Source organism: Chiroxiphia lanceolata, chromosome 20 (assembly GCF_009829145.1).
Source record: "Chiroxiphia lanceolata isolate bChiLan1 chromosome 20, bChiLan1.pri, whole genome shotgun sequence".
NCBI lineage: Eukaryota > Metazoa > Chordata > Aves > Passeriformes > Pipridae > Chiroxiphia > Chiroxiphia lanceolata.
In genome coordinates, this window is record NC_045656.1 from 3,915,390 (window position 1) to 4,192,823 (window position 277,434).

The 277,434-nt window shown below is 46.9% G+C and overlaps 7 protein-coding genes across 27 annotated transcripts; 5 read left to right on the forward strand and 2 right to left on the reverse strand.

Annotated features, from left to right (window-relative positions):
* Window positions 1–317: 317 nt before the first annotated feature.
* SPNS3 (sphingolipid transporter 3 (putative)) lies at window positions 318–47,562 on the reverse strand. 12 transcript variants are annotated; one of them, XR_004360513.1, is made up of 14 exons: window positions 33,914–34,025; window positions 32,759–33,082; window positions 29,682–29,747; window positions 29,096–29,232; window positions 28,420–28,571; window positions 27,516–27,582; window positions 26,545–26,735; window positions 24,069–24,221; window positions 20,750–20,939; window positions 16,301–16,366; window positions 10,578–10,676; window positions 1,736–1,946; window positions 1,453–1,608; window positions 318–464 (listed from the first exon to the last, which is right to left on the reverse strand). XR_004360513.1 is itself a non-coding variant. In XM_032707789.1 (14 exons), exons 4-14 carry the CDS (start codon window positions 36,163–36,165, stop codon window positions 7,805–7,807), a joined length of 1,383 nt encoding a protein of 460 aa, XP_032563680.1. In that variant the 5' UTR covers window positions 36,166–36,305; window positions 38,363–38,519; window positions 39,588–39,916; window positions 47,382–47,562; the 3' UTR covers window positions 7,134–7,804. The 12 variants fall into 12 exon arrangements, 9 of the variants coding, with proteins under 9 accessions (XP_032563680.1, XP_032563679.1, XP_032563676.1 ...); XM_032707789.1 differs by lacking the exons at window positions 318–464; window positions 1,453–1,608; window positions 1,736–1,946; window positions 32,759–33,082; window positions 33,914–34,025 and adding exons at window positions 7,134–7,972; window positions 36,072–36,305; window positions 38,363–38,519; window positions 39,588–39,916; window positions 47,382–47,562; XR_004360515.1 differs by lacking the exon at window positions 10,578–10,676.
* Window positions 47,563–48,151: 589 nt separating this feature from the next.
* Window positions 48,152–73,515, forward strand: UBE2G1 (ubiquitin conjugating enzyme E2 G1). 2 transcript variants are annotated; one of them, XR_004360506.1, is made up of 7 exons: window positions 48,300–48,443; window positions 62,684–62,786; window positions 65,497–65,594; window positions 66,664–66,842; window positions 70,071–70,194; window positions 72,097–72,132; window positions 72,253–73,515. XR_004360506.1 is itself a non-coding variant. In XM_032707708.1 (6 exons), the coding sequence occupies exons 1-5, from the start codon at window positions 48,398–48,400 to the stop codon at window positions 70,155–70,157; spliced, it is 513 nt and encodes a 170-aa protein (XP_032563599.1). In that variant the 5' UTR covers window positions 48,152–48,397; the 3' UTR covers window positions 70,158–70,194; window positions 72,253–73,515. The 2 variants fall into 2 exon arrangements, 1 of the variants encoding a protein (XP_032563599.1); XM_032707708.1 differs by lacking the exon at window positions 72,097–72,132 and having other exon boundaries at window positions 48,152–48,443.
* A 3,385-nt stretch (window positions 73,516–76,900) lies between these two features.
* ANKFY1 (ankyrin repeat and FYVE domain containing 1) lies at window positions 76,901–109,352 on the forward strand. 3 transcript variants are annotated; one of them, XM_032707704.1, is made up of 25 exons: window positions 76,901–76,957; window positions 81,237–81,429; window positions 82,892–83,010; window positions 85,342–85,480; window positions 86,987–87,110; window positions 88,572–88,721; window positions 89,750–89,915; window positions 91,929–92,133; window positions 92,948–93,016; window positions 93,727–93,926; window positions 94,355–94,452; window positions 94,835–95,060; window positions 95,985–96,083; window positions 96,457–96,610; window positions 97,516–97,684; window positions 98,818–98,936; window positions 99,262–99,418; window positions 100,353–100,553; window positions 101,786–101,962; window positions 102,346–102,493; window positions 102,724–102,814; window positions 103,276–103,400; window positions 103,612–103,758; window positions 104,257–104,347; window positions 105,634–109,352. In XM_032707704.1, exons 1-25 carry the CDS (start codon window positions 76,948–76,950, stop codon window positions 105,764–105,766), a joined length of 3,510 nt encoding a protein of 1,169 aa, XP_032563595.1. In that variant the 5' UTR covers window positions 76,901–76,947; the 3' UTR covers window positions 105,767–109,352. The 3 variants fall into 3 exon arrangements, with proteins under 3 accessions (XP_032563595.1, XP_032563596.1, XP_032563597.1); XM_032707705.1 differs by having other exon boundaries at window positions 85,345–85,480; XM_032707706.1 differs by lacking the exons at window positions 76,901–76,957; window positions 81,237–81,429; window positions 82,892–83,010 and adding an exon at window positions 83,334–83,354 and having other exon boundaries at window positions 85,345–85,480.
* A 106-nt stretch (window positions 109,353–109,458) lies between these two features.
* On the reverse strand, window positions 109,459–115,747 carry LOC116796797 (neuferricin). The gene is made up of 4 exons (XM_032707707.1): window positions 115,525–115,747; window positions 114,705–114,845; window positions 113,909–114,095; window positions 109,459–112,274 (listed from the first exon to the last, which is right to left on the reverse strand). The coding sequence occupies exons 1-4, from the start codon at window positions 115,745–115,747 to the stop codon at window positions 112,061–112,063; spliced, it is 765 nt and encodes a 254-aa protein (XP_032563598.1). The 3' UTR covers window positions 109,459–112,060.
* Window positions 115,748–116,945: 1,198 nt separating this feature from the next.
* ZZEF1 (zinc finger ZZ-type and EF-hand domain containing 1) lies at window positions 116,946–174,125 on the forward strand. Of its 4 annotated transcripts, none has more exons than XM_032707374.1 (55): window positions 116,946–117,312; window positions 121,245–121,389; window positions 122,937–123,131; window positions 123,900–124,071; window positions 125,218–125,417; window positions 126,486–126,696; window positions 128,195–128,311; window positions 128,521–128,699; window positions 129,732–129,830; window positions 130,951–131,042; window positions 132,029–132,177; window positions 132,729–132,840; window positions 133,945–134,160; window positions 135,018–135,118; window positions 135,451–135,620; window positions 136,331–136,464; window positions 136,773–136,843; window positions 137,272–137,386; window positions 137,977–138,136; window positions 139,088–139,209; window positions 139,297–139,407; window positions 140,059–140,225; window positions 140,785–140,866; window positions 141,479–141,680; window positions 142,747–142,895; window positions 143,430–143,670; window positions 145,223–145,302; window positions 146,151–146,244; window positions 146,807–147,317; window positions 147,947–148,111; window positions 149,329–149,448; window positions 150,270–150,431; window positions 151,074–151,203; window positions 151,449–151,587; window positions 151,779–151,944; window positions 152,429–152,691; window positions 153,694–153,866; window positions 154,445–154,592; window positions 155,160–155,299; window positions 155,710–155,987; window positions 157,052–157,226; window positions 157,771–157,903; window positions 158,913–159,109; window positions 159,674–159,793; window positions 160,730–160,918; window positions 161,263–161,363; window positions 161,878–162,013; window positions 163,132–163,491; window positions 165,350–165,493; window positions 166,344–166,512; window positions 168,357–168,455; window positions 169,281–169,446; window positions 170,089–170,239; window positions 170,735–170,806; window positions 171,284–174,125. In XM_032707374.1, exons 1-55 carry the CDS (start codon window positions 116,974–116,976, stop codon window positions 171,356–171,358), a joined length of 8,907 nt encoding a protein of 2,968 aa, XP_032563265.1. In that variant the 5' UTR covers window positions 116,946–116,973; the 3' UTR covers window positions 171,359–174,125. The 4 variants fall into 4 exon arrangements, 3 of the variants coding, with proteins under 3 accessions (XP_032563265.1, XP_032563267.1, XP_032563266.1); XM_032707376.1 differs by having other exon boundaries at window positions 141,512–141,680; XM_032707375.1 differs by having other exon boundaries at window positions 116,974–117,312; window positions 155,163–155,299.
* Window positions 174,126–200,675: 26,550 nt separating this feature from the next.
* ATP2A3 (ATPase sarcoplasmic/endoplasmic reticulum Ca2+ transporting 3) lies at window positions 200,676–253,142 on the forward strand. 4 transcript variants are annotated; one of them, XM_032707362.1, is made up of 22 exons: window positions 200,676–200,808; window positions 220,060–220,077; window positions 220,507–220,589; window positions 221,767–221,871; window positions 222,584–222,722; window positions 225,471–225,551; window positions 225,944–226,029; window positions 226,549–227,013; window positions 232,735–232,823; window positions 235,237–235,348; window positions 235,566–235,688; window positions 236,509–236,634; window positions 237,685–237,903; window positions 238,325–238,660; window positions 238,743–238,963; window positions 239,709–239,911; window positions 240,012–240,097; window positions 240,715–240,848; window positions 241,269–241,386; window positions 242,022–242,139; window positions 244,082–244,154; window positions 248,310–253,142. In XM_032707362.1, exons 1-22 carry the CDS (start codon window positions 200,691–200,693, stop codon window positions 248,350–248,352), a joined length of 3,096 nt encoding a protein of 1,031 aa, XP_032563253.1. In that variant the 5' UTR covers window positions 200,676–200,690; the 3' UTR covers window positions 248,353–253,142. The 4 variants fall into 4 exon arrangements, with proteins under 4 accessions (XP_032563253.1, XP_032563254.1, XP_032563255.1 ...); XM_032707363.1 differs by having other exon boundaries at window positions 235,237–235,339; window positions 235,557–235,688; XM_032707364.1 differs by lacking the exon at window positions 244,082–244,154.
* A 3,940-nt stretch (window positions 253,143–257,082) lies between these two features.
* On the forward strand, window positions 257,083–270,412 carry P2RX1 (purinergic receptor P2X 1). Its single transcript, XM_032707366.1, has 14 exons — window positions 257,083–257,127; window positions 258,457–258,678; window positions 261,977–262,124; window positions 262,620–262,691; window positions 263,127–263,196; window positions 263,745–263,841; window positions 264,091–264,171; window positions 265,420–265,561; window positions 266,684–266,814; window positions 267,448–267,538; window positions 268,218–268,283; window positions 268,891–268,983; window positions 269,498–269,545; window positions 269,870–270,412. Exons 2-13 carry the CDS (start codon window positions 258,542–258,544, stop codon window positions 269,540–269,542), a joined length of 1,173 nt encoding a protein of 390 aa, XP_032563257.1. The 5' UTR covers window positions 257,083–257,127; window positions 258,457–258,541; the 3' UTR covers window positions 269,543–269,545; window positions 269,870–270,412.
* The last annotated feature ends 7,022 nt before the right edge of the window (window positions 270,413–277,434 follow it).

Sequence of the window (277,434 nt, forward strand, 5' to 3'; positions counted from 1 at the left end):
ACTTGCACCTTGTCTGACCGGACCGTGACAATATAAAACAAGTCAGTGTTAATCTCAAGCTGTACATCATTGCTGTGTATCAGCAGATTCTGCAGATATTAACAAAAAATGCCAACAAAATGTTGGCAGCATCTTCAGTCAGGGCAGATGCAGGAGTGATTTTATCAGATAGAGAAAAACAGGTATCTTGCCTCCATCAGAGACCAACCAGGGTTAGTTCAAGAAAAAATGCAAGAAACTGCACAGGGTTTAAAGCTACTGCCTGATTTTAGAATAAAACCCTTCCCCTAAGGATCGTTGAAGTACCTGTCGTTCATCTCAGGGATTTTTTCTTGTTGCCCACCTCTGGAAATGTTTGTTTGCAGTTCCCTCGGTGCTGCTGGTACGCAGGGAGGTGTCCTGTGGGTGCAGCAGGTACAGATGTGTCTCACAGCTGTGCCTCTGGCTCAGGTCCTTCCCTAGCCCTGTATTTTGGGTGTGTATACGTGAAACATCAGACTGCAATGTTTTACATACCCATAAAACTATAATGCAGTCAGTAACAGGCACTTATTAAACAATGCCCTGATTTTTTAAACACACTTAAATTGTTTCCAAACTTACTACCCCCACGTCAGGCTTGTTAGAGCCAAACACAGCCCGTGGCTATCACAAGGTGTGAAGTAAAGCAATGTTTGGGCAGCAATTTTAACACTCCTCACTGTTACCTGTAGGCATCAGAGGAATGCAAAGTGCTTTGATCTAAGGAAGAGGCAGTGCAGGATTCCAGGTAGAGTTTAGCAGAGATTTATTTCATGAAAAGCTTCATTAGCCTGAATCTTTTTACATCCCATTAGTTTCAGACACTCTAGTTTAGCATATGTTCACTTTCTTCCACTTTTCCTCTGTCAGATGCTTCCTGAGCTCTTTGCTGTACCCCAGCACAAGCTCCCATCCCCACCATTGGACACAGCTCCAGTAAAATGTGCTGGTTGAGGGAATACTTCACTGGCACTAAAGCCTTCCAAGGGGAGGCTGAAAGCAGATTCCTTTTGCCTACCAAAAATTCATTTTTCTAAAAGTTAAATGTACATGCCATGCTGGAGAGAGAGCCCTTCCACATCCCTCATGACACAGGACTGAGTCAGCAGGATTTGGTGAAACCTCCTCATCTCCAGTCACAGAGATCCCACACTCCAGAGACAGAGGCCATCAAGCCTTGTCCTGGCATTGCTGTGTGGAAGCCAAGAGCTGCCCACCTCACTGGAGCACATCTTCTACTCAGAGATTTGCCAACCCCTTTTCTCCTTTCTGTGGATCCCTGAACTGCCTCTAATCCAAACACCTCTCCTTTGTTTTTCCCATCTTCAGCTTTCTTCTTATGAGAGTCCCAACTCCCTGTGCCATTTCCCACTCCCAGGTTATGGCAGGGAGCATGTGAAATTCCTGCCAGTCTCTCCTGAGAACACTGACCTGTTTTCTGCAGGTTTAGCCTGCAAGAACTGAATATCTGAAAGCTTTCCTTTGGTGTCTGTGAAGGTCTCATCTCGCAGGTGGCCCTGTCTGGGGGCCCCTCGCTGACCACATCCCTGCTCTGGTGGCTGTGACCTCAAAGCCTTTCAGAATAACCTTGACAAGATGAAAAAAGACAAACTGAAGAAATCTGGAGGAAAGTCAGCACTGACATGCCATGAAAACCAGGACACTGATCCATCTTGGTAAATACTACTCATTTGGGGGGTTTTTGGCTACTTACAAGTGAACTGAGTGTTACACTCTTCCCTCCTTCCCATTTCATTCTCTTTTAAACAGACAGGATCTCATAAGATGGGAGAAAACTGCAATACTGGTGCCAAAGTGCCCTTGTTGGTCTCTTCAGAAGCTGAGAACTGCTGGCACCAGCCCAGGACAAGCGACAAAGAACAGGAGGAGTTTGGAGAGCAGCTAGACTTGCAAAGCCTAGAGCACTGTAAAAGAAACCAAACACAAACCAGGATGATGATTGGCAGGGATGGGGTGACTCTGCTGCTGGAAATGAAAGTGCTATGAATAATCAGGCACCTCTGACCCAGGAAAACATTGCCTTCATTTGCAGCACAAAAGTGATTGCAGATGGTATTGGGGAGGGGAATCAAGCTATTCACTGTGCTTTCCCCTCACCAGAAAAATTCATTTCCTCTGTGCTGTTGAGCAATGAAAAAACACCTGATTGGATCTGCTGAGACACAGAAGATGTGGAATGAGGAGTGGAAGAGCCCACGGGGTGATGCTAAAGGTAATCCTATTAAAGCAGTGGGCTAGAGGGGCAAATGCACATATAAACTCCTATTTTAACACAGATTAAAACAAATCCCTTCAAGGAACCAATATATTTGGACATTTCTTTAAAATCCTGATGTCACCGTTGCTGAATGGGATGTTGGATGTCATTCCTCATTCCCCACTGTTCCTCCTGTTCATTCCCATGTCCCTGCCCACCCTGCCCCTGTTGGAGTCAGTCCCTGGAGTGCCCAGCCCTGTCCAGCCTCCTGTGCTGGGAGGCCTCTCCCTGGCAGGGACAGCGACAGCTTCCCTTGGACTCTCAGCATTCCCGACGGCTGGAACACATTCCCTGTAGCCACGAGGGCCGAAAAGAGGAGGAGCAAAGCCACATTCCAGAGCCCGCTGAGGGACCTGTGCTGGCTGTGCTGTCACACACCGTGTCCTGTCCTCAGCTGACACCGGGAGAGGCAGCTCCCAGTGGAGACACAGAATAACATTATCCCTTGTTATCCCTTGTCACAGCCCTCGGCTGGTGGAGAGCAGGACGGAGCAAAGGCTGCCTGGGCAGCGAATACAAACAGCTCAGAGTGTCCCTGACAAGCTGCACTGCCCCCAGCGTGTCTGACACACACAGCACCTGCTGGAGGTGGGTGCCACTGCCCCTCTGACAGATCCTACCTCAGGACAAGTGAGTCTCAACTCTGGCTTTCCAGGGCCTTTGGAAATAAAGTCCAAAGGCAAGGAGAAGGAAGAGAAGGAGGAGGAGGAATTTGGGTCCTTTTCTTGCACCTCTGCAGCCTCATTGGAGGGCAGATGTTTCTCACGTCCTATAAGTAGGCTGTGATCCACATTTTATTCCACTACTCAATGAATCCACATTTATCTCTAAATGAGTTAAAGAAACTTCTTTTCACTGGTTTTACTGTGGAAATATTCTCAGCAAGAACTCAGGTGTCCTTTTTCACTCCATGTCCTCCCTCACAGCCCTGCCTGCTCCCATCTTTGCCACCCCCCTCCCTGTGACATCTCCTATGTGCAGAGTGTCCATATACACAAAAACCAAGGTCAGGCACTGAAAATGCAACCTGCAAAGACAAAAAGCTGTGCAGAACAGTTGCACTGCCTCCCACACTGAAGCTTAAGCTCTGCTCACAGGCCTGCATTTCTTAAAGTGATGTTTTCGTGGAGCAGGATAGAAATATTCCTGAAAAAAAATCCCTACAACCAAGATTTCCAAATTAGGTGCCCAAGATTAGGCTTCTAAACCCATAATCAAATCTTTAAGCAAATGGCCTAATTTCCTTGAGTGTTGAACACACAGCTGCTCAGCCTGCCTTTGTCAGGAACAGAGGGATGCAAGGCTCTTGGGAAAAAAGGAATGAAGGAAGGGAGAAGTCAGGCCACTTCCTAGGGTACTTGAGGTGGAATTAAATAGGTGGCTTGGAGTCAGTACTTTCAAAAATGATTCCCATCCTTTTACATCAGTTTCAAGCCTCCTGCCCAACAAATTCAGTACTGAAAAGCAAATTATACCTGTGTACATGAATGCATGAATTTACCTTTCGATTCCATTTAAAAGCATTTCACAGTAATACAGAAAAATATTAACTGTAGGGATATTAACACCAGCAGATAAAGTCAGACCCTAGTGCCACAGTGTGAGCTGAGTCCTGGACAGATCAGGCTTTTCATGGCACAGAATCCTGGTTTTAGGGACACAGAGTGTGTTTCCCAAGCCCTGCTCCAGCCCCCTTGGCTGGGATGGAATCATAGTCCAAACCTGGGCACTTTGAACAGGGCATTTCCAAAGGACTTTCCTGCAGTGGGATTTGACAGCCCTTACAATAATGTCCTGAATTCCAGCCATCTGATTATCCCAGGGTATGTGGGTAATTACATACTAATAACAAAACTGTTCTGAAACATTGAATTACACAAAGTGAGATCCCCACAACTTAGATCACCTTCACCAGCATCAGGCTCAAGAGTCTCCTCATATCAACCTTTGCTTCCCTTATAAACAAAAAGCCTTCTAAGAACCTTTCCAAGGCTTTATTGGATTACAATGTGGATAATTATAGAACTGAGATGAACCCAGTGGCTCTCCTGTAATGGAACACAGCCAGTTCCAACTACTCAAATGCCAGGAGGACTTGGCAGGGCCCCACAGATGTTCTTCCATGGGGTTTGTGCCTATTCCAAGGGATGAGGGAAGTGCTCCCTGGTCCCAGGCACCCTCACGGGCAGGGTGGGAGAACCCAGTGCTCAAAGGAGGCCTGAGGAGTGAACAGTGTTTGCAAACCAGCAGAAGGATCTCTGAAGAAAACTTTTGCCCTGAATGTTTTGGAATAGTGGAGGACTTTTGGGTTTCTGAGTTTGCAAAAGACCATTTGGCTGCACGAGTAATGAGGGCAAAGAGGGGCAAAACACGAGGTGTTCTTAGGAGAGGGCACCCACACAGGAGCTGTAAATCTGTCACCTGGGAGCTCTGCCACCTTCAGCCCTGGCACAGGGAGATCCTGAGGAGCTGGGAAATCCCATCCCAGAGCAGTGGTTTGGGAAGGAGAGAAAAAGTGACATGGAATGTCTTTGACAATTAAAACTGTGCTGAGAGCAATGTCACAGCACATCAGTGGTGGGAGGAACCCCTGGGCAAGTGGGGACACAGCACAGCACTGTTGTGTCTTAGGTGTGTCTTGCACCCTTTTGGTAGAAGCTCCAAATAATCACAACTCTGAAGGCCATTTTAATGCAAAGCAGAGCTCTAAAACTTGTTTAAAAAATATCCACATAAACAGCACTGAAGGTCACCTGTCCCTGCTTTGGGAATGAGGGAAGAAGGGGAGGAAAAGATCAAAATGGTTACCTGAATGGAATTATAAAATCCCACCATTTGGAGCTGTTCCAAAGTGCCTCTTTCCCACTGTTTTGGTGGGAAAGAGCAAAGAAGAAATGTTAAAGGCGAGAGGAGAATATAGAAACAGTTACAGAAAATACAGGTTATCATTCAGTTGCTGCAAGGGACACAGACTCCAGGCAGCAGGAATGCTGCAGAACAAACCATCTCCATAACCAGCAGCTTCCAGCAGCAGCTCTTTCCAATGTAGACAAAGCAGCAAATTTAATAACTTTTTTAATGCCTCTATTTTTCCCTCACTTGTACTTAGTTGGAAACGTAGAAAACAACAGGTATTTCAGCTGATGCCTTAAGAGAACTTCAGTTCCTTCACTGTCCATGTGCCAGCACTCTGTGGCTTTCCCTAATCCAAGTTTTTTGGTGGCATGAAAGGAGTGTAATGTCTGAAATAGCTGCAGTTCACCACAGCCTCCTCCAGCACTAAGTTCACCCCTCAGTGCAGAATTTGGTGCCACCTGCTAAGAAGCAAATTCAAGACATGCAGAAAACGTCATGAAATTCTCCTCCTTTTACAAATCCTAGTGAGGTTCCATCTTTAAGACAGAGGGCCAGAACCCCAGTGGGTGTTAGTCCTGCTAAAATTCAGCAAAAAATAACAAAAAATTGCCAAATGCCCTTAAATTACAAAGAAAAGAGAGAGGCATTTGAAAAGATGGAATTGAAGTAGTCAGAGTGATCCTGCTCATTTCTAGGCTTTCAGGGAGGAGAGGAGAGTAGGAGTAGGAAGGAGTTTGTCCCGGACTCCGTGTACCATTTCCAGAACAGCATTTGGCATCTCTTGCTCATATGTCAAATCTGTGCCTGCACAGTGGGCAGATACAGCTCCTGGTTAATTTTTTATTAGACAAATTTAATGCTGACTTAACAAAAGTGATAAATAGCTCATCTGTTTCCAGGGCAAATCCTGAGCATAGCAATAGGGAAGCACTGTGGAGCTGCTGCAATCCTGCCATGCCTGAAGCTCTTAGACCTCTACAAGCTGTTGCATTCACATCCAAGAGCTAAAATCCCTTGTGGGACATATTTCCAAAAGGTCAGTGGTATAATGGCCATGGCTGGCTTTCACAACCAGAAAAAGCTGCTCAGTCTGTCAGAACACCAACTTTTATTTTAAAGACAATTATCACACTCTTACGGGGTTTCACAAAAAGCTTCTCTGTTATTTCCCACAATGTTATTTCCCTTCACTACCTGGGTCTAAGTCAGATTTCAGAACAGATTTTTTAAAAATGAGGTAGACAGAAGGAGAAACAAAAACCTGCAGTTGCTGAATTATGGTATTTATAGTGACATTAGACATTCACAACCATTACAGGAATGTTGTGCTTTATGATCCTTATGATTTACTGGGAGAATCAGGCAAGATTCATAACACTTCACAATTCACTTGCCAATATCTTCCTCAGGCTTTGGCTTTAAGGTGCTGCTGGAAACTACATTGTGACAAACAATGCAAGTTGGCCCCACTGATCATGTATCTGGCATGATATTGAGACAGCAGATACCACATCCCAGATCCTCTGCACTTGATAGACAGGAGCTCAAATAGACAGTTCTGTTTAAGTGGTTTTTCAGCTTCTGTTCCCTTCTGAGAGGAGATACTTACCCAAGGCCTGAGGATATGCTGAAGAGCCTCAAAGGATTAGGAAGAGACCATTAACACATTACATATAAAATGATCACAACCCTCCCCTCTTGAATCTGACACTGACTTTGTACTGTCTATACTTTGCAAATTCTACAGACAAATCTCATCCTGCTGAGAACTCATAGGCCTCCCTCCCTAATCTCCAGGAGACATTGTGCCTCCAAAGCTCCTGCCTTGTTGGGGTCAGCAGTGGTGCCAGTGGCAGCTCCATAAAACACCTCCTGGAGCTCCCCAGCCCCACAGAGTCCTCGGGCCTGGCTGCAGATGGGGGAGGGTTGCCATATGCCAGTGCAGGAGCGATTTTTGACTCACAGTCAAGAGCATCCAAAAAAAGTCAGTGCGCAGGATTTTCTGCCATATGGAGGAATTGTGATTTGGCCTTTTCTCCAGCTGTATCTCATTAAGCAAAAAGGAAAGAAAAAGGGGAGGATGGTCTTTTGTTCTGTGCAAATCTCGCCCCAGAGTTCATCTTCCTCTGAGAGACAGTTCTTTGCTGGTACCTGGAAAACCAAGTCAGAGCAGAAGGAGGCTGTAAGAACCCAGGGGACTGAGGATGTGTTCTGTCCAATTCAACAGGTTTACTTCAGGTCTTTTACACTTTGAACATGAACTTCCCTGGGAAGAGGGAAAAGTGCTACAGAGAGCCAGGACTGGTTCTACAGGGCTGAGAAAGACCAGAGCAGAAGAACCTCCTGCTCCCTGCAGTCTGCACTGGTCCATTACAGTAAAGGATGTTATTTCCTCCAGGCACTGCAGCATTTTGCAGATGTCACTACCAGCACTTCCCTGGTCCTTGTGAGCTCCGGAGTCTGTTTTGCTCGACATGGGAGGTTTATTTAATCTGAGACTTTGCTGGGATTTTGCCTTTATCTTTTTTATCGAAAGTAATGTGGCATTACCACAACACAGATACTGGTTCAGATCCCATACCATGGCTGGTGTCCCCACGGGAAAGCCACCAGCTACGAGTCTAGAAGTTATACAGACATACAGACACCTCAGGGCCTTTCTGCTTCTCTCCGGTCTCCCTCGATGTAGAGAGATGTCAGGAGGAAAAAGGCTCCTCCAAAGGCCCCCACGAAGGCACAGATGGCAAAGCTGCTCTGGATGCTCCGGAAGCTGCTCTGGAAGGACGGAGCGCCCCGGGCCTGCAGGGCGTTGGAGATCTGGGGAGGGAACAAGGCTGCATTAATTGGGATAACAACCCTTCCTCCCGTGGTTTCACAGCCTGGTCACAGTGTGGCCCTGGGAAGGATCAGACAGGCACACCAGGATGAGAATCTGCTGCCCGGGTTTGCCAAGCACACCTGTCCTGCCCTGCTCTCCAGCTTCCACTGCTCAAGGAATCTCATGTTCTTCATCCCTTCAGTGCCCCCACTCACAGGAGTGGGAAATACATTTTACCATTTCCTAGCCCGTCTCCAGACAGCCAGCACAGCACAGGCATTTGGGAATGACCTTTAGCATTTCTTGGTGCTGTTCAATAACTTTATACCTCCCTGACTGGCATCCAGTGGATAGAAACAGGGGGTTAACAGCACTACAGGCACAAGCAGCAACACTCATTAGAAAGGAAAGAGCTGGAGATTAATTACAGACAAGAGTGGGGGCTGCTTTTGAGCCAAAAGGCATTTGAGGAGTCATGGAGTGACACAGTGAGGAACTGGGAGAAGAAGATACCAGGCAGCTGCTTTTTTGCACTGGTGGGAGGATGAAGTTCTAAAGGTTATGAATGATACATATGAATTTTATTTTTGCAGATAGAAAGAAAAGCTGATTTCAAGAAACTCAATAAGATTCAACACTCAAGGAACTTGAAATCTCTTCTTAGCATAAACAAAAAGATAAATGTTAAAAGCAGTCATTTTTATTCCCACATTTGTTCTTAATAGTTAGAATGCACCGTGTGATTTGAAATGCACAAATATGAGACTCTTCAACCTTTGCTGGGTTTTATATGATTATTTATGACACTTTAGGCAGATAAGAGCAAGATAAACTCTAAATGGGCACCTAGAGACTACAGCAAGCATCATGGCCACAATACAATCCTAATGCATTTAATGTTAAGATTCTTAGTGAAAAATTTCTGGAGCGCAGAAGGAAGAAAAACAGACTCTGAAAAAGACTATTCCCTGACTATTCAGCCAGATTTTAAGCTAAAGGGTTGGCTGAAGCAGGTTATAAAACAACAGCAGAATGTGAAAGCAGATTCAGTGTTTAACCAGCAGCAGTCCTGGGCAGTGTTGGTGTTTGGGCTCACAGAAGCATTCCAGAAGAAATGAGGTGCTCGTTGCACACCATCCCACCTGGACACAGAGCAGTTTTATTCCTGGCTTTGTTGTCTCTGTTCTCTATGAAGTTGTAAGGTTACCTGAGGTTAATCTCATCTGGGTAAGCTTTATTTGTCTTCACACTCCTGGGTGAGCTGTTGTTTAAGGTGCCTGTCTGCAGGTCCTGCACACGGTGACACAGCACCGCCCGCACGAGGCCTCAGAGGACACGTGGGGGGTAGAGGCACAAACAGCTTCACCTTTCAGGCAGGAAGCTTAAACAATTGGTCAAAGGAGAAGGCACAAGAGGTATTTCAGCTTTTGGGGTTCCTCCCGTTGCTGCATCCCATGTCAGTCCTTTTCCCTGCCACAGGGGTGTTGGGTGTTCTGTTCCCACGCACAGACAGCTGGATTAGTGGGAGGGCAGGACTTTCCTAATACACAGGAATGAGCAAAGTGCCTCTTCATTTGCCAAAAAAAGAGGCTGAGCAGGAGGAATCCCTCAGTGAGAGAGGATGTCTTCTCTGCCAGACAGATTACACAGCTGAAACTCTGGTTTTCACCCAGTTGAGGACAAGGGGAAGCTCGTGTGTGGCTGGAGCAGCTGTGCCTGTAGGAACAGCTCACTGGGGCATTCCTGGCCCTGTCTAACCCTGCCACTGTTAACAGGGGACAAAGCACCAACAGAGAGCCCTGAGGTGAACTTTAAATAAACTCCCATACAAAGAAAACTTTAAAGCAACAACAAGGACTCACTCTCTCTCCCATGTCCAGTAAAGCAGAAAAATCAAAGTGGGTGATTGGTGTGTGCAGAGTTACTGTGTCCTAAATCACAAAGAATGAGGGAAGGAAATGGCACTGACAGGTACAATCCACTGGAACTGAAACTAATGAACTGCACAGAGAAAATAGGACTTGGCTGCTTTGTCCAGAAGCACCTCAGATCAGGTAAATGTAGGCAGGGCAGAGAAATCAGGTCTCAAGGAGTATGAAAATCAAGGTTAAGGTGCTGTGAGACCAGAGCTTTAAAGGCCACGTAGTATCTAAAGGCAAAATTCCATCACTTTTGTTCTCATTTCCAAGAGACCATCAACTTTGAGATTTTGAGTCTTGGCTTTTAAATGCATTTGATTAATTTCCATGAAACTCCTCACAAGAGCAGAAAGTGCTTAAATCCAAGTACAGTACCATGACATCGTGTTTGCAAAAACAGGTACCTTCAAAAACACGTGAGTTTTCACATTTCAGATCAAAATAAGTTTCTACACACTGCATGGATAGGATTATATTCTATATAAGATTATATTCTACCCACCTGCAGGGTCACAGGACCAGGGGTTTCATGCAGGTAAAAAATAATGTCTGTGTTCTAGAACCAGTATAAGCAATATAAGTAATTTGTAGTTTTGGACCAGGTAGTGTCTACGGTCTGTGAGTGTGCTTCAGTTTGTGGCAGTTTTCCCCCAAGGAAGGCTCCAGAAGCAGGGAGTTCACTTACAGCCCCGATGAGGTATGGGCTGCCTGCATCCCCCAGCAGGTGGCTCAGCAGGATCTGCAGGGCGATGGCCGTGGACTGGCGCCTCGGGGTCACCACGTACTGCAACAAAACAGCACCAGAGAGAGCCTCAGCAATGGCAGCTGCTTCTGGGACATCCCAGAGACATCGAGGCATTAACTTTTCTATTTTGTATTACAAGTTTGGAGACACAGAAGTTCTTCTGGGCAAAAGAGTACATTGCACGTTTTGTTGAGGGAAAAACCATTCAGGGAAGGAAGACACAGGAGGGAATGACAGTGAAGTAACTAAACCAGGACTCCCCTCACTACACAGATTCTTTTGGCCATGCAACTATCAGAAGCCTCCAGCCAAGTATTCCTTGCAGTCATAATGATTTGCTAATAAGGATATTGAGCACTGACAGCCCCTGGGAAAAGTCTCCTGTGACCTGTGTCAGCAGGCCTGGTCTGGATTGCTGGGGGGACTCTGGGGGACCTGGAGCCCGAAGGAGCTGCTGTGGCTGTACAGGGTGTCAGCTGGGACCTCACAGATCACAGGGAGGAGACCCAATCTGTGAGACCAGGAGGTGGCTGGTGGTGCTGTGGTGGCACTGCCTGTAACTGGGTATCACCTGAGATCACTGGATATCAACACCTCCAAATGATTTTGCTTGTGAGTACACACAGTTTAAATAACAAGTTGGAGATGTGCACACCCAGGACACAGCAAAGCATCACAGAGATTAGAACCATTTTGTCAAATAAAATATAGTAATTTGGGGGTAATAAGGGCTTTGTGCCTGTGCTACTGAAGATCAACTATGCCTGAAGAAGTACAGCATGATTCCATATAATTTGTGTCTCTTTCAATAATGCATTTACACAAAATGCATTCACAGTCAGAATGAGACAGAAGCAATTTCAAACCTTCATACCTTTGTTTTCCAACCACTTGCTCATAGCAGAGAAAAAATGCTTAATATTCTCCCAGTCCTCTATCCCACAACTTGTTTTTGTTTTGAAGGTGATCTAAACATCACTAAGTGTGTCTCAAACACTAATTAACAGGGTGATTGGTGTTCTACCAGGAGACAAACTCAAGGTATATAACCTATATACTGGCCCTATAGCTGCCTTCAAGGAAACATTAGCATGATGAGTAAATTGGGTTTAAAATTAAGAAAAGATCCTGCTCTCACATTTAAGTTAGAGTTTTGTCCTGCTTATTCCATATTGCAGCCAGTTTTAGTAAAGAACCAGGAACACTGGCAGTGCCCCTCTTAGGCAGAAATGGCCTCAACCTTGGATACACAAATCACTCCTAACCAGCCCCTCTGCACCCAGTAGGAGAGCTCTGTACAGTGCAGCTGGATTGGAAGGCACAACCTCCTTCCTTCCTTTGGGCACATGCAGCTCCCTTGAATCCCTCCCAGTCCCTCCAAAGTAGACATTTCTAACCATGGATGGAACATTTATTTTTCATTGGGAATATTTAGGTAGAGTGCTTCAATGATAATAAGTATTAAACCAGGGATGTGTTGGACATCTCTTCAGAGTTACAGGAAACCTCTCTGATGCCATGTTGCCACGACACTGCACCCAGTCCTGGGCCAGCAAGAGCAGAGTTGTGTGAGATTGGCTGCTCTGAAACCCCTGTCACCCACGGGATGAAGGAACAGTCCCCCAGCTCCTCCTCACTGAGGCCATGGCACACTCTGGCCTAACTGAGGGTCTGCAGTCTCCTCATGCTTTGTTTTCTCTTGGAACACGCCCGGAGTACCAGATGAGCATCTGCATTTTGGGAACAGGCTCTTGTGCAGAGAGAGATAAAGGAACTACAGTAGAAAACGCTGAGCTTGGGAAGCTCCGACAGACCTGGCTCTGACAGACTGTACAACACTGGAGACTTTCAGGTCTTGGCTCTCCAAGGATATCATGTCATCTGTCCTACACTCAGATGTCTTTTACAGGCTGTGTTTGAAAAATGGAAATCAGACATTGTTATGCACTTACTGTATCGTGGGCATTGCAAACACCAGAGAAGCTAAATGGGCTCTGTCTCTCCCAGTGCCCTGCACCACCTCCTTACCACATTTCTTTAATATCCCATATCTCTAACTGCAACAGACAGGTGGAATAAAGCTGTAACAAGAAAAATAGAAGGATGGGATGTTTCCTATAGTTTAGAGGGTCTTACAAACTCTGCCTGTGCTGTCACTCAGGTTCTTCTGTACAATGGAAACCAAGAGCTCCAGGCACTGTGGGATTCACTGGGAAAAGAAGAAACAAAAGATGCCCCCACAGAGGGACTTTGAAGTAGCCACAGCCTCCTGCCCAGCCACAGGGACTGCCCAGGGCCCCACCCCATGGCAGTGATGCTGGTGACATCCTGCACTCCCCCATCTCCCAGGAGATCCCAGCCCAGAGGCCTGGACAGGGAAGCCCCAAACAGGTACAGTTTGCAAAGCCTGTGGTGCTGTGTCTGGGGGTTCCAGAGACCCTCCTGCACACGCTGTCACAGAGCTGTCAGCTGAAAGAGCAGATGGAACACAGGCTGGGGAACACTCTTGCACCTCCCAGGGCACTTCCAAAGGCAGGAATGTGTTGGTTGCCTTCCAAAGGCCCACACAGGCTTCCAGTTCCAGCAGCTATTAGCTGCCACAACCCTAAAAGACAGAATCTTGTCACCTCACAGAGGACAAACATGTTTCATAAGGGACACTCCAGGTACAGCCTCCCAGTAAAGCAGCAGGGCAGCTCCAGCCCCTCTCCACGTGCACATTAGCACTGGAGTTGTACAGCTGAGATTTCTGTGTTTACACTGAGCAGGAGGACAGAGGTGGCTCCATGCACTGCATCCTGATGCACAGCCACAAAGCAAGAAAGTCCTTATCATTCAGCCAGCATCTCCCTTTGTCTTCACCTCCACAGGTTGCAGGATAAATGAATTTCTAGCTACATTGTCTGGCTAGTAGTGCCATGTGGGAAGAAAGAAAAGTCATTTTCATGGCAAAATAAGAACATGCATTAGCAAATCCAGCTACATTGTCAGAAATCCTACCAGTTCACGTGGGAAACAAGACAAAAAGAGGAATTACTGCTATTATCTGTGGCACCCTTCAGTCACTGCAACAGCAGAAAGTCGCCAAACCTGTGGGGTTCCAGCAGGACAAAACCCAACTCCTGGATAAAATTGCCACTAAATGAGCAGATACCCACAAATGCAGCTCAATTCCATCATTTCTCTGATAAAATGATTAATATTTAGAATTCAAGAGATCCAACCCAAAGCACACTGATGGTAATCCACTGAATGTCTGCTCCCAGGGGGACACACCACCACAGAACTCAGCCAAACTCATCACCTCCCCACTTGTTGCCAATCGATGCAACATTGCTGGTACCTAAACCCAAACTATTCTAAAGTAAATGCAGTGAGTGGTGTTGGTCACCTGGGAGACAAGAATCTCCTTCTCTTCTGGATTTAGATGGATCCAGGATATGCAGTGGCACTCCCCACAGACTTCCTGCAGGCTGGGATGTGATGCAGTGTTCCCTGAGCAAACTGAGACTGGAACGATGGAACTGAACCAAAGCCCAGCTCCTTCCAGGATTTGCAGTTTGGGTTCAGGAAGGAATTGAAGGAATGAGCTGACAGTAACCATCTGCCTCACTTTCCTCATCATACATCACCAGGACCTCACTCAGTGTCACCTGCCTCTTTAACAGTGACAGAGGACAGAATTAAAATGCAGATGGAGGAGTTCAGAAAAAAGTAAATTGAGAAACTTAAAAAAAATCCCTCAGTGGTGCCTCAACTGATGTAAAAAGAATGGTAATTGTAATAATACTTGGTTCTGGTACAAAACCCCAGTGATTTCAAAATAAACTGAAACAGAAGCTAATAAAAGTTGTCAGTTTGGAGCAGTGATAGTTTTTCTGCACCTGTTCACTGCTGCAAGGCTCCAGCTCTTTTCTCATAGGATAATTGTTTCTGACCATTCTGTGAGAGTCAAAGAAGAAGCAAAACCCTTTTGCTGCTGGCTGAGATTTTAAGCAGGAAGCCATTTCCCTAATGCTGTCTGCATTATTTATTCTTTAATGAAAATTCCAGAGTGCAGAAAACTGACCCGGAGGGAGCAGCACCAGGAAAGAGAACATAACGCACAGTCAGTGTCGGCAGGGCTTTGCTGAAGACCCATGAAGGAGTTCCTTTCCTTCATCTCAATCAGAATGTAAAGAAAGGCTCTTCAGCTATAAAATATGTGGATAAACAGGCTCATGTCAAGGCAAGGTCACAGCAGTGGAAGGAGAGTTCTGTGGTGCTTCACAGCTGGGCCCTTTGGTCACTACACAGGGGTCAGCGTTGGGCAGTTCTGTCACATCCTTTCACACAGAACACTGTAATAGAGATACTTTCATCTCTGCTCAGCTTGTCTTCTCCTTGGGTTTAATTAGGGGGAAGAGATACTAAGCAAGTTGTATCTGAGCAACTCAGACCATGGTGCCATCACTCCCTGGTGGAAACTTTGGGTTCCTCACAGGCTCATAGGCAGCTGTGCTCCAGGGGAGGCACAGCCTGCAAGGTTCCTTTGCTGTCCTAAACTCTTGGGAACTGCTGCTGTGTTGTGCCACACATGAATGCATTCACTGTGGTTCTTAAATGAAGGATTTATTATGACAGCAGGGTTTGCAGCAGCAACCTGCAAATAGGTTTGAGCTCCCTCAGAATGAAACACTTTCACATCAAACGGGAAACATGGGACTCTTGCTTGGGAAGAAAGAGTCAGAGGTGTCTGTTCTGCTGTGCCCTTGGCTTGGTGCCTTCTCTCACTTGTCCTGGTGCCTTCACACCATTTCCCCACTTTCAGTACCAGCTGCAGCAGCCTTTTGCCTGTACCACTCTTCAATCACACATCAATCCCTGTCTCTCAGGGAGCTTCCTGCTTGGAATGTTTGGGTTACAGTCACACCCACCAGCACAGGGATCCCAAAGTGGCGAGGTTGGGTCTCTTGTGTGACCCAGTACTCCACCCTTTGTAGAAAAGGATAGTGTCAACTGAAATGTTCTGTCTTGTGCCCATGGGGAGCAACAGAAGAACTGTCAATCATTTAAGTCTGGCTCTGGTACTTAAATCAGTTTTCTGCAGTCTCATTACTAGAAGTGAACAAGGTAGATAATTTCCTTGCCTATTTGACTAATTGACAGTATTCAACTTGTTCATACTATGCATTTAATTAAAAAGTCATATAAACTACTTGATAAGACTGTGATAATCTCTCTAATTCAGTGTTAATAACAACATCTGTCCCAGGTTTTACACAGACATTGATCAGTTACTGTGGAGCTACAGCATAAATGTAAGATTGCCAAATTTTTCCTTTGAGTAAAAACTCAAGTGTGTTAAAAAATTACTAACTAAAAACCTTTGAAATGATAAAAAACCCAAGCTGCTCATCGAAACCTAGACTAACAGTGCCACAAGATGTGTGCTTTTCACATCACTGCTTTCTAAAGAAATTCTGATGGCAGAATCCAAATGAAATCATGCACTGCCCTTCCTTGGGCTTGTGATTCCATCCCCAGTGTGAGCAGGGTACCAATAAGGGGATTGTTGATAGGAGTTCATTTGTCTCTTCCCAGAAAGCCACCAATGATGCAGCCTTAGGAACATTATGTTGAGAAAAACCTTGAAATAAGGAAGTAGATGCCTGAGCACTTACCAGCAGTATGTCTGTCACAACAGCCCAGTTCACAGATAAAAACAGTTCTCCAAATGCAATAAAAATCTGCAGAAGAGAAGAAAGCAGTGACTGTCCACAGTGCATGGTCCTTCTTTGGTGTGAGGATGAAGGCAGGCTCACTGACTATGCCTGTGGGAGAGCTGTCCTACACACACATTTATTTATAAATTGAACATCTCTGTCTGTGCTTACAAACCCTAATTTCATCTTAAAAGTGGGGAAAGGAACCAGAGAAGGTATGTGGGGTTTGTGTCACAAATCCTCAGCAGAAGAGTCAAAATAGGAAACACACACCACCCTCCTGATGAACTGCTGAACCCAGGAAGAGGAAAGCAAGACCCTGGGAAGAGAAACTTTCAGCACAGGTTTGAAAAATTATCAAAGATGTCCCTTTGCAAATGAAGCATCTCTGTGCTAGTACAAGTAGTCTTAAAGGCTCTTTCAGAGAGAGAACTTCCAAAATGGAATGGACTCCAAGGAACAGGCAGCCTCAAAGCCTTGGTGCCCTGTGGGAATTCCCTAATCCATCACAGATGGAGACCCAGCCATCAGGAAAAGGGGTAGGGCCCCCAACAGTTCTTACAGCTGTGGGCTCAGAGAATATTAACCCTCTCAGCCAGCCCTGGACACAGATTGGAGCAGCCTGCCCAGGCTAGGTGGGGCTTTAGGAGAGCAGTAAAGCTACACTGTCAAGGTGGAGCAGTGCTAGAAGGCAGAGTCTATTTAGGACACAGGCCACAAAGTCAGATGACACCTGGGAAATAAAATCCATGGTTACAACAGGCATCCTGTTCAGTAAGGCCTTGGTCAAGATGTTGTAGCTGGTCTAGGAAAGACACAGTGGCAAATGCCCAGATGTTTTTGGAGGGGTGGCTGATGTTCTCCTAAGGAGAACCAGACCTGTTGCACAGCTTCCTGCCTCCTCTGTGGTTCTGGTCTGTTCTGCTCATGTGTTTTCTTCTCCAAACCAGTTTGGAGAACAAGTTCCTTGAAGAACTGAGATACTTAATATAGACCATTATCCAGATAGCTTTCTCTTCACAAAGCTTTATACAGGTTTCCTAATTTGCAGCTGAATCCATTCCCTCACACATAGTTGCTTTTCCTTAAGTTATATAACAAATATCAGTCATTTCACATACTCCTTGAATATGTGTTAGTCTTGGATCTATGCATCCTACTGTCCAAGTCTGCCCACTGACACAGCCTTGGCAGGCTTTGCCCTCACAAGAGACAGAGTGCAACTGTTGTTCTCCAGTTCAGGACTGTTGCAATATCACTGCTCCAGCCTTAGCTGGAAAGCAAGTGAAACATCTACATTAGAGAACTCTGGGCAAACACAAAATGTGGTTGTTAACATGGGGAGCAAAATCACACAGCTCAGCTTTTTACCAAGACACTTGGCAATAAGGACTGGCTGTGAAATCTTGCACTCCCCAGAAAATATTAGCTCGTCATCCCTTTATTTCAAGGTAAAATTCTCTGAAGTAGATCTGTTGGAAGATCCAAATTCATCAAGCAATAGTGGTATGAACTTACCTAACTTCTGTCAGTGGTGCCATGGGTAGCAAGAGATAGTGCAGGTTAAAGGGAAATAGGAAGGAGATAAAGAGCAAAGAGATTTATTTAGATCCTGGCTGATACTTTAAATATAACAAGATGCAAATCCAACAGTTAGAGCAGAAGGTTCTGAAGGCTTCCAAACTGTTCCTAGATATCACCAATGGAATAGATGACTCCCTGCCTTCATACATCAAATGAGAGATTGATCTATCTCCCTTATAGGAATCTTGTGATGTTTAGCACTTCTAAAGTGTAATTTCCAGTTTTTCTTTCTCTTCATGCTTTTTCCAAGTTATTTAGTCTGTACAAGCCCTCAGAACAAGAGCATCTCATGGCCAGTGCAAGAAAAGTAGAATTCATCTTTAGGAAATAAGTTATGCTGTCAACCTGGAGATCAAAGGAATGGAAATAAATGAAAAATTATCCTTGATAAAAAAATGTGATATTCAGTGGCTAAGGCCTCATACTCCACAGAGTAATAAATTCAAACAGAATTGTCTTAATGTTAGAGACAGAGCTCTGTTAGATTTTCTTTTCTTTCCTAAGGTCTTGTGTGGATTGCAGATGTAGGGTCAGCTCCTCACCTCCTGGGGTTCAGCCATGACTTTCCCAAGCACCTGCACTGCAGTGAGCACAGGGCTTTCAGCTGCTTTTGGAGACAGAGCAGATGGAGACAGAGCCTCTCTGAAGTCAAGAGCAATCTCACAGCATTTCAGCCCATCTACCCTAACAGAAACCCTGGAAGTCAGCCTTGCCATAGTCCCACATTAACTTGAGAATTCTTGTGCTTTGAAACATTTCTTCCAGCTTTGGCCACAGCCTTGTTCCCCTTCATGATCCCCCCCAGTGCCCTACAGACACCTCTGTCATTGCTTCTACCCTTTCTTGCTGCAGGGGCTCCCACATGGTGAAGCAGAGACAGGTTGTGCCTGTGCCTGAGAGACAGGGACTGGAAAACCATTTCCTGCTCCTGTCCTGCACAAATGGAAGATCTGGTTCAGTGGGGCCTTCAGATTAGAAGCAGCAGCTGCCAGGGCACTGCAGTTCTGCCAGCAGTGTGCCTGGTGCCACCTTGTTAGGAAGGCACAGAGAGGCAGGGCTGGGCCAGAGGAGGGGATGCTCAGGCAGTGCAACAAGTACCAGGGGAATCAGGTGCTGACACAACCTACAATTTATTCCCCCTGCCCAGTGCTGGAAGACCTGCATAGAGCACATCAAACAAAAGACAAAATGGCAAAGCCTGTTATTAAAAAACTACCTGGTCTGCCCTTTGGAAGAAACTTAAAGAACACAGTTATCCATAGCCCAGTTTGGAATTTCCTTCTGGATAACACCCTGCTGGAAGACACAGTGCTGTTTGTGAGGAGAGAAACATTTAAACTTTCATCAGTCCTTATAGAGCTCCTTCATCAGGAACTGTAGTGACAGGACAAGGGGCTTCACACTGACACAGAGTAGGTTTAGATGAGATATTGGGAAGAAATTCTTCCCTGTGAGGGTGGTGAGGCCCTGGCACAGGTTGCCCAGAGAAGCTGGGGCTGCCCCATCCCTGGAAGTGTCCAAGGCCAGGTTGGACAGGGCTTGGAGCAACCTGGGATAGTGGAAGGTGTCCCTGCCCATGGCAGGGGGGTAGAGTGAGATGATCTTTAAGGTCCCTCCCAACCCAAAGCATTCTGAGATTCTACAAGTCTAATAAAAGGTATATTTTGGTAATTCAAACCCAATACATTGGTTCACTCATCGAACACACACTGGCAAATGAAACTGTTGTCCTCCAGATTTAATGACAAAAAAGAGAACTGAAGAACAAACTCAGAGTGGGGCTATGTGGGAACCTGAGAGACAGAAAAAGAAAAGGGCTAATTCTTTGGCACTCAGATCTCCACTCCTGAATCCAAAAACAATCTTCAGTTTCACATTTTGCTTTGTGTACACACACTCAGACATGCAAATCCACTTGTTTTTCTGTTGGTGTAAAGGTGTTTTTCCACAGGAATACACATTCCTGAGGAGTCAAAAGGAAAACCTCTTTGAACAAGTGTTATTCTTAGAAGCAAAAAACCTGCAAAAGCACCCTTTTGCAGAGAACTGTTGATTACTGTAATTAACTTTACTTGGATCCTCTTATTTATGTTAATCATGGTGATTTTGGCTGTGGAGTCACAGGAAAAAACCTTGGAGTCTTTCCCTAGCTGTTACCAGATTATAGTTGAAATAAGGTTTACATTCAGTTCCCTCTCACAGGGAGTTTTTGGAACTATTCAACATTCCTGGTAGGTTTCTGTTTTTCCCTTTGCTAAGAACAGAATTTAAGTGATTTATACTTCAGTTTGCTTTGCCAAAAGCTTGACTTTGAAGATCAGCTGGTGATCTGGGACTTTGAAAATGATGGCTCAATTATTCTTAGCAAGAACTCTGTGTATTGTACAGCCCCAACTACACCAGTCTTTAAGAATTCAGAAAGCAAAAATAAATAAGAATACTAAATTAGCTGCATAGCATTAATAATTAACATAAGATTGAGACTTGCTTTGACTACATTTTTGGAGAAGGGACAAGCTTCATGCACAGGCTTACTGTTCTCTTCTTCAGTGCACTCAGCAGGTCCTGAGGCCCAGTTTGCAGTGCTCTGCCTGCCCTTTGTCCTGGAACAAGGAATGCCCAGCGTGGATCCCACTGGACAGGCCACAGGCAGCATTGGAGCACCATTCCCAGTTCTTACCTGGTCACTGTATAAGTCATTGAAACCTCCTAATGGTCTAAAAGACTGCAGAGAATTCTGCAAAAGCCACCCCTTGCCTCCTCCTCCTCCCCCTTCCCATTCTCCCCAGGACACCAAGGGACACGTTGCTGATTGTCACTTACAAAGGTGGAAAGGATGCTGGTCTGGGCCACCATGAGAGCTGTGTAGAGGCACAGGGCAGAGCTGAACATGCTGGTGGCACAGATCAGAGGATCAGCTTTATTGTACATCTTCCTTAATCTTCTCGCGGCTTCTGCCCCAGCGACGACCCCCACGATTCCTGTCCCGACGGTGATGCCTCCGAAGATTAGGCTGGTGACAAAGCAAAGGATTCAGCTGAGCAGGGTACTGCAGGAAAAGGAATGCTGTTAGCTTATACCTGTAGTTTCAGAGGAATCTTTAATGGGGAACTTGAATTTCATTCCATTTGATGTAACCCTCCCACTCCCTGTAAACGGATGTACTGCCAAGCCTCCGTGGAAGATGAGTGTCCTGGGAAGCAGATATTTTCCCATTTCCAGAGCAGGTGTTATGCACCCAGGCTCAAGGAGGACCCTGCCCAGTAGGACCTGGCTTGGACATGCAGTGATGTGGAGGAGACCCAGTCATCTTGGTTACCCTGTGAACCAATCTACTCAGTCATCCCTGAAACACAGATGGAGTAACTCTCTATCCCAATCTGCTGTCTTGGAAGGGATCCTAGCACGTGGAATGATCTACATCTAAATTATAACCCTCTGGTTAGCACAGCTGAGATGAGTCACTTCTCTGACTCTGGGAAACACCTACCACTTCCCAGAGGAGTTCAAAGAATACTGAATAGTTAACTGTGCCAGGTCCATGGAGCATTTTCTGAATGCAGAATGTCCAGCACCACTCAGCTTTGTGTGTCTGCAAATGCAAATGTGTTCTTCAGGAATCCCAACTTCATGCTTTAAAGGAACATGTCTGAACAGCTTAGAAGATTCAGCTTCCAGAGAGACTTCTGTGTGTGCTTTTCTGTCTGTCCCAAATGAGACCCCAATGACAAAGCAACCAAAGGCCAGTGGTGCTGATTGTTTAATGCATCACAGTTCTCCAAAGGCAAACAGGGACAGGACCGATGTATTCTGAGCACAAGTGCTCCTGAATATTTCAGTGTTACATGGTAAGTTCTGTACATTTTCCTGAGCTTTCTCTAACTGCAAAGCAAAGTAACCAGCTGGGATAGGATCTGTTCCTTTAAACTGCAGTGCATCCACTTTTTATTTTCTTTCTGGCTGATTAGGAAGGACTGAATTATTCTACAAGAAAAAAAGAAAGTATTTCTGTGCAAGATAACAAACTTTTAGCATATTTGTAGTCTCCCTGCAAGTTCTTCAGAATTCTGATTCATCACTCACTACAGCTTGATAGTGACAGTAGAGATTGTCACTAGGCAGAGTAACTATCTTAGAGATTTGTTCAGGAGAGAAAAGTTCCAAGGTGACATTAGCTGATTGAAGCATTCATGGAATTGTGTTTAGAATATTCATGTGTTGTAAACTGCAGTTGAAATAAACCTGGAGCTGGAATAAAAGAGAGCAGCCAAAACTAAATCCAAGCACAGTTCAGTTGACTGGGAGTAGGAAAGTACAGAAGCTGAGTCTCCTGGGGAAAGGCTCCTATGGGATCTTTTAGGGTCTGAAAATGCTCCCTTATCTGTCTGATCTGTTCCAAAGTGTCTGCACAAAGACCTGAAAAAAAACCCTATTTATCTACCTTGAAAGGACTGAGACCTGAGTCAGCTGTGGTGCCGTTTGAGTTTGTGTTTCCAGGGAGTCTGTGACACAGCCCTGATCCTTAAACAAAGCCTGCAACCGCTGAGCAGCCAGAGGGGATCCTCAAAGTATCCCTGGGCAGGTCCTGGAATGTGCAGCTCAGTTCCTCCAGCACCATCAGCTACAGGTCTGACGCTGTTGTTTATATTCTGTTTCTTCACATCCCCCTGGAATAACAGTCTAAAACCAGCCTTATGCTGCTTCTGGCACGAGTTTATGCCAAGGTTATTTTTAAAGTATCCTGTAAGAAGCAGGACATGAGGTTAAACTATCAGGAGCTCCATTTCCCTTCCCTGAAGACCATGTCTGCTGTAGCAACACTACCGTGGAATAATAATTCAGAAGTGGATTAGAAAGCAAACCAAAGGGCAACACCTTCAGCTTAACAAAGGAAGTATTTAAACTGTAGCTGTGAACAGAAACAGCCAAACAGCTGAAACTGTTCAGTCTCCTCTGCCTACCCCGAGCCAGTCTCCTGGGTTCACTCCCTTCTCAGTATTGTTCACTAGTAAGTTATGAGCCACTGGTGGCATCTGTGGAAGGACAATTCATTTCCCATCGAAGGATTTGGGGGTGACTGTTCAATCCATCTGGTTACACTACCACTCAGAAATCACTTTTGAGCTGGCTCAGTTGTTCCACTGCAGGCAAGCAGAAGAACCCTGTTAGCAGAGCACACTCAAGCTGTGATTATTGCTTTTCCCTTTAATTGTCTTTACCTGGAAAGCCAGTGTAGGAACCACTTAGTTCTTTGAAATCCATCATGAAGGCAGAGACTGAAACCGGATTTGGGATACCTCCAGAAGAAAGGGACACTTGTATGGAGGCCACTGGTAGGGAGTCAGTCCCAGTGCTCACTGTGACTGAGGGCAGCCATGAAGACTCAAGAGGAGCACTGAATGCATTTCTGTGTTCTGGATAACACACTGTATGCTGGATAACACATAACACATTTATATTCTGGTAACACATAAGGGAAAATTTCTCTTCCTAGCTGGGGAAAATTCATCCACAAAAAGTTCTGATTGCTTCAAAGTCTTCTACTCTTGTAAATTCCTCTTCCCACCCACCATTTGGTATTTACTGATGGATCTTCACTGATCTGGATGTGCTCTGTAAGCAGAGCTCTGCTGGCAGGTGCTCACAAGACCAAATCATCCTGGTTTGATGCAATGATATGGTACTAGATCAAAATCATCAAGTTTTCTTCATGTTGGGAGCCACAATCACCTGGCCAACACAGCAGGGATTTTAAAACCATACTAACAAGCAGATAATGGGGAAGTCACCAAAAAGGATTTAAACTATTTAAATGTGTATTTAAGTAGCTTGGGGTGCACAGGCGTTTGTCAACTGAAATCTCCTTGCTAAAGCTGCTCCTTTTTTTTCCCCCCCAGTGTTCCTGTTACTGCTTCTTCCCAATTTACTTACACAGGGCTGGCAGCATCTTCCCAGTTAACTGAGTGATTATAAACAAACAAATAGGAGTGTCTCAGCATACCTGGAAGCAGTTTAGTCTAACATTCACACCCCATTGCCTTCACCAGAAGTGTTCAGTCACATCCTGCCCTCCCCCTTTGGAAACAAGCTGTGATTTAGGGCTGTGCAGTGTTTCCAAGGTGGTTCCACAGTCCCAGCTCACCTGTTGGATGAATTGCACGATTCCTGGAGGCAGGGGGGGACAATGCCCTGGACAAGCTGAGCCCTGTACAGGAACAGTGGTACCCACATTCCCAGGGCTCCAGTGACAAAGGCCATGGCTGTCAGACCCAGTGAGGACCAGACAAAACTACAGCTGAAAGTCAAAAGAAAACAAGGGAGAGATATTAGAAAGAATGGGGTGGAGGGAAAAGGGAAAGCCTACCTGCAATACCCAGGATTTCAGGCAATAACAAAACAATTTGTTCGGACGTCTTATAATCAAAATCCACTCCCTTGAATATCTGAACTCTGATCAGGCTTTATTATGAAAGTCAACAATAAAGTCCTAATTAGAGCAAAGGCCATGACCTACTGATTTCTTGTTAAATCCTGGGCTCTTGCACATTCCATTGCCAGCTTCTGCTAAAACAATTGTTGTGGATTTTTTGATAGCAGAAATACAACAATAGAGAGTGGGCGAGAATTTAATGGCTTAGTAGCTGAAGGAAAGTGTTCTGCGTGCAAGTCTAAATGCCTCAGGATGGTTTTAAGACATTTCTGTAACCAGCACAAGTGAGAGTAACTTCTGGGTCCTCCAAACTGTGAAGATGCAGTGGCTGAACCCCTCCTTAACTCTGAGTGGGTAAAAATAGACTGTCAGTCTGCACAGCGAGTTTTCAGACAAAGGGAGAAGCATTTTTAAAAACTGTCCAAACCTTGTCTCCTTCCTGCCCTATTCTAGGAGAAAATTTAATTTTTGCTGGTCTCTTTCTAGTTAATAGTTTAGGAAAAAGTCCCCTTTAAGGTCACTAGGGAGGTATGAAATCTTAAGGTTAAACAAAAGTGCTGCAAATGACCAGGTGACTACAGATTAGAGGATTTGCTAAGAACTGAGCCTAATTCTCCATCTTCTAAAGATAAAGGACTCTTGGATCTGTTTTTTTGGCAGTATGACTTTATGCTTTGGAAATCAATTGCTAAAGGAAAAGAAAATTAAAATCTATTTTTACAACATCGCTGCAACATCTTTTTGGAAAGAAACTTTGCTGATAGCCTAGTTGTTGAAATGTCGGGTTCATTTTTGATTCAGGAAAATTCACTTTTTATTCACTTCAGGCTATATTGACTACAAATTGTGATCCAACAAACTGGATCTCTGGGGCACTTGCTGTTCTGGATGCAAACAGGATGGAAATCTAACTGTCAGTTAGAGAATGCTGGAGCCTCTGGAAGAAGAATCATGGAATGATATAATCAGCTGGGTTGGAAAAGACCTCTGAGATCATCAAGTCCAACCCTTGATCCAACCCTGCCGTGGTTCCCAGCCCATGGCGCTGATGCCACATCCAGTCTCACCTTGAACACTGCAGGGACGGTGACTCCACCCCCTCCCTGGGCAGCCCGTTCCAATGCCTGATCACCCTCTCTGTAAAGAATTTCTTCCTAATATTCAACCTAAACCTCCCCTGGCAGAGTTTAATACCGAGCCCTCTTGTCTTACTGATCATTGCCTGGGAGAAGAGACCAACTCCCACCTGGCTACAACCTCCTGTCAGGTAGTTATAGAGAGTGAGGAGGTCTCCCTTGAGCCTCCTCTTCTTCAGGCTCAACAACCCCAGCTCCCTCAGCCTCTCCTCATAGCACTTGTGCTCGAGTCCCTTCACCAGTCTTGCTGCCCTTCTCCGGACGAACGCTCCCAAGACAGAGAAGGTCCCAGGAAAGCAGGTGTGCCGGGATCGGGAGCATCCCGCGGGCTCGCAGCGCGTAGCCGGGGCTGGCGCAGCTGCACAGCGGCCCCTGCTGTTCCCAGCCCGGCTTCGGCTGCTCCTCCTGCCCCGCTCCCACCGGCTGGCCGCAGGGTAAAAAACCTGCTGCACTCCGCATTTACTCCGTGCTGCAGCTCAGCTGGTGTTTTCTTTAATTTCTGTGCGGTTAAAGGAAGAGGTCGTCTGCCAGCCACGCTCAGCTGCTCAAAACACGTGGGGAACCACTTTATAAAGCGTGTCGGGGCACAGCACTTTCACCTCGTGTGTCAGAGGCACAGCAGCCTCTCAAAGACCACACAGAGACTGCCTGAGACGTGCTGATCCCACCTTCCTCGGGCACTGAGAGTTACAGATAAATTTACACCTGCAAATAACGCACTTTAAGCGAACCAGCTCACCCCGAGGGCTAAAGCAAGAGGGAAGGGGAAACTTAGTAGAAAGTAGAGCTGGATTTCAATAGGAGCACAGTGCCACAACTTTGCCTCCTTCCCCCTCCTCCAAATGGGAGGATAGAAGATGCAAAGAAATCTCTGATTTCTTTTGTAGCATTCCTGTAAAAGAGTGGAAGAAAGATTTTTATTAAGGGTGTTTCCATCACCTTGCAAACAGCACGAGACACTAAGGAGCGGGGCAGGATTTCATGGACATATTTCTTGAAATGGAATGGTCACTCAGTGTAGGGAACCTTTGTTGCTCAAACCACTCACTTACTTCTTGGCAAGGGATCCAACATCTTGACACCAAGTAGTCTTGGCAGTTCTGGGTACACCTGCTGTCTCATCTGCTCCTCGTCTTGTGCCGGAGATGCTCAGTGCTCTGTGTCTCGCTGTCCTTCTCTGGATCCTGGGAGGGACCAGGAGAATCAGGAGGACCAGTGCTAGACCTCCCATGCAAGGAGTTACCTGTAGACACAAGGTTGGTTGGGTCAAGGATGCCTGTTTTCATATAGATATGGTTTAGGTCGCATTTGTAAAGAAGAGGAGCGACGTTGGTGATTTGTGGTGACTTTGGAGGAATGATGATAAATCCTCCCTCCCCATCCTACAGGTGCATGGTTGCTTCATCTGATTTTGAAGAAAACATGTGAAGAAAGAAAACTGTACTGTGGTGCTCTGGCCACAAACACAGTGATGCAGTCACCAGTGTTACCTGAACAACATCCAGTAAACATTCTGCCCCATTCACCTGCATGTGCCAGTTAACTTTGTACACAAGGCAGGAGGATCTGACAAAGTGCTTCCAAAGCACTGGGTGCTCAGTATGGAGAGACATCATGATGACATGATCAGAACAGAAGAGTTATTTTCTTGAAACCTTCAAATATTAGAAGTTGTTCCCAACAGCACTGAAGGAAACTGGTGCTACCAGTATAATGATATTTTTACCTTCAGATTCCTCTGTTTGAGGAGGTCTCAGTGCAGTGACAACCATTCCAAATGTCCTCAGGTAAGGGGAACATCAGCACCTGCCCTGGCTGCTGTACAGTTTCACCTCCACCTACCAGAACCAGGCAGGAATCTGCCACTTGTCCTTCAGGAAGAGTTCTCTTAAACACCACATTCATGACCAGTCAGGCAGTAGGAAGCCCTTGCACTGCTCCCCTCTTTTAACACAATGGATGTAAGGAATCCAAACCCCAGTGAGGATTCTGCTGTGTCAGTGAATGAAAGGGAGTGACTCACCCTGAATGCCCAGTGCCAGTCCCCTGTGCTCTGTGCCATGCCAGCTGCCAGCATGTAACCACAGCCACTGTGAGCAACAGAAAGGAAGAAGCAGAAAGCACCAATGAACTCTGGAGGGCTGAAATGACGTGTCTTAATGAGAGCACAGAGAAGTGTTCTGCCATAGTTTTCAAAAGGGATACACAGAAACAACCCTCATGGTCTGTGCTAGTCTGCTTGCCAGACTTGAGACAGTGGCAATAATGTCCCAGATTCCCCCTCGGAGTCCATATTCTGTAGAATGACACTGCAAACCCAGATCAAACAGCCCATAAAGCAGTTTATTATTCAGTCCTTTCTGTGCTTGCCACAGGAATTATGTCCTGCAGGAATTTCTTTAGTTTTAATCTGCCTTCTGGGCCCAGCCTTGGCTGCCTGCTCTAGTACAGAGTATGTCTCTAAACTACTTAAAAGGCCCTTCTCCTCTTCTTGACACAGTGGGAATTTAACTAAAAGAGGAGAGGGAAGTACCAGTTCTTCACTGGGAGACATTTAATGGAGGGTTCTTGAAAAATTTGTCAAATAAACAAACATCTAAAAGCTTTTGTGTTCCAAAACCCAGAAATACATTACATACCCCCATGCACACATTTCTTTTAGAATTGATTCAATATTTTATTCAAAGCCACAGTTTAGATTCTCCCTAAAAATGTTGGGGGGAAAAAGTGAATTTTTCTTCAAGGTAAGTACAGAAATAAACCTAATCAGCTCCATGCAAACTTGCTAAGGAAGTGACAAATCCCTTTGCAAGAGCCAAGGCAGATATACATCAAAATATATCCAATTGAGGCTTGGGTGTATTGAATTGCAGGCATGGTCAGACAGAATTTCAAAAGGCCAGTCAATTACTAGCAAGAAAACCAACCTTCCCACTGGAATGAAGATATAGAAGATAGATAACACTGTGGTCCTTTTTCCTTCCTCAAACAGGTCTGCAATGATGGTGGGTGCTATGGTGGAGTAACTGGCTGTGCCAATGCCAACCAGGCCTCGTGAGAGAACAAATATCCTGTAATGCTGCAGGGGAAAGACAAGTTATAGTGCAAAAGAGTCCATGCCAGAAAGAAAGCTTACTGTTAAAGAGGTGCCTTTTGGTGGATCAAATTTAGCAGAGGAAATCAGTTGGACTGCCTTTTGCCTGTGTCTGTATTCCCTCCACTCACACCTGCTCCCCTCCCATCTCACTGCTGGGCTTTCTGCACAGCACTGACTTCCCACAGTGACACCCAGAGGGAATTTCGGGATAGGGTGGATAGAGCACATGCTTGCCCAACAAGCTGCCACACTGTAAGGTCACAAACAACAAATGTTCAAAACAAAAATGAGATCCCATCAATTGCAACAGTAATGTGTGGCTTCTCCACTGCCTAGGCTGGTCTCCAGCTTCCCATAAAGCATTCCTGCATGGAGCACATTTAGTCCAGGCTTGGGGAATGAGTGCTCACTGATACTTTTCCAAACGTGGTTAGAGAGGAACTCTATCAGCTCCTGCAAGGTGTAAGCAGATTATTTTCACAGTACCCTCTAAAAAAGCAACATACAGACTCAGTGATGAAGGAACTGCCCAAGGTGACACCAGACCAGAAGAGAATCCCAGCTCCAAGGATGATTTTCCTGTTGTAGCGGTCTCCGAGGTATCCAAAGATGGGGGCAGCCAGCATGTAACACAAGGTGAACACTGGAAATCCAAGAACCAGCAAACAAAATATTGCTCAGATTATTTTTATCATACGTGCTGCTCATCCCTCAGATAAACTCAGGTTATTTTTAGGGCAGAGGTTAAAGGCAGGCTGAGTTTGTAGAACTAGGAGGGAGATTGATATTTGAGAAAAAGCTAAATGCAGGTTCAAAATACCCATACAAAAATAAAATGTGTGTGAATTATTCAGGTTCTGTATTTCTTGAGAAATCCTTCATCTTTGTGGTTCACATGCTGTGGGATTTTTGAAGGACTCTATTCTGGCCTGACTTTGAGTTTTGCATCATAGCCAGCCTGCCCACAAGTGGAAGTGAGCAACACCACACACGAGGAGGAACTAGAGAACTAAGTAACTTGGCTGTGTTTTAGGAGCAGACAATGGAGAGGCAAAGCAGACAGAACTCCCTGAACTGAAGAGGTTTCATTACCTGTCTGCAGCAGACCTGTCTTCCCATCGCTGAGCCCAAAGTATTTCTGTATATCCAACAGGATCCCTGCAACAGAGGCAGACACTGAATGGCAGCAGAGTATTCTGCTCATTCCTTGTAATTGCCAACCCAAAAACAGGGCTTGCAAGAACTGCAGCACCTTTAGCTTCTAGTTTAGATTGTAAACCATTATTGTCCCACAAGCACAGATGCACAGAGAATTAAAAATTCTTATCACTATAGATATAATTAATGATCTTCCACTGTATAGATCTGATGAGAGTCACTGTTTCAACCACAACTGTTCTGTTTCTTTTGCACCATTAGTACCTAAAAAGTTTAGTGTTCAAAGTTGGACACAATGTAGGACAAAGCAGTGGTGAAGTTTGACACCTCGTGGGTGTTGAGACAAAAAAGGTCATTTTTAGCTCTACGTCCTGCCAAGGCTGCAGATCTGCATTTCACCTACCTTGCATTTCTGCTGAAAAACAATTAAAAATAACAGAAGATACTGCTTGGAATAAGCACACCTGTACTCCAGTATTGAAAGATATCATTTTAAAAAGGCATCTCTTCTCACGCTGCTTTAGTTTTGTCAAAATAGATAAAATCATAACACTGTTAAGAGGAAGAAGCCGTGACCACGTAAGAGAACAAGTTCTGGGTAACTCGCCTGCTGTGCTCACAGCAGCTCATCTGCAGCACAACGGAGCTGGGTGAGGTCAGCAAGAGGCCCCTCTGCTCCCACAGTGTGTTTTCCATGTTGTGCCATAAAACTACACCGCTGCAGTTCTTGAAAGCATTTTGAGGCCAGTTATTGTAAAGCTAAATCCATGCTCCCCCCTGTCCCCGTGGCTGCAGCATCAGTCCACTCACTGTTTACTGATGTGACTTGAAGTCGCACAGAACAAGGTCCAGCCTAATGGCAGCTCCAGAGGTTTTACAGCTGTTTCTCAATGACTCTTGAACATATTTAGGGTTTTTCTAAAGGTCTCAAAAGTAAGTCAGTGATTTCATTCAGTCGTTTTGCATCATTAAAACAGGACAATCAATTGTATCTTTCCTTTCTGGCAGCCAGTGATCAGCACATAGAAATACTGGATTACAGGAATTCAGGTTTGGACTCACAGAGTATTTAAATCAGAGATAACACAAGACTTGACCTGAACAGGATTACAGGAATTACAGGAATTCAGGTTTGGACTCACAGAGTATTTAAATCAGAGCTAACACAAGACTTGACCTGAACCACAGCTTCATCTCAAACTGACTTTCACACTGAGCACCATTAAATTGCTATTCCTTCCACAGAACTGGAATAACTGACCTGAGCAGTTATTGGCAAAGCATTGATTTGAACAGCTTGGAACAGGGTCACAGATCAGAGGGGAAAGGTCTGCATGATCACTGGTTTTAAAAACTGGAGACTCAATTCCAGCACAGTTCAGTGGAAGAGCTTGTTTTCTGTGTGATTGTTGATGTAAATTCTGTCAAAGCCTGTGAGCAAAACTGCCTGGAAACCACAACTTCACAACTGCCACCAGCTTCTTTCTAATCAGATCCCCACACCTGCCCTGCTCCTCTTTGCTGTCAAACAACATGCTCCTGCCTGGACAGCCAAACTCAAAAGTACTGCTGGAAGAATTCTGCAGTGACATTGAATTCTAGCAGGTGAACAGTCTGGTGCTGGGATATAAACTGCAGTTTACAGATGGCCCCCATGGCCCAGGAGGTCACAGAACTAACTTTTAGTGGTTTAGTCATCTCGTGTAGTTAAAGGACATGTTTCAAAGGCCTGGCCTCTGCTCTTGAAGGTACCTCTCTCACAAGAGCAATGCTGAGGAAATTTTAAACTCCTGGCACATACAAAGACTCGTTCAAAGCCTGGAATGAGCCAAATGGCTGCTTGCACTTAACCCTCCCAAGTGCATCCCCTCCACACATCCCAGCTCTTGCCTGAAGATGTTTTCATCCACTCCTACTCACTTCCTTCCCTCTTACTGGTGTGGTTAAGAAGTACTCAAAATAAAAAAGCTCAAACTCCTAAACCCCCTCCCTCTCCATTTTGAAAGATACTGACTGAGTGTCTTGAATTTCTGAATGGTCTAAGTAGTAGAATAATTATTTTGTGCATTGTCACTAGGGATTCATTCCAAATTTAACAATTGACCTTTTGTGTTTTTTCAAGGTTTTAAAATATTTCTCATTTCCAGACCACTCAGAAGCAACATATAGCAAGCTCACAACAAGTGTTTCCTACTGATTTCTAAGCCAGATCCCTGGCAGCATGGTAGATCCTTAGGAGTGATGCTAAACAGAAGAATTTACACAGACCACAGATTACATTGTGAGAAAAAACCCATAGATTCCACACCAGTTTACTAGAAGCAACTCTTTGTTGTTCACCACTAGGAAAAAAAAAAAAGTTAAAAAATCACATTTTGGAGGAAGGAGATTATTTTTTAGACAAGCTGTACATTTGGTAGGGGGTGCTTAGGGAAGTGGGTCTCTGTTCTCTTTACACAATCATGTTACTCCTCATTGCAGGAAGCACACGATTGCCAGCAGCTCACGAGGAAGTTAAGAAAGCCAAAAGTTAACATAACAGAGTTATCTTTTATTGGCACAAAGATAATATAGTTTTTGAACTTTTAATGGAGGGAATGGCATCAGTATTCTCCAGATAAAGGAGTGCCATATGGAATCTACCAGATCCAAAGAAGGCCTGGTAAACTGCTCTACACAGTAAAGGGAAGTTCCTTAGTCAATCTTCTGTAGAGTCCAGACACAAAAACAGACTTTGCTAAAGTCTGTTCATAAGAGACTTAGATTGTAAAATATTATATGATCTCTATAAATATTCTACAAATCATTACTAACTAATACATTATTCCTAGGTGCTTCCAGATTCATAAAGGGAAGTTTTATTAAGAGTATGATCGACAGGCTAAGGCAGATAAGTGAGGAAAAATTAAAAGACATAAAGCATATTATTACTTTAGAAACATTTGTAGGGTAAGTAGAGCTGTTCAGAACTTCCATTTCTTTTTCCTTAGAGGAAGAAAATAGGCTCTCACCTGGCACAATGAACCAATCCATGAAATTTATTAAATTCCCAAAGCACAGCACGGCGACTACCAGGCGATCCCTCGCTGCCGGGCTGTTCCTGGGCGCGGGCACAGCTGGACATCGTGTCCCATCTCCTGCAGCAGCTCCGTAGTTCTGTCCCTCCAGCAGTACCTGGAGCTGCAAGCCTGTGTCCTCGTGTGCACAGGGGGGCTGCATGTTGCCCTCACCCAGCAGGGATGATGAAGTGTTTCCCCAGTGCACCAACCCACACGCCGGTTTTGTGCGGGGCTTTGAGGAACTTCAATCACTACGGTCATTTCCGGCCCTCAGAGCTGAAATGAAATGTTCCTGCAGTCAGAAGAACTTATGAAGAAAGGAGCTGCAGTCCTGTGCTTTGGCAGAAGTGCTGAAGAGCAATGCCTTGAAGACAAGGGAAAGTAAATGCAAACAAAAGCCAAGTAACCTGTTGTGCACCTGAGAAATGAAAGTACACAACTCTGCAGTGATCTCACAGGAACTGCACGTGCAAAAATAACTATAACCTTTTTTAAGTTCTCAGTGAGTTGACAGAGCTAAAAACAGTCTTTCTAGAGAAGAGAGAGAAAGAAATAAAGAGATGCTTGTTTGCTAGACCAGGTACCTGGGTTTTGACTTGAGCTCTCCTTTACCACACACTTGTGCAACTCTGGACAAGTCATTTGCTTTCTCTGCACCTGATTCTCACCATCCACAGCCCCTGGCCTTTAAAATAGAGCCCTGTAGCCTTGGCCCTGCCACCTGACCAGTCCCTGCTCACTGTTATCGCCCATGGGCTTTGCACTGGCCACATCTATCCCCACAACAAAATCCTTCCCAGTAAGTTCCTGAATTTTTAGGTCAAATCAGCAGCAGACTCATACTCCGGACTATGTGCTGGGTTCTGTTTGGCATTTTTAGGGGGAAATACAAAACAAAACCAACATCAACCCAGAATGCTCCAGTAAGCAGAGAAAAGGAGATGGAAACCAACACTTTTCCTCACCCCTTCTGGAACTGTGCACATTCCACAGTTCTGAATCGTGCAAAGGGATTTTTTTCCCCTTACTCCCCTCAAAAACAAGTCCAAAAGGTGAAGAACAGAGGGCACAGGAGGGTGTTCTTGCCCTTTTGGTGCATGTAGGTACCTTTATTTGCTGCCTTTCTTCTGGCCACTCACATTTATTAAAGTGTTCAGTCACATGTCTTTTGAGCCATTTTGTGGATTACCAACTTGAGAAAGTAATTTATTTTTTGCACCCTGTTAAAAAAGTTTAAAGTGAAAATTAACAGTAAACTCAAAGAGTTAAAGAGTGAGGCAGCTAACTGGAATGAGTACTGCTTATGGTTCATGACTCAGGCATGAAGACAAGACTCTGTGGTTGGGGCTTTTTTAAGAACCATGTATTTCACACTTTGGACTAAACTGAAAAGCAAACTAGCACTTAGTATTCTTGGCCATTTTGTAAATCCAGACCCCTTTGCTTCTGTGAGTTTAACAGTGCAGTATTTCATTCTGTCTTCATTTTGTGAAGATCTAGTTCTTCATGAACCAGAAGGCAACTTTATTTTAATCATGGGTAAGTCAATATTACTTTTATTTCAAGAGGAATTTTTTTTATTTTAACATCTTAGCTCTCAACTTTTTAAGGGAGGATTAGATACAGATCATGGGCATCTCTCCCCACTCCTGCTCAAGGGAGCTCCACGTAAGTCAGCTTGTGTCTGAAAACATTTCAAAGTGTTCAGCTTGCTACCAGGAACCAATCTGTGCTCTATTCAATACTATCACTAGTATTGAATTGCCTTTTTCTCTGCTATAGACCCCTCACTGAGTACATGGCATGTTATCCATGCATCCCACTGCAGCATTAAACCAATGAAGTCAAGAGTTGACTGTGCTTGGGAGCAATAAAGAATCATAGAATATGCTGAGTTGAAGGGACCCCTCAGGATCATCGAGTCCAACCCTGCACAGACACCCCAACAATGCCCCCTGTCCCTGAGAGCGTTGTCCAAACACTTACTGAACTCTGTCAGGCTTGGTGCTGTGCCCACTGTCCTGGGGAGCCTGTTCCAGTGCCCGACCACCCCCCGGGTAAAACACTTTTCCCTGATATCCAACCTAAACCCCCCCGACTCAGCTCCCGCCGTTCCCTCGAGTCCTGTCACCGCTCGGTCCCTGCCCCTCCGCTTCCCCTCGCGAGGGTGCTGAAGGATCACGATCCCTCACGAGGACGCTGAATCAGCACAGCTTTGTAGAGATTAAAAACTTTATCTCCGCCCACAGCCGTGGAGAAAAGGCAATCAGAAGCACATATTAAAACCTCCTAGTAAAATGGCTTTGCCGTGTCCCCGCGGGCTGTGGCGGTGCCGAGGCGCTGCCCGGCTTTGCCGCTCGATGGCGCTCCAAGCCCGGCCTCTCCCTCCTCTCCATCCTTCAGCAGGAATGTTTTCCATGTTCGATGCCCAGCCGCATCTCAGAGCCGGTAAGGAAGGCCTCGCAGGGTTTAACTCGCACTTTACATATGTTAAATGCCTTTTGATCCCAACGGCCTCGGACTTTCCCAGGCACATCCCATCTCGCTCTCAGCTGCTGACATTTACTGCCAGACGAGATGTTTACAGACAGCCAAAAGCAGGTTTCTAACTGTAACTGCTGAGGCAAGAACTCAGCTCTGCTCTTTTGAAACACAATTTCCAAATTCTAAATTTTCCAAAGACACAGTCGGATTAAACAGAAAATGTTCCTCACAAACACCAAACCACCAGTTCTAAACTCCTCTTTAACTTTTTCTTCCCTTTCTGCCCTTCATTAAAGTTTCAATCACTTCCACGTCATGATTTTTATTGCTCTGCTACCTGGCCACTGGTACCAGCCCTCACATCCCTTTCTTCCTTATCTCAGTGTCGCCTCCTTCCATCCCCTCTGGGTTTCACTGTTGGACACAAGTCTGCAGTGGTTTCTAAAAGGCCCCTGAGACTTTGCCTCCCTCTGTCAGCTCCTAAAGCCATCATTCCTTGATAACCACCTGCCTTTAACTGCCTGCTTGTCCTGGTCTCCAACCACAATTTTCCTGTTCATCCAGACAACACTGTGCCAAAAATTCCTGCAAAACTTTGTGGCAATCCTCTCCTGCTGTGTGGAATACAGAATACCACTGCACAATACAAGTCAGCTTTTGTTAGGCAAGATTACAGCTCGTTTCTTTATAGGCAATTATTTATTTTCCTTATTTGTTCCTTTCTATCGGTCAGGCAGTTCCTTTCTCAGAACAAAGTGCAGTGTTTGCCTGCACATCTTACCCGGGGGTACAATATAAAAATTAGCTTTTCTTCCCTGTTCCACTCCTTCAGAAGCTCTGTTCTCTTGGTGGTTCATTTGGGCACGAGATCTCATGGCTGTGCCATCCAGTCAAACCCTTCTGTGCGAGCAGCAAGTCAGAACCTCTTTATTTTCATGTTTGGCACTAGTCCAACACATTTGGTGATGCCCAAACTGGCTGGCTGACACTCAGCAGGCCAACAAACGTGCCATACCTGAAACCCAACAGGAGTGTGTGAGAGCTTCCACTTTTCCCAGAAAGGATTTCCAAGTATTTACTACAAAATGCCCTTGAATGTATTTACATATCTAAATATCCTTTAATAGTGGGGGCTGCCACATCCATGAACTGCTTTGGAGCTTTGCCAGAGCCTTCCCAGAAAAGTCCACCAGAAGGGGCATTAATAGTGAACCAAGATGTCAGAAACATATAAATTGAAAATATCTTATTATCCTGATTAACACCAAACCATTTCTGTATGTGCAATGAAAAGAAGCTTATTAAGCCACAGAATAGCAAACAGCAACAGTCTGTCAAAGAATTGAATATGGAAATAATATTCCTTGTTGACTAGATCTTACAATACTGATTTTAGGAAGAAAGAAATAAGTTGCTTTTGGTATCTCTCTGTGCATGACTCACACAGAGAACATAAAGTAAGCAAAAGAAAATATATGCTTGTGTGTATTTGCAGGCTTGTATTTAATGGCTGCAATAGGGTTGCAACCAGCAGTATTTAATGGTGACCATATAAGACTGGTCAGTATTTAATGGTGACCATATAAGACTAGCCTGCATTTTGAGGTGTAGGTATTTTTAACCCCTTGTGATGGAAGCAGATTCATAAATCATGAGATTTTGCCATCAACTGAGATATGGATTGCTGCAAAACTTAGAAATTTTAGGGTCTGAAAAGATCAGAAGAGTAAAATTTAACATCATCCTGGTAGACAGACAGCTCAATAAATGCATGTCTGGACCTACCTGAAGTATTCCACTCCAAGGGGATCTAAAGACAATGTAATGACTGCAAAGGAGCTGCAGAGGGACAGAGATTTATGTAAGAGGCTGGGGAGGGGTTAAGGTTTGTCGGTGTTGGAACCAAGGCCGGGTTTGAACCCCGTCTGCAGTGCTAAAACACCGAGTTGGCCTGAGCCGTGAACACCCGGGCTGCGGGGCTGCAGGGCAGCAGTTTGACCTGCGGCTCAAACCAAGCGGTGACCAAACTGACCCGAGGGCAGCGGCTCGAGCGATGTCACCACGTGTGAAATTCAGCGTGAATTTCGGTTACGGCCGATTACAGAGTCAACGCTTCACCCCGCGCTCATAAAAGATGCTCTTACAAAAGTCCAGGGATGACTCATCTCCCACCGTGTGTGTTTTCCTCGCCTTTCAGCTCCAGCCTGATGCACACTTGCCAGGCTGTTCTTGCCTTGGAATGCACAGCCCATCCTGGCTGGGAGGGGGGGAACTCGGAGGGAAGTTTGAGAAATTCTGCACCTGTACTTTGTTGAATCTGCTCTATCTCTCTGTGGTGTTTGTGGCCACATTAGTCACGATTAACATTCAGGTAGCAGCTGCTAATGACTTCAAATGCTGTTAGGAAATATTTAGGATTTTAGAATGACATTTAGTAACTGAATAATCAAGACCAGATTGCCACAGTTTTTCTTCACCTTTGCAGGCAGAACTAAATGTATGAGCCATTATTCAATTTGTGTCTCTTGCCTTTGCCTACATCTTGTGGAACAAATATGTAACAAGGGACTCAATCATCCAGACTAACAATCTTTATGAGTTCACTGCACTTCATGAGCAATCTTCTGTTACCAAAAAACTTCAAGAAAACCAACTGGAGCACCTGATTCACTATACACTTAATTGGAAAATATCTGCCTGGAAGATTCTCATTCTGTGAGCTTCAATAAATGCTACATTTTTAGCCACCACATCCTTTTTGCCTCCTTAGCCTGAATTTCCATCTAAAATGCTTCCTTTCACGTTGCCTGGATAATAGCCACAAAACACAGTGTGGATCCAGTGGAAATGTACTTTAGCCTTGTGATAGCACCAAATAAAATTTACACACTCTAAACTATAAAATCTACTTTTTCGTTATTACTGACAAATAAGCCATATATAACTTCCTACTTCCTGGAATGCAGATCATGCTTTTGCTTGAGCTGAGAAGCAGGTTCAGACTCTTCTCCTACAGCTTTTAAATTAAGAAACAAACTGCAACTTTATAAAAAAATTTCTTGAGGTTCTTACCTAAATAACTCCTCTCACAGGTAACATTCTCCTCAGTTGTATCCATATAATTCTGCCCCAAAAGGTATAGCAGAAGAAATTACAGTTCCAGCACATAATCACAGAGCAGAAGAAGATGAACATGCTCCAGTTCTATTAACTGCTCCCTCCTTCTTCTCTGGGAAAGCAAAAAGAAAAGAAAAAAAAACACCTCCTTTGCAAATGAGAACATCTTGCACTAACATCAGACAAAGGAGGAAGCTGCACAGCACTGAACAGAGTTGCTTCTTGTAGCTGAGATTTGCTCCAGCACAGAGCAGCTCATGGAGGTCAGGAGAACAGAGGCATTAGAGTTACCAGGCCCCAAAGATATGATTTCTCTAACCAGCTTATCTGCTTTGGCCTTTACCAGTGTTTTTAGCCCAAGCTTATTTTTATTGGTGTAGCTGATAAGTGAATGTCTCACATTTTAGGATCCTGCTTACTTCTGACACAATTGCAGCAGAAAAGGGCTGTGACATCTGCTTGGATTTGGGAAGAAAACTGTGGGATTAAATGTCTGTTTAACCTATGTTTTGACCTTTCTACCACAGTGAAACATTCATCCCCAGAAGAACCATTAGTTGACCACTGCAATCTTCCCTTTGATACACCAGAGTCCTCTTAATTAAGATAAGAGCATGACAGATAAGGAGTCATTCCTTATGAGTAATGACAGACAAGTATTGACAGAACAAAAACAGAGGCCTTTCCCTATGAGGCCTCTTTCTTCCCAGCCCTGCTACCTCCAGACTGAAAGGGAAAACTGTTCTGCAAGTGAACACAGTATTTTAATCACTTCAGAGAATGTTAAGGTTGGGGTTAACTAAAAATTTGAATAAACACTGATTTAAATTAAAAATAGTCTAATTAAGTATTGAGAATGACTTTACTTCCCAGAAGAGAGTCCTGCACAAGGAGATTTACTGTCACCCTCAGTGCTTCCAGTAAGGGAAAGTGAGACAATATTCAGCCTTTTGGGAAGGGTAAGTACATGAACTCACTAGAGCCAGGCTTAATTGATAGCACTGGGAGACAAATTCTGCCAGCAACAAAAGAAAAACTTTCATTTTGAAGCACTAACCCCAGGATGCTGATGTTTATGGCAGTTATTACGTAAATATTTGGAAGTTCTTAAAGTTATGGTGCAATTTAGACAGGGAACTGGGATTAAAATACACCTACACTATCACTGATGGGTACCCACCTTAGGCAGAGGGAAGCTCCCACCCCAAAAACAGAATAAATGCATGAAGTGGCCAGAGTCACTCTTTTCCTGGACATCTTCTGTTTGATTTTAACCCACTAGAGATAAAGAAGTCTGTACAAATCTTGGCCAGTCAAACATCTGCCTTTGATGAAAAAACCCTCCAACAATCCATGAACACGGAGCAAAAAAAAAGGGAAGTGTGGGAAGGATCATCAGTAGTTAAATTGGAAATCTGGGAGACAAGGAGTTGGGAAGGATTCCTTGCTCTGCACTTCCTGTGCTAAAACAAAGGGACTTCAAGGCTGTAATTCTAAATCAAATTATACCTGTAAAGGGAGAAAGAAAACAATAAATATTAACACTTCTACAGTTCTGATTCTTGTTAATTAATGCACAAGATGTTTTCAGGCTTCAGTACTTGGTTCTTAAAGCTCTGCTTTGCATGCAATATTCTTTACAAAATTTGCAATGATAGTACTAAAATTACTATATGAATCCTCTATTAATTACTTAGCAATACTACAGTAAAAGGATAGAAATTTCACTTCTCTCCATTCGCTCCGTTCCCAATCTCCTTCCATTCACTCCTTACATTACCAGAAATTTTACCTGGTCTCAAAAACATGTTCCATATAAAACTGAAAGGTGTATGAACAGCCTCTGGCCTTTCTTCCTTTCCTGCCTGGAGTCATGTTGGCATTTGCACACTTTAAACACTTTTGATACAGCATAATAATACAGAATCTCAGGCTGACAATAAAAGAATTTTGTTCTCATGATTTCAAGAAGCTACTTTCGCTTAAGACAAGTTCAGCACCAGTGGAAGAACTATTATCTCTTTGTTCTTATGAGCCAGCCACCAGCAAAGTCTCTTTTCCATACTTCAAAGTAGCTTTTTGGATGCTTTTCATATTAGTGGATACTTAGTTTTTAATCATGTTCCCCTGTTATGTAACACTGTTGTCTTAAGCTAAAAATAAGACATAGTAGAAAGTAATACTGACATAATGCTACGACTCTTATCAATAGGAGCATTAATATCAACTTCAGCTGCTGCATTTGCTTGGAAAAAAGTGTTATGAGAATTTATTATTGTAAATCCCAAAGTTAAATGAAGCTAAGAAGAGCCTTTGTTTCAAAGTCCAGAACAGTCACAGGGGTTTAACTGGCTTCTCAAAGTCATGGAAGAACTGCAGTCACTCCATTTGCCAAACTGCCAAAAAAAAATATTTTCTTTACCTCACAACGAGGCTTATGTCAACAGAGCATCTTCTGACTTGGTTCATTAAAGTGCTTCCTTAAGAAATAATTTTAAACTACAGAATCAGGCCGGTGTAAATCAGCAAAGTGATTAATCTGTTCAAAAAGCCAAATATAACTGAAGCCACCTGTGTTTTCACTGCCTCCATTCTCCCTCCCCCCTTTCCTCCTCCTCCTCTGAGGAGTTCACAGTCCTGTCAGAAAAGCAAACCAGTCCTACCCAGCCCCACACTGAGCTCAGGCAAACCCAGCACTGCAGTGAGGAGCTCCCAGACCCCACAGGTCTGAGCCATCAGCCCTTTTGTCCACCCCTTTTGTCCAGCCACAGCCCTGCCTGCTGCTCCAAAGCCAGGCTTTTCCTTGGGCTCCTGCTAAAATTAAATTTAATGCCAGAGTACCTGTGTATAATATAAGAATTGTGCTTGTATAGTTTTCCAGTAGAGGCAAATATTGTGTTAAAACTCTCCAGCCCAGTGATGGCTGGATTTACAATACCTTAACCTATTTTGCTTCCCTTATGGGACTAATCCTCATCTAACACCTATAACTGCACCCACATTGAGGGATTTGGCCCTTGAACTGTTGCTTGTGCTCCCATACAGCCCTTGTGCAGGGTGTATTATACCCCCTGCTCTGTTCATCTCGGAATTTCTATCCAAACCCTCCCTGTCTGCAGACAGATTTCCTTCCCTTTTGTGCACTGCACTAATTTTGGGCCCGCAAAGGCACCAGAATGTGTCAGGTACAAATATGAGCATATCTCAAAGAACTGCAAGTTTACTGTTCCAGGAAAAAAATTCACTTTGTTGCCAAGCACTTTCTATACCTCATAATCAACAATTTCCGGCCACAACTTGAGGCAGGAGGCTTCAACCGGGATACATTTTGCAAAATGAGGTTTTAGGATACGTTTTGCAAAATGTGGGCAAAAGGAAAGGATTTATCAGTTTAAACGACAAAACAATTTTTTAAAGTGCAATTCTTTATTCTAAACCGAGTATATCTGTCCTTTTAAAAACAGCCCCATCTAAAATAAAATGTGAAATAAGGGCAGCCCACACGCCACGAAATCCAGCAGCACCGGGTACAGAATATCCCAGGAGCTCGGGCTTGCTGCAGGAATTTCAGAGAAAGTCAAAACACTGAACTGGTGGGTGTTACTGAGTAAGTGGCTGGAAATAGCACAGGAGTGCTGAACCAGCTCCTTCCAGCACAGCTTCACCTGCAGGTGCAGAAGGAAAGCGATTTCTTCATTTCAGTTTATTCAACAAGTTCATTTTGATGACTGGTTCATTAAGAGATGAGAACTAAACAGGGGTTTGGAAAAGGAACCAGCTTGGTTTTCCCTTTTCCCAGCTATGCACCAAATCAGGCTGCAGGATGATGAGCTCTAACCTGTGGGAGGATGAGCTCTGGTAGTATGAATATCTTGGAAGCTGGGGGAGCTAAAACCAAATTTTCATCTCTCATTAATGATCCCTTTGTGCATTTTAACTGAATCTCATCACACGTAACTTAACAAAAAGAATCAGTTAAAAGCTCACAGCATCTCTTAAAGAAAAGGTTTCAAATAATACTTGAACAAAATCAGAACTTTGAATAGATATATGTCCAGATTACTTAAATCAATGACTACTCCAGTCCTGCTGACTGTCAAAAAGTAGCATGCTGCCAAGCACAAGGAATCTGATGACATTTAAGAAAATAATTAAGAATTATAAATGTAAAATAAATCATGTAAATTATGATCTCTTGCTTGCCATTTTAAACCATCAGTGAATTATTTAAATCTCTTGTTTAAGCCAACAACAGAAAAAGGAAGAAGTGAAAACAGTATTTTAACTTCTGGCAGCAAATTTACATAGAAATAACCATTCTCAAGTATATGTCCTTGTTTTCTTCAAGAAAGAATTCTGATGTTTATTGTCTTCCAGTAACATGCCAGCATTTCAGAAAAGGCAAATCAATTCTGACCTGCCTCCTATTTCACATCCCTGTGTTTGTTCCAAGGATTGAACACTGACATAGCAGTGGATCTCATGACTGCTTTCCATCAGGTATATTAAACTGATTGTAATTAGGTCAGGCTTTGCAGTTTGCAAAGTAAAAATCTCTCACGCTCATTTCTTTAGAAATACAAGTTATAAAATTGCAATTTTCATTTTGGTTTAACCCTCCCCATCACTATTTTGGCATTCAAGACAGGCTCTCATCATTCATTTCTGCTGCTTCTGTTTGCAGTTTTATTTTGATGTCGTTTCTCACTAATAACGAGGGAAGAAGTCCAATTCTGAAGAAATTATGTCCATGTTGTGTGAAGTGGCCACCTCTCAGGGGTCATTTGACCCTCTGCTGCCATTAATGACCAGGCATGTCTCCATTTCCCAGCTGGGAACACTATCAGTTTAAGTAATAGTTTAAGCTTATACAAATAAAGTTTGGAACAAGGTCATTCTGGTTTACCCAGGTCTTAAACAGCACCTTCCTGCCAAAAGCCTGAGTCAACACCACCATAAGAATCCATAAGGATTTCCTGCAGTTCCTGAGACTGTTTTAACACAGCCATTCCTGTCAAGGTTGATTCATACCACAAATCTTACCCAAAAGTCCAGCCAAAACACTTTGTTCAGGTGTCAGCCTGCAGTGAACAACTTAGTCCACAGATACATCCCCTCTCCCTGGTTCAAGCAATCACTGTCCGTGTTTCATGCCACAACCAAAACCTTTATGTGTGGTCAGTGACCCAGTGGGAATACTGCTGGATTTATTAAGGAATGACAGACAGACACATGGAGAGGTTTGAACATCACAGTCATTGTGGTTTCATGTATCAGGGAATGGGAGTCAGGACCAGCTCCTATTTCTGGCTCTAGGGCTTGCTCTGCTATCCTGGGCAAGACAGTTTAGCACCGTGGACTGCCATCCTATTTGGACTTGAGGGAAGATGGGGAGCCTTCCCTGTGCAGGAGATCCTGGAGGGTTAGTGTAAACCCAGCAGGGCTCTGATCTCAGCTGGAGAAGCTGAGCCTTGCTACAATACCAGTCGATACCAATGTTTTCATCATGCCCTGCACGGAGGCAGGTTCTGAAGAGATGTGTTGCAGCAGCTGCAGCAATTCCTGCCCCAGGCTTCTCTCTGTTTGCCATGCTACTGATTCACTGGTCCAGATTTTTCCAGGAAATCCCGCTTCTTTGCACACACACCCACTTCCCAGTGAAACATGAGCCCAACGTTTGAGTAACAGTTAAACTTTTGAACCTGTTGTGTAGAGGAGTAGCCTTGAACTTAACACAAATACTTGAGGCCAGACTGATGTGTTCAGTCCGGGGTTTAGTCCCTGCTTTATTTATAGGTCACAGTGGATTGGGAACAAAACAGCTTTTAGTCCTTGTTATGCTCTTATTCAGGCCGGCAAGGAGCTATGAATTGAACCCAAAATACAGTGAATTGCTGTCTCCTTTTCCTCCCAAATTCTCTCTTCACAAGGAACTTTCAGAGCATTTCTCTTTATGAGACACATTCATGGTACTGGCCATGTTACCTCTGCATACAATACATGAAGCGGTAATTTAGATTTTACTACTCACGAGCAAACTCAGTCCAGGCTTATTCAAAAGAGAGACTCCTTAGAGCAAACTACTTATATATCAGTGAATGCACAGCAAAACCAAGTGCAAGGGGTAGGCTGGAACACAGAACTGCTCAGCAAACTGATCCTATCTCCTGGTGACAATTTGGATCCAGAATATAAGCCCTTAAAAACACTCAGCCTTTACTGTTAAGAAAACAACTTGTTTGCTAAATATAAACTGTGAGAAACCCAAGCCTGCAAATGCAATAATGGACACAGAAATGGTCCCTGTTTGCCTGACAGGGACTGGTTTTAAGCCTAAAAACTGATACCTCACAGTGCTGCCATTTAAAATGTCTCTTCAGTGACTCCAGCATGTAAAATGAGAGGAACATTGCAGAACATGAGCAGGGAGCTGTGTCTATCTTACCATCAGCTTTTTGAGTTTGCCAAGAAGCTGAAGCAGGGGAGCAGATGATGTTAACAGTGTGAATCCAGCTGGAAGACTCCACTTAACAGAAACTATGTACCAGTGTAATCTGTGAGTTGTGTCGTGAGGGAGGAACTGGGAGAGAAAGTCAAACGAAAGACATCACAGTCAAGCAAAGCAAGATGCTGAATTTGAAACCTTGATCCTTTTTAAGGTGACAGAAAAAGTTCCAGGATTTCCTATTCTAACCATGACATGAATGATTATGATAATATAGCCTTGCCAAAGGAAAAGATTAATGCAAATGGCTGTGAGAGCTGAACAGTCATTAGACAAGAAATGGTCTCAGAAAAAAGAAAGAAATCTAAATTCTTATTGCCCTTCCATTCAATGCAGAGACGGGAGAGATGGTTGCACAGGGGCTGCATGCCAGAGGTAGGAATAAAACAAATTCAAGAAAACAGTCTCTCTTGAGATCTTTTCCTCCAATGTGCTGCATGTTGCCTCAGCAAACGGGAGGACAAGGTGTTTGTGCATAGGCAGTACAGAAAGCAGATATTAACAGAGCAGAGGATCACTGCATCCAGCAGGGAAAGGCTTCTCCCTCTTGTCAGACAGCTTGGTGTGTTTAAGGACAGGCAACATGACCTGCGAGCCAACAGAGTTCCCTCTCTGCTGAGGCAGGACAGCTCCATTTTCATGATGGGATTCCACGGAGTCTTTACTGGGGCAAGGAAACACTAAACTCGTTTATGCCCCGGTCACACACCTGCCCTCCCCACTGGGGCCGTGCTGGGCGTTTTGCAGCTGCACACAAGGTGATTTCACAGAGCAAGGTTACAGCACTTCAAGCTGCCAATGCTTCCTATAATGAAACAAACTACTTTTATAAACTAGGGTTGAATCTGCTGCCAGAATAAAGGAATCCAGGTCATTTGTGCCAGCTTAAACCGAATCCTTTCTTTCCCCAACCCACAGCCTTCTGTGTTCCTTACAAGGAAATTCATACACGAGGTGCAGGAGACCACAGAAAACTTCCTTTCAGATGACTGCCACCGAGTGACCTGATGGTGAAGAATTCAGGATGATTTTGATTAACAGAATGTAATAGAAATAGAGTTGTTTCATATAACCTTTCAGTCTTCAGTGCTGTAGTTAGGTCCTCTATTAATAGAACTGTCAGAAAGTGTACTCATGCCTGAACTGACATCAGGTACAGAAAGTTGAGCGAGTGAATTTAGTGCTGGCTTAACTGACATTGTGAAGAAAGCCTACCTTTTATTCCTGAAAGAGAAATACCATCCACAATAGTGTCACTTCCCATCAACACGCCTGAATTCCAATCTGGGTGACTGTCTCTTAGCATAATAAGTTTACAAAATGCACTTGCACACGATAGCCTTCTATGTTTAAATGGATAGACGGTTTTTAAGACTGAATGAACCTGACTGGAGCAAGACAAAATACAAATACAAAATGCATTCAGGAATTTGAGTCAACCTACAAAGGAGAAAGGCTTTCACAAAGACTTTCTTTGGCAAAGAACACCCTTGTGAGATGAATTGTGGCAATGGTATCATACACTGTGGAATGTCTTCTGTCATCCTAGTTTAATCATTGAAAAGGACACAGATTTAATCAGAACTGCAAGAACATCTGGGAATAGTATTCTGATTAATTGTACTAGCACAGTAATGAAACTCTCAGACTTGGGCCTTCCAAACTGCAGCATGGGAAATGACTTCAGCAGCGCCAACCAAAAACATCTCTCTCATAGGCTTGTTCTCTTTCCTTCATTGCAAGTCAGGTTTGGTGTTCACAAACAAAATAAACCCCGTGTAGTAGAAAAAATAAGAGGGCTGCTTTTGTAAAGGGTTTGAACATTTTGTCAAACTGATACAGGATAAATCCCTTTGTAGTAATTTCTTTCTGCAGTAGAGCAGGGAGTTCCCTGCTCTCTGTCACTGGTGATAATGGTTCATCCAATTAGCCAGAAACTGCATTTACTTGAGAACTGAAATGTAAAATTAAGAGAATCCAATAGGATGCTGAAAGACTATGAGAGAGATGCAAAGCAGCCCATGCCTTCTATTTTAGAATCTCACACACCTATTTATCACAGTATATTTTTCACAGTCAACACATGAGCATACAGACAATTTGTATTTTTGTCAGACCTCTCCTGGCTGTGTACTTAGTTCTTTGGGATAAATTATCTTAATTTTTAGCTCTTTCCCTGAGCAGTGCCTGTCCTCAGAATTGCAGTCATGTCCCAAAAAGCCCTTTTTCTGAAGGCATTTGCTGGAGATCCAAACCCAAGCCTAGGTTGTCCTCCAGGGGTACACTAATGCAGGAGAGGCCCTTCACCCTTCACAGGTATAAGGGTTGATTTAGGCCTTTTATCCTGCTTTTTACCTTTCCTGGGCATATCCTCCTGCTCAAAACGGCTTGTATTTTAGTGGGTTGGGAGATGGCAGCAGTCTGAGGGCTCTGAGGAAAGACCGTGGCCAGGGAGCTGTTCTTACTTACTGTCCTGAGGGCAGACGTGTCCAGCCAGCTTTCCCTCTGGAGAATCCCTCAGCCCTCAGAGGTGCCGGCAGAGACAGCCAGGACAGCAGCCACCAGCACTGTGCCCCTCATAGAATCAGAGAAAAATATGTTATGGGTTGGAAAGGACCTTAAAGATCATCTCATTCCAAAACCCTGCCATGGGCAGGGACACCTTCCACTAGCCCAGGTTTCTCCAAGCCCTGTCCAACCCGGCCTTGGACACTTCCAGGGATAGAGCAGCTTCTCTGGGCAACCTGTGCCAGGGCCTCACAGGGGAGAATTTCGTCCTAAAAATGTCTTTCATGAGGACGTGCCCAGAATCACAGAATTGCTAGGGTTGGAAGGGACCCCTGGAGATCACCCAGCCCAACCCCAGGCCAAGGCAGGGTTACTCAGAGCAGGTCACGCAGGGACTCGTCCAGGTGGGTTGGAATGTCTCCAGAGGGGGAGCCTCCACGATCGCCCTGGGCAGCTGTTCCAGCGTTCTGCCACCCTCAACAGAGAGAAGTTCTTCCTCCTGTCGAGGTAAAACTTTTTGTGATTTAGTTTACTGCCACAGACGTCCTCCGCGAGGACATTCCCCTCACGAACCGCTCACCCGCAGACTGGGTTTTAACAGCGGGGGGGGGGTGAGGGGAGGACAGGGACCTTCCCAACATGGCGGCCGGACGCGGCTGCCGCCTGCCCGCCCCTCTCAAGATGGCGGCGCGGAAGGGCCGGGCGCGCCTGCGCGGCGCCGAGTGCGGTGAAATTCCTGGCGGGGGGAGCGGGAGGTGGCGGCGCTGAGGGCTCGGAGGAGGAGGGCGGCTCGGAGCCACGGCCGCGCTGCCCTGCCCGGGACCCTGCGTGCTGTGGCGGCCGGCGCCGAGCCAGACCCCCGGCGGGCGCGGAGCGGGCGGGCTGAGCGACGCTCGCCGTCGCCGCCTCTCCCAGCGCCAGGAGCCGCGCCGTCCCCGCCGCCGCTGGGACTCCCTCCCCGGGCAGAGCGGGGGAGAATGACGGAGCTCCAGTCCGCCTTGCTATTGCGGAGACAACTAGCAGGTAGCCGGACCGGCGGCGGACGGAGGGCGGCGGGTCATCCGCCGCCGGGGAACGGCGGCCGGGCGGCCTCGGAGGGGCCGCGGCCCGCGGCGGGGGAAGGAAGGGGCGCCGGCTCGGGGAGGGGGCGGGCGGCGGTGTGTGTGTGTGTGTGAGGGGGAAGGGGAGATTACGGCCCCCCCTCGCCGCGCCGTGCCCAGCCGGGAGCCGAGGGAACTAGGCCGAGCGGGGGAGGGGGAGCCGGGCCGGCGATCGCTGCCAGGGGAGCCGGGGGAGGGGAGCGGGGCCGGCACGGCGGGGGAGCGTCCCCTCGGCCGCCCGCGTCCCGCCGGGGCAGCGCGGGGTGGCACCGGGCCCCCCAGTCCCGAGCCTGGCGACGGCTCCTCGAGCGCTCCCCGTGCCCTCCCCTTGCGGGCCCGTCCGCCCGGGGCGGGGGGAGAAGGGACGCGGAGCTCGTCCCGCAGCGCGGGGGATGCGCGGGGGGACGTTTGGGGGTGTTTGTGAGGCCCCGCGGAGAGGCGGAGGAAGGAGGGTTCCCCCCCAACCCCGGTACTCCGGGCTCGGGTGACCCCCCCGCTCTCGCACCCCTTCCTGCGGGGACCTGCGGTGCCCCCGTCCCGCCTCCCCGCCGCGGCTCCCCCTCGCCTCCCGTGCCGGGAGGGGGAGGCCGCTCTCCCCCTTTGTTGTCGGGAGGAGCGGCGGGGGCAGAGCACCGGGGCACCAGCGGGATGGTTGGGGGGGGGGGGCGGCGGGACCGCCGCGGGGGGACCCGCGGGGAGGGGCGGGGGGTCCGCCGGGGGCGAGAGGGCGGGCCGGGCGCGGGGGAGGAGGAGTTGGGGAGCGGGCCGGGGGCCGGGCAGGGCCGGGGCGGCGGCGGCCGCGGAGGGCAGCGGGGTGTCCGCGGGGTGTCCGCCGGGCTCGGTGTCGCCGCGCCCCCTCCCTTTGTCCCCGGGCGGGCGGGCGGCCGAGCTGGCCCGGCCCGGCCCCGCCGAGGGGACCCGCATGCGCGGGGCCGCACAATGCGGCTCCATGTGTGCGCTGCCACACTTAAAGGGGAACGCGCCGCCAGCGCTCCCTCCCTCCAGCCCTCCCCCACTCGCACATGTCCCCGCATCCCCCGCCTGCTGCGCCCCCGCGGGACCGCCGTCCCCTCCGGGAAGCCCACAGGTCCGCCCGGCACCTTGGGAAGAATAGGATCGCCTTTTTCGTCCCTTACGTAAAAATTGCTTCATAGCCAGATAAGGAAATGTGTGCTAGGTGTCCCTAAACTCGGGCAGTTCCAGCGCTGGCTGGAGTTGGCGGAGTAGCCATACAAAGGGACGGGGTCACTGGGTGGTACAGGAATTCCCGGAGGAGGATTTTGGCCTGAGACTTCAGTAATGTCGCTGAAAGCCTAAGGGTGGAAAGCAGCATTGTTAGCAGTAAGGAGGTGAGGTTGCATAACCGGGCACAGCGAGCTGGATGATGTGCTTGTGCGTCTCCAGCACTGTCTTCTGGTTTTAGTTGACGATCAGTTTGAGAAACTTCAATAGAGTTAACGACCAGCACAGGATGTTTTACCCCTTTAAGGTGGCACTCTCGGGGGAAAAAAAAAAAAAAAAGACCAAACAGCAAAACCCTTTCATACTGTGGCTAAAAATCTCATCCTGTGGCTGCACTCCTGAATATCTGCATGCACCTGTTAATGCCTTAGCAACTGCTGGAGTTGTTAGTGACACTCAGCGAGGTGTCTGCATGCTCAGATAAGCTAAGAGTTCTAGGTATACCCTTACTACAGGAGCTCATGGCTGCATGTGACGTGCAGATTCTCTTTGCCATAAATGATCTGTTTAAGGAAGCAGTAGTGTAGAATAGTTGCTTTCTAACTTGATAAAAACGAGCATTTGGTAACCTAGAATAGTTGTTCAGCTGTCTGGAATTTCTCTTTTAACCGACTAGTTGTGCTTCATGAAAAGAAGTTTGACATTTAGCTGGAGTCTCTCAATAGTAAGTATTCAGCTTCTGTTGTACTTTTTTTGACCTTGTGTAAGCACAGGGGGGTTGGATATGTAAGTAGACTCGTAGACTGTTATATCTGGGGGTTAACTTCTGTTTAACTTTCTGCTCACTCTTTTCTGAAGGCTTTGTGTGTTCTGGTAAAAACTGGTGAGCTTTTTCCAGCTGCCCCTGTTACTGATTCAACTGTACTGACTCAAGTACTGCAACCATTTGCTTGCTCCATGCAGCTCTTGTGGGGTTTTTGTGATTTAAGTAATATTAGTGCCCTTGGTATGCTTTTACACGTATTTAAAGAAATTGAAACCACATTAAAAGTGATTGTGAGTGTGCATACTTCAGTGGGGTGAGTATTGAAGAAGAGTCTTGAACTCTTCCAGAGTCCTACGTGGAGTAAGTGACCTGAGAAATAAAATAGTTTCTTCCATGTGTGATAACTAAGTGACATCTGACCTGAGCTGTCCTGGGCTGACACTGGTTTTTCAGATGGCAGGCTGCTTGAAGTCACAGTGCAGAGGCTGAGCTTCATGATGTCTGATCTTCCTTCCCTGCTGCTGACTGTCTTCTTCCAAGTCTGAGCTGCTCCACCGTGTCCCTTTGTTTACACTCACCCTGCTTATTTTACCTCAGCACTGTGGTATTTTTTTGTCCTGGTGGGGTTTGTACCTCAGTGTCTCTGCTCCATGCAGCTTTTGCCTATATCCAGTGTGGTGAGTCAAGGGGTTGTACCTACTAGTGGGGTTTGGAGGACAGCAGACAGGATAGGAGTTCTGTGATCTAAATTAGTTTAAACTGCTTCAGATCACTCACTTGTGCTTCAATAATGCTAATTTGACAAGGGATGTGAGGTTGGAGCTGTTAGACTAGAGCAAGACACCCAGAAGTGGAGGGAGGTTGAAGGGGCAACCTGAAACCCATATAATGGTGGGGCAGTTGAGGAATATAAAAATTCCTTAATTGTGAGACCCTGGATAGCTTTTTTTCAATGCCAAGAGGAAAAAACAATGGCAGGAGGAGGAGAAGGTAATGTAAACCAGTAGTTCTCAGAATGGTTCCCTATTGGTCTCCCGTATGCTTTGGTTCTTAATATGGTTCTTAATAAAGGCACTATGGGGAAAGGAGATGTCTGTGGCACCGAGCACTTTAATGAGCTGTTTTAATTCCTGAGCACTTTGTTAAAGTGCAGGTCAGCTGCTGAGGCTGCTTGGTTGTCAGTGAGACAAAACAATAGGTCTCATCAAAACAGCAAAACCTGACAACACAACCCCAGGTTGCTCCTATAAGTGTATGAAGACAGACTTCTATTTATTTTTTTTTTTTTTTCCTGGAGCAAACTGGTTTGTGTTGTAACTTGAGCAGGGAACTGGGACCACAGCACCATATACACAACATGCCTCTCAGCTCCAGTGGCGTGTTCTGGATGCTGATAATGCTCTCAGAGAAGGGACATTCAGTGACAGTCACAAAATGCAACCTCAGGTTAGATGTGGGTTGTTATGTAGATGTGGGTTGTTATGTGTTCGTTTGTTTTTTTGGTTTTTTTTTTTTCTCCTAAATTCTATGTGGCTTCACAGTGCCTTTGCTAATGAAATATTGAGCTGGGTCACCAGGGAATTAGTGTAGTAGCTGTTTTCATATTGACATTTGCTCGCCCCCATTTGGGCACAAGAACAATTCAAGGGAGTCAGAACTTTGGGGAGTTTTTATTTGTTTTCTTTTTTTTTTTTTTTTAAAGTGCTAAGGAAGTGGTGAGTGGAGATCTCTGAGTACCAAAGCCACTTACAGGGGTAGTCTAACTAGAGCTGAAGGATCAGATATCTAGGGATACCTGTGAAACTAAATGCTGTTCCTTCTCAAATCAGCTTAATTGTAAGCTCTAGCAGCTTCTGGAAATATCTTGGAATTTAAACATATTTGTCCTTACCTTTGTTGTTTGTTTGTTTGTTTGTTTTTAAGGAGAAGGGCACTTTCTGGGTTGGTAATAATGTGAAATAGAAACCATGACCTGTCCCTTTTTTTACAAGCAGGGTGCAGGAAAAACTAAAAGGAAAAAAATGCCTTTGAACTTCAAAAAAAAAAAAAGTCCCCAGCAATTATGTAGATTGGTGTAGCACTGGGTTAGCAGAGTTCACCCCCCAGGGGAGGTGGGGGAGGAGAAACTCCATTCTTTTTACAGCCCCCAAAACTTTATGCTCTTTAAAAAGAGGCAGGAGACAACAGGAGCGTGAAACTTCTCTCCCAGTCTCCAGAGCTGTCAAGCCCAGGGGTTTTGCAGACTGAGGTATTTCTCTGAATGCTTTTATTTCATCTTTCTGCCAAATTCTTGCTGACACAGAGACTTTGGAGTAGGCAGGCCTGTCTAGTTCCCCCAGCAGGCTCATGGAGGGAGGACGCAGCTCAGTCGGGAGCACACAGTGGAACTCGAAGTGCAAGTTCTCTTTAACATAAACATGGAGCACTGGAAACAGGAATAACCGTGCCCTTGCTGGCTGCACTTGTGCTGGGTTGTAAATAATCTCCAACTTAGGATACAGAAAAAGCCACAGTAATATTTTTCTCAAAGATGAGAAACGTGGCATTATTTTGGTTTAGAGCGTGTACAGCTCCTGTTTCAAAGCAGAAATGTCTAATGAAAAATTAACAAGTTGGAAAACTGTATTAAATACTTAACAAATTAAATACTTCAACAAATTTTACTTTTTTGTGTGGAAGAACCTTGCTGTGTAACACTGAGCTAGTTGAATTTTTGGCAATTACGTAGGATTTACTGTTTTAAAAATATATTTGGGGGGTGAATTCTGAGGAAATTGTGGAGTTAAGATCACTTTATACATCAAAGCTGAGATGAGTCTCTTTTGGGTGGCTGGTGTACGAAAAACCCACTTTGTTTACAGTTGAGTACTGGCTTACAGGAGGTTTGTCTACAAGATAGTAATTTGAGTGGCACTGATTGGAAGTATAAATTTGGTGCTAGATTGCCTGTTAGCTCCTCTGGGGAGGTCTGTTCATATGGTCAGTAATATTCTGATTATCCTGAATAATTAAGACTCCAAGATCCTGTACATCAGACTTAGTATTTTAAGTGATACTGAAGTTATAAGAAAACCCTGCATATTTTTTTAAAATGAACTAGTTTATATTTTTGATAACCATCTTATCTTGGTTGGTCTGATGCTTTTTGGGATTCTTGGGTACAGCATGTGTGTACCTCTCACCTTTACCCCCTGGCAGTGGGGCCCCATTATAGCAGATAACACAGTCTTATTTCTTGTGAGGTTGTGTTGACAGAATCATCAAAGCTCCCTTGCTCAAGCTGACTTGATAGAAAATAAAACTTCTAAAACACAGGCCCTGCTCAGACTCCAGTCACTGTAACAGCACAAACAGCCTGAATTTCTGTTGTGCTGCAAATAATGATGTGACTAGTGGCAAACTCTGCTAACTACATGTTAGCTTTTCAGATGTTCCTCTTGCAGAAAGAATCTTTCAGGGATGCTGGCAGTTTTGGAAAGTGAGGTTTAGCGAAACCTCAGAATGGAAGAGCTTGATGACTCAACCAGTTTGCTTGAACAGGATGGAGCAATAACCTGCTTCATAAACTTACTGTAGCTGCCTCTTCAAGGAGTCACAGCCAGTTGGCTCTGCCTGGGTCAGCTTACTAATCATGCAGGGAAAGAACTAAGCTTACCATAAATTATGAGTGTTCCTTCTCTGCTCCCCCCAAACTGTGAGTTATACCAAAGTGTGGGCATACCTGGATCTGGCAGTGAAGTGGTTTCTTCTTGTTTTGTTAGAGAGTAGTGCAATGGGAGAATACTGCTGGAGATCCTGTGAAACAAGAAGCAAAATTAAACCAATTCTTCCTTAGAAGAATTCCTGCTTTGTTGATGTTTATTTGGAGATGTCAAATCACCCAAATCACAATTAATTGTCTTGCCTTGTGTGATTGATAGTGATTCCATCTTATGTGTTTAAAGAGTTATTTGCTGCAGAACTGCAAACTGAGGATTTGTTGATTTGCTATAAATTTCTTGTTTAAGAGGAACAGATCTGGGATGAATCAAGTAGAGTGAATGGTCTTCAGATAAAACCACAGGTTGTAATTATAACTGATTCTACCTTGACTCTTCTGCGTCTCTTTGAGATTTTTATTTTTTTTGATGCAAGACAGACTTGGAACATGTGTATGTTCAACTAAGACAGGATTGCTTGGTCCCTTCTGTGGTTGGTACAAGCTGTTTTTTAGTTCCCCCAAAGCCCTATGGTAACCAGTCTGAAAATAAGTGAACTTGGTAGATAAAACTTGTTTGCCTCAGATAGGCATTCTGCTGAAGTTTCTTCTTGCAATGTGTTCAATGCAACCTCAGGTTTGATCTAAAACACACCAGTTTGTTCCCAGCACAGAGGCTGAGCTCTAACGAAGTGGAACTGAACTGAGAGGTGGCTGCTGCCCTGAGAGTGTGAAGTAACCAAGGACTAAAATGAGTGTGCAGAGTGGGGTGCCTGGAGAAAGAAGAGCAGGTGGCTTGGGTGAGGAAGAGGGCATATGACTCCTGAAACTTGTACTGTCTGCTTTTTGTTCCAGCGTGTGGGAACAGAATCGGGGTGACACTTCACATGCAGGGCCGTGCTATCACCCTGCTGCACCTGCTCCCTGCTTCAGTCTGCAGGGGTGTGTGGATATCTGTCAGGAGCTGGCCTTGGGGAGATCTTGCACTTACAGTCTCTACTAGGCTCGAGCCTTAGGCCTCCTTCCAAGTGTAAAACGTTCATATTTCCTTCTCTTTCCTGCTCACAGGTCCAAGGCATATCAGCTGGAGCAGGGATCAGATATCCAGACCTTGTAGGAACACTTAAGTATAGCAATCTAATTGAAATAGGGTTCCATAAAAATAACTGCTCTCCTGGGCAGGAGTGTTAGCAGTGCTTATACAGGGTTAGAATAATAGCAAAGGCTTTTTGGTAGGAGCCCTTTGTAAAGGTTTTCACATGCAGTCTTGTGTGTGGTTTGTTAAGGGAAACCTATTTCCTTGCCATCATCACAACACCTAGTAGACCAAGCTGGCTGATTTTTTTTTTTTTTTTTTTTGGCTGGCTGGCACTTGGTGCTGATCTAGATGATGATGCTGTCAGGAGTCATTTAGAGAAACGTCTTAAAACAATTCTGAATAACAATGTAGCTCAAGTTAGGTTATGCAAACCTGTTATTCATATTAAAAGCAAGAGAGAAAACAAGCTGGAAAATTGTCCTTGACTTGCAACACAATTTAGGCATATGACAAGGAAAGCTCCTGATGAACTCCTCGCATCTCCCTGTGGCAACTTGTTGCCAGAGAGGCTTTCTGGTGGATTTCTAGTGGTGTTCTATTCTTGTCTGTAAACCACACACGTCCTAGAGCTCTTGGCTCTGTGCAGCAGTGCTGTTTCATGAGCAGTGTGCGTGTGACTACTCAAAAGATACTTGGATGGAGATTTTTTGTAGCTTCAGTCTGTTGGTAATTTGCAAACAGCTGTTAGGAAGTTAATTAACTTCTCCTGTCCGTGCTAAACTCAACCACATTAATGACACCGAGGATGGCCCCTGTCTTGCCAAATTCAGCAGCTGTGCACAGTGGACATCTGAAGCTTGTAGTTGTCCTTTATAGGTGAGAGAAATAAGTGCATGTAGAGTGTGATTCATCTGACCTGTTTTTGACATCTGCCTCGGGATGAGATAATTACGGAGTCTCAGGAACTACTTATCCCGATAAGATCTCTCTTGGATGCTGCTGAGAGTGACCCCTCTCCAGTACAGACAGATGAGGTACCCACTGAATACTTGTCTTGACTCTTCAGAGTGGAAAGAGGCATCAGACCCTGAGGACAAAGGGAAGGTGGCATTTCTGTTCCAGTGACTGTGAGAGATGGATGTGGCCCTGTGCTGCAGTTGACTCTTTATGGGCAAAGCACTGTGTGTTCCCTGCTGAGATATTTGTTTCCTTTCAGATGTGGACTTCAGAATCAGGGTTCTTCCAGTCACTTTTCTTTCCCCTCCCTTCCTCATACCACTTCCCCTCAAAATTCAGACCTTACTGGGAATGGTTTTGTTGTGGTTTTTTAACAGGCTTATTTAAACTGCTTTTTAGCTTGGGTGGCACAACTGGGCTGGATTCTGGTCCCATGGGATACAGAGCATGATTGTAGCAGTCCAGTCAAGAAGGGCTCTTCAAGAAACAATTTATCTCGACTTCTACCAAAATTACATGACTGATAATAATTTGAACATATGTTTTGAACATATGTTTTGAATTTACTGCTGAGAACCTTAATTCTGGAAGCATAACTTTCAAAACTTTAAACACCACTGCGTAATTCAAAGGTTTTCATCAGTATGTTTTCTGTTTCCAGTGATTTGGGCAAGAAAGTAACTTGAACACCTTTGTTTTGAGAGGAAAGGCTTGTGGGCTTAGTAGGCACAATGTGCTCCACAGTTACTTAAGCTGTTGAGTTCAGACATTTGTTGAATGGCAAATACATCAGTGTCTACTGGTGTCCACCTCTGTGGGCTTAAGGGGTTATGGGGAACTCCTTTAGAACCAAGGCAGTACCAAAGACATGCAAGCTCCTGGTTGGTGTGTTAAGACTCAGTTTTTAACTAAATGGCTGACCTGAACTTCCAATTGTCTGTCTTCAGGTATGCCAGGACTCCTGTAAACATGGAGGTACAGAACACACAGAATCAAGAAACTCAGTTCTTAGCTTAATTCTAGAATAATGTGACACTTTACTCATAGAAGAATTCCAATCTCTATTAAAATGTCTCTGGTACCTTAATCCTCAGAGCTGTAGTGCCAGTTCCAGGAGCTTCTGCTGCTTCACTTCAGCCAGTGCTGCTGTCCACTTGTTTGCAGAGCTGAGCTGTGGCCATGGCTGGGAGTTTGATTGGGAATAAAACCAAAAATCAAACGAGAAACCCTCAGCCTTGTCCTCTGTCCTTCCAAAACCTGCTTCACTGTGCAAATCCGTGGAAGACTTTGTAGGTTTAACTTGAGGACACGGCAAGCAAAGCAGCACACAAAGCTGTGTGGAACTGTACTGAGATGCAACTTGCCTGTTAATGCTGATTGTCCAACCCTCCCTACAAATTCTCTGAGCTGAGAGGAGAATTTGATTTGTGGAAGTCTGAAATGCTGCCCTTATTAAGCAGGGGTGACACTGGAAATTAGTTGCCAGGCTAAAGTTAAGAGTCAAATGGAAAGCTGCTACTGAACTGGTTGGTAGAATCTCCTCTTTGTCTTTACTGTTTGTCTCCCTCCAAAATAATTTCTATGTCCTTCTGAGACTGAACCTGTTCTATCTTAATTGCTGTTGTATTTGTCACTCCCACGGTGGCTATCAGGAGTGTGTGCATATTTTATGCTATGTTTTGTCTGAACTTCTTGGATGAGCTTGTGGAGCAAGACAGAACATGATGAAAGCAGGTAATAGGGAGAGCTTGGGGAATACATCTGTACAGGGAGATCATGTTACTGTATCATCTCAGCCCTGGTGCTCCAGAATCAGGAAATTGCAGCTGGGTCTGCAGGCAGCAAAGTCTTGGAAGTCAGAAGTGACCTCAGTTAAGTAGAACTATATGAAAGTCACAGTTTGGGATTCAGACAGGGAGACTCTGGGAAGAGGTTTTTCAATCTGAACAGCTGTTAGAAGCTCCTGGACTAGTGTTGAGCCTCACAAAAAGCAACTAAGACAAAAACAAGCTTAGGTACAGCAGATATAAAGTGCTGCTGTGGCCTGCTTGTTCTGAGAGCTGGGTGAGCCAGCCAGGTGATTTCTCCAGAAGCCTTAGCCAGGCCTTGGGCTGTCTGGTCTCTGGTTTTGTGTTGCACTCAATCCACGGGCTGCACACAACTCAACCACTGTGTAACTTACTAAAGAGGCTGCTGTTAAAAATAACGTAGAAACTTGGATTTTTGAAAGCTTTGTGCTGTAATGTAGCTTAAAATACCCTGAAGTGTTCCTGGGCAGTGGCTGGCTGGGGGAGACGTCAGGCTGACGAGTTTGGATGCCGGACATAGCTGCTCCATGGAGCCATGGGGCTCCTTCTGCTTAGTCACTTCTGTTGGTGCTGCTTTGCCCTGGGATTGGTGAAGGAGTCCTGGCTTTTAGAAAGGCAGTTTTAGTGAGTGTGGGAACATCAGCTTGATGGAAACTAAACCCTGAAACTGGAAGCACAGCTCATGGTTCTGTGTTGGCTCAGGTTTAGGGCAATGGTAACTCAGTTCTGCTTTAGTCAGAGTTAAAGGGACAGTGTGTTGTGTGGCAGATCGTGTGTGAGGGGAGCCATGGGACCTGAAAGTCTCTTCTGGACTTAACTCTGTTGGATTATGGCCCTTGAGTCTTCCTCACCTCCCAAATGAGGTCTTGGATTTAATCCCAGGTTCAGGACTGGGATTAAAGGAACTGCATGTCTTAATTTTTAAGCAGACACAGGGTTCTGTTCCAAGTATGTTGGTGCTTGGCAGCTGTCCAGGTGTGTGCTGCTTTGACTGTCAGCTGCTGCTTGGTCTGCAAAGGGCTCTACCTGAAACTGCTTCTGGACTGAGAGCAAGAACTTAACTTTTTCCTCTGGGTAGAAAAATGTCTGTTATATTAAACAATCAGAAACACAGAAAATACTGGCAGAGATACTAAACCACAGAGTGTCATATATACTAGTAGCAAGTAAGTGGCACTTACTTAGGCATGGGCTTGATGGAAATGTGTTGATGGACTCATTTATGTTTAAAAAGTACAGGATATATTTCGCTAAGCAGGAAATCTCAAAGAAAAAAATGTTGGAAAAATAATGTGGAGTGTTCCAGTTCCTTATAGGTGTCTGGCTTCTCTGCTTTTCTGGGACCTGTAGGGCAGCTCTTCAGCTGGGCTTTGGAGAGGACCTGCACCAAGAGCTTGTTCCCCCTCTCCCTGCCTGCAGGCAGGAATTGAGTCCTTTGCTTTATGAAGGGTATCCATCATCTGTGTGCTTGTCTGGCAGAGCTCCTGTTCAGGCTGCAGGGAGCTAAGGGGAGGGAGGGGCTGATGGACACAGGGAGCAGGTGTCCCGTGTTTGGGAGTGCAGGAGGCTCTGCTCTGGCACCAGCCCCGTGGCACTGAGCAGAGTGTGCGTGTTCCCTTCTTGCCATGTTTGCATCACTGCTTATATGGGATTTTAGTGCATGGATTTCACCACTGTCTGAGGCTCAGCTAGTGAGGAGATAGGCAAGAGACAGGTGGTACTTCAGTGACCTTTTCTGATGTGCAGCACTGACCATATCCAGGGAAAAAAGCAAAACCAAACAAACTCTTGCCTTGTTGGCATGTTTTAATGAGTAGCAGCTCTTGGCTGTCCATGGTAAAGCAGCCAAGGATGATATTTTTCATGTCCCAGTGCAAAACTTTCCTGAGACGTCCTTTTTTGTCTGATGACCAGCCCCAATGTTTAGTTTAGCACAAATAATCTGGGTGGAAAAGCTCATTTTTAACTTGCCTCTGGTAACTCCAAATACCTCTCATGGAGAAGGTGGCTGAGCTTATGGCCATTGTGTTACCTCAGAGTATTTCTGCAGGCAGCAGCTGTTTGAACTGTGGTTCAGAATTGCTGCCATGGAAGGAAAATAACCTTTTCCCAAGCAGAGACTGAGGCCACCTTCTTTAAAAGCAGTAACGTGGTCATTTGCTTTATAGGCAACATCCACTAAGCAAGTTTCTTTAACTGCTTTAACTGAAGATGTCTAATGACTGTCCCTTTCATGCAGTTTAGATGTTTTCTTAAGTTAATTAACAGTTGGCACCAGCAATCTTATTCCTTCTCCCAACGTCCCTTGCACAGTCCTAGTCAGTGTAAGAGCTGTCTTTCTTTGGGAATAAATGCATGAAAAACATTTCAAGCTACTTAAGGATAAAGTTGTTTGAGGCTGAGACAGATATAAAAAGAAATTAAAATAGCACAAATTAAGAATTATAAAAAAAATGTGTGTGTTGGAATGCTTGAAAAGAGTGTGGCATATTTAAATAGAAGAATGCTGAATTTTTTCTGTCAGGCTTCTTCAATGTTTTTATCACCGAGAAGCGATAACTTGCAAACAATAAAGAAGCTAAACATGAGCAGCTTGAGTTAGAGCAGTTCACACAGAACTTGGCATAAATCCTTTTCTCCCTGTGGGAATGCAGAAATGAGGGGACTTGCGTTTCACAAGACTCAAACCTGGTATTTGTACTTTCTCTTGACTTCTGTAGCTGTTACGGTGGATATTCTGTATTACAGCACTAATATAACACCTGAAAAGATTACAGAAGTGTCCTGAGCAGAGATGGCTTTTTGGCACAAGCAATATTTTTTTTTTTTCCAAATGAAATCCTGCTTTAAAAAGCAGGTTATGTTCAGCTACTGGTATGGTGCTTTTAATATCCCAGGCTGAAGGAATGTCTGTGGTAAGGGGCTGGTGAAGTTCTGGCTCAATGTGGAACGCTTGCCTGGTCTATCTGCCCCTTCTACCTCCAACTGAAGTCACTCAATCTTGTGCAGCTGTTTCCCCAGAGTTTCATAGATGCCAGAGTGTGAAAACAGATTTGCTTAGTGGAGATGTGGCTGTGCTGTAGTTTTGGGGTTGGAAGCTTTGTCTTGGTTACAGACCCTGTGATGTTACCTTTTCTTTCAGGCATTGTCTGGAAAAGCGTGGTTTGGTTCAGTAGCCAAGTCTTTGTCCTGCACCTTGGGGAGTGGGTGGTTGACCTCACCTGGTGACTCAAAGCCTCTGAGTAACTCCCAGGAAAACTCCTTCCAGTGCATTCCTTGGGACTTTAGCACTGAGTCACGTTTGGAGAAATTTGGCTCTGGATTGTCAGTGACCGAGCAAAGTTGATATCCTGGTATCTGCCTCTCCAGGACTTTGGTCCTCCATGTGAACCTCCTCCCTGTGTGGATCAGACTCTGTGTAGGGCTTGAATTGATTCTTCTTGCCATTTTTAACCATGATTTAAATAGTTCAGAACTTCGCTGGCAAACAGTGTCTGAAAACTTATGGGCAAATCAGTGTGGAATTAACAGTAGGCTTTTCTATATAAAATTGAGGTTTTCACTTGAAGTGAAGGTACTGCCTGTACCTGAGGATGTTCTAAGGCCCTCTGAATTTCAACCTGTAATGCTGAGGGATCTACACAAAATACAACTACTGGGTTTACAAAGTGCACAAACTGGGCTGTGGAACAGAATAACGAGGGCTTTATAATGTAATTGTAAAAGAAAACATCACTAATTTCATCTGGAAATTACTGGCCAGTTGAAGGAATAACTTTTTTTTTTTCACCTTCCCCTTTCCTAAATACCCGAGATCTATCAGGACTGTTGCAAATGCTGTGTGAAGAATTTCAATGTGGCATCAATATGGCATTTGAAGTAATTTTTTTACCTGAAGCTGTCAGTTAATAGATGTTCTCCCTACCCCAGTTGGATTTTAGGCAGAACTCCTTTGAGGTGTTTAATTCCAAATCTCATGTTTTTTCCTGGAGCAGGCTGAAAGCAGAAACTCAGTGGAGCCTCCATCTAGGTCTGACCTCTGCATGGCTGTTGCCAGAGAAGCCTCTATCTGGCAGTGGTCTATACACTCACAATCCTGTATTGCTTCTCACTAGTGGATAAAACTGTGAAACAAAAGGAAAAATAAAAAAACCACAAACACTGAACAGCAAAACAACTTATCTTCTGTGTTCTCTTCTAGTAGTTCAGAATATAGTAAATCATTATCTCCAGAATTCACTGGCACAGGTCTCAAATGCTTTTAGATTCTGGGGAAAAAATCATTTAAGGAAAGTAGGATGTTACTTTTAAATAAAAACACAGCGTGACTTTGATCTTCTGTTAACGTTTTGTGGAGTTAAAGATAGACTTTGGTTTAAGCTGGCTCCTCGGGGTTCTTACAGTGTGGCTTTTTTATTAGTAGAAAACCTGTTTCTTGCCTTAAACACTTGTTGGTCTCTAGTTTAGGAGAGCTTGTGAGTTACTGTGGCCCCTCTGCTCCTGCTTGGATAGTTTTGGAGTCAGAGCTGGGCTCTGCTTAGGCACAGACTGGTGTGTGTGTGATTGGAGCTGAGGGAGCTCACCCAGGCCAGAAGTCCATGAGTAAGTGCCAAATACCCTGGGGTTTTTTGGTCACGTACAGAGGCATGAGCAGAACAGCAAATGCATGTCCTAGACACCTAAAATTACTCTGAAATTTCTTTTTCCTACACAGAGCTCAACAAAAATCCAGTGGAAGGATTTTCAGCGGGCTTGATAGATGATAATGATCTGTATCGATGGGAAGTCCTTATTATTGGTCCTCCAGATACACTATAGTAAGTACTGATACTTTATAGAAACTTAAGTAAACTCAGCTTTACTAGTTCTAGTTTGGTCTAAGTGAGTAGAAGTTAACCAAAATCTTTGTGCTAAATTAGGTAATGCTGTTCTGTTACTAGCAAAATAGCTGTAAATAGCTGGATTTGCTCTGGAGAAGTTCTGAAGTGCTTTGCTCCCCTGGGAAAAGGCAACACTGATCCCTTTGTTCTTGTATAGAAAAGAGAAAGAATGATTGTCCTTAGAGGCAGCTGCTGTTTCCTTTCACACATAAGCAAGGCAGGTAAAATCCACTCCTTTGCTGCTCCTGCAGGGAGGCTGGAGTTCAGCTGATAGCACAGGGTGAGATCATTAAGATCATTACAACTTCGTGCTGGTGATGCAGGCAAATATTCCAGCTGATTTAGTTGGGGGAACTGCAGGAGTCCAGAGAGCCTCAAGTCCTGTCAGTTTGAGATGGGAGAACCTCCAGCTGTGACCTGGAGTACTTCAGGGGGAACATCTACCCCAGCTCCTGGGAAACTTTTGTGCCCAGGAGGGGTCAGCTCCAAGTGAACTCCTGAAGGTGAACTCTTGTTTTCCTTCCTTAGGCTCTTGCAGTGGTAAATTACTGATACAAAAAGCCCAGTGACATTTACTTGAGGTCACTTTTGGTCCCAGCATGAAGTTGTATATCTCGTGTCTGCAGCCTTCTGAATAAATACTTAAGCCCAGTAATCAAGTTGCTTTGCTTTTCCTCAAGCTCATTACACTGTGATTCTCACATCTTGCACGAGATGATTTCTCCAGCTTCTCTTGACCTTTTCTGAACAGTCTTGTAGTGGTTCTGTTACATTCTCATGGCCATTTTATAAATACTGTCAGTAAAGAAATGCTGCTTCTAACTGAACATCATCTTATGGGCTAAAAATTGCAATACTATTTTTTCCCCACTTCATTAGAGTCCTGAGCTTTTTTTGAGGCTTTTTAGATAAGAAGCTCTCTTCTGTTCCAGTCCCCAGTTGCTGTTTTTCAGGGTAGTATGAGGCTGAATCCCTCCTCCCTGGGCTGTTTGACAGTGGAATATAATAGTTAAACTTCACCAGTTTTCAGACTTAAATCTCATTCCTGTTCCCACTTTATTCTGAGTTTACTTTCAAAGACTTCAGACTCAGTGCATTACTCTACTGACAGAAACTCCTTTATTAGGAATATTGCTAGAAATGGCACTGATCTCCCTTAATTGACAGCTGTACTTCATTAACTGATTTCTAATGGATATTCAGTTTAAAAGCTGTGTTTGTATGCAGCTGATATGGGGCAACCAGGGACGTCCTACAGTTTTAGGATCTGCTTCTTTAAAAAGGGAAAGAAGGACCTTTTTACTTTGAAAAAAAAAAAAAAGGATTTAACTGGTTTGGGGCTATCAACAAATGTAATCTAACATTCCTTTGTCTTGACTGTTATAGATGTTAAAATAGCCCAGTTTCTGGAATTCTTACCCTTCCCAGGATGAGGGATTCTTTGGAAACTGCCTGCCTTTTCTAAAACTTGTGAAAAATGACTGCTGTGGGCTCAGATCCCCTCAGCTGCTACAAGGGCCAAGTCACTCAGATCTAGTGATTTTTGGGGTTGGGTTTGTGTTTTTTGTTGGGTTGTTTGGTTTTGTTTTGTTTTTTTTTTTTGAGACACTTGCTAGAATTGCACATCTTTGGTTAGTGGTGGTAAAACATGTTGTTTTCCCAGTAGCCTGTGGGCTTTGGGGACTGGCTCTTAATACTTTATAAATACAGGAAAAAAAAAAAATTGGCACTGAACCATTTTCTACACCAATTGTTTTGTCTGTGTGGCTGCCGAGGAGCAGCTCGTCACACACACTGCACATCCTCTGCCACCTTTGGAGGTTTATGGCCCACTTTTTGTCACCTCTGCCTTTGCAATTGCAAATTCTGTTACAAACTTCAATTACAAGAAATGACAGTAAGAGGGCAAGTGCTGTTGTAGTAGTTACATTAGCAAAGTGTTCCATCTGTAAAGCTTTCCATGTAAAACAGGCCCTCGCATTTTTTCAAAAGGGACTGTTCCTGGCCTGTAAATCCACATAAAAAACTGGATGTCTCTTGTTTACAGTTACCCACTCAACTGGAAAACAGCAATAATGCAGAACACCTCCCTGTCATGTCTGAGTCCCTTTAGCTTAGTGTGGAAAAGGTGGCATTGGAAATTTGTATTTTTACGTTTTTCATGCTGTAGACGCAGCTCTAAAGCTTTCAGTGATTTTTTTCACTGGGGCTCACTGCTGCAGGCTGATACCACAAAATTTGGTCTCTGAAGGAAGAAAATGAGTGTCAGCTGGGATGTACTTGAGAAGGGCAGTTATTGGCAATATTTTTTTTTTCCTGTTAATAAATGTACTGGGTGGAAAAATGTAAGTTGTGATTCCAGATGGTGAATTCCTTGGCAGTTTTTTGATGTTTTTTGGGTGGTTTTTCCCCTCTGGAACATCATCCTAGTTCTAAAAAAGATAGTGTTGGGGAACTGGCAGTATCCTGTGAAAGGATCTTCTCAATCTAGAAACTCTTTGCATTGCATATGGAAGTGTTGGTACTGTTAATTACCAACATGTTCAGTTGTGTGAGGGGTAAACTTAGAGCTTTTGATACAGCAGTAAGTTCCAATCTTCAGCTTAAGCTTACAAGAAACTCTACTAAGATATTTTTGATTCCCCAGTGAAGGTGGTGTTTTCAAGGCTCATCTTACTTTTCCAAAAGACTACCCACTGAGGCCGCCAAAAATGAAATTCATCACAGAAATCTGGCATCCAAATGGTAAGAAATGTCAAAGTTTCAATTTCTTTTTGCAGTTAAGGACTAAAATGCAGTGAAGATAAATGGGTACATTTCTGTTCTTGTTAGAAATATGAAACTCTGCTTTTACTTTGCCATCTTCACTTAATAAAGAAGTAATAACCATGGCAGATTTTTTTAATAGGGCTGCTCTGAGAGCATAAAATACTCCTAAAGTATTTTCAGAAGCTGTCGAGAGCAGCTTCTTGCATTCTTGGTAACTGTTCAGGGATTTTTTTTTTCCTTAATTTTTTTCCTGAGTGCAAAATTCTGGTCTGAGGAAAAGCTTGACTTGTGGAGCTGCTTTTTGTTGCATCTTCAAGTATTTCAGCTTGGTATTACTGACTTGGCAGTTCACTGTAGAGGGCCCAAGGTTGTCCTCTGGGGAAGCATGAAAGGAAATCACAGCTTCTTTTAGTCCCTCCAAAGGAGACTCCTCCTAATGTTTCCTTTACCTATGGACTGCTGGACATAGATGGGGAGGTAAAATAAAATGGGAGGTGGTTTTACTGGGAAGGAGAAATGCTCTTCAGCCTCAGAAACTGTAGATGTTGAAAACTGGGAGGAGAGTAGCACAATGTTCCCATCGTAAGGGACAGGGGATATTTTGATGCTGTGGCAATTTCAGCTCTGGAAATACCAGAGTACTTGTCAGGCACTTTCTAATTCCAGCAGTTTAAATCATATTCCAATATGTTCCAGTGATATGCTGTGGAGAAAAGGTCACTCTCTAGTTTGCTGAACTTAACAGAAAAAGCTGGAGTGGAAGCCTGTCGAAATAATAAATAGACTTGGAAGTTGCAGCATGGTTAGAATTGAGTTCTCCCTCCCCGTGTGCCCTCTCTGCCCCAAGTCCACGGATCCTCAGACTTCCCCCAAGCCCTCTTTGTAACACTTGGAGCTCTGCAATGGTTAATGCCTTTCCTCTTGTATAAAGTGTCCTCCCAGCCGTGTTTGAGGCTGGCTGGGGTGAGGATGAGCAGTTCCCTGGCTCCTGAAGGGATGCCAGGCTGTTGTTCACCACTGAAATATTCCTCCTTGTGTTTTGCAGTTGACAAGAACGGCGATGTCTGCATTTCAATCCTTCACGAGCCCGGGGAAGACAAATATGGCTATGAAAAACCTGAGGAACGCTGGCTTCCCATTCACACAGTGGAAACCATCATGATTAGTGTTATTTCTATGCTGGCAGATCCCAATGGTGATTCTCCTGCTAATGTCGACGCAGCGGTAAGACTTTGCTTGGGCTGCACGTTGTCTTTCTTGTTGTAGAGACCTTGCAATGGAGCTTTGTTTCTAGTTTGATGAACAGTACAGTGACTTGGGAAGAACCTTCTATATTGCAGGCTAAGGTTATCTTTTTGTTGGGAAATGCAGTGATGTCAAACAGAATCGACAGCCCTGGGAAAGTTAGCCCTACACCTCTCTGCATCAGTTTTCCTGTCTCGTGGATTCTTAGAGCAGTAGGTTTGACTGTGTAGTTCTGAGAATGCAGTTGAAAGCTTCACTGGGCATCTGGCCTTCAGCTCTGGAGGAAGGGTTGTCCCCTGTAGATTGGCTAAAAGCAAGGAAAACGGTCTGATTTATAGTCAAGAGCTGGGGTGAAGCTGCAGTTGTTGGATGCAGGTGTTTGATGCAGCACAGTGTTTGTGCAGCCATGGCCTGTGCTCTGGGGGGTATGAACACAGCTATCAGCTCTCTAGAAGAGCTGCCTTCATAGCAGAATGACAGTTAGGCTGATAAAGGTGGTGGGGAGGGGAAAAAGAAGTCTCAGTTCTGGAAAGGCGTAGGGAAAACAGACTTCAGGCCCCAATCATCTGAGATACACCACCATGCTTTCCTTGGAATTAATCTTAAATTGCAGTTCAGCAGTGACTTATGAGTGCTGTCCTCTTTCAAAAGAGAAGTTCTGGGTCCTGTAACTGTAGGAGTGAGGAAAAGGGAGATGGGGATTGGAAGATGCAGAATTTCCTAGAGGAATGTTAACCTGCTCTGTCAGCCCAGCTGTACCTTCCCAAAGTGGGTGGGAGTTTGGTAGTTTCCTGGAGCCTTTGATCTACTATGTTGTATTTCCAAAGGTGGTTGAGCTCTGCTGAAAAATCATCCTGGGAACAGACTCATGTGGAACAAATTGAATGGGGAGAAAACAGAAAATGAACACAAAGCTGTAGTGACCAGTATCCTCATTTAGCCTTTTTTGAGTGTTGGACCTCCCCTTCTTGTGTCATGTTACTGGTGGAAACAGATACCCAGGAGACACAGACATTTTCTGCTGGCAAACCTGAGAGCACTGGGAGGAGCAAGTTATTAATGAAATGCTGAAAGTGCAATTAGAATCCCTCAGTTCCCAAATTCATGCATGTTCAATGTAGCTGCCCTAACCCTGGAGAAATCAGGTGTTTTTAGCTGTCCTTGTTACCTTCCTGACATCACAAGCTTTTTTATTGTGCCCCACTCTGACAACTATTTCAGGAGTGACTTCTTTTTTATTTTTTTTTTCTTTTTTCCTCAGAGAAGTTAGGTACAAACTGAATTGGTTTTACCTGAACCTTAGGGCAAAGGTTGAAAATGAAAACAGCATTTTCTAGCCCAGCTTGAAAGAACATAAATCCAGCTCTGACTGTGAAGACAGTACTGAGGCATCACTTTGGATGCTAGAAACTATTTTTCTGCCTATGGTATGAGATGTTTCAAGGAACTTTCAATGTGCTGCTTGAGCAGCTTGGCCTCTCCTGCTGGATTGTAGATCTCTTCATATGAACCAGAACATACTCATCAGGGTAATGAAGAATCAGCAGCTCCTGTGTTTACTGCAGCAATAAAATTTGGCAGTTACTAAAAGATACTTTGTCTGCTGTGATTAATTTCTAGTTTTAAATAAATCTGGAGAATAAGGTGTTAGAGAGCCAGTTCAGGGCATTACAGGAGCAGAGGATATACCTGCCTGCTGGAAAAATGAACTGTGCATGTTGGAGTCTCTTGGAGTGGGGAAGAAAATGAGGAACAGGAACCTGAATAGATATTTTGAAAAGCAAACAGAACAGTTCATGACCTAATATAACATTTTTAAAATGAGACGTAGCTGTCAAATTGGAAACTTCACTCGCTATTCAAGTTGGAGCACTTACTTATAGAACTACAAATATAAAAAGTAGAAACAAAAACTAAGGCTCTGAAGCTCAGAGGGCACAAATTCAAGGCTTTTCTTGGCCTTAAGCCACCTTGTGTGAGCTGTCCTGTGTCCCAGTCCAAGGAACCAAATGCTTGCTGCATGAATTGCTGAAAAAGAACAAATTAATTAGTACCCTTATTTGTGCTTTCACTGGGAAGTTGAGATGTGCTGGGCTTTTCCAGTGTGATTTATTGACTAAGTGAGCTTGGAGGTGATAAATGTGTTAAGATATGCCTGTTATCCTAATTTTTTTTCTCACTACAACCTTCACTCTGAGCAGGGGTGAAAAGAAAGGTGGTGTGTGTACTAGATTGCATAGGGAAAACAATGTGGGGCTTTGACCCCTTCCCTCACCCCTGCATTAAGAATATATTGCTTATATCAGAGACTTAAGAACTGTGGCACTTCATGGAATAAGGGGTTCTTTGTATTTTCCCAGCCCTTCTGACTGTGGGGCAGTACCCAGCACATCAATCTTAACCACACCTGAGGCTCCTGTGCTTTCATCTGAGCTCCTCACGAGCCTGGCACAAAAAAAAAAAAAAAAGGCAATCTGGCTGCACTTGCTCCTGTGGGTTTTTGTGACACCTTGATGTGTGCATCTCTGGATCAGACCTACCTCTTACCTCTCTTCCTGTTCATCTTTATCTTTGCTCTTCATCTGAGCAGCTCTGAAATCAGATCCCCGTCCCAGAGAGCAGCAGTGGCTGAGCTGAGTGTTCTCTTCAGGTCTTTCTCACAGAGCCAGGATCTTGCAGCCATATCTAACCAGGAGGTGTTTGCTTTCTAAGGACACTGCTGTGCCTCTTCTGAACACTGTGACTTCTGTGTTTCTGTCCTGCAGTGTCCTGGCTAGACTGAGAGGGAGTTGAAACTGTCCTAAAAGAAAAAAAAAAATCTCAGAGTTAACTACCGGCTCCACAGTACCTTTTTCACCACTGCAGTTAAAGACATTATCTCTAACCCATAACAACAGCTTGTGGCCCACAGTTTGAGTTTGCTGCTGCTTTGCAGGCTGAAGTAAATAGATTTTAGTGTAGCCACCAGTTTAGTCTTGGAGAATGTGTAAAATTCAAAGCTCCATCCTCACTGTCTTGTGTGCAGCTGGCACAGAAGCCCAGAGGAAGCTTCCAAAAGTCCTGAATATCCCAGGTTTTCAGTGATTGTAAGCAAATTTAGGTGTTGGCTAGATGGCTAATGTCTGAAAGCATAAAACACCAAGAAGCTTCCTAGAGCTTGTGCATTGTTGTAGGACTGACATCTGAAAGCTGTCTATTCAATTACAGAAAGAATGGAGAGAAGACAGAAATGGAGAATTTAAAAGAAAAGTTGCCCGCTGTGTAAGAAAAAGCCAAGAAACTGCTTTTGAGTGACACTTATTCAGCAGCTAGTAGCTTCACTTTTTTCAGGGTAAGTATCCTCCTCAAGCCAAGATAAGCCAGTTACCTGAGTTGAGGTTTTTCTGCCTGAGTGTTGCTGAACTATTTCTCCCCCTCCTAAAAGCAAAAAGAAAACCCCAACCCTTTCTTCTCAGCTGCGTGGCCTCAGTGGAGCTCTTTGGCTGTGTGCAGTGCTAAAGACTAAAAGAACTGAGTGCAGTTGACTTCTGCCAAAATTGGGGAACTTCTCTTGTGCTCTTGCACTTATGCTGTTCAGCAGTTGAACTTCTCTTTATCAGAATTCATCCTGCTTTATTAAGAGTGCTCAGAGGTTGCTGGAGCTGTAATAGAAGGGGGGAATAATTCTTTCATGTTCATTATTGTGAAGAACACTTGCAAGAGTCTTTTAAAAGCATCTTAAAAGTCTTGCTGTCTCAGGAGTTGCAGTTTATCTTGCATGTTGCATGTAGATTTTAAATAAGACTTCAGTGTGGTTGTTGGGAACCATTCAGAAGGGTTTGCTTCAGGAATTTGCTACAGGAATTTTAGTGCAAAGTCTGCTGGCACATCAGAAAGGATCAAGCTGAGATGTTGACCATCAGTAATATCAAGGAAGGTGATGTTCTTTTCAGCAGCCAAAGAAACCCCAACATTTTTGCTGAGGAAGGCTTGGGAATAGCTTCAGACAAACAGCTGTGTTCTGCTTGCAAGCTGAACTGGGATGTTTCTGAGGGCCTGGACAAGTTTTGACCTGAGAGCAGCTGACGTGATATTTGCATTTTATGCCACCCTGTTAAAGAGATTCTGACTCAAGATACTTACTCTAATTTGCACAATCACATCTCATTTTTAATGGGACTTTTAATAACCTCTTGTAGAAAGCTCTGTATTAAAACATGGCCTTAAATCCCTGGCCTTTGGTCACTTTATCTTTGGTATGCCAAGGGAAAACTTCCTCCATGAGCTAATAATTTCCCACTCTTGCTTTTCAAAGCAAAACAGAGCTTCATGTTGAAGCTGCCTTTTCTTAATGGTTAGTTTGGCAAGTGAAATTTGGCTGGAGAAGCCCAAATCCATATTCACTGGTTGTCTGCAGCATATATAACTCACAGGGGCAGAAATATGGCACTGTGTGTAGTTCAGAGGGGTTGTACTGACTGAAAAAACCAGAAAAGCTTACTAAATTCTTCTACTAGTTAGTTTTTTTTCACCATGGTTGTACAGGAGAGAGTTCCTTTCTTACCCTTTTGTAAGCACTGAGGGGCTGGGGGAAGGCTCCAGCTGTGACAAACTGGTACTGCAGGATCTCTTCTCTGCAGAAATGCTTTGATGGAACTTCCTCTGGTGTAGATAAAGCATGAAAAATGCTCAATATTGATCAAAAGACTAAGCAAAGGAACGGAATGTCTTGTACAACTGCCTGTAACTGGAGTGTAAGAACTGTTAATGCAGCTGACTTTTTTTCCTGTGTTGGAGAAAGGGAGTAACTGTGAGTAACACTCCAGAGTATCCTTAACTAACCTCAGCTCTGTTGCCATGTTGAACTTGGCCATCGTGAAACAATGCTCGTGACAAATATTTTAAGTAATGCTGTGTTGCTTTTTTGGAAGGCAAAAGCTTTTTCTAAGTCCTGGTGACTCCTCCCGAGTGAGGGGTGGGCAGGGAGTTGGAGGAGAAGGGGCCATTCCAGCTGGTTTCAGCCCAGTGCAGTCTGACTGGGGGCTGTGGTGCCAGTGCTCCCTGGGCACTGCTGTCCCATTTTGGACCCAGCAGCCCCAGTCAGGGATGCACAGACCTGTCAGTGATAAATCTGCACTGCTCAGCCCTGGGTGTGAATAACCCAGCCTGGAGAAGCAACATGGACAACAGGAGCCTGAAGGTGATAGTTGAGCTTGGATACACAGTGTGCTGAACTAACTCCAGTCTTTCTCAGGTGATGAGTTTGGATTTATCCATCTCCTGCACAGAGGTATGTAAAGTTCTTAAACGAGTAACAGTTACCTTCTTGAGCCTGAAACACTGATTAACATATTGACAGTAACTGAGGGGGATGAGAGGTTTCATTTTAACACCTGTGATTTCTTTGCAGGTCTCCAATTGAGAAACATGGCACTGTTTTTTTTCCTGCACTCTACCCACCTATTGCTGGACTTCTGTTGTTACAAGTTGGCAAACACTGGCTGGAACTGGGCTGCAATAAAACATGCCAGTTATCAATGCTGACAAGAGCCTAACAAGTGCCAACACAAGATGATTACGCATTTTGAAATCTAATGAACTGCTTTAACCTTCAGGAAGAATTGTAAAGATGTGTACATAGCACAACATGATCCGGATAATATATATACTGTTCATGTACATCCACAAATACACATTGTACCAAATAATGCTGTCAGTAGTTAGGAATAGAATTGTGTAAATTCTAAAGATTTTAGCAGGTTTTTTTTCTCTCCCTATTCATTGTTTCCTATGAGTTTAAAAAAAAAAAAACAAAACCAACCAAACAACAACTTGTGAAGCATGTCAAACTAAAAACAATTAGGATAAAGTTGTTTTTTTGGTTTTATTTTGTTGGGTTTTTTTTTCCCCTCCCACTTTAATTTTCCTTTGACCCACTGAGGCTTAATTAAAATTTCTCACTTATTAAAGTTTAGGTTTTTTGGGTTTTCTTTGTTTTTTTTTTTTTTTTTGGTTTTTGGAAATGTGCTCCCTTTTATTTCCCCCCATCAGAACTTTAAAATTTTCCTAATTAAACCCTGAAAGGATTTGCTATCAATTACTTGTGTCTTCTTTCATGATGACCTTTGTAGTCTCAAAGGTGCTTTATTTTTTTTTTTTTTTTTCCTTCCCACCCCTTTTTTAAACCCAATTACTCCTCCTCCTTGAATTGGGTATAGCAATAAAACTGGCCCTGGAGCACCCTTGAGCAGCCTGAGGGATTTTTAACTTCCAAGGACTTGAGTGCTTTCCCTTGGAAGTTCAGTTGACTAAGTTAGTCCAAGATAGGAATGAGCTGCTTTTTAGGGGTGAAATTTTTGGTTTGCCTTTTTCATTGCCTGTTTGTGGGGCGGGGGGTGTGTGTGTGGGGGAGGCTTGTTTTTTCTCAAGGTTGAGTTCAAGCATGCACATCTGTAGGCTTTCAAATGACTAACTTCTGGGTTTGCTCTCAAAAATAGTTTCCCTCCTTCCTTTACTCCCTTCTGTGGCCCTTCATCTGCTTTGCCTTCTACTCCAGAGTTTTCCTCACCTAATGTACAAAGAAAATTACGATGTATATTTTCATGTAATTTGATTTTTGGAATTCTGTCACCTGTAGTGAGTTCTTCCAAAATATAATTTTTTCCAATAACAATGTGTCAAACTGGCTTGTCTTGAGTATGGAAATAGGAGAGGTACTTGCAGTTGGAGCCCAACTTCCCTGAACATCTTCAACAACCACACCAGCAAGCACTTGAGGAATTTGACATGCTGTGCTTCATCTTCAACAATGAAAGAGCAAACAAAACACACCTTTCTCCCTCTTGTAACCATCTTTGGCCCTCTAGTGAGCAAATAGTAATCTCAGAGTGACAAGAGTTTTCCAAGCCTTTTGACCAAGGAAACTTTTATATAGAGAAACTTGAAACTACTTGACTGTTTTGTTTTCACAGACCAGCATAACCCACCAATAAATCAAGAGTTCCAGTGTCAGAGTCAGCTTGTAAGAAGCCTTCAGTCCTGATTTGCTGGCTGGACTTCATTTCACGTTGCTGTCCCAGATGCATATGCTAAAAGACTCATATTCCAGGTTTTGTGAGGGGTGGGCTGGGGTGGAAGGAGGTGACAGTTGTTAGTGGGGGGGGGGGGAGGGATGAAAAAAGCCATTTAGTGTAAGAGGATGTACAAGGAAAGGTATTACTTCCTCCTCCAAGTGGTTTAGATAAGCACAGATATGTTTAATAGCCACATTTACATATTTGGGAACTAATTACTTTGTGAAATCATTAGTTAAACTTGCTGTTAATTGCCTAGCCTGCTTCTGTGTGTGCAGCACTTCAGAGCTGCTGGTGCCCAGACACCTCAGCTGATTTGAATTCCCGTCTGAGCACTTGCCCAAAATGGCTTGAGAACAGGTTTCTTTTCCACTTATTTAAGAGTTGGGACTGTGCAGAATTTCAGTGGCATGGTGCCACTCTTTCCATAAACAAAACACTGGGAAGAAGCTGCTCTTCCTACACCTAGCAATGGATTTCTTACCCCACAGGCTGCCTTTTCCTTTCCACAGTGTATCAGGAGCTGAGAGCAATTCAAGGTAATTCCTGCTTTTTCAGCAAGTTCAGCAGAGTTCTCTGTTTTGTCTTCCTAAGTAACAGAGTTCACCACAGACTCACCTGTAACTTCACAGAATAGTTTAAAGCTTTATTTCTGTTTGCTCTCCAGAATTGCTGCCCGTTTGTTCTTTAAGGGGTAGGGCTGGAAATGTTGGTGTTGCATCAGTGCTGTGGAAGAACTGGGAATTCCACAGCACTGGAATTCATTCCCCTCTTCGTAAATTATTCAGATACATGTTTGTGATTCCCCTGACCCAGATATTCCAAAGGAACATTCCTGTGGGACACTGTTAAGATGGCCAAGCTGCAGGGATGGCTGATGCCCACTGACTAAAGGAAGGAGGCAGCTCAGGGGCTGCTGCCAAGTGTCCAGGTTGTAGGAATCCTGGCAGGGATGGAAATGGCCTAGTTCACTTTGCTGCGATCACAGTTGGCTGTTTGTTTGTTCCTGCCCCACACTAAAGAGGCACAAGCTGTGACTTACTGACAAACCAGATGGGAACACCACTGAGGAGCTGCAGTTTGGACAAGGAATGTGAGGATACTTGGGGAACAAGCAGGTAAACGAGGTTGCACTTGCCCCAAGACCTTGTGTCTGGTTTGGACTGTCCAGGCTGTCATGTTTGTGCATCCTGGGTGCTCAGATTACACTGCTGAGGTTCTCTGGGGGCTCCTCATCATGGCTGAGGTTTTGAGCTGATTTTACCCCCAACAGTGTTCCAGGTAACACTGTATCACTGGAGGGAAAGGAAAAGCATCAATCATTAATAAATACCAGAGTAATATGGCCATCCTAATTCCTTTTTTGTGTTTCTCTGTGCTGCCCCTTATGCCTCAGAGAAGATCTCTAAAAATCAGAAGGGCTGTTGAGCTATCAGGGTGAAATTCCTTCCTGCTGTGATGCCTAGAAAACACTGGATGATCAATAAAGGGACGACATGAATTCTGAAGTGATTAGAAGTGTATTTTGGGTTTTGGGAGGTCGATGGGGGGTGGACTCTGCTGTGTCTGTACCATCTGGTGCCCTGCTCTTGGGCCGGTGCCATCCCTGCACACAGAGCAGGACCTGAAGTCTCCTTTCTGCATCTCTTCAGAAGCAGCACCAGTGATTTCAGACCAAACCAGAGGCTGTTCAGGGTTTAAACAGAGACTGTCATACGACACCTTCCTGCCCAGGCAGATCCGCAGAGGAGATTGTTGATTCCCCTGATGCAAAACACCACAGTAGTTTGAAATCTGATCTCTGTTGTTACTGAGAAATTAAACTAAAATCTGATCAGGCAGCAATAACTGTTCTCTCCAGTTCCTCAGGATGATCAATGGCACCATAAGCAGTGGTGTAAGTCACCTACACAGCACAGTCATACACAGTTGTCATCAGGCTGTGCAAAATGAGATGAGTTGTTCTGTGGTATGTCCTGAAAACCACAGTCTGTGGCTCTCCTGGGCCCAGTTCTGGTTTTGCTGTCTTACCCAACAGGCACAGAAAACGAACATGATGCAGAGCAACTCCTCAAAAGTCACTTCATGGTGGAGTCCAGAGAAAAAGATGTTTGTAAAACAATACTGTGAATAACATCTTCAAACATTTAATTGTAATTTGCTCTTCAAGGCAGGCAAAAAAAAAAAACCTCCTGTTGGCCCAGTGTGGAGTATCTTGTCATTTTCTGATCCAGCTAAGCAGGAGAGATGTTGAGCCACGAGAACAGCCGAGGGGCAGCTGTGCTGGGAAAACGATCCTGGTACTGGTACTTGGTCATTGCTATCCACTCTCAAAAACACGTTTCACCCAGCGGGCACAGCTCCAGTGTCCAGGGGCACAGATCAGTGTCCAGTGAGCACAAATCCACTGTTCAGGGGCACAGTTTCAGCATCCAGAGGACACAGATCAGTGTCCAGGGGCACAGCTCCAGTGTCCAGCGTTGTTGGCTCTGAAACAAAAGCAGGAGCTCTGTGGAAGTGCCGATGACAGGAGCGATGGCTGCGAGCTGCGCTGGCCCCGGGTGAGCAGCAGCAGGTGTCTTTCGGGATAAAAGCGGCGCAGGCGGCGGTGCCGGTGCCGGTGGAGCTGAGGTGATGCAGAGATGATGCCCAGCTGCGTTCCGCCGGGGCTGGGCGGTTTCCCGGCTCTCCCAGCCCTGCCCGTCGGCGCGGTCCCTTCACCGCCCACACGGGATCCCCGGCACCGCGGGGCGTCTCATCCACGAGGGAAGCGCACGGTGCTTCCCGCCGCTGCGGGGCGGGAGCGGGGCGGGGCTGCCTCCCGGGGGCCGGTCCCGGCGGCGGAGCGGGAGGAGCCGCGGGATAAGGCGGGACAAGGCGGGACAAGGCGGGATAACGCAAAGGGCGCGGGTCGGTCCCGGCCCCGCTGTGTGGGGGGCGCGGCTGCGGCTCTCGCTGCTCTCGCGAGAGCGCCGCGCTGTGGCGGCGGGGCGGGCGGCGGCTCTCGCGAGAGCTGCGGCGCCGGACCCAACATGGCGGAAGGTGAGGGGGGGAGCCCGGGCGAGGGGCCGGGCGGGGCCGGGGCCGCGGGGGCTCTCTCGCTCGCGGGGCTGCCCCATGTGCGGCCCCCGCCGCGCCCCGGGCCGGGGCGGGCTCGCCCTGCCCGCGGCGGGGGGGACGCGCCGCCCCCGAGGCGAGCGGGAGGTGGCGGGGGGCCGCGGGCGGGCACCCCCGGGGCGGGCCGGGCGCGGGCGGCTTCGCTCCTCAGGAGGCGGCGTGTGGGGACGCTGTGGCTCCGGGGTGCTGCAGGCGGGGAGAGCTCGCTGGGACGTCCTACTGAGCCCTCCCCGCAGGCGGTGGGTCCGGCGGGGCCGCGGGCGGTGCCGCCCGGGCCGGGGGGCTCATCCCGGGGCTGTCCCGGGGGGCTCATCCTGGCCGGCTTTCCCTGGAGCCTCCCGGGGCTGTGCTGCAGCCTCCCGGTCACCTGTGCTCGAGCCCTTTTGTCAGGCTCTGGTGAGATCTGCAGAGCTCACGGAGTGCTGCTGCTTTGCCTGAAGGGTGCCAGTGACACCGTGCAGATCAATTCAGTCTAACGGGTTTTGGAAAAAAAACGCTTGGATTTTTACAGTTCTACTCGTTTCTGCAAGACGAGGTTCCTCTTTTTCTCCTCGGAGGGAACTGAGTCGGCAAACTGAGCTAAAATGCCACGAGTTACAAAGGAAATGAGTTTCCAGTCTCCAAAGCACAGCCTTCAACTCCTGAAGGGCGACTCTGAGACAGTGGTGGAATTTTAGGACCACTTGTGGAAGATGGACTAGGATGTAGCAGATGCTGATCTCTGTCACGCATCAGCCGAGAGGATGCTGCAGTCAGGCTCGTTTAATAAATCCTTAGAGCAACTCCTAACTTCTTGTGTGCTGGAATCCCACAGCTCCATGCTTAGCTGACCAGCCTCTTAGGCTTGCCTTTGAGCCTTAGTGAGCAGGTCTGGAGAGCTTTAGATGTCCAAGTTGGCTTCAGGTAGTGAAACTTTCCCCACTCAGACCCTCAAGGAGTGAGGCTCTGGCTCAGGGTCCTGCTCTGCAGAATCAGCCTGCAGTTGGTGCAAGGCCTGGTGCAGACATCTGTACTTCTCAGAGATTCTTCCCTGACTCAAGGAATTCTCTGATCTTTTGGCTGAAGGAAGCACGTGACCAATGAATGGTCCTGTGTGAACAGGAATAATAAGCTGGAGTTGCAGCTCTCCTCACTCAGTTCCGTAGGGTATCTTGATAGAGAGGCTTGTTTTGTCCCTTCAGACAAGGTAATTAGATGCAGAAACATTTTTCTAGTTAAGAACTGATGATATTGGAGAGTCAGCAGGAAAGTGAAGGCTTATTGAGGAAGGGAGCTTGTTAAACTCTGCTTATTTGCTCAAAGCCCAGTGCTTTTTCTTAAGGAAGTGTTGCCTCTGTGTACAAAAGTCCTGAATTAGATTTACTGCAATTACTACCTACAAATGGAACAGTTTATAAAGGCAAGGGCTGAGCATTTGTAGTGCCTGTGAGTTCTGTACCACTAATACCAGAGGTTTGCATGCAGGTTACATGCAGGTGTGGGTAAAAAGTGTTGGATTAAGCCTTGAATGTAAAGCAGCAGGAATTTTGCTGTACAACTTCGGGGTGAGGATCAAAAGTGGGCAAAAATGAGGCAGAACAAGAAAGCAGCAGCTTGTACAGCCTTGTGGGGCTGAGGGTCAGAGTGTGGAGCAGTGGAGGAAGGACCTGACTCGAGGGGGTAAGGAAATAATTTATTTTTCTGAAGTCTTTCACTCGGTTCTGCTTCATAAGTAAACAAACGTTTTCCTTTATTGCTTCTGGGAGTGCTTTATGATGGGTGGGATGGGCAGTGTAATGGGTCCTTTTGTCAGGCTCTGGTGAGCTCTGCAGAGCTGCTGTTGTGCTGCAAGGGTGTCAGTGACACCATTCAAATTAATTTAGTCTAATGGGACTTGCAAAAAGCACTTGGATTTTAACAGTTCTCTTCTGCAATACAAGCTTCCACTAGACCCTCTTTATTTTTGGAAGGTGCTATCTATCTCCCCATTCCCTGTTGCCTCCCTACTTATCTCTTTGCATTCAACTATCCAGTTGCTCTCAAGTGCTTCTGTGCCTTCTCCTGTAAGAAAAATTCATTGGCCTTTCCTGAAGTCCTCTTTGAAGTCTTTGATATGGAGTATAAAATACCAGTTCATGAGATGCTGGTCTATCTGCCAGAAAGCTGTTAGCAAACACTGCTTTTATTTTCTTGCCTGGCCCTCTGGGAACTCAGTACCTCAGAGAAGGAGTCACTTTGTCTATCCCTCTCTGCTGAACCCAGGCATCTCTTTTCTGAGTAATTTGGATTGATGTTTAGCCAGAGACTTACTGATGTCTCACTGAGTCTGTCCTTCCAGTGTGTTGAGGCAAAGATCTTCATTAGGGGGGTGTGTGCCTTCAGTAACTGTGTATTTGGCTTGTTCACTCCGTAAGTGAACAATATCCAGGGAAAACTTGAGGCTTTTCTCTTTTCAGTGAGTGTTGATTAACTGGGTGTTGAGAACTGTCTTGAATGTGCACTTGAAATGTGCTCTGAGATCAAATATTGTCCTCAAGTGTGGCCACTACACAAGAGGTGTGCAGGTTGTCATGTAGAATAACAGAAACTCTTATTTTACAACTCTTGTGGTTATTACAGTAAGCAAATACCTCTCAGTCCTTCTCACTGAGATTGCAGGAAGGATGTGCTGTCAGTCTGAAAACAAGATTTCTCACAGCTTTGGTTCCTTGAGGTGCTTTCACTGCCAGCAGGGATTGTCTGGGATTGCCCTGGGAGCAGCAGGAACAAGCCTGATGGTCAGTGATGCACAAAGCTTCAGTTACTGCTTTTTAGGGTTTTAAGGTAGTTCTGCCTTGTGCCCTATTGAACTCAGGCTAATTTGGAGCCAGGGAGCTGACCTTGGTAGAATGACAATATTTGAGATGTTACCTCTGGTGCTGGTTCTTTATTCCCACCATCCCACTCCCGGGGAGGACTGGGAGGTGCAGTGTTTCTCTGAGCTGCTGTGTGCTGTGAGGTTCAGTGGGCAGCTTATTCCTGGCATTTGAATTTGTTTGGCACCTAAAACTCTTGCTGTGTGGACAGTGGTGGTGTTCATACTCTAATTTTTGGTGCAGTTCTCAGTGTATTTCCCTCTGGGTTCCTGTCAGACTCCAGCTTTCCCTGCTCTAACAGTAACACTTGCTCTGTGCCCTCTGACACCTTCCTTAGGAATCAGTCAGGAAACCATTGCTCAATAGATGTACCCTTCTAATTCTGAGAACACCAACATTTATCTTCAGATAAAAAGACTGAGCACAGCAGGATTTCAAACCCTCTTTGAGGGTTGGTGTGGCACAATTCTGAAATCACAGCATATTTCAGTAGAAAAGGGAAGCTATCCCAAAGGAGATCATATCTATGAAATTTTAAAGGATGAAGCTGAGTAAAAAGCTGTTGAAGGAAGTACCTTCATAGAATACAAGTACAAACATAGGATAAAATATGTTGCCTTCTGTTTATCCATTGCAGTAGTTAAGTTTAAAGACTTTACTGCAGAGTTGGTAGAGGAAAGGCTGAATGAGGTGTTCTGTCTGCAAGGCCAAGGTCAGCTGTGCTGTTGAACTTTTCTACAGAAGCAAGAAGAAAGCACTGATCAACAGAGCTCAGTTTCTCGTTGTTTGTATAAGTGACATTTAGTAAATATTTGAGGGAAAGTCACTGAATGATGAATTCCTGGCTGGTAGGGAGTAATCTTGTAGGAACTTTCCCACTTAAAATCATTGGTTAGATTTGTAAGGTGTTTCTTAGCTGACAGTAGCTAAGACAGATATGGTACTTCAGCAACTGTTCTGATGCTCACCTGTGTTTTAAGTCTCAGCTCTAAAGTCAAATGACATCTTAACTGGCCTGAAAAAATGGGTAAGAACCAAAGAGTTAGTCCTCTACCCCACAATAATTCCCACAGTCATGGACTCCCATGGCTTTAGAAAACTCACAGCATTCCTGACAAAACAGAGTTCAGAACTTTCTTTGTAAGTGGCTTCTATCACTGTATTATGCTTTTTGATGTGTTTATGGAAATGATAGGAAATAGAAAGTTTAATATTGGGGGTGAGATGCTCAAACACGGTGGAAGAGGAGAGACCCTTCCTGAAGTGCTGTGTGATTAACTGGGTGTGTAACCTGAGGGTGAGCTACCCTCAGACACCAACCAAAGGTGTTCATGTCTCAGCCTTACCTGGGGTAACACTGTGCCTTGCAGAGGAGGTGGCCAAGCTGGAAAAGCACCTGATGCTCCTCCGCCAGGAGTATGTGAAGCTGCAGAAGAAGCTGGTGGACACAGAGAGGAGGTGCAGCCTCCTGGCTGTGGAGGCCAACCAGGACAATGCCAGCGACACCTTCATCAGCCGCCTTCTCACCATCGTGGCCGAGCTCTACCAGCAGGAGCAGTACAGGTGAGGGATCCCCCTCTGGAACCTTTGATTTTCATGGCTGCACTGGGCCCTGGTCTTAGGGGAAGTGCTTTGCTGCCTGGTGTGAAAGAGTTGCAGTTGGAAGATCAGGTGGCACACTGAATCCAGGTCTTGAATCAAGAGCTCTAAGCAGAAGTTTGTCTCTAAGACTGACACTTAAGACAAATTCAGAGAAAACTGACCAGGGTCACTATCAACAGCCAAGCTCTCTCTGAACAGAAGTAATTTTGAACTGGTCTAGTGGATGGAATAATTACACAACATATCTGGAAAACCTTACTTTCTTGAAAGGCTCTGTCCTTGAAGCCAGTTCTGTGCTCCTCTTGTGTGTAAAGAAGCCTGATTAAATTGGCTTGTTGGGCTGTATTAGTGATGTATATGAGGCAGTGATACAAGTCATACTGTAGTTTTAAATCTCAACACATAATTAGGTTTAATGGTTTCTTTTCCACAGGCACATTAAGGATCACCTTCAATGCTCCAGATCCCTGAACTGATTTAGTTCTGAAACTACAGTGATATTTATCAATTTCTCTACTGTTACTGAAAGCAATGCCTAGATAGTAAAGGAGTTTAGTCATGTAAGGGGAAGATCTGTTTTGGTTCAACTTCCTTGCCCTGCTGTCTCTTCATGAGCCTCCCTGAGAGAAGGGTCTGTGCCTGCAAGAACTCACTGTAGCCTGCTGGGTGAAAGATTTGTTAGGTAGGATATGTCACAAGAGTTGGATCACTTTATTTCTGTTCAGCTTTAAAAGCACAGAAATGTTGTCTGAAAGGACCTACAGGTATAAAATGAGAAAGGTGGCGAGTCCCAGTGCAGGTTTTGTTAAGTAACATCTCTATTTTGTCCTGTAGTTTATAGCTTTGAGTTACAAAATGGTCTGGAAAGCACCTACACAGCCAGAACATTTGCAAGCCGTGGGACTTTAAAATAAGCAGGGCAGGTATTTTCTAACTACAGAGAACAGCCTGGTGTAAAGGGGTCAGGATGAAATTGGTGTTCTTGACAGCTGGTCTCCTGGGAGCTGGGGATTCTGCCTTGCACTCAGACTGCTGTCAAACAGCATTGTGCTCTTGCTGGTCTTGCCTGAAACCATTGGTGCTTAGCTGACAGTATTAGTATGGACACTGTGACATAAATATTTAACCTCAAGATTGTTGGCTTTTCCTAACTTCTGCAATAATCCTCTTGCTGTTCATCCTGAAATGGTTAAAAAAACCCACAACCCTAACCAAGCACTTGAAATACTAATGACTGCTTGCATTTCTCCCTAGAAAAATAAGAATTGTCATCTGACATGTTCTGCTTAAAAAAATAAATGTGTTTTAAGTCTCCAACAACTTGAATCTAAATGAGGATACCAGGACACGTGGAGATGCTGAATCCATATGTATCCAAGCACAGGGGGAGCCTGCATTATACATGTTGATGCTCTTTTCTCAGTGATCTGAAGATAAAGGTTGGGGACAAGCACATCAGAGCTCACAAATTTGTCTTGGCGGCGCGCAGTGACACGTGGAGCCTCGCCAACCTCGCCTCCACCGAGGAGCTGGATCTGTCAGGTCAGTCCCTGCTGAGTAATGTGATGCTTTGGTTGCCTTTAGGGTGACTGCTGAAAGGGCCTGTTGGGAAAAGGTTACCTGTGTGCCTTCCAGACCAGTGCTGTCCACTGAAAGTGGTGCTTCATCTGTTGATTAGGGATTTCAGTGTCTCTGAAACGTGGTGGTGAGCTTGTGACCTGGGTGTTAGTGCTGGTTAAATCAATAACCTGCCTTCTTTCTCTTTAACAAACAGGGGCTGAGATTGGTGGCCTGTTTGTCTTTTCTAGAGTCAACTAAACATAATGAAAAACAAATCTATTTGGAGGAACTTGACTTCTTCCTTTCTAAGGACAGGGCTTTTTGAGGTAGTGTGCATCATTTCTCTGAAGTGTGTCATGGAAATACCTTGCTGCTTGTTAACACGGTGTGTGTGGGAAGTGAATCCAAGTACTGGTGTTATTAAAGGTGTTTGCTTTGGCACTTTGATACCTTTGCAAAATAGGTGAGGAAGAGAAGGTTTCTAAAAGACCATCTTCTACATGGGTGTTTGGTTCTGCTGTAGCTGTTTCTTGCATGTACTTACACTGGGCAGTGTTTCTACAGATTGAACCTCTTGACAGGCTTTTCTGCCCTTAACAGTGTGGAAGAGCCTTGTACAATTAATTTATGAGCATTAAAACCAGGTATGAAGTTAAGCAGGCTGCTGACTGGCATGTTGAATATTAAGCACTGGCTTCACTTTCTGCACTTAATCTCACCGTGAATCCCAAGTGCAGACAAACTGGAAAAGGAGCAAGTCACAGCAAGCTGGTTTTATGAGACAGCATGGGCTTCCTTGCAATGTGATTTGTGGGTCTTTCTGCAGCCACAAGAAAACAGATGCCAAGGAGTTCTTAATCTGAGTGCTATGCTAACAAAAATTATTACTAAAAAGCTCTTATGTTAATTGTAGTGTTGTTACACTACAATTGTGGCAGTGCACAGCATTTCTAGCTCCACAGCTAAGCTGAAAATGTCAACTGGAACTGCAGTCTTAAATGTTTAACAGTGCAAACACTTCCTGTTACAAAATGATGCTTGAAAGAAGTGCTAGTAAAGGATACTTTCCACTGTAAAATTGAATTTTTTTATAAAATTTGAGAAATGGCACAAGGATTAGGTTATGAAATAGCTGGAACAGGCAACAAGCTGCTCCCTGGATATTGTTGTGTTTTCTTAAGAGGTTCTCTTAAGAACTTGCAAGCTGAGATTGCCTGAATCTTATCTCCAAGATACAGACAGCAGTTGAGTGTCTTAGGAGTTCATGTGATCTGTTTTCTAATCTTTAAAGGGTAGAAAGAGATGAACACATGTTCTCTTGTTGAGAGGGAGAAGATGCACTTCTTACCTCTGCCAAGGCACAGCTGATTGTACATCTCAAGTAGGTTTTCTGATTGCTTCCAGTTTGGCAAAAAATACTTGCCTTACTCAAACCTCCTGGTTCCTGGGAGGCTTTTCATGCCAAGGACTGCTGATGCTCTGCAGGTCTAAAGATGTTTTAGGATGGGTATTTCAATCTCTTAAAGGTTTTCAACTTTAAATTTTTTTTCATTTTAAAAACAGAACAGTTTAAAGGAGTAAGGCTAGTTTTCTAAATGACTGGTATTTTTGTTGTAATTGGTCTTACTGGAGTTATTCTCATCTGCATCCTTGTAAGAAGGGTTGTCACTACACTTGTGAGTAGGTGACAAAGGTCCTTGGGCTTGTGTAGTGTCCTGTGGTACAAGTTTGAGTTTTCTCACTGTGTAAAACATCAGTTTGTGGTCAGTCTTGTAAACACCTGAAATCTGAGCAGCTCCTTGAACTGGCACTTTTGCACCTTTCCTACAACTGGTTCCCAGCAGTTTGAAGTGCTTTGGTGTAACAAGGTGCAAGTACCTTTGGAATGCAGCAGTTCAGAACATGTGGGTGTAATATAGAGAGAGGATTCTTAAATCAGAAAGGGGCTTTGTGCTTGTCAAATGTAGGTTTGTATTTGGCCATATGTGAGGGACCAAGGACTTTTTAGGGGCATCACTGGCCCCTAAATATGCAACATTTGTGTAGCAGGTAGGAGATGCTATAGGGCTCCCTGCATTCTGCACCGTGTTCAGTGGAAAAAGGTTTTCCAGCTTGGTGCCAATGTTGTCATTAGTTTCAGCTTTTGCCCAGTTTTGCCTCTGTTTTGCCATCTTGGTTGAACTAAAGAGGTACAGTTTCAACAAGGCTTTTTTTTTTTTATGGTAGCTGTGACTTTCAGCAGTCAAAAGAACAGCAACTACTTGAGCTGGAGATTGTTTTTAGAGATTTCATTAATGCTCTTGCTCCCTGCAGCAGATGCTGACCCAGAGGTAACCATGGCAATGCTGAGGTGGATCTACACAGATGAACTGGAGCTCAGAGAAGATGATATCTTCTTGACAGAGCTCATGAAGCTGGCTAATAAATTCCAGCTCCAGCTGCTTAGGGAAAGGTGAGTCTTAGTAAATACAGTGAATCTGCTTGAACTCTTCAACTTTGTTTGAATAGAAATAACTGCTGGCAATTAGCTAAAATTATGCTTTTTCAAACTCTAGAGGTTTTAATAATACAGCCTGACATTCAGTTGATGGGAAATGGGAAATGAAGCCTTGCTCTACAGTTAAACTGTAGCAGTTCTTCTCATAGCTGATATATTTACTTTCCAGTTCGTCTCCCAGTCAAACTAATAACCCTAATTTGATGTTAAGAAGAGACAGAGATCAGTAGAATAACACCAGGCTCTGGAGAGTTGCAAGAAAGGAATTGTTAGAGAACACTGGGAAGAGTCATTGTCAGGTGGCTTGCAGTATTAAAATAGCATAGGTGACATTTCAATTGAAATAGCTGCTCTTCTGTGCATCTTGGTGGTAAGTTTTCTTCAGAAATAAGGTTAATGTAGCAGTGCAATGCTTTCCCATTCTGAGATTACAATTACCATTCTAGTAGAGGCTGGATTGTCATCTTGATGGAGTGCTCTAAAAAACCATTTAGTGAGAAGCCTGAATGTACAAGTTGAAACCTCTTCAAGTTTTGTACAACTTCAAAGCCTTGAGTTTAGTCAGAGTATCCTTTGATAGAATAATCTTTTGCCCAGGGGGTGTCTGTAGCAGTACATGACATCCATAATCTGTGGTTTGTGTGCCTCCAACATGAAGCAGACTGAACTGCTGTCAAGTGTGCTGACCAAAGATGTTTGATATCTGTAAGCCCAGTGCTAAAACTGCCTTCAAGCTTTGTACCAGCCTAAAAGCTGTCCTCATGTCCTCATGTTGTACTGTGAACTTAGCAGGTGTCTGCTCATGGTAGTCTAGTGACAGGTCTGTGTCTAGGATGCCACTGGGAATTATTAGATGTCTTGGTAGGTATGGAATCTTAGAATAATGGAATTGTTTCATCTGGAGCAGAGCTCTGAGATCAAGTCTGACCATTAATCCAGCACTGCCAAGGCCACCACTAACCCATGTCCCCAAGTGCCACATCCACACATCTGTTAAACCCCTCCAGGGATGTGACTCCACCAGTGTCCTGGGCAGCTGTGCCAGTGCCTGACCACCCTTTCCATGAAGACATTGTCCCCCATATCCAATCTGAACAACCCCTGCCTGTGATCACTGTAGGACTTGTGAAGACACACATCTCCCCTCCTTCACAGCAGTGAATGAACTGCAGTTTGTGCCCTTGGGAGAACTGGGATGTGTCCCCACTTGCAGATTCCTGCAGTGTGGTGTTACCCTGGCCCTTGGCTAGATGGATTCTGATGGAAGTCTGCTCTTAGGGGGGCTGCTCTCAGGGCTGCTGATTGAAGTATGGTTATGCTGCTCAGCCTTATGGTAAAGCAAGTCCAAGCCATTTTCTGCTGGCATCTAGGAAAAGGAGCATTGGGACCCTGTTAGAACATGGGACAGTGATTGCAGCTAAGCTGTTGGATTACTGACCACTGGCTTTCCTGTTTTGACAGATGTGAAAAAGGAGTCATGTCACTAGTTAATGTCAGGAACTGCATCCGTTTCTACCAGACTGCTGAGGAGCTGAGTGCCAGCACCCTCCTGAACTACTGTGCAGAGATCATTGCCAGTCACTGGGTGAGTCCTGGCAGGAGGAAACGAGCAAAAATGCTTGCACAGTATAGGAACTTAATCAGGAGAATTTTACTTGACTTCCTGCAGTGTCTAACCTCAGGAGTCTCTCTTGGTCACAAGCATTCCAGTTGGGATGGGGATTTCATGGATTCCTGATAACTTGCAGTGACTAAGGTGACCTGTTATACTGACAGCAGTGTTGATGAAAAGCTGAGCCCTGGTGTGAGTTCTGGGGCTGCTTCTGAGGCAGGGTGACTTTTCCCTTCCCATCTCTCCTGGTTATCTTTATAACATGTACTTTTGCCCCTGTGTTGCTTGGGGTCCTTTACAATTATATGTTTGAAGCAAAGAACATTAAGTGGCTCCTTTGAGAGATTTTAATTGTCTTTAGAGGTTGTATCCATTGTCTGTCTGGTGTGAATGTCTTGGAGGGGAGTAGCTCATAACCTGAAGAGTTATTCTGTTCCTTGGAACTATTTCACTGTACAAAGTGTCTCAGTTTCCTGAGCCAAAGAAAAGGGACTGTTCTAATAAGCAGGAGGGTTGTTTATCAAATCTGGACTCCAAACTGTTTAGAAGTTCATCCATAGTTGGTCTCTGTCTATACAGGTCACAAATCCCAGGCCTGCTTTTACTTCTATAAATAATTCATGGAAGCCAGGGAAGTTTATCTTCAGTAATGGAGGGAGAGACAAATGGTCTTGGAAGTTTCACTTGCTCTGATCTCTTTATTTTGAAGAAAGTTTGATTAGCTAAGTAGTGGATTGGCCTTTACAATAAGGCTTGTCAATAGTAGACTTGTGTGTGGGGATTTAGATTATTCTAAACCTAAAAGGCATCATCTGGATGTGGATGTTTCTTTCTTTGACTGATACTAAGGCACAGGGGAGTGCTTTGATATGTTAATGCATAAAAAAGGATTATTGTATATGAACCTGTGGGTCAGCACTTTTAACTGTTGACTGCTTCTGGTTCCTAACTTTTCATGCTTAATTCTACCTGAAAATGAGGGTGTTTCTGTTTAGTCAAATGAGCACTAACTCATTTAGGTCTTTATACCCCTAAATTTCTGTTTACTTTTGCTGATATTTTTACAAAGTTCTGAGGATTTGTCAGTTTTCAATAGTTGTAGGCTTTTTTTTTTGTCAGAATTAAGAATAAGCCCAGATAGAGGATTGTTTTTAAGCTTAGATGTTAATCTACCATAATGTCTGCTGCAATGCTAGTTTTCCATGTCTGTAGACAGGAAGAAAAATTGCACCAACTGATCTTGAAACTAAAATGTAAGATTTAAAACTTCCTGACGAAATCTTAAAAGGTTATCTTGGATTGTTCCTGCCAAAATGTTACCAAAAGGGGACTTTTCACTGAGCTTGTTTTGTGAACTTCAGAATTCCATTGTGCAATGCCTTGTCTATAAATAAAACAGGAGTGTTGCTTACCCTTCTCTTTAATTGCTCCCAGGATGACCTGCGGAAGGAAGATTTCAGCAGCATGAGTGCCCAGTTACTGTACAAAATGTTCAAGTCCAAGACAGAATATCCTCTGCATAAGGCTATTAAAGTGGAGAGAGAAGATGTGGTCTTTTTGTACCTTATAGAAATGGATTCACAGGTGAGACTGAGTTGATCTGTCTCCTAGAATTTGGTGTTTCAGGTAACTGGGTTTGAACTCCCAGTCTGAACCTTGTTACTGATTTTTGTCACTAATTCTTAACTTGCATGTTTAATATTCTTAACTTGCATGTTTAATATTCTTAACTTGCATGTTTAATATTCTTAACTTGCATGTTTAATATTCTTAACTTGCATGTTTAATATTCTTAACTTGCATGTTTAATATTCTTAACTTGCATGTTTAATATTGCCACAGCTACTTCTGTGTACCTAATGGAGGTCTAGCAACAGAGGCTCCATGAAGACATAATTCAGAAGTGATTCATAACATTTCTAAAACACCCTGCATACAACAGACTGTGTGTAATAAAATCCCTTATCTGATATTACCATGTACATTTAAAACTGAATGGTATAATAGTCAACTTTGCTGCTTTATGGCAGTTCAGTAAGAATCATTTCTTTGAAAAAATGCTTTCCCTCTCCTGTTGAAGGCTTGAAGTAACAGGTGTTTGTTCTGTTTGGGTGAAAACTCTAAGTATCTTGCAAATAAGATGTCCCCCAACAAGGGAGAATGTAGAATTCATGTATTAATTATCACGAATTGTTCAATTAGTACTTTAAGTTGCCTCAGATCTTAATTGGAAGCTGGGACTTTGCTGGTATGTAGCACCCCCAGGTGCTAATCCAGTTGAGATTTGAGGTATCTTAAAGGAATAACTGAATGATTCTTCCTACATTGAATATACCTGTCTGGTGACATGTTTGAGTGAACTAGTCTTGTTTTCTGTGAGTTGGACAAGGCTTGCAAACACAGCTCCTGATTTGTCATGGAACAGCCCTCTGGGCAGCTTTGCCTGTGGTGCAGTGACTGTCCCTGTGCAGGGTGCCCTCACCACAACACACCAGCAGGATTCTGCACTGGAGCTGGAGGGCTGACTGTGCTGATCATGGAATGGGCTGTTAAACACTCAGTTGGGCTGGTGAGCCTGTCTCTAGTGTCAGTGCACTGTGTTTGTGTTGCAGCTTCCTGGGAAGCTCAATGAGTTGGATCACAATGGAGACCTTGCTCTGGATCTGGCTCTGGCCCAAAGGCTGGAGGGCATTGCCACTACCCTGGTCAACCACAAGGCTGACGTGGACAGGGCAGACACGAGAGGCTGGAGTCTGCTGCACAAAGCCATCCAGAGGGGTAAGGACATGGGATATGAAGCTTTATTAACTTTCAGTTGTTCCCAGCGTGATTCCTAAGTCTATTCCTGTGTCACATTGTAGTTGTCACTTCAGTTAGAAGATTGTAGTGAAGGATGGACTTTGTCCTGTTTCTTTTTTTTTTTTTTTTTTTAAACTTAGATCTTTTTAAACTCAGATCTTTGGATCTGAGACCAGGCTGCTGGCTGGGGCAACTTGTGCTACTTGCCATCCAGGTGCAATCCAGTAGAACATTGCCTGCTAAAGGAAGAAATGTAGGGAGACACTGGGAATATTCTAATTTGACAATACCGTGTCTGTGTGACAAATAGCTGAATTGAGTGTGACAACATGAGAGTCACAAAGATGAAATCTTTTTCTAGACTTGGACTGAATGCACCATATGCTTCTTTGTGCTGGTTAACAGCAAGGGTCTGTGCTACTGCACAGCAGTCCTAGAGGAGGAAAATGTGACTGAAAGAAGATGAAGAGCAAGTGGAGGTGCCTCTGTCCAGTCTGAATATTTTCAAAGCTCTGGTGAATAGCAGTGTAGTTACCACTGGAGTCTGAGTACAACTGCAGGGTTATGTTGAGCTGATCTCCACCTTAGAGTGGGAAATGCATCTGATGAGAACTGGAGCACAGCAGGACCTGGTTGCCATGGCCACAGCACTCTGAAGGCTTTGGATCAGCAGCATCTTGGCCTGTGGTCAAAGTGTGGGAAAAATCTGCAGTGAACACCTCGTGCTGCTGGTTTCCTGCAATGTCTTTGACAGCTCTGCTCCAGAAAGCCAAGCACGAGTTTATTTTTAACAGCAAACTCTCTGGGACTCCTAGAAGTTATTTTGGGCTCAAAAAACTTAAACTCAGCTCCCAACTTCTTCTTTTAATCTCCTACATATCTAAACAGGGTAAAGCTGGTGGCTGATCTTGTGAATGAAATTTGAGCAGGAGTAGGAGACCTTCTAGGCATAGGTCAGTGTGGTGGTGGCTGCAGGCCTGTAGAGCACTGCAAAGGTTGCAGCAAATGCTGGCATTTGTCCTCTGGTTGTGCTGTCTGCTCTCAGTCTGAACTAGGGCTCTGAGAATGAATGCTTGCTTCTCAGTAACCACAGCTTCAGTGAATCAATCACTGTTAACTGTCACATGTTCTGGAAATGGAGCTGATTGTCTGAACTTGCCACGTGATTCTTATCACTTCTGATCGCTGGAGATTGGGGAAATGTCAGACATGGGAATCAGAAAATGGGATTTGGGTTTTCATTGGCAGAGATAATACAGCAGTATAGATTGGAACACTGTTCTTTGTTCTCCAGTCGTGCATTCAGGCCAAACAAGGTGTGACTGTGTCTGTTCAAGGTAGTCTTTGGAGTGAGGGTGGTTAATATGAAATATGACCCTGAGGCCATTCTTTGCACCCTGGTGGTTCAAGTCCAAGCTTCCATGTGTTGTAGTGGGCCTGAGCTCTGACTCCTGAGAAGCTCTCAAGAGGGAGTTCTTGGGAATGCTGTGCATGGTGGGTTTGAACTGCTGAAGGTCTTATCCTATATATAATGGAGCTAAGCTTTCCAGAGCAAAGGCTGTGTTACTGCTTGTTTGTGTAGCAGGACTGAACAGGTGACTAACTTCAACTACACACTTTTGACTGATGCCCTGGAATGGTACCTTTTGTACAAAACAATACTTGTATGTTTAGTATCAGAGTTTGTCCAGTGGTCAGTTAAAGCAGCAATGGATTGTTTTGATGGAGGAACTAGCAAATTCAGTATCACAATAATAATAAACTCGTGTGTGAACTTGAGTCACCTGTGGGCAAAACACTTTTTCCAAGGGCTTGTGAAATATTTTAGTCCTGACTTTGCAGTGAAGGGTTGAAGTTGCCTATTGCTAAGGCATTGTGGGAGCAGACCCTTGTATATATGGTCTGGGGGGAAATCCTGTGTATCCATTTTCTGGAGTATAAAGTACATAGGGGGTATCTATCCACAAATAACCTCGTTTTGTTTCCCAAAAGGAGATAAATTTGCTGCAAACTTTCTCATTAAAAACGGTGCCCGTGTGAATGCTGCTACACTGGGGGACCAGGAGACCCCTCTGCACCTCGTGGCATCCTACAGCCCCAAGAAGCACTCACCTGATGTCATGGCAGAGATGGCACAGATTGCAGAGTCCCTCCTGCAGGCAGGAGCCAACCCCAACATGCAGGACAACAAAGGCAGGTAAATACTGGGGGAAGCCAAGTCAGCAGTTTAACAGACAGTGCTGTGCTGATCAGGTGCTGAGAACCTGCTCAGCTCTGTCAGCAAAGCACAGGTGAGACTGGGAAGCAGGGAGGGTGAATTCATGGAGCCAGTTGGAGACCTGTGGGCAGCACTCAGAGCAGAAAGCTGTGCAGGCTGAATGGATCCCTGTCATGGCCAATTAAACACAGCCCAGCTACAGAAACCTGGGGTGAGATGATGGTGTTAGGACACATGGCACACAGTTAATTTGCCTTTATTGAATCACTGAACAGTAAAGAAGGCCAGCTAAGATGCCAAATAGTGTTCCTGAAAGATACTTCCCTTTGAAGCTGTCAGGGAAACTGAAATTACCTCAAAGCAAGCCAGTATGTGCAGTGTGTTCATCTGAAGTGCAGGGCCTGTTTCAGGAAGCTGTTTCACAGGTTAGGTTGGGCTGGCAAACAAGTGTATAAAATAATATAGAAGACTTGGAGTATATCAGCTACACACAAGCTGATACACTCCAGGGCACAAGAAGCACAAGAACTGTGTGTACACAGTTCTAATAGATCAAGCTCTTGTGCTTCTTCCTTGAAAGTTCACTCTTACATTGAGTTGCTTACAGCAAATTATTTGAAAGTGTGTCCACTGGAGGAGTAGACTGCTCTTTGTTCTGAGATGTGTTTGTGCCCTTCTGAAAGAAAAGACAGAAGTTAAGCCCATAAATCTTAGGGGCATGTTGATGACCAGGGACAAAATCAAGTGTCTCTCTTGTTCCTGATGTTACTGTACTTTTTTGCTGCAATTACAGGACCCCACTACACGTGTCCATCGTGGTCAGGAACGAGCCTGTGTTCAGTCAGCTGCTCCAGTGCAAGCAGTAAGTTCCTTTAACATGTAAAACACATGTTACCTTGTACAGTGAAGATATGAAACCTGGTTTAACAACTCCTCTGTGCCTCTTTGCCTTATAGTAAGACCAGTAATAGGCTTGGGATGCAAAAGTGTAAAAGGCTTTGCACAACTAAAGGTACCAGGAGCCATGTGAGTTTTTGCCCTACTGTAGAGAAGCAGCAAACTGAATCTCTTGTGTTTTTCAAAGAGGATGAAATAATTTCAAAGGTGAAGTAATGTAGCTCCATTTGTAGTGGAGCTAAAAGGAATGATAATACTCTTGAAATGTCTCTTGGGTTCTGCTTAAAGCAGGTGACTTCTTAGGGTGGTGAAGCAGAGCACTTTGTTTGACTCAGTTTCTTTGCAGTTGAATTTGCAGTTCTTGCACACAGTTTACTCAAATACAAGAGGAGTTGCCTCTTTGCTATACTTAGTGTGAGCCCAGATCTACCAGGGCCACACTTCTCCTGGGAACAATAAGCTTGACTCTGGTAGTCCTAGAAGGTGCTGTGCTTGTTTCAGAGTACTCCCAAATTCTCTGAGGTAACTGGAGCTACAGTAGTTTTTTTGGCAAGCAGGAGTTGTCAGTGAGGTATGAGATGAGCTAGTACAGCTGTTCAGCCTCTTGAAACTTAAGCTGAGATGGGGAACCACTTTTTAAGGTATAAACTGGGGGACACTAACTCTTATTTTTAGACTAGACTTGGAGCTGAAGGATCATGAAGGAAGCACAGCTCTGTGGCTTGCAGTTCAGTACATCACTGTGTCGTCTGATCAGTCTGTGAACCCCTTTGAGGATGCCCCTGTTGTGAATGGAACCTCCTTTGATGAGAACAGTTTTGCAGCAAGGTTGATCCAACGAGGCAGCAACACAGATGCTCCAGACACAGTGACAGGTAAACCAGAGGTTTGTATTTCTGTGTAGGTGAAAGGCTTGTAAGTTAATTGCTTGATGCTGACTGCACTCAGAGGAGCTGGATGAGGTTTCAGCAGCATTTGCTGCACAGTAAATGGGAGGTGGTAGCAGCTTTACCCAGAGCTGGAGCACTGACAGCCCCAGGCTGAGCTGGACTTGCAGGAAGTGACAGAAAATCTGGACTCATTGCCAGGTTCTAATATCCTCTTTAGAGTTTCAAAATGTGTAATTGCTAAATGGTAGTGCATGTGCCAGTCCAGAGTTGCAAGGGGGCTACTAATAGGCAAGATTTTCTTTGTTGACTTCAAACTTCAATGTTGTAAGGTAGTGGGGAAGGTGTTAGCACACTTGTTATTACCAAAATGTGGTTGGAATAGCACTCTGACAGTGTTCTTGGTTTTTCTTTAGGAAACTGCTTGCTTCAGAGGGCAGCTGGTGCAGGAAATGAGGCAGCTTCTCTCTTCCTAGCAACTCACGGAGCAAAAGTCAACCACCAAAACAAACGGGTAAAAGCAGGAACTTAAACTGAAAGTTTCCTGATTGCTCTTCAGAAATAAGCCAGCAGAGATCTCTCATTGCTAGACTGTAGCTTAAAGCACGTTGGAGCACTTTGTGAACCTTTGCATGTTTTCAGGTATTTACTGGTGATCAGACCTTTCTTGTGGCACTGTTCTTGCAGCATCAGCTGTTGTTAACATGCTTCTAACACTTCCCTCAGTGCCTGGTGTGATAATTCTTAATAAAAGCTGACTTAAGTAGTTTGTAAGTCGTAAGGAGCTTCAGCTACTAGGAGTGAAGCTCTTCACACCAGTTCTTGTGGGAATAGTATTTTAAAAGCTGCTTCTCTGCATGTCTCAAGCTGTTAACCCAGCACCCTGTTTATTAAAGGGAGAAACCCCCCTGCACACAGCCTGCAGGCACGGCCTGGCAAACCTGACAGCAGAACTCCTGCAGCAAGGAGCCAATCCCAACATCCAGACAGCAGAAGCAGTGCTTGGGCAGAAGGATGCATCTGCTCCTCCAACAGCAGAGAATGTTTATCTGCAAACTCCCCTCCACATGGCCATTGCTTACAATCACCCAGATGTGGTGTCAGTCATCCTGGAACAAAAAGGTAGGTGTTTCCTGGTTCAGACTGTTGGTGCTGTAGGAAGTTGGTGTGTCAAGATGGCATCTGAGCTGTGTTTGACAAACTAAGCATTTTTAAAGTAGAGCAGTTAATAAGACAGGCTAAATACAGTCTTAAACTCAAATCATCTGCTTGTTAAGACTAGAAAATTATTTTGCCTGTGAGTGCTTGTAAATTCTCTGCTGTAGATAATGGACTTGAACAGTTAATCTTGGGTTCTATTCTACTTGTACAACTGAGATCCCTTCAAAGCATTTGCTTCAGGTAAATGCTGGAATAAAATTTGGGTAAAGGCACCTTTGTGGTGAGATTTCTGCCTCCCTTAACTCTTACTAAGAGGATTTTGTACAAGGTAATGCTGGAGTTACAACAGGATTGAAACTTGAGTACTCCAATACTGGCAGATGAGTTTATCAAATGCTGTTAGTTCAGCTTCTTTCTAGCAGCAGGAGGGGAGATTGACAGCTGAAGGAAGGCCAGCTTTGTCTCCTACCATAAGTGAGATTTAGAAGGGAGTAGGTGAATTGGGGTAAATATCATCCATCCCAGGGAGCTGAGGAGGAGGGATGCTGCCACCACACTGTGGTACAGCCTCCACTCTTCATTCTCAAAGCTTTGTATGTGCCACTGTGTTTGGAACTGCAGGTAGAAAGGGACAGGTTAAGCCTCTTAGCTAGAGAATTGAATGTTCTTTGGTGTCAGTATTAAGATTAGGCAGTAGTGGAAATGCTGTCTGAATCCTAAGCAGTATCAGATCAGGGAAGCTGAAGGTATCTTGCTCAGATCTTTCAAACTGACTGCTAAAGGAACAGCTCACTTCAAAATGTGACACTGCTGCTGCAGCAGCTTTCAGTGTGTGACTGCAGGTCAAGTACAAGAATGCTCTAATTCCTGATGCTTTTGTTGTAGCTAATGCTCTTCATGCCACCAACAACTTGCAAATTATTCCTGACTTCAGTCTGAAGGACTCAAGAGACCAGACTGTGCTGGGATTGGCTCTTTGGACAGGTATGGACCCTCCACACAAGATGAGAATTCACAACAATATGGAAGCTGTGATGTGAACAGGAGATTTTTTTTAAAAGATAAAACAGCAGGTGTGTGTTCATGTTCTGGCTTGTGCTGCTGGAGAGGAGCTGTCAAGGAGAGCTTTAGATGATTCTTCATCTTCTAGAAATGAGTGCTCACCTATGACTTAGTGAAAGATTTCTAGCCCACAGCAGTACTCAGAGTTCTGGGGAATTTTTCCTCTGAGAACTCCCTGCTTATTTTCCTATCAGATCACTGTATTGTCTGAGCATATTAACCCTGTTCTGTTAGTCCTCAGTGCATCTGCTTTATAGACCCAAAAGTAAAATACTAATGAGCTTGACCTCCTCAGGCATGCACACCATAGCAGCTCAGCTGCTGGGATCTGGGGCCTCCATCAATGACACCATGTCAGATGGACAGACTCTGCTGCACATGGCAATCCAGAGGCAGGACAGTAAGAGTGCCCTCTTCCTGCTGGAACATCAGGCAGATATAAATGTAAGGTAAGATCCTAACTGATCCAGCACTCAACTGCATGTGTATCCAGAGCAGGTGGTGATGAATGCCTTTGTATAACGGCTTGAAGTTGGTTTCAGACTGTGATCTGTGCACAGTTATGTGCTTGGCACTGTTTTATGGCACTAGAGCTGAGGGGTTACACGTGTGAAATTGGACCTGTGTGTAGCTCCGTTGGTCAGTACCTCCTCTAGTGGCTGCAGAAGGAGGTGCCACTTAATTCTGAGACAGAATCCTCTGTAACAGACTCAAGTCCTAGAGAGAGGCCTGGAGGCACTGAACTTCCATAGTCTCATCCATCTGCCAGCTCGTTGGAGCTGCGTGTTTGCCACCATCCAAAATAATTAGATGTAGGTCCAGCAACAAGATTCCAATAGAACTTGCCTCCTGAGTATCTCCTAGACAACTTGATATTAGACTTAACAGAACATTTGTCTGCTTACATGACTGACAGGCTGGCTGTGAAAGTTGGCAAGCTATACTGTCATGAATGTCACGGGTACAAACTGCCTAATGCTGCTGTTCTAACTTCAGGCTTTTAACAGTTGGTATTTGACTGTTGCTTGAAGTGTTGCCACGTTGCAGACAAAGCTGTTCTCTGCTGTGGCAGCAGGCTGGCTCTGAAGGAACTTGTTCAAATAATGGCTGCACTGAAGGCAGTGAGTGTCTCTGAGCTAACAACACTCACTTTTCCAACTTTAGAAATCAACCACTTGCTACTAAAGGGGGGAAGAAAGGTAAATACAAAGCTGTGATGAAATATGAGCGTGGTGTGTTTGCTTGGCTGGAGAGAAATGACCTTACCACAGCAGAAATACACACGTGAGGAGGGGATTTTTGGCTTTCTCAGTAAACTGCTGTAGTAACACACTTGGAACTGTCCCTGCTGCAGGACACAGGAGGGAGAGACAGCCCTGCAGTTGGCCATCAAAAACCAGCTCCCTCTCGTGGTGGATGCCATTTGTACCAGGGGAGCAGACATGTCTGTGCCAGATGAGAAAGGAAATCCTCCCCTGTGGCTTGCCTTGGAAAACAACCTGGAGGATATTGCATCAACTCTGGTAAGACTGTCAGTTGGCTTAATTTAGTCTCAGTTTTGTGCACCTTGCTAGCAACAAAAGAGGTTATCAGCCAAACCAAACTCAGTGCATGAAAAGAACAGAGTGGTCCAATATCACTAATTTTAGAGGGTTTTTTCACCAGAGGTCCCTCTTTTATAAATACAGCCAAATCTCTTGCAGCCACTGTAATAAAATACTATAGAATGTGCTATCTAGATCCTGGAAGGAGTAAAGATCCACTGAAAGCCTCAGTCCATGGCATACCAGGCTTGTGTAATGATCAGCTTCCTGAATAAAACTGAACATGCCTGTGTGTTAGTGCTAGCTCTTATTGCATCTTAAAGTTGCATCAAGAAGGCCTTTAAAGCCTTATATTTACTTTAAAGGTAAATTTACTTTCAGGCACAGGTGATCCAAGAGGAGATTTCTTAGGAGACTGAAGTAGACCTCCTTCTGTCTTCTTCATAAGGAAGTTACTTGAAAGTTTTTGTCTCTGTTACCCAGTTTTTGTCTGCTAGAGACAAGTATTTAAAAGCTGTGCTGGTGACCTGAGAAATAAGTTTGTAACTGTACTTGGCTGTTTGTGCTGATATTGGATAAGAACCTTTCTGGGGTCAGCACTGCAACTACTCATGTGCAAACCTTGTAAAGTGGAGTGGAACAAGTCTTAAGTGCCACATTGCTCAAGTTTGTAGTTCTCTAGTAGAAGAATACCAATATTAGCAGTACAACTCGTGGAAGAAACTCTCTGTTTAGCTGAATGTATAGAAAAGCAGGTAAATGGGCCAGAGCTTCAAAGGCAATGTCTGCAGCTGCTGCTTGAGTTGCTGTAGGTGCTGAAAGTGAGGTAACCAGTCCAACTGGCCTAAGACCTGTCTATCAAAGTATATGGGTGAATATTTGAATTGTTAATAAATACCACCTAATTAAGGATTACATAGTAAACCAATAAAGTACTGGTCTGGAAGACCTTAAAGCAGCTTCCTGAAATTCAGTGACTGCCATGAGAATAGACAAGGCATCTCAGGTTCTACCTCTGAGGGACAGTGTTCCAGAAGCATTAGTCAGGGACTAAAGTAGCAGTCTGGAGACATAAAAAAACCTTCACTGCCTCATTGTGCTTCTCCTTCCAGGTCAGGCATGGCTGTGATTCAACCTGCTGGGGGCCGGGGCCGAGTGGCTGCTTCCAAACCCTTCTGCACAGGGCTATCGATGAGAACAGTGAACAGATCGGATGCTTCCTGATCCGCAGGTCAGGGACTTCCCAAACCTTCTACTGGGCATGTGTATGTCCCTGGTATAAGTTCATTGAGTGCTGTCTTAAGTCAGTAACAAGTATGTGCTTCCTCAGGCTTTTGGTGGGTGGGACTTCAGGAATTCTGACTGATCTTAGACACATTTTGTTATCTCTGTAGCATCATGGTCTTGATGACCACAGTCAAACTAAAACCAGGAGTTTGTGCTTTTTGTAGGATGTGTCAGCAGTTGCTGGATCAGCTCTTGTAAAGTTTTTTCTGACCCTTTTTGAAACAGTTCAAGTCTGTATTAAACATAATGAATTGACTGTTGTGTTTCAGTGGGTGTGATGTGAATAGTCCCAGAAAGCCGGGCCCGAATGGAGAAGGAGAAGAGGAAGCTCATGATGGACAGACACCCCTACACTTGGCAGCCTGCTGGGGACTAGAAGAGGTGATCCAGTGCCTTCTGGAGTTTGGTGCCAATGTCAATGCTCAGGTGTGTGGAGAAATGGTGCACAATTTTTTAAAGTTGATTCTCTGCCTCTAATGTAGCGAAAACAAAGTTTCCTCTCAGCAGTGTGTTTTGCTTGATGGGGAAAAGAACATCCTGCTCTTAGAGCTGAGCCAGTGCAGCTCTGCTTTCTCTCCTGTCCCTTGTTATCAGGCCTAGGGCTTATCTGCCCATATGGTGGGTTAATTCAGGAAGCTGTGCTGAAAGAAAATAATGGTACAGTGTTACATTTCTGATGTAATGATTAGAATTCAGCTCCTCTGTCCTTACTGTGAATTAAAGGAAGAAGCAGGGCTCTTATTCTGCTGCAATTAATCATTAAATGAGCTACAGTGTAAAACTCCATAATACTCCTCTGCAGTGTGTTTGGGAAGTGTCTTCTGTTACTGAGTAAACTGAGGTGATGTAAGTATGAGTTACACTTCATTTTTGATTACACAGTAATCCTTAGACAGAAAGCTTGACAGATAAGAACAAAGGAGATGAATGGGTAACATTTCTAGGTCCTGATGCTGTTGAAAGTGAGATCAGAATGAATCACAGAACACAGTCACAGAGCAGCCATGGCTGTAAGCTGCTGCTTGATGCAGACAAATGATTAAACACTCAGTTGAATTTGCTGTTAAATTTGAATGCTCATCTCTGCCCCCAAAATGACTATGTGGGAGATGTTACACTGAGCTACTTAAACGGCTCTATAGCACAGGATTGAGGTCAACCTGTTTGGAGAAACAAATCCCAATTTGCTTTTCTTGCCCTGTGGATTTTGAGCTCCCACTGTAGCTCTTTGGTGTCCCTGCTGAAGGCAGCTGGGTGTTTCACAGAACTAAACTGTCAAGTTTGCTTGACACTTCAGAATTAGGGAAGAACTTGTGTATTACTGAATCTTCACGTAAGAAACTTCCTGGTTTCCTTCTAGGATGCAGAAGGAAGAACTCCAATCCATGTTGCCATTAGCAACCAGCATAATGTTATCATTCAGCTGATGATTTCACATCCAGATATTAAGCTGAATGTACGTGACAGGCAAGGAATGACTCCCTTTGCTTGTGCCATGACATATAAAAATAATAAAGCAGCTGAAGCAATCTTGAAGAGGGAACCAGGAGCTGCTGAACAGGTAAGCTGGGAGTGTTCAAACCATGCTGGTCCTGTTACTAGTTTGTGGTAACAGTTGTTCCACAGGCCAGTTCTGCTTCATCCTTTTGTGTCTGTACATGCAATCCGTTTGCCAGATGCCAAATTGTCTGTTGCAGGATTTATTAGGGAACTGTAGGGTGTATGTCCTATGTGTGAGTAAGAACATTAAGGTTTAGTGTCTTGTCAAACCTTATCTTGTCAGTACTAAACTGAGGAACAGGCCTATGTGTATATAAGGAGAACATTCTAACTCTGCCCTTGTTCTGTGCTGGACTAGTACAGAAATAATCTATTACCCAGCTCTCCTAAAGCTATCCAGAGCAGAAAACCTGACCTAAAATAGCTGAAAAATAGATGCTATGCTGCCCTGCTGAACTATAAAATCTCCAACTGTATCTTCAGGCTTCTGGTGTGACACTTCAGGCAGCTGTTCAGGAGATTCTTCCTACCCTGTGTAAGTTTAATTACTAGTAAAGTATTTCAGTGCTTAGTGAGCTCTTATTATATCTAAAACATAGTTATAAATACAGGTAGTTCTGAATATGCTTTAATATCAGCTTCAAGGCAAAGTTGAACAACATGTAGTTGGTATTAAGCCAAAATGAAATCTCAGGTTGCCCAGAGAAGCTGTGGCTGCCCCATCCTTGGAAGTGTTCAAGGCCACGTTGGACAGGGCTTGGAGCAACCTGGGATAGTGGAAAGTGTCCCTGTCCATGGCAGGGGGGTTGGAACTGGATGGTCCCTTCCAACCCAAACCATTCCATGGTTCTGTGAATACACTTTGCATCAGTGTGGCAGGATTGCATGTTGCTTCCTTCTCCTGGATTAACTGCCAGATTGACTCAAGCTTGTTTCATTTAACTGAATTTATCATTAACTGCTGCTCAGTGCTTCATTACAACAGCTGTTAACCTTTTGTCTGTCTTAACAATACTCTCCAGTGTGTGGTCAAGCAATGCCCAGGTTATAAGGTAGAAATAAAGCAGTCTGCAGCAGGCTTGAGTGAGCAGTTGCAGCAGATAACTGAACTGAGAAATCACCTGATAGATGTGATTAACAGATAAGTCTCTCATGTCAGCCAGTGAAAGGAACAAGATTCTGCAGTTCAAGTAGATGGAGCAAGTGTCTCTTAGTGAAAATATGTCCTGCTACATAAAACAACTTTTTCTCCAGCAGTAATGGATTTAATTTCACGTGCCCTTTCTGCCCCAGGTTGATAACAAAGGCCGGAATTTCCTCCATGTGGCTGTTCAGAACTCAGACATCGAGAGTGTGCTGTTCCTGATCAGTGTCCAGGCTAATGTGAACTCCAGGGTCCAGGATGCCTCCAAACTCACCCCTCTCCACCTGGCAGTCCAGGCTGGCTCCGAGATCATCGTGCGCAATCTGGTACGTGCTGGAGTCGCTTTTCCTCCGCTTCAAAATGCACGTTGTGGCTTAACACACAGTGCCTGAAACCTGGAGAAGGCACCTGAAGGTGACACCACTTTTTCTGAAACAGAAAGTTCCCTTAGTTTGTGCTGTTGCTGAGCTGCCTCCCCCAGGTTTGCAGCAATCCCTGGGCAGTGCGACTCACCTAAAGAACCTTCCCTTGCCCTTTCTACGCATTTGAACACAAACACAAGTTGCAGGAGCTCAGTAATGACAGCATTTTATATGTGCTGGAGGCCCTGCAGTATCTCTGTGCAGTGGAGTCTTGTGTGCTTCATTCACAGAAATAAAGAAATAGCCCTGGAAGCATCGCTGACCGTGTCCCTTTTGCACCCTGACAGCTGCTGGCAGGGGCCCAGGTGAATGAGCTGACCAAGCACCGTCAGACTGCCCTTCACTTGGCAGCACAGCAGGACCTGCCCACCATTTGCTCAGTCCTTCTGGAGAATGGAGTGGACTTTGCAGCTGTAGATGAAAATGGAAATAATGGTAAATGTCAAGTTACACAAGTCAGTGCAAACACTCCAGTAGGTCTGGTGGTGGGGAGAGCCCACTGACAGGGCTTGTTCTGCAGAGGTGGAACAGAATGAAGGTCCAGGAAATCAGAGGTTTTGAGAGGGAAGATGGGAGAAGTGGAAGGGGGGGTTGGTAATTTATTTATCAGCTGCAATTATTGCTGACATTCAGAGTCTTGGACTTGCTTTGTTTTTACTTTTCAGCTCTTCATCTGGCAGTGATGCACGGCCGGCTGAACAACATCCGGGTCCTCCTCACAGAGTGCAATGTGGATGCAGAAGCCTTTAATATCAGGTAATTATTTATAGTCTTGGGACTAAAAGAACCACATTCTGTTTTAAAATGTATGATTATGTGACTGGTTTAAAAACAACAAGGATTTGGCTTGTATTATAATATTTATACACAAACTTGAGTGAAGTGTGCAGATGATGCTGTTTCTAAATTCTGTGGAAATTATATGTATACACCAAGAAAAAAAAGTTAAAGTAGGCAGTTGAGATAAGCTCAGTTGGTTAGAGCATGGTGCTAATAACACCAAGGTTGTGGGGCTGATCCCTGTATGGACCATTCGTTTAAGAGTTGATCTTGATGATCCTTCTGAGTCCCTTCCAACTCAGAGTATTCTGTGCATGTGGTACTGAGTTACTGAGGTAATGGTTTAAGTCTGAACCAAACTTGAAAACAAGGAGAGTTGGATGAGGAACTGCAGTAGCAAGCAGACTTTGATCAGGATAACAAACTCTTTTCCCCAGAGGCCAGTCACCAATGCACATTTTGGGACAATATGGGAAAGATAATGCAGCAGCCATCTGTGACCTCTTCTTGGAGTGTATGCCAGAGTACCCTCTAGACAAACCTGATGCTGAAGGAAACACAGGTGGGTGAGACTCAACAGCTGTTAAACTTGAAAACCACTCAAGTTGTATTCATGTTATGTCACTTTTAAAGCTGGAATAATTGGCAGTAATATGTTAAATACAGTAAGATGCAAACATTGCACAGAAACTTAAAAACTGAAGATGCTGCTCTGCACTGAGGATACCACAGCCCACCACTCTGCTAGCAGGGAACTGGCTTTTATTTTTCAGTGCTGCTCTTGGCTTACATGAAGGGAAATGCCAACTTGTGTCGTGCAATAGTGAGAGCTGGGGCTCGGCTTGGGGTCAACAACAACCAGGGAGTCAACATCTTCAACTACCAAGTTGCTACAAAACAGCTTCTCTTTAGGCTGCTGGGTGAGTACCACTGGCTGCAGTGGGAAAGTGTTTTTAGCTTATGCTTCTGGGATACTTCAGTGAAGGAAAGAACTCTGGACACCTGACTTAGATGACAGTAATTCCAGACAGGCTGAACTTGTGAATTTTATAATACTTTCGGGGCGGGGGGGTAGAAATACTAGTTTTTCTCACGATCAGCTGAGTAGTTGTACAGTGCAGACCTGTCAAACTTAAATGTTGTTTTTCCTGGAAGGATAGACATGGAAACTCCTGGCTGGGTGTGTAGTCTGATGTAGCTTAAAACCCAGACACTGCTTTGTAACTGCTGGTGTGTAGTTGCTGTGGGTAATGTGATGATGTTGAAAGCACCTAAACATTGTCTACAACCAAGAATTCAAGAGTAGTTAGATCCATTGTACTGGCTGCAACCTAAACTGGACAAAGTCTCCTTAATATGTGTAGTGAACTCAAGAGGTGTCTGAGCCCATTTTGTCTTTACATTTTTGCCTCTAACAGATATGCTGACAAAAGAACCTCCCTGGTGTGATGGCTCCAACTGCTACGAATGCACTGCCAAATTCGGAGTCACGACAAGAAAACATCACTGGTAACATGACCCATCTTGCTGTGCTTACAAGGAAAGATTCCTCTTCCAAATGTAGTTAGGCTTGTTCCACCTGGTGGTTTAGGGAACCTCCATGTTAATGCAGGTGTATAACCACTAATCCAGCTGAAACATTCCACCCTGTCTTAGATCAGTAACTTGTGGTCTGACTAAAATGTTATCTTAAGCAGTTTGTGCTGGTTGTAAATGAGAAATCCTGTCCAAGTTCCAGTAGTAAAAGAGGATTAAAATGCCCACTTTCAGTAGTTGTCATGGAAAGAGTGATGCACTTCACTCAAAGGGAGAACAGTGTATTGTGTTGATATAGGACAGTGAGTTAACAAAGTTCAGTGGTAAATGTGGCAGTGGTTTAGCAAGACTTGATGGCAAGGTACACTTGATTATTTACTGTATAGAGGATTGGGTCAGACAAAACTGAGGCTCAGAAGACCCCTTGTGTTCTAAACTCCTTCTCACTGGGAGTTCAGGTGTGACTGGATCCAGACTTAGTCCCAGGCTTGGCCAATGGCTTATGTCTAAAGGATGATACATGTGCAATCAATCCTTTAGATCACTTAGCTAAGATCAAGGTTTCAGCACTTACTCCCAATTCACTTACTGAGTATCTGACACTCTCAGGCTTGAGAGGTGTCCCAGCTCCAGGGGGGATCCTGGTGTGCAGCCCACTGCCATGCAGGAGAGCTCAACAGGCTGTTCACTGCTTATGGAGCAAGATGATTGACTTGCAGCTCTGCTTGTCCCCAGAGCCCAGCTTAGCCAGACACAGCCTTTGGGACAGCCCTCTGGCTGTTCCTTATCCAGGACAGGCAGGAGGGAGCACACCAGCCCTGTGTGGGGCTGACCTGCTCTGAAACAGGAGAGAGATTTGGGCAGGTGTTGCCAGCTCAGCTTTGGGGTTCTGTTTGTAAGGGCTGAAAATGCTGACACAAGTTGCTCTTATGTAGATACGAGTTGCTTTTTTCGGCTAGTCTGACCTTCTACAAAACATGCTGGGTTAGAGGGATGTTAAGCTAAGATTTTCTTAGCCCAGTGTTCCAGAGAAACCACAGGTGGATCAGTTGAAGTTGTACCAGTACAGAAGCATCATGTGGTTTTGGCATTAGGAAACTCTTCCATGAGAGATATCAGAAGACACAAGACAAACATAACATTTCAATTGGTACTGTCCATGTTAGTGATGACAGCATTGATAAAGAATGTCAAAGACTAAAATCCTGGTGTTCATTAGGAGTGAACTCACTTTTCTCCCACCCCTCTTCTCCCAACAGCCGACACTGTGGACGCCTGCTCTGCCATAAGTGCTCAACAAAGGAGATTCCCATCATAAAATTTGATCTGAACAAGCCAGTCCGAGTTTGCAACATCTGCTTTGATGTCCTGACTCTGGGAGGAGTCTCCTAGTATGCTGTGGAAGTAAAGGGATTCCCAGTCAGTGCTCCTGACAGCAGCTCTGCTTACAAGCCCTCTGGATAGGGAAGAGGAGGCCTATACATGTCTTCTGCAATAGACTGAACTAATTAAGGACCCTGTTATGATATACTCTGGTATAAATGACTTTGTATGACTGTAAATGTATCAGGCTGTGATAGACTTCACTAGGAATTCGAATGGATCGTGGCAACCAAGTGACAAAAGAAACTTAGACCCTCTTCTAGTTGCAGTGGGGTATGGAAGCTGAAATTTAGACTGTTTGAATCGATGCAAAACAGGTCTGTCCTTGACATGGTGCTTTGCACTGAGCAACTCTATTAAGTCCTGTGGCTTTCAGGCTGCTTAGTAGAGATGGCATTAAGTTTCAGGGTAACCAGGTATCTTTCTTTGCTTTGTCTTAAAGATAAATGTTCCCCTTCTCTAGAGAAGACTTCTTGTGAAGCTAAACTGAGCTGTTGCAACCACTGTTCATTTCAAGAAACTCTTCAAACCCGGGGTAGTTCTAAGTATAGCTCAAGAATTGTGGCCTTACAACAGAAAGCTTTACACCATCTAATGCAAAGCAGTCAGAATTGCAGACCCACATCTTGATACCTCCTCAGCAAAGTCTCATCAGCTTTAGCATGTTCAGGAGAAGTGCAGGATTGCTTTAGGCAGTAAATGCTCTTGCTCATCCCTGCTAGAACTGTCAGTCTTTGTTGCACTTTCATTTTTACATCACTGGTCCTTCCAGTCCAGGGAACTTGTGTAAATGGCTGAGTTTGCTGAAAGGCCTGAGCATGTGCTAAAGGAGAAACACTAAACCTGGGCAAGTCAAACTCACAGTACAGCAATAAATGCTGAAGTGCATTAGGAATCCCATGAGGGGGACAGTAGCACTTTCCTTGGTTTACAGAGCCTGGTGACTGCTGGGGGAGAGCCAGGAGCCCTGCCAGTGTAGAATGTGCTGCACCTCGAGACACTAAATTTGGGTCCATTTTCAGCAGGATTGCTGGTGAGTGGGACTGTATATGGAGGCTTCCTAGTAGGAGTAAGCTGCAGTATTTTAATCTAGGCTGGTCATGCTCTTTTAAACATGGTTGATCCGTGAAAACCCATCACCACGTTGTGCAGGTGAACAGGAAGGGACTTTCCTGGTGGACCAAGTTGTGATTTGATGGCCAAAGGCTTCAGTTAGGAAAAATGGGTACTTAAGCAAAACTACATGCCATGGTAAGGCTGTTTTTATCCCAAGAGATGAACGTAGTTTAGACTCAGCTCAGCATTCCTCATCTGTGCTCCATGAACTGGTGTGCATTGATTTAATGACTGTTATTTCCAGTGAACACCTGGACAGTTGGTGACAGTGACTTGTCAGTCTTAAAGAGTCAGATGAGATGATAAATCAGGCTGCTGCTGTAGGGGAGACTTGCTTGAGGTTGTTCTCAAACTTGTCCAAGGAGAGGACAGGAGAGGGTGTAACTGCTGACGTTTGCACAATGAATTTCACGTCAAGTCTCACTTGATCTGCACTTTGATCTCCCAATATGCACATGTTGTAACTGGAATCACCCCTGTAACACTAGGAAGAGTAATGGATGACAATACAAACTTGCCTCACTGTTTGATGTCTGCTGCTGTCCTGTTCCAACAGAATGCCCTGGGTAACACAGCTGGTCTCTTAACACAGTTACTAATCCAAATGGTGCATCTCTGGCATAATATTGTAAGTGAATGTGGGACTGTAGTGGTGTCAGTTAATGTTGGTGACTGAACTAATGGTGTCAAGTCAATTGCAAGCTACAGTCTGGGTTCTTTGAAATAGGTGATGGCAAACATTGTACTTTTAGTCCACTGCTTTCTGGTGTTTCAGGGTGTCACTGGCTGTAGGTCTGTAGCAGTGAAAGTTAATGTGGAGAGAGTGAATTTGGTGAAAGGATCCTGCCTGTAGTGTGTCCCATGGGAACACGTTGACTTCCTTCTTGGTTTGGAGCTGCAGAGCTGTGGAGGGGTAAGTGTGTGCTCAGAATGCTTCCAGACACTGGTAGAGGAGTGGTTTTCCAAGGCCACAGCCTATGGACTTCAACTCAGTTGGAAAACTGCACAACATGTAAGTGCTAAAGCATTGAAACATCACTTTTTCAGTGACTTCTCTGGAAGGGGCAAAGGAACAGGGAGCTCAGCTCTAACAGAATAAGCAAGCTTTTAACTGATGGAAAGGTGTGGATGTGGTGAAAACTCAACTGAATGGCAAGTTTAAGGCTGGCTAGTTGCTCTTTTAGAAAGTAGAATATTAATTAAAACTGTGTAAAACTCTGAAAGATTTGGGAAACCATCTGTAGTGTTCCTGTTTTGCTGTTTACAGCCAGTACTGTCCCAGCTTTCTTACTGAAGTCTGAAATGACAGGTAAGGTTATTGATAAATGTACAGTCTGAAATGTTCATTAAAGCAACTAAATTCAGCAAATTTGATCATTTTAAAGTGCCTTTGAGATAGTTTCCTTCCAGCCAACTCTGAATAGCTTTCTGCCAGAGCTAAAGGGGAAAAGCTCAACAACTTGAACCAAAACCCAAGTCAGTTCTTTTCTAGTTCAGCTGAGGAGGTTGACTCCACCAACAAGTGGTGGGACTCAGCCCATCATACACTCTGCCTAGTACTGGTCTGAGCTCTCAGACCTCTGAGACTTTTTGGGAGTTTTGCTGGCAATGCTCCACTGCAGGGTACAAATGTGAACGAGGCACTTGGTAACGTAGTGGTGGTCAACACATTTCGAACTCTAAACAACTGCTCTTCCCTTTTTGTAGCATTATACAGTGGTGACCAAACCCCCCACCCCCTTCCCCCTGCTGTCTTTTTAGTGGTATCTATTAACTTCAGACTCAAGTCTGCCAAGCATTGAACAAAAGGGTAAATGGAAAACACAGTGGTGTCCCTGGGAAGTGCTGCTGCCACACCAGGCTCCAGGCACTTCAGCAGGGCTGCCTGGGAGGTCGGGTGGTTCGTGCTGTAGCTTTTTGTTCTGAGACTGGATTCCTTTTGATTGCAGTCACCCAGCACTCTTACACAAGCACAAAACGTGGTCTGAGATTTTGTGTCTCTGTACAAGGTGCAGTCACCGTTTCACACCACTGAGTGGAGTGAGAGGGTCGGTGTTCAAGGTACTCGGAGTAAGTTGCTGGCTAAAAGCTGACATGCCTTAATGACTTCCTGTGCTGGAGATTAACAGCTTGTACAACTGCTCAGTAGTGCTTCTAAACTAACATGGAACAGTATGGGAGGCCAAGGCTGGATTGTTCTGTAGATCAAATGTTAATAGGCAAGTCCTCTCTTTTCTGTAACCAGCAGAGGTGGGTACTGCACCAAACTTGTCTCTAGAAAAATCAAAGCTTGTACCAGTGACAGAAGTAACTCTGAACCTTCTAATACCCTCTGTGAAATAGAAAAGGAAGTCTTAGAACAATGGCATTTTATCTGCAGTGTTTGTCTGGAGTCATTGTAAAAATGTATTTTTCCAATATGCATTACTTTGTTGTGTAATGATTCTACTTGTAATAAAATGCAGAACTAGACGATGCATCGTGAGGTGAAACCTTGCTAAGGACACATCTGCTCCTGGAGAGAGCTGTCCCCTCTGCCAGCTATCCTTCCAAACCCCAAGGAAAACCAGGGATACAGCATCCAATTGGGCATGACAGCTTTTATTCTTTGTTCTGAAATTATTCCAGGTGTTCATTTTCACGTGGAACTGCTACACTTTCTTTTGGCTGACAAGATCTGTAGTTTGTACCTTATGTGAATGCCTTATACCAGACTTATCTGTAATCAGTGAGACAATCCAGCTCCCCCCAGGCCTGAGCTGGTTCCTGGAGTGAATCAGTTCAAGTGGCAGACACTTGGTGCCCTCAGCTGTGTCCTGGGGGGCAGCCCAGCCCCTGGGAGGGCACAGAGCTGCTGCAGCTTCACTTCAGGAGCAGAAAAGCCCCAGTGCAACAGCAAACCCAGCCAGGCCCCTGCAGTGACACTGTGGGGCATTAGGCTTTTATTAATAAAACTTACTAAAGTCCAGATGGATGGTGAGCTTTATTAGAACACTGTGGTGACTTGTCCTCTCTCTATTGCTCTTTTCCTCCCCCCCCTTTTCCACCAAGGAGGAATCCAGGTGAGCTGCTCAATGGAAGTACAAGCACCACACTCCTGGAGCACTTCAGGTCAGTGAGGGTGTTTCCCTGTTTGCTTTAATAGATGACTTATTCCCAGTGCAAGACAAACTTTCCCCCCCAGTGATTCCAAACACTAAACTGAGAAATAAACTGAATTGGTTTTCAACTAACTTTAACTTAAAGCAAAACCCTCCTGCCCTGCCTTCCTGCAGCAGTTTATTTGATTTTGGTGTAGCTCCTGCAATCAAAACCATCCCCTCAGCACTGTTTGTGTTACAGCAAGACCAAACTTGCTTAGAAGTTAGAGCTGGTCCACCTTCACTAGGCCTGACTTGCCCTCACAAACTACTTCTTACACTATTTAATAATATGGAATTTGCTGCAACGTTAGCTTTAGAAAGTTCCTTTAAAGATATTCCAATCATTTTGGGGGATGGTTTTACCACTTTTAACAAGAAAATGCATTTAAACAGGTGCAGGTCTAAAAGCAAAGGCCATGCTGGCACTTCCCCTGCCCACCAGGTCCTGGAGGCAGTGAAGCTTTGCAGCTCCCTCCTGCACCTCTCACTCAGCTTCATCCTCAGGAGCGTTGTGTGAAAGGAGCAGTTCCACCCCCAGAGCTGGTGCAGTTCTGCCCCACACCTCCCACTCCCCCTGTCACTGGGAAGAGCTGCCTGAAGTGCCTTGGGGGGGCTTCTCAAGGTGATGGTGGAAAAGAAACACACCAGGATTAGGTTAAAACCCCCAAGCCCCCCCTAAACCTCTATTACAACCAGCATTTCCATGTTTAAGTTGCCTTGTGGCTCCATCCATGGCAGCTGTAGCAGCTGGACTTTATCAGTGAACAGTGCTGTAAAAGTCCTGCAGCAAGGGAGTGATTATTGTTACTTTGAAGTAATTACTGCCCAGCCTCCTCTAAGCTTGCTAATTAACTGATCATTTAGATCTGGGGTCTCTCTTTAGAGGTGGCAGTAGCTAAAAATGAACTTATAAACACCTTCCAGCTGCTTATAAATAAGTGGTAGCTGCCCTAAGGAAAAGAACTGACCACAGCTCAGCAGAGACTGGTGCTTTGCTGGACTCTTGATCTGGGTGTCTCTCAAGGCTCAGCTACACCAGGAACTGATTTTAACAGCAGCTTCTACCAAAACCAGCACCTGCTTCCCTGCAGCCTGGGGTTTATAGTGCCTGGGCCCTGTGCAGGTGTTCATTTGTCCTTTTCAGCAGAAAAATTACAATGACGTGCCCTGGTCTTCTGGGAATCACTCATAATACTGAATTTTGGCACGGATTTTAAGGGAGCTGGGCCTTGTGAGGACACATCCAGCTCAGTCTGATGGGCACAGACCAGATGGGAGGATGTCACAGACCAGAATGGAAAGAGGAGGCAGATTATTGGATGGTTGTGTTGCCGCACAGGCAGTAACAAAAGCTATTTAAAACTACTCATTCCTGATCTGAACAGTTTGAAAGTGGTGAATCACAGAGCAGGAGGGTGCTCATAGGTGGCTTCCAATATCTAATGCAAACACTGAAGGAGGAAATCCAGCTCTGGCCTTTGCCTTCTGTACTCCAAGACACTGATAAAGCTCGTGTGTAACCCAACTGCACAAGCTCCCAGATACTGTGTACCCTCATTGGAGGAGAAATTCAGGCTTCTCCCTGCTACCTTTAAACTCTCTGGAGCAAATCAGGGGCCTGGGAAGGAGCATCAGCACAGAAATGCAGCCGGGCCTGAGGATGGTGCACGAGCTGAGGTCAGTGATGCTGCAGCAGTTCTGTGCTCACTGACCCCACTGCCTCAACACCCAACATGTCCCACCACTGTGCACACAAACCTCTATTTCCTGGCTGCACAAGAAAGCAGTTTTTAAATAGAATTCAGGCCGTGCATCTTACAGTTGTAAAAATACCACAGGAACAAAGGAAGTACCCTGGTACTGATTTTGTAGCTAAAGTGTTTCCCCCCTCCCTCAGCTCCATCTCCACAGGTTAAAAAGCGTCACAAATAACATGGAATTGTTATTTGCACAGAGAGCTGGACGGGATGGAGCTGGAGCTGCCCACCCACGGTGCAACGTTCCGCTGCAGGATTCTCCGTGCCCTGGAATCCAGCACCTGGAATCACCCCGTGAGGACACACTGCTCGGCCAGGGCAGGGCAGCCCTCGTACTCCTCCAGGTGAGGGTTATCCAGGTCCCCCCTGTCACTGTGCTGGGAGGAGGGTGGGTGGCCCCAGGGGGGCCCTGTGCTCCTCACACACACACAGTGACTCCCCTTGGAGCCAGGGCGGTACAGCTTCCGAGGGACTCCGGCCCAGGCTCTGCTCACTCCCCCACTGGGAAGGGAAAAGGAAAATAAATTACAATTCAAACCCATGGAAATGCTTCCAGTGCACAGAGAATCATTAGAAAAAAAACCCCAAGGCAATCTGGGGGAATTAGAACAAACAATACACCCCACTGAGGTCGACTTTGCTCCCACAGCTCTGTGATACCTTTTTATTGGCTGTGGTTCAGAAACCCGAGGCCTGAACCTGGTTTCATCACTGCTGCTACACACTCCCACCCTTCTGGGAGTGACCAACTTCTGTGTCCCACATTTCCAGCGCTGGAAAAGGAATCACAGCCCTATGTAACACAGCAAAGTGCCTTTTCTGGAGGTACCTCATTGCTCACAGGTGACCACACGTCATCACAGAGTGGTTTGGGTTGGAAGGGACCTTAAAGATCATCCAATCCACCCCCTGCCATGAGCAGGGACACATTCCTCTAAACCAGGCTGCTCAAGGCCTTCTGTGCCTGCACTGAATACAGTGATTTGGAGAACTGAGGCAAAAGGAAAAAGTTTCAAGTACTTCCCCAGCTAATTCGTTGTGTCTCTACAGCTTTAAATGTCTGTTTCTAGGCCCAATCCTGCCTGTTCCCCCAAACACAGCAGCTTTTAAACCTGTAAACTCTTACACCAGTCCCAAGGCTGCACCCAAGCTCAGTCCCACAGAGGAGCAGGTCCCCAAGGTCCCCAGAGCTGCTGGGGGACTGATGTGAAGCCCAACCACTCTGCAGTATGGGCTGTGAAATGATTTAATCTTCAAACAAAACAGCCCCTAAACAGAGCAGAACACAGCTAAATAGGAAAATAAGTAGGAAATGACTGTCCAAAGCTCAACCTCATTTTTATGTGGTTTAAGTGAAAACTGTTGTGGCAGCAGCCTGTCAGACAGGCCGTGAAACTGTGTCAAAAACACAAGTTAGTGCTTGTATTCCTGAGAGGGGAGAGAACCTGCTCCAGTCCCAGTCCTCCTGGGGTTTTTGTCCTGTTTTCCTGAGAACAGGAGGATCATGCACATGTGGCAAATTCTGAAGCCTGATTTTGATTCCAGTGTGAGAGAAGAGGTTGTTTACCCTGGAGAAAAGGAGGCTCAGGGGGGACCTTCTCCCTCTCTCCAACTCCCTGACAGGAGGGGGGAGCTGGAGGGGGGTCAGGCTCTGCTCCCAGGGAACAAGGGACAGGATGAGAGCAAACAGCCTCAAGTAGCACCAGGGGAGGTTTAGGTTGGATTTTGGGTAAAATTCCTTCATGGAAAGGGTTGTCCAGCCCTGGCACAGCTACCCAGGGCAGTGGAGGGGCCCCATCCCTGGAGGGGTTTAACAGACTGTGGATGTGGCAGCTGGGGACATGTTTTAGTGGTGGCCTTGGCAGTGCTGAGGGAATTCGATGATCTTGGAGGGCTCTTCCCACCTGAACAATCCTGGAATGCAGACAGGGAAAGGGACCATGCCTGGGGTATTCCAGCCACAGCAGCACTGCTGCACATGGAACCTGTACCCTCCTGTGGAGTGGTGGCTGCAGGAGCCAGGACACCTTCCTGCACCCCTCCTGCCAGGGGAGCAATGACACAGTGCAGGGCACCCAAAAAGGGGCAGAAATGCTCTGCTCCAAAGGATCCCAGATGTGGGAAGGCAGTTTTACCTCTGTGTGGAGCACCAGAAGCGGGTGCCCTTGGCAGAGCTCCACTCAGAGTTGCAGGGTGGGAACTGCTGCTTCCTCTGCTCACTTTCTGCTTGGAATTTCAGAGCTTCCTCAATGGCAGCCTCAGCCTCCCTCAGGGCTTCTGTGGGTGCCCCATTCTCATCGTAGAATCTCCCCACCAGCCTCCCTGGGAGAGAAAATCAATTAAGACCACAGTGTTTCCAGGCAGGGAAAATGCATAGTCCTGGTGGCTTTTTGTTTTTAATTTGTCATTTGAAGGCAAAAACAAAGGAGGATGTCATCATGGCTCAGTTTTAGAACTGAATGAGCTTACATCCCTTCAACTAACTCTTGGCTCACCCAGCAATTCACCCATATTAATAAATCCACACAGGACAAAGCTTAGGCACAGACAGAAACCAAAACCATTTTCAGTAGCAGAACCCACCCATGCACCTCTTTCCCCAAAATAGTTTTCCTGCACTGCTGCTCCTGCAGTCTCCCAAGTCCTGCTGATTTCAGGCTGGCTCCACGCCTTTGGCTCAGGAAAAGCAGGGCAGAGCTGACAGCCCAGGTGGGAAAACCGTTCAGCTTCCCCTCAGAGGGAAGCAAACCTCAGACTGGGTGTGCCTGGGCAGCAGCTCCAGCCGGGCACTTGCAGGGTTCGGGGTCTGCAGCACAGAGAGACCCTCACCAAGGTGATGCCCCGGAGATAAAACCCGGTATTTTGCCCCAAGCTTGCCACCATTCCCCCCACTGTGTGTCCCCTGTGAGCCCCCCCAGCCCCAGCACCCACCCACGGGCTCGTAGTTGTCATTGTAGAAGCTCAGCCAGCCCTGGATGGAGAGCAGCTCCTGTGGGGACAGCGCCGACACGTCGTCCACCAGCCCCGACGTGGTGAAGTCGCCCGTGGCAAACGCTCTGGTGGCATCTCTGCCTGAAGGGTGAGAGCCCAGCCAGGGGTGAGACCCCCAGATAGGGAATGAGACCCCAGCCAGGGAGCCACGGACTGAATCCCCCAGCCATGGAGTGAATTCCCACGCCAGGGTGAGACACCAGCCAGGGGGTGAGACCCTATTCCCCAGCCATGCAGTGAATTCCTGTGCCAGAGTATTCGCCAGCCTTGGAGTGAATTCCTTTGCCAGCGGATGCAACCTCCGACATGGGAGCGAATCCCCCAACCAGGGGGTGAATTCCTCAGCCGTGGAGTGAAACCCTCAGCCAAGGGTGAGACCCCATTCCTCAGCCACGGAGTGAATTCCCAGGAGGGTGTGAAACCCCAGCCCAAGGGTGAGACCCCATTCCCCAGCCATGGAGTGAGACCCCATTCCCCAGCCATGGAGTGAATTCCTCTGCCAGGGGCTGAATTCCCCAGCCATGGAGTGAACTCCCCAGCCAGGGGTGAGATCCCATTCCGCAGCCATGGAGTGAATTCCCGTGCCAGGGAATGAACCCTCTGCCAGGGGTGAGATCCCCCTCAACTAAGGGGGAGCCTCCCTCAGCCAGGGGGTGAATTCCCCAGCCCTGGAGCGAATCCCTCAGACGATCCCCACCCCCAGTCCAGGGCTGACATCCCCCCCTCCCTCAGCCAGGCTCAGCGCCATCCCCGGCGGTACCTGCGAGCGCGCTGTACGCCCCACCAGGCCCGTAGTGGCGGCGGCCGCGCTGCACATCGAAGACCCTCCCGAGCAGGGCGAGGTAGAGCCCGGGGTCCCCCGGCGCGCCCCGGTAGCGGCGCAGCTCGGCGGCGCGGAGCAGGCGGTGGCGGGGCTCGAACCCGCGGCGCAGGAGGCAGGCGGCGCCCAGGCACAGCAGCGCCGCGGCCGCGCCCCGCCACATCGCCGCACCCCGCGCGGCGCGACACCAGCGCGGCGCGCTTTACGGCAGTGTGGCGAGGGAGCGCGGGGTGACGGGATGGGACGGGAGGGGACGGGAGGGGATGAGAGAGGAGGGGATGAGAGAGGAGGGACCTCGGAGATCATCGTATTCCAACCCCCTGCCAGGGACAGGGACACCTGCCACCAGAGCAGGTTGATGCAACCTGGCCTTGGACACTTCCAGGGATGGGGCAGCCACAGCTTCTCTGGGAATTCCATGCCAGCCTCTCCCCGCCCTCACAGGGGAGAATTTCGTCCTAAAAATGCCCTTCTTGAGTACGTGCACAGAATCACAGAATTGTTAGGGTTGGAAGGGACCTCTGGAGATCACCCAGCCCAACCCCAGGCCAAGGCAGGGTCACCCAGAGCAGGTCACACAGGGACCTGTCCAGGGGGGTTGGAATGTCTCCAGACAGGGAGACTCCACGACTGCCCTGGGCAGCTGTTCCAGGCTCTGCCACCCTCAACAGAGAGAAGTTCTTCCTCATGTGGAGGTGAAACTTGTTGTGATTTAATTTACGGCCATTGCTCCTTGTCCCGTCTTTGAGAAGAGTCTGGGACCATCCTGTGACACCCCTTGGGGGCATCACTTATGGGAATTAATGAGACTCCTCTCAGTGTTGTGTTCTCCAGGTGCAGCTCCCACAGTCTATCCCCATTAGAGTGCCGTTCCAGCCCCAAATCCTCTCCATTCCCTGCGCTGGATCCACTGCAGCCACTCCTTCTCCTTCCCTTTCTCCTTCTCTTCTCCTTATCCTTCTCTTCCTACTCCTTCTGCTTCTTCTCTTCTGTTTCTCTTCTCCTCCTTCTCTTCCTTCTCATTCTCGTCCTCCTTCTCTTCCTTCTCTTTCTCCTTCTCCTCCTCCTCTTCTCCTTTTTATCCTTCTCCTCCTCTTCTCCTTCTTATCCTTCTCCTCCATCATCTTTTTCTCCTTTTCTTTCCCTTCTTCTCCTTTCTTTCTTCTCCTCCTCCTTCCCCTTCCCTCTCACACAGTGGGGGGGGGCGGAGCTTTACGACGCCCGCCGCCGTGCTTTGCGGCGGTGTGGCGCTGTGCGGCGGCGTGTCGCGGCGCGCTTTGCGGCGTTGCGGCGGCCCGCGCTGACAGGTGCGGCGGGCGGGAAGTTGCTGACTAAGGCGGGCCGGGCCGGGCCGGGCGGCACCGGCGGCTGCGGGGCTCCGAGCGCCTCATGGGGACGGCGGCGAGCCACAGCAGCGAGGAGGAGGAGGAAGGCGCCGAGGAGGGCATGGAGGGGCCGGCGGGCGGCGCGCCCCAGCCCGGCGCGGCCGCCCCGGCGCTGCCGCCGGCCGAGGTGCTGCTGGAGCAGGCCCGGCTGCGGGAGGCCACGGCGCGGCTGCGGGACGCGGCCCTGCCCGAGCCGCTCGTGTCGCGGCACCACAGCGCGCTGGTGCGATGGCTGGAGGAGCGGCTGAGCCGCGGAGACGAGGCCGTGAGCCTGGAGCAGTTCTGCGAGGTGCTGGAGAACGTGTCCCGGCTGGCGGCCGGCAACCGCGGCGAGAGCGAGGAGGTGAGAACGCCGGGGAGCACCGGGGGGGGACCCTCACGGACCACCCCGTCCCGCGCCCTGCCACGGGCAGGGACACCTTCCACGACCCCGGGTTGCTCCAAGCCCCGTCCAGCCTGGCCTTGGACGCTTCCAGGGTGTGGCTGACCCCCTATAGGGATCCGCCTGCCCGCCGGGGGCTGCGGGGTCGGGGGAACCCCCCGGGCCGGGTCTGGCCTCGGCACCGGGTCCGTGACCACTGACACGACCCCGGACACCCCACCTGATGCCGGGGGCGAGGCCAGGCCGGAGGGTCCTGCACCAGGCTGGCAAAGCAGCTGCTGGTGCTGATAGCAGCCTGTCAGCTCCCTGATACCTCCTTTTTTTTTTTTTTTAATTTATGCCAGTTATCTGTGATCATGCTCAGCAGTCGCTTGTGAATAAAACGGGTATTTACTGCAGTATTTCTGCTGGTGGGAGCACAGGTTGGAAATCCTGCCTGAGCAATTCCTCTCGTGTACTTCCCAGTGTTATCAGCGAGTCAGAGTTTTCCAGGCTTGATTTTATTGTAGCTTTTTAAAACCAGCAGTGGAATTTTCAAGTTGGTATCCCATTACTTACTGGAAAGTCAGAGGTTTGGAAAACTTGCAAGAAAGTGGTGTAACCCTAACCCTGCACAGACAGGTGAGGTTTTGGTGGTGTAAGAGAGTCCAGTTTCCTTTCAGTTGTGGGAAGGGACACGGGGAGTTTAATGTCTAGAACATTTAAGCTTTACCCATCCAAAATGCAGCAGAATACTCTGCCGGGAATTCCACACTCAGCTGAGAAAGTGGCTGTGTCTGAATTCCTCACTGCAGGCAGTTCCTGGGGCTCCCCAGTCACTTCCTGCTGTCTTTGGGTAGCAGAGTAACTGTAAACTGATAAATCACACACACACTCCTGAGTCAGTGCTGACAGGGGAACGGGGCTACTGCCATCTGGGAGGAGACTCATTTTGGGGTGTGTTTAGATCACACTGGTTTAAATGGCTTGGTAAAACGCTGCCTCCACTTCCAGTTCCTCTGCGAGAAGAGCCAGTAACAAACACTTCTTCATTTGTAACAACAGGAGGGTGAAATTCGTCCCTTGGGGTTCCTTGTGTTGGCACAAACAGCTGAGCCTTGTGGGCTGCAGGGATAGTTTGAGAGTTGTCTGTGTTGCACATCCTCCTCTGCACGAAGAATCTGTTTGTTTGGGTTTCATTTCCTGCTCTGGGGAGTGGGGAAAAAGCTTGTCACAGGGTTTGCCGTGGCACGGATGTGTGCTCACATCTGCTCTGTCCTGCGGAGGGGAGACGTCGGCGGTTCTGTGGGAAACCTCGGTGCCGTCATTTCTGTGACTGTCCCCAACCCACGAGCTGTGGGGTTTGAGATTTCCTGCTCCAGAAGTCAGTTTGGGGCTGGCAGGTCAATAGGTGTCACTTTTTGGTGTGTCTGGCACAGAGCAAGTTTTGCTCTGCCCTTTCAGTTCCTCTGTTCTCGGCGCGGGGCTGTGAGCACATACTTTGGATGCTTTATGGGCAAAGTGAACCTCTCTTCAAATGCAGAATCTGTTTTCTAGGTAAACTGAACCTCTGAATCCTTTTTTTTTTTTATTCAGTGGTGCTTGAGCAGTTGTCATGTCATGCTGGCAGCATTAATGCTGCAGTTCTACCAGGGGCAGAGGGGCAGAGTCCTGTCCTGCCATCCAACTCCTGAGCTGGGAGACGAGGGACTGATTTTTCCATGTGCTGTATTTCCAGGCAATCCTCTTACTCATCACTTCCCAGCAAAGATGTTTCTTCATGTTCAGGGTTGAACTGGGTAGGAACTGAGGATTTACTGCCTTTATTTAGGAGCATGATGCAGCTGGCTTGTGGTAAAGCTGCTGCTGCATTTGTAGCATGTCCCAGGGCTGAAAACAACTCAAAAACTCAGAGTACAGGTTGATATATTGATTTTTTCCCCCTTTTTTTGGCTTATCCCCTGTTGCACAGCGCAGCAGTGGAAATTGTGGCTGTTTTGTGTCAAATATAGGGATTAGTTATACTGAACAGTCAAAAAATAATTTTAGAGTTCTAAATTTGGTGCAATCTCCTGAGATCACAGGAGGAGTTTAAAAATAAAATAACAAAATCCTGCATTAAGATGCAAAGAAAAGCATATATGTGGTAATCCCTTCTTACATGAAAGTGTAAGAAACCAGTTTAAAGTAGCTGTCAGCAGATCCAGCCTTCTTGTTTTGTGTGTGTTTTATTTTCACCAGTAACATCACAAAACTTGCTCACTTTGTAGTTTAGTAACTGCACGGTTTGACTTCAAATATGAGGAGAAAAAGTCATAATGGTGAGGATGGTGTGAAACTGTACATTGAATTGTTTTGGCAGCTGAGTTATGTCTGTTAGAATTGATTCCCTCTGGCTTGTTCTCCTCGAGCAAAGGTTTTTGTTCTGGGATCTGCCTGATGCCCCATGTCAGTCTCCTGGACTGGCCGTGGTGCTCAGCACCAGCTTTGCTACTCAGAATAGTTTTTTAAAAGGTGATAATTATTATTTTAGCTTCATCTCTGTTTTTAGTAAGACTTCATAAAGCTGCCGAGCTGAAATTCACCTCAGTGCCATCTGAGCTTTAAGCAGCTAAAACACCTCGCTTTGATTCTGTTGTGCTCTGAGGACTTTGCTCTCATTTAAGTGCCGTAATTATGTCCTGGTTAATTGGCAGGTTATTTTGAGCTGATCAGCTCTCTTGGATAGACTTTTAATGGTGCAGCAAGTTTGATAATCAGGTAATAAACCAAGAGACTGAAGCATGAGCTGCCTCCCCAGCAGCAGTGATCCCTTGACTCAGACACCCCCGGGATGGGCTGTTCTTAGGCACCACATTTCCTTGGCCATGTGGCTGAACTTGAAATACCAAGTTCAGGGCTGGGAGACTCGAGTCTTGCTTGTAAAGAAATATCTTTTGTTAAGTGCATTCCCAATTTATATGGAAAAAGTGGGTACTCCTGAAATACTGCATTTCTCTTTTGGGTTAAGTCCCATTTTTTTAGCAATTGAACAAAAGTTTGTTTCAGAATTAAAGCTGATTGTGAAAATATGATCCAGTGACACACTACTACTAAAAATCTGGCTATAAGTTCTCTGCAGTGGCTAGTTAAAGTAATTAACATTTATGAGCTTGGTTCTGTTTTATAGGCCAAGCTGAATAAAAATACCATGTACTTTTGTTGGTTCAAAGTTGTGAAGTGCTGTCTGAGTTATTTTTTTGTACATGCTTAACACAACTTTTTATATGAAAAGTTACATGAAGGTCAAAGTTAATAAAGCTGGCAGTGGTTCCCTTCAATAAGGAAAAAAAAACCAACCCTTTTCTAACTCTCCATTGTTTCACAAATACTTTGACAAACTATATTTTGGTATTTTGTGTAGGAGGACAGTTTATGGAAGGAAATACACATTAAAAAAAAAATCTTCTGGTTCTCAGGACATTTTCTTCAACAAAGCAAATATTTAAACCCTGAAGGAATTGGAGTGGCTGCAGTGAGAGGGATGCAGCAGGGATGAGTAATGGAAGGTGTGGCTTCTGGAACAACCCACCCTTCACTGAAGAGCTTTCTGGGGTTCTTTAGTGAGCACCTTTCTCCCAGTCCCAGCTCTCCATGGATGGATCCTGCTGATTCACTGGGGGAGATGATGGGCTGTCTCCACCTAAGCATGACTACACCTGACTTTTATGGGAAGGCAGTGCAAATACCTCCAAACTTGCTAGACACTGCAGATTTCCAGCCAGGCTGTTTCCTGTTACCATGATTTCAATGCCGTGGAAAATTGATTATTTTGAGTTTAATTTAATAGTGTTACAACATTTCTATGAAATGCCTTGAATTCCTGCTTGAAGGAAATATGCTGAAATAAATTTTCCTTTTTTGTCCCTCCTCAGGCCTTTGCACAGTTTGATGTTGAAGGAGATGGCACTGTAGATGTGGAGAATATGCTGGAGGCTCTCAAGAATTCTAGTGGAGCAAATCTTCAGGGGGAGCTGAGCCATGTAATCAGGCAACTGCAAGCTTGTTCACTAGTGCCAGGTATGGGAGCAGAGGGACAAAACACATGGTTCCCCAAGTCCTGCCCTATAAAAGGGGTGCTGCTTCAATAAATTGCTTGTCCTAATCTTATCAAAACCATACTCCAGGAGGTTCTTGTTTCTTCAGTATCAAGCAAGGGAAGTTGCTATAAATTAAAAATATCCCATAATTGCAAGCAGAACTTCCTTTCACAAAGAACCACTCTTTTCTTCTCTGTGTGGCTGGGGAGTGTCTTATTCTCCTTTGGTTTATCTCACAGACAGAACAGAGCTCCTTGCAGGGTTTTGGTGAGTGCCCAGCTAATACAGTCTTGCACTTGGTCACTGGGGGAATAAATCCTCTGTGGAGTCTGCTTCAGGGAATGAGTCATACACTTTATTACTATTATATTGTTATTCAGCATTTGAAATCCTGCTAAAACATCAGTCAGGTTTTACAGTGTATGGTTCAGAAAGTGTCAGTTTCCAGAATTTAATTTCTGGGATAAGTATCAGTTACTGGCTTTCCTTTGATGGTAAGTGGCTAAAGGGGATTTGCCTTAAAAGATAAGACAGGAAAGGCTACAATTGGCTATAGATAAGTCAGAGGAGAGGACTTAGGATACTATTCTATGCATCTAAATGCACTGGGATTCAGAGTACCAATGTGAAGGAGCTGGAATGTCTTACCAGTTTGGTGGAAAGCATTAGAGATCTCCTTGGGAATAATCCACAATGCCAAAGTAAGATGCTTAATGTAGCTCCAAATGACTGATGCAAGTACATCCTCTTGTTAGCCAGGCAGCAGCTGCTTCACTCAGGTATTGAAGGTAAGGGTTTGGGACAGCAAAACAAGCATAAGATTTTTGGTTATTGTTTTCAATTCCTTCAGGCATTTCAAGTAACTCACAAAAATATTTGTCTGCACTTTTCCCTGTTTTAAAGGTTGCAAACTTGAGCTGCTTTGTGTGGTGGAATGTAGTTTCCTAATATTGGTTGCCATGCTTAATTTGGATTTCTCAACTAATAGGATTTAGAGGGGGAATGTGATGACTTGGTCAAGTCAGCTCATAGAATCACAGAATGTCCTGAGCTGGAAGGGACCCCCAAGGATCATCCAGTCCAACTCCTGGCCCTGCACAGACACCCCAGTAATCCCACCCTGTCCCTGAGAGCATTGTCCAAACACTCCTGAGCTCTGGCAGCCTTGGGGCTGTGCCCACTGCCCTGGGGAGCCTGTTCAGTGCCCAACCACCCTCTGGGGGAAGAACCTTTTCCTGAGATCCAGCCTAACCCTGCCCTGGCACAGCTCCAGCCATTCCCTCAGGTCTTGTCACAGAGAGGAGGGATCAGAGCTGCCCCTCAGGAGGAAGCTGCAGTCCCCGGGGGGATCTGACATCAATCTGCCCTTCTCCAGGCTGGACAAACCAAGCGCCCTCAGCTGCTCCTCACCTGGTCCCTCCTGACCCTTCCCCATCTTCATAGCCTCCTTTGGATGCTCTCTAATAGCTTTACATCCTTCTTACATTGTGGTGCCCAAAACCACAAGGAAATAATCTCTCTTTCTAGGTTTTATTGATATATTTTCTGAATCGAAAGAGCGGCTGGGCCTTCACGCCTCGATGATCCTGAGGTTCCTGCACCGGAACCGCATCTCCAGCTCTGCCATCCCATACCCAGTGCTGGAGTACTTCAACAACATCTGCACCATGCGCTCCTCCGTGCTCAAGGACTCTTTGGATCGACTTCTCCTGAAAGAGAGAGGTGTGTGATACCTGCTGGGTCACCTCTAACAGGCATGGGGTTGATCCGCACGCTTCTGTGGGGGTTCTTTGTTCACTTTTTGAGGCACATAAATTGATTTCTGAACTATCCACACTGGGATGTTCTCATCTTGCTCCTGACCATTACTGATCTGCCATATTGTCTGTTCAGTCAAATATCTCTACTGGTTGCCAGAAACTTGGTTTCCATGGGAAGTGAATGTTTGCTGAAGTTGGCTGTTCAGTATTAATAGATATTTTATTGTTTTGGACTGAAAGTAGTGAGTCTTTTCCTGTGTCTCTGGCCTGGTGATCTCCCTGGAGTGATGGCTCTTTTGCTTCACAGCTTGACTTGGTATTTTCAGATTTCTGCACTTCTATTGAAGTAGATCAAGTTACCTGGGGAAACAGTCTGCTTTGTCCCTTCCCTAGAGTAACTGAATCGGGGTTTTCTCTGTGATGTTTTACTTTTTCCTTTCGTCTGTTTGTGTTTTGGCACGAAAATGATAAAGCACTGATGAGGCCAGTAATGAAACGAGACAAAGGCTATTGAACTCCAGGCAGTGGAGGTGTTTTCATGCCATGAGTGGTAGATTGAGATTATTGCAATTCCACGTGAAATCAAACTTTGCTGTCTCATAGATCCTGTCAGAAACGGGCTGTGTTCTGTGCCAAGCAGTTAATTTGTTTGAGATAGTTACTGTAAAGGTATAACACTTCTCAAAACGAGCCAAAGCAGCATGTTCTGAGCAATTCCTTGTCTGTGCAGAGTACCCCAGTGACCTGAATGGCAGTGAGGAGTCAGACAAGCTGAAGTCTGTCCCGAAGTGCTACACCCACATAGAGACCTCGTCCAACTCCGCCGACATCGACAAGATGACGAACGGGGAAACGTCCTCCTTCTGGCAGTCGGATGGGAGCGCCCGCTCCCACTGGATACGGTGAGAGGGGTGGGGTGCTGGGCCTTAGCTTGGCCCTGGCTGCATTCCAGCTGCCCCCCAAGGCTGCTCCATCACTCCCCTCCCCAGCTGGAGCAGAAAATGAAACAAAAAGCTGGTGGGTCAAGGACAGGGAGAGCTCCCTCACCAACACCATCACAAATGAAATGTTCCCTTCCCTTTTCCCCAGAATTAACTTCTCTTCCCTTTTCCTCTCTCTCCTCCCCCTCAGAGGCACAGGGTGTGGGGAGTGTGGGCTGTGGTCAGTTCATCACATGTTTCTGCCACTCCTTCCTCCACAGTGGGAGGACTCATCACACTCTTCTCCTGCTTCAGGGTGGAATCCCTTCCATGGGTCCTTCTCAGGAGCTCACAAGTCCTGCCAGCAAACCTGCTCCAGTGCAGGCTCCTCTCTCCAAGGGGCCTGTCTCCACACAAACCCCCCACCCCATAGCCCCTCACTGCCAAAACCTTATCACACAAACCCAGTACAGGTGTAATTAAAAAAAATTGTGGAATCAATGAGTGACAGATAAGTATAGTGGTGGTTAGGGGTTTAAACTTGATGCAGAAGTCATTAATCTCTGCATAAAGTTTAAAGGCCTAAGAACCAAATAAAAGTTCACCTGTAAAATGCCTGCATCTGCCATTGCCTTGTTGTGGAGCAAAGCTTTCCAAGCTGTGGTACAGATGCAGTGGTTGGGACTTGAATAGAAGTGCTTTGCCACTGTCTAGAAAGTTCTATGAAACAGAAATGCTCAATGAAACAGAAATGTTCAGTGTTTTTTCAGTGGTAGATCTAAGAATGTATACTTAAAAAACCCCCAAATCTCATTTTTGTCACTGTTGACACTGCATTTTTATTCCTGAAGAATGAATTCTCAGTTGCAAATATGAACAGAAGGATCTACAGTCTCACTCTCAGAGGTGACTGGGTTTTTAAGTCGAACTTTTTTAGCTTGTCCACCATGATATGGGGTTATAGGAAGACCTGTGAAGCATGAGGTAAAGCTCAGAGGATTTATTTGTGTTTGTAGAGGTGGAAAATGAATGAATAATATAATACATATATGATAACAAAATCATTAAAGCGAAGTGCTTGACTTGCCTTCTCTTTACAAGAACCGTTTTATCTTCTTTGCTCTGCAGCTTAAAGATGAAACCAGATGTGGTTTTGAGACACCTGTCCATCGCAGTGGCAGCCAGTGACCAGAGTTACATGCCACAGCAGGTCACAGTGGCAGTGGGAAGGAATGCCAGCAGTCTCCAGGAGGTCCGAGATGTTCACATTCCAAGCAATATCACTGGCTACGTAACACTGTTGGAAAACGCTAACATTAGTCAGATGTGTGAGTCAATAAAGATCCCATTGGGATATTGTTTTGCTGCTTTTTGGAAGGTGAAAGGTTGGGTAGATCATGGAATGGTGTGTTGAAGTGTCATTCATTCGAGGTGAAACTTCTGACCTCGTCCTTGGGTCGGAAAAAATTGGTTTAATTGTAGTTTAATTTCTGTCCTGGAAGAGTCTTCCGAGCCTTTCTCGTGGTCTGTCTGTAATGTGGGCTCAGGGCTGAGGAGAAGATTGACTCAAGATGCAGTTTTAGCCTCTCAATTTGAAGACAGAGGGCAGTTTTAAAATATCTTTGCTTGCACAGTGAAAGCATATGTTGGCTGATAGTATCTAGCAAAAAATCTGCTTCTGAGCAACTGGGTTTTTTTAGTACCAAAACTCTGAAATTGGTCAGATGTAAAACAGGTTTTGTGCTCAGGGGTTTTAAATAGTGTTATTTTTGAGTCTGGTGGCTCTGTGGGTGCTATGTTGGAATCAATCCAAGGAAAGCTGCTCCTTCCTAAGATGGTTTCTACAGCTTCAGGAATTTTGTCCCTTTAGTTCAAAGAGGTATTTTTCACTGAGATGAACTTTAATTGCCACAAGAAATGGGCAGCAAGGGTGTTGTTCCTCAGAAGTAATCAGGACAACATCATCTATGCAAAATGGTCAAGAACTCAGTGAAAAATTTTGCATAACTTAAAACTTTGCTTTTAGGCTTTACTCCTTTTCCCCATCAACTCCACAACCACTCACTCCCAAGACGCTGCCTACGTATGTAGGTAGAAAGGTACTGGTGAAATAATCTATTTTCCACTTTGAGGGGCTTTTACTACTTTTTTCCCCTTAATTTCTAGCCATGCCATATGTATTGGACTATTGAAAGGCTAAATTTTCCCAATCACAGTGTGTGCAGTGAAGAAACACGTGTGCACTCGTCCACATGTGGGAGGACACTTTTGCGCCTCCTGCCATTTTTTTTCCTAAGGGGTTCTGCAGGAATTATCGTTGGGAATATCTGCACTCTTCTAGATCTGATCCAGCAGAAGAAATGGGAAAAAAAAATTCCTGTTTTGTGTTTTGACAGATGTACAGATAAACATCAAGCGTTGCCTTAGTGACGGATGTGACACCAGGATCCACGGGCTCAGGGCCGTGGGCTACCAGAGGGTGAAGAAGGTGGCAGTGTCTGTGTGTGATGCCTCAGCCATCTGGTACTGGTCCCTGCTGACCTCCCTGGTCACAGCTTCCATGGAAACAAACCCAGCATTTGTTCACACTATTTTACAGAATACTCAGTAAGTACCAAAGTTCCACGCTGAGGGATTTTATTTGGTTTTATAAGTGTTTTTTTTTTTAAATACTTCTGGCTTTAGTAAGCTAATCTGCCTTGTGTAACTGGTTTCCACTCCCTCCACTGAGGTGTTTAAACATCTTTTTGCCATGTCATTGTTCAAATTTTTGATGTTTCTCCTTTATCCACTTGCATACACTGGAAAAGTGTAATTGTCCTGGCTGTTGTGTCTGATCTAGTTGCTAAACCTTGACTGAATGGACACTGAAAAATACATTTTTTTACCCTTGCTTTGACTTGTCATGATGTTGAGAAGCCTTAAGTTAATTAATTTTCGTTGTCCAGTGTTGATAATCAATCAAATTAACATCTCCCCCTTATGCGGTTAATTAACCTTATGAGGTTAATTTAGCCTAATTTTCAGCAGATTTCTGCCTGTGTGATGCCTTGTCACACTTTCCATGGGGATATAGTTGAGTCTGTGCACTATCTCCATGCAGATATTTGCTTGTGGTGATTGACCATTTTCTGTGTAACATTTCCTTGTTTGATTGCCAAACACTTCTGCTGGATGACTTGAAGGGTTGGAATTCTAAGAAAATGTTTCCACACCCACATCAGCTTTTATAGAGCTTAGTTAGCATGATGCCACCAAACTGAGGAGCAGTGCTGATTAGGTTAATGAGTGCAGCAGGTTAAAGTCCATTAAGCCTGTCTTTTAATTTGAGTCATCTGTGAAATCTCTTTAAAGTTTAGATACCTTCATACGTGCCCACACCTGAGGAAGTTGCAAGCTTTACTCAAACTGAGGGCCTTCAGTTTTAGCACAGTTTAGATATTTTTTAGAAATATAACGTGAACTCTGAACTAATAAAGCAGAAAAAAATTATGTTGACTGAAAACAGGCTTCCAGGAATTACAGATTCAGCGTTTAGAATTATAAAGCAAAACCTCCAAACTTTAGTATTGGGTAGAATGGCTTTAGTATTGGGTAGAATGACTTTGATGAAACTGCTTGAGAATTCCTATTTTCTGGGGTTATTACATGATTTTTGGGAATTCACAAAAATTCTGGTCTGAGCTAACAAGTGTCTTTCTGTAATTATTTTGAAGGAACTTCAAAGCCATTTTCCCTTTACTCACGAGCTCTTGCTCAATTCCAGAACAATTTAAAATGAAGCAACGCTTGCACACTGAGCTGTTTCTAATGCTGTCACAGATTTAATTCAAAACTCCTGCATGTGTTTTTTCTCATTAAATCTGAGATTATGGGACTAGATTCGAGATTACCCAGCAGTCATTGAACTTCTCCCTGCCTGGAACTCAGTCCTGCCATTGCCTTTGGAAGAGCTTCTCTGCGTAAATACATTTTGTGCACTCAGCAGCAATTTGCACAGACCTGCCCACACAAAGCGTGAAGATTCAAATGTCTGATTCCTTTGGGGAGGCTGTTTTCTCCCATTCTGACTGGTTTCCTGCTGTTGTGTTTCATTTTTCCCTAGGAAAGCACTGCAGCACATGCCACCTCTCTCCCTGACACCGGGCTCCACGGATTTTTCCAGCTTCTTATCGCCAAACGTTTTGGAAGAAGTAGATAGTTTCCTGATCAGGATAACAAGGTGAGTTTTGTTGTTTGCTGATGCTCTGAGAAATGGTTTAGGAGACTTTGTGTAGCAAAATCTTACCTTTTTACTCACCTGCTATTTTTTTTTAAGTATCTTGAATAATTCGAAGACGTTCAGGCACCTGAGAGATTCCATGGCAGCATTATTTAAAGCCAAAATATCCCAGATTTTCTTCTCACACTGTTGTTGTTTTCCCTCCCCAGTTGTTGTACTACTCCAGAGGTGGAGCTGACACTCCTGGCCTTTGCCTTAGCCCGGGGGAGTGTTGCCAAAGTGATGAGTTCCCTTTGTGCAATCACTGAGCATCTGGACACTCCGTACAAGGCTTCCTCTCTCATCGCTTCCATGGCAGCAGTCAGACAGAACCTGCTCTATAAATATGGTAATGGAGCAATTCCTGCATCCTTTACAGGCCATGCTTCAGAAAATGCACAGCTTTGAGTTGTTCTACTTGTTGTTGGGGTTTAAAATTCTATACAGGGCTTCTAAATTAAAAACTGTCACTGAGGAGACAACCTGGGAAGCTGAACTGCTCTGAAAGTTGGGGATTAGATCAGCTTTCTGATCAAAGAATTGAACCAGGGGGCATCTTCTCAAGGGAGAAAACATGAACTGTGTAGATAGTGGCCCCTGTATCAGGTGGTGATGATGTTTGTGTTGCTTAAAAGGCAAATGATATCAAGTATTTCTGTTGTTCCAGTTGTGTGTGTTCAGCCTCAGTAAATGGTCTCACACAAATTTAAGATGTATTTTAAATGTGACACCATCACCATCTATTTAAAGTTCTTTTCTTTTCACTTTTACCAGTTTATAATCTGAGTTAAACCCAAGTTTTTATAATCTGAGTGTGTCATGAGTGTAGAGCTGTTTGTGGTCTGACGTCAGGTGGTGACTTTGCTGTATTGGCTGTACTTGTTTGATAAATCTGTATTTTCTCAGTTGTCAACTTCTGAGGTTATCATTAGTCTCTTGTGAAGAATTTTACCCATTGCTTGCCTTTTAGTATGTTTTGTCAGTACTTCTTGTCTTGTGCCAGAGAATATGTGAATTGTTTTACAAGTATCAGTGCTTAGTTCAAAAGCTTTGAAAACTGCTTGGTTTTCTCCAGAGTAGCCACTGCCTTTTGTAAGACAAGTGGTATTTCATGGATTGTGAATTCCAGAGTGTGCAAACAGTGGAAGGAACACTGTCATGATTTTAATTGTCCTTCTGTCTCTATTTAAAACTTGAATTACGTTACATTAATGTATCTCTCATACTCCAGTTTCCCTCCCTTTTTTTGTCTGAAAGTGGTAAAAATCTCATAGTTTTTTGATTTTTTTTTTTTCCATTTGTTTTCTGTATTAAGAACTTTAGAAAACAAATTTTACCGTTTTGAAATGAATTTGATAAACCTGTTCATTTTCTCACTTAGGAAAACCTTTAAGACTGACTCTGCAAGCCTGTGATGTAAAGGGAAAAGAAGATAAATCAGGGCCTGAAAACCTCCTTGTGGAGCCTTGGACTGGGGATGGTAAGAGCCTGCAGTTTAAAATCCAAAATATTAGAATCATAAAGTTGTTTAGGTTGAAAAGACTCAGCCAGACATAATGACTGTTAACGAGGCCTTGGTGCTATTCTGTGTTTATTATATATATTTGGTGCTTCTTCATAGTTTTATGATATGAAACTTCTATAACAAAAAAAAAGCAAACCAACAAAACAAAGAAAAAACCAAACCAATATATAAAATCTGTTTTGCAACACTGTGGATTTCTCAGGAGCCAGTTTATTGTCAAAGCAAAGCAACCAATCAACAAGATTAGATTTTGGGGAGAATTATTGATATCCTACGTGGAAGTCAGCCATGAGCTGTCCCTGGGAATATTATACTAGAGCCCATTTTGTGGGTTGAAGTCATGAATCCTTCACTGCTGGTTTCCCAAATACTGATGGAGAGAGATGGTGGAAATCATTGAAATTCTCCCTGACTCCACATAACTATTAATTCTCCTTTAAAGCCTCTCTTTGTTAATGCAGTGCTTTTATGTACTGGATACAACCTGAACAAAGAGATTTGTGTTTCTTGGGCTTCTTTTTAAGTGAAATGCCACCTAATCTTTTTTTTTTAAAAATGGTTTATTGTCTTGTGCAGTGCTACTGGTGAACGAGAGCCATTGTGACAGAAAATCAGGCACATTCTAAATGCTTATTTTAACGCTCTTGTTTGCTCACATGTGTTATTTGAGTTTATTTTTAGTTGTTTTGTGGATTGTTTTCTGTTTTATGGGTCACAGTGTGGGGAACTGAGTTATATCTGTGAATGAATTATACCAGTGAATGGTTATATCACTGAACAGAAGCCCCAAGCCAAAATAATATTTGGGAATTACTAATACCCTTTAATGGGGAAACACTCTTGAAACTGCTGTAGATTATTGCAGCTCTAAGAGAGTCACTGCCTGGAGGTACTGACATAATAACAATCTTTTAACTTATCTCTTTCATTTGGAAACGTTTGCTAATGAGCATTTCACTGGAAAAGAGTGGTGGTTTTGTTCCCCCCCCCCTCAGTCCACAATCCCAGTATTCTCCTTCAAACTCCTTGCCCTAGCAATCGTTCCAACCTCATTCTATTCCCACTCCTGCTTTAGGTTTTCTTACTGAAACTGGGAAAACCAGAGCAAGTATCATTCTTTCGACTGGAACTGAGTCTTCATTTCAAGTGACACAAATCAGAATAAAGGTATGTAGTTCCTGTGTGCTTTTGAAGCAGAAGGGTTGCTTTTTGCCCTGGTGGTAGAATTAAATTGGAATATCTTTTTATATGAGCTGAAATTTTTAATTCATCCTGAAATAGTGTTGGTTTAGAGTTTTACTTTGGTGTTAAGTCACAGAGAACTCCAGAAAAAGAAGGTCTTAAATTATTCCAGGGAACCACAACCATGTAGTAAAGACATTTATTTTCTATTGATTTTGTCTCTATCTTGAAATATATATCTCAAGCCAAAGACTCTGTGGTTTCTCTCTAAAGAGTATGGATTTATATGTAAGGTCTTTTATATTTCAAATATTTTTTGACTGTGTGAATAGCAGGTTTCGAGATACATAATGTGAGTTTAGATTAAATGAAGATATTTGAAGTCTGTTTAGAGACACCAGTGTAATTTGAACATTTGGTGTTCCTTTTATCTGATTTAAAGGCAAGATGTTGTGATTAAATCTCATTGCCAAGACAAAACTCTGTGAATTAGCTAAATTAATTTATATATTTAAGGCAAAGCAGTAATTTCATTGCTGGAACAAGGATACATATTTCAATGTCAGAGAGACCTAAACATGGATGGACTTCTGGCAAGGAAATTCCAACTGGAGCTGGAGAGCCCTAAGTTATTTAGCAGTGGAGTGATACTGGGAGACATGATCTCAGTTTGGGTTCTTTTTAATTAAAAAAGTATACAAAATTAGAGTGAGAATTAATATGTGGAACTCTAGTTAATGTTAGGGGGACAAATACAGCCAATATTAACCATGTACATGATCTCAGGGGGTTACAGCAGCTTTCATAACTCTCCTCTAAATGTGTTTCATTTTCCTGTGCAGCTCCAGATGTCAGTATTTGCGAGGATTTAGTTGCTTTCCATAACTGTTTTCCTTTTTTTTTTTTTTCTGTGAAAGACACACCTTTTACTGTCATCTTTTGAACACATTGCTCTGGATTTGCCCTTCCAGGTCCGGAAAGGTGCCATTGGGGCCCAGTGTGGGCTGGTGTTTGCTTACAACGGGGCTTCAGAGAAGTTCCACGCAGAGGAGCATTTCAAAAGGTTCGAGAGCTACGACAAATGGAAGCTGAGGGAATTCAAACAGTTCTTAAAAAACAGGTAGGGGTGGACTTTTTCTAATGATTGCGTGGAAAATAGAAGTTATGCTTGACCTTTTTGCAATGCCACTGAAACTCCTGAGAGTTGTTGCATGTGACTTAAAAATGGTGCATCGTTTGATTGTTACTTGTTTGATTTTACTGAGCCTCAATGTGATGTGTGTGTATTTGAGGAAATGTGTGTGTAGCTGTTGTTCTCAGCCTCTTGATTTAGAGACCTGTTTTGAAAGGGATATAACAGAACCAACTTTCTACTTGAGCTGCAGCTCACTGGTAACAGAAATTTTTAGAAGGATTATATGTTAATTAACTTGTATTCAATTAGTTTTCAGAACTGTTGCTTAGGAGTGAGGGGGTGATAGGGACCATGACTAATAAAATTTCCTAAATTTTCTTACCCTAAACTGTGACATTCAAGGTATGTGACACTTTCTGTTGTCCCTTCTCATCTTTATAGCTATAACATGCTCTAAATATTTTGGTAGAATATCAACAGCTTTGCAGTTGATAAACTTTTCCTTCACGAAGTGTGTTAAATTCTTTTGAACACAGAAGCAGTTGTTCAAGTGATGATTTGGGAGATGATGATCCTATTGGCTGGTTTGAAGTGGAAGAGGAATGGGATGAAGTTGATGTCAAAATGCAGCAATGCAGGATTTCCCAAGTAAGGAACCACACAAACCCCTTGGCCCAGTCACAGTGAGCAGGGGCTCCTCTCTGTGCTTTGCTCTAAAGCCAACTGGAATAAAAAATAAACCTAATTCTTTTTGTAAGGGACAACTCTGCTGGGTAGGGGCAAAAAAACAATGGCCTTCTAGTTATATGATGGAATTTTTCTCCTCTGAATTTTCTTTTTCCCTCTATGCACATATATATATATATGTAATTAAGTGATACTTCAGGATCAAATTTAATACAAAAGGACCTGTTAATGTGCAATGACTGGTTTTATCATGCTGAAATATTTCTAAAAAGAGTGATGTGATTGTTGCTTTATTCTGGTATCTAGACAGATTCTCTCCTGTGTAGTTGTAGCATTTGTTCTTTCAGAGCCACGTTCTTCAATCTGGGTTTTAGTGGGCAAACAGTTACTAAGGAGTCCCATCAGTCAGGGTGATTTCCCTGGGGAAGGATCTTTGTTTCAAGAATGGCAGAAGATGGGCTTTCATTTGTAGTGCTTAAGGAGGAAAAGTGGCTTTTCAGATCCTGCTGTGGTAGTTCCCCAGTCCGTGTGAACTGTGGGAATTAGCAGAAGTGGTGGCACAGTTACAAATCAGCTGGGAATTTTTCTACCACCATCCCTGCTGCTGCAGAGTAACTGGGTACATGGGGATGGCAGAGCTTGCTGTTTCCTTCAGCTTTGCATTCTGCACCTCACTGAGGACAGATTGATAACAGCATGTTTTAAATATTACATATTGATCCTCTGCTTGCTTTTAAATGCACCTAACAGGTTTTTTTACCCTGCAAAAATACTATAAAGGCAAGGAACAGCACCTGCAGAGTGAATGAACTGATAATGAATTAACTAACCTTGCAGCTGCTTCTAGAGGTCACAGACCCATCACTGTGACTGTTTTGGAAGTAGGGAGAGATCAAGCTTAGCCTGAATCTCAAGCTTAGTGTTTTAAACCTCTGGAAGTGATTGACAGGGAATAAGGCTTGGCCCCCCCAACCCCACTTGCAGTCTCCTCACATAGGCCTTTTGAAAGCCATATTTGCACTAGTTTTTAAACCCTGATCTTGTGCTGTGTTTTTATCCTTCTAGTACTTGATGATAAAGTTCTTGTGCACAAGACAAGACACAGCAGAACGTCTGGGGGTCCAGGGCCTGAGTGTCCTCGGGTACCTTCGGCCCATGCGGGACGAGCCCAGCAGGAGCATGAACTGCCTGCAGTGCAGGAGGACTGATGAGGACACAGTTTGTGGCACAACTCTGCTCCTGAAGACACTTCATTTCATCCAGCAGCTGGCACAGGACCTGGTATTTTTACTTCTTGGGTTGTTTTGAGCCTGTGTTTCCCGTGCTGAACGTAATAAGGTTGTGCAAACAGAAACTGGAAAGGGATAAAGAGAAGTCTGGGTGTTTTTAACCGTGGTTAAAAAACATGTTGGGGAGAAAAAAATGGTTTCTGAAAAATAGCATTCTGTGTATGTTCACTGAATGTGACAGAATGTGCTCACTTTGGGTCCAGAAGGAAGTGAAGAAGTGTTTTTCAGCATGAGGTTACAACGAAGTAGGTGGAACAGGAGGATGCCCCATATCTGTTAGTGTAGCTGGTTCTGAAGCAAACATCTGGAAAAATGCACAAAGAGGAAGCTAAGAAGATTTCATATATTAAAACATTCCTCTTTTTATCTGGAATAATACATACACAGTTAAGAGCTGTGACTGGTGTGTGCTGTTGGGTGTCAGGGTGATGTACCCAACCCCTGAGGATATGTGTCAAAATGATGTTTTGTTCTTTCAGCACATGTGTCTGTGCCTTTACAGCTTCAATTCTGAACCATGGGCAGTCGATCTCATTTTGACTGTTTCTTACTTTCAGTCAAATTAGAGGGAGAGTTGGAGGCTGGAAAGTCTTTTAGTGGTGGAGAACAGGGATGGGAGCTCAGACATCTGGAAAGAGGAGAGAGCTCTGTGAAGGAGAAGGTTTCAGCATGAACTGTCACGTTTAGACACTGAAATATCAATGAAAGAACTTACACTGGAATTCAGTGTAGCTACAAATCTGTAGGAAACCTGGCTGCTTTAAGCCCAGTGCTCAGGGATTTACGTTTTATAAATGTGTTCTGTATAGAGTTAATTTTCCAATCCTACCTTTTATTTGCCTTTTTAAGGTTCAGCAGAAGGAGAGTGGATTAAAATACAAGTCATTTTTAGATTTCACAGGACTTGATTTGCAGCTGTTCTGGAATTTTTACAATAAACTTCACCAAAAGTAAGTCACTTCTTTACTCTCTGCTGAGGCACTAATCTCTGTGCATGTGTATAAATAAAGTATACTTAGTTTAGTTACAGCAGTTTGTTCTTCCTAAACTGCATCATTTACATAAATAACATTTTCCTACTGCTGCCATATGGACTTTTAACTATAATGTTATGTGGAAGCTTGAACTGTAGATTAATTTAGCTGGTAGCTATGGCTGTGTGCTTTCCACTCAGTGTTTTTTATCCATCTGAGATGGTGACTTTCATAGCATAATTTATTTGGTGCAAAAGAGCTTCTTTTCTAGTTTTTGCTTGAGTTTGTTTTCTGGGGTTTTTTTACAGCCCAAGGGAAGAATGTATATTTGCTCAAACACTGCTGTTGCAGCTTCTCCAGAGCTGCTTCTCTGTACTTACTGGAGACAATAAAACTGCTAAACCTCAAGAAACTCCTCAGAGCAAAACAACTGGTCACACAGAAGCTGCAGAAGAGCTTTATAGACATTTGTGTGAAGGTAATTTTTTATTCAATATATATAAGTGTTTTGTCTGTTCAAATTTGGGAAAAGATATTTATTCCTAGAGGCCAAGTTGGCTCCTGTTCCTCCTTCAGGTCAATGTGTGCTAATTTAAGTCTACCACAGGGAAACTTTCCTTGACCCAAAGAAAGGGTTTTATAGATTTTTCTGACAATGGAAACAGCTGCAATAGAAAACTCCTGCTTGAACCAGCAGGGAATGTGACCCTTTACTGTTACAGGGATGCATTTATTTCTGAAATTTCATATAAATATAAATGAGCTCACAAGGAGTCTGTAAGGTTTACAGGAAGGTTCTGGAGCCAGTGAAGAGAATGGGAATTAGACATTAGATTTCGTTGGAAGGAGGGTGGCACATTCTTCATTCAAGTGTATTTTGAATAGTCTCATGCAAAGTGAGCTGCAGAGAAACCACTTCATATAGAATCTGTCACATCTTAGAAACTTTATTAGCTTTGATGGTTTTCAAGTCATGATGTTCCTAGAACTAATTTACTCAGTGAATAAATATATTCTCAGGCAAATCTTTCTTGCTAGAAGTTAAAAAGTTTCCCCTCCTCTTCTGTGGGTATAATGGGATTGCAAGGACTTGAAGCTGTGTGATCTTAACATTTTGAATTCAGTTATGCCTCTAATATATTAGTATTAATTAGAACTTGTAATTTTGTTTCCTTCTTGTCTGAGCAGTGGTGGATATGGGGGACAGTAACTCCATGCCAATGAAAATGCTAAAAGAGGAAGTTAAGAACACCCTACTCAGTGGAGCTGCAGTGTTTTTCCCAGACAGGCAGACCAGGAGACACCAGCTCTTCACCATGATGGTAAACCATTACATGAGAGATTGCTTGTTCAGAACCTGCTTGGTTTGTGCAGAAAAGAGGACAGATCTGAGTTGTTGTTGTCAAATAATGCATACTTTGTCCCATTCAAGTGAAAACCTTATTTTTTTTTTCTGTGCCTCTTTTTACCCTTTCCCCTTTCTCTCTCTCTCTGCAGTTTATCCAAAGATAGAGGAGCTAACCCTGCCTTTCTTACCAAAAATGAATAGTAGGGGGCAGCAATTAGAATTCTTTCTCACAGAGGAGGGAAACAGAACATATCATAAAAATAAATCTTTTCCCTTTTCTAGAAAAACATCACAGAGCAGGAACATAAGCAATCTGTACATCTTGCCTTCAGGTCCTTGTGTACCCACTTCAGGTAAGGGGTCCTGAAATTGGTAATATTTGTCTGATACCCCACATCTGTTCATAAGTTTGTATATAATCCTTTTTAGTTATGATACTCCCCTGGAAAATAATTCTCCAAAATATTCAAGGGATTTTGCTGTAGAAAGGAGATACTGCTACTCCTCAATATGTTTATTAACTGAATAGCTGTATAAAACATTGGCCAAGGCTGGTGCTGAAATCACATTGTATTGCTCTTAGACTTCTCCAAGGCTGTCTTCCAGGTTTTTAAGTGATTGTTTGCCCATGGTGATGCTTGTTATTGATTTAATCCGTCTGGAGTCATCAGAACACAAACTTTTGATTTTTCCAAGTAATTATACAGTAGGATCTCTACAGATTTTGTCACAGAAGAATAGCTAAATTTGTGGTTTGTAAAGAAGATCTTTTGTCTTGTAGTGATCAAGATCCTGGTGGGCTCTTACTATTACCAGAGAAAGGAGTTTCTGCAAATTTTGACATAAGTGAGGTGTTGTCAGTCATGGACACCCTTCTGCTGGTGGCAGCACGAGAGGTAACTGTCTTTGCACTGCTCCTGCTTCTTTGTCATGGATTTTGTATGCCTTCAAACACAAGCTGCCTGCCTGAGATGGGTGCCAAGGAACCAGCTCTCCTCTCCTTCTGGATGCAGCTATTCCTGGCTGTGCATTGGTAGGATTAGGTTTTCCGACCAGCTCTGAGGTGTTTTCCTTTCAACATTAACATTCCGTAACAGTGGAGTAGGTAATGTATAAGATCTGGTATTTTTCCACGGGGAGACACTCGGATACAGAAGTAATCATCCCTTTTTGAGAGGATAGAATTGGCCATGTCACTGAGGGAGCTGGAAATGGAGGAGGGCTATTTACATATGGAGAAAAAATGTGCTGAGAACGTCGAGTGACTCATATGTGGCTGTTCCTATTTAAAATTGAGATATATCAAAACAAAGCCCATCAGTTGCTTCATGTTACAAACTGCCTGTCATTTGCATTTCATCTTTTTTTTTCTGGGGTGAGTGGGATGAGAATGTCCATCACAGTTGACACACAGCTACATATTGTGTGTCATTCTGCAGCAGAAGAGGCTGCATTACATTTTTCAATGCTCTTCTTTATTTTTCAGTGTGAAATGATGATGCTGGATGTTGCACAGCAAGAGAGTGGCACAGTCTTGGCTTCCTTATTCTGGTCTGTTCAGGGCAGCCTCCTCTCCTGGTGCTACCTGCAGCTCAAGGGCACTGATAATTCAGCCAAGGATCTTGCAGTAGAAATACTTAAAAACTGTAAGTGCTGGGGTTGAATGCAGAATTAATTGTGGTGCAATACAGGACTTCAAAGTGTGATTTTGCAAATTGCAGTGTAATGAGGGATCACCAGAGGTTGCCTGAGGCACACTCATATCTGTCATAGCACTTCTAATCTCTCTAGGAAGTAATTTGTAGGCACATTGAGCAACCTGGAGTTTTAGCTGTAATCTTACCTTGGGAGAATCTCCAGAAAGCATTTCAGGGAGTTTAGAGGGTCAAATACTGAAAAAAACCCCCAAACTACAAATAGTTACAGACTTATTTGAATGTTTTAGTTTAAGTGTCCCTTATTTGGATAAACTCCTGGGTTTATAATATATATTTTGCTAGATATTTGGGATAGCAAGAAGAAAGGAACTCGCTTAAGAAACTGGATACTTCTAAGGGGTTTTGTTGGGTTTTTTGAGGGGGATTGGGTTTCTTTAATGCAGCAGCTCAGTATTGAATAGTTAATTGGACCAAGTACTTAACAGAGGTGTAATTTTTTATAAAATTACTTAATGTTAATGTTATTTGTATATAAATAAGTTATTTGTATATAAACAAGTTATTTGTATATAAATCAGTTTAAATAAACATTTAAAAATGGAATAAGGCTAAAGCTAAAAAACTTCTACCCTCACTTGTTGCTTAATAACTGTTCAGGGAGGCTACTGGATACACTGAGGTTGTTGAAACAATCTTGGAGTGTTTGATTAAATTACTCATCACTCATCTTTTCTGTGTTATCATTGACAAGCATGACTTGTTTCCTCAATAGAAATATCACAGAAAACTTCTTTGAACTGTTGGGTGTCACTGCCTTGGGGCAGCAGATCCTTTCCTGCTTTGTCCTTGTGCACATCCCATGCATTTCATGTTTGATGAAGTGGGTTGTGGGAGCAAATCCTTGAGGTGGCTCTTAAGGGTTTTTTTTTTCCTCTTTAGATGTGGGCCAGTTCCTGTCAAACATCAGAACGATTTTGCAGTCACTTTTATCACAATATAGTGGCAAAACTATAGTAGAAAAAATCAGTAACTCTGTCTTTGCTATGGCAACTCGTCAGCTGGTAAGTGAGCAGGGGGATTTTGTCCTGTTTCTGGGTGGCATGGCTGTGTTTTTTGGGCATTTTCATGGGATCTGTGTTTTCTCCTAGGTCATCTTCCTGTTGGATTTTTGCACTTTAGACATTCCACACTGTACTCTGCTACAGGGATTCAGCACTTTGATAGAACCACTGAAAAGCCTTTGTAGTGAACCTCATAAGGTAACTGAAGACACAGGCACTGCTAAACACAGTGAAACAAAAGCAAAATTACAAGAAAGACATAGAAAACCGGGGTGACTGTGTGGGTGAGCATTGGAACAGAGCTGGAAAGCTTCTAAGTACGTGGGATGTGTAATGAAATGTTGAGTGAAGAACTAGAAATACATCTGTATGATGTGGAAGATGAGCAAAGTGATCACAAAGTGCAAGTGGAATGAGCAGCCTAGAAGGTAGATGGGAAGGAGGGATTCTGAGGGTGAAGAGGAAAATAAATTAAAAATAGCTTGTGCTTAATATTTTTAGCTTCGTCGCTTGTGGTGATGGAAACAAAGTCTGCATGTCTGTAGTGTAGATGTTTAAATCTGCATTAGTCACCCAGACTCCTTTTTGTCATCTTTGGAGACTTGTAGTCACTTCTGGGTGAGACTGTCTCCTCCTGCAGTAAACTGGAATTTGCTTTAGAAGTGCTTCCTTACTGTGATTATCAAGGATGTCTTTAGAACTAGTTTCAGTATAAATCAGTGCTGTAGCCTTTTAAATGCCATTTGTATGTACATCTGGCAACTTGCAAGTACGGACATAAACATCTAGTTTGGTAATATTTTAAAAATGCTGTAGATTTGTGTCTGAGAATGCATTTTTGTTGTGCAGATGGAAATGGAAAGCTGGCAGCAGGAGCAGCCTGTGGTGTTGAGAACATGGACTATGGAATCACCTCATAACTATGAGAATAATTGCCATGAGGTCTCAGTCTTCCTGTGCCATGGGGCAACTTACTTTGAGGTGGAATTTGATGAAAAATGTGAAACTGAAAGGAGGTAATTTAATCTCGTGCTGGGTTAGATTCCAGAATCTCTTTGCAGAGGGGCAATTCATGTTTCAATGTGCACTCCAAACGTGCCATTTTGATTTCCTTGTCCAGGGTAATACACAATGTGTGTTTTGACTGACCTCGTGCTGAAAGCCACTTCTCCTGGCAAATGTGCTGTGCTGTTCGTAGGAATTTCGCTTCCTTTGGCCTTGATGTGTTTTGTAACCACCACAGTTTGTGCTTGTGGTGTTTATTTTGCCCTCTTAAGGGCAAAAACTATTGGCTTGGCTTCTCTTGGTAACATATCAGGCTACTGCTTATTTAAGGCGTTTGCCAGATGTTGGATTTGGCACCTGTTACTGAAGAGCTGGGAAAATTCTGCAGAAAACAGTGTCTGCTGGGACTGCTGCCCTGAAACATGAAACAAATTCCTCAGCAGAAGATGTGGTTCTGAGAGATGTGACAGGGTGCACTGAGATGCAGCACTTGTGAAAATCCCAAAGCAAACATTTTCCCCCCAAAACGAAAGCAGTAAATTAGGAAGTAATGAATTGCAATTTTCACAGGTATGATTACCTGGAGTTTACTGATGCCAGAGGGGCAAAAACTCGTTATGATACAAAGGTTGGCACTGAGAAGTGGCCTAAGGTGAGCACCTTTAAAATTCTGAACCAAGTGATATATCCAATCTTAGGAAATCCTTATGATTACTGTGGAAAACTACTGTCTAAAAGGATGTGGGATTTTTGTGGGGGGGTGTGTGTATTCCCTCTTAGAGGTGGGAGGGCAGGAGGTGAGGAAGAAAGTCTGAAATGCTGCAAAGAAAAGGAGTGAATGAGTAAAGATTCCCTCTTTGCTGCTGTTATCAAAAGGGCGGCAGTCAGTAAAAGTGAAAAGGAATAATCATGTTTTACTGCCAGTAACTACATGAGTAAAACTTACTCTGCCCTCACAAGTTTTTACATCATGAGACAAACGTGGCCCTTCCTGTGGGGAAGTGAGACCTACTCAAATGGGACACTGAGCTTTAGAGCCACAAAACAAGAGAGCAGTCATCTATAAAATGTCTCATTAAGCTATTGAATAGAAATTTTCCCTGCTTAGTATTGTGGGTTTCTCATCGAGGTGGTGGGGGAAATTAGATCTGTTACGGACAGCCCACAGTACTGAAAACCCCAGAGTTGCTGAAGGGAATTCATTACCCTGAAACGTTCTCCTGTCATGTACATTTGGCAAAATGACTGTTTTGTTGCTCTGTAGAAAGTGACCTTTAAGGCTGGCCCACGGCTGCAGTTTCTCTTTCACTCTGACAGCAGTAATAATGAGTGGGGCTACAAGTTTTCCGTCACTGCTTACGGGCTCCCCGACGTCGCCGTGTCTTGGGGCTTGGATTTACAGCTTCTTGTCTCCCGGCTGATGGGGCGCTTGGCTTCCCGAAGCATGGCCCTGAAATCCCAACGAGGTGAGTGATTCCCAGGGCTCCAGCAGTTGGGATCCAGGCAGAGAGGAAATAAAGGGACGTTCTGTGTAGAACCCCCCCGTGAAAACCAAGTGCCTTTTGTGTTTCTCTCCGCTTGCCGCGTTGCACGTCCGGGGAAGACGTGGACACCTGGGAGTAAACACACTAAGCTGAGTTATATTTGTGGAGTAATGTGTTCTTTTTTTCCCCTTTTATTTATTTATGGAGTAATATGTTCTTTTTTTCCCTTTTAAAATTGTTCCCTAGTGCTGTGACCCACCCCACGCTGGGGGGGGGGGGTGTGAATATGCAGCCAGCAAACCGAAAAAAATACACAGAACACAACACAGAACACAAGTGATTTTAAAAAGTTTCATGTTTCAGAGTGATCGAAATTTGAATTCACAAATTAAGTTTGGTTAATTCCAGTGGTTAAGTTCACTTAGGATTTGGGCCAGTGAAGATAAGTAAAATACGAAGTAAATAAAGAAGTTGCTCATTCCTTAACTTCACAACCAGAACACTTCTGTCTAGCTTCCTAAATCAGAATCCATCCACCACTTTGGATAAATTTAACAAGGTTAAAGAGGTCTTGCTGCCATCAGGTGGTCAGTATTTGTACAATTAGGCAGCTACTTGCCTGTGAATTTAGGGAACTAATTGAAATGTTCTTATAGAATATTTTATTTCTTTCTTAATATAAGCATGCTTACATATAGCAAATTATTATGTCTTTAGTAAGAGAAAAAGCTTTTAAACTCTCTCGCAAATTGGGGAGTTTCTATAGTTATAAGAACAGCAAAAATGTTTTATTTAAAGTCCTTCCATAATGTAACCTTGTCACTATAAGATAAGATATTGATGCTGCCATTAAAGAAGATATATCACTTTTCTGTACCACACTGGAGAAACAGAGAACATTGTTAAATTACTTGTTTAGTCTACTTGCATTAACTTTTTGGGGTTTTTTTCCCCCCTATTGGATGTTTAATATTTATTATTTTCATTAAGCTGTAAAAATGAAGAAAAGTCTTCAGTAACTGAAGTGTCTGTTTTGATTTTCTTGCAGAACTAGGTAGTGAAGCAGACTTGCCTCCTTTGAAAGTAACATCAGTTCTTAATTCCCCTCTGTGGAAACCTGTCTTCAGGCATCAGATGTGTCCTGAGGCAGCCCTGGGAGCCAGGCAGAGCAGTACCAAGCACCAAGAGAAAAAAGAGGTACTTGCACCCTGCTTTTGTTCCACTGGCATGGAATCCCTGGGCATCACCCACATTTGTTTGGATTTATGGAGTTCTTATGCCCTTAAGGTTCTGCTGCTGTGCTAAAGTTGTCCTCACTTGTGCTGTTTAATTCAAACATCAAGGAGGGAAGGAACTGTTCTGAGCCCTTTATTCTATGAAAATGGAAACTAATAAATCCAGCCAGGCTGGATGGGGCTAGGAGCAACCTGGTCTAGTGGAAGGTGACCCTACCCGTGGCAGGGATGAGCTTTAAGGCCCCTTCCAACTCAAAGCAGTCTGTGATTCTATTCTATGATTCTCTAAAATGGTTTGGAGGAGGGACCTTCAAAGATCATCTGATTCACTGCCCACCTTGTGCAGGGATGTCTTTCGTTAGATCACTTTGTTCAACTGCGCTGGATAAGCTGCAAGTTGACTTAGTTGTACCAAAGGAGGCTGCAACAGTTTTTCAGATAATGTTAATATATTATTAATAATGTTAAAATCCATGTTTTCTGCCACCCTTTGCAGGCTTGGAGCTCTCCCCACGACGTCGGCCGTAACTTTCTTATCGACTTTGCAAAATCAGATCCTGCCCAGGACTTCAGTGGGCAAAAATCTGAACTTTTCAAAGGACTTACACAGGCATGTAAAAAACAGACCCCAAAGACAGATATAGTTGCTGGTTCTACTATTGATCAAGCTGTGAACTCAACATTTGCTGCTTTGGTGTATCTCACTCCAGATTTATTTGAGAAGCTTCAAAAATATGGTAACTCTAATATTATTAGATTATCTTAATAATGAAGACTTAAAAGTTTGTAAAAGGCTCTCTTACAGCTCAGTTCATAAGCTTTAAAAATCAGTTTAGTGGGACCAGTTTTAAAAAAGATGTTCTGTATAAAGGTATCACTTAGGTAGACTGTATAAGCCTTCTCTCTAGAGCATTTATTTTTTATTAATATATACTTTTGTCTTTGGAGCACTGGCAAAATATTAATAACCATCAGAAACCACTAATCCTATAGAGCTATACATAAAGAGAGTAGTGATGTCATCTGGGCCTTTAATTCAGAACAGAGAGGCTCCCAGTTATAGAGGTTCTTGGATCATTTTCCACTCTCATTGTATCTCTTCTAAAAATCCAACTTATATAACTGCTAGGGTTGGAGGAAGTGTGAATTACCTCCCAAAATATACTGTGGAAACTAACCTTGGCATCCTCAAAATGCATATTTAAATTTTCTTTTTAAACAAAAGGCAATGTTCTGCTTTTAATTTATATAATATCCATTGTATCACAACTTTTCAGGAGGTAAAATGAGCAACTTTTTAACTCAGATCATCCTTCCCTTAAGTTTACTGGAAGTGTTTGGATTATTTGAAGTATCGGATAATAAGATGTTGCTTGGGTTTGAAGGGTTTCATTTTAGGCTTTCACTTTCTGTCATAATTTTGACACCAAACATCTTACATTTTCATAGGGTCATAGAATGATTGAGCTGTTTTTCTGAGCTATAAAGTTACAACTGAAAATGACTGACACAGAGACTGACTCGATGACTAACGTGGTTATTGCCTTTAGTCATCTTGTCTGTGTCTGACAGTTGGGCTAATTTTCTGAGTGAGATTGAAAACTGGGGTAGCACAGGAAATTATTAGTGAGTGCTTGAGAAATCCATCCCACTGTCATGTCAGGTTGTGCTGGGGCAGAGTCATTTCAGGCCCCTGTTCCCCCGTGCCATGTGACGTAGGGACGAGTCACCCTGAAAAGGAGAAAGGAAATAAAAAATAAAAAAAGGGGGAAATGCAAAAGAAAGACTGAGTAGGAATGTCTTTTTCTCCATAGTCATTGTCAGGCCAGTTTGCATGGACACTGTTTTGGCAGGTCTTTAATTTTTGTAGATTGATCTTGAAGGTCCGTTCCAGAAATTCAGTAAAGCATAAAACAATAGAGGAAACAAATACATCTATAGAGCTTTAAGTTAATACTAAGCATTTCTTGATTATTCTGCTTTCTGCTTGCACCAGTGACATTTGTGTGTATAGGGAGAGGTTTTTATTTTCCATTACTTCAGGCATCACTTTTGGGAAGAGATGAGGAAGATACTCGTAATTTAACTTTGTAAATAACTCTGTCAAGGTGCAGTTTATGTATTTAAGGCATATGAAAGTTGGCAGGTTTTATTCCCTGTTTTTCTTACAGGCATAATTCCAAGCATTGACTAAGAGATGAGGGGAGAGCTGTAGCATAATTTTAGTTTAAGTAGTTGTATAAAAACAGAGCTGTAAATAAACAGAACTCTTCTTTCTCTCATTTCCAGTCAACAGTGGAGGCAAGGTGCCTTTGTGTGATGAGTTTGCACAAGTATATTCCCTGGCTGATTCCATTAGAATATGGATGGTAAGATCACTCAGGGGGATATCTGTGAATGTCATTTACCTTAATATTTTACAATGCAATGTTAAGGAGTAGGGTGGAACAATCTCTTCCTTCAGTGATTCTAAGTCAACTGTTTTCACTTAGGAAGAACATATATTTACTTCTAAGCTTTGAACTTAAATGTTTAAATGTAGTTTTACACTCCCCCCCCACCTTCCCTCTGCCCCAGATGTGCCATCATGAGTATTTAAGACTGAATTTGACTCAATCAGTTAAATTTGCGTTATTTTTCAATAAGAATGTGTGTTGTTAATTAGAAAGATTCTTACATTGCAGTTGGAGCTCTTTTGAGGTATAGAATAAAAAGAAATCTGTCTTAAACATCATTCTAGTATCTTGTGAGCTTCTCCCTTTCCTGCCTTAGAATTCCTGGCAGCTTGTTATCCTGGAGTTGCAGTGAGTGCAGATGCATGTTAGGATGAGTAATTGCCTTCACCCATTGCATCTGACAGAGCTCACCAGGGAGATGACATGTTTTTGGAGAACCTTATCCCATGATATATAGATATATGGATATATATCTTTTCCTGAGTGTGGGAGTAAAGGAGAAGCCTTTTTTTCCTCGGAGTGCTGATGCACATCCAGTCACAAGACAGGGAGTGCTCTCAACCTACAAACCTGGAGCAGCTCTGACAGTTGAGGTGCTGCTCTTGGAGACTCTGGGTGGTTTGCACTGCAGTGGGGAATGGTGACCACTGGCATCTGCTCCTGAGGTTAAATTCCCTTAGAGCAATACAGTCTTCATCCTGCCTGCTGTAGAGATACACAGGGGGAATCATATTTTAACTATTTTAACATCCTGTCTGCAGTTGGAAATGAAGCAGAAATCCCTGATGGGGAGGGGAAATGATACTGAGGAGAAGCAGAACACGGAAGCAAGTGAGGTGAACCCAGAAACTCTTGGTGAGTGTTGCCTTTCCAAATGTATAAGCATTCCAGGGAGTTTACTAAAGCATTGCCTTGTAAATCTCAAGGCATTATTTTTACTGTAAAAGGTAAGTTGGCAACTGGGGTTACTTTTTAATACCTTAAGAGATAACCCAGTGCACATTGCATGAACTGTCAGAGATTGTGCTCTGCTGTTCTTTGCAGAAAATAGAATGTGAGGAAATTCTGCAGGGAGTGACCTCTCACTTGGGTCATCTGGTTCTGAACTTACGGTCATCTATTTTTGTAGATACTTCTTACCACAGTTAACTGATGTTAGAATAGCAGCTGATGGTTATTAGAATAAAATGTATTCTCATTAACTGCTGTGTACTTCATATGGTTCAGTGGGATTATTCAGATTTGGAAATATAAACTTACCCAACTGATGGTGTTTCATGATCAATATAACAAGGAAACCAATATTTTCTGGCTGTCTTGGCTCAAAAGAAATAAGATAAATCACTTTCTTAGCAGAAGACAGCAAGTTTGCTGTTCTCTTGTCATGGTTTTAACTCTTACTGGTTTTGTACTGCAGCAAAACTCTGCATGCAGAAGAGCCTTTTGTTACTGAACTTTTTGCCTGTAAGAGCAAAGACGAAAGATTCTGCTTCAGACAGTTTGGAAGCCCAAGACATTGATGACCCCCAGCAGCCTGTCAGTGATAAATGCCAAAGAAAAGGTTCAGTTGTGGACACGGACTTCCAGGCAGCACATTCACCCAGTGCAGGAACTCACCCTGTTTCAAAAGAGGGGGACCAAACATCACAGTCTGAGCTGAAGATTAAACAAGTTCCAGAGCCCCTCCCAACAGAAGCAGCACCTGCATTTCAGAGTAAACCTGTTGAAAATGCAGTTTCCCAGCAGGAAGATGTATCATCACCTCCTTCCACCCCTACAAGGAAGTCTCAGCTGAGCAGGGGAAGGCTGAGGCTCCTGTCCTTCAGATCCATGGAGGAGCCAAGACCTGTGCCTACTGTAAAGGAAAAATACCCTATTTTGAAGAACATATTAGACTTTATAAAGGATCAGTCCCTTTCACATGAGAGGTAAGCAAATTGAAAATGTTGCCCATTATAAAATACAGAAGCTCATCTTCACACCTCTTCAGGAGGAATAAAACATATTTTAGCATCAAGACAGTATTGAAAAACATTTGCTGTATGAATAGTTGTCAGACTTAGGTATCAGACTTCAGCTATTCATCACCAGGTAGTGGCTCAGAGTCCTATTTCATTTCATTTCCTTCTGTTATGTAGAACAGAATGTAAAAAACAATTATTTGGCAATTTATTGTCTTGCTTCCTGAGATTTGTTTGCAGGGGCATTTTGTGTTTTATCTACAAACAGCAAAGACATGGTGTATCACTGTTACCAATCCTTGATACCACACAGAGAGTGGTTGCATCTCAAGTTACCTGGTGTTCTGAAAATGTTAATCAGAAGAGAGATTTCCTGTTCTCAGCTTGTCTGTTTGGGGCTCTAAAACGTGGGGTGGTGCAGGAATTGCTGGATTCTGTTTGAAGCTCTTTCAGTCACCCAACTGCTGAAATAGAACTGAAAATTTAGATACAAAGCTCTCGTGTGATTAGTCAAACACTTCTTGAATTGTTATTTTTTTTATTTTGAAGTTTTCATTGTTTTGTTTTGTTTTGTTTTTTTTTTTTTTTACTCTTAGTGTTTTAAAGGTTCTTGCTTTGAGAAAATCCCAAGGGCAGAGTATCATGGAAGTGCTCAAGACAATCCGCCAGTGCCTCAACTCTCTTGGGCAGCCACACTGCTTTCACCCTCCCTGTGTGCTCTTCCTCCTGGAACTTCTGGCCTGCCAGAAAGATTTCACAAAGTAGGTCGTTATTTGGATGAATCTCAACCATGTGATTTAATATGTCTTAGTCCTTGTGCTCCCCCAGTTCATGTATGTTGAAAACAGTAGAAAGTTATTGCTTTTCAATCCATGTGGATAATAAAAATATGACTTGAGGTTTAGTTTTCAGGCTGCTGTGCATACCTTGTGTGCTTCAGTTAAAAAAAGGAAAATTAATTATTATTTTCAAGTGGGACTTGGTGGCACAGCTGTTCATGCCAGTAGGTATCATGTGTTTGAGTCACCCAGAAACATCTTTACAGTCCCAACCAGATCACAATAGACTCAAAAAGACTGAAGTCTTCACTTATTGCTGTAGTTATAGTTCCTCTCTGGTTCTAGATTGGTTTCTTTGTCATCTAAGAGAAACCTGTAGTGATCCAACTAATTTAACTTGTAATTACTTAGGTAGCATTGCATCTTTATAATTTTTGTGAACTTTGTAAATCAAAGGTGACTTTGTCACCTGTCTGGCAGAATGACATCCAAGATTGGTGCACGCTGTAACATTTGCTTTTTCATGAATTTTCATAACTTGGGGTGTGACACCTGTACCAGACCAGTTTTGCTGTGGGGTGGCATATTCCACTTGTGTGCCAGAGGCCAAAGGGATGGATGTCAAGCCAAGGTCTGCAGGGCTGTTGGCTTGGCACCAGTTCCTGGACATGCTCCCACACCCAGGGAAAAGAGCCAAAAGAGATCATATCAATTATGTGGTTGTGCAGTTGTTGTTCTAAGTAAGGAAAGACAATTTGGAATTTATTTATTTTTTCCAAATTTTGTGTACAACTAGAAAGCTCTGTCTCAGATCAGGAGCCAATACTGTGCTGCTCTGGTTCATAAATTTAGGTCTCATTTTTGTGGTGTGCCAACTCTGTCACTTGGCTTCTCCCTTGTCAGGAGCTCTCCATGGTCATCTCACAGGGCACTGACTTCCTTTAAGATCTTGATTAGATTTTTGTAAAGGACCTTTTTAATTCGAAGGAATGTTCCATCATTAGTGCCACGAGTTCCTTCTGATTTCTGGTACAGGATTCTTTTATTTTTGTTTGAAGCTACCAGACTGCATTTTAAATAAAACACAACATTCTTCCCACTTTTGGGGAGGGGTTTAAAAATAGCCTGTTTGTAAAATTTTTACAAACCATCCTACCTAAAATATAACAAGGCTACTAAACTGACTCTTTAATTTCCAGCTACTTTGGAAACTTGGAAGGTTGTGGTGCTGAGCTACACAAAGAGATTCGGGAGTCCTACTATCAGCTTGTTTTATTCCTGGTTAATTCTGTGAAGGGATTTAGTGCTATTAATGACAGGTACAGTACAATTCTTGCCTTATTTCTGTGATTTTTATTCACTGTTCCTCCACACCTCTTCCCGTATCGTTTGTTATTTGTTGTTTAATACCTTAATTAATTTTGACTCAATCAAACTATGCTTTGCTGTATTTACAGAACTAAATAAGGATCTTGGGATTAAAAATGCCAAGTTGGCTTGTTATTACTACTATGCAGGAAACCACAATAAATTTATCAATGTTAAAAACTTGAATCGTTGCATTTTGTAGTTATAATTCCACAATGTGTTTCTGAAGTTTAATAGTAAAATACTGGAAATAGCAAATTTATTGTGGAATACTTGGGCAAGAGTGATGCCACGATAAATATGACAATTCTGCAACCATGCTTTAATGTTAAAACTCATGTTTTGTAACATTCTGGTTAGAATTTTGGGAATTTCTAGCTGTGTGTCCTAAAGAAATGAGAATTTTGTGATTATAACATCAGTCTCTCTGCCAGTAACGCTCAAGTCTTTTGTTCAGTTTTGACTGAAGATGGCAAAGTTTTCTAAGAGAACAAATTCCTCCCAAATGTACTGCAGAGAAGAGACAAACCCTCTTGCTAATGCTGGGGCAATAGCATAAGCTCCATCTTAACTGAACCCATAAAGACACCACCTTTATTTCGAATTCCACAGTCTATGCCTGCTAAATTGTGTAAGTTAATACACTGATAAACCTGAGTTACTCATTTTAATGCAGAGTAAAGCCTGAAAATCAGTGTATAGGTGTCTGCCCTACTCCCCAAACACCATTTCAACTTTAGGTCATGTTTTATTATCTTTTGTTTTTATTTAGGTCACTGCTTCCTGCCTTATCCTGTGTGCAGACAGCTCTCCTTCACCTCCTGGATATGAGCTGGGAGCCAAGTGATCTTTCCTTCTTTGTTGAGATTCAGCTGCCACATCTCCTCATGACAACATCACAGGAGAACATAAGTATCCATGACAGTGTCATTTGGTGAGTCAGGAAGGATGCAGCATTCTCATGGTACTAAATATTGATACCATTTTACCCAGAAAGGCTCCTGAACTTTGTGCTGGAACAAGCAGTAAAACTACTATTAACAAGTATGGCATAATTTTGGCCAGTATCCAAAGGCTTAACTGAACTATTTGAATTCTTTTGCAGCCTTGCCAGTGCAGAAACTTATCAAAATTTTATCTTTAACCTGATTGCTGCTGGAGCACTTCAGTTGTTTAGCAGTGTAGCAGGAGGTAGATAATGCTGGTTCTTCCCTTGATAAATGTTTTTAACACCTTCATGTTGCAGTTTTATATTAGCTGTACTTCTTACACATGGGCAAATGTGAAGGCCAAAAAGCTTTTAAATGTCTCATCTGACCTGCCAGCATTTCAGAAGTTTTATAAGTGTAGATTTTTCTGATTTTTCTGATCTCCATATGTATTTAAGAACATGTCACAAAGGCAAGAAGCTGCTGTCTATGTAGTCATTTATTAACCAGGTGAATGGGAGTTCTCACAATTCTGTTTTTATTAGCATGTTATAGCACTTGGTTCTTTTTAAAAAAAAAAGGTAAAATTTTATTAAAGGGAAGCCTGATTGCATTCAAACTTAATTTTAAACTTGCTTTTCTTTTAGTCAGTGGAGTGAAGAAGATGAAATTGCAGACTACAAGCAAAACTGTGAATGGATGGATGAATGTCAGGATGTAATGTTTGAGACCTGGTATGAAAAGATAGCTCAAGCTGACCCAGACAAGCAGAGAAAGGTGACCTCATGTTTTGTTTATTTATCTGCAGAAGGGTTAGATAGGAGACCTTCAAAAGCCTAAAAGAATCTGGCTTAAAATGAATTTTCATGAGTTGGATCTCTGGCTCCCTGTAGACTTCAAAAAAAAAGTGATTAAAAGATCCCCGTCCATTTTTAGCAGGGGGAATGTTCTGCTTTCTAAAACAGGCTTTCTCAAAGTCAGAAAATAATACTCAAGCAAGCTGTGTCCATGTCTTGCTCTAGATGCACATGTTTGTAGCTCGTTACTGTGACCTGTTGAACGTGGACATATCCTGTGACGGCTGCGACGAAATCGCGCCGTGGCACCGGTACCGCTGCCTGCAGTGCAACGACATGGACCTGTGTAAAACCTGCTTCCTGGGTGAGAGTCATTAAATAACCCCTCAGAACCCTGTGCTCGAAGGCAAAGTAGTGCCTTCTGAATTATGCATGAGATAAAGTCAAACGCTTTTTTCCTGGGGAACTTCAGAAATGCTGAACTTTTCTCTTCCTAATCTGAATCAGGAAAGATCCTTTATCAGAAAGGTTTTACAGGGTGATCTTTCCTTACAGGTGGAGTTAAACCTGAAGGCCATGAGGATGACCATGAAATGGTTAACATGGAATATGCCTGTGATCACTGCCAAGGAGTTATCATAGGTCGGAGAATGAACTGCAACGTGTGTGATGACTTTGACCTTTGCTATGGGTGCTACCACGCAAAGAAATACTCTGACAGGTATTAAATGTGTCATTTTCTTCTCCCCCCACACTTGGCAGAAAAAGATAACTAGCATCAAAGTACAATCAGTCCTTCTCATGGGGCTTCCTGCAAGGCTGTGCCTGACGTCAGAACATTTCCTTGGTGTCCTTTGGGGAAATGTGGCAAATACAGGACCAGTTCAGTAAAAATCTCTGTGGTTTGAGAACCTGCCTCAACCTTTGAAGTAAATTGGTAGGAATTCTTTTCTGGCCATGGCTGTGAAAGCTGCAGGAGGAGAGTTACCAGCCCTGTATGACAGGATAGAAGAATTGAACACTGCTGTGTGTAGATAACAGTTTTCAGTGCTTGACACCAAAGATCCTAAAAAACAGGCCCACAGTTGGAGCCTCTGGAATGTGTTGGGTCTTAAAGGTTTCCTGTAAAGGTGTTGTGTGTTACTGACTGGCCTGGTTAGCAGGAAAACAGCTGCATTTCTAACTGCTGTCCCTTCTCCTTGCAGCCACCTGCCCACCCACAGCATCACCGTGTATCCCATGGTGACCATCCGGATCAGCGACCGGCAGCGCCTCATCCAGCCCTACGTCCACAACTACTCCTGGCTCTTGTTTGCAGCTCTGACCCTCTACAGTGCAGATCTGGCAAATGGGGAGGAAGTGGAAGGAGAGAGACTGGATCCCCAGGTCCTCAGCCATGCCCGAGTTCTGCAGCATCAGTGCATCCAGCTCATCGGGGACTGCTTGATGAAAGCGCAGCACGGAAAGGGTGAGTCAGCTCCTGCTGCTCCCAAACAATGGGGTCTGCAAGTGTCAGAAGAGTCTGCCATTACTCACTCCAAAGTTTCCAAAGGAAAAGGGAAGCCACTGTGTACTTCTCTGAGAATAACTGTTTATGTAGAAAGCAAATGTAGAACAAGTGTCGTTCAGGGTCACTGGAACGTGGAAAATGGAGAGCTTGAGAAAATTAATTTTGTGCTTATGTAAATATTGAGGACAACTTGGCAACTCTTTGGTTGTTTTTTTTTCCATCGTGGCTCTTGTATTGACTGATGTCTTTACAGCTTCATGTTCTGTTAGTAATGTGTTAGTGACAACTGAAGGACAGCAAATAACTTGGAGGAAAAGGCTTTTTGCTCTGTATCTCTTGGGAAGAATTTTTTAACCTTATTTGTGATAGGAGAAGTTTCTGGGGGTGATGTTTGTTTGTCTGGAAATGGGGATTTCTGTGAACTGAGAGCTCCTACAGAAAACAGGGCGATACAAATTCAACCTATGTTGAGTGTATCAAAAATTCCAGACTGAAATTCAAATAAGTTTGTTGGTATTTTTTTGAGCAGCTCTAATACAGCTGAAATACCACCACCACCACCAAGTACTTTTGCATACTCATTATTTAACCTGTTTGTAACATGTAGTTTTATTGTACAAATAGTTGAGTGATCAGAAGATTCAAAGATAAGACAATTTAATTAACCTTTCATCATTTACACTGTTGGCAGGTATCTCTAACACTTTCTTAAATTAATTAAGACCTCTATCCCTATGGTATCTTCGTGGTGGAAGATGTCACCACCTGTTCATCACTGTTAATGGAATTAGTACTTAATGGAACTACATAATTAAATGAACATGATTGGAAACATCTTCTTGATGGAATTGATATTCAAAAGAAGTGTGTGAGAAGTTGGCAGTTCTCTTTTAAAATGTTTCAGTTCTGCTTTTTGCCCGTCTTGCCACTCAACAGCTTTTACAACTTTCTTGCTCTCAGGACTGAAAAATTTAGCTCTCCTCTGCATGTTACCAGAAGATGAATCCTTCTCAGAGAATGACACTGTTTCAGGCAGTCCTGCCACAGACAGTGCTCCAAAAAGGCATCCTGGTGATAAAGCAGGGAAGGGAAGAGATGAGAAACCCAGCACAGGCTCCTTTGTGCATTGCAGTGTGAGTACCTGTTCCTTCCTGATATCAGATATGTGATCTTCAGGTGCTTAAACATCCTCTTCTGGACCTGTAACTGAAATAATGGATAGTAATGATTTCATTTGTGGGTAAAAGTTAGGGGGCAAGGGGACAGTTGTTGATGAGTTCACTTTTTCATTAGATCCAGCTGGTCAAAGACAGAGGCATCACCTCTTAGAGAAAACTGATTCACAGAAGCATTGGAGGGAAGGGATAAAGATCATTCTTTCTGAAAGGGCTGTCATTTCTCCTGATTGGTAGCACTGTTTAGGTAGGAAAATGGGTTTCCTACAGTTTTACACAGTGTATAAAACAGTTTATTCAGTGTATAAAACTATTACAGTATAATAATTTTATGCACAGAGATACAAGAAAATAAATAAACTTAACTGTATGAAATCTTAAGACATGAATACATCAAGAAGTTATTCACCAATAAGAGGTTTTGATATTTGTAGAAAAAATGTTTGTCAAGTGCAGATGGCTGACTTCTTTCCATGCTTGTTTCTGCAGGTATTAAATTTTGTTTTAATCTTTTAGTACCTTTGTTTTACTTTTAGGGGAAAGGAGGCACTCACAAGGAAATCCAGTCTCCTGCAGAAGAGAAAGCAGGAAAACAAGGAAGTGAAAGCAAAGGTGTCTTTGCAAAGAAAGCTGTTGTGAGACAGGAGTTAGACTTGTCTGTGGATGAGACTGTTTCTCCAACAGGTAAAAAATGATTCCTCACTTTCCCTGTCACAGGAATACCCATTCATATGCAAAGCAAACAGCTGTCTTTTTATTCCTAATCCAGTTTTGCATATTTGCAAATGTCTTTAATGCAAGCAAACTCTGCTTTGTGAAAGCTGCCAAGCACATTGCTTTGAACAACTACCTTGCAGCTGGTTTAAAGGATTCTAGAAGTCAGAGTAGACTTCCACAGATACGTATTCATGTATAGACTTCAAAGTTCCTGTTGGCCTAACACAATATTTGTGTGTTCTGATGTGCTTGGAACCAGAAATTCGGTGCCTTATCCTGTTAAAGATTAGTATTATAAGAATTATGATTGTTCAATGGATCTGTCTGTAGCACTGGTCTTTATATGTTTTTAGTAGATGATATAAATCTGTTTACCTACTCTCTTTTATTATAAAGATTTTTTTCTCAAATTTTTATCTTTTTAAAAAGTTCTATTTATTTTTAGATTTTAATTATAAAAATTAAGCTATCACATATTTCTTTTATTTTTAATGTCACTTGGGGTATTTTCTTCTTTTGTTTTTATTTAAACAACAGGTGACTCCCTCTCAGAGGATTCTGCCCAGAAGCAAGCAGAGAAGGTTTTAATACCTAGCCAGGAACAAGTTTTTGCTGAATGCTCTCAGAAGAGGATTCTGGGACTGCTGGCTGCTATGTTACCACCTTTCAAATCAGTTAGTTCTTTTCACTTCAATCTGGGTCGTTTTCTAGGTGTAACCAGTAACATGAATAAAATTCATAGTGAATTAAGTGTGGGAAATGGGCTCTTGTTGCTTATGTGTTATAAAATTTGAATTAGAATGTCTTAAGACATTGCACATTACTGAGGTCATAAGGGCTGGGGGGGAGAGAGGGAAGGGAATTGTATCTGTGAACAGTTGGTCTTAACTGTTCAACACCTGCAGGGTTTAAATCTTCAGTTTAGGTCAGTTTAACAGGCCAACAACCAAAGTAGGAACATAATTTCTTCATTCCTCTTTTCCTGTTTGAAAGACCACTAGAGCAGAAGCTTTTGTATGTGCTGACTTTGACTCAAAATCTTGTTTTCTTTCCCTGCCTTACTGAGGATTTTCTCTTTCCGTAGGGCTCCACAATGTCTTTGATGAACCTGGAACAAATACTTCCACTGATGTTTCATGTTGTAATCTCAAATGCTGGCCACCTAAATGAAACTTATCATTTAACCTTGGGACTTCTGGGCCAGTTAATCCTGAGGCTTATGCCTGCAGAAGTGGATGCTGCAGTGACTAAAATCCTTTCAGCCAAACACAATTTGTTTGTACCAGGAGATGGGTCTACAATGCCAGAAGGATGGAAGACAACTCATCTCCTGTTCAGTCTGGGAGCTGTGTGTTTAGACAGGTGCTTTTTTACTTTAAACCAATTAATTAATCTCTGATGACTTGTAATTTTCTTTCATGGGTGTCTCGTGCATAGAGGCTTTTTAATTGAAAGTCAATTAAACCTGTACCCTGATTGTGGAAAGGGTTTAGCATCTGCAGCCCTTGCTGCAGTGGGAATCTTAATTTCCTTCCAGAAGAAGACTGGCTGCTGAAAAGTGGCTTTATTTCCTGTGCTTGCCTACATAGCATATCCTGGAGGAAGAAGGAAGGTTTGGAGACTTTGAGGAAAACCAAAATACAGCCCCATATTTTTTTATATGACATTAATTCTCTTGCATTGTTATATATCTCTTGTGTAACTTGGGAAAGGAGGAGAGTGTGTCCTGTTGTAACTATCACCAGTGCTGAATTCTGGATCTGGCCCTTTTATGTGAGAGTATTCAAGAGACAGGTTTTTGTATAGTAAGATTGCAGTGGAAACAGCAGGGAGGGACAGATTTTGAAGCTCCTGAGAAAGCTCTCAAGCATTCTGAGATTAACATTGTGCCTGTTAAATGTGACTTATTTTTCAGTGTAGCTGCTGTTTCACAGGGAAGGTTCACAAACAAATAGAAAAGCATATGAAATTTAAAGGCAGAATATCCAGAGCATCAGCTAAGGGAAAGGATTTTCTCCAAAACTAACTTTAGAGCAAGGAGGTCAGTCCCTCTGGATTGTTTGTGTGATCCCAGAGCGAGCAGGTGGTCACATACATGGGAAATAAACCACTCGCTGTCATGCCAGCAAAAACTTCTGAGCTCTAAACTAAAATTCAGAATTAACAGTGACAATGTTCAGGCACACTTTGATTTGGGACTGTAAACCCTTTCAGAAAACAGAGGAGTGTTTACGCTCTAGTGATGAAAAACCAAACAGAATTAACGTGTCAGCTGGCGTGAAAGCTTCAAATATTTGGAAAAACTGTTTTGTAACAATATGAAAGCTTCAGCTCTGACAGATTAAGAGTGATACACTGTGTTGGGGAAAAACATTTCCAGGTAAGTGTAGTCAGCCCCCCTAATGCAGCCTGCTCTTGCTTTGCAGTCGTGTGGGCCTGGACTGGGCGAGTTCCATGGCAGATATCCTTCGATCCCTGAACTCCTCCGTGCAGTGGCACAGTGTGATCGCTGCCTTCACTGACCACTGCATCAAGCAGCTGCCCTTCCAGCTAAAACACACCAATATCTTCACTTTACTGGTGCTGGTTGGGTTTCCTGAGGTAAGTGGCCTATTGGTACTAAAGCAGATGAAATTGGTTAAAGCTTTTAGGTGTTTATTTCTAAATACGATGGATTTCATCGACTGGGGACATCCATTATAAACTCTCAAAACACTCTGTGCCAGAGTTCACATCTTTCCACTTGTGCACAGTTTGATCTAATCAAATCTGTACAAAATGTTGATCTAATCAAGAATAATGAGGCTGGTTTTCCCTGGCATTTCTTTGAATGCTACTTAGAACTACTTCAAGAAAAGCTTGATATGTTTGATAACTTTTATACAAGCAAAACAATCCAGTCTCACTCTTGATGTTCCTAACTCTGATATATTGCCTATGGAGCATTAAGTTGGTTGTTGCAGGCATTTATTGTATAGAAGTGAACAGCTATTTTCTAAAGATGAAGCAAATATCTGGCAGCAAGCAGAGGGTTCAGCTAAAAAATACAATGCCAAGTGTAAGCAAATGTAACCAATATAATGCATGGCTGTGTGTTTGCAAATGAGCGTTCCAAATGATGACTGAAACTCTGCTGCCATTTCAGGTGCTGTGTATGGGCACTCGTTCTGTGTACATGGACAATGCCAACGAGCCTCACAACGTGATCATCCTGAAGCATTTCACGGAGAAAAACAGAGCCGTGGTTGTAGACATCAAAACCCGCAAGAGAAAAACAGGTTCTGTGACATTTTTGTTTTATCAGAGGATCACACAGTCTTGCCTTACAGTTTCTTATGGAAGCCCAAAAGCATGTTTTTATCTAGACCACTTTGTGCGGGTCTGCAGAGTTTGAATTCCATTATTAGTAAGGTGTCTGATTTTCTGCCTCAGCTAATTCTGCTTGCAGGTCACAAACAAAATGTGAAGCTTCTGCAGTAATGGTTGGGAAGACATGTTTTCTTTTTGAAACTCTGGCATTTATTTTTATTCAGAAAAAGATTTAGAAAACTGTTGAGACCATTCTATTAAATTGAGAAATCTCAGCAACTCTTCCTGTTTTGAGATTTGCTTACTGCTTTTGTCTTATCCTTTTCAAACCTGTGCTTAGTGTTTTAAAGCAATTGCTAATTTAAAAACAGTTTGGATACCCCTAAAATCTGAGACCAAGTTAAATGTTTAACATGTAACAAATTGGTTGGATCCCTAGGAGCAAAAACTTTTTGCTTTGGGATACGTGACCTGATATTGTGAAGTTAATAAAGCAAAGGTTGTCCTAAGATTTGACTGTTGAAATTGTGTAAAAGACATTTGGAAAAATCAACAGACTAAACTGCTTTTTGATATTGAAGGAAGATTTGAACATAAAAGCTTTTCTTTTCTTTTTTTTAACTGTTGACATTTTAAACAGTAAGACTGGCAAGATTTATTTCATCATATCAATTGCAGGTCAAAACTTTCCCCATTTTAATTGTAAAATGCAACCTGTGCTGCTTTAATGCTGTACTGCTAATGTGCAAATATGTGCAGACAATCAGCTGTTGCCAGGAGCTACCTTGAGATTTTTAATTTGCATTGAAAAAATGAAATATTTTCTTGACTGAGGTAATTTCAGTACAAGACCTTTATTAGAACACAATTCATGTAGGGATTGTGATCATGTCTCAGCCTACTCATATCTACTGGTAGGAGATGACTCCACAACATTTGAAAATGAACCTGGAACATTGTGTTTGTTCTCTGTTGTAGTGAAAGACTATCAGTTGATTCAGAAATGTGAACAAGAGGGCAGTGATTCCCAGACCCAGCTGAGACAGTACCTCCAGCACTTTGTCCTCATATCCACCCACCTCCTGCAAACCAGCCTGGACAGCAGCTATGCTGAGGCAGTGGAAACAACTTGGGTCTTGTCACTGGCTCTAAAGGGGCTTTACAAAACTCTGAAGGTATCTGGCATTAGACTATTATAGATAAATAACAATTCATGTTCTACCCTGCACTACAGGAACTTGGGGATTGACAGAGCACGTTGGGGAACTCCTGCAAGGGCATTTCTCTCACATCTGGCTCCTCTCATTCCCAGTCTGGAGGGGGGTGAAAATGGTGCTGAGCTTTAAATAGCATTTGTGAGTCTGAGCTGGGAGTTGGATTGCTTCTCCTCTCTGGGGGCCAACCATTCATGAAAGCTGAAGAAGAAATTCATAGAGAGAACACTTTATGGAGTGAGGTTCACATTCCCCTTTTCTCACTCCTGAAGTATTTGAAGAGGGAACCTGTGGTTTTTTTGACTGTCAGAACAAAACAGACATTCAGTTATTACTGTATGCATGTTCTGGATGATCCCCTTAAGGGATTTGAAGTGGAAATTTGTGTTTTAGGGAAATAAAAGGGTTCCCAATGTAGTTCATCTGGGCAGGAAATCTATCTGAGGCTGTGTGACAAGGCCTCACAAGCATTGTGGTCCACTGTTCCCTTTTTTCTTATTTATTTCTGTGTGTCTGTGTGTGTAGATTCATGGCTTCAAGGAAGTCCAAGCTGCCTTTCTTCAGTCTGGTTTGCTCAAGCTTCTAGTGAAGAAATGTAGCAAAGGAACTGGCTTCAGTAAGACCTGGCTTCTGCGAGACTTGGAGGTAAGAAAAGTGACACTTTAGGAAGTCAGGCTACACACAGCAGCTCAAAACTTATGGCACTGCACTTCCCTTCTGGGAGGGAAGTCTCAAGAGTATTTCTAATTAGTCCTAAAATATGTTCACTTAACTGTATCCCTCAATCTGCCTCCCTCTGTCCATCATAACTGTGTAGATAATAGTCCAACTTCTTTAAAGCAGGGGCTGATTTTAATTAATGTCATTATATTTGAAAGAAACGTGCAAGATGAGGCATTAATCGTCTACTCGGTTCCTTTTGTGGATTTTATTTAGGCTGTTCTTGAAAATTCTTCCATTTAAAAAATAATTCTTCCACTCTTCAGTTTAAAAAGTAATAATCTCAAAGCAAAGCATGCCTTGCCTTGCTCCCTGACGAGCACGAGGTGCTGCTGCAGTGCAGATGGGGACATGGTCATGTGTGGGGATGTTCTGGCAGAAGGATTGTTAATTCCTGAGAGAGAAGTGTGGTTCAGCTGTTGGCTGTGTTTTGTCTTGGGCAAGAGTTGTGTTAATTGATATGTGGGACTGTAGCTCTGCTGAAGCCAGAGGGGTGTTTTCAAAGGAGAAGAGTGTGGAGGGGCACCACTGGCGTTTTGGTGACAGTCATTTTGCTCTGTGAGAATCCTCAAACCTTTGATGTATTGAAATGGTTAAATAATAATTTTCTCAATTTTTTTCACACTTTCAGCTACTCACTGAAGTTGTCTTTGTAGCAGCCTGGAAGGTGTAACTCATTTGTGAAGTGGGAAATGGTCTGGTTTTGTGTTTTGGGAGTTTTTCTTTTTTTAGGTGCTGCTTCTTTTTAGAATAGCATGTGTTAAACACTGTCCAGGTCTGATAATGTTCTTAAATGCTGATTGCAGATACACTAATAATATCTACAGCTGTCACACCATATGCTACCTTTTTTCTGTACAGATTTTGTCAATAATGCTGTATTCCTCAAAGCAAGATATCAGTTCCCTGGCTGAACAGGAGGATGCTGAACGGGAAGAAAGGGAACAAGACCAAGATGTGGAGCAACCTGTTGTTGGTCCTGTTGATGTAGAGCAGAACAAACTTGACCCTCTGGAGGGTTTGGATGAAGCCACCAAAATATGCTTCTTGGTATTTAAACTTAGTTTACCTCCTTTGAAGTTACTGTGAATTTTCTGGTTGCGTAAAACATTTGGTAGTTTATATGGCTGGTTTTCTGGTAAATTTACAGAATATAGGCCTGATTTCAGTGTATCATTCTCAAAAGAAAATAAAATAGAATTACAGTAATGAATGCTACAAAATAATTAGAAAGTGTTTTGCTAAATTAATTTTCGTTTTTATTAACCCAAATATTAAGTTCATTAATTCTCTACCTATAAGTGGTAAAAGAATACTATGACATCCTCAGAGAACCTCAGAGTGCTTTTTCCCATATAATACCTTTTTTTTTTCTTTTCTTGCTCCTTTCTCAGATGACACATGATGCACTTAATGCACCTCTCCATATTCTTCGAGCCATGTATGAGCTGCAGATGAAAAGAACAGATTCTTTTTTCCTGGAGGTTCAAAAGAGGTATGTGACAGTCTGGGTCCAGCAGAAAGACAGTTGCTAGATGTGGGTGAAAACCTAAAATCTTCTTGGGGCCAAACAGAAATTGTTCCAAGGATACAATTTGGTTTTCATGTCTGAAAAAGTAAGGCAATAAACTCCTAGTGAGGTGCATTTGTGGAAGCAAATCACCATCTTCTGAAACACGTCACGTGTTCTTCTCTGTGTGGTAACTCCCATATGAAGATCTACTGTGGCCCTAAATTCTGCAAACTGAGGAGGAATCAAGAGCTTCCATGTGGCTTCCAGTACTCATGGAGACACTGTGTTCTCACAGAAATGAGCAATTTTATAACACTCAAACCCTTTGGCTTGTTAGCACAGGGGAGCCAGGTCACATGGTAAAAACAGGTCGAGTTTAATCTTTCCAAAACAGAAGGTGGGGAGGTTTAATTTACCTTTAATTGCACGAATTTACTTTGCATTGCTTTCAAAACACACTGGTGTATTTTTTTGCTGTTGTTTTGCCCCTCCCAAGGTTCGATGGAGATGTGATAACCACGGATGAGAGGATCCGAACCCTGGCCCAGAAGTGGCAGCCCAGCAAGCGCCTGAGGCTGGAGGAGCAGAGTTCCAAGGCAGTGGATACAGATATGATCATCTTACCATGTTTGGTAGGTTCATCTCCACAAACAGGAGCAATTGTGAGATAGTTAATTTAGGCACTGAGTAATTTCTGTTCTGTTTGGTAACTTCAAACCTGAGATAATTTTTTTAACGTCTGAAATAATCTGTTATTAATGTTTTATGTCAAAATTAATGAGCAGGTGCAACGAGAAGCAAATATTTCTTCCTTGTAATTCCTTCCTTAAGGAAGTAAAAGAACTTGATTCTCAGCTCAGGAGAACAAATTGTGATTGCAGGCTGTAATTTCCTCCCCTTACACAAGAGAGATTGTATCTAATTGCTGTAAGCTTGTGCCATGCTACTGTTTCACCAGATCCTTGTTATCTTACAGTGAGTTCAGCAGAACAAAGAGGCAGTGAATTTATCTTTAAAGTAGACACTACACTTGCAAGCTTTAGGTTTTGCATTCAAAGCAGGGTCCCACAGCTCTTTGCTTTATTTTGGGTGCTTGTTCCTGGCTGGTGTCACCAGTGCAGCTGTTTATCAGTTGCACAGCAAAGTGGAAGCAGCTTCCTGAAGTAGTTTCACATAATTATAAGGAAAAAAAAAAATATAGGCCTTTTAACAGCTTATACAGAGGCTGTGAAATATCCACCCCCGGAAATTCTCCAAACTTAACCGGACAAAGCCCTGATTTTGAAGTTGTCTCAACTTTAAGTCAGATTTGGACCAAATGATCTCCAAAGGTCCCTCTCAGCTTGCCTCATTCTGTGGCACAGCTTGGTTGCTTTACCTCTGTAGGTCAGCTTAAATTAACACTTTTCTGGTTAGAATTCTAGCTGCTGCTTCCACTGCTGTTTACAGTCATGTAACCTTTGGCAGGGCTAAGAGTTGAACTCGATGGTCCTTGGGGGTCCCTTCCAACTCAGCATGTTCTGTGATTCTGTGATAGTGAGAGCTGTTGACTGTTGACAAAAACAGTGTTTTTGAGGAAATCTGTCTTTTTAGCCACACGAGAGATCCCACTTTTGTGCTCTTTAACAAATTCATTTGTAAACCCAGCTTGCAGTTCGATGGCCTGGTGAGACATCCAAACATAAAGAAGCAAATTACTGACAGCCTGTTTTCAGACTTGCCTTTTTCATTTTTTATTTTTTTTTTACAGTCCAAGCCTGTACTCTGTGATAAAGCAACAGAAGAAACCAACCCAGTTGCCCAGAAGCTGATCACCAACACGGAGAGTGACCTCCAGCTCAGTTATGCCAAGCAGCGCCGCACCAAGAGTTCAATCCTCCTGCACAAGGAGCTGGACTCCAGAAGCAAAAAGGCTGTGAGGGACTACCTGTATCGTGTCAATGAGGCAATTGCAGTTCTTTATGCCAGGCATGTGCTGGCATCCTTGTTGGCTGAGTGGCCTGATGATGTGGCAATCAATGAGGAAATCCTAGACCTGAGTGGCCCAGCCCACATGACATACATCCTGGACATGCTTATGCAGCTGGAGGAGAAGCAGTTGTGGGAAAAAGTAAGTGGAGATTTCACTCAGACAACGTGAGCAAAACCTGTGCCTACAAGCCATGAGACTCTGACTAACAGAAATACTTGCAGTTCCTTTTTTTAACTCAATTGAAACTCCAAAATTTAAATTAGTTCTGAAACAGCAGTTGGAATCTGTCGGTGTCTTGATGTACTGGTTCTGTTAACAGAAAATGGAAAAAGGAGCTCCTTGGAGACAACTCTTCCAGTTATAAAAGAGAAATTGGTAAAATAGGCAATTTATTTTGAAAATAGGCAATCTAGATGGTAATCTGTGGAAATTGGTAAAATAGGCAGTGCTTTTTGAAAGCTGCTTTTTGTTAGGTCTCAACGTGTATATTGTAATACCTGTTACTGTGGTGGAAGGGATCTTTGAATTACAATGGAATGTTGTAATGAAAGTGGCAGGTCAAGGCTTCAGAGCAGTCAAAGCAAGTGGAGCACTGGGAGGCTTCAAAGAAGGAATTAAAAATAAACCAGAAGGCATTGATAAGCCACTGAACCAATATTGTGCTCTCATCTGGATTAAGTGTGTGACCTGACTCCCTCATCTCATTAAAAAATTAAAATAAGATGCAGTACAACTGGGAGAGACCTGGAGAAGAGTGGCAGGGATTATTATAGCCATGGAATAACTTCAGTATGAGGAACCAACTGGTTTTCTTCATCCTGGATATTTCCCCTGTGGAGGCACTGAGGGAGAAGGAGTAATGGAAAAGTCTATTCTTTCTCTGTAGATTTAAAGCAGTAAATAGCATGCAAAAGTTAACAGCAAGTATTATTCACTGGCCCTCCCAGTAAGAAAACAAAGGAGTGTCAGATTAAGGTAATAAGTGGCAGGTCCAAAACAAACCAAAAGAACTGGTTCTTGACACAGGATGTCATGGAAATTGTTGCCCCAGGGTGTTTTTATGGGTTCAGAAAAGGGCAGGATGAACTGATAGAATAAAATCTGCTAAGGCACATTAAATACAAAAGCATAGCCTTTGTATTAGGCTGTTCTGCCAGTGTATGGAGGCAAAGAATGCATTCAGGGAACTGCCTGTGATTTTTATCTCCTTTTCCCCAGGAAATCAATTTTTGGCTGTTTTGGAGGTGAATCTGTTGGTCTGAGCTAGAATTACATTTTATAGGAGGAGTTAGGAGATTGCAGGTGAAGAGATATAATAAGTTGCTATAATGACCTGAAAGGGTGTTGAGTAACAGGACTCCTGATACAAAGCTTTTGTGCACTCCTAAAAACTAAGCAAAAGGGAGACTCAGATGGTTCTGAATTATATTTAGTGTGTCCTGATAGACTTAAAGGCAATTTTTTTGTATTTTCAGAGACAGAGCTCTTGCATCTAGTGCTTTCAAACACTGCAGCCACTTAATTAATACTAATAATTCCTTCTTATACATGGAGTTGTACATTTGGAAGCTAAAGCACATGACATATTCTGTTCAAATCAAAACCTGTAAGTGTAGAGGGTAGAGGTGCCTGTTTAGTATGTTGACAAAGTTGTTTATCTTATTTGATTACAGCTTTAGTTTCCTGTTAATTACTTTATGGATTAGCCATGATTCTAGCAATTGTGGGAAGAGATGTAGCCAATATCTTTCATGTTTTTGCCAGATAAAGAATGAAAGATGTGGAACAGAGGACAGAGTAAAATCTTTTATGCTGATGGAGATGACACTTGGAGGCATCATTTGTGAATTTGTCTTGTTTCTTGCTTGTGCCTCAGTTCCCTCTTCCAAAATCCCACGTGACTGGGAATGACTTGTGTCAGCCATCAGCATGTGAGTGTGTGAATGCTGTTTTGACAGCAAACTGTGTTTAATGCTGTGGTTTTTATTCTGCCCAGATTCTGCAGAAGGTGCTGCACGGGTGCAAGGAGAGCATGTTGGGGACCATGGCCCTGACAGCCTGTCAGTTCATGGAGGAGCCCGGAATGGCCGTGCAGATGCGGGAATCCCAACACCCCTACAACAACAACACCAACTTTGAGGTGGGTTCAGCGAGTGTCACAGGGCCTGACTTGAGGAGCAGCTGAAATCCCCACGGTGGTTGGAGCAGCAGCCTCACAAAGTTCCACGTGTGTGTCTGTGGGACTTCTGTGCTTGAAACACCCGTGAAATCTGTCCAGTCTTGCTTGGAAAAGGCTGATTTCAGATGACTGAGGCCTTGCCCTGTAAAGAAATGTGTTCAAAATGCACTTTAGTGTAGCCCTAATTCAGTCATGTGAAAAGTGCAGAGCTTTACTGTGCATGTATTTGAAGCAGATTGTATTTGTAAGTGGTTTCAAGCAATGAGCAAATATTCCGACCCCTCCATCCACAGATCTTCTTCAGTTGATCTTTTGGTGTTAGATGAAAGTAGGAGTGGTGTCTTTTTTTCTTGTATTTCTCATTTTAGGCTACCTTCCCCTGACACCAACAGTTTCTGATTTTATTGTCTTGATACTGTTTGAAAGCATTTTTCTGATACAGTTTGATAAGTAATTATTGCCTTTGGGCAGTCTTGGGATTTTTAATTTCCCTGCTGCTCTGACTCTTGTGATTTTTATTTTTAAAATGCATATAAACCCTTAGGTTCTGGCAGTGAGATCAATATCAGCAGCAATTACTGCTTTTGAAAGAGCAAAGCATTGCCAGCAATTAATTGTACATGTTTAACAGCTAATGTGAACAATAGGCCGTGCTTTACATCTGTTAAATTAGCTCTGGGTAAAACTTATCAAATAGCTTTTTACCCATGGAGATGCTGTAACATTTTTGATGTCTCCCTCGTTTGTATGGTGAAAGCTCAGTGGCTTCTGGGTAATACAGTAACACAAAGCTCATGTGTTCATTTCCCAGGATAAAGTTCACATTCCCGGTGCCATCTACCTCTCAATCAAATTTGACCCTCAGTGTAACACAGAGGAGGGCTGTGACGAGCTGCTCATGTCCAGCAGCAGTGACTTCCAGCAGGATCGGCACAGCTTCAGTGGGTCTCCAGAGAAATGGAATGATTTCGAGCTTCCAGGTGAATATGCCACGACTCCAGGATATGCTGGGGCTCCAGAGAAACTGCTGAGAGATGACAGCTAAATGTGGATGTTCCTGAGATCTGGATTTAAAACTCAGTCCATTTCTTGTCCCTCTCTGTTTGCTCTGACGTGCTGCTCTTGCAATTGTTTCTTCAAAGTGGGCTTATCTCTTGTTGTGCTGTGACCTTTTTTTTCCACCCCTCGGTGCTCTTAGCTACTGGAAACAACTTCTGATCTTGATTCTGTTCCAACACAGTCCTTGTTCTGCACGATATTCACTTACATTGTTTATGCCTTGTCTTACTTTCCACAGGAAGCACATTTTTTTTATTTAAAAAAAAAAAAAAGAAAGAAAGAAAGATAGACTTATCTCTGTCTCCGTGCTCTGCTGCTGCTCTGAGCAGAGAGAGGCAGTGCCAGTGCCTTGGCTCCAGCTGGTGCCACAGAGCACAGCTGAAAAAAAAACCATTCCTTTGACAGGCAGCTTCAGTCTGTATTCTCTGAGCACATTTTTGATAACACAGTAAGTAGCAAATGCCTGGGAGCTCAAAGACTGCACAGTCCCCTGCTTCTTATTTTTAATTGTTTTAACCCCCTGAGCCACTGGGGTGTTGCAGGAAACTTGACTTCAAGTACTGTCAGCACCTGTAAATAGATTTGAGAGCTTCCTTAGCAAACTTTGGGTTACAAGGTGCTGTTCAGTTACAGGGTGACAGTTAAAAGCAAATGTGTGCTCTGTAGAAATACTTTGGATTTTTATGAACCTGCTTTCTGGCCTCCTTTTCCTCCCAAATAGTTGCAGAGGTTTGCCAAGGAGCTGAACTTTTGAGGCCCATTGTTTTGGAGCGGCCTTGGCTGTGAAACTTGAGTTTCACCTTGTGCAAGTTCCTTTCCAGCCCAGGCTGTGTCTGGATCAAGGCTCTTGATTTCACTCAGCAGGTTTTAGCTGCAGCCAGGCATTTGAAGGCTTTTCATTTGGTGGCAGGGCTTTCTCCCAGGAGTAGGAGAGAACATCGGTTCCATTTCACGATAAAAGGGGAAACTGTTTTTAAGTTTGGTGGTTTTTTTAATCCTGCAAGGTGTTTTCAAAATTTTTCTGCTTCATGAAACTTTGAAAATTCTGCTTCCCAGTAAAAACCAGCCTGTTTGTCCCGGGGTGATAGGATTTTTTGTGGAACAGAAGGAAATCTTAAGTTTTAACAGCTTTAATATTACAGAGCACAGTAGGTAAGGATGTGTTTTGTGCAACCTTACAGCAAACTACCAGGATTTATGTCTGTGAAGCTGTAGATGCTACAATGACAAGAACCTCTTGAATGTTCCACTGTCTGGTTATAAAATGGTCAAACACTGATAGTTCTTCCACGTTTAAGTGATTGAGTTTAACAATTTTCTTCCCTAGGTAAAAGATGTGCAGCTTCATTTTCTGATACATAAAAGCAGCAACTTTACTTTCAAATTTTTTAAACGTTTTTTCCAGTGAATTCAAAGGTTGTTGTAAAGAACTTGGCTGCTTATTTAGAGGTTCTTTTTTCATAAAACATAACTGATGCATAACACAATTGGAAAAGTGAAGTTACAGGTGTACAGTATAGACTGTAACTTCCTCTATGTAGTAAAAATATTGTCTTTTCTTGTAAGTATCTTGAGACAGGGGAAACCCTTCTGTGTTTTCAGTCTACTGTGCATTCCATAATTATCAAAAAATAAGAGATCACCTCTCTTAAATGACAGTATCTAGGATAAGTTCACCACAGACTTTTCATTTTAATTGTTTTTGAGGTAGCAAAATGAAATCAGAGGGAAGTAATGTGTGTTTTCTTCCTTCCCTTGCACGCAGGAGACACACTCTACTACCGATTTACTTCTGACATGAGTAACACTGAGTGGGGATACAAGTTTACAGTGACAGTAGGTCATCTGGGAAGGTTTCAGACAGGTAAGTGCTGCTCAGAATGCATTGAAAAGGGCCTTTTTTAGTCATTTTGCTGAGCTTTGAGAGACTTGTGGTTATGGCTTTTTCTTGGCGTGGAATTTACTTTCAGTGCCTTGGAAATAACGTGCTTAGTTTTGGTCAAGTTGAAGCTCAACTTATGTCTCTTACTGGCTGTGACTTTATTTTAGAAGTGCAAAATCTTCACAGAGACTCAGAGATTACAATTCTAACAATGTAATTCGCATTCAGAATCTCATTATGTGACTGTAATTACACACAGGATTTAGTAAACGCTCCAAGAGGCCGTAATTGAAAACAGAAATTATTGTAACTGTGTTTTTAAGAGTAGTTAGCCATTAAAATAGATTGGTTCTGGATCTGATTTCTAGATATAGCATGAAAGGTTTTGTTGGTTTATTTTGGAGTTTAAATATTTTTAATTAAATAGGGGCTGGGGAATAATTTGCCACCAGCACAACTCTACTGCATATCCCACAATAGTGAGGGCCTGTGTTTTGTTTGCCCTATTTGGGAAAAACTTTAATTTTGGATATGATTCTTCGTACTTTTTATCTGAGTTGTGCCTCAGAAAAAGAGTTGTAATGTCGGGATGTAACATAGAATTGTCTCAGATTTTTTGTTTGGTATTTTAATTCAATATTTCTTCCTTGCCAGAGGAATACTTATGTTACACATACACTGTATATGTACTTATATTACACATACACTGCATATGTACTATTATACAGTATATGGAGAAAACTGACTGTATGAACTGAATGATTCTCTACAGATGTAACAGCTGCTTGAATTGACTTTTCTTTCCAGGGTTTGAAATCCTAAAGCAGATGCTGTCTGAGGAAAGGGTAATTCCTCACCTCCCACTGGCCAAAATCTGGGAATGGCAGGTGGGGGTGGCGTGTCGTCAGACGGGTCACCAGCGTTTGAAGGCCATCCACCTGCTCCTGAAGATAGTGCAGTGCAGCACCCAGGGGTGAGTGACTGCTCTGGGCTGGGCACTTGGAAAAAGTGGATTCAAATATTGTCATAAAGGAAAAAAAAAAAAAAAAAAACAAACCACCCTGACAGAGGACAGAGATAAATTTCAATTAATTTTCTAGAAGTTTATTCTCTTTGTATCAGTCATAGTGCAGAAGTGAAGTGATGGTGATGATCTGATTCTCTGTGAAGTGAATAACTTTTGAGTTATTGTTTTGAGTTGTGCCATTAAGCCTGTAATTGAGTTTTAGAAGGGAGATGTGTCCTAAAGCTTAAGTATGTATGGCATGGGTATTTCTAGGTGCAAGAGCATTTAGCAAAGTGATGTATATGGTTATTTTGTTTTATAGTCCTCATTCCAGGAATACACTCAGCTTTAGAAAAGTCATTTAGACATAATCATGTATATGAGGTTTCTCCACCTCACTGCTTGAGAGTGAAATTCTTTGTGCTGAAACACCTGACTGAATTTAGATTTCAAATACTTCTATGTTTCTTATCCACCTGTCACAAACATGTGGTTTTGTTCTCTTAATATTGATTTGGTTTTGCTTTCCCCCTCCACCTCCCCATTCCCAGAAACAGGCACGGTTGACTCACTATTTCATCACAATTTCATTTAAATTATTTTTTTCAGGGACTGTGACCTCACCTTGTTGAAGCCACTTTGGCAGCTTTTCACCCATATGGAAAACAACTTGTGTCACGACATGGCCAAGCCTGGGATTCTCCTTCCTCTCCACCGTGCACTGGCAGAACTCTTCTTTGTGACAGAAAACAGAGTTACTGTAAGCAGTTCCTGCATTTGTATCCCTCCTTTCCTCACTGCTGGGAATGACATGTAGTTTAGTGTTACACTAAGTGTAGTATTCCTTTGTCTTGGTGAAGTCCATCAGAGCTTCAGAAAGATTAAACAGCCTTCTCTTGTGGAGTCTGGCAGCAAATTCTGATGGAGTGTCATTCTGTTGTCTCACCCATCATGGGACCTTAAGTAAAAGCCATGACTCTTCCTTGTGCAGTGGCTTCCTAAAGCCACTGAGAGGAATGCTGGCTTAATAATTAATTTAAAGGCATTTGCATGTGGTTTTCCTTGAGTTGATTTTGAACATTACATATGAACAGTCTGTGATGAGCTGATTTCTGTGGTCACCAACTGTGCTCTAGTCCAGAGCCTCGTGTGTCGTTCTGATACCTTTGGTTCTAATGAGCAGCATTTTAATATTAATTAGTAGGATGATATCTGGTAGAAACGTTGGTGTTCACTGATGGTTTTCTGGCTGCAGGAGCTTGGATCTCTACAGGAGTATTTGCTTGCCTTAAATACTGAAGATCATCTTCATCGCTGCACAGCACAGGTAGGACCGTCCAACCCCAGGGTGTGTGGGGTGTGGTATCTGTCTGACAGACAGTGAATGATTTCTGATTGCCCAGTGGAGTTTATAAAATAGATATTAAGGTACTTGGGCTTTACAGTACCTTGACAGGCCTCTGAAAATTGGGAATGAACTACTCACAAATGCTGTTCTGGGATATTGGGAAGGAATTCTCCCCTGTGTGGGTGGGGAGGCCCTGGCACAGGTTGCCCAGAGAAGCTGTGGCTGCCCCATCCCTGGAAGTGTCCAAGGCCGGGTTGGACAGGGCTTGGAGCAACCTGGGCTAGTGGAAGATGTCCCTGCCCATGGCAGGGGGTGGAACTGGATGATCTTTAAGGTCCCTTCCAACCCAAACCACTCTGGGATTCTATTTCTGTTTAATTTCCTACAGGCATTTCTTTGCCGTTTTGGATCGAGGAGAACCTTCGAAGTGACTTTGTTTTTCCTTCTCTCTTCTAGGCCCTGAAAAACATTGCTGCTATCAGCCTTGCCATTAACTATCCAAACAAATCAACAAGTTTCTGGAATGTTTAATACTGGCTCAGGCCGGAGTGCATGGGATAGAGTAGTTTGTCCATAGGACATTGGAACAAACATCTTTTAACTCCGTTCAGGACAAGTTCCTTCAGCTTCAGTGTATGAGCACTCTGCAGCCTTCCTTCCTTCCACCTTGATGTAGAATTTGTACCAGTAACATGCACTTGGATGAAAAAGCACATCCTGAAGTAACTCACGCGTCGCCTACAGTTATGTATGCACATATTGTAGCATGTTAGATACACAGAACAATAGTGGGGCTTATTCCCAGGAGCTAAAGGAATGAAGGGAGCTCAAGGATGAGAATGGAAGGCCCCTGCCTTGGTGTCTTCTGCTCCCCAGGGAAACTTGATGGATGGAATGTGACAGCTTCGGAAAGCACTGGTGAACTCGGAGTGATCCCTCAGCATCTCCTGTACAGCTTGGAAGGGAAACAGGCCAGCAGAGCCTGGTGGGCTGTGCAGAAATGGGCCATGCTTGAATCCTGTCCTGTTTGCTTTTGCTTTGGAGGCTCCTACCCAAGGAAAAGAACTTTAATTCTTACTAAACTACGGGTTGTAAAAGGAATTCTGGGTGATTTGCGAAGCTGTTAAAGGATTTAAGTTTTAGAGCATCCTCGTGCAAGGGCTTAATGGTTCTGCTGTTCTTTGATTCATTCACCTGGATCACCTTTTCTTACCTTGATTTGTCTCCAGTGTGTTATCCCAAATAGCCCATTATTGTAGTGCAGAGAGCAAAGGCTGACCCCCAGTCACAAGGTGGTATGAAGAGCTGAGGAACTTACACCATCACTTCTTGACAAGAAATTATTCACCAGACTTTTTTCTTTCCATTATTTCAGTACCAGTGGCTTAGGAGGTCCTTGGCAATGTTGGGAACCAGACTCCCAGCACTCAGGGTGGGGTTAATGATCAATCCAGGCTTATCTTACAGAGCAATAACCACATTCCTCTTAGTGAATGTGGAATGAATTGCAGACCTTCTATGCTGAAATAAATTGGCTTTTTTCCTACACAACTACATTGGTTATTCCCTTTCCAAAGTGTTAAAAAGGACACAGAAGGATTTGGAGGTGTATTTTGTGTACCACTGCACACTATGTAGAGCTGGTCTTGTCAAATATAAATTCAGAGATCTTTTAATGCTAATTATTTTCATCTTCCCATTTTTACTCCAGCATTAGACTATGGGGAAAAAAAGGCAGCCAAAAGCTCTAGTAGTAACTGAGTGCAAGTTGTGTAAAGGCAGTGGGGGATGTGTTCATTGACCCTGCTTGTCCAGGAGGTGAGGGGTGCCCAGATACCAGAGTGCAACACGCACAGGAGCCCAGCTCTGGGGGATGTCCTCTGAATTGATGGGCTTATCAGCTGGGGATAGAAATTTAAGGGTGCTCCAGTCTCCCTCTAAGAGGGAAATGTGCAGTAATACATCCCCTGGTTTGTTTTTTGGGTTGTTTTGGTTTTTTTTTTTGGATGGCCTCCAGTGCTGTAGAGTTTTGTTTTGACTTCTGCTCAGCCAGGTGAGTGCACAGCAAGTGCTTCTTCAGGGCATGAGCTTGAAGCAGAATGTGATTTTTCTGCCTGAAAGACTTAAAACTGAAAACCACCACGCTGGAGCCTTCAGGAATGGAGTGGCCCTCTTAGCAAATGAGAATGCCAGGATTCAGGAAAAATCTATGTATCAGACACTGAAAGGAAGCAGAGAGATCCTGCTCTGAACCCCCTCCTGGAGCACCCTGTAGTTGATTTCCTTAAAGAGGTCCCGGTGGGAAGGGAATTACCCAAGTTTGGTGTATCTTTAACGCACAGATCAGGATCCCTGGGGAACCAACTGCTCCACACCTTGTCATGCACGAAGACATCCTGGGAAAGGGGAGTTGCTCCACCAAACCCAGACATTCCCAAGCCTGTGGTGTAGGGAGTTGTATCCATGGGGCAGGTGAGCCTCTGGAAATGGCTTTTGTGGAGCAGTAGGACTTTGCATTCACCGCTCCCTGGGAATCCATGGCTGAGGAATCACGGATCTGCAGCGGGCTGGAGTGCTGGGGCAGCTGCCCAGCTCTGCCTGCTCAGTCAGAGGAGGCTTTTTCTTTTTTCACATCAGGGATGCCGACTGTAAATAAACCCTGCACAGGACCTGTCACGGCTCTATCATAGTCACCTTTATTTCTGTTGGACTTTTTGCTTTCTGGATGAAGACATGAGGCTGCAAGGATGACACAGGAGTGGCCAGAGTTCCTTACTAGGCAAACCACTCAACTTACTCTACCAGCAGTAACTGGCCTGTGAGTCAGTTGTCCTGCCCCGGAGGGACTGTCTGGGAACAGTGTCCACTAAATATAATTTCTACCCACTAGATGGAACTGAAGGACTGTGACCTGAGTTGACACTGAATCTGTTGCTGCCTTACAACTCAAATCATTAATTATGGATTTTTTAACAGACAAGAAACACTGATTATTTTTTTTTTCTTCTGGTAGTTCTAAAGAAAGAGGAGTAGAATACCAATAATGAATATTCATGATCAATCACATTTTGAAAATTATGCAGGAGTTCCAAGTGGATGTGGATGATGCTATTGAATTGTATAAAACTGTCTGGAAAACAGGTATGCTGAAAAAAATGTGCCTAATATAAAAAAAAAAAAACCTAAAAAAAAAACTAAAAAAGGTTGTCCTGCCTGAATCACCTATGATGTGTTTAAAACAAACCATATTGTTCCTAATGATACATTTGACTTGCTTTCATTAAACACTTAAAACCGAGAGTTTTATAATTTCTTTTCTTACAGGTTTACTACTTTGCAATTTTTATCAGTTGTTTAAAATATATCAGACCTTTAGATTTATTCCTATTCAGTTCAACATGTAAAAAGAAAGCTACAGATGTGGGTAAAATATGCAAATGAAGAGAAATATATTGTAAAAATTCTATAAAAACAAAAAGAGTTCAACACTGTGTCTGTTTTTTGTTTGCTTTTCTCTTCTGCTCGCTGAACGTTTAATGCTAGAATTTGCAGTGAGATCCAGGCTTTTTCCTATGAATCCTCATTTTCCATGCTTGTAAGCAAACCTGCTTGTCCTCATGTGGTTAGTAAATATCTAATACTGAGTTATGCAGGAGCCAGACTTCTGGAGTCATCTCCTAAATTCCAGCCCTGCTGTTTACATTCCAGTGGCCTTACCCTAAAAATTCAGTTTTCCCATGGATCTCCATTGGTTTCAGTGCTTGTGTGTGTTTACATCCAGACCTGAAATGCACATCTGGGGGCCCAGATGTCTCACGGAAAGCTGAGATTTATCTTAGTGGGTCTTGATTCTAATTAGTGATGTTCGTCAGTGCAGGGCTGTGCCAACCTGGTCCGGTGGGTTTAATTGGAAAGGTTGTTTACCTCGAGTTTGGCTGGAGGAAAGGGGCTGTTCAGGGAAGCCTGAGTGAGGAAGTCAACATCTTTCTGTATTTGCCTAAAGCTGCGGGTTGTTTCCTTGGAGAACGGTCTAATTAGGTAATTTTATTAAACACAAACAAATAGTGGGATTGTGAAGCTGTGGGAGAGTGAGGAGCCTCCCTTGAGACAGCGAGGTCGAGGTTTCAGCTGATGAACCTCAGACAAATCCAGTTGCATTGCTCTGAAAGTCAGTGTGGTGCCAGGCACTGGAATGGGACAGAGGGCACAGCTGTAACATTATGGGTCTGGTTTTTAGATCAAGTTAGTTAAGACTGTTTTTCTTTCAAGAGATCAGAATTAGGCTGCAGGCTAGTTGAGAGGTGGGTGACCCTTTAAAATCTGCTTTTAGGAGAAGGCTAAGCTGTGTTTAAAACAAAACTGGCCCAATCCCTGAGTTTCCACAGTCCATCTCAGACTTAGTGTTTTCAGTAGGCCTTGCACCTTTGCAAACACAAGGACAAGACCTGCCCTTTTATACCCTTTCAAATCTGGAATGACCATCCTCAAATCCATGGATTGCCCTGCTATAAAACCTGGGCACAGTGGAGCAGAACAAAGCCCAACAGTCTGATTCAGTCCTTTCCCTTTTAAATGATGAATCACCCAGAGGTGAGTTGTGTTGGGAGTCTGCTGGGGAGGCCACCAGCTCTTTTCAGGGGCCAAAACGCAACCCCAGCCATGGGAGCCTCTAAATCCATGACCTGGCCTTTAGGTAGAGCTCCAGAATGCTGGAAAACACGTTAATATCTGTAAAGAGGATGGTTTTCAACAGTGGGACAGTTTGTAGGAGGTCAGGCTGGATAATAACTGGAACAAAGAATGTGTGTTGGTAAAATGGCCTGGAAAAACAGGAACTGTGCTGGGATCTGTAGGGGGAAACCAAAATCTGGCCCATCTCACCTCTGAATCTAAAGCAAAGAAGTCAATTCCTATTCAACTGAATACAAGAAATCCACTGTGAATAAGGAAGGAATTAAGTAAGAGATGAAGGAAGTAAGATTAAAGCTCATTCTTTCCATGATGGTCAGGCCTAATTTAATCAGGTCTGTTCTGCAGTAAAATCTTTCCTGGTTTTTACCTAAGAAAGAACAAATAATAAAAAGCTGGTACCCAGCTCCAGGTTACAATGTTGAGGAGCTCATACGTGGGTATGCAGAAATAAACACTTAGAAAAAACCCCCAAAACCTTATTTCCTGCAACTGGAAACATCACCAGGCATTCCTGATCAAAAGATGGAAATCTCAGGCAGTTTTGTTGGGGCCCTTAGCATTTAGAGATTCATTCTTTTTATACACAAGGGCTGGGAATGTTTGGATTTAGGAGCATGGGGAAAAGAAGTGGAGAAGGGATAACTGGATTGTCTTGGAGACAGAGTCCACCCAAGTGTTGGGCAGTTGGATGGGGAGTTTCTCCCACTAAAGCCTTTCTGACAGAGCTGTGATGAATTTTTTTAAGCTGGTTTCTTCCTTCCATTCCTCACTTTACTGTCTGACTTTCCATAATCTTACTGCACAAATCTTACTGCATTTGTGGTATTTTTTTCCTTAACATTTGCAGTGCAAACAACAAATATTTAAACTTGCGTTGCATGGAAAAAAAAAAAATCAGCTTCACGAAAACTGAAGAAATGTGAGTGGAAGTGCCTGCAAATATTTGTCAGCGGTATTTTCTCTTGCAGGCTTGTTTCCAAAACACTTTGTTGGCCTCTCCTCACAGCTGGATCATCCCATGTGGTGGCTCCAAGCCATTTCCATTACCTGCACGTCCTCAGGAGTCAGTGCTGGGAGAGATGCTCCATTCCACAGGTTGGTGTGGGCCGTGCCCAGCAGGGAATCCCTCTCCTCCCTTCACAAACACATCCGAAAACAACCCTTGGCTGCTCTCAGATGGTGTCTGGGCTCTTCCAGGAGGTGTTGGTGAGGGCAGTGCTGAACATCCCACCTTTGTACAACTTCATGTCCAATATCTGACACACTGAATTCTTTTTAGTTCTTTATAATGAGTCATTCCCCTGGTACTCGATGCCCGGAGAAGCTGTGGCTGCCCCATCCCTGGAAGTGTCCAAGGCCAGGCTGGACAGGGTTTGGAGTAACCCGGGACAGTGGAAGGTGTCCCTGCCCATGGCAAGGGCATGGAATGAGATGAGCTTTATGGTCCCTTCCCCCCCAGATTATTGTGGGATTCTCTGATCTTTGACACCTCTGTGGAGGTGGGTTGGTACCTCAGCTCTCACCTCTTGCCTTTCAGGCACCCAAAGGTTTCAACCTCCTCGAACACATAAAATTTCTAAAAACCAACAAAACACCTGAGGAAATGCTTCCCCTTATGACTTTATATTTTGTAATCGGTAAAACCAGCCTCTGCAGATTTTTCTCTCTCCAACAGGTCACATCCTATGGTCTGACACCTACAATAGCACTTCAGTATGTGGCTAGACATTTACTGGGGCTTCAGTTCATCACTGTGCTTATCTTAGACCAAATTAAATATGGAATTAAGGTGTAATTGTAAGTGCATCTATTTCAGCATTGAAAGGTAGGCTTTAAATTGGTTTTGTTGCCTTGGAGCCTAAGCAGACCACGCTGTTGATGGGTAAGTACGTAAATTGTACAGCTTTCCCTCGCATCCAGCAGGATCTGCACAGGCACAAAACAAAAAGATGAAGTCTTGAGTCAGGAGAAGTGTTGAGTCAGGAGACCTTTATTCTCATCATGTTGCTTGAGAACAAGTCATGTCTGCGTTTCTTACCCTTCTCCTCTACATAAACCACCCACAGAAAGCTCATTAATCAAAAATGTCAATGGTTTCACAGAAATCCCCACACACACAGACACTTTGGGGTTTATGTTCCTCTGAGTAGCAGGTTGGGCTCTTTTTCTCCTCACCAATGGTATTTCTCTTTTTCTTTTTTTTTTTTTTTTAATGTTTTTGTTCCTTTGCACTGTGTTAATATTTAAAGAGAAAAGAGCGTTTCATCCTCCGTGGGGTCGGGTTTGGATGTGCTGCTGGATTTTAAACGACATCTTTTTTTTTTTTTTCCCCTCCACTCATTCTCCGGTTTCAAAATGCACCGTGATGTGTTTGATCTTTTGGCACCTTCTTTTCTGCAGGAGATGCCTCAGCCTCTCCAGAGCTGCTGGCACCTGGGAGGGTGTGCTCTGTGCTCAGCATCCTCCCCAGCTCCCTCTCCCTGCTCTGGCTTCTGCCTTTTCCCTTGCTCAAGGGAGTCAAACCTGCGGAGGCAGGACCTGGGGAGCTGAAAATAGTTGTTTTATTTACCAGAAACTCAAAGGCTCTCTGAGAGTAAAGCAAATCCCTCCTGAATTTTGTACTAATAATGCTTAGCACCAGCAGAGCTGCTGCTGAGAGGTTATAGCTTCTCTTTAATTAAGCCCACACGAGTTGAGGGGGGATATCCATGGATGAGGAGCGTGTGGACTGATATCCGGGAGGTCCCACTGCCTGTCCTCCATCCTTGTGCTTGCTGTAGGAATTAGAGATGCTGCTCTGCTCCACGAGGCCTCCTCCCATCCAAAACCAGTGTTAGAAGGGCACAAGAAAGATGCCTCCAGTTCCTGGTGTGTTTTCCCTGCTTTTTTTCCAACACTACTGCGGGACAGCTGCAGAGTCGGAGCCGCCGGTGCCCTCGCCTGCCGCAGCGTGAGCGGCTGCTGCTCTTGGAGCAATAAAATCCCATTTCCTTCGCAGCTCGTTGCCTCCAGCACTCCCCTCGCCAGGCAGCCGAGATTCCCAGCTGGGAACAGCGTGTCCCGCCGCGGGCACCGGGAAGCGCCTGTTCCTGGCACGCAGCCCCGGCGGGGCTCTCGCCCCCGGAGCGGCTGCCGGCTCTGCCCGAGCTGCCCACGGAGCGCCGGGGGGGAGCGGGGCCCTGCCCGGCTGCCGGGGGTCCGGCTCAGCTGGAGATGCTCCAGCTCACCTGGCCGAGAGCGGCTCTGCAGCTTCCCGGAGTTGCAAACCCCGTGTTTGACACAGCGGGGAGAGCTCTGCCTTTTATTCCTGGGCTCCGGAGCAAGAGGAGCTTGCATTCCCTGGGGGCAAGTCCTGCTCCCTCACAGACAGTAGCCTCCACACCCCATGGCAGGCCTGGCCTCTCCGGGATTTGGGTCCAGTTTGTTCCCTCCTCAGGAAGCGGCTCCTGCACACGAGTGACCCACCAGCCCTTTACTGCCCTGATGGACACAGCCAGGATGCCACTATGGGCTGTCAGTGCCACCATGGGCTGTCAGTGCCACCAGGGGCTGTCAGTGCCACCACGGGCTGTCAGTGCCACCAGGGGCTGTCAGTGCCACCACGGGCTGTCAGTGCCACCACGGGCTGTCATGTGCTGGTGGCCCATTGTCTTCCCAGGGCAGCCTCCGGCTTTTTTTTCCTTTTAAGACTTTTCCTCCTTGATGTGGCTGTACACGAGGTCACACTGACCTGTGGCTTTAATTACAAACTAGTCCTTTGGATGGGTTAAACCAGATAATTGCAGCTCAGCCTCAGCTGGTGAGAGGTTCACTGGAGGATTCAGGAGCCCTCACCTGGAGCAAAACTTGACCTAAGTGTGAATCTGTCTGGACAAAGGCTGGTGTTTGTGTCCCACCACCCATCCCACACTGGCACCCCAAGCCTGGCTCTGCTCTCTTGGTGGTGCAGTTCAGCTCTCTCAGCTTCTCTGGTGGCACAGCCAAACTCCTGGCTCAGATGTGTCTCTTCTGGCTGTGCCAGATCTCCCAGGAGGATTTGGCTGTGCCAGAGCCCCCCTTTCTGCAAGGGATGTAAAAGAAACAAGGCAAGACAGGGGTCTGGGGCTGTTTGGGGATGCTGCACCCCCAGACACCCTGTGATGGGTGTTGGTTTGACCTGCTGCTGCTCATGGTTTTGCTTTGGGTGCTGCCAGTAGGGCTCTTGGAGCAGCTTTTTGCCTCTGCCATTGCAGGTGCCTGGGATGGGATCAAGGGAAGCTCGAGGGTGTGTCCAGCTGAAGCAGTGGGCAGGGCACCAGCCTTTGGAGATCTCTACAAGCCAGGGAGCACCAGCCCCAGGCTGCAGCTGCAACAGGTGACACTGGAAGAGCAGCATCTGGCAAGCAGGGCTGGGTGATCCCCAAAATAAACCATCCCTTTGGGGCTGCTGCTGCAGAGCCGGGACCCTGCCGTGCTGCCGGGAGTGCTGGAGCAGCCCCGAGCACAACCAGCCATGTCCATGAACCCCCAGCCCAGCTCCAGCCCCGGGGGATGCTGGAGGGGGCAGGTTTGTGCTCACTGCAGGTCCCCCTGTCCTGATTTTTCAGCAGTTGCCTCCCACGGCCGTGACCCAGCCCCGGCGCCTTCCCGGGAAACCCCGCCAGCTCATAAACCACTTTCAATCTCTCAAGAAGGTCCTTTGTGCAGCCTTTTGTCAACAGGGCCTGTCCCATTGCTATAGCTACGGCCCCTTTGCTCCGGACACACCTGTTTGTTTTTCCAGCTCCTTTCTGTTGCCGTCAGACTTCTCTGCCACCTAAACAAAACTCCTGAGAAAAGCCCTGCCCTGGTCCTGCGCCCTCCTCGCCCTTCCCGGGTAAGGAAACTCCTTTCTCCCCTGGGATCGGTTTTCTGCAGGCAGTGGCCCCAAACCAGCCTGCTCAGCCCCTCGGCACAGCTTTGTTTGCTGGTTTTTGCCCTTAAAATCGCCGTGTTCATGGTGGAGCAGAGCTGGGAGAGGTGATGTTTGCAGCCAGACTCCTTGGGAAGGGTCAGGAGTGGTGATGTCCCCACAGTCCATCAGCAGGAATTCAGCAGATACACACAGGGTCTTCTCATTGAATACTTCTCCCCTCATGCAAAAAACTCCCCAAAATTAGTGCTTTTGGGATATCAACCTCATGTGTCCACTTGGGCAGCTGGAATTGCCCCAGCCCTGGGTTCAGCACAGTGTGGAGGCTTTTCCCCCTTAGGACCCTGTGCTTTCCCTGGCACCAGGAGCCTTCCCAGGGGTTTGCATTGCCTTTTAGGGAGACTTAAGAAAGGAAAATATTCCACATTCACGAGGAGTGGCTGCTGTGTGCCCAGAGGGAAAACATCCAGCGGTGGAAACCATCCCAGGGGAATTACCCTTCATTTGCAAGGTGTTTCTCCTGCACCAGCCTGGGTTTCAACAAAAAAGTGAGGGGAAAAAAGGCTTATCATGACCTTTATCAGGTTGACTTGACCACAAGGATCCTGCTTTTCTGTTCCCACGTTTCATTCTTCCCCTTCCAGATGTGGCTGAGGTTTGTCCCTGGCACTGGGGCCGTGGGATCCACTGCTTGGGCACGGCCAAGCTGCTGGTTTTTGCTTCCCTGCTCCCTGCATCCAACCCCGGCGTGGCTGAGTCACGCTCTCCGCTGCTGGATGACTCACCAGGATCGCCAGGAGATCTCCGGAGAACCTCTGGAGCCAGGAAGAGAAATCCACCCCCAGGCTGCACCGTTTAATCCCACCGTGCCAGAGTTCCAGCGCTTCCCGCTGGGACCTGGATTGATGCTGAAAAGGAGCAGGGAAATGCCTCGGGATGCAGAGCCCCAGCTGGACACGGAGACGTGATGGTCCTGCTGACAAGGATGGGCTGAGGTAGGGAGCAGGTTGCCAGGATTTGGCCCTACTTTTGTGCAAGCTGGCAACGAAATAATCCAACAAAACCTCTTTGTTTCACCCAAACGTTACTGCTGTTTGTTGCCCTGCAGCTTTGGTGTCGCTTCCAAACATTTAATGTGTTGGAAATCGTATTTTTGATTAACAGGATGTATTTGGGGGGGGGGGGTGTCTTATGGTTTTAACAAGTAAAAAAATGACCTTTAATGCTCTTAATTAAACAAGGATGGGTTTGGCAACGCCACTAAGGTCTTGCACCTCATCCAACCCTCATCCCCCTGTGCAGGAGCTGAGCCTGGCACTGTGTTACAGCTGTCAGGCCTTGCCTGAATTCCAGATATTTGGGATCTGCTCTGACATGAGCCATGTCCCTGATTCCAGCCCCGCGGGAACTTGCTGCTGCGGGTTTGCACATCTGGAGCACGGGCACATCCGTGCAGCTGCTCTGGGAGGGATGGAGCTGCAGGAGAACAGCTGGAGCATTTTAGGGCTGTCCCAGCTCTCCCGCTGCTCATCACCCCGCGGGCAGACAAAACCAAGCTGCTGTTGGGTGGAAAACGAGCTTTTCAGGAGGGATCGGTCACGCTCGGCTGGACCCATAAACCAGGGAGGCGGCTGCTCCTGCCCCACGCTCCCATTTGTCTCGGAGAAAAAAAACATCCAGTTTTGATATTTAAGATTTCCAGCAATGGAAAATTCACAGCAGCCACGGGCTGGGGAGCCAGGCGCTAATTGGCGGAACTTGTAGGAAGAGCGTCCCTCCAGCTCTTTTCCATTGGAAAATCCAAGAGCTTTCTCCAACTGTTGATTCCTCGTAAAAACTAAAGCAAAACATGCTGGGTGGGGAAGTAGGGGTGAGGGAAGATCTTGACAGTGTTGTAGCAGCCCTTTTCACTCCGTCAGGACAAATATTTACATTTTTTTGTTGTAAAGTTACTCTTGTTTGGAAATAATTTGTTTTATTTTGCACTCTGTTACCAGCTTTGACAAATCACAAAGAAAAACGAAGTGACTTTGCAGAAATACGATGTTTTGGCTAAAGAAGGACAACTTTTTTTTTTTTTTCCCTCCCTAATTTTCCCTGGGAATGTTGACATTTTGAGGCCTTTTCCAGCTCGGAAATTTCAGAGCGAGCTCTCGTCCCCCTTTGTATCAGAGAACAGAATAATAATTCTTGAAGGGTTAATAAATCTTTTTATAATTTTTTTAATCCATCCTGCACTGCCTGGTTCTCGGGACTGGAGCCATCTGTGACACTTCCTAATGCTGTGCCCAAACCCACCCGGAGCATCTGCTGCTCCCGGCACTGCTGGGATTTAGTAAATCAATTAGAAATCACTAACAAACGAGCACTGCAGGTACCACCTAGAGATCGTGCAAACAGCACTTGAAAATGTTCTCCTTTTTTGCCAAAGCACCTCTTTGGGTGCTTTGGCTGGGTGAGCACAGGTGTGTTTTCTCCCTGTCCAGAGGCTGTAACACCCCTCCAGGTGTGTGAATCCCTGCAGGTGTTTTCCCTGCACTGGAAAGGGTGGAGTGGTTCAGGTGATTGGTGCTGGGAATACAATCACAGCTAATGGGGCCAGGTGAGGGCTCTGGGGTCATGTCCCTGCCTGCAGTGGGAATGTGGCCATGTCATATGTCTCATGGAGCAACAGATGATAGGGGAGGGATGGGAGAGGTCCCAGGAAGGCTCTGGGCTCAGAAGCGGCTCTTCATCAACCATGTGACATCCCATCATGGCAAAATCCAGGCTTTTCCTTTGGGAATTGGATTTGAGACCCACTGAAGCACTCCTGTCCCCAAAACCCTTCTGGGCTTGCAGCACAGTGGACAAAAGCACTTTGCATCCCAAACTTGGTGACCCCACACCTGTCCCCAGGGCAGTGGCTCCAGAGTCTCAGTGTTTTCATCCCCTTCCTTCCCAAAATCTCCCTTGGCTCCCACACACCCAAACCCCTCCAGCCCTACCAGCTCCCCTGCTGTGATCAAAGCCTGCTCTGATGCATCCCAGCACCCACGGGTGCAGAGAGGCTCCATCCCTTTCATCCTGCAGAGCCATTCCCGTTGGGAGCTTTGCCACAGGGGTCTGGAGAGTGGGGAGCTGTGCCAGCCCCTTCCCAGCAGCATGGAATGCTCAGGAGGAGCCCCCAGTGAGGTGCTGGGCCCTTCCCACAGCACTGAGCACAGCTGGGAGTCACGGCTGAGGGTGTCCCGTGCTCTCCAAGGCTGCCCAGTTCCTGAGGAAGCTCCTTGGCTGCTCACCCTGGAGAATTCCCCTGTCCCAACCACGGGGAAACTGGTCCTGACAGCAGACCTGGCTCTCAGCTCACCCCTCACCCAGGGCTGGGGGGTTTGTGTGGGGTGCAGGGGGTGGACTGGGGGACAGGCACCCCTCTATCCATGAGCTTTCTGCTGGAAAACTTCCCTTTTGGTGACCCTGTGCCCGCTGTGCAGCAGGTGGAGGAAGCTAATCCAGGCTTGCAGGTGTAGTCAGTTGGTCCAGGTGTGTGCCTCAGGGCTAAGCCCTGCCTAATCAGTCAGGAATGAAAAGGGTTGAGTCCTCCTTTAAAAGCCCTTTGCACGGCCTGGGTGAGCTCTCCCTCTGCTTCCAGCAGGTCCAGCACCCCCTCCCACCCTGCAGCTCCCGTTCCTGCTCTCCCGGTAAGCAGAGGTTGTTCAGATTTTTGGCTGTGCCCCTGCACTGCTGTGGGGCACCCTCATGTCCTGTGGCACATGCTGGTCACCAGTGCTTGGGGCAGGAACAGAGCCCTCTCCAGCACCCCTTTTCAGGCAGGGAAGGGGCTGGTGGGGGCACTGCTGAGGGATCTGGGCTCAGGCAGGGCTGGCTGCTGCTGCCTGCTCCCCGCTCTCCTCTGGCACATCCCCTCGTTCAATCACTTCCTTCCTCCCATCCCGTTTTTCCAGTGATGCTTCTGCTGCTGTCTCCTGTCCCAGCAGCTGTTTTGTAGCACGGGCTATTTTGACTGCTCAGTTAACTATTTATCCAGATGGAGCGGGGCTGTTGTCATGAGCCTGGCATGTTTTTTCCATATACAAATTCTGTGTCAGAGCAGAGAGGACAAACCTCTACTATCTCCAGAGCAGGGGGGGTGTTTGCTTTGGTCACGCTGAGCATCCCCAGGTCCCAGCCCTTCTCCAGCCCCTTTGGATCAAATTTGGGGTTTTTTTCCTCCCCATCCCCGCTCTTTCCCTCATCACTGGACCTCGCCCTGGCCCAGCTGCCGTGAGGAACTGGCTGCCTTTATTTTCCTACCACTTAATCTTAATCAAATGCAAATCCCAAACACTTTGCAAGCCCAGTGACCTGTGCAGATGTCAACTGCTCTGCCCGGGGATGCAGTTTGCTGCCCTGGGACCCCAATCCCTGGTGGGGAGGGAGGGGTGATGTGGCCCCACAACCATTCCTGGCTGTGCCCAAAGCTGAGGTCCCACGGGGTCCCCAGCCTCCCATGAGGGAGCTCAAGGAGGATTTTGTGCATCCTCCCAGGACCCAAACACTTTGACTGGGCTTTGGAGCTGGGTCTCTGCAGCCCCTGTTATGGTACAAATCCTCTGCAGAGCTCAGCTCCCAAATGTGCTGCTTTTTCATCCATTTCTGCTCCTGCATGAAGACTTTTGGCTTACAGCTGTCTTTTCCCCAGCAGGGTGGTGCAATGACCTCTGGAGCCCCCATAGCTCCCCATCTTCACTAGGGATGAGAAATGGCTTCACCTGAGCATCTCCCTAAACAAATTCCTTGGGTGATTTTTGCCTCCATCCCATCCTCCAGCTGGACCGAGGATTTCCCCAGGAGCCAAACCCGTGGCCTGCAGAGCTGAGGGTGCCTGTACCCCTCCAGTCCCCTGGAACATACCAGAGCCCAGGTTTGGCTGCTCAGCAGCATTTTCATTGAAAATCTCAACTCTGAAATGCAAAAAGTGCCCGGATGCCACAGAAGCCATTGCCACAAGGGAATCTACAGCAAACCATGAATATTTATCAGAAAACATTGTGTTTTCCCTCTGCTTGTGAATCTTAGGATAATTATTTCCTTTGCTCCCTCCCGAGTTGGGGATGAGCAAGGGCAGCCCCAGCTCCTGCTGGAGGGGACATTTCTCACCATCTCACAGAAAAACTAGCTGAAATTCAGAAAACCATCCCAAAACTTGCTCCTCTGGCAGCATTTCTTTCCCCTTCAGCTCTTTTCTTTGCAGAGAGCCTGAAGTTTCTGAGTGCACTTGTTGCTTGGTGCACGAAAGGAAAGTTGGCAGCAACCTGGGCTATTGTCATGGCCCATTATGAAACTCAAGGATTTCAGTTACGTTTCCTCCACGCCGTCCTTATCGAGGTTTTGCATGTTTTTGGCATTTCTTCATGTGGTTGCAGGGGTGCAAAATACTGAAGGCACCAGGCACCTCACCCCGATGCCTCCAGCCCCTGTGTGAGGGTATTTTAATGGAGATGAATGTCTCCCAGCACAATTTATTTAGTAAATTCCCTGTTATTTCTGTTCATGGGTTGTCAGCCGAGGTTTGCTGAGGGGTTTGAGCTCATTTGTGGTGACAGTTGATTGCTGGAGGCTTTGGAGCAGCCTCTTGGGGTGCATCACTACCTGGGAACTCAAATATCAGATCTCATGCACGGGCTAGGGGCATGGTGAGGATGTGTCCACGTGGAGTTGTGTGATGTAGGAGTGAAATCAGGTCAGAAATGTTTATTTCCAGCCTGTCCCCATGGGGATGTGCTGCCACCCCAGAGCAGCCCCAGCCAAGCCCCGTGTGCTGTGCCCACGATGGCCCCGCCGTGTTTGTGTCACACACAAGTGCACCCTTGGCCAGCAGCCACTGAGCAGCAGCATGAGGGTGTTCTGCTTCCTCAAGCTGCCTGGCCATGGAGATAAGTGCTGGGGCAGGAAATGTCTTGCTCCATGCTGGGATAGAGCGAATCTTGGCTCCCCGGCACGAGGGGGGCTGCGGTTGGGAGGGGACGATCAGCACCCCAGCCCCTCACCAGTGGTGGGGATGTCCCTGGGGTTTGGCACGTGCTTTCCTGTGAGATCCCTTCCTGGGGATGTCCCAGTGTGGGTGTGGTGGGATTGGAGGGTGCAGGAGGCAGCAGGAGGAAGAGGCAACATCCCCATCCTATGGCCACATAACCATCCCGGCTGTGACCCCACAGGTCACATCGTGGCATGAGCACCCCATGGTCTGTTCCACGATCACCCCAACAAGAAAAGCTGGGGGTGACAAGGGAGAATGGCTTTAAATGTGAAGAGAGAAGATTTAAATGTGATATTGGGAAGAAATTCTAGCCTGTGAGGGTGGTGAGGCCCTGGCACAGGTTGCCCAGAGAAGCTGTGGCTGCCCCATCCCTGGAAGTGTCCAAGGCCAGGCTGGACAGGGCTTGGAGCAACCTGGGCTAGTGGAAGGTGTCCCTGCCCATGGCACAGGGGTTGGAACAAGTTTTATTTAGAAGGGACCTTAAACAGCATCCAGGCTGTGTTTCCATGAAGTCCCCCTATTTCCCAGGGGAATTCTGACCAGATACGGAAACAGGGACCTTTCCAATGTGCTCAGTGTCCACAGAATTGTTGTTAGAGCCAATCTGCCTGAGGAAAGGGAGCCTTTTTCGAGCTGTGCACAGGTAGTGAGGGATTTCTTAATGCTGGGGTGTAGAAGACCCCTCTGCCCCAGCAGCTCCAGTGCTGATGTTGGAATCTGACACGTTGGGAGCCGCATCCAGCGCAGCTTCCGTGAGGGTTGTGGCGGGCTGTGCTTTGCCAACAGCTCCATGCATGGTGCCCAAGGAAGATCCTAATCTGGCTCCAAAAAAAAAAGCAAACCAGCCCAAAGCTATCTCCACAAACCAAGCCTGGAAATGCAGGAAGAATTCCCACACCCTCTGCCAACAGTGTCTGCCCTCCTCCTTGCCGGGGATAATTGCTCCATCTACCAGCAAGCTGCTCCTGGCAGTGCTTGGCTGGGACATGGTGTCCCAGGGACCGGCTGCTTTCCTGGGGCTGTGAGCACTGCAACAGCCTCCAGGCGTTTGCTCGCTGCCATTTCACGGGGTTTACTTTTGGAGAGGGGCAGGCAGGGAGTGGGATGAAACAGTCACTGGGGCTGGAGGCTGCTGGATGGTTTGCAAAATAATAGCTCTTAATAAGACACCCTAATATTTCACAGAATCCTAGAATCCCAGGCTGGAAGGAACCTCAAGGGTCATCTGGTCCAACCCTTCTTGGCGAAAGCGTGGTCTAGACAAGATGGCCCAGCACCACATCCAGGCAAACCTTAAGAGTCCAGCGTTGGGGAAACCACCACTTCCCTGGGGAGGTTATTCCAATGGCTGATTGTTCTCATTGTGAAAAATTTTCCTCTTATGTCCAGTTGGAATCTCCCCAGGAATAACTTGTACCCAGGGCAGGGTGTGATTTTTTCCTAAAGGGTTCTTGCACACAAGCTTTTCCTGGAGGGAGAGAGAAAAAAAAAATTAATCAGATTAAAAAAATGAAAGTAATTGGAGTAATAAGGTGGGGGTGCACATAGGGCTGGGCATCAGCAAGCCCAGCACGTCCCCCAACAGCAGCTCTGCATCCTCATTTTTTTAAAAATGTGGGAGAGAGCAATGGTTTGGCTCAGCACAGCCAGAACGATTCCAGTTGTGCCTGGGGTTGGATCCACGGCGAGCTCCGGGAGAGGGACCTGACTCAACCAGTCACCAGCAGATCGTTTAGGAGTTTTATTTCTTTATTGGTGATTAATGGCAGTGTTTCGTTTCTAATGGAAGGAAATAGGGAGGAAATGGTTTCTTGCCTTCATTTGTCAGGGATTTGTTTAAACGGGCGCTCGCGTTCCCTGGAAATAAGTCACGGCTGCGTATTTTCAGGGACAAGAAGCTGGTCAGGCTGAGGCTGGATGTCAGATGTTTGGACAATGGAGCACTCCAGGTTTTCCTGTGCGAGGCTGTTCCCATTGCCTTCCCCATCCCATCCTCTCGGCCCCGTGCCAGGGACATCCCGTGTCCTGCTGGATAGAGCAAGAGGGTTTGCAATTCCCAGCTGGAGCAGCCTCGCCAGAGGCCCTGTGCTCTCCCCTGCATGGGGTATCAGCAGGTAATCAGGTGGAAATTAATTTTCCTGGTAAGGAGGGTGCAGCAACTCTGGGAGCTCTGTGCCCCTCTGGGGGGTTTTGGAGTTGGTGGTCACAGAATCACAGATTTCAGGTTGAAAAAGCCCTCTGAGATCGAGTCCAACCGTTCCCCCAGCACTGCCAAGCTCACCACTTATGTCCCCAAGTGCCACATCCACCCAACTTTTAAATCCCTCCAGGGATGGGGACTCCACCACTGCTCTGGGCAGTCTGTACCAGTGCCTGAACACCCTTTCTGGGAAGAAATTTTCCCTAAAATCCAACCTAAACCTCCCCTGGTGCTACTTGAGACTGTTTCCTCTTGTCTTGTCCTTTGTTCCCTGGGAGCAGAGCCCAACCCTCCCCAGTTCCCCCTCCTGTCAGGGAGAGAAGGTCTCCCCTTGAGCCTCCTTTTCTCCAGGCTGAGCCTCCCCAGCTCCCTCAGCTGCTCCTCACCAGAACTGTGTTCCAGACCCTTCCTCAGCTCCATTCCCTTCCCTGGACACAAAAAGCCATTGGCCACAGAGCTTTTAAAAGAAAAATCCCATTTTTGAGTGGAGTGAATGTGTTGCCCACAATTCCCCCTGCAAAACAGGGACTGGGAGGCAAGCCTGGGGCAGACAATGGTAAAGCCACTGTCCTGTGTCCTCGCTGCTTCCAGGGCAGCAAAGCTGAGATGGGGTCTCTGCTGTTGGACCATTTGCCTCATACCATGTCTTGTGTGTTGGCCATGTGGTGGGAGACAGTGGGGTGATGTGGAAGGGTTTAATGGGGCTCCAACCTTCACTGATGCCCTGACTTTGTGCTTGGTCTGGCACTGGGAGAGAGTTTTAGGGGTAAATAAGGATGTCTGGTGTTTTACAAATACCGGTCTCTGGTCAGTTTGTGCACTGAGGTTGAAATGTCTCCTTGAGTTCAGAGCTTGGGGCTGGGGCACAGCACATCTGGGCCATAGGGTCACTTGGGGCTTCCCAAACCCCAGCAGACACGTGCTTTGATGTCCTGGAGACCTACAGGAGCCAAAAGCATTATTGATAACTGAGCTCTGAGCCATTTAAAAATGCATTTGTGCACTGAGAGGACTCAGCCTTGGAGAAGTTACTCATCTTCCTCTTCATCTGAAATAACACCACTCCTGGTGTCCGTCGTGCGCTCCCAGCCTGGCCAGGCAGCCTGGGGCCAAAAATCCTAGCAACAATGACATTGTTTTCTATATTTGCATCACTTAGGGCTGAGCAGAAGCGATGACACACCGTGGAGCTGGCAGTGAAGCCAGCACTGATGCCATCTGCAGAGAGCCGCCTCCTCACCCGCTTCGGATTACATTCTCTCTACGGTTTGGTTTGGTTTGTGCTGCTCCAGGGCTGGGGTTCAGGGTGCTCGTGGTGGGCACCACAGAGCCCAGGGTGGCCCCAAACTGGGGGATGCTCTTTGCATCTCACCGAGCTTGGGCGCAGGGATGTCACATCTTCCTGGGAGCACACTGTGTGCACGGGCTCCTTCCAGACATCCCGCCCTTCCCAGGAGCAGTTCCAGCAGCAAATGTTCCTGTGATTCTTTCTTTTAATTTTTTTTTTTTTTAAATCTTTTTATCACAGGCTGCTCTTGTTGTAGGAGACAAGGGCTCGGCTCTGCTCCATCTTCAGAGAGATGCAGCTCGGTGGCTTGCAAACCCTCTTAGTCTTTGTGCACCTGTGGGTGCTCGTGTTTTAAATGTTGGTTTGGCTCTTTGTATTTTACTTAAAGTGCACTTGGGGACTCATGAGCTTGTGTGATCGGGTTGGCTGAGGGGAGAGAGCTTCTGGCTTCACAGGGAGGCTGGAAAACAGGCACGTGTCATTTCACAGAGTGGGATGGAGGAAGCCAAATCCTGCAGTCACCTCCCACCAGTCCCAGGAGATACCCTGCATCGTCCTTCCTCCAGAGCTGTGAGTTTGGCCCTTGGAGCAATGAATTTATGTTGGGGTTTTGTTGGTGTTTTTTTTTTTTTAATGAATGATGGATTCTAAATATATGAATTCTGGAATATATGAATTTTGTGTTTAGAGAGCACTTGTGCATGTCTGCAGCTCGAAACTTGGAGTGTAAAAATAACGTAAGAGCCAAGATTGCTGTGAGAGACTCCAGGAGAAGAGGCAGGCACGCCACACACCTACTCCCATGAAACCACTCACCCCCCACACAGGGGACATTGTGCAGCCCCAAAACATTGTGGGGGCTGCATGTGCCATGGGGATCCTGCACTGGTGGCTGTGGGAAAGGGGACAGCAATGGCAAAAACCAGCTGGGAGGGGGAGTGAACCAGGAGGGGGGTCAGCTCTGTTAAACCACTGGGGTTGTGCTCAGCAGCTGCAACATCATTGGTAAAAGGAGAACCTGAAAATCACTGACTGCTCCTTGCTGCTGGAAGGGGAGCTGGGCCAGCCAAGGAGGAATTTCCTTACCTTGTACTTAGTACATGGTGAAGATTTGCAGATACTAAAAATAATCCCTGAAGGCAAGCTCATCCTGGCCCTCAGGGCCCTGGAGCAGGCAGCCTTCAGTCAAGGTAGCCCCAAAGGAGCCCATTTTCCTTTGACAGCACTTTTCTCATTCCTCAGTGTGGTCCCCATGCAGGTCATGCCATTGGCTTGCTTTTCCTCTTTGCAGGTTTGCCCAGCAATGAGAAAAGTGGCTTTGGGAAATGGGTTATCCCAAGGGGCTCCTCTTTTTCCCTTGAGCTGTGGGGTTTATTTTCCTCCTGAGCCCAGCACAGTGATGGGTTGATGGGCAGCATTTCCCACGGCCACTTGCTGGAAGCAGAGGCCATCCCTGGCCCAGTGACATTCTAAACACCATTGGGATTGGCTTTCCCACCCCACCAGGTCTGTGCCCAGCAGCGGAGCCACTCAGCATCCTCAAATTTGGGGTTGAGCAGTAACAGCGGCATCCCGGGGCAACGGAGAAGCTTTCCTCAACAGTGGGTGTTTCTGCCACCTGGGCTGAGTGTGGGAGAGTCCTGCTGGCTCTGTGTTCATTGGCAGTGGCTGCTGTGCCCCACAAGCACTGGGCTCAGTTATCACTGCCAGTGTTTTACAAGAGGGTCTTTTTCCGCTCCCGCGGCAAGGGCAGGAGCCAGGAGAAGCCTCCACGTCCGTGCCAGGGCTGAGTCACCCCGGTCGTGAGGAAAGGAGTGTATGTGTGGGGAGGGGGGGAGGGAATTAAACAGTCAATCATGCTTTCAGCAAGCCTGAAATCATCTGTGATATTTTTATTTTCAGATTCCCGGCCTCGATTTTTGTGGGAAGGTTGTTCCCGACGTCCCGACCGCAGTGACGCCACGCCGAGGGCAGCCCCGGCGCCGCCTGGCTCCATCCCATCCATCCCAGAGCTCCCCTCATCCCCACCCCACGATCTGGGGGCACATTTCAGCAGCCAATTTGCTTTGCAGCCCCTTGATCGCCCAGGGGAAGGAAAGCGCCTTTTCCGCTCGGCCGCCGGCTCTTCCCTTTCATCCATGATCAGATCCAGGGGCTGCAGCACCTCAGAGACCCCCAGGAGCCACCTGCCATGGCAGGGAATGGTGTGCAGATGAGGACTGTTGTTTGGGAAAGCCTGGGAATGGAAGGAGCCTGCTGGGATGGAGCAGCCACAGAAGCCCCTGAGCTTGGGTGAGGAGATCAGAGCAAGCTGTGCCTTTATAAAAAAAAAAATACATAAAATACATAAAGCAATAAAAGTGGTTGGCTCGTGGTTGGAGAAGGATGAGATGTGGCATTTCCCCTTAGAGAATCTGTGGCTGACCTATTCCTGGAAGTGTTCAAGGCCAGGTTGGACGGGGCTTGGAGCAACTTGGGATAGTGGAAAGTGTCCCTGCCCACGGCAGGGGGTGGAATGAGATGAGCTTTTAGGTCCCTTCCAACCCAAACCATTCCATGATTCTAAGATTTCAGGAATGTGTTTTCTCCCAAACCCTGAAAGAGGAGAATTTCGAAAAGGTTGCTTTTTTCTGGGTTGTTTTCTTTATCTTTACCTCCTTAGTCCCTGGTTTCTGGCCACAGGCACACCCTGAACCCGCTTGGCCCAAGCCGAGCAAGAACAACTAAAGCAGCTTGATTTGGAGGGATGCTCAGGCACCCTGTCTGAGCTGGGAAACCATCACCAACTCCTCAGGCTGGGGAAAAAAAGGCAAAAACTGGTGGTAAAAAAGCTTTACATCTCCCACAGAGGCCTTTGGTGTGAACAGCCATCAGCGATTCCGGGCTCGGAATCCAAACCGAAACCAACTGAGCAATCGCACACGTTCTTCCCTTGGGGAGCCGAGAGCTGTTCCTGTCAGGGTATATATTTGCTCTCTGATTAATACAGGAGTTTTTTGTTGGGTTTGTGTTTTTTTTTTTTTTTTTTTTCTTCCCAGGGAAGAGAAATGGAGAAGCCGACAGCAGCACGTGAAGTATTTGGCAAACAATTTCTTTTGTGTTGGGCGTAGGTAGCGCTGGATGTATTTGCGAGCTATTTATAGCCCAATACTTATGTATCTCCCTCCACATAATGTTGCCACTTTTTTTGCAGCCTACCTGCAAAACACAACCACCCTCTGAAGCTGCAAAGACAGTCATTACACCGACTGACAGCCCGTTCTCAAAAGCTTTTTTTTTGGTGCAAAACCACTTTGTGTTTTCCAGGGAACGGCTGAGCCACTGCAATGTGGTTGCACCCAGAGGAATAAGGTGTCCTGGAGCTGTAGGTGTGTGTTTGGTAACTCGTGGCAAATTTTCAGGTGGTTTAGAAATTTCCTTGGTGCTGGTATCAAAATGGGGGGGTGGCTTGGCTTCTCTTCCCAAGACAAAAAATACAGTAAATATTTTGGGAAAGGGATCTACAATAAGTAAACCCTTTCAGTTTGGCCCCTCCGATTCAAACCATAGTATGGTTCTGATTTTTATTGGTTTGGATTCCTCCATTTGTTATCTAGAGCTAAACGTGTCTCTTTAAAGGGGAAAAAAAATCCCATTTTTTTTTTCTTTCAGTAGTGTTGGAACACTACTGAATCTCCCTGAGATTTTGGGGAAAAAAAATGTTGCTGCTTTATATTCCCCCCTCCCCCCCAGTCAAACCAGTCCCTTTTATGCCTGGTTGCAATTTTTTTTGGCTAAAAACACACCCGTGTTTTCCCAGTTCTCAGCCTGAACTGTCCACCCTGAAGCTGCACAGGAACGTGCTGGGTTACTATTTTTTTGGTTTTTGTTTTTGTTTTTGTTTTTTCTCTCGAGGGCTTCCCTGCCCCAAAGCAGAGGGTTAGTGGAGGTTTATCTGGGTTTCCTTTGTTCGGCTCTCACGAAAGACAAAGAGGAAGGAAACCCTCCATGGCCCGGCCTGATGCTCAGTTAAAAATAGCAGGGCTGGGGCTCCCGGACTGCCCCAAGGTCACTTCCCTGAGCCCCATCACCGAAAACGTGCCACAAATGGCCCAATTCGGCACATTTCTGATGGTTTGGAGACAGGGAAGAGCCCGGAGGAAGGGGGGGGGGTGTGCTCATGACCCCGCACAGCCCTGCTCAGGGCTGCACATGGGGTTTATTTTCTGTTCTGGTGACAACGTCCAGGGTCCCCTCCAGGAGGTCAGGATGTGACAGCCCCGCTGGGATCTCCACAACTGCAGAGACGAAGCTGCAACATCCTGACTCCCTTCCTCCACTGCAGGGCAGTGCACAGGGCCCAGCCACCCACTGGCTTTTAATTTTTTTTTTTAAATTTATTTTGAAAAATTTTTTACCACTGTAACATTTTTTTATTTTTATTTAAAATTTTTTATATTCTAATTTGGCTCTTTGGAAAGTTTTTAAGCTTTATTTTTAAATTAAGTATTTTTAAATTCTATTTATTTATTTATTTATTTATTTATTTGTGTGTGTGGTTTTTTTTTTATTTGCCCCTGTGCAGCTCAGCTGCTGCCTGAGATCAGGGCACCCCCAGGTCTCCACAGTGTGACCTTGGTGACTTGCAGGGGGAGATGGTGCAGGGCAGGGCACCAGCTCCAGTCCTGCCTTCAGCAACAGCTCAGTGTGGGCAGCCAATCTCCTAGGAAACTGTGGGAAGGACTCATGCAGACAGAACATCCCCCTCCCCCCAGTTTCCCCTTTTCCCACCCTTCAGACCTGGGAATCAGCCTTAAAAAGAGATGACATGGTAAAAACCAGCTCCAGTGAATTATCCCACGTGGCGTGTCGGGTGCTGATGTCCCCTTGGATTCCAAAGAGGCTGCTCAACACCGGGATGGGATTCCTGCTCCTGGTCCCACAGCACCCAACCCTCCAGGGGCCCAAGGTGCAGGAGGGAGGAGGGATGAAGCTGCTTTGCACCACTGGTTTTATCCCCACCTCCAGTGGGCATTTTTGGCTTCAAAGCCCTGGTGATGTTTGTCCTCTGTCAAGGGAGATGAGCAGCTGGAGGGGGCCGGTGCCTGGAGCTGTGATATCCTGCAATTCCTGCTTGGTAGGAGACAGGAAAGGGGCTGTGGATGTGAGAGGCAAACCCTGGTCATGTTGGTCCAGCACCGAGTGTGCTACCAGCCCTTACCCTCCCCTTGGTGAACATCACATCTCCATGGAGAGCTGGAATCATTCCTTCTGCCTCATTAAAACCAGACGATTTTCCATTTGGGGCTTGTGCTTTTGCTGGAGGGAAACACGGAGTGAAATTTTGCCTGTAGTGAGCGGGCTGAATGAACTACCTCAAACATCAGCCCTACCAGCCCCAGGTACATGTAGGACTCTGCCTGGAGTCTCCTGTTGTGTTGTTTGTTTTCGCTGTTTCCTAAACTCCAGCAAAATCCCCGGAATGACATACCACAAAGGCAGAGTTTTTTTTTCCAGCAGGCATTTTGCATCAGGGAAAATCCCATCTGAGTGTCAGAGCGAGTGTCACGGTGTTCCCTCTTTGATGGATATTAATGTATTTTCCTGCCTTTGGAAGGGATTGGAATATAGTTTAAAAAAAATAATAATGGGCCAATATAGGTCTGGATTCATAAACAGAGGCTCCTAAGTGTGCTGCTGGGGGAAAAAGCTGAGGAGTTTGGAAATACCATAGGATCTTTGCTCGAATCCAGTTTGGGCAGCCATTCCAGATGTTGCACTCAGGAAAGCCCCATTTCCAGCTTGGTTGTGGATAGAAACATGGAAGGAAAGGCAGCCTCAAAACATGTGCTCCACAGCTGCTGCTGTAAATGTCTGGCATGGGGAATCCTGGTTTTTTGCAGCCATTTGCATTGGGAGCAGAGCTGGAAATCGGGGTGACCGCCCTGTGCATCCACCACCTCCCACAGAAAAGCCTTGTCCAGAGAGACCGTTCCTCCTCGTTTTCCCTAGAGGTAACATCCTACCTGCCTCGAAATCCTCTGCTGGCCACGTGTTGCCAGCCTCTCCATCTCTCTGCATTCGTGGCTCCAGGTGGGCTCTGCAGCTTTGCAGCCCTGTGCTGCAAATCTTCACCCCCTGCATCCTGGTGGGATGCGTGGCAGGGCCGGGGCTTCCCTGCCACCTGCATTTATGCTCTGAGAAGCCAAATCTCGATGGTAAACACACTCCTACACCACCTGGAGGTGCCCAGGGCAGCACAGGACGCACAGCCAAGGGTATATATTTCCAGGAAGGATGGAAACACTGGAGCTCTGGCCCTGAGCTTTGTGGCGGTGAGGATTGATGTTTGAGCCCTCGGGGAGCAGGACTGACCTGCAGCTGCTGAAAGTCCCGGCTGGGGGATTAGAAATAAACCCCTAAGTCTGGCTCCGAAAGGTCAGCTGGTGTGTAACATTTAGAAGAGCCTCAAACTGTTATTTCACGAGTATTATTTTTTATTTCTCCCTAGGAAAGGCAAATATCTAAGCTGCCGGGGGAAAACAAAAAGAAACCAAACCAAAAAAAGCCATTCCTGAGTCTCCCCCGTGGATGGGGATTTGCTGCCTGTGAACCGGGGTGTGCAGTGAGAGGAAGCCTGGCAGCGGCGTGGCAAATGGCAGTGGCACTGTCACCTCTAATTAATTAATGCCCCCGTGTGTGACAGACTCGGGGCCAGGGGAGGGTGTTGGAGCAGGACACGGGGCAGCTGCACATCACCCGCGTTGATTTAGGAAGGTGAGAGCTGTTGACAGAAGAGATTTGCACCTCCTGGTGCGGCATTAGCCGCTCCGTTCGGGGTGGTTAACCCTGAATTTTGCTCTCCTTGTGCTCACAGCTCCTCTCCTGGGCGCCACCACTGCGGGTGTGCAGCCGTGGTGAGCTCAGGGGGTGGCAGAGATCCCCAAAGCGGTGTAAAATGCACATCCAAGGGCTGGCTCCTGCATCCCTCACCCACTCCTAACTCCCTCCTGAGATAAACTTGACCTGAGCGAGGAGGGCAGATATGGACCCTAAACCACGTCGCCGCAGAAACAAGGACGATTAAATAGTTGACTGAAAGCCCTGTAGGTTTTTTCCCACCCTTGAAGCCCTAATTGCCGCTGACAGTCCCTAAACCCGTGGTTTGCCCGCGCCGCGTTATCCATCGGTACTTGGCGTGCCGGAGCCGAGCCGGAGCCTGGGGCCGGTTACCAGCACACAGCCTGCTCTCTCAGCCTTTCCAGCAAACATAATTTTTTCCCCACTCCGAGGAACGAAGTGGAGACAAAAGATTAATCTTCCATGGACTGTAAAATCCTTGGGGTGAGGAGCGTGGCGTCGGTTCAGCGTCTCTGGCAGCCTCTCTGCTGACTCCGACAGACCCTGGGGCGGCTCCAGCCATCCCTCGCCCCCAGCCCGGGAGCGCAGCAGTGCAAATTTACAGCTTATGGGAGAATTATTCCCAATTTCCTTTCGTAGAAACAAGGTCAAAATCAAAACTGGCTGTGGACTTCCCTGCCTCGTACAGTGCTCACTCAGCACTGGCTGGGTCCTGCTGTTCCTCCTGCACCGCAGCCACGGCTAAAAAACCTCCTCAGCAGCCTGGGAGGTGTTAAACTCGCTCCTTTCTTCTTTTTATGGCCTCTTAAGCTCGTCTACCTCCAAAAATTATTACCGTGGGGAAAGCCAAGATAAATAAGGAGGTTCGTCCTTTGCTTCGGGGTTGACCTGCTATAGAAGGGAATCCCCCAAACTCGGGGGGCTGCCGGGGATGGAGCCCCACTACCCCCCAGCTTGCTCCAGTGTTTGCAGAACCTTCGTTTGCAATATTGAAGGTGTTTTCATTCCAGTCCATTTTCCCTCACTGACTAATTTACAGCTCCCAGTCACTAATGGTTTTCACTGATTGCTTAATTATAGGTGGGGTGAATGGTGCTGCCTGTTACCAAGGCTGCCAGATGTTCCCTTTGTAACTGTTCTCCATTGCTCCCAACTTTGTCAAACTTAAACCTTTGGAGCTGCTAGAGTGGCTGCTTTGAGGGCAGTTCCCAAGTTTTGGAGATGATCTGTTGCATCAGGTCCTCTGTGCCCCTTGTTGAGAGCACATTATGTTTTAATATTATCAGATCACAGCAATTGTCCCCACTTGGTGGAGATCTTTGTTATGAGCACAGGCTGAGGGAGCTGGGCCTGTTCAGCCTCAAGAGAGAAGACAGAGAGGGGACCTCACCAATGTCCATAAGTATCTGAAGGGGGGATGCCAAGAAGATGGAGCCAATCTCTTCTCAGTGGTGCCAAGCAATAGGACAAGAGGCAATGACAGAAGCTGATGCCCAGGAAGTTCTACCTGAACATGAGGAAGAACTTTCCTGTGCAGTGACCGAGCACTGAACAGAGACAAGAGAGGGTGTAGAGTCTCCCTCACTAGAGATATTCCAGAACCATCAGGACACACTCCTGTGCCATGTGGTCTGGATGATCCTGCTTGAGCAGGGAGGCTGGACCAGATGACCCTCCATGGTCCCTTTCAACCTGAACCATTCTGGGGGTCAGTGGATCTCTCAGCCCTGCGGCCCAGGGAGCCCTGGGGCAGCCCCTGGCTCAGGGCAGCACTATTGCCCGGGGGCTCCGCAGCAGAAACACCACTTTTGCCCCCAAAATGCTCATGGGAGGCAGATGAATACAATGACAGAACTTGAAGAGAGGCCAGACCACAGGGCTGGGAGCTGTGCTTCCTGCAGGAGGGCCTGGGCTGCAGCTCCAGAGCACCCCTGTGCCTCCCATGCCGTCAGCTGCGGTGAACCGAAGCAAAAATGAGTTTATCAAATGACAAAAAAAATGAACCTGCACTTCCTTCAGGACCTCTGCTCCTTGTGGGAGCTGCAAAACACTTTCTATAAATGAATCTACATGGCAATAAACAAGCCAGAGCTCCTCCCCGAGATGTCTGCTGTCACTTCCTCGTGCTCGCCGCTGCCTCCGGGTTCTGCTTTGGGGACGTTTCCGTAGAACTTGGGTTTCTCACCCCCCAGCTGTCTCGCCTCGCCCCTCTCAGCTGGAGAGCAGTGCCAGTCACCATCAGCCACAGGCTTCTTCAGCAACAGTGGGAAAACTGGAAGTACCTGAAAAGTCAGAAAAGTTGGTGTTCACATGGGGACAGTCTTTGGGAGCAGGTTTGAGCTGGGTTGTGGAAAAGCTGCTGGTTGAGGAGCTGGGTTAGGTGCACCATGTGGAAAAGTCCTGCAGATGTGGGTGGTGGTGGTTACCCTCAGCTGTGTTGTACAGGGGATTCTTGGGGCAACCCTCCTTCTCCAGATCAGGGTAACTCCTCACAGTGCTGCTGTACGGGGGAGCTGCTAGAAACAGTCATTGTGCTTCTAGGAAACAGTGAATCAAGTAACCTGTTGCAATAAGTGTTGCAAAGGATGATGTAAAGCCCTTGTGTGGTGTAATAGGGCAGCAAGAGGGGTCGAGGCCAGTCCTGCTGTGTTGAATCCTTGCAAAAACATGAGTGCCTCCAGAATGAGCCCCTTCCTTGAATACAGATGTTCTGCCTTCTGCATGGGGATGAGAAGCACTAAGCAGTGAGAGGTGTGAAGTCCCAGGATGTCCAAGACATGCACAGTGAGACTGGTGGTGCTCAGGTTTTACCCCACATGAGGTACTTTGATTCCTTCCTCCATCTCCCTGCAGGAACATTTTACATTTCACGTTTCCAAAGCCAAAGGCAGCACAGCACAGCTGCCTCTCTCCAGATTCAGGGCATTGATGGGAACAGTGTTGCTGGTTTTCACAGGTGTCAGGCAGGGATTTGTAATTCCAGGGCTCCTGCTGTCATCATACAGTGCCCCTGATCCCACCAAGGTCCATGAACATGGAACTGCTCTGCTTCCAGCAGGGTGGGAAGAGCAGGGATGAGGCATGATCAGCTTCCAGCTGGAAGTGGGGTGATGGAGGGGACCCAGAGAGCATCACTCTCTGGCCCCCTTAAGCCCCCCAGCTGAGCTGCACCCACACACCTTTCCCACCTCCTTCTATTGCTCCTAATATTATTTATATTATTTTTGTGATGGAAACATTACCTCTTTTCTTAACAGCTATTTCCTCTGGACTGTTTCCACTGCCCACAAACCTGCTTGCTTCTCAGCCTGCAAATCTGCTGGAACTCCAACAGGCTGAGAGAGCTGGGGCTGTTCAGCCTGGAGAGGGGAAGACTGGGGAGACCTCAGAGCCCCTTCCAGTGCCTAAAGGGGCTCCAAGAGAGCTGGAGACGGACTTTGGACAAGAGCCTGGAGTGACAGGACAAGGAGGATGGCTTTAAACTGAAGGAGGGGAGATTTAGATTAGATATGAGGAGGAAATTCTCCCCTGTGAGGGTGGCGAGGCCCTGGCACAGGTTGCCCAGAGAAGCTGTGGCTGCCCCATCCCTGGAAGTGTCCAACGCCAGGTGGGAGGGGGTTGGAGCAGCCTGGGATAGTGGAAGGGGGATGAAACCAGATGAGCTTTAATGTCCCTTCCAGACCCTGTCAGAGGGGATGGTGCCGCATCCCGGGGGTCCCGGCTCTGCCCCGCACCGCGGTCCCGGTCGTGCCGGGGGGGCGGCGCTGGGCGCGGGGCCCCGGGGGAGGCGGGGATGGAGCGGGGCGGTACCGGGGGAGGCGGGCCCGGCGCCGGGCGGGCGGAGAGGTGCCGAGGCGGTACCGAGGCAGCGCCGTGCGAGCGGCGCTCCGTGTGCCTCGGTGCGCCCCCGGCCAGCACCGCCCGGGCCGGGGCATGGAGGCGGCCCACAGCCTCCCGGTGCTCGACGTGCTCCGCCGCTTCGGGGTCAGCGAGAGCTGCGGGCTCAGCCCCGAGCAGGTCCGCCGCCACCGCGAGAAGTACGGCCCCAATGGTCAGTGCGGCGGGACGGGAGCGCGGGGGGATGCGGGATGGGGCAGGGCTAGCGGGACACCGGCATCTCCAACGGGACTCGGGCATCCCGGCTGGAACCCTCCGTCGGGACCATCCCCGCCCATACCGGCACTGGGACCCTCCCCGCCGCGACCGGGATCGGGATGTGTTCGGGAGCGTCCCCGCCAACACCGGGAAGGTCCGGGGTACTGCCCTGGGTCCCCCCCGGCGTGTCCCCCCACCCTGCCCCGGGCGTGCGGAGGATCGGTGGGGATGTGCCGCGGGACACCTGTTGATTAGGACAATATTTGTTGGCTTTAATCAAAGGCTAATTACTGCGGCCCGGGGCGCCGGCAATTAGCGGGGTGTTAATTCCGCTGGCGGAGTGTCTGAAGGCGGGGAGGGACAGCGGTATGTCGCCAGGAAGGAGAGGGGGAAGGTCCCATTGCCTGTGCGTGACAGAGGGAAACCCCAAAAGCGGGTTGACGGGGGTGGTAGTGGGGTAACCCCGCTCTCCGCAGCTCTGCACGGGCTGCGGGTATTGCTGTGGAAGAGGAAGGGGGGCGGAGGTGCATGGGGTGACAGGCCATGTGCTGGCCTGGCTGCGTGTCACACTGACCCAGGGGACCCTCTGCGGCCAGCTGGGCATCTTCGTGGGATGGGGAAGGGAAATTTTTAACTTGTGTTTTGTGAGCGTTCAGTGTAGCCGGGGTGTCTGAACCTACACAGGTGATTTCGGGGTGACTCTGATAGTTCAGGCTGTGACCGAGGTCGGTCGTTCACTCTGAACACGGAAACAGGAGGGTTTAGGGTGAGTTTGTTCCAGTGCTTCGGAGTAGCAAGTCATTTTTTGAACTCGTGCAAGGAGATAAGTGTGTAAACTCTCTCCCGGGTTGGAGTTTGTTGCATCTGCTTTTTGCTTGATCCTCACGGATGAGGCTGAGGAAAGCCTGAGTAGATGCTGGCAGGATTGCTGTCTGCATCTCTGTTCCCTGGGAGGGCCGTGTTGGGTGGGATCAGAGGGCTGTGACCCCTCCAGACGATCCCTGCGAGCAGCCTTTCTGTGCTGGGCTGTGCTCGGGTCCCCCATCCCCCCAGTGCTCCCCGTACCAGGCAGCTTCAGCTCCATCCCCTGGTCAGGGCTGGGCTTGGGAGCTCTTGCCATGGAGCACTGGAACAAGGTGCAAGCAGTGGAGCATCACACCTGGCTCTGTTTGCCCTCATTTTGGAGAAGGGCAGCTGTGTGGTTAACTGGGAGGGGAGGGAACCCTCTGCTTCCGGAGCTGAGGGCAAAATACATCCTCAGTGCAACATCCTTATCAAACAGGTGCTTGGGCTGATTTCAGGGTAAAATTGCTCCCAATTTCTGTTCTGGCCCCCCGGGAAGCTGTGGATGATGGGTGTTCTGTGCTGTGCAGCAGCGTGGCACTGATGGGGCATCGCTGCCGTGGGGCTCCTGTTTGCCCGAGTGAATCATCGTCCCTGAGTCAGGCACGGTGGCTGCTCGGGGGCACCGGGCTCTGCCTTGGAAAAGGTACCTCGAAGGTGTGACGTAGGTGCAGAGCAAAGTGGCAGCAATTAGTTTACCTTTTTACTCTTTTCCTTCTTCCTTCCTCCTCTTGCAAGCAATGGCTCTGTGCTCACCTCACTTGGCACTTCTCCTTCCCATCCAGCCCAGTGCTGGGTTTCTCACAGGCTCTTGGTTCTCAAGAGCTTCTGACTTTGGGATGTCCCGTGGCTTTTGCCTTCCAAGCACAGCTCTGCATCTCCTGTGCAGCACAGCTCACAGTGATGTGCCTGGGCGTTGGAGACACTGCCCATGTCACTGTTCCCATCAGTGAAATAGAGTTGAAGATTTTTAAAAATTCTGAATTTTTTTCAATTTCTGAGCGGTATTTATATTTTTCTCATGGTGCAGATGAGACATGGACAGGTTAGAACAGCTTAAACAGAATGGGGGTGAGAACTCACAGGTTGTGTTGTGGCAGCAGGCACTGAGCTCCTCGGCTGTGCTCGGGTGCCCCGTTTGGGAGAGCTGCTCTGGGGGAGGGTGCTGGGCTTGGAGATAGCCTGTATTGAACTGCATTTTAGTTTAGGCTTAAATTAAACTCTGTCAGCAGAAGTGTGGGGCAGTTTGGTGACTCGCTTGAGCTCGCACAGGAGGGGAAGAAAACTCAAATCTTGCGTGGCTCGAAGCGCGGAGCAGACCTTCAGCTCCAGCTACTTTCATTTTCGCACCCTTGTGTCTCACATTCATTCATTTCCTTCTAAACCTGAACTCCAACTGCCAGTGTGGTCGTGAATCACAATCTAAAATACATCATCTTGCTGAAAAACTGCCTCCTGACACACTTCAGAGAGCTGCTGGCTGCTGCTTTTTTATTGCATTTAAAAAAATATGAGCTGCAACGAGCTCTGACGTTAAGTGAGAAGCAGCAGCCACTGGTGTGCCTTATATAAAAAAAAATTATTTTTTTTTTTTTTGAGGGGTATTCTTTTGGAGCCTAAATTTTTTTTTTTTTCAGTTCCATTGCCCACATACACATTTGCAGGAGGAAACAGAGAGCAATACTGATTATTTAGTATCTCCAATTTGTGGCTTGGGAGCCAGGCAATGCAATAGAGATTAGTGGAGTGGAAGAAGATATTTCTCCATTAGGAAGAGCTCGTGTTCTCCTTTTAGTTCTGTCATCAGTGCTGTCAGCATGGCCTTTCATTTGCCAAGGAAACTGGAGAAGCCACAGAACATTTAGGTCTCACCATGGCGATTCTGAATCTCCAAAGCCAATTTTAATTAATAAATGCTTTGGATGTTCCACAGGTACCAAACGGGTCCTTCCCTATACCTCCTCCCATCCACAAGCTCCGAGCTCCACAGGTGGCTTTTAGACCACAAAACTTAAAACAAACAAACAAACAGCAATAACCAAATGCACATTTGTTATTTTATATTAGGCTGAGCTGGAGGATAATAGGGGTGCAAACATTTTTCTTCCTAAATGTAAAACCAGGGGCACAATTTCCCCCGGAATGATTTCAGTTTTGCCAAGGAATGACAGATGTAAACAGGAGCTGCCTCGCGGACAGCCAAGTGATTTTTCTGTTTTAAATATAGCTCTGATTTCTCTCTTCTAAATGGATTTCTGAGTGTAAATGAGCATACATTTCAGGCAGGATATTGCCAGCGTTAATGCATATGCATAATTTTATTTGCTTCACCCGTAACCTAAATGGGCTGTGAATGTCAGTGGAGTCAAACTCGGAGGCTGCAGCATAGGGGTGTTTATCTCCTCTTGCATTTCATCTCTTCTGACTCTGGAGCAGAAGCCCTGCTGCCGGCTGGGGTTGGAAATGCTACCGGGCAGGATCAGACCTTGCCCATCCACCCTCCTCGGGGGCTCCCCCATCCTCTGCTTTACCCTCCCTGCTCCAGGGGCTGACCCCCCGTGCTCTGCAAACCCTCCTGTGCCCCGCTGCAAGGCGCAGTGGTGACAGTATTCACGGGATGACTGGTTTAGGCGTTGTTCAAACCAGCTTCGGCACCGGATGAACTCAAAGCCCATGTGCAAATTTGCTTGTCTTTTATAACACCCCTCCCTACATCTCTGTAAGCCTTATTTCAGGATCCCCCAGTCCTCGTGTGTATTTTTCCATGTGCGTGCCCCAACCTGCCTGGAAGAGGGGGGGAGAAGGAGACCTCCCCAAGCCCAAATCCAGGCTGGGATGTGCTGCTGCTCTCCCAAAACCCCACCAAGGCTCATTCTCGAGGGGGGCTTTTTTTGCTCTTTTGCATCCGAGCCCCTGCTTGGCTAAGAAAAATCACCGATACTTTGTTGTTATTATTATATTTATTTGCATCCTTTCCCAGCCCATCCCAGGGCTGCACATCCCTCAGCACACACGTGTGCACACCCGTGTTCCCGCGCGTACTCCGGCTGCGGAGCAAGGGCTTGACGTCGGAGGAGCTGCCGGCGGTTGCTAACGAGCCAAGGTTACGCTCCCAGCTCTCTCCTGACAATAATAAAGAAGAAAATAAAATTTCTATTTCACGCTGAAATATTTAAGATGCCAGCGAGGAGAGGAAAGAGGCAGCATTTTCTGACTCATCGAACTCTGCGCTCTGTTCCTCTGCGCATCGCCCACCTTTTCCACCCCCGAAACACACGCTGAACAGTCTGATTCATAAACATGCTACAGGTTGTGGGGCTTTTTTTTTTCTCTTCTCCTCCAAATCCTTTCCCTCAGGAGAAATGCTGAGGCATTCAAACCTTGTGAGTGCCTTCAAATCTGGGGAGAGACTACACAAAGTTTTTCTAGCCGACGAGAGGAAACTCAGGATTTTCATCCCTGTGTTGTCCTCTGAGGTTATCTGCATTCACACCTACCTTTAAAAAAATTGTGAATAGAGAGGAATATTCAAAAAAAAATTGATATCTGCTCTCAACATGTTGCAGGAACCAGGGAAGGAAGGTTTCCAGGGCAAGGAGAGGCAGAGGCTGTGCTGTGGGTGAAGGGATTTTGCTTACCCTGTTTCCCCCTGGGGTTGGCCTTTCTGTGGCACAAGTGTTATTTCATGAATGTTTTTATTTTGTTGCTGGTTTTAAAGCTGGGGGTGGTAGAGCTGGTGCTACTAAACACTGATTTAAGAGGAGCTGGATGCACTGTGGACGCCCAGATGTTGGCTTGGGATGTGCTGCTTCCAGTAAGGGGCTGGAGCCGGTCCTCCAAATACACCATTAGCAGCAAAATATCCCCCTTCTCCCAGGCTAATCCTCCCCCCCAGTAATTGAGGTGTCTCTTTTGAGCTCCCTACTCCAGCCAAGCCATCCTAGTGCCATCCTTGCCATCACCACATAGCGACACATCTGCCTTTTGCCATTTTAGTGCTGTTGGTCTTTCTGTGTCTTAAGCCTTTTCTTATCTCTGGATCTTATTTGAAGCTCTTGAATCCCATTCTGTGGTCATATCCCCTCCAGGGTAAATCCCTGAAAAATCCTGTTGATTTTAAAGTTTTCCTCTTTAAAGCTTCCCTCGAGCCCATTTTCCTTGAGTAAAAAGCATCACCCGACGCCTGGTGTTGCTTTTGCTTTCTTCCTCCCGAGGAGAATTTTAATTTTTGAGAAGCGTCCAAGTCGCTGCCTTTTCGCTCTGTGTTTGATCTGCTCCTGCAGAAGGGATGGTGTGAAAACAGGAGGCTCCTGGCCATGGGTCTGGTCTGTCCTGGCACAGCCACAGCCCAGGCGATGTTTCTGGCACGGACTCTGTGGGACATCCCTGCTGGAGGCCCAGAATTGCAGATGCTGGCATGGAACAGGGCTGAGCATGGGCAGCTTAAAGCAGATGGTTGTTATTTCTGGTGCTGACAGCTGCCCTCTGCAGCACTTGAGACCTGGGCTGACCCGTGCCCTCCTCGATGCACAAACCCTCCCTCGAGAGCAGCGTTCCCGGTGCCCTCCTGTGATTTGCACCAGGGGTCTGAACTGGTCATCAAAAGGCACCAGAAGCCTCGTGGCTTCTGCACACAGCCCTGAGATGCTTCTGTTTTCACAGTCCTGAAAAATGAGGTCGGTGTGATGCTTTTTCATGTGTTCAAACCTCTGGAGGAGCCAGCTTTGATTTTTTTTTTTCTCCCACACACAGCGTTTGCAGAGGCAGTTGGGATGCTGATGCCCCTACAAAATGGTTTTTATGATTTCTTTTTTTTTAAGGTTATTTTTTGTAAGCCATGAGCTGGATGTTGAGTGTTTGCACCCTGTGCCTTTTGCCCAGCTGGTGCAGCCCCACTCCTGGGGAAGGGGCTCCTCCTCCCTGAGGCGTCGCTGTGTCCAGACCTGCCACAAAACCCTTCTCTTTTTCCGTCGAGCTCACCTGGGGGGTCAGTGGATAACTCATCCCTGTTAATGTTTTCAGGGCTGCTAAAAGAAGGTTTGAGAAGTTATGAGCAATACCTGAGCTGTATTCCATGGGGATTGGGGCAGTAAAAGCAGAATAGCAAACCTCTTTTGTCAGGTAATGCCAGGTGTCTGGGTGCTGACATTGCACAAGGATGCTCTAGAACTCCTGCTTAATATTTTCCCTGGGAAGAGCCCATGAGGACTCTCTGTCTTCTGATCATGACCAGTGGAGCTGCAGAAACAAGGCTGTTGTCTCCTGGGCTGACTGGGGTAATGTGGGTTAGTGCAGTAACCATCTGCAGAGCGGTCCAGAGGGGAGGCATTGGGAGTGGGATGTGGACCAGGAGCTGAGCTGCTGGGCTGATGTTTCCTGGGAGCATTCCTGGCACTCACAGTCTCAATGACAGGGTGGAAATATTAAGGCAGGTTGTGATTATCAGGAGAGGGATGGCGTTTTCTGCTTGCTTTTTGAATCTTCTCTTTCTTTTATCCTTTTTTCCCCCTCCTTTTTCCCCTCCTCTTCCCCTGGTTCTCATGTGGCACACATGGATGACCTCCCTTTGCATCTCAGATGGGGTGAAGGCAGCCCTTCCTGGTTAAACAGCACACCTTGGCCAGGAGAAACAGCTGATGCTGAGGAGACTGGGAGGAGTGGGATGGGAAAGAGGATGGGATGAATGGAGGACAGGGGCCTGTGGCCACTGGGGGTGAGTGGGTGGGTGGCAGCAGGACTGAGCTCTGTGGGGCTTCAGTCCAACCCAGTGCAATATTAATACCCAGAAAACCCAGAAAGAACCAACCCCCCAGCCCACCTCTGTTTATTATTCTGCATCTGATAATTTTATTATTTTTTTTTTGCCAGCGTTGCGAGTCGTGATCTTTTTTATATCTCAGTGTCGGCAGTAATTGGGAGCAGAAAGTATAACAGTAACCTATATTAAAAATAAATTCCCAGCTGCTCAGCCGAGCTGCTGTCGGCACCAATTACCTCGCTGGAAAACAGGTAGCAGAGATCTTGGGCTGGAAGTGTAGAAATGTTGAAAAACCGGAGCCAAAAAGCAATAGAGAAAATTGTGGTTACTTGAGTGTTTCCATGACGTGAGTGCGCGCCAGAGGCTCCTCCGTGGGCGGTTAACCCCTCGCAGGCAGGGCTGCAGGCAGCTGCCTGCTCTGCCAGCATCCAGGAGCAGAGCTGGGACAGGAGGCTCCTTATTCCCATTAGGATTAATGCTGATGGGTCTTCTCCACGCCGGGGCTCAGCGGGTGACTCGCCTGAGTCGAGCCAGTCGTGTTGTGAAAGAAAGGTCGGGTGTGAGTCCAGAGGGTTGCTCTTTTGAAGAGAAGTTGAATTAATCCTTGCCAGCGATGAACCTCGTGTCTGTAACTGGTATTTGCTGGTTTTCTGTGGGAAACTCCCAGTTTTTGAGGTTTGGCTGCTCGTTATCACTCTGTAAAAGCCTTTTCTCTTTCTCACCCGCAGAGGTGGCGAGTCCTGAGGTCAGGCTGTGGTTTGGTGGTGATCCCATGTGCTGGCCTGGTCCAACACATCCCCAGGCATCAGGTGCTTCAGGGCATGTGATGGCATCAATTTGTGACCTGTGGTGGCTGAAATCTGAAATGTTGCACCTCTTGTCGAAGTGTAGACCTATAGTAGCCCTAAACATAGGTTCCACTGCTCTGATCATCAAAATCCTCCTAAAATTTAAATGTTCAGAAATCTGCTGGATGTGCTGATGCAAGTCCTGGCTTCTATCCTGTGGTCCTACATGAACCCATTTGAGATTTTATGTATATATATATAAAAAAATATAAACCCCTATCTTATTTAAGATTTTTTAATGTATGTATCACGTCCCATTTGATATTTTATATATATGTGTGTGTTCCATTTGAGATTATATATATGTGTATCCCACTCGAGATTACACATATATGCTCCATTTGAGATATGTCTTATTTGAGATTTATATATATATATATCCCATTTGAGATTTTATATATATATATATATCCCATTTGAGATTTTTTTATATATATATATCCCATTTGAAATTTTATATATATATATATCCCATTTGAAATTTTATATATATATATATCCCATTTGAGATTTTATATATATATATATATCCCATTTGAGATTTTATATATATATCTATCCCATTTGAGATTTTATATATATATCTATCCCATTTGAGATTTTATATATATATCTATCCCATTTGAAATTTTATATATATATATATCCCATTTGAAATTTTATATTATATATATATCCCATTTGAAATTTTTATATATATATATATCCCATTTGAAATTTTTATATATATATATATATATCCCATTTGAAATTTTTTATATATATATATATCCCATTTGAAATTTTTTATATATATATCCCATTTGAAATTTTTTATATATATATATATATCCCATTTGAAATTTATTATATATATATATATATATCCCATTTGAAATTTTTATATATATATATATATCTCCCATTTGAAATTTTTTTTATATATATATATATATATATCCCATTTGAAATTTTATATATATATATGTCTTATTTGAGATTATACAGATATATATATATATATATATAATTTTTTTCCCCCACATTAATATTTGGAAGTTACCTTTGGACAAAGACTCCTCTATGGGGGGAAACAAACCACAGACAATAAAAAGCTGGTTTTTCCCTATCCAGAGCTGAAGGGTGAAGGCACTCGAGGACGGTGACGCTGCTGGTGGCCCGGCCCAGCCGCGCTCCAGGGTCGCCGTCCCCGTCGGAGGTGCGATGTTTTGGGGAGGAAATCCGCTTCTTGCTCTTGCGTGTCCCCTGTGCCCCTGGGTTCCTGCCCGCGGTATTTTTGCTTCGGGTGTTTCCTGCTATTTAACCACTCTGTGTGTCCTGAAGCGGCGCGGGGGGAGGCGGGGAAGGGACGGGAGTTGATCCGGCCCGAAGGGCTGGGCTGGGTCGGGGGACGCGGGGCCGGGGCAGCCCCGGCGCTCCCGGGATTTCTCCATCCCACTGAAACCACCTCGTGTGGTCCCCAAAGCCACCGGCCGTGGCTGTGCCGCGCCCAGGAGGGGGTGGGAAAGCTGTTCCTATTGTGCAGGGACCCGTCCCCACGGCTGGTCCGTGTCCTCCGGGGGGGGGGTGGATGGCCAAAATGCCTTTTTTTTTTTTTTTTTTTTTTCTTTTAACTTTTCTTTCTGGAGAAAAACCCCCGGAGCGCTTGCAGCCTGTGTTTTTTGTGTTAGAGATTTGCTGTACTATATGTGGGGGTTCTTTTAGGTTTTATTTAGTGTGTTTGGTTTTTTTTTTCCTCCTTCTGGTTTGGAAACAGTTTTTCTTGCGCTTGTTGCTGATAAAAATCAGTTGTTTTTTGGGAAGGGTGTGTGGGTGGGGGAGATTCTCTCTTCTGCTTCTTTTGCCGCGGGGAGCGAAAGCCCAGCGCTCCTCGGGGAGGAACTGAGCCGAGCAGTGGCTCCGGCCCCTCTGGCAGTGGCCGAATCCCCAGGGATTCGCCCTGGAAAACATCGGCTCAGCTGGAGTTTGCCGAGCAGGCACCGCCTGTTCCCGGGAGACGGGCAGCCGGGGTCGGGATAACCCTCCCTTTACCTACCTGTTTGCACTTTCCTTTTTTTCCATTTTGCAACCTCCAAGTCAACAGAAGGGCTAATTTAAGGAATATGCGGGGAGGGAGTGGAAAAATAAAACTGAAAAAGGCTGGCTCAGCAGTGCAGGGCGGGAGAGGGGAAGTGATGGAGCTGTGATCCTGGTCGGGAGAGGGGAAGTGATGGAGCTGAGCTCCTGGTCCTCCTGCTCCGGCCACCGCAGAGGGTTCCCCTCGGGTCACCGTGTCCTTTGGAATTCTGCCGTTTTTCTGGGCTTTTCCATGTTTTGGAGACCAGGGATTTTCTCTGCCTCCCTCCAGAGAGGGAGTCCTGCAGTGACCAGGAGGAGATGGGGCTGCTCTGCTGTGCTGGCTCAGGCCTTTTCTGGCGTTCCTCTTCTATTTACAAAAGCCTAATTCACATTGTTCTTCCCTTTTTCACCCCCTTTTGACATAAATATATATAGGTATCCCTGTATGTATACATATATAAAAGATTTTATTCTTATACACAAGTGTATGTGGGTATCATGCATATATATATATATATATATATATATATATATATGTAATATTTCATCCTTATAGACTTGCACACAGATATTATACATATTTGGAAGGAGATTGTGGAAAAACCCTAGCTGGGACTCATGTTTCCAGGGATCTCTGAGTATCTCACTCCAGGAAAGGATCTGCTTCAATTACACAGAGATGTATGACCTTAGAGAGTTCATCCATGAAAAGTATTAATTGTCCAACTCACCCCTCTTTCCCATCCAGAAGAACAGATCTTTTCTATCCTACAGAAATTTTTTTCTTCTGATATAATCTAAACTAAGGGCAGTGTAGACTTCATTTTCCATGAAAACCCATCCAAGAGGAGTGCTGAAAATAGACTGTGCTCTGAGAACAGATACCAGAAAAAGCAAGGGGAGGGGTGGGGGCAGGTCAGCTGGGGCAAGGAGTTCTGTGAAATATATTAATGGTGATTATCTCAGTTTGAGTTAAAAGCAGCTCTTTAGCACCCTGTGGGTCGGGGGACGCTCTGCCCTGTGGATACACTGGATAGGTTTTATCATCCCGGTTTTATTTACCAGCAGATGGGAGATGGGTTGGGATGAGATGTGCCACGTTCAAACTTTCAAGTTTCCCACAGGTTTGCTGTGGCAAAGGCATTTCCTCCAGAAAACAAACCAATGGAAAAAGTGCTCCAACCCCCTCCCTCCTTTGGCACTTTGAACATGGAGTTGGCTCCCTTCAGCCCCAAGCTTGGGGCAGGGAATCCTTCCACCCCAGTGTGCAAAGCTTGGGTTTTCCTGATCCATAAATACACAGGTGGCAGCAGAGTTGATTAAAATATATTGATTAAAACATAGCAATTAAAATACCAGCTTTTGGAGGGGTCAGAGTGAGCAGATTCCTCATCTTGTCAGGGAAGGGGAGAAGATGCTGTTTGGATTTAAAAGCAGTATCCTGTAGTTCTTTCTTTTCCTTTCTTAACTGATGTTACAGGTTTGGGGCTTTGCTTCAGCAACTCTGGTTACATTTACAATACAACTTATAATTTATTTTTCTTACTCATTTTATTATTTATTGGTTTATTTTTCCATATCATGCAAGTTGATATCCTTGGTGATTGCTTACAGCCTCGTGGAAAATGCTTGTCTCAGTGTAAAGGGATATGGGAGCTGGTCCTCAGGGAGGCAGTTTTGGGGGATGCTGTTCCCCCCACTGAGCACAGCAGGATTTGCTGTGTGCTGAGCAGCATCTCTCCTCCCAGCAGTGAATGCCTCCTCTTTTGCAAAGGCATCCTGTTCTGATTTTCTTACCTGCCTTTTCAGCTCCAATATCCCTTTTTTTTCTTCCCTATTTTTTTAGGGGGGGGAAAAAAAAAATCCCAAGCACAGCCCCAGCTTGCTCTTCCCCAGATCTTGCAGAACTCAGCTGAAAGGCACAGCCCAATTTCGGGGCTGACTTTCCTCCCCCGGGGCGTTTGAATCCTCCCAGGGCTGGGCACGTGTCTGAGCTGACCTGGCAGTGGGGGCATTGCTGGGGCTCCTGGCACCGCCGCCCCCGCAGCTCCCTGTGGTTGGTTTCCTAAACTGTTTCCCAGCACTGCCAGGAAAATGTTGTGAAGTTTTCTGTCGCCGGGTGTTGGACTCGCTGCCAGCGGCCGGTTTGCGGTGGTGTGTGATGGTCCAGGGTGTCTGGAGGGGGCACAAATCCACCATCACACCTTGCCCTGGCCTGGCTGGTGCTTTTCAGCCACTCTGCTGGCTCAGGGTGGCATCGGGGGCATCTCACCTGGGATGTGGGGAGGAGCCAAGGGCTGCAGCGGAGCCCAAAAGGGTGAGAAAACATTACGGGCCAAAAATTCCCAATTTGCTTGATATTTACAATGGGAAATCAGGTGAAAAAAAAGAAAAAAAGGCTTAGGGGAATAAAGAAGCAAATAAAATGATATCTCCAGGGTGGAAAAAGAGAGTATATTGAAGCTGGGTTTGTGGCAATTCTGCCAGAAGGTTCCCAAACACGGCAGCGTCCCTCCCTTGGCTTTCCCTGTGGTTATGGAAAGGGTCTGCTCAGAGCAGAGGTGGGGAGAAGGTAAAAAACCCCAAAACTAAAAAAAACCCCACCCCACCTTTTGCTTTACTTTATTCCAGCTCCTGTAGTGGTTGTGGGTTTTTTGGTTTGTTTTCTTCATTTTTCCAAAACTGTTCCTATTTAAATGCAGATTTTTAGCTTTTCCACCCGGGAGCCGGAGCTGGAAATTCTTTCCACTGCGTTGGTGCAGGAGGGAACAAACCACTGCTTTTAGTTTGCTCAAATAATCCATCCCTGGCTGGAGCCACAGGTTTCCTCCCTCCCGCTCCCTCCCACTCCCAAAGCGATCCCGAGATCCGCTGCGGGTGCTGATGAGGACAGGGATGAGGGGACACCACTTGCAGGCCCATTTCCCCCAGTTTTTCCCACAGAATTTCCACAAGACTGTATTTGTCCAAGCGCCAGATGGGCGCTGGAGGGCAAACCTGAGTGGCAGCTTCGTTTTGGGGGGGGGAAATGGGTAAAATCTTCTCCCCTTATTTTCCTGGCATTAAGAAAAGGAGGTGGGATATTGGCAGGGAACTGATTTGCTTTTCCTTGTGTCACGGGAGGAGGATGCCAGCCAGGGTTTGTGACCCCATGCTGGGACCCCCTGCACCACAGCAGAGGAAAACTTGTGTTGTCCAATGATTTGGGAATGAGCCATTTCCAAGAAAAAAGGAAGGGAAGTTTGAGGTGGGATTGGCTAGATTTTCTTTATTTATTTCAGACAGCTTCTTGGACCATTAGTCTGATGCCACATTCCCACCTCCATTCCTGATTCCCTCTCCCTGGACAGTGGGACATGGTGGCTGTGGCTCAGCCTTCAGCATGGGGACATGCTGATGTGGTGGGGAGAAGGAGATGGCACTGGGCTGGATTGGGATGGGTCTTTGCTGCTGCTGAGGGGCACATCCAGGGTAACTGTGTTTATTATTCCCTGACCTGCTGAGATCAGCTCAGCTGGCCAGAAAAGGAACAAATGAGCCTTTCAAGCTTCCTCTCTCCGACTGCAGCAGTGGGACTGTGGGTGCCTGATGCTCCTGTTCTCCCCTGGACCCTGTCCCTGTCCTGGAGGGGCCGGTGGTGCTGGGCTGGCTTCAGTACTGGTGGGTTTGGAAGAGCAGCGGGAGGGCAGGACGAGCAGCTGGCCCAGAGCCCTGTCTGCCACGGGAAGCCTTGTGACCCAAACCAGAAATTTTTGGGGCTGGTTTTATTGCCAGCCATTGACAGTGTCCAGGTACCAGTGAGGAAAATGGTTGGGTCATTTTACCCTAAAGCACGACCTGGAAAGCAGCAAGGGTGTTTCTGGCCCGTAAACCTCTGCTATCCATCCTCATGTGTTGCTCACCCACCCCAGGCTGTTGCCATCCCCTGTGCTTCCTCTGGCCCGAATTTGCTTATTTTTGGGGCTGTGGATCCCCCAGCCAGGAGGATTTGGGGCTTTTGCAAAGTGCAGGGCAGGGCCGGAGCAGGGATGAGTGCCAGGGAGTTACGGGAACAGCAAAGTGCTGGTGTTTGCCGTGGGAGGGGGGTTGTACCTCATTCCTTTTATCTTCCTGGTGCCTTTTGAAGCAGCCCCAGTGAGAGGCTGTCACTGGTGTAACCAAACCTCACCTGGCACACAGGAAAAAGCAGCTGTGAGGCAGTAGGCAAATAAGGTGCTGGGGCTGGAGTTGCTTCCCCCACCCACGGCACACCCAGAGCCACCACTGCCTTCTCTCCAGAGGGGAAGGCACAGGAGGAAAATCACCCGTGGCTTTGGGACCAGCTCCTTGGGGGTGCTGGAGGACATGGGAAGGGCTGGATTCTCTGGGAGCGGGTTGTGGTGCAAAGCAAAGCAAAGCTTGGCTGTGGTCACTCAGCACAGGGATGGGGATGGATGCCCCATCCACTGACAGGGGGCAGGGTTAGATGGGATATTGGGAAGAAATTCTTCCCTGTGAGTGTGGTGAGGCCCTGGCACAGGTGAGAAGCTGTGGCTGTCCCATCCCTGGAACTGTTCAAGGCCAGCTTAGACAGGGCTTGGAGCAACCTGGGCTAGTGGAAGGTGTCCCTGCCCACGGCAGGGTGTTGGAACAGGATGATCTTTAAGATCCCTTCTGACCCAAACCATTCTGTGATTCTTTGCTCGCAGTGCTATGCCTGCACTCAAAAGGTGCTTTTTAATGCAGGGTTAATTCCTATTTTCCTTGGGTTGCAGGGGCTCACATGGCACACACTCACCCACTGCAGCTGTGCCCGCCCAGGGATGAGATTTCCATGTGTGGGTGGTTGGGGTCAGTCACCCTCCTACCATGGGGGTGCCCCGGGGCTGTCCCTTACCCTACTGGGATCCAGATGGCTGCCTGGCTGCTGGGGTTTAAAGTATGGGGCTTTTTGGTAAAAGGCTAATTCAGCTTTGGGAGGGGGTGTTTGCTCCCCATCCTGGTGCAATAACACGTGGCAGCTTTGGCTCCAGCAGGCAGAGAGGGGTGCCAGGGCAGGCAGGGGTTGAGGGAGATTCGGGCAGAAGCTGAAGCAGGCAGAGCACATCCCTTGAGCTGCACCCTGAAGGTCCTGCTCTTCCCAGGTGGAGCCACCTCCTGCCCCAGTGTGTGGCTGGAGCCCAGGTGAGGCAGGAGGTGCAGGACAGGCCCCAGGGGTGCAGCGGCATTCGGGAGGCTCAGGCGTGGAGCTGTACATAAACCATGGGGGCTAATTTAAGTCATACACAGCCAGGCACTTAGATAACTGTGTTTTGTCCTCTGGGAACATCAGGGAGCATGAGCACCATTTGGCTTTGAGTGTTTGTCATCCTAGATAACACTAAAACGCCCAGGGTTAATTCGCTGGTTTTCGCACTCGTGCAGCTCCAGTGCCACCGTGCAGGGTGAGGAGCAGCCTCACACCTCCATCCCTGGGTGGGATTTACACCGAGCACATGCTGGGCTGAGTGTGTGTGCTAAAACACCCTGGCAAAGCCTGTCCTGGTGGTGCAATCCAGCAGTTTTGTGGAGCACTGGTGGTGTGTGGTGCGGCTGTCACCGGGGATGAGGCAGAGCAGACGTCCCTCCAGGATGGGATCCTTCCCGTGCAGCCGGCCCTGGGAAAGGCAGCCAGTTAAAATAACAGTTTATCCTGCCTGGTGTCTTTCAGGATGGTGGAAGCATCCCAGAGCAGCCCTGCCTGGGTTCCTGCTTTATGTCATGGAACGGGGGCTGCTCTCCCAGCTGGGGTTGTTTTAGGGGTTTTCTTACTCTTTTCACTACTTTCTTCCTGCCTGTCAGCAAAGTCTGGGAATCAGATGCGTCCCTTATTTTGCACATCCATTTCCCCTTCCTTGCATATGGGAAAAGAAATTAAAGGCAGGGGAAAAAAAATAAAATGAGTTCACAACGTAGAAATATAGCTCAAAGGGAGTTACTTGGAGCAGAAAGCTTGGCCTGGGTGTGATGCTCATCATTATCCTCCCACTGGGCACCATGCCGGTGCCCTTCCCACATCACTTGGGGCAGAAGTGTTTCCCGTAAGGGAAATCTGATTTTATCCCAAGGAAGCTCCTGAAGTGGTGGGGGAAAATGGTATTTCGGTGTTCACCCTGCAAGGTGTTTGCTGTTCTGGGTCGCACCGGGGTTTGCACTGCTGTGCACTGGCTCTGGAGAGCGTCACCTCGTGCCTCCGTTTCCCCCACAGCAGAGGGGGATGCGATAACCCGGCGTGCGATGGGGAAACACTGTCTGCTGTAGGGCTGTGCTGCTCCAGGGATTTTTGATCCTGTTACAGCAGGAGAAACTCGAACGTTTCCTTAAAGCGCCCCCAATGCCACCCTGTCCCAGTCTGAGTGTTTGCTTTGGCCGGGGAAGCGGGGCCGGGTCTCCCTGGGGGCACGAAGGCTGTCACAGTGCCCGGGGGCTCTCGCGCCACCTCGCTCGTGGGTGGCACCCGTGTTTATTTACCTTTTCATCACCTGATTACCGTGCCCTGCCATGTTGCAGGCGCCAGCCCGTGGGCTGCCAGCCCTGTTTGAGTTGGCAGGAGCTGGAGGTTAACCTCCTGCTAAAATAGCCCGACACCAGCCCCACGTCTGCCCGGGGTGGCCGGGCTGGTCGCGTGCCCTCAGAGCATCTTGTATTGATCTCTTGCAGCCCAGCATGGGCCAATGTCACCATGTGATGGCACAGCGAGGAAAGATGTGATGTGACAAGCTCAGAGCAAGTTGTGAGTGTTCAGCAGTCCCTGGAGCTGTGTTTTGTGCCCCCACAAGGCAAAGCCCTGTGGGGTGGTGGAGCTGGGGCTGCCTCAGTAACCTGGAGGGGACCATGCTCTTCTGCTGGTGGGAATGGGCCTGTGACATCCAGGCACATGTTGCCCTGTTGGGGTATCTCCACTTTCTTGGCTCTGCTCTCCAGAGCTGTGATGCAGAAGAGCAGGAGCAGAGGAACTGCAGATTTTGGGATACTCTGAGCAACCACCATCACTTTCTACCCTTGATGGTGTCACTGCATTTGTGTTGCAGTATCAGGGAGCCCAGGGCAGGTTCTCCCTGCTGAGCCCTGAGCCACTGGCCAAAGAAAGGGGCTATTCAGGTGCCAGCCAGGACTTTCCATTTCAGCCTGTTTGCGCTCGCCACGTTGTCCGAAGGGAATTGCAGATTTGGAATTTTGCTGGTTCTCTGCCTGCGGCTTGCGGTGGGTTTCCCGGACGGATGGGACATGGCACCAGCTCTGCTGCCCTGCCTGGTGCCACGGGGCTGACTCACACCGAACTTGTGTTTTGATGAGTAGCAAACCCTCTTATTTCTAGTGAGACTTCGGAAGTGAGAGGCGTCAGCCCCAAACCTTCCTGTTTTCTGGTGGGTTTTGATCGACTCAAACCCCAAAATTTGGGTTTATTGTGACTTTCTGCCTTATTTCTTTCGGTATTTGTTGCAAAATGGGCACTGAGCTGCTGCGTGGTGGTGGAAGGAGTCGCTGATGGAAGGGAACTGCCTGATTTTCACAGTACACAACACTGGGGTTTTTTGGGAGGTGCCCGCAGCAGCGTTGCTGCATTCGGGGTGACAGCGGTGGTGTCACTGTCCCCGGCGGTGTTTCGGCTGGCTGCCCCAGCGCACGTGTTTCCTGAGTTCACAGAAACCTGTTTTTGTGCTTTAATCAAGATCTCATGCAAAGTCCCAGCTCTGCAAGCGGCGCCGCTGCCGCTCGTCATGCAAACATCGTGTGGGAGAAGCACTCTCACCTCACACCTTGGCACCCTCAAAAGCGGAGCCTGGATGGAAATAGCAGCAGCAGATCTCTTCTACTTTTAATTTCGGTGGCTCTCTGGGCTGGGGAGAGGAAGCCGGGGGTGGAGAGGAGCTGGCTGGGAGAGGGACAAGAGCCACCCTCCTCTGACACCCTCTCTGGAGCGATTTGAAACACTGAAGCTGCTCCAAGATTATATATATAATCTTTGCTATAAGAATAATTATAGACATTACGTCCCAGCCTGTTTTTTAGGATAGCAGGGAATCAGGGTAGCCTTATCTAGGAGGACGTGGGTTTAAAACAACTCCTAGTGAGTGTGTCTGTGAGCACTGAGGAGCTGGTGCAGTTTGAAGTGTAAACACGTCCAGGCTTCTTGTTTTCACTGGTTTGTTCAGTGAAGGTGGGTTTGGTTTGGTTTTTTTTTTTCATTTCTCTGAATGAAAATAGGTGATGGAAAACAGCCGAGCAGGTTTCACTTCCTGCTCTTGCTCAGGGCTCCCCGCTGGAGGTGCTTGGAGACAGCCCCATGTTTCATCCCATGATGGGACACCTTGAACTTCGTGTGGTCCCTTATTCCCTCCCAGAAAGAAAAATAGTTGGAGAAACATCTTGTTCTATCATGGAATTATACAATCATTGAGGTCAGACCTCCAAGATCATTGAGTCCAACCATTAAACCAGCACTGCCACCTGCCTGTTGCCACCCCGTGGGGTGCAGAACTAGGCTGAGGGATTTGGGGCTGTTCAGCCTGGAGAAGAAAAGGCTTCAGAGAGTGCCTAAAGGACTCCAAGAGAGCTGGAAAGGGACTTTAGACAAGGGCCTGGAGTGACAGGACAAGTGAGAATGGCTTCCCACTGCCAGAGGGCAGGGTTAGATGGGATACTAAGGAAGAAGTTCTTCCCTGGAAGGTTGGTGAGGCCCTGGCACAGGTTGCCCAGAGAAGCTGTGGCTGCCCCATCCCTGGAAGTGTCCAAGGCCAGGTTGGGGGAGGCTTGGAGCAACCTGGGCTAGTGGAAGGTGTCCCTGCCCATGGCAGAGGGGTTGGAGTGAGATGGTCTTTAAGGTCCCTCCAACCCAAACCATTCCTTGATTCTAGTGGGTGCAAATGGACACAAGCACCCCTCAGCTGCCAAAACCAGGGGGGTCACTCCTGAGCCCTCCCTGCAAGCAGAACCTTACAGTGCTGCCCAGGTGAGGATGCAGGAGTGATTCCCCTGTGGATACCACGGTTTGTGCTTTGCCCAGTGGCTGTGGGACCCCACGGTGCACGTGGTGTGTGAAGGTAATGGTCACCTCATGGGGATGTGGGAATCTTGAGGAGACCAGTGGGTGTTTGGGAGCCCTTGGGGTTTTTTCAGGTTGTGCAGGTGACTGGACTCGGGTTTGCCTGGGAGCAGAGTGAATGGAGGCTCTGCACCCACCGAGGTGGATTCAGGAGGATGGCTTGGAGCAGCTGAGCATCAGCTTTGGAGTTCTTTCCTAGAGCACTGCAGGCTGTAAAGTGCAGCTGATTAAGAGGAAATGTGGTCTGAAAGTTATGGTCCCCAGCGGGGCTGTACTGGGTTTCTGGCAGGGCATTTTATGGGATGGTTGGACTTCTGTGTCCTGGATTTGGAGAGGGCAGCTGCTGAGGAGTATTTTTTTAGGCAGGCTGAGTGCAGGAATAAATGCTGCTGGAGCCACTTGCAGCAGGGAAATGATGTTTCCAGGGCTGCTTACTTGGTGTTGGACTGAGAAGCTTGAGGACAAGCTGCCTTGATGTGGGAATATGTGCAAAACAAGTTGCATTTTGGGGTACTGAGTGGAATGCTGGGCACAGGGGGAGAGATGACTTGTCAAAGCCCAAATCATTAATTAATCTTTTATTTTTGTCATTTTTTGCTACGTTGCACTCCTTGTGCTGTTGATGAAAACCCACAGAGCTCCCTGCAGAAGAAGGTAAGTCGTGGGCTGGAGGTGAGAGGACGTGCCTTGAGTGTGGGTGGAGGGTGCTGGGGACAAGGAAGGGGGAATATTTGGGGTCTTTTAATCCTGGCTTTAATCCCAGAGAAAGCTGGGCTGACAGCAGAGCTTTTCTGTGGTGGTGAGGTTACCACTGTGAGTATAAACACAGGAGGATTTGGTTTCTGTAGTTAAAAACAGACATAGTAAAACCAGGGCAATGCCAGAAATGGAAGCCTTTAGTATTAGAGGGACCCCCCCCCCCACTTCAGTGCTGGATGCCCGATGGTCAAGGGGCACTGGAGCGGGCCTGAGGCAAGCAAGGAGTGGGTCCCGTGGGTCTTAGGGCCTCAGTGGTCTAAATTATCTGTCTTCTGGGGTTTTTTTCGAGCACTGACTGTGCTTGGCTTCGTGTTTTCCCACCAGGAAAGTCCCTCTGGGAGTTGGTGCTGGAGCAGTTTGAAGATCTCCTCGTCCGCATCCTTTTGATGGCAGCTTTTCTGTCCTTTGTAAGTACCCTGGGCTTGGGGTGGGCATCTTCCAGGGCACTTACAGTCTCAGGTGGCATCCAAACAGCAAAGGAACTGGGAGAATGTGCCTGTGGGATGAAGGAGATGCAGCAGCAGTGCAGTGATTTCTCGGGCATAATGACAATATCACTACGTTTGCTTAAAGAGGGGACTGGAGGATTTTTCTTTTAATGCTGATCCATCCAAAAGTGGTATAAAACAACTCCCCAGGCTTCTTTCTGTTCACCCAAGGCTGTTCCAGGCTGATGATTTGAGCCTGATTTGCAGTGCCCCAGTACTGAGCTGTCAGCTCAGTTTTGCCCACAATCTACTTTGGGAGCAACTCTGCGTGAGGAGACGTTTCCCACTGAGCTGCTGGAGAATGACTGATTTTCTGAGCACAGTCAGGCTGTTTGGCAGTGGGATGGCAAAGCTGAGACTCCTGTTCCCTCCTTCCAGATATGACTCATGGGTAGATAAGGAGGGAGGCTGGTCCCTTGTGGGGTTTAAGACATTCCCAAAACAACATGCAGTGAGGTGAATGCAGATAAGCAGGAGTGAAGCCCTGTACCAGAGGTCCTTGTGCCAGTGCCCCTGCAGAACACAGAGGTGTTCCTGTGTTGACACAGCACAGGTCCACGAGCAGTTAAATGGAGTGGAAATATTTATTTGTGTGTTTCATTTGTATTATGGTATGAGGTCTTTGTGGGATGGAGAGAGAGCTCAGGGTGGTAGAATCCAGGAGGTCAGTGCCTGCTCTGCAGAGCTGCTCTCACTGCATCCATTACTCAGGTGGTGTCACTTGCCTTCTGCCCAGGAGGAGCTGCACTGCTGCCTGTTCTCCCCACTCATCTGCTCATGGCTTGGTGTCCTTGTGGGTGCACTACACAAAAATGGATGCTTTCCTGGTGCAAGCACTCCTCCAGGCATTGCATGGCTATTTGCTCCAGCCCTGCTCGTTTGATTTCTTAGGTTATCCCAGCAGAGGAGTGCAGGCACCTGAGTTAAGCACCAGCACTGGGATATGGCAATTCCACACTTTACCCAAGCTGTGTGGGTCTGACCACCTCCAGGCTGTCTTCTCTCCAGCAAACAGCACATGTTGGTTGGCACTTGTTTCCATTCTTATAACATTGGTCCTATTTGAACCCCACTGTGTTCCTTCTCTTGCCGCCAGATCCTGGCCTGGTTTGAGGAAGGAGAGGAGACCACGACGGCGTTTGTGGAGCCCATTGTCATCATTATGATCCTGATCGCCAACGCCGTGGTGGGCGTGTGGCAGGTAAGGCTCAGCCCCCTGGCACCCCCAGCTCTCTGCTCCACATGGCTGAGACGCTTCATTCAGAGGCCTGGTTGCTTCCTGCCATTGGATACTCAGCTCCCAAAGGCTCAGTTTTCATGTTGGCCATGCTGCCCCTGCACAGGTGCTCAGTCGTTGGCTGCCTCTTGTCTTGTTCCTTCAGTCTTTCTTTGGCAGCTTTTGCAGTTTGAAGCTTGTATTGCACTTACCCAGGCAAACACTGCTTGTGTCCTGGCCAGGGCCAAATGCATTTGCCAAGGAAAGCTTTTTACCCCCTCCACCAGAAAGCCATGGTGGCTGCTGCCCCTCACCTCGCAGTGTAAATGCCTCAGCCAGGGATGCTTCTCTCTTGTATGTATTCACTTTAAAGCCATTTATTTATCTGCAGCTTGATCTGAGGTGGGGTTGCTGGATGGGGAAAATACAATTGGGTGGGATATGCTGCTTCCCAAACCAGGAATGAGAAAATCAAGCCCAAAGGGCCATGCACTGTCCAGGATCTGGTGTGATTTAAGCCAGTGGGGAACATTTCGCAGCAGCTGAAGAAGACACGGCCCTTGCCCCATCCACGGTGCAAGTGGATTCCAAACCTGGGGCTGGGGTTTGGGTGCTCCTGTCTTTGCACTGGGTGGGGAAGGAGCCTTCTGGCACCAGCAACTCTTCCACCACCAGCTCTGCTCCTCTCTGCTTGCAGGAGAGAAACGCCGAGAGTGCCATCGAGGCCTTGAAGGAGTACGAGCCCGAGATGGGGAAGGTGATCCGGGCCGACCGCAGTGGGGTGCAGCGGATCCGCGCCCGGGACATTGTCCCCGGGGACATCGTGGAGGTGGCAGGTAGGGTGCCATCACCCCAGGGCACAGGGTCGGATGGGGAGGTGGTACTGGCTGGGCAGGCCCTAAAACTGAGGCTTATGAGTCTGTCAAGGCTTCGCCCTGAACACGGGGCAGTGGAGAACAGCAGAAAAGGGATTAAAAAAAAAAAGGAGCGTACATTTCTGACGCAGGTTTTGTGTCTCGGGAGGGTTTCCCCGTTTTCTGGAAGAACTGGAAGAACTTTTAATTTTCCTCTCTCTGGAAGCGGCTCTTCTACACGCGTCCCCGGCCGAGGCGTGGGTGAAGGGCTGGAGCTGGGTGCTCTGCCGTTCAGTGCTGTGTGGGAAGGCTTCCTTGGGAACTGGGGCTGCTTATCCAGGGAGGGTGAGAAGCAGAGAGGAACAGCTGTAGGGGCCTTTTGCCTCCCTGGTTGGATTTTACGCCCCAGCCCTTCTGTCGGGGTTGTTCGTTCAGCAGAGGATTCCTGGGGATCTGCCGCCTGCCCCACCGGAGCCGAGGAGGATGCATTCCAGTTATCCCATTTTGTTTGTTCCTTAAACGATGCCGTAAATCCCCAGAGCCACAAAACTAATCCTCTCCTTTCCTCCTCGTGGCCCTGCTGGTGGAAACATGCTGCAATCCCTCCTGCACCCAGCCAGCTTGCTGTTATTTATGTCTTCCAGTTGGGATTCAGCTGGAAGATGAACACAAAAATAATGCAGGGAGGATCAAGCAGAGGAGAGCCGGCCAGATCCTCAGCTGGGCAAGCTGGCAGTGCTCCCAAACCAGCTCCAGCAATGCACTCCAGCTGCTGACCTGGCCTTCAATTAGATTAATGAATTATTAATTAAATTCTGCCATCTTTCCCCAAATCAAGTGCACACAGCCTGCCCATCAGCAGCCCAATACTACTTTTTAATGGCACAATCAGCATCGCGACCGGGAGGGAAAGAGCTGAGCTCCCTGGAGGGGTTTGCAAATTATTAGCAAATTAATTAGCAAATTGTGGGTTGAGGAGCTTATGGCAAGTGGGGAGGATGCTGTCAGGTGCCTGATAGGAAAGCACACCTGGAGCAAAAGCTTTGAACATGCAGTGGGCATCCAGGTGACACCCTGGGGACAGTGTGACAGCGCAGCAGGAGGGACTGGCTGCTGTTTGTTTGCATGTGCAAATGAAATAAATTTGGCAGCAGGGAGCAGGAAACCTGCTGTGTTAAGGCGGGGAGGGGAGGGTGTTTGGAAGTTGGCAGGCTGCTTAAACCCAGCTGGGTTTTGCCCTTTGGTAACAAGGCCGTGGAGGTGAGTCCTAGGGCAGGCAGCTTTTGCCTTTCCCAAAAAGTGCAGGCAGGGCATCACTGTGGGAGCTCTGTTGGTTGCTGCACGCCCTGCCTGCTCCTGCAGTGCTTGGGCAATGCCAGTGGCTGTGGCCATGCAGTGTTGCCTCCTGTTTTCCTCTCTTTCCCTCGTTTTTTGGCATGGGGGACACTTGCGGTGTTCAGGGGATCAGCTTGTGGGCAGTAGCTGGTAATGGCAGTGCCAGGTCCATGCCAGGACATCTGCCCACCTCCTGGGATGCTGTGTTTTCCCTGGAGCAGGTACCACCCCCATGGCTCTGCTGTCCCTGGGTGTTGCAGAGTCTTCCTCTGCAGGTTTAGCTCATGTTTGCAAACCCTCCTGCCTTTCCCAGGGAAAAAGCAGAGCTCTTTTCTCCCTTTAACACGATCCAGCTCCCTTGAACAGATGCAAAGTCTGAGTCTGTGCATGAAGTGAGTATTTTGGGGGGGCTGTGCTTAGCACCCCCCAGCTCAGCCCCCCCAGAAATCGGTGTGAGGAGGAGCGGGGCAGGTCTGGCCGGGTGGCAGATGTTGCACGTTGCATCCCGGAGCGCTGGGATCTGCAGCTGGAATAACTGGCTGGGTGATGGAGCAGTGCCAGTCCCCTCCTGCTGCTCTGGGGGGGGTTTACGAGCCCGAGGAGGAAGCACTCGTTAAAGTCTGGGATTTGGGAGGATTGTTAGCAGCCAAGCCAGCGGTGTTGTGTAAGTGGTGTGAGGGGCTGCGAGCCAGGGCTCGCTCAGCCTCAGTATTTCCGAAGTGTCGGAGCACGGTTGTGTCCAGCCGATAACAGAGCAGGAGGAAGAAACCCAGTGGGAAAAGCAACTTTAAATTGTTTTTTTAAGGAAGCACTTGTGCCTCAGAGGGTGGTGTTGAGCGGCTGGCAGTGGATGGAGAGGCTTTCACCTGTGCCCACTGTGCCGTGCCAGGAGACACAGGGATGGATGTTTGTCTTGGACACAGAAGATCTTCCACTGTCAACAGCTTCCAGTCAGCCCAGAGAACTCTGAAACAGGGTTAAAACTGGTATTTTAGGAAGCTTGGGCTGCTCCAACATGGGGATGTTTTGGGTTTTTTGCATGGAAGAGGCAAGATGAGAGTGCAGGGGTAGTTTACAGGGAAGAGGAGAGATGTGGTTGTGGAAGAGCAGGTGACACTGGGCAGCAGCCAGGTTCTGCCTGGGATTGGCTGGGGGAGGCTTATAAATTATAGACAGACAAAAATATACTTTAATTAAGCTTTAAATGCAGAAAGGGGGTATCCTGGGACAGGACCCTGCTTTTTGCCAGGGGCTGGACGCCTCGTTGCTGCAGGCTGGGTGCTGCCATGCACCTGCACATGGTGGGTCTCCATTTGGGGTTTGCTATCCCTGTTCCTGGGCTGGCAGGTGCTGCCAGTCCCACCTGATGGGGTTGCTCTGCTCTTGCCCTTGCAGTTGGTGACAAGGTGCCAGCAGACATCCGGGTCATCGAAATCCGTTCCACCACCCTGCGGGTCGACCAGTCCATCCTCACAGGTGCGTGTGGGCACGATGGAGCAGGGGCAGCTTCCTTCTGCCATCCTCCTGGAGGCAGCTTTTGGCACTGATAGTGGGATAAGTGCTTTGCTGGGGTGGGAAATGGGTGGGAGAGCAAGATTTAGATGCTGCTGGGACCTCTCCAGGCCCTCAAAGTCACAGCACAGGTGAGATGCGGCCGGTGCTTGGGCATCCCTCCTGCAAAACACAAAGCCTGGGGCTTTCCTGTGTGACAGGTGGGGTTTGACATCCCCCTGAGGGATGTTTGGATGGTTTGGTGATGAAGTGCTGCTCTAGAATGCTGTGGGGGCTGTGATCCAGGCTTATACAGTGTTAAGTGGAGGCTGGAGAGGAAACACAGATGGTCCATCTGTCCCCTCTTGTCTCTGCAGGGGAGTCTGTGTCGGTGATCAAACATGCTGACCCCATCCCTGACCCTCGGGCTGTCAACCAGGACAAGAAGAACATGCTTTTCTCTGTAAGTCACTTACACTCATCCCCTCCTCTCCCGTGGTTTTCAAGGTGAAGAGGCTGATGGACATGGGAGATGTCTGAGCAGTAAGAGGGAGTGCATGCATGAGAAAGACCTGAATTCATTAAGAGAGTCCCAAATCCATAAAAATAAGAACCTGCTTCATTTGAACTTCATTTGGGCTGTGGCACATGATGCCCTTAAATACTGTAGGCAATTAAAACAAGTTTTCCATCAAGTAGAGTGGATGAGGAAAAGGATTGTGGTTGAGCCTGGAGCTATTGAAAGTTTGGGTTTCCTCCTTGCTCGTGCTCTTCTCAGGCAGAAGTCAAGTCCTCAAGGAGTGAGAGCTCTCAGGAGGGGTCTCCTGCCCTTCAGAATGGGTCTATATAAAACCCCAGGATGTCCCATTTTTTCCCTTAACCAAGACCTCATGTTCTCCTTTCACATCAAATGACCCATTTCCCTGCTCAGGCTGAGAGGTTTCATTCCCACGTATCCACTCTGCCTTTCCTTCCCTCCCAGGGCACCAACATCGCAGCCGGGAAGGCCGTGGGGGTCGTCATTGCAACGGGGGTGTACACTGAGATCGGGAAGATCCGAAACCAGATGGTGGAGACCGAGCCCGAGAAGACGCCCTTGCAGCAGAAGCTGGACGAGTTCAGCCAGCAGCTCTCCAAGGTGATCTTCCTGGTGTGCATCGCCGTCTGGGTCATCAACATCAGCCACTTCAGCGACCCCGTCCACGGCGGCTCCTGGTTCCGGGGGGCCATCTACTACTTCAAGATTTCGGTGGCGCTGGCGGTGGCCGCCATTCCCGAGGGCCTCCCGGCCGTCATCACCACCTGCCTGGCGCTGGGCACGCGCCGCATGGCCAAGAAAAACGCCATCGTCCGGAGCCTGCCCTCGGTGGAGACCCTGGGCTGCACCTCCGTCATCTGCTCCGACAAGACCGGCACCCTCACCACCAACCAGATGTCCGTCTGCCGGGTGAGTGCCGGGGGCCTGCGGGGTTTGGAGGTGCAGTGGGGATGCTCTGAAGCCCCTGAGGACTCTGTGCTGCTCTGTCCCCATCCTGGGGTGATGGGCTTTGCTACCCTCACCTGACTCTTGTCATGTTAGGAATGGGAAGGTGAGCAGGGAGGATGGTTTATGGGAAGCCCCAAGATTCCTTGCTGCATGGCCAGGGTCAGTAAGGATCAGGGCTTCTCTTGGTGTGGTGGTAATTAGAAAACCTGATTTCTGTCAGCACACCGGTGTAGAGGTGCCGTGTTACAGAGTTATTTCAGGGATTCCTCTCCATGGAGTGTTTCCTCCTGCTGGAATGTGGTGTTGAGACAGACCTCCTGGAGATGCCAACCCAGTTAGTCTCCTCTGCTTCTCCTGCTCTTTCCTCCTCTGTTTTTAAACAAACCCGTGAGAAATCCTGGACCATGCAAAATTACAAAGCCTGGACGCAGGAAAAGCATTTCTGATGGAGGGAGCCCTGGGGTGGTTTGGTGAAGAGAGTGAAGGCTCCGGATCTGCCAGAGAGCTTTGCTCCCATGTGCCTGACTGGGTGGAGAGGCGACTTGTTAGGAAAGCCTGGACCATCTGAGTATTTCTCAGTTTCCCCATTAATCCACAAGTGTCAGGAAATCTTTTTTCACGGCCTTGGCGTGCCGGTTTTATTGGAGAAACTTGGAAAATGTGTTGCTGTGGGAAAAAATGGACCTGGCCACCGTCCCTCCTCTCTGACACTCGGGTAGCCTGGTGGGAAGCTGTGACAGTGCTGCAAGCTGGCCATGGGCTTTGGCCGCTGGTTTGCTCAGCACAAACTCCAAATGACTGGAAATGTCTGGTATTTCTGCCCTGTAAGTGATTTAGAACGAGACAGGGCTGGAACGAGGTGGTGACCAAGCTGCCCATGTCTTGCACGAGGGGGAGGCTCCCACCAGCCCCATTTTCTGACCCAGTGATTCAGGGAAGCAAGGAAAGGGTGACCCCAGTGTCCCTGGGGTATCCCTTTAGCTCTGCAGACTGCAGAAGAAGAGGGAGGAGTGACCATTCCTTCCCAAACCAGAGGGTCTGCTCCTTGAACTCGGGAAGAAGTTCCATCACCCCCCTCAATGTGGCAGAGTTGGGAGAGGCAGGGTTGGTGATGCTGAGACAGGGAGAGGGACAGAGTGGGGCAGTGGCGCACAAGGGTTTTGGCATCAGTCATTATTTGCAGAATGAACTTATCAACTTTGCAAAAAAGAAAAAAAATACAATTAAAAAATTCAATGTACCCTCAACCCCATCTCCCCACAGCCCCTTTCTGATATCTGTGTTATTCACTTGGCTGAGTCCTGCCTCGCAGGGAATGATATTGTGATCCAGGCTTGCCTCAGGACACACAGCCAGGGCTGTTAATGTTTAATGGACAGGGATTCCCGTGCTGATGTGGGCAGGACGAGGCTGTGGGTAAATATTTGTGCTGGGTGGCCGTTGGCATGTCCAGGACATGCTCCTGGGCCGAGCGTCTGGCTCAGGGGGTGAAAGAGCCACCAAAGCCCATCAATAACCTGGAAAATATGTTAATTGAGTGTGATTTAATGAACTTGCACATTAATTTGGGTGAGCACAGCCCCTTGGCTGCAGGGTGTGCTGCAGGTGGTGCCTGCCACTGCTGGCATCAGGTCTGTGGAGCTCTGAAGTGACTCTTGAGAGGCTTCAGGTCTGTTTTCAAACTCTCAACTGTTTTTTAAGGGCTGTGCTGTACCTCTGGGTCCCTCTCAGTGCCAGGGTCTCGTGGCCTGGGTGCTGTCTGAACCAGCTCAACAGGACACATGTGGATCTCTGGTGGTCAGCAGGGGTGAATCTGTGCCCCTCAGTGTTCCCCCACATGAGGTGCTTTGTGCAAGGGACCTTGTCTGGGGTGGTCAAGACTTTGGTGCTTTTGCTCTGGCTTCAAGTCCACTCAAGTTACAACCCTGCAGTAACAAAGCCATAAACCCACTCAGTAAATCAGATTAAACCTGTGGCTCGTGTCACTCACTGTGTGGTCAACTGAGGGTCTCTGAGACCACCACCCCCCCCAACCCAGGGTGTGGAGGAACCAGGAACAGCCTTTTCCCAACCTTTAAATAACCATGAAGCTGGCAGGGGGAGAAGCATCTCAGCTCTGCTCTTACATGTTTAACTAATTCCCCTGTTTGGCTGTCTCTGAGATGGCTGCTGGTGTTTTGGGGAACGAGCAGAAAGGGGTTTATTTTCCATAAGGCTTTTAGCGGAGCCTGGACATGCAAACTCCCATCCCTGGCACAGCCACCCAGGAGCTGGGCAGGCATGGTTTGCTTTGCACTCTCCAGGGCACTGTGCCTTGGCTCAGCAGTTTTGTCTGTCTAAACCAGTCATTAATTACTGGGAGACCTGGCTGGTGGTCCCGGGGGCTGTGCCAGTTGTTGGTCAGTGCTACGGCTGGGGCTGCTTCCGGCAAAGGAGGAAAATGCTGATGATCCATGGGCTGATTGATGGAATAGTGACTGATGATTACAGCCTCTTACAATTCCAGAGAGCAATCCTGCCTTGTCTGCCTCTTGATGAGCAGTTCTTTTAAAGATTGTGCAGAAAAGACAGAGTAGTGGAGCTGTGTCCTTCTCACCTACCTTCCCCACAGGCCCACAGCTGATACCATGTGCTGCTCCAGGGATGGTGCATCCCCAGGTGGCCTTTGCTTCCCACAAATACACACTGGCATCATCCAGTTGTGTGATACAGCACTGGGGCCAGGCAGGATCCATGGGACAGGAGAGAAGGAGTGATAGCTGCAAGTCTTTTGGGGCAGGGTGCACTCTTCATGAGGAGTGACATTTTCCTTCCAGCTTCTCTATTGTATTAAAACCCCAGATTACTGGTGTGGTTTTAAAAGGTTCAGGGCAGGGGGAAGCCCTGGGGTGCTGCTGAATGGGTTCCCCCTCTTGAATGCTGCAGCTGTGGCAGTGCAAGAGGTCAGGCAGCCCCTCTGGGAGCATCATTTGTCAGCAGCCCCCCCAGGTGAGCTGCACCCATGCACCTTTCCCACCTCTTTCTGTTGCTCCTAATATTATTTATATTATTTTTGTGATGGAAACATTACCTCTCCTCTTAACTGCTTAAGACACAACTATTTCCTCTGGGCTGTTTCCACTGCCCACAGAGCTGCCCACTCCTCAGTCTGGAAATCTGCTGGAACACTGACAGGCTGAGAGAGCTGGGCTGTTCAGCCTGGAGAGGGGAAGGGTCTGGGAGACCCTTAGAGATCCTTCAGTGCCTAAAGGGGATCCAGGAGAACTGGAGAGGGACTTTACACAAGGACCTGGAGGGACAGGACAAGGGAGAATGTTGTTAAGCTGAAGGAGGGGAGATTTAGATTAGATATGAGGAAGAAATTCTCCCCTGTGAGGGTGGTGAGGCCCTGGCACAGGTTGCCCAGAGAAGCTGTGGCTGCCCCATCCCTGGAAGTGTCCAAGGCCAGGTTGGATGGGGCTTGGAGCAACCTGGGCTAGTGGAAGGTGTCCCTGCCCACGACAGGGGAGTGGAACTAGATGATCTTTAAGGTCTCTTCCAACCCACAGCATTCCATGATTCTCTGATCACACTGAAACCCTGCAGACACCTTTGCAGTGCCCCGTCCACCCCCACGCTCAGCCAGTCACGCAAGCTGGGAGCAGGCAGGAAATTTGATATAACCTCTGGTTGCTGTGGGTTACATGGCACCTTTTTTAAATAGGCATGGAAAAATAAAGGGCTTGGAATGATTTTGGTTTTTTTTTTTTATTTTCCCTTTTCCCTTTTCTAATAAGAAAGTTGCTATTGTGAATGTAATAATTGTTTTGTGACCGTGAGCATTTGGAAACAAACAGCCCCATATCAGGCAAAACCATCGGTGGCTGGGGTGGTGCTTTCAGATATTTTAATGAATGAGTCTGGTTGTTGTTTCTGAGGGCAGGAGTCCACTTTATGAAGAGGTCAGGAGATTTTGGCTCTCTGGAAGGGCGATGGCATTGGATGTGTCCAAAAGAGCTGAAGGATGCTCAACCTTCAGAGGTCTCTTTTGGTGTTGTCTCAGACTGAGTGTCCCACCTCACCTGGGGTTCTGGAGTCTCTCATCTCAGGGAGGTTCTCCAAAGGAGACTCTCTTTATCAAGGTCCTTCACACTTTAGTGTTTGCACCCACTGCCAGAGGAGCCCAGTGTCTCCAGAGGACCTGGGACATCTCTTCTGCAGCCCTTTGGCTCATGATTTTCTTCAAAACCTCCCAAGGATGCTGAGGGGCCTCCAGGATGGGCTCTGAGAAAGGAGCTGAGGGCCATAGCCTGGCAATCAGGGTATCTGCAAATATCTGGGAAGCTGTTTTGTGCTTTGGGAAGGTTGGTTTTGGCTCAGAATTATTCCCACGGGAGATGTATGCTTTGAACCTGCTCTTTTGATTTACCCAAACCTGTAAAATATGGGGGTGAGAAAACCCACTGAGATGTCCTGGTGCTAAACATGCCCTGAATGTGCTTCCCTGAACGTGACCTTTATGGCTTGGCTTGGCCCTAAGCTTGTGCCTTCTGCATGGGGAAGGCTCACACCCATCAGCCAATGCAGCTGCACTGATAAGGTGTCCTTTTATTATAACAATAATTAATAATAACAGTAAATTAACCTGTTTGTTGCCGGAGGAAGTGTGGAGGGGAGAGAAGTGGGTGGTACCAGGAGCTGATGCATCTCTGGCGCTGAGCTTTGCCTCCTGATTCCTCCAGCATCTACTGCTTCCCTCTCCTGGGGAACATCTCAAATAACCAGAGGAAAATAAACAGGGAAAGGAAGAATTATTTTGAGGCAGGGTGTAGGGGGACAGTTGTCCTTGCACCCACTTTCTGGAGCTGCCAAGCAAGTTCATGGAGCCGAGGAAAGCATCATTCCCTGCAGCCACCCTCCCTCCTGCCTGCTCCCTGCAGCCAGGGCAGTGCCTTTGCCAAACCAGATTTATTTGTTCATTATGTTACTTTTTGGCTTCAGTGTGGGTCATAAATAATGAGGAGCAGAAACGAGCATCGCTGAACTGTCGCCTTGGCTGGGGTCGGGCACTGCTCCTGCTTCCAAGGGAGGCTGCCCTGAAAGGTGGGAGAGGACAAGGGGGAACTGGGAGAGCTTGGGGAGAGGGGAATTTTTATTGTATTTTAAGGTTTGGGGGGGTTGTTGCTCTCATTATAGCAGCAAGAGAGAAACTGGAAGGAGTTTGAAAGGCAAAAATCGCTAAAAATAGAGCATGTAGGACTTTTACAGCTCACTGGGCTGAGCTGTGACCCCAGTAAGGCACAAGACTGGTGGCTGAGAGCTGGCTGGGAAGGGGTGGCAGGGACAACTGCTGGGATCCTGCCCCACAGAGGCTTTCCAGGGCAGCCAGGGCAGGAGTGGATACCTGGTCCCAGGTCCTTCTCTGCTCCAAGAAAAACACAGGCACCTTCTTTGGAGAGGGCTCAGCATCACTCCCCTCTGATGGAAAAGAAGAGCTGGAGGAGGCAAACATGAAAAAGGCAGAGGAGAGCTGGAAGGATCTGGGGACAGCCAGGAGTGATGGGTGACCAGGGAGGGGGCTGAGCCCGGTGCCAGCGGGGCCATCGCTGGCACGGCACCAGCTGGTGGGTTTCCAGGCTGAGCATGTTGGTTATAGCAAAATGTTGCTGCCTAATGCTCTGTCTCCACCTCTCTCCCTTGCAGATGTTCATAATGGAGAAGGTGGAGGGCAACCAGTGCAGCCTGCACGAGTTCAGCATCACCGGCTCCACCTACACCCCCGAGGGACAGATGTGAGTGAGGGTCCCCTCTGCTTCAGGGGTGACACGGGGTGGCCCTGGGTCAGAAACACAGCTGGGGGGAGGTGGGAGGGTCGAGCTCGTGGCCATGGCTGGGGAGAAAGGGGGATTCTCTGTGGTGGTTTGCAGCCCTCCTGAACCCTGTCCATGGGGATACCCACTGGGCACTGGTTTTTGGCCACACTGGGCTTGCAAGAATCAGGTGACTGGCTGCTCTTCGCTGTCCATGGGGGCCAGGGCAGTTGTTTCACTGTCCCTTGTCTCTGGCTCCTGCCTGACACGATGTGGGGGGCTCTGCCTGTGCCCTCCCACTGCTCAGCGAAGGGACTCCCTCGTGTTCGGCTCTCCCTTCATTAACAATCCTGATAAAACAAGCCCACTTGTGGACCAGAGAAGATGGCAAGTGTGGGAACAGTGATGAATGAGGCTCTTCATGGTACATAATGGCTCTCCAAATTTCTGGAGCCTGCACATTTTTGATGTTGACCAGCAAGTCTTGTTCTCACCCCAAGCACAGTGCAGGGCCGGCAGCTTGTCCTGAAACCACTGGCAACGTGCAAAGGGACTTGCAAACGGCTGAAAACCCCATCAGGAAGGTGCTCCCTGAGCCCTGTGTCCTGTGCAGGGATGGCTCCCATGGCTGCTGTGCCCAGGGCATGACCCTGCTGATGGCAGGATGTGTTCTGGGGGAGACATGGGCTCTGCAGAGCTGCAGCTCAGGGCAGGGAGTGGAAGCCAAGGACTTTGCCCTGCTGTGTTATCACACACATGGGTTTTTCTGCCCTTGTATTTGTTTATTCCCCCTCCTTTGAAAGGAGGTGATGCCCCCCAGTGTGGGGAAAGTCTGGGAAGGAGGAAGATGAGAAGCTCAGCTGGTAGTGGGAGCATTCTCCATGCCCCTTTGCTCTGTGATTCCAGACACATTCTTCACCATGGTCCCTTCTGCCCATCTGTGGAGCAAATGTAATTCATCCCAGCCTCAGACTTAATTTCATGAATATTTATAGAGCCAATTTGATCCTTGACTGGGAATCTCCATTAAAAAGTGAGCCAGGTCATAAGCTGGTGTCAATCAGTGCATTTCAATTAAAATTAAGGAGGATTGAGAGGCTGAACTTGTATCTACCAGCCTCTGAATTTCAGTGTCCCCTGTCCTCTGGGGACTGCCTGCAGGGACACCGTGTTGGTCTGCAGCAATTCATGTTTCCTTTGAGTTTTGCTTCAGCCCTGTGCCTGTCTTGTGTATTGAGAGGGGTGTGAGGGCTCACTGAGGTGTAGTGGAGGGTCCCACCAAGGGCTGGTGGCACTGAAATGCTTGTTTGGCCTCAGCCTGGCCTTGGCAGGGGGCTGTTGCATGCTGGACCTTGGGTTTGCTCACATCCCTCACAGCACCCAGACAGCAGCACCTTTGCTGATGTTTTTCCCAGCAGGATCCCCCAGGCAGGAGGCAGTGGCTTTCCCTTCCCACTCACAGCCCAGTGCGGCTTCTTGTCCCTCAGCAAACAGATTTTTCAGATTTTCTTGGCTGCTCCCTGTTTTCCGCTCCTGAGCTGTAACAAGGGCTCCAAAATGTTCTTTCCATTGGGAACCAGCAGTGGAATAAACTGATCCTAGTAAATGCCTGACAAATTATTTTTCCAGCAAGCAGATGACCGACTGGGTTTATACAGCTCTAACCTGCAGTTACCTCTCCTGGAACCGGGATAATTTTTTATTTCCTTTGAAAGCCACTGCTGCCATTCCTGCCACCAGGCAAGGAGCAGTATCTGGCTTGCCTGGAGTGTTCGGGGCTGCTCCTTTCCAGGATGTTTGTGCTCCTTTCCATAGCAAAGAGCTGCTATTTAGGAAACAAAGGCCACAGTTCACCACTGGCTTGGAAGCAGCCACTGCAGTGCAGTTGTTAAAGTTGTCTGCTGCTCTTAAACGCTCCCTTGGGTTCCCTAAGGAGTGCAAAGCAGCACTGCAGGGAGGAGAAGGGCTTGCTGCTGGTTCCACAGCTTCTCCTGATCCCCAGCAAATGGAAACCCCTGAGGAGCAGCCATTAATACGAATTTCTTTCCCCCCTTTCTAGCCCATCACCTTCATCATCAGCCTGTTGGCAGCCCCTGTTTGCAGGTCCAGTGGTGAACTCCTCTGCAACCTCCTTTATTCTGGGCTACCTCCAGAGTTTATTTACCTCCTGGGATGCTTTATTTGCAGTTTAGCCCTGTCCTGTTGCATAAAGCACACAGTGTGAACCCAAGAGTTCATTGCCAACCCTGGGGCTTTAATGGGGCTCTTTCTCCCACTTGTACTAGAGTGATATATAGGATACACACCCCCCTACAAGGAGTATAGGATAAGCTAAGTGTTATTAGAAGGTTATTTGAGCTGATGTGAGGCTGTGGGGGGTGTTTTCTGCCCACAGCCTGAAGGATGAGCAGCCAGTGCAGTGTGGGCAGTACGACGGGCTGGTGGAGCTGGCCACCATCTGTGCCCTCTGCAACGACTCCTCGCTGGACTACAATGAGGTACAGGGGCTCAGGGCAGGGGCAGGGCAGGGGGGATGCTCTTCCCTGTGCTTTGGGACAGAGCCAGCAGAGGTTTGTCCCTTGGGATTCCCTTCCCTGGCTTCAGCTCATCTCAAGGTGGTGCTCTGGTGCAGTGGGTGACAGCATGCTCGGTTGGAGCAGCAGGTGGAAGACAGGCTCTAAAGCTTAAGCTCCTTTTTTTCCCTCTGTGCTCTAGTCCAAAAAAGTCTATGAGAAGGTGGGGGAAGCCACTGAAACAGCCCTGACGTGCCTGGTGGAGAAGATGAACGTGTTCAACACAGACCTCAGCAAACTCTCCAAGGTGGAGAGAGCCAACGCCTGCAATTCGGTGAGTGGGGGAGGCCCCTGTGAGCTCTGGCACGGGGGGTTAGGAGGGAGAGGAGGGCTTTGGGATGGCTGTTGTTGGAGAAATAACCACTTGCAGTGACCTAAGGGACGGATCTGGCATAAGGATGTGATTTCCTGGCTCACAGGGTGAGAGCTGGTTTTGGAACAGAGGGTGCCATGGCCTGGGGAGGTGGATGCTGGGACCATGAGGGCAGACCAGGGTCCACATGGAACTGTGAAGCAGGTGATCCCTGAGTCTCAAACTCAGCCCAGTCCCTGCTCAGCTGGGAGACACTCCCTCGGTGACGGCCAGAATTCCACTGGGAATGGGGAAGTTTGGAGTTATCTTTAGGTGCCCAGTTTGCCTGAGCAGCTGCCCTCCAGCATGAATCAAACCCCATTCCCCAAAGCCATGCTTGTCCGAGTGGTGCTTGGAAATGTCTATTTTTAATGTGAAAATATCCTGTGCTGGCAATTCCCCTACTCAGCTCTCCAGTGTTTCCCTGTCCTCCTGGTGAAAATACACTTTATTTCGGATCTGCATTTACTCAGCTTGGATATCGTGCCGTTAGATCTTATAATGTCTCAAAGCTGCTCGAAGCTGCTCTCTGTTCTGGCATTTCTTCCCCAGAGAGGTCTGAGCAGGTCACAATAAATCCCTTTTTGTGCTGTCCCATCCCCTCCTGGCTCCTGGGGCTGCCTTTCTCCTCACATCAGCGGTGCTGTGCTGGCTCAGCAGGGCTGTCAGCCGAGGTGGAGAGCACCGGTGTCCCTGTCATGTCCCTGTCGTGTCCTGGCTCAGCCCAACGCTGTCCCCACAGGTGATCAAGCAGCTGATGAGGAAGGAGTGCACCCTCGAGTTCTCCCGTGACCGCAAGTCCATGTCTGTGTACTGCACCCCCACCAGCCCTGGCAACAACTCCACTGGCAGCAAGATGTTTGTCAAGGTAGGGGAGAAGGTCCTCAGCACCTCACAGTGTCCTCTTGGCACATCCCAGCAGGATTTGACCCTCACTGCAATAGGCAGGGATGCTTTGCCCCCCCTTTTACCTGTCTGGGGGTCCAGGATCCAGCAGGTAGGCTGGTAGGGTCAGGGAGGAGGTGAGTCTTTGCCATATTGATAGGCAAAAAAGGAGATAAAATGATTTAGATGGTGGAGAAGGTGCTGTGTGTGCTGGTGCTGAGGCAGGGGAGAGCTGCCCCTGTGCAGAATTTGGGCACTTGCCTTTATTAAAGGCCTGGACCCTCCGGATGCCAGTAATGCCCAAAGGTTACAGCTTTCCACTGTAACCAGAAATAAAATAGTGTTTCAAAGGGCATTTTCTTCCCAAGAGAAGAGATGTGGCAGGAATTTCCCCCCGCTGACTCTGAGAAGATTTGTATATTATTGTTCCCAGTGGGAGATGATCTGGGTGGGTGAAGTCTGTCCTCCAGGTCAGGCTGAGACCCTCCAAAGCCACCAGATCTGTAGCCCCGGGCGAGCTTTTTAAGAGGCACAATAGAAGGATTGCAAGTTTTACATTAAAAAGCAATGTCAGGGTAATTTGCAAGGTCAGAAGGGCTGGGGTGAGATGCTGGGATGCTGAAGGACATGTTTTCCTGAGTCATAAAAGCATTACAAGCATCTGCTGTGCATCCCACGTTTTTTTCCATCAGACATTTACAGCCCTCATCCCCTCCAGGTCTGTGAGGGATCTGTGGGGTGGGAGTATCTCGGACAGACCTGTAGGTTTTATGGGAGTCAGCTGGATCCCCTGCAGAGCAGATCCCGCTCTCGGTGACCTGCTGTGGGCGTGATCCCGGTGCTCTCGGTCGGAGGCTGCCATCTAGTGCACTGAGCCGCAGGGCCGGGATGTGCCTGCTGGAGTTTTGGGGACGCTTCCTCCTCCTTTGCCCGAACTTGGTGCCTTCCCTCCCTGTGGCACTCCCCGCGGTGCTGGCAGGAGATGCTCATCCTCCGGGTTCGTTCCAGCCCCTAAGCCCTCCGTCCTCCCCAGGGCGCCCCGGAAAGTGTGATCGAGCGCTGCACCCATGTCCGTGTGGGCACTGCCAAGGTCCCGCTGACGGCCCCGGTGCGGGAGAAGATCCTGGGCAGGATCCGGGACTGGGGCATGGGCATCGACACGCTGCGGTGCCTGGCCCTGGCCACGCACGACTCGCCCGCCCGCAGGGAGACCATGCAGCTGCACGACTCCGCCGCCTTCGTCCACTACGAGGTACGGCCCCAGGGCTCTGTCCAGGAGCTTTTTCTCCTTTTTCCCAAGGTTTTCCCACATGCTTCCAGCTGACCCAGCAGTATTTTCTCTGTGGGCAGTGTAATGGCTCAACTCCTCTGCAAATCCTGGGGGGTTGTCCTAAGGATAACAGCCCCATCTCACTGGGCATCCATCCCTGTGGGGTGACTGCTGGGAGGGGCTTGGGGACCACTGAGCGGGATGGGGAGGAGGGGAGCGAAGCAAAAAGGTGTGAGGAGCAGCAGAGGGAATGGGAGCACGCTGCTGCACTGGGGATGTAGAATGCATCCATGGGGCTGTGGGGAGGAAACCTCCTGAAAGGTTCCTCCCGGGGAAATCCCCGTGCCCAGGGTGGTTTCACAGTGGGGTTAATACGGGTCTGGGATACGTTCCCCCCTCCCAGAACAACCTGACCTTCGTGGGCTGCGTGGGGATGCTGGACCCTCCCCGCAAGGAGGTCACCTCGTCCATCGAGATGTGCCGCCAGGCCGGCATCCGCGTCATCATGATCACCGGCGACAACAAGGGCACGGCCGTGGCCATCTGCCGCCGGATCGGCATCTTCTCGGAGACCGAGGACGTGTCTGGCAAAGCCTACACGGGCCGGGAGTTCGACGAGCTGTCCCCCGAGGCGCAGCGCCAGGCGTGCCGCCACGCCCGCTGCTTCGCCCGCGTGGAGCCCGCGCACAAGTCCCGCATCGTCGAGTACCTCCAGTCCTTCAACGAGATCACCGCCATGGTGAGCCCCCTGGGAGCACCCAGTTCCCCTCCTCTCTGCCCAGCTCGGTCCCTTGCACCCTGCTAATCACGGCTTCGTGCAGACGGGTGACGGGGTGAACGACGCCCCGGCCCTGAAGAAAGCGGAGATTGGCATCGCCATGGGGTCGGGCACGGCCGTGGCCAAGTCAGCTGCTGAGATGGTGCTCTCCGACGACAACTTCTCCACCATCGTGTCGGCCGTCGAGGAGGGCAGAGCCATCTACAACAACATGAAGCAGTTCATCCGCTATCTCATCTCCTCCAACGTCGGGGAGGTCGTTTGGTGAGAGCCCCCCACGCTGGGCACTGTGCTGGGGGGAGCGGTGGTGGGGGGACACATCCCCTGGGGCAGGTGACCTGCAGTCCTGTCCGTGCCCCTTGATCCTGGCAGCGTGTGGTGTCCACATTGGCATCCCGAGCCACCCAACAGAGCAGCAGTGCCTGGTCTTGTTCCCCAGGAGCAGGGGGATTTTTGGTTTATAATTTTACATTCCTGCCATCCCCTATGACCTGTTTTGTTAATTAACTGCCTGTTCAAGCCCGTGCCAATGCCTAAGACAGATGCAGATATTTGTTGACACCAGATCACACTGGTGCCCTTTGCATCAGGTCCTGGGCAGCTCTCCCTGCCCCTGTCCCTACCCATCCCTCACAGTAAATCAGCACCATCCTCAGCAACATGAGCATCACTTGGGCATCCTTTGCCCTTTGCATTTCAGCAGGGTGTTTGTGCTGGGAACAGGAACTTGCATGGCCACGGAGACATTAGTGGTTGCATTTCAACTGCAAAGAAAATTTTAATAGCAGCAGGAACAAATTTTAGCTGCAAAATTCAGTGCTGGACTTCAGATTCCTGATCAGGGCCTCTGCAGGTTCACCTGCAGGACTTCGGGTGAATTTTCAGTTTGGGGGTTTGGATCCAGAGTGTCTGCTCACTGTCCCCTTGCATGACACGAACCCTTTCTCTGGCTGCCCAGAGCTTGTTTGGCAAAGAGAGATAATTTGGCATCTCTGCTTTTCCCCCACAGCATCTTCCTGACGGCCATCCTGGGCTTGCCTGAGGCCCTCATCCCCGTGCAGCTGCTGTGGGTGAACCTGGTGACGGACGGGCTGCCGGCCACCGCGCTGGGCTTCAACCCCCCCGACCTGGACATCATGGAGAAGCAGCCCCGCAACCCCAAGGAGCCCCTCATCAGTGGCTGGCTCTTCTTCCGCTACCTGGCTGTCGGAGGTGAGTCCTGTGGGCAGAACTGAGGATGGGCACGGGGTGCCATGGGGCACGGGGGGTCCCTTTTGGGTGCTGGGGGTAAGGGTGTCTCTCTCGACCACAGTGTACGTGGGCCTGGCCACGGTGGGAGCAGCGACCTGGTGGTTCCTGTACGACGCCGAGGGACCACAGGTCTCCTTCCATCAGCTGGTGAGTCGGGAGGGGAACGGACTGATGTGTTGACTGATGGGCAAGGGCATGGATTCAAGTGTTGGGGTGTTTTCCTCTACCTTTTCTCTGTGGTGGTTATAGTGTTCCCGGATTCCTAGTGGAGAAGGCAGTAATTTAAAACAGAAGCAAGTTCTCTCCCTCAGGCTCATGTTTCCAGCCTTGCTTCTGCCAGTCGCCAGCATGGTGGGGAAAACTTGATTCAAAGAAGCTGAAAGTAGCTCCTGTGCCTGATCTCACATGGAAAGGGGTCTTTTGTCACATTACTGTAGGTCGGAACAGGGTGGTGGGAAGGTGGGTGCTATCCCAGCCCAATGGCATGTGCAATGGAAAATGTATTTTTGATGGAGATGTGTGTGCTCAAACACCTTCTTGGCTGCACTTGGACGTCTCAAAGCCACTCTCTGGCCATAACCCTAAAGCCCAATCACAGCAGGAGCTGGGTCACTTTAGACAGTTTGTTCAGTTGCCCTGAACTGTGGGACATGTAACAGCAACCCAGTTCATCATGTGCCCCCCAACCAGTCGACTCTTCCTCCTCTCTCCTGCCTTTCCTGCTGCTCTGCCGTGTATTTACCAGCGGTTTCCTGTGCCGACAGAGGAACTTCATGAGGTGCACTGAGGACAACCCCATCTTTGAAGGAATCGACTGTGAGATCTTCGAGTCCCGATACCCGACCACGATGGCTCTGTCCGTGCTGGTGACAATCGAAATGTGCAACGCTCTGAACAGGTGAGGTGGCTGCAGGATTGCTCTGTGACTGAGTCTGTGCAGGGTCTCTTTGAGCGTCTGTGGGTGGGCTGAGAGCTCTGCTTTGGCTCAGCAGAGCCATTCAGAGCATCCTCACAGGGGACCACTGGGTTTTCCATGATCAAACTCCTCCAAGGCAGTGTGCTGCTGCTGATAGCAGTGGAGGAAGGACTGGATCCACATCCATTAGTGGTTTGGTCATTAGTGATCAGTCCTAATCCATGAAGGCTTGTTGTGTTGAGCGTTCAGATGGAATTTGCAGCAAAGCCTAAAGCTGAGCAGTCTGGAATACAGGGATGCAGCATGTGGCCCTGCACCTTGGAGGGGTAATGGAGCTCCCAGCTTGGGCAGGTGTGGGGAGCAGGAGGTTGCTGGGGCTGACGCTGTCCCTTTGCCTTCCAGTGTCTCTGAGAACCAGTCACTGCTCCGGATGCCACCGTGGCTCAACATCTGGCTGCTGGGGGCCATCATCATGTCCATGGCTTTGCACTTCCTCATCCTCTACGTCAAGCCCATGCCTGTGAGTGCCCTCTGCCACCTCTGCCTCCAGCCCAGGGGGCTCCTGTGGGGAAGGACATCCCTGGAGCAATCTTTGGGTCTGGAAGCTTTTGGGATGGTTGTCCCTAAAAGGTGCCCTCAGGTCCAGGCCCTGTGACTTGCAAACCAGGAGTCACCCTGCCTTTGCCTAAGTCAGAAGCTCTCCTTATGGGCAGTGCAAAGGGGTGTAGGTATCTCCAGAAGGTGGTTCAGCCCCTTGTGGTGTCATCTCCTCCCTTTGCAGTTCAAGGCTGGTGATGCCTCAGTCAATGCCCAAGGGTGCTAAAGGTGAAGTGTGTCCCTGTGCCCAGGATGTGACATTGTCCCTTATCCCCTGCTGAGCACCTGTGAGCACACAAACACACAGTCCTAGCTCGTGCCTCACTTTCCCCAGCTGCAGGAGAGGTGAAGGACATAATCTTTGACTCATCTTGTCCAAAAGCCACCTTGGGATCATGACGGACCTTGAAATCCTGTTCTTTGGGCTGTCTGGATCCTCCCTCCTTGTGCCTGGGACGACCCTTTCTCAACCTTTGCCCCACAACAATGTGACCCTTAAAACAACAAAATATCCCACCTCCTTCCCTGCTGACGTGTCCAATCCTTTCCACCTTGCAGCTCATCTTCCAGGTGACCCCCCTGAGCTGGCCGCAGTGGGTGGTCGTGCTGAAGATCTCCCTGCCCGTGATCCTGCTGGACGAAGGACTCAAGTACCTTTCCCGCAACCACCTGGACGGTGAGTGTGGGCTGCACCACCCTGGGCTGGGTTTGCTCCGTGGTGCTTTGCTCAGGGGTCGTGGTGGCTCTGGGGACACCTCGCTCACCTCCTCTGCTCGTGTGACATCTGCACCTGCGTGTCCACCCTGCTCTGGAAAAGGGGCTTTTCCTCCTACTCCCTTCCTTCCTGGTGCCACACCTGGCAGAGCAGTTGGTGCTTACACCTGCTTGAAATGCTCCCTTTGGAGCTGGAGCACCGGGTAAACCTGCCAAGGATTGTTTATCCAGCTCCTCTCAAACCTCCAGGAACTGGATCCCTTCACTTATAAAGTAAAACAAATCAAATACTGGTTTCTAACAGGATCCCTTCCTTTTTTCTCTCAAGTTGTCCACCCCTCTCTGTCCATCCTTACCTTGTCTTGGCTGCCTCTGTGCTAAGATCAACTGAGAGCTGAACACCTTATAAAGTGGTTTTAATGGGGTTGCCCTTGGCCAGCACCTCTCAGGATCTGGCCCGTGGCACACACAGAGGAGAAGCAGCTCCCGTGACACCGGGGCAGAGATTCCCGTGTGCTCCTGGGCTCTGTGCTGTAAATCACAGCAGGATTTTAGGCAGCCCTCCAAAGAGATGATATCATCTTTCCTTTCATTTCTTCAAAAAAAACTCACTTGCTGTGGGGGATATCTCGGTGCTGAGTTAAACCCACAGGTTTTCCCAGCGGTGGCTGCGGGCCCAGGGCTGCCTGGTGGTGCTGTGCCTGTCATGGGCTGTCCCCTGTCCAGGAAAACATTTTTTGGGGTGTGCTTGCCCTGACAGTGATAGCAGGGAGAAGAAGGGCAGGAGAGACACTGTCCTTGCCTGGGGAAGCTCTGGGGGCAGATGAACAATCTGAGTGTGGGGACTGGATGTCCTTCCACAGCATCACCTCGCTCAAACCTTTTATCACCCCTAAGGCAACTGGTGTCCTAGCAAACCCCTCCTTTTACCTTCACCCTGTAGTAATGATCCAGGAAAACTCTGCAAAGCCACTCTTGCCTTGCAGGGCTGAAGGCAGGTCTGGCCAGGCCTGTCAGGGAGGGATCCTGGGCCTTTGTAACAGCTCTGTTTGGTTTCTCATGGAGCAGAACCCTGCAAAAAGCTGGAAATATGGGATGGGAAATTATTGCAAGCAAGAAATGATCCCAGACTGGCCGCCCTCCCCATCAGTGGGTCCTGGTGTGGTGGGGTGCTCATGTCAGCCTTCCTTTCTGCCTTGAGCTGATGCATAAACACAGCGATTGCGCAGAGAAACAGAGGTGCAGGGGCTCCTGTTTTTACAGACCACACAGAAATTGTTTCTAGCTTATTTTTATTTAATTGTTGTTTCTCTCACCAGACACCCAGGTCTGTTTTATCCCACAATTACAAGCCCGTAGCAACAATCCATGGCGTGGCACGGGGCTGGGGTGTAGGAGAGCTGGTTGATTCCTGGCTGTTTTGCATCCCATGCATGCCCTCGGTCTTCACTTCACCATCTGTGATCCGGGGATGAGTCTGTCTCTCTCCCACACTTCGTATTTCTCCTTAAAGTCTCACAACTGTTGGAGGAAGGGCTTTTCTTTGGCTCTGCCTGTGCAGCTCCGAGCACAGCGAGGTTCCTGGTAGGCATGTGATCCTTCCAAGTGCCATCCTGCCAGCTCGGAGTGTTTCCTCCCAGCATGCCAGGTCCTCTGAGCTGCCCTCATCCCCACGGCCTTGATGCTGCTGATGCTCACAGGTTGCTCTGTGTCTCACCCAGCCAGGGTCTCCCCTGCAGTTATTCAATCACAGCTGTGGGTCAAAATCACGCTTCAATCATCGGATTTGAAAGAAGTAATTGAAATTCTTCGTCTTCCTAATTCCTCTGGGCTTTGAAAAGCAGAGGGGGAAAAAAACCTCCAAAAGCCACTTTTATGTGTGGTCTTGTGATTTTTTTTACCAGGCATTCTCAGGACAGTAAGACCCGAGTGGAGCGGGGAGCACCAGTTGAAAACCTGCAAGACTCCAGAGCAAGGGTTGGCTTCCTACATGTCTCATCCCTGAATGCAGTATCCCTGTGCTTCCTACAAAGTCTTGCTCATGTGTAGTGGGGACCTGCTTGGAATGTGTCTGGGTGAACGTGGCTTAGAAAACTAGCCAATACCAGAGCCCAGGGACCCTGTACCCAGACAGGATCTCCTTTCCCACAGTGGCCTCTGTGTTTTGCTTCAAAGTAAGGTCTAAAAAGCCTGTGAAGTAGCTGTTTGATGGCAGTTTTGGCCAGGGGCCAGGCTTGATCTCTACAAGGCAGCACTTGGGGATGGTCTCCAGCGTGGGACCTTCCGAGGGATGGCCAAGGGTGTTCAGCTGAGGAATGCAAATGTATAGCTGTGAGCAGAATGTATATTCTGCTGATTCAGGTTTTGCATGGAAAAGTTTCTCCTTTTGATGAGATTTAGATAAGTTGTTGTGTTTCCATTATGCTGGATTTTCCTTGTCCTTGAAGTGGCCGAAAGCTGAGATGCTTCAGTTTTCACAGTGGTCTCAGTGCTTTACATTCCTCTCCCCATCATCCTGGTCATGTCCAACCTTTCATCTCACATACTGTGCATGTCTGGCTGCCTTATTCCCCTCCTGGCCCCCTCTGAGGTTTCTGCTGTCTCAGTTTTGGAAGGCAATGTGAGTGTGAGAGCAAGTGAATGTGCAAGAGCTGAGCTGGGTTGGTGGGAGCTGCAGATGTTCTGGGCAGGATTGTGGAGATGGGCCCTCTCAGGGTCTATCACACAAATACACACTAGCAGGCTCACAGGGGCTGACCACCCTCAAGTACCTCTTGCTCTAGTATCTTTAATATTTTCCATGCTCTATGCACTGAAGTGTTTGTTCTTTCTGAATCCTGTGGTATGCAGGAGGATGGTTTTCAGGCATCCATGAAAGACCTTGCAGAAGTCCTTTTTCTGAGTGGTTCTCAAAAGGTATCAAATCTAGAGAGGACACTGAGATAACCCTGGTGCTCATGTAGCTCTGTGCACCCTCACCCCACTGCTGAGGCCACTCTGCTCCCTCCTGCACCGTCCCTGGGCCTCCTCATCTTCACCATCTTGAAGCAAACCCATCAGAGCTGCTGGAGTTTTCAGCACATTAAGCAGCAGGCCCTGCCTGAGTGCTTGAGCATCACCATTTCTCACTTGTGCTGTGGCAAAAGCAGGGGCAAATCCTGAAGCAGGTGCTTTCTGCAACACAACTACACACCTGCCCTGACAGCAGCAGCATCACTGAAAATCAGGAGTTTTGATGCACAGGAATTGACTTGGGGGTGTTTTGTGGCAGATTGGCATTTGTGCAGCCATTTGTCCTTGCACCCAGCGAGCACAGAAGCCCCTGGGGTGATTTTGCAGGAGCTGCAAGTGATGACTGCCCTGCTTGGGTCTCTGGTCCCTCCCTGGTGGGCAGCACAGTGCCCCACAGCCTCCTGCTGTCACAGCTGATGTGCAGGTGGGATTCACACCCTTGGGTGAGCATCTCCACTGCCACGGGAGCTTTGGCCACTTCTCTGCCAAGCTGGCATCACCTCTATGCTTCAGCACCCTCCCAGAGGAGAGTGGCTGGCAGAGGTGGCAGTGTGGTGCCAAGTGCATCACACTCCCTGCCAGGCGTCTGAAACAGCCCAAAATCTGCAGGGACCAAAATCTCCTTGTCCCATCACAAAACCCACCAGCAGTAGTGAAATAGAGCTGCTCACCCTCATCTTCCTCTGTGCACCTGGGGATGAGGGAACCCCCCAGCGCTCCCCCAGGAGCAGAGGGGCTGCTGCCTGCCCGTGTTCCCTGCAGAGGAGGCAGCATCCCTCTCCCTGGCACGGCAGAGCGGCGAGCGAGCGCCTGCGGCCGTGGCCTGCCCTTGTAGGGTAATCTCTGTGTGGAGCTACCTTGGCTGGGCGCTGGCAGAGGAATGTGTCCCCAGGGGCCAAGTCGCTCCCTTGAGCTGTGGGATGCTCTGCAGGAGAGCAGTGCTGCACCTTTCAGTGCTGGAATCTCCGCACGGGATTTTCCAGCTCTGCTGCCTTGCTCTTTGGTTTTATTTCCCCCTCTCTCCTGTTTTATTGTGTGTGTCGGTGTGTCATGCTTTAGAAACGGAAGAGCAGAGGGAAGCTGACAGCGCTGCTGCCCTGGGATTGGAAAAGGGATTTCATTTTTGGTTTTCTCCTGAGGTTTGGGCTCTTGGGTGAAGCTTGGGGTGCCCTGGTGTGATGGATGAGATGTGCAGTTTTCAGAGCTACAAGGGCTGTGGTGTTTCCTTTGGTGGAGGAAGTGATCCAGGCTGGCAGTTGGAGTCTGCATCCCTCCAGCAGCACATTTTACAGGAACTGTTAAGAGGAAAGTCAAAAGCAATAATGAAAAACCTCAAAAGCCTTGGCTGTGCTGGGGGGAGCAGATCTTGCAGAAGCTGAGCTCGTGTTGTTCAGCTGCTGGTTTGCAGGTGTTGAAGGGCTGTAACCCCCCCAGGAGGTTTGGTGTGAGGCAGGATCCAGATGGATCATCACTGCTCCATCATTCATCATTCCTGCAAACAGGTCCTGCGTCCCCCCTGCTCCTGTCACCAGTGTGAGGGGAGGACAGACAGACACTGGCATGCAGGACCTGCATCCTCCTAAAGCTGAGTGGGAGCCAGACCCTCGGCTGTTGCAGGGCTCATGGAAACACCTGACTCGCTCTGTGCCAGGATTGGGTTATTTAGAGGCCTGAGAGTAGCATTTTGAAGAGCAAACACTGCAGCCATGTCCCTTCCCTGTGCCTGTCTGCCCCATGCCATGGCTTCCTCCCTGTTTGCACAACCACAGGGCAATGTGTTTAGGGGAAGTGCCATGGCTGGTGAATAACCACTGGTGTGTCACCTGGTGGGGACTGTTCAGCTGCTGGAGCTTCTGAAGGGACACCCCTGAAATGGGGAGATGAATTTTGATTATTGCACTGAGATTTAATGCAGTGCAGTCACCAGCATCCCTGCTGTGCAGGGATGGGTGGTGTGGGGGTTATCTGGAGGTGTGGGGGTTATCCGAGGGATGCTGCCATTGCAACAAGCCATTTTATCTTGGGACAGCTGGGCTGGGCTCTCCAGCCAGCACTGCAAAAAGTTTTGGCAGACGTTGCAAAAAGGCTTTTTCCCTCTCTCTCCCCTGTTATTTATTAATTCCCCTGGAAGCTTGTCGGCACCAGGGTTGGCAGCGGGCGCGGAGCTCGCGGGTAACCCCGGGCAGGACCCCTATTTATCAAGAGCACAGTAACAGCAGTCCCCTGTGAGATGTGTTTGGTGATATGTGCAGTGATGAAAGAGAGAGAAATGCAGCTGAAAGATTCCCGATAAGTGATTTCTTAGGAAGTGCTGCTTGCGAGTGGGTTTTTTTAAGAAATAAAACCTGTTTCTGGGCAGAGTGAGCTGCCCCGGGCTGGAGGGCAGCTGCTGCCTCGGGGGGTCAGCGACACTCCTGTCAACTGCTTGAAAATTGAGGATCTGGTTGATGTGAATCAAGCTCTGGCAGGGATTTTGAGGCTGCTCACATGAAGTTCAAGCTGAATACTGTAGCTTTCCTTCAGGCCATGTGTTGCCTGTTACTTTCCCTGTCCTACCCCATCCATCTGGAGGGAGGGAGAAGGGAGGAGGGCGGCCCTGGGGCTGGAACAGTGGCTGTGATGAGTAGATTGGTCCTTGCTCATTGTTCTGGAGGTAAATATATGTGTACTGTGTGTAAGTGGTGTCAGCCCAAGGAGCAGCATCCACAGATCTGACTGTGGCAGGGACGGCTGATGGGATGCAGTGACTTTCCTTTCTCTCTGAGTCACTGCCTTTCCAGGGTGATGCCTCATTAGGAGCAGTAGCAAGGCATCCTACCTGCTCATCTTCCCACCATTCCTGTGCCTGTATGGCTCCACCTCATCCCTTTTCCTGCCTCCTGCAGGCTGAGTGTGCTGAGCCCTTCCTCACCCAGGGACCAGCATCCTCCTCCTCCTGACGCAGCCTGAGCTGCCGTGGCTGCAGTAGGACCTGCTCTGTGCAGACAGGATCCCAGGTCCCCTTTTGGGATCAACCAAGAGCAGCCACTCTTGATAACAAAAACAGGGAGCTGGTTTGCTTTGAACCCTCACCAATACTTTTTCTTCTCTTTTTTTTTTTTTTTTTTTGCTTCGTTTCAGGAGAAGAGGACAAGAAATGAATGACACAAAGGCAACACTCTGAACTAAAGGATCCCTAACTTGTAACTCGGACTGAAGTCTTGCATGTGTGACCATCACTAGAAGCCAGCAGGACATGCATGTGTCCGACTATCAGACAAATGCGGGTGAATCGTCGAAAAGAAAAATACTGATTTTGTTTTGTTTCGTAGCTTTCTTTTTCCTGTACATACGAGTGCAATTACTGGACAGCTGGCGTTAGGTTTGGGGATGGAGCTGTGTGGACCTGGGTCGTTGCAACGCGGTTCCTTGGGGATTTGTTCCTGCCAAATTTGAGATCCTCTTTCCAGTTTTCACCCTCGCCGGGTGAGCTCAGGCAGGGCATCCTCCACCAAGGGGGGCAGTCGGGATTTTGGGTGACATGCCGAGTGCAGATGGGAGGCTGCATCCCCCAAGGGGATGGGGTGAACGAGGGCAGCTTCTGGGGCCAGGAAGGGCTTGGCAGTGGGTGAGGGCAGGGAGAGAGGTGAGGGGGTCATGTGTTGGGGTCTCTGACCCTTGATGATTTCATCACTGCTGCTCTGCTGGCCACTCCAGTGGCCACAGCATCTGGGAATCCCTTCAGAGTGTGTCCGACAGTGGTGTGGATCTCACAGACGTGTGTTTGTACATTGAGATCCGGTGACTGTGGTGGAAGGCAAAGTTCTCCCTATTTATCGTGCTGTCCTGTTTGATCCCTGCATTGTGGAAAGCCCAGCACCTTCTCAGGCTCATCCAACACCAAAGCATGACGTAGCCTTGTCTGTCCTTCTCCATCCCACACCTTCTTACATCCCATCTGCACTATATGAACCACCCTCCTCCTCGTAGGGGCAGCCATGTAAAGCAAAGCATGGGGACACCCACCTTTGCATTCCCCATGTCCACCACTCCCTCCTGGTCACACTTTCATCCCTCAGTGATTTTTAACTACTTCCCTAGCAGGAGTAGAGCTTAAATCTTTGGGAGCGTGTCCATGACTTTGTGTCCTCTGCTTTGGAGAACGTCGCTGTCTTGCACAGGGCATCCTTGCCAAGGGATCAAGATGGGAATGAATGTATGCTTGTACATAACGTGGTCTTTCTCCATGGGTGGTGTTTGTTGTGGCCTCCCTTTTTGTAAGGCACCAAGTTTATTTTGCCCTCTTGGGATTTTTCCGCAGCAGGAGCGAGACAGGCTGCAGTGAGGGTTGGTAGATCAGGAGTGGGTTTGGGATCCAGTAAATTGATCTGTCTCCATCAAACCACATCGGCTGAGAAGCTGAGAGTGAGTGGTTTCTTCTCCTGCTCTCCAAATCCTCCCTCCTGTTTTCCTCATGGTCCCCTATGATCCATCCTGATAATATTTAACTAGCCAGAGCCTGTATCTTTCCTTTCTCTTACATTCCAGCAACAGCACTAGAGCCAGGGTTTGGGGTAGCATTTTGCTCCTTCGCTGTTGGGTTTTTTCTTCTACTTTTTGCTTCTTAAAAGCTTCCAGTGCTTTTCTGTTTCACCTGGGCAAGAGCTAATCTTCTTCTGTACAGTAGGTGCCAAATATCATCCCTCCTTTCTTTTCTCCATCACCAGCATTGAAGATGAGCAGAGCCCCCAGACCAATGGGAATGTACAGAATTGTTATACTACTGAGCTGATTTATTGTACAGAAAACCTTGCATGAAATGTTGTTACTGTATTTAATATATAATGTATTCAAGGAATTTTAATATGGAGCTCTTTAAAAAGATCTTTATAGATACTCTGTGGTTAGAAGATTGTTGCTGATTTTTTTTTTTAAATCTTATTATACTTTGTCTTGAAGAAGTTTTATTTTTCAAATGTGTTCTGTCTAATTGATTTAATTAGTTGATCCCATGGGACAACCAGTTCCTCTTCAAAGATTTTCACCGTGGATGAGGTTCACCCTGGTGCAGAGGACGAGGGCATGACCCAGGTACTGCTCAAGCCTTCAAGATAAGGCTTCAGTAAGACTAATGCTGTAGACGTGTGATTTGCCTTTCCCCAAATGGGTGGATTTCACCTTATTTTAGTACACAGTAGAATTGTTCAGGTTGGAAAAGACATCCAAGATGATTGAGTCCAGTTCCATCTCTCTGTGCAGAAAAATAACCAGTGGGAATTTAATCTAGTATCAGCTCGAGGACATCAGAGGAAACAGCTTCTGTGTTTCCCTGAGGCCGAAAACCAGTTTGGGAGAGTCTGGTCTGGATTCAGAGGCCAGACTGGATTCAGAGCATCCCAGCCCTATTGGGAGGGTCCAGCAAAGCTTTCAGCTGCCCAGTGGCATCTCCCTGGGACATTGTGCCTGCAGGAACCTGCTTGGCCCATCCATTGCACCTCCTGAGTTAACAGTGTTTTCCCTGGACTGGAGATGCGCTGGGGGATTATTAATTTTATCCAAATTTGTGTATGTGTGTGTGTGGAGGAGTTCCTGGTGTAAAAGCCTGGGCAGGGTCAGGATGTTCATGCAGTCGTTGGGTCGCAGTTGTGAGTCACCAAACCCTGAGCCTTCGTGGGCAACAAACCAGAGCTGGGTCCCAGCCAAAAGCTTGTTCTTTCCAGCAGCAACAAATTCAGTTTAGTTTCTATTGTGAGCCTTCACATCTACCTAGAAAATAGCACAGGTAACCTGCAGGAGTCCCCCTTGCTAGGAGGGACCATTTTGTCACATCATTTCCCTTTCTGAATGGCTGAGCACATCTCTCTTCCCCCCATCCTTTAATTACTTGGAATACAGGTTTCGCTCCATTCTCTTTGATTACAGAGGCTTATACTTCAAATATCTTAATGATGTAGAAAAATATCCAGAGATGTAATTATTTTTTCTTTTATTCTTCAGCGAAGGGTCAGGATAAATCACAGAGTAGTTATTTATTGCATGTGTGCCACCAGCAGCCTGCTGGGCTGGACCACATTCTTGTGGAAACATGGAGATCCTAAAGCCAAGACCATCACTTCGGGATCAGGTCTTGGGTCTTACCAAGGCATCTAAACGTGCAATACAAGGGAGATGGGCTCTGGGTGGCTGCTTTGCCCAGGAGTTTGTTAAAAAAAGCAGCTTGGGGGCAAACCTCTAGGCTCCTTGCTTTTTTTGGCAACAGAGTTTAGGAATTATTTCCTTTTTAGTTTTATTTTGATGGTGCTGCCTGGCATATTCGAAGGCTTTAAATAAAACTGAGGTCTTTCCAGCAAGACCTGTAATGTCGGTGGGCTGCTGTGGCAGATCCTCCACGAGGTGCAGGGCATAGGATGTGCTGGGGTGGCAGCATGGGATTATCCATGAGCACTTTATACTCCTTCCTCAGGGGCCAAGCACCGGGCTGGGGTACAGCCAAGGTGGGAGGGAGTGTCCCATGTCGCCGGGGCAAACACCCAGCGGATCAGCTTTGGGCAGCAGCTGTGGAAAGTCTTTTGTACTGTTTTGGGATGTTGTGTCATTGTGGGCAGTTGCTGGGTGAGCTCTTCCCCCTGTGGTGTGTGATCCCGTGGGGAGGCAGGTTGGAAAAGGAAAAAGAGCAAAGTACTGCATCCTGTGTTTTATTTGTGTTGTGTGGCTGCCGTAGGGCTCAGGGCGTGGATGAGGTTTGGGATTTGTGTGTTTGAGGCTTTGGCATTGGGAAGATGCCATGTGTGTGTTTCTGATGCCAAGGCTGGATGGTACCACCAGGCTCTGGAGAGGTCAGCTGGAGGGACAGGCTCTACTGGAGGGGACTTTGTTCCTCTAAAACCATCAAACCTGGGATGGAACCGGAGTTTCTGCTCACGGTGTGGATGGCAGAAGCAGCTGGAGGAACAATAGGAAAACTCAGCATTAATTTTTGTTTCTTCTTTTGTACATCAGGTTGGTAGTGCTGCTCCCCAGACAGGGTCCTGCTCCACCAAAACTCCTCAAATAATTGCTGTACAGGGGCTCAGGCTGGGAGATGTTCACGAGGTTGTGACCTTGGTATCACGTCACTCCTGATGTGATGCCAAGGTCACAGACCAGAGTCCCCAGTACCAACTCCTAAGACTTATTGTGATTTTTGGACCATACCTGCCATGGCCACCACCTTCTATAAATGATGCCAGAGATTCAGGCCCACCTGAGTTGTTTTTTTCCCCCAGTTCCACAGTGGCATTTTCTGTCAGGGGAAACAGTGTGGACTCAGATTTTTGGGACCAAGGAGAAGGCTTCACCCCGTGCAGAGCTTGCATGGCAAGGTTAGGGTTAGAGTTTGTAGGGTTGCAGTGAGGAAAGGGAAACACAGAGTGAATTATGCTCCCTGGACCTTTCCTCGTGGTGCCATTCAGCTTTTGGTGTGGGTGGGGCATTAAATGAGCCAAAATCTGTGTGTGCCTGGAGTGATGGGGCCGTGGGTACCTCAGGGGGCAGGTCAGTCCAGGCACTTGGGACCAAGAGGAGGGTGACCACTGAGCTGCCAGGGGGTGCCCTCAGTGGCTTGGGTCTGGGAATATGTTGATTATTTTTTATATGAGATGCCTGAACAGCCAAATCTAGAAATCTCTGAGTTCGTGCTCTGTAGCAAAAGATAAATCATTATAACTTGGGGGGGGTGGGTGGGAGGGTGTTAACTGAGGAACAGATCTGAAAGAAATGAGGTTTCCTATTTTATTATACGAGAGATATTTTTCCACTAAATTACTGCTTCCTAAATCGTGTCCTTTGTCTGACTGTAAATAGCCAGGTGTGCCGGGAAGACGTGGGAAGGCTCCTCGTGGTCACATCCATACAATCCACTCTGTTCACACAATATTGGGCTGATTTGTTTTATACTTAGAAAATTACAGAAATAAAAGCGATTTTACTGGATGACTCTTGGGTTTTTGTCTAGTTGCTGTTGTTGTTGGGGGTTTTTTACCTTTTTTTTTTTTTTTTTTTGCTTTTCTTGTCCTGTTTGTGGCTAATTTGGGGGACATTTGGGAGCCCATGGAGCTGTATGGGAGTGCCTGAGGGCATTTTTCGTCCGTAAAAGGAGTTGTGCTCACCAGATCAGGATTTCTTGTGGGTTTTCAGAGGAGCCAAACTAGAAATGGAGCTGAGCTTGTGCCTGGCATGGGATAACAAAGGCAAAATGAACAGAGTGGCATGATGTGACTGTTGGGAATTTTTTAATTTGCTCTTGGGGCACAAGAATACAAATAACAGTGCTAATTTTGACTGTGTCCAGAATAGTCATCACCTTATCACCCCCAGCTGAGAGGGGAGGATTAAATAAGCCCTGCAATGACCTCCACAAGAAATAATCATGAAATAAATGGTAATTAAGTAACTTGGCCTCCTTTGGGAGGATGCCACAGGGCTTGGGGCCGTGTGTTCCCATCTCTGCATCACCCGGAGCTCTGCCCACGGTGATGTTTTGAGTGGAAAATCCTGATGCAGCTGTGGATCCTGTTTTGGAGCAAATCTTTGTTCATGGCAACGTCCACCCTTGGTGTGGTTTTGCTGGGATGTGGCCCCATGTGCCCCTTCCCAATGCTATGAGCAGGAGAAAGGTGCTGCACAGGGAAAGCCAAAAGCTCTGTGACCCACAGTGGGTCACGAAGAGGCACATGGGATACCCTGGCAAATGCTGGTTTTGGGAAAAGGCTGTTGCTTGGCCTCCTCTTTCCAAATGTAGACTGTGTTCTTTCCATTGTCAGAGCATGAGGACCACCCCTGCCATGGCTGGAGGTGACCCTCAATGGTCCCCCAGACCAACCACCCCTGAGAGTGCAGTGCTGTCTCAGGACATGGTGGTGGAGGCAAAACCACCCTCAATTCTCCACCTGATGTTGCATCGGTCCCTAGATCCCTGGGGACCATCACCACTGGGGCTATGTTTGTCTTTTGGAGCCATGATTCAGAAAACAGGGATTACCCTCCCAAAGAAACCAAACCAAGGGTCCCTGTACCCCATGGCAGTTGTCCAGCCATCCCATGGGATGTGCATCCACACTTTCAGTGGCCACAGGGCCACTGACACCCTTTTCCCCCAGCATCTCGGGTTCATGTTTGCTTTGGCATTGGCTAAACCACCACTGAAATATTTCCAGTTGTCACAGCAAATGGGGGTGGAAATGCCACTTCTGAGGGGTGAGCACCTCCGAAAACATCTCCCTGTGCCGGGGCGTCGCAGCATGGGACAAGCACGGAGCGGAGCCAGCCCTGCTGGGAAGGAGCGAAGAAGGGTCAAGGACAAGTTAAAATTGGAAAGAAAACTGAACATGCTGTTTTGCAGGACCTTGCTTGCTCTCATTTGCCAATTTTTTTTCCACCCTCCCCTTCCCATTGCCAGCAGGGCAGTGTCACCATCTCCTGTGCCTGGTGAGGGCAAGGGGGTCTGTGCCAGCCAAAATTATTGGGAAGAGCCACCGGCTCTCAGGGGCTCTTCTTGGCAGCCTCAACCCCAGCAGGTCCCCTTTGCACCCACTGTCATATTTTACATCTCCTTGCCTCTGTGTTACTCCTCCCCATCCACAGATCTGAGCGTGCTGCACATTTTTGTGCTGAAATTCAGAGCTCTGTGCTGGACTCTGCCAAGCATGAGTCCGGGTTGTGTAATGAGCTTCATCTCTTATTTTTGGGTTTCCTCCCCCCCCTCTCCCCAATAAGTTTTTGGAAAAGCTATGTCTGAGAGCCTGGAAAGACCTGTCAGCTTTTATGCCTTCCACAGTTTTGTTTTTGTGGGTGTGGGTGGGGTTGATCCCCATGAAGAGGCTTTCAGAGCACCCTCTTTGTGCTGCAGCAGCTCCTCCATCCTCTGTGTCCATGTCCCAGCTCAAAGCAAGGATGCACTCACATTTCCAAATGCTTCCCTTAAAAACACCAGTTTTTTGCAGGCTGAGCCTCTTAAATGGGCAGGGGCAAGGAGTTGCTTTGGCAGCTGTGGATGGAGCCCTGTGCTGACCCTGTGCAGAACTGCCAGGGATACCCTCAGAGGGTCACCAGCCCTCAATGCTCTTGGCATCTGGCCCAGCTGGGGCTGGAGATGCTGGATGAGGCCAAGACTGGTGCTGGGGACTAGTCGATGCCAGCTGACCCAGGAGAGCATTTGGGCAATCTGGTACTGGGACTTTGCAACCCTGGACACAAACACAGATTTTAGGACCTCATTTGCTGTTTCTGCTTCCATATTCCCCTCTGGTGGGCAATGGAGCTTGATGGGCTCATTTTCCTTATCTCTACCTGGTTTTAGAATCAGAATCACCTGGTTTGGGTAGAAGGAACCTTAAAGACCACCATGGGCAGGGACACCTTCACTAGACCAGGTTATTCAAAGCCTCATCCAACCTGGTCTTGAACACTTCCAGTGTTACCCTCTGTGTCCCTGTCTTGTCCCATTTGATCCCTTGTTTTCATGCTGCTCAGGTCAAGCCCAGCTCAGTACTGGGCCCAGGGAAAGCCCATCCTCAGTGCCCGGGACCTGCTGCAGCCTCCAGCAGCATCCGCAGTCTTTGCACCTCATCACTCCAGGCAGAGCAGCCCCGGGGCCTCCCGCCCACTCTGCTTGGAAGTGGCCAAGAGATATAAAAGTTTATTCAGAGGAAATGAATGTGGTGTGCATTGACACCATCATATGAGTTTGTGTCTGTGGGAACCCCAGATAAAGCCAGCCCTGAGGTCCCTGCTGCGTGTGAGTGTCAGTGCAGTGGGTCATGGGACCCCCCACGAGCTGCACTTTACACAGGAGGCTGATCAAAACCTCTTTCCCCTAATTCTGTTTTTATTTTTCATTTAGGTGTTGCAGGAATATATTTATTATCACAACCAACAGAAAACAAGCCCTGCACCACCAGTGCCTGCACCACACCCCAAAGCATCACAGCCCTGTGCCCTCAGCATCTCCAGGCTGGTGAGTGCCGTGTTGGGCAGGTAATTCAACAGCTGAACAGCCCCAGCAGGGCACTGTCCCTTGATAACCACCTGGCAGAGGCAGGGAGGTGTGTTAGCTGGCACACCAGCCACCTGGCACCACCAAGACACCTTTGCAGGGCCATCTAGATAAGCAGTGCCAGCCCAAACCTACTGAATTCCCTGTTATAAAGTAATTTAAAGAGTGGCAGTGCCAGGGATGGTGTGGGCATGAGCAATGGTGACGTGCAAGCCCACAAGGGTTTAGGCTGTGGGCTTTTTTCAAACATTTGGGTGCTGTGGCCAAAGAGGGTGTCTGTGCTGGGTGCTGTTATCAGCCCAGGAGGAGACCCAGGCCCTGTGGGTGCTCCCATGGTGGGGTTCTGTGCTCCCAACATTGCTCTGGACACATCCACAGGGTCCCGCCCCACCCGCCAGCTGCGACATGGCTCCAAGAGATTATAAAATGGGAGATGCATAATATCTCCCAATGGAAAGTATTTTAGCTAAATCCATGCTCTAACCATTTTATTGACTCCAAGTACCAGCGAGGAGGTTAGAAGTGGCTCTTTTACAAGTCATTTTGCTGTTAAATTTAGCTGTCCTATTTTCATTATCCCCATGGCTTTGGCAAGGGTGAGCAGCCTTCCCTAAAAGGCCTCGTTTCATACAGTAAGTTATTTGCTTCTCTCCTGACAGATATCTAAGCTTATAAGGTTTGTCTGCTCCACTCAATAGCAGTATCAGCCTTCAATCTTGTGTGATTAACATCAGCATTTCGTATTTGCTTTTGGCTCCCTGTCTGACAGCTTTCCACGTTGCTGAGGGCTGGGGCGTTGGGACTGCATCACGTCACTTGCAACGTGGGATCATCTGATTTTGATTCCCATGCTTCATGGTACACCCAAAAGATTTGGATAACTGGTTCAGCTGCCTTTCCCCCAGTTTTCTCTATTGGCCAGCAAAGGTAATCGATTTGTTCCGCTCACTTTGCGGTTGTCAGGTCTCCAATATATTGAGTCGAAAGGTCAACGTGACAGCAAGTGAAGGGCAGTTGAACTTGAGAGGTGGTGATGCTGAGAGAAATGTTCCAGAAAGGAAAGATTTATCCCAGCAGGTTAAGCTTTTCCATATTTCCAAAACCATTTCCTCCTGCAGGGAGGGCCCTTGTCCCAGGCTCGGTGGCTGCAGAGAGCCAGCAACTCCTTCAAGGTCACGGGAGGCAGAGATGAACTGGGGCTCATGGGATGGAGCCTGTCCTTGCAGGGAGTGCTGAAGTGGCTGGACTCTGGGATTTTGGGGGAAAAAAATCCTCTGTTTCTCCCAAAACAACCCTGCTCAGTCTTTGTATTCCCCTCCCCAGCAAAGAGCCCCCTGTGGGGCCGTGCCCTGGTGCTGCCCGGTGGGATCCAATGGGGACACAGGGTACCTCATCCACAGCCTCTGTACTCCCTCCCTCCCCCTAACTTCCCACTGTGGTGATGTTGGCCCCCAAATTTCAGTCTGACATGTTCAAATCCAGTCTCTTTCTCAGTGATATTTGCTTAAAGTGGTGCCTGCTGAGCATCCCTCACTGTGATCCTGGCTCGCCTGGCCCTGCTCATGGCCGGGCCTTTCAGGAAATGCTGGGAATGCTGGAAATGCTGGAAATGCTTCAAAATGCACCCAGCCCAAGTTCTGGGAACCAGCCAAGCCCCAGCTGTTCAGCCTCACCATGGGAGGGGGCCAAGCTGGGCACCCGTCTGCCCGTGGGTTGGCTCTGAATTGCTGGGCTGGGGTTTCTGTGCCCCCCCTCCTCTTTCATGACCCTTTTTCTGGAGCAGCCTTTGGGGGACTGAGTAGGACATGGGTTTGGGACACTAATGGGAGACCCACAGCCTGAGGTGGCTGCTGGGGTAGAAAAGGTGATACCCCCATCCCAGTTCCTAAAATCCTCTCCCAGGACCCCCACCACCTCCATCCCACTCTTGCTCCCAGGAATGCCTCGTGCTCATCCCGAGCCCTGCCCGCAGCCCCTCCATCCCAAGGGAAGGCCCTGCCTGGGCGAGGGTGCATCCCCTGCAGGCAGACAGCTTCATCCTGCTGGCACGTGGGCTCGGCAGCGGGGTGGCCCTGCACCCTCCCGCACCCTGTCCCACCCCCGGACCATGTAGGGCACCCGCTGCTCCCGGCCCAGAGCTTATAGGAAGAGGAAGCCCCATCCCTGCGCAGAGGAGGAAACCCGCCAGCCCAGATGTGCACGGAGCCACGCCGATAGCACTCTTACTTTGGTTTTTTTTCTCCGCTGTGCAAACAGAGGAGCTGCTGGGCCAGTGGTGGGCACAGCCCACACGGCAAACAGCGGGGCTGCCGGGAGGCTGCGGCACAGCCCTGGCGCAGCCATGGGGCAGAAGTGCATGGACAGGGTGTCCTCCTTCCTCTTCGAGTATGACACCCCTCGGATGGTGCTGGTGAGGAACAAGAAGGTGGGACTGACCTTCCGGCTGATCCAGCTCATCGTCCTGGCGTACATCATCGGGTAAGGCTCCCCGGCGCCTGCCTTCCCTAAAATCTATTGCCCTTTGCCACTGGGTTAAAAAGCAACGGAGAGAAAGGGACTCCTATAATCCCAATATCCCAGTGCAGGGGGGTCATTGCTGATGGCATCGCATCCCTCTGGCCGTGGCTGCTCCCGTGCAGCCCAGTGTCCCACCATGGCTCTTTCAGGCGGCTGCTTGGTCCCCACATCCTCCCCAGAAGCTGCTGTGTGTGCGGGCTGAAGGCTCATCCCTGCCCAGCCCTGCTCCGCACGCCGGGGCCCCGTCTCCTCACTGAGCCCCGTCCAAATCCTGCTCGAGCTGCTGGACGGTGGCCTGAGAATCTGTTGTTATTTTTATTTTCATTTATATTAAATAAGAGGCATCTGGGGCCAGCGCGGTGATTTGTGAGACCCAAGCGGCTCGAGACAGGGCCATAAATCTCCCTGTCCACCGCCCTGACGCTGGGGCCGAGACGGAGCCTGGCTCCAAATTCCTGGTCTGCTTTGCTTCTGGGAGGCAGCTCCAAGAGCAGCAGCGGTGCAAGGGCAACTGGTTAAAAAAGGCAGCGAGTGGAGCGGGCGGGATCAGAGCTGGATGAGGATGTGTATCCTCAGGTGCCCTGGGGCTGCTGCTCCTGACACAGGGATTCGGTCCTTGTCCCCTCAGTGTGGGATGGTTGGTATGGGATGTGATGGTTGATAAGTCTTTGCTGTGGTCCCATGGCTGCTGTGGGCTCAGTCCTAGAGAGAGACCAGCACCCTTTCATTGGGAAGGGCCCCATAGCAGGAGGTTTAAAGGGGGAGGGGGTGTCTGGCCATGAATGGGAAAATCCGGGTATTTTTGGGGTGCAGGTGCTACATGTGTCTCATGTAGCACAAAGGAAAGGCTCAGTGCAAGCAAGTTGCTGTAGGGAGAAGAGATGCCCAACCCTGCTTTTAGCAGATTCCCTGGGAAGGGAGAAAACCTTCCCAGGGGGTCACTGTGGGACTCCCACATTGCTCCCACACTGCTCATCAGCTCATTGCTCTGTTGCAAAGGGTTTTGCACTGTCCCAGGCTGGTGTTGGTGGGAGCAGTTTTGTCTCTCCTAAGGACTCAACCTGTGAAGCCCCAGGGCTCCAGCAAACATGGCTGAGGGTGGTTGGGGAACAGGCACAGATGGTTGCTCAGAGCGGGACTTCCTAAGGAAATGTGGCTTAAGCAACCAGCTAAACTGGAGAGAACAGAGAGAGAACCAGCTTGGGGGTGACAGCCGGGGGCAGAGAGGAGGAGGTTGGCATAAAGTTGCTGTAATTCCCAAGTCTTTCCTGGTTTGGTGGGGTTGGGCACCTCTAGCAAGGGGCTGCCTGTGAGTGCAGCTGCCCACAGCTCCACCAGTCCCTTGCTGCCCACAGCACTGTCCCCAGCTCCCTGCCCACAGCACTGTCCCCAGCTCCCTGCCCACAGCTCTGCCCCCAGCTCCCTGCCCATAGCACTGTCCCCAGCTCCCTGCCCATAGCACTCTCCCTAGCTCCTTGCCTGCACTGACCCACAATGCCTGAGATTTTCTCTCCTTTGAAAGCCAGTTTGGCAGCCAAATACGTATTTATTTACCATTCTCCTGGCTTTGGTCCCCTCTTGGCAGCAGGCATGGGATGCGTGTCAATGCATGGATGTGCTGGACAGAATGTGGGCAGTGCCATCAGGGCACAGATGTGGGGCCAACCCCCCTGAGAGACCCCATGTCACCCCTGGGGAGCAGCTCTTCTTTCCTCTGATGACAGATAAGGTGATATCACTGCTGGTCAGGCGATGCCAGGCGCTTTCTGTGTTTCATTTCCTGAAACTTCGCATGCAGGGAGCCTTGGGTTGAGCCACAGGATGGGGGTGGCAAGGGAAGAGTGTTTGGTGATCCTGCCACACTGGGAAGTGACACCAGGGGACATTTACCACCTGGGCAGGGCTTGCTGCAGCATTTACAGCTTCACGGGAAAACCGTGTTTTGTTTGCTGTGACCTGCTTGGCAGCAGGGTGGGGGCCACATCCTGCCCTGCCATGTGTCCCAGTGGGGTGCCCAGCCATGGGCAGTCACCTCTGCCAGGAAGGGATGTGGTGACAGCGGCAGAGGCTGCGCTGGAGGCAGATTTAGGGAAACACTCTGCCATGGTGCTGCCCAGCTCACAAACTCCTGCAGCCCCGAGGGCATGGGAAAGATGCCCAGTGTAACCAGTATAACCCAGTATGGTCTTCTGCCGTGGGGGAGGAGGTTGGAGCTGGGAGTCTCAGCTGGGGTGGCACCAGTGCTGAATTTCTCCTCCCATCCCCATGCCTTTGCCCTCTGTCCCGGGATGCTGATGGGGCTGCAAGCCAGAAAGTTCTGTCTCCAAGAGGTCCCTGTAAGGTCCAGCAGCCACAGGGAAAACCTCCAGGCAGTGCCTGGGGTTCCCCCCTTCTCCTCCCTGCCCATCAGCCAGGTGCCAGAGGACAGGTTGACATGCCAGGCTGGTGTCACAGACCGTCCAACGGGCCACGTGCTGCCTCTGCCATGGTCAGCGGGACTGATGCCCACGGCGGTGGGGACAAAATCCAGATCGCTCCTTTTTTAGTGCCGGGAATGCTCCGCGCCGCCGGGAGCACTACCCGAAATGGTTGCTCGCCCATGTTTATAGTGTCCCGGAGTCAGAGTTAATCCAGTGGCAGCTTGTTTATGCCATAGGTTAAATAGTGTCAGGAGCCCGCCCTAATGGCTGAGTGATGGGCTGGGAAAGGCAGGGAGACAGAGGTCTGTTCCGGCCACAGCAGTGTCCCTACCCCTGCTCCTGCAGCCCTCTTGCACACAGGCCCACGGCTCCACATTCCCTTCGCTGCGTGGGGAATGGTGGCCCTGGATGTGAGCCGTGTCCAGACTCAGCTCCGTGTTGGCCTTGGAGGCATTGACTTCTGGAGAGTGCCTTTGGCAGTGGATCAAGAGGGTTCGGGTGGGTCACTGAGCCCAGCAGGCTGCAAACCCATGAGGCTTTAATCCCAAATTGCCAATGGCCATCCTGCTCCATCTGCCTTCACACACTCTCAGCCACAAAATGTGTCCCAGTCCCCAGAGCACATCATCTCAGTCAGGGCCTGCAGCTACCACATGCCTCGGGCAAAGAATGGGAAAGTTCAGCAACACATCCCTCAACCAGCTGGAGCAAATTTGGCAAATGACCCCCCCCAGGTGAGACTTGGCAGAAAAAGCCCCAGTCCCCAGGACTGTGCTGGGAACTGGGTTTTTGTGGAGGAGTGTTGGTGGCTGTGCTTACCCTACCACTTCCCTCTCCAGGTGGGTGTTCCTCTACGAGAAGGGTTACCAGTCTCAGGACAGCATTGTCAGCTCGGTCTCGGTGAAGCTGAAAGGGCTGACGCTGACCAATGAGAGTGTCATGGGCCCTCACATCTGGGATGTGGTGGACTATGTTTTCCCACCCCAGGTAAGGAGGATGGTGGGTGGTTTGCTTTTGTCCCAATGGCTGCTTTTCCCCATGTGCTGGGGTGCAGGTGGGTCCTTAGTGTAGGCTTTCTGTGGGGCTACCCATGACCTGGTGTCCCTGTGGTGGAAAGCAGGTTACTCCTGCCACAAACTTTTGCCCATATATCACCCCTGGGGAGAATTTTGTGCTTGGGACACACCATGGTGGATGGGGTATGTTAGAGGCTGCCTCTGAAAAGACTAAGGCTCCTCAAGACTAGCATCTCAGGTAGCAAAGGGGGTCCTCCACTGTCCCAGGGCTGGTGGCACTACATGTCCTCAGGGACACCACCAGCTTCCTGAGCTGTAGCAGAGAGGGTGGAGGACCTAAAGTTAGGGAGAAAGGATGCCTGAATGTGTCCTGGTGGGTTGGGTGCCCTACACCTTGCCCCAGGGACAGGCTCCTCACAGAGGAGACGGTGTGCTGGCTGTGATCTTGTTGGCTGTGTCTCCATAGGGGGACAACTCATTCGTGGTGATGACCAACTTCATTATCACTCCTGGACAGAAACAAGGAACCTGCCCAGAGGTAAGCACACCAGCTTCCTTCAGTGGGCTCAGCTTCAGGGTGGTGGCACTGGGGAAGGGCTTTTTCTGATGTTGGGAGGTTTAGTAAAACCCTGAGCCTGGCCTCATATTACTGTTCCTGACTTGTGTGTTCTATATGAGGGCTTTTATTCTGCTGAAAACCAGGCAGCACCCATTTAAGTTTTCTGCCCTCTGAGATGGTCAAGAAAAGCAGACTCAAGACTTAAATAAAAGCATCTGCCTGAAGTTGAAAAAACAAATCCCCCTCCCTTTTTCCTGTTTAATCCGAACATCCTTGGTTGGGAAGGATGGACAAGGCTCTGGCTGCAGCTGAGCAGCACGCCCTCAAGGGAGACACCGCCTGGTGAGGGAGCAGGGACAGAGGGACCAAAGCTGCAGGGTGGGATGCTGAGAGGTGGCTGCTTTCTCCAAACAGCTGCCAGATGCCGGGCTCTGCACGCGGGACAGCGACTGCATCAAAGGGAGATACAGCCGGCAGGGACAAGGTACGGCCCCGAGGCTCCGGCACCGGGGCTTGTGGTGAGACACCGAGGAGAGCTGCCTGGGTGGGGTGTCCAGCAGGGGGACCTCACGGCTGGGCTCTCTGGTGGGGGACCTGCTTTGGACCACCAGCTAACAAGATTTGGGAAAAGCCTTTGACATGCTGGCTGAGTGTCCCACCTAGGCTGGTCCTGCTTTCCTCTTCTGAAAGACACCTGAGCTGCAAAAAGCTCTGCCAGCAAAAGGTTAATCAAGAACTAAACCACTTCCCCCAAACTGCTGTCCTCTATCTGCTTGGCATTTTCTGATATGTGTTTTAGCATGAAAAAGGCCCAGCTGCTCCCCTGCACAGCAGTGCAAGAGAAACCACTGCCCTGAGCTGAGAGGCCACAATTAATTACCCTTTTTACAAGGGAGCACCAAAGCCCTGAGCGTTTAGTGCCTTGGATACCTGTGGCAGAGCTGAAGCCCCAACCAGATCCCATCCATCCCAGTGTGAGGCTGGGATTTCCCAGCATCCAGGGGTGTGAGCAGCTGTTTCTCTTCCACACAGGGCTCATGACAGGCAAGTGTGTGCCCTTCAACAGCTCAGTGAAGACCTGTGAGATCTTTGGCTGGTGCCCTGTTGAAGTTGATGAGCATGTTCCCAGGTGAGGAATCCTGTTGTTGCCCTCTTTCCCACCCCAGCTGCAGCAGCAGCACTTGATGTGGGGCAGAGCAAGACCAGGCTCTGTCAGATGTGGCCAGGACAGCCTGGGTCACGAAAGACCAAAAAGGGAAGGGATGAGATCACCATTTCTCTGGGTCCTGCTTGTCCCAGTTTAAATCTGAATCTTCACCAAATGGGGCTTTCCCTACAGGCTGGAGAGCCAAGTGATGTCAACACTTGTGTTTTTCAGCCCTGCCCTGTTGTCAGAAGCAGAGAAGTTCACCTTGTTCATTAAGAACAGCATCACCTTCCCCAAGTTCAAGGTGTCCAGGTAAGGTGAGGTTTGGGGGAATGGTTTCTGTTTAGTTCCTCCAGCTGTGTCCCTCAGGGGAAACCATCTCTGTGGCTGGATGCTTGATACAAAGGATGGTGTCCCTAATCAGCAAGCCCAGGACTACTCTAACTGCTGCACTGATCCCCAGATTAGCTCACAGGAACTGAGACATTTCCCTCCCAAATCTGTCCCACTTCAGCTGCTGGCTGTATTCACCAGAAAGAAGGTTTCTGGAATTAACATCTCCTGAGTTACCTTCACACAATGCACACAAAAATACAGTTTCTCTGATTCTTCATTTTTCTCCTCCCTTTTCTTCCCTGAAGAAAACATTAAAATAACTATGTGGCACAGTGGGGTGTGAGCAGCCAGGACAGGCTTGGTGCCAAAAAGGAGCAGAAGTCCCTCTTAACAGTACAGTTCCCACCTGTTTCTGCAACGGATTGTGGGGTCGGCTCCTTCCAGGCAGTGCTGGGAACAGTGCTGCTGGCTGAAGGAGCACTTGTAAGAGGATTTGTGATGGCACTGATTATACATGATTTGGAACAAATTATCAGAAGCTATTTGTGCTAAAGAAGGCAGATTCTTCTCTCTAAGCTGGTCATGTCCCAGGGTTAAATGTCCTGGCAGCCAGGAAGTTTGGAAAAGCCTTGGGCTGAGCTCATGCTGCTGCCAGAGAGGTGGCTGGGAGTGGGGACAGCCCCTGCCCCAGCAGCAAGGAGGGGTGTCCTGAGTGAGGGCAGGCTGGAGGGGACACAGTGAGGGGAGCTGGTCCTCAGAGTGAGGGTGACTGGACTGGCTGCTGTGGCAGGGGCTGCACCAGACCCAGCTGGGTCAGGGGGAACTTCCTGCCTTTGATCACCGCTGGCAATGAACTGCTGAGCATCCACGATGGGACATGGTTGAGCAAGACGCAAGTCTTACAAAATCATCTGGGGCTGGGAGGTTCAGAGAAAGGCTATTTTTAAGTGAAAGAGCAGAGCAGGGTGGAAGGCAAGAGGTTTTCCTTTTCTTTTCACCCTTTACAGAGGAGATAACAAACTCCAGCTAAACGTAAAAGCTGCTATCCGTGAGCTGTCCCAGATGAGAATTGTTGGTGCATGGAGCAATTGCCTGGCAGAGCCCACGGACAAGCTGGCATGAGAACAGGAGAGGGCCATTGGCTGGACAAGGACCTCCAGAGGTGCTTTCCCACCCAAATTATTGGATTATTCAGATTCTTTCTCACTTTCTTTTCATTCACAGGCGCAACTTGGTTGAGAGTGTTACCAAACAGTACCTGAAGAAATGCACCTATAACAAAGCCACCGATTCCTTGTGCCCTGTGTTTGAACTGGGACACATAGTGAAGGAATCGGGTCAGAATTTTACCTTCCTGGCTATTAAGGTACTTGAATTTCAAATGATGTTCCTTGCTGAAGGGGGGAGGGGGACACTGGCAGAGCAATCATCCCCAGCTGTTGACATGATTTTCTGTTATCTCAAGAACTCTTGAGAAAACAGAAGTGTCAGAATTAGCTGTTAAAGATTATGAATCTCCTTGGACGTGGCCTAATATTTATGTCTTTCTTGGAAACTCTTGAAAAGATTTGACCTGCTGGCAGTAAATCCAGGGTTCAGTTTGGTTTAATTTGTGCAATGAATAACTAGAGCTGTGTGGCCAAATCCCATCCAATTGAGCTTGGAAATCCCAGCTGGATGGTCAAATATCGGTCATTGCACAGTGCAAACTGCAGCCTCTCCCCAGGCTCTGAATTGCAGCTTTGCCCAGCACTTCTCAGGCTGATGTGCAAGAGTATCTGCTATTCCTGGGCTGCAGAGCCTTACAATAACTTTGCCAGGCATTGAATAAAAGCAGAGGCTTGCATATATGAACATATATTGCATATATTAGAACACACATGCACCCAGAGAAGCTGTGGCTGCCCCATCCCTCGAACTGTGCAAGGCCAGATTAGATGGGGCTTGGAGCAACCTGGGATAGTGGAAGGTGTCCCTGCCCATGGCAGGGGGTTGGAACCAGGTCTTTGTGGGACCTTTCCCTTCCAACACAAACCATTCTATAATTCTATATACTAAAGGTGCAGAAATATGAGCCTCTGGGACTCAGCTAGTTACAACCTGGAGTGAGCTCACGACTAACTGCTTCATTTCCTGAGCAATCCCCCGGGCAGAATCAGGCAAGGGAAGGTTGTTCCCATAAGGACTGTGAGGGATCTGCAGTGAGCACTGTTTCTCAGGACCGTGCCTTGGGCACAGGGTGCTGATCAGGAATGAGAGGGCTTGAATCTAGTTGTGTATCCAGCATTCAGGGCAGAAGCAAGTGCCTCCATGAAGGGCACAAAGCTGAGGCTGTCCAGAAGGGCTGAGGCAGCGGTGAGGTCTGTGTACCTGGAGAGCCAGGACACCCCACAGCACTGAGACAGGACATGTATGAGGAGGGAGAGCATTTTTCTGTGTGGGCCAGGTCCAAGAAGGGACAACCTCACGACTCCCCTCTCTGCTGCAGGGTGGAGTGGTGGGCATCACCATAGACTGGAACTGCGACCTCGACTGGCCTGTCCGGTACTGCAAACCCATTTACCAGTTCCATGGCCTTTACAATGATGACAGTAACGTTTCACCAGGCTTCAACTTCAGGTAAGGACACACCTGTTAATTCTCCAGCATAATTCAGAGGTGACAGCTCTCAGGTTCCCACAGCACTCAAGGGATGGTGGAGGGTCAGGGACTGTTCTCCAAAATACTCTCTACCTTTACAGTGCCAGAGAGCAGTGGTCTTTTTAAAACAGCATGGGAAAAGTGATAGCACAGACCTTGGCCTCAAAATTACCCCATTTCCTTTCCCTGTACATCTCCTCCCCCTTGCAGACTCTCCTGCTCTGCTGAGCTCTTGGGAAGGCCTTTGAAAGCCTGGAGATGGTGCAGGATCATCTCCCGTGTTCCCACACTTCAAAACACTCTCTAACCTCTGCTCTGTGAGACAATCACTAGTGCTGCACCAATATCTACTGTCACACAGCGCTTGGGGACATCAGGTCAAACAGCACAAGCAGGAGCTGGAACCCCAACTTGCAGGTGGGGAAAGGGAGGCACAGAGAGGAGAGGTGCCAACAGCCCAACTCCTTCAGGGGGTTTAAGGAGAAGGTCAGGAGCAGGGCTGTGATAGCACATTCCCAGATCTTTATCCCACCAAGATCCCCATGCTGTTGGGTTGCAGGGGGCTGTTAGACACCCTGGCAGGCCATTAACACTCAGCATCCAATTGGACAGATATGCCAAGTACTACAAAGAAGATGGGATGGAAAAAAGGACCCTCTACAAGGTGTTTGGGATCCGGTTCGACATTTTGGTGAATGGCAAGGTAAGGGTGGCCAGGCACCAGGATCAGCCCTGGATCCCCAGGAGAGCAGTGCCATGTCCTTGAGAAGGTACCAGGTCTGCAACGCAGCACTGGGGTCCTGTGGGGCCAGGAAAACCAGTGTGAGGGGTTTTCTTGGGTGCTGGCCCACCCACAGGAACCCTTGGGAAGGCCCAGGGAAGGGAATATAAGAGAAGAAGCCCATTTTACAGGGCACATCTATCAGCTGCAGTTTGGTCAGTGGTTTTGTCCAAAAAACATCATGATTTTGGACAGGGGGGAAAACTGTGGAAAGTCAAAACCTTTTACTGATATTTCCAAAAGCTGGACATTTTGCATTTTTCTATTTTGTCTCTTTCTTCCCAGTGGAAGAGAAGGTTTTCCTCGTTGTGTTCCCACTGGGAATGTTTACAGGGTATACTTTTTTGTTGTTGGTTTGGTTTTGTTTTTTTTTTTAATTAAAAATACAGGAAGCAAAGTAACTTAATTTTATTTCAGCCTAAAACCAAAAATATTTTTCTGTTTGACCAGCTCTGGCCCAGCTCCTGTTTCTCTCTGTGCTGTGGTTGTAGTTTGGGCTGCTGCAAGGCACTTTTGCCAAGCTCCACCTACAGCTACAGCACCTTTTGTCCCCCCCCAGGCTGACTGTAACTAATCACCTATTTTCTTTGACTTTATTCAGGCAGGCAAATTTGACATCATCCCAACCATGACCACAATTGGCTCTGGAATTGGTATTTTTGGAGTGGTAAGTTCAGATATTTCCAGCCTCTATATGGAGACTCTCAAATTATTCTTCTTGCCTGTGACATCCGTGGGAAGTGTCCCTGAGCTGCAGTGAAATACTGGCTCCTGCTCAGGGAACCAGAGGATGGGCAAAGTGGGGAAGGAGGTGCTTTCCTGCCTCACTGGCTCAGGAAAACAGATTCCTGCTGGCTGATGAGGGGAAGGCTGGCTCTCCTGACAGGGCCATGCCTTGGTATCCTGATAGTTTCAAGTTAGAACTGGCATTGAGGGAGTTTTGGAGATGATGGGCAATATTTCATGCAGGATGGGAAAACCAGCATCCTATTTGGTTATGGTTGTTACAGATTGGGTATGATGCCGAGGGGGTTGTGCTCTGCACTTACCTAAAGTGGAAACACTTCACTTCTGTTGACTTAAGTCACCCAGTGTTGAACCCAACACACTTCACTTCTGTCCTAAAGGGACAGTTGGGGGCCGTACACTCTTTAGCAACTGCCACACTGTGGGCTGAAGCAGAAGTGACCCTAAATTGTGCGACAAACTGGAAGCACACAATGGTCCAGGTGAGCTTGGAGGGCGGCTCCAACCCTAACTGTGCTTTGATTAAGGCCTCTGTCCTCTGTGACCTGCTCCTGCTGCATTTTCTCCAAGGACGGGACTATTACAAGCAGAAGAAATTCAAATACGCAGAACAGGAGCCTGTAAGTAACAGCGAGTCCCTGCCCTGCCGAGGCTCTTGTGGGGGTGTGAGTGTGGCTGTGTGCATGAGTAATGATGCTGTAACACAAACATCCATGTTGAGGAGCAACCAGGCGCCTTCCCGAGCCCTTGGGACTGTCGGAGACTGGGATCCATGAATCTCCTCTCCAAAATTACTGAGATCTTGTGTGACTCACTGTTAATAGCTTTATTCTCTCCCTTTAACCCCAGATATTCTGATATCTGGTAACCCTTGCATTGCTTTAAGGGAAGCAGGGGCAGACCAGTGCTTCAGCAAACTGGAAAATGTCCCCTTCTCCGCTCTCTGGGAACATCTCCATGACCATGGAAGGTTTTATGGTCTTTCATAGGACAGAGAAACAGCTCCCCTCAAATTCATCTGAAAATATGCTTAGACATTGGGGTTTAGAAGTTGCTGCCCAACCACATTTTCCCCTGGTGTTAGAAAGGAGTAGGTCTGTAAAAGAATCCTGTTTTCTCTCATTTAATCCCCAGTCAAAGTCACACAAGAAGGAAAAGGAGCCGGACAACACGCAGTGAGAGGTGAGTGGTTTTTCCCCAGCCCTGCTGGACTGTGGCTGGCGGGGGGGGAGGGCTTTGGGTCTCAGGGCTATGCCAAGGCCCCCAGAAAGGCAGGAGGGTTTCAGGGAAGACAGGAGGGCTACAGGGCAGACATGGAGGAGATCTGAGCTGAGGACAACGATGTCTAACCTGGAGTCAGCATTTCCCAGCATAAGCAATTGCTGGGGGCAGCACTGGGTGTGGGGTGGGGGACTGACATCACATCTTCAATGGCAGCATTGCTCAAAGAGGGGTAATGGGGGGCAAGACACCAGAAAATCACTGTGCACCTCTCTCTCTTGGCAGAATCCACACTGACCGACAAACCTGCACCCTCTTCCTCCTCCTCCTCTCCTAAAACACGGTCCCCATCCCCTGTCACCAGCCTGTGCCAGCCCCAAGGCCAGCAGGAGCAGCGTCCAACACCGGCTCATGGGAAGGTGGTGCCCTGCAGCCAGGGCAGGGGCCGGCCGGCCCGGTACCCGGCCTCTGAGGGGCACAGGGATGCTGTGGATGGGCTACTAAGGGACCCTTGGGGCCCTCTGCCAACCCTGCTGCAGGGCACTGGGGTCTGCTGCCACCGCAGACCCTTCCAAAGGGCTCCCACAGCATCCTGCCTGGTGTTCCAAAACCATGCCAGGACACCCCGCACCTGAAGCCCCTGGGGAGACCACTGCTGTCTCTCCCTTCCCAGTGGCACCCTTGGACAGCTTCAAATTGAGGAGAAGGAGAGGGAAGGAGAGCTGGCAGGAACCATGTCCAGTCCCTCAGCACAGGAGAAAAACGGTTATTTTGTAAGGATGTATTTTGTTAAAAAAGAAAAAATAAACCTTTAGTTTTTCTACTATATCCCTTGTTTGCCCCAGGGTCTGGGGTTTGCAGTGCTTTTCATCACTGGGGGGTTTGTGCATGCAAGGCAATCCCATAAATCGGGCTGGAGTGTGGGGCTCAGTGCTGGCTCCTCCAGTCCCTGCTTTCCTGTGCAGGGCCCCTGGGCCTCTGGGCACGAGTAGGGGCTGTTATCAGTGTTGTCACTTTGGTTTCCTCCTCAGACAGCCTGGCTTGGGGGGAGTGCTGGCTCACAGCCAGACATCAAGATCTGCTGCCCTGTGCCAGCTCTGCCTCAGCTGCCCTTGCTGGTCAGTGTTAGCCTGTCAGAACTGACCTTCTTGGGAGTAGCCTCACAAACCAGTTCTTTGCGCCCAGGAACAAAACTTTTCCTCTCTGCTGGAAAATTTGCACTACTCAGCATGTGCAGCTGGACATCATGGACTGTGCTCAGACCCCACATCCCTGTGAGCAGACCCTGCCCTGCACTGCTGGCTCTGTTCAGTTCTCCAGACTCCACCAGCACAGTCCCTCTCTGAACATCATTTTATACCTCCCCAGGGAAATATTGCCTTGGTCACTTCAAAAGTGGATCCCAACTGCACTGTGAGAGTCAGTGGAGAGGCTGCAGGGGTTGGTGTGCCTGGACCTACAATGCTGCTGGGAGGAGTGGGGAGCGTGAGCCAGAGCCTGCGGGATGGACACATCACGGTGGGATCGTAGGGACACAGGAACATGCCACAGGCAGATACAGCTGATATTTGGTCATAAGTTCAACAAGCAGTTCAAGCCATACATTCCCCATAGGGAGATCACTTGATGTCAGCAGAATGCCTCAGCTTTCCCATGCAGGGTGTGTTTCTGTAAGGTTATCCACGGTCAAGCTTGTCACCCTTTCTCGTGCTGCTGTCCTGTGTAAGAGGCTCCAGGTGATTATACTTAAGGGAAAGCCCTGTAGTCTCTGGAGGAGCTGGTGCCTGTTCAGCGGGCACTGGGGGCGTGGGGCTGGGGGTTTCCCCAATCCACGGAGGCTCTCCTGCAGCGCTCGTGGAGGCCACGCACTGCACGGTCCGGGCTGGTGCAGCTCCCCAGCAAGCTGCCACCAGCAGAGGGGACTGCGAGACCGTGTCACACAGATACGCCTGCGGGAAATCCTGTTGCCAGAGACAGCGAAGCGAGTGTTCAGGTAACCTTTCACACCCACTTAAACTGGGTCAATCTCCGGTCAAAACTTAAAATAACCAGCGCGAGGCTGCAGGTAGAGCAGGGGGCTGTTTCTGCCTGCTTAATCTTTCAAGCTGCTTGGAATGCAAAGCGCCTGTTCTTCCCTAGGAAGAATTAAAAGGCAGAATAGGAAATCAGGAAAAACGCTACTTGTACATGATCCCATGTAGTTGCTATCCAAAACTTCTGAGCTGGGATCCCTAAAAGTCCCAACACTGCTTTAAAAATCACGTCAGGGCTTATTTGCATTTCCATACTTGCTTTTTAAAATGCAATCTTTGGGAATCCTTTTGTTTGCTTTTCATTCACCAGCAGAATGAGCGAGATATTGTGTGTTGTTTTTTTTTTTTAATTCTTTCATCCAAACGAGGTCCTCCTGTAAGCCAGAGCCCCCAGGTGCTGTGGTTCCTGAGTGGGACCAAACAGAGCAATGGCTGTCTGGAGGAAACTGAGAAGTGTCCAGTTTTAACATACACTGGTCCCCTCTGCTGTATGAAGTATGAAAAGGCAGGGAAAACCCATGGCAATTGTTTAGGTCCTTCTTTTTGCCAGAGGTGCCAGAGCTGGTGCTAAGGGGTGGGAGAGCAAAGAAGAAGGGCTGGTCTGCTCGGCTCTGTGGTGTAGATGCTCTGTTTCAGCATTGCAGCTCCCAGCCCCTTCTCCCAGTGCCTTCCAGTTTGCCAAAATTGAGGCCAAATTACTGAATGAGGGATAGCACACAACAGTTAAAATCTGTAGAGCTAAAGACTCACAAATGGAAATGCTGGCAGGTTAAGACACACGGCAGTGTCCTGGTGTTGCTACTGAGCTGCTTTCAGTGCAAGTCCCTGGGGGAGGTGTGGGTGACCGGCAGGACTGTACTCCAGTCCTCTTGGTTTGGCCTGAACTTGCTCTGAGGGTCAGGGGAGAATTTACTGTGCTTGGGCAGAAGAATTTCCTTGTGTTGAATCCAGAAAACAACTGTATTCGAAGTTGTAAAGATGCAGGCAGTATATCCTCCTGCTCTCTGACCTCTGAGCAGCAAAGCAAAGTGCTACAGAATCCCAAAGGGATTTGGTCATTGTGTGAAGACCCCCTCAATGACAGGTTGCTGTGCTACTTCCTATTTATGCTGGGGCCAGCTGAGGATTGGGTTGTTTGTGTTTTTTTTTTTTTTTAAATCCTATTTCATTGCAGTTTGGTTTTTACACAGTTAATAACTAATAGAAAAGGACCCTTCAGTAATTCAAACACTGCCCCAGAAAACACGCAAGAAAGAATATCTATTCTCCAGCTAATCCCTAATCTTTACAATCAGCACTGACAAGCCCTTGTATGTGATGGTGTCAGTGCTCTAAGGACTCTTACACTGGTCATGGGTGTTAGATGACGAGAGCGAGCTCTCAGTGCAGTGTGACTACGGTGGCTTTATAGAAAGGAAAACCGAGATACAAGCAAATAATTTCTGAAGATGGATTTAAATGCAGCGAGAATTTTCTGCCTTTGACCAGTTATTGTTATCTGTGAAGGTTACCAGGTTGGACCTTGTACAAATATATCTTTTCACTTCCCTCAGGCATGGTTATTTTGAAAGAAATCACGTAGCACAGATATTCCAGAAGAGTAATTGCAGAAAAACTTATTTGGCAATAATTATGCTGGTTAGTGATGCTGCAGGGATGAGGAATTATATTTCAACCTCTGCAGAGCTGGAAATATTTAATCATTATGTTTGCGCCCAATTCCCAGCACAATGAGGCCCTGATTTCCACCTGGTGCTTCCAGACACTGTAACAAGACAAATTAAATGAATAACACTCAAGAAGGAGATAGCTCCTTCCCTGTGCAACCTCTCCTGTCTCTAACCCCACTCATTCTTCCCCTGGCACAGCAGACTCCCTGTTATTTTTAACCCAGTCCTTCACTTAGGACATTCTTGGATTTTTCCCTAAAAAAGCACCTGCCTTTTTATTTACACTAACTCCCTGTCTTTTTTTTGATGTGGGAGCATGATTTCAGTAAGGTAAATTCTCTGGATGACACACAGTGAAGGACTGGCAAGAACATGTATGTTCTGCCAGCTCTGAAGGGTGCTTTTATCTCCCTCTGTCCCAAAGTTGGGCATTCTAGGGTCAGGCTGTGCTGGGTGGCACAAGGATCTTCTCGGCCATTTGAGCACTGGACATCTGGAGCTCAGCCTGAGGGCACCTCCCGGGGCCAGTGTGGTTCTCACAGCTCATTTTTGCTGCTGCCAGCTCCGTATTAATTATGCCACGCTGTATTCTTTTGCTTTCTGTGGTGAAGTGCTCTCTCCTTCTGTTATCTATTTCTAATTGCTTTATTGCTCTATTTTAGAAAGCATAAAGCCTGAAGTGTCCAAGTGGGTTCTGAATACAGCAACAACTCAGCCAACCGATGGGCTCTTGGGCAGGGGTGAATCAGGATCCCTCCAGTTAACAGGGCTCTGCCTACCAGCACCAAGTACAGAGCCTGCTCAGCTTTATGGCACCATAAAGAGATTTCTTAAGTGAAAGGATGGCTTCAACTCTCTTTTTATCTAAACATACTTGTGAAATGCCTGAAGAAATGTAAGCTCTTCCCCTTATGACTGTAACTCAAGGACAGGTTCAATAAACACCTTCCCAGTCATTGCACCCCGAAAACATGAAAAGTCAGTTACCAACCAACTACATCCAATCATTATTGAATAGAAACATCAAAGTCTTATTTTAACACTGCTACAGCCATTGTGGTCTAAACAGTAGAGAGACATTATTTGGGACTTCCATTGCCCTGGTCATGGCTGCTCTGCAGTGTGATCACCTGTGTATTATGAAAAGGGAAACTGAGGCACGTGGTTTGTTTTGTTTTCTGGAAGAAACAGCAGCTTTTGACTGAGCTTAGCTAACCAGGTCACTTCATAGGTCAGGTGCTGGCAGTCTTTGCCAGACGGGATTGTTTCAAACCTTGATGCTAAACTGTGCTTCAGACATCACTGGTGATTTGAACTCCCTGGTGCTAAAGGATAGAGGTCTCTAGGGGACAAATATCAGCCTTTCCAAACAGTCAGCATCTCCTAGGCATCTCAAAGTCAAATGTGAATCAGCCCAAATGACTTCTGAAATCCTTGCAAAACCTCCTCAGCAGCAGTGAGGGCAGGAGGAGCTGAAAGGTTTGCTCATTTCTCATGAGAAGCTGAGTTGGCCCCTGTATGAGCAAGGCCTTGTCTGATTGAATTGAAAGCCCCTGTGAAACAGGTCAGTGTTTTGTCTCCTATATGAGACGGTCTTTCAGAGCATCTCTCGTGCCCTGGAGCCACAGGAGCACAGTCTCTCCACAGGCACAGCCACACTCCTGTGTCCTAGGCACTTATACCCAGACATCCAAGAAGGAGGTTGGGGCTTTCACTGCTTGGGGCTGGAAGGAGGCTTTGTTTTTGCTCATAGGCTTGTCTTACTTTTCTTGAGAGCCCACTATGGCAAACAGGCAGCCTGGGAGCTCAGGCTGGTGGCTGCCTTGAGGTGATACCTAATCAGTGTCATTAGCTAATATCCAGAGCTGTTGGAAGAAGGCAGCATGAAAGCACAAACTTGGAAGCACAAACTCAAGGTGATGAGGCTCTCTCCTGTCCTGTTACAATCACAGAATCATTTAGGTTGGAAAAGACCTCTGAGATCAAGTCCAGCTGCAAACCTAACACTGCCAAGTTCACCACTAAACCACGTCCTTAAGTGCCACATGTACATGTCTTTGGTCGCCCTAAAATGCAGCAGGCTCTGCCATCCTCTCACTGCTTATCACACCACTGTTCTTCTGCTCCGAGAGCCCTTCTCTGCCCCAGTGTTTCCTGTTCATGGAAAATCTTCTCTGCTGGATTTTCTCTGTGATCTGAAAGAGTAACCCCTTGTACCTTTCTAACAGGGATCATTTCACTGAATATAACAACTCCTTAGTAGTCAAGCTTAAAACCACACAGTGTTTCAGCTCCAAGCATTTTTGACTGAAAATTAGCAGAGAGCATGCACAAATATTTTCGATGGAAGTTAAAGGGCATTAGCCCTGAATAAACCTGTTCATCCACAGAGAGCTGCTCAGCTGCCTGTGACCAGCCTGGGTGACAAAGCACATTTCTGCAGGAAATGTAGGATTTGGATTTGGATGCACACAGCAAATTGCAGAAGGATATGTCTGTTTATAATAAACACACCAAGTAAATGAAAAAATTCATGGTCTTTTCTAGACTTGCAATACAGCTTTGCTGTTTTAATGATTAGTGTCTCTTAATTACATTTTGGTACTTCTCTCAACACAGTGACAACCTGGGGAAGTTTTTTTCAGATGGGAAAAAAAGTTGGTAGTAAACCACAAGTATTAGTATGCTGAGTTATTTCGAGTTATGAAACACATAGTAAGAAATTAATTTGTTTCCAAAGCAGAGGATTATTTGAGGCCCATTGGAAGCAGGCATAGGCATTTCTATCTGCCTGTTGTCACAGCGGGAAGGAGCAGGAGTTTGCAGCGGATTGAGTCAGGATGTGGATTTAATCCTACTCTTGCTCTCTGGCTAAATCCAAGATTCCTCGTGGGGACCCTGACCACAAGTGGAGCCAGAGCACAGCACAGCAAGCCCAGCCACGAGTCACTTGTCACAAAATCAACATCTGCAAGAATCCCACAGGAAACACACTTCACTGCTGGGTGCAGTGGGAACCCCTCGACCCAGGGGCACGGTCAACTGTGAGCCAAGAAGGTAAAAGAGAGTGGGAGGGAAAAACAAAGCATGAGTCATAAACCATAAAGGGCATCTGCTTGTAGGAATTCCTTGAGTGACGGCAGTGGAATTAGTGGATGTGCAGCATTTCCCTTCACTACTGTAAGAGTTCAGAAAATGTATACGGTCAGGGTTGGGTGGTATTACTTTAGAGACAGAGCCTGGATAAGGAGACACTCCTGTGCCAGGATCCCGGAGAACCAGGCTGCTCTGCCTGGGATGTGGGCTCCCACCTTCACCTCCTCGGACCCAGGGGAGAGCAGGGGCACTGGGGAAAGGTCCCACACCCGCAGTCTGGTTGCCTGTGACCCAGGGAGCAGCCAGCCAGGGGTCCCTCACATTGTGTCCCTCTGCCTGGAATAACCATCCCCTGGGGCTGGCAGACCCTCCACTCCCTGCCCTGCCAGCGCCACTTTCCCTGACTATATTAGGGAATATTAGGGATAATTTCTTCACAGAAAGGGTGATTAGACATTGGAAGGGGCTGTCCAGGTAGGTGGTGGAGTCACGTTTGCTGGAGGTGTTTAAGGACAGACAGGACATGGCACTGACGGCCATGGTCTGTTTGACAAGGTGGTGTTGGGTCATAGGTTGGACTCGATCTCAGGGGTCTTCTTCAACCTAATTCTGTGATTCCGTGATTAGCAAAAAGCCCCGTGTTTTCACCCAAGAGACCCCCCCCAGATGTGCTTCTGGTTGGACACCACACGGCCATACGCCGCTGAAAAAAGCTTTTTTTGCCTCAAAACTCAGCCGGGACTGAGGAGGGCAGGGAGAACCCGGTGCTTCTCCCTGTCCCTGTCCTTATCCCTCACGGCCACACGCCGTCGAACAAAGTGGAGTTTTGCCTCAAAACCCACCCGGAGCTGGGGCAGGCAGGGAAAACAGAGTGCCTCTCCCTCTCCTTCTCCCTCACAGCCCCATACCCCCGAAAAAGGGGGTTTTTACCTCAAAGCCCACCCAGGGCTGAGGCTGGCAGGGAGAACCTGGTGCCTCTCCCTGTCCTTGTCCTGCCTCCCCCTGGCCCTGTCCTTCTCCCTCATGGCCACACGCCGTCGAAAAAAGTGGA

Excerpts from the sequence above, each read along its gene's own strand:
- LOC116796797 (XM_032707707.1), bottom strand. The coding sequence starts at position 115,747 with ATGTGGCGGGGCGCGGCCGCGGCGCTGCTGTGCCTGGGCGCCGCCTGC. Across the intron at positions 114,846-115,524 it reads GGCGTACAGCGCGCTCGCAG|GCAGAGATGCCACCAGAGCG; the intron begins GTACCGCCGGGG and ends CTCACCCTTCAG. Across the intron at positions 114,096-114,704 it reads TGACAACTACGAGCCCGTGG|GGAGGCTGGTGGGGAGATTC; the intron begins GTGGGTGCTGGG and ends TTTCTCTCCCAG.
- SPNS3 (XM_032707785.1), bottom strand. The coding sequence starts at position 32,966 with ATGCAGCCCCCCTGTGCACACGAGGACACAGGCTTGCAGCTCCAGGTA. Across the intron at positions 26,736-27,515 it reads ACTGGCACTGGGCATTCAGG|GTAACTCCTTGCATGGGAGG; the intron begins GTGAGTCACTCC and ends TTGTGTCTACAG. Across the intron at positions 7,973-10,577 it reads GCCCATACCTCATCGGGGCT|ATCTCCAACGCCCTGCAGGC; the intron begins GTAAGTGAACTC and ends TTCCCTCCCCAG.
- ANKFY1 (XM_032707704.1), top strand. Across the intron at positions 89,916-91,928 it reads GCACAAAGCCATCCAGAGGG|GAGATAAATTTGCTGCAAAC; the intron begins GTAAGGACATGG and ends GTTTCCCAAAAG. Across the intron at positions 102,815-103,275 it reads GCAGAAGCCTTTAATATCAG|AGGCCAGTCACCAATGCACA; the intron begins GTAATTATTTAT and ends TCTTTTCCCCAG.
- P2RX1 (XM_032707366.1), top strand. The coding sequence starts at position 258,542 with ATGGGGCAGAAGTGCATGGACAGGGTGTCCTCCTTCCTCTTCGAGTAT. Across the intron at positions 262,125-262,619 it reads ACTATGTTTTCCCACCCCAG|GGGGACAACTCATTCGTGGT; the intron begins GTAAGGAGGATG and ends GTGTCTCCATAG. Across the intron at positions 268,984-269,497 it reads AATACGCAGAACAGGAGCCT|TCAAAGTCACACAAGAAGGA; the intron begins GTAAGTAACAGC and ends TTTAATCCCCAG.
- ATP2A3 (XM_032707362.1), top strand. The coding sequence starts at position 200,691 with ATGGAGGCGGCCCACAGCCTCCCGGTGCTCGACGTGCTCCGCCGCTTC. Across the intron at positions 225,552-225,943 it reads CGACCAGTCCATCCTCACAG|GGGAGTCTGTGTCGGTGATC; the intron begins GTGCGTGTGGGC and ends TTGTCTCTGCAG. Across the intron at positions 227,014-232,734 it reads ACCAGATGTCCGTCTGCCGG|ATGTTCATAATGGAGAAGGT; the intron begins GTGAGTGCCGGG and ends TCTCCCTTGCAG.
- UBE2G1 (XM_032707708.1), top strand. The coding sequence starts at position 48,398 with ATGACGGAGCTCCAGTCCGCCTTGCTATTGCGGAGACAACTAGCAG. Across the intron at positions 65,595-66,663 it reads AGAAATCTGGCATCCAAATG|TTGACAAGAACGGCGATGTC; the intron begins GTAAGAAATGTC and ends TGTGTTTTGCAG. Across the intron at positions 66,843-70,070 it reads CTGCTAATGTCGACGCAGCG|AAAGAATGGAGAGAAGACAG; the intron begins GTAAGACTTTGC and ends ATTCAATTACAG.
- ZZEF1 (XM_032707374.1), top strand. The coding sequence starts at position 116,974 with ATGGGGACGGCGGCGAGCCACAGCAGCGAGGAGGAGGAGGAAGGCGCC. Across the intron at positions 132,178-132,728 it reads AAACAGTTCTTAAAAAACAG|AAGCAGTTGTTCAAGTGATG; the intron begins GTAGGGGTGGAC and ends TTTTGAACACAG. Across the intron at positions 139,408-140,058 it reads TTTGTAGTGAACCTCATAAG|ATGGAAATGGAAAGCTGGCA; the intron begins GTAACTGAAGAC and ends TTTGTTGTGCAG.